Consider the following 275388-nt stretch of genomic DNA (forward strand, 5'->3'; position numbering starts at 1 on the left):
GTCCTTGGGGTCATTGCAGTCGTCTGCTTCCAACCTCTTGCCCCCTCAGTGCCTGCTGTCCAGCGAGAGCAGCTCAGGGCTCTACCTCCCCTGCCGCCCTAGACTTTGGGGAGTCTCCTTGCACCAAGCAGCTTGTGCGGTGCCGAGTCCTACTTGCACCACGTTGTCTTTACCTCTGGCATTTTTTTTATTTAAACATGGGAGGCAGAGCTTGTGGTGAGCCAAGATTGCGCCACTGCAATCCAGCCTGGGTGACAAAGTGAGACTCCATCTCAAAAAAAAAAAAAAAAACTTCACTGTATCATTGTTTAAGCCTTAACTTTTAATGATAAGAAAATAAAGCACCTTTGGTCATACCCCTGATGGTACATCTGTGTTCTTGGCCCATTTCCTCTGGTCCTGCTGGGGCCACACATGGCTCTCCTGGAAGCAGGTCGAGAGCGCCCAGTGCCATCTCCCAGCATTGTGCCCCTCTGGGTGTGTCCTCAGGGCAACTCAGAAGGATGGCTGTCTCCAGGAGCAGGCGCCTGCAGGGACACTGTTGTCTGCAGATGAGGCTGCCCCCCAGCCCTTTGTGATGGCTTCTTCCGGAGAAGTTCATCTCCCCAATCACTCTTGGGACTTTATTCCTCGTCTCTTTATCCCCATCCTCCCCTACCCTTGCCGGGGTCTCTGCAAAATGCTGCTGGTCCCTCCTGCAGAAGCCCACCCTACATTTCTCTACTGCTCCTGTTGGGGTCTCTGACCTGAGTTTCTCAAAGCCCCTCCCCCAGTTCCTGGAAATCCCCGCTGCTGTAGCAGTGACAGGCCAGGGGCTTGTGACCTGTGGTTTCACGCCGGGGGGAAGTAGCTGTGAGGGAGGAGAGAGATGTGTGTCCCTGGCCATCCCCACCCCAGAGTCCACTCCACCTTGGGGTCCTGCCCGGTGCTGGGAGACCAAGGGGAAGGAGATCTGCGCCCTTCCTAGCCCTGTCACTGGCCATCAGTCATCTGTGGAGCCCACCACAGAGTCAGGCCCTGGAGCTCCAGTTTCAGGTTCCCTCGGCAGCTGCTGGCTGGATGCCTGGCAAGGCTCTTAACCTTCTGAGGCCTGTTTCCCTGAGCAGAAAATGAGGGTCACAGTGAGAGTGAGGGGTGATGGTGCCCAGACACGGCCTGGCCCACCCTGGTGCTCAGGAAATACCACCGGTGTGTGTCTGGCACCCTACCAGGTCAAGGACACACAAAGAGTCACAGCAACCCTCAGTGGGGGAGGCAGTGAGCGGAAAAAAAAAAAATCACAGAGGCTGGGCGTGGTGGCTCACACCTGTAATCCCAGCACTTTGGGAGGCCGAGGCGGGTGGATCACGAGGTCAGAAGATCGAGACCATCCCGGCTAACACGGTGAAACCCCATCTCTACTAAAAATACAAAGAATTAGCCAGGCGTGGTGGCCGGCGCCTGTAGTCCCAGCTACTCCAGAGGCTGAGGAAGGAGAATCGCTTGAACCCGGGAGGTGGAGGTTGCAGTGAGCCGAGATCGCACCACTGCACTCCAGCCTGGGTGACAGAGTGAGATGCCATCTCAAAAAAACAAAACAAAACAAAACAAAAAAAATCACAGAGCATAAGGGGAGCATCCAAAGAGGCCTGAAGGAGGTGTCTAAGGAGGAAGAAGGAGGGGAAGGAAAGAAGGGCTTCCTGGAGGAGGTGGTGTTCTAAATACTGAGACCCATTTCTTTTTTTTTTTTTTTTTTTGAGACAGAGTCTCACTCTGTCACCCAGGCTGGAATGCAGTGAGGCTATCAGCTCACTGCAACCTCCACCTCCCGGGTTCAAGCGATTCTCCTGCCTCAGCCTCTGCAGTAGCTGGGATTACAGGTGCGTGCCACCATGCCCAGCTAATTTTTTGTATTTTTAGTAGAGACAGGGTTTCACCGTGTTAGCCAGGAGGTCTCCATCTCCTGACCTCGTGATCTACCCGCCTCGGCCTCCCAAAATGTTGGGATTACAGGCAATCGGCCAACTGAGGTGCATTTCTTAAGTAGGGAGTGAGGAAGAGATTTGGTGCAGACACAGGTGATGCAGACACGTTGGGGGGCTGGTGATGAGAAGCGGGAGGGGACCAGGGAGGGCCCCTGAGGGGCTGAAGGATTCCAGGATGGAAAGTGCCTTTTGGAAAGATCCTGTGGCTTTAAGGTGAAGACTGGGTTGATTAGGGGTAGGCGATGAGAAGACCTAGGCCAGGCAGCGGCAGAGGCAGGGGCGGGGACACAAGCTGGGGAGGCAGGATCTCGGGATCCTGAGTAATAGAGAGTGGGGAGGGTGCAGTGGCGTGACGTCAGGCTGCAGGGGGGATGGGCGTGCCTTCTGCGGGAATGGAAATAGCCCAGTGGAAGCTGGTGGTGAAGGGGTGGGGGCGAGCTCAGCTTCAGACACGCCAGCTTGAGGTGTCAGGAGCCACACTGGAGACCCGGTGTGACCTCTCACACTAGAATTTAGGCAGAAAATGAATGGGTAAGAGGCCAGTGAGCACAGCTGACCCACTCCCTGCTCCTGCAGAGGGAAGTCTCTCCATGTCCCCATGTCCTCAGTCCTGGTGTTTCAGCCACAAAGGAGTTAGGTGCACTTTGCCCACCCTACAACGTTTTGTTTGGGACGAGGTCCCACTTTGTTGCCCAGGCTGGTCTTAAACTCCTGGGATCAAGTGATCCTCCCGCCTTGGCCTCCCACAGTGCTGGGATTACAGGCGGGAGCCACCGCGCCCAGCCCACCCCTGAGCTTGGACTGTGCTGTTTCTCCATGGTGGGCTGCTCTGCGCCACCTTTCCTTGGTCTGAATTCGGCCCCAGGCACAGCCTCCCTGGCCTAGGCTTTCCTGGAGGGCTTGGAGTTACAGGGGCAGGCACTGGTGTTGCTCTCACTCAGAAGGCGGTTGGGGCTGGAATGGCGCAGGTGAGGGACAAGACGGCGTAAGATGGGGGACAAAGCCAGGGCAAGGACGGGATCAAGCAGGGGAAGGGGCAGAGCCAGGGGCAGCCCTGGGTATGCCAGGACCTGCAGCAAAATTGGGGCTACAGGGCCTTGTGACTCCAGGAAGAATGAGGGCATCTGAGGTTTAGGAAGTCCGCAGGAGAGAGGAGAGTGTGTGGAGAGGGTGGCAGGCCACGCAGCACAGAGGTCCACTTGGACAGCCTGACAGATGTCCTTCTGCTTAGAGAAATGGCGGTCACCGGTGACCTTGGCAAGGGCAAGGAGCTGGGGAGGGAAGGGCAGGTGAGGAGGTGGAGACAGAGTGAAGATTCCTCTTCTCAGAAACAAGGGCCGGGCAAGAAAGAGGGAGGAGCAGAAAGGGCCTCTGGCCATATCTGTTGCCTCCTCTCCTTTGAACCAGGACAGACTTAGGGACTTTCACAGGCTGCAAGTTCCAAGACTGGCAGGCCCAGGCTAGTCTGGGGAAGGGGCTTGAGGGAGGCTCCTGCTGGGGAAGGTGGGGCTGAGTCCAGCAGGAGGGCCAGGCCAGGGGCCATGACCCCATTGCCTACATAGAGAAGGTGATGAGCCAGCATCCAGGCTACTCAGGAAGAGCTCTAACCCAGGATGAGGCCTTAGAGCTCAAAGGACACCCAGGCCTGGTGGCAGCTGCCCAGGGCCCCTGAAAGGGGGAGTGGAGATCAGGCAGAGGGGGTGCCAGGGACTGCCACACAGGATCAGTAGGGCAGCACCAGCCCTGGCTGGGCTGCTTTCACTGCTATGGGAACCGCTCCAACTGCTCCAGAAAGACAGAAAGATGGCCCTGAAGGTACAGGCTTTGCGTGAGTGAGTGGCCACAAGGACAGGTGGGAGGACCGGGACGCCAAAACGTGCAGAGCCCGGGGGGCCTCGAGAGGTCGCAGTTCCGACAGGGCTTCCACCAGTCATGCCTACATCTTGAGGGGCAGAGACACACCCCACTAATGTTTGGGTCCCTGATGCAAAGGCAGAGACAGGTGCGGGGAGGGGGTCCTTTTTCTCCGAAGCGAGAGGTGAAGTCACCAACCGCTGGGTCAGAGGCAGTAGGTCTGGGTCTGGAGAAGACTGGGGACAGGGTGGAGGGAGGTGACCGCAGCCACAGGCTGGGACTTCACAGGTGTGGGCTGGGGGCTTTTCCGGACGCTGAGGCAGAGGAGGCCCGCGCCCCGCACATCTGCTGGGACCCTTAGCTCGCCCAGGATTGGTAGGGAGATCCTGGAAGACCAGCGCCCGGAGGAGTCAGGCCCCGCCTTGGGGGCAAGGCCGCGAAACCACGGCCTGCAGCTTCACGCCAGGGGTACAAAGAAAAGCGTCGCTGGGAACCGAACACCTGCAGACGACGCGCAGCCGCAGAGGAGGCGGGGCGCCGAGGCCCCGCCCTGTATGCTAATGAAGCACACACCACACCACCCCGCCCCGGCGCGAGACCGGTCCAACGCTGCGGGGATCCAGAGGCCGGCGGCGCCCGGAAACACCCGCGGAGGCCGAGGCGGGGCGGGGCCGGACGCCGGGGCCAGGTCGCTAGGCGGGCAGCACAGCCCGGGGGAGGTCAACGGGCCGCCCGGGCGTCCCGGGGACTCGTCTCCCCCACGGTGCGAAGTGGTACGGCCCTCAGGGGCGGGGCCCAGGTCATGTGACGCGGCCGCGGCCGCCATTTTGTTCTGCGGTGCTGGTATTTAGAGCGCAGCGGCTGACGGGCCGGATCGCCTTTGCCGCCGCCCGCTCGCCAACCTTCGCGCCCGGCCCGTCCTCGTTCCCGCCTCCGCCACCGCCTCGGCCCGCAGAGCTTGCCCCTTCCCCACCCGCAGACATGTCCGAGTCCAAGAGCGGCCCCGAGTATGCTTCGTTTTTCGCCGTCATGGGCGCCTCGGCCGCCATGGTCTTCAGCGGTGAGCGCCGCGGCGGGAGGGACTCGGGGGCGGGGGCGCGCGCGTTGCTCATGCCCGCAGCTCGCCGGGGTCCGGTGTGTGACGTCACTCTGACGTAATCCGAGCGGTCGGGGGCGCCCGGGCCTCGTGTGACAGCGGGCGGGGGTCGGCGCCCCGAGGGCTGCGGGGAGCCGCCGGGGGTCCGGGGCGCAGGGCGTGCGGACTTGGCCGGGGTGTGAGTCTCGGGGGTCCGGGCCGGCGGCCCTGCCAGCCGGGTCGTGCAGGTGCGGGGGTGGGGCGGCGGCGCCGCTGCCATCTTAGCCCCGGGAGCGGCGAGAGGGAGGCTGGGGTGGGGGCGCGAGGGGGGCGGCGCGCGGGCCGATTCTGCAGGCAGGTGACATCACACCTCGAAGGCCCCAGTGCGCGGGCGGCGGCGCGGGTCCGGCCCAGGAACGCCCCGGAGAAGGGTCTCTGGAGCTTTCCGGCCGGTGGGGAGCCCCTGTCCCCCACGGGAGGTCCACAGCCCTCGCCCTTATGGCGGCCGGCCCCGGGGGTCAGGTGGGTCTCACCCACAGGCAGGTACTTCCGGTTGGAGCTGGTTACCGTTGCCCAATACCCGTGTCGCTGTGTGGGCTGTTTCCGAAAGCTAGGCTGAGGGCTTGGTTCGGAGAGCCCGCGGAGACCCAGGGGTGGGAGTGTGTGGAAGTAGAGGGAGCGGGGAGACAGCAGCGTCGGCGCTGGCGGGGCTGTGTAGCTTGCAGAGGGTCTGTGCTCTGAGGTGGGTGAGAGGGTGGCATGGGTGTCCGAGTTTATGGGATCCAGTCGTTGTCCTCAGGACTGAGGCTTCCAGTTCTGGTCCTAATGAATGGAGGGATGAATGAATGACCTTCCTTTTCTTCCCTGAGGCTTGAAGTTGGGAGGGGCTTCCCTGGGCTTGGAGAAGGGGCCTTCTAGGGTTCTTGATGGCACCCTGCTTTTCAAATTGGGCCTTGACAGGTCCTGGGCGTCCAATTTAGTGACAATTGGTCTCCCTGGGAGAATGGCACTTGGGCTAGGGCTAGGCCCAGGAATGTGGGTCCCACGAGTTAAGTTCTGGCCCAGTCTCAGCCTCCGTGGACTGGCCTGGCCTGGTCTGGTCTGATCTCCGCCTCCGTGGTTAGGTCTGGTTTTAGCTTTGATGACCGTGCCCTGCCCCACCCTGCCTGGTGGCCTGGGGAGGCTCCTAGTGCAGGTATGTGGAGGGTTTGAACTCCAAACAGTCTCTGCTGACTGTAAACACCTGTGGGGTGGGGGCTTAGGGCTCTCTGTTCTCTTGCGGGCCTCCTTCTGCCTGGGCCTGTCTGCCATTCGTGAGTGAGCCCTACCCTTCCCGTCGTGTGTAAGTAAGGGGTCATTTGTGGTGGAAGAAGTGGTTTAGACTTCTCCTTCCCCCTAGGCACCGCCTGCTCTTTCCACTGACTGAAGGCTTCTCCCAGCGGACTGCCGAGCCCTTCCCCCCAGCCTCCTCTGTTCTTTGCCCCCAGAATGCCTCCAGAGATTCCATTTTGCCTGGCCACCTGTGGAGTCCTAGCTTGTGGCTGTCACTCATTCATCCAACCAATCTTGATTTAGTGCTTACTATGTGCCAGGTACTGGTAGGACAGCAGTGAACAAAATGGGATCCCCGCCCATGTGGAACTTAAATTCAAGCTGTTGCTGCTTGCCCTTGAAGCCCTGAGTTTGTCCACCGAGCCCTTTTTCTGCATCCAGCTCCTTTCCTCTCTCTCCATCAAGACCTACACAGGCCTTCGGACAGCCTGACCAGTAGGTGTCTGGAAATTGAGAACACGGTATGGCTGGCCTAGGCCTTTCCTGCTTATCCCTGGCTCTTACTATGGCTCTCTAGGAGCTGACCTCTGACTTCACTTGGCCAATTCAATCAACTGTTCTTTTTTTTTTTCTTTTCCCTCTTCAAGACAGAGTCTTGCTCTGTTTCCCAGGCTGGAGTGCAGTGGTGTGGTCATGGCTCACTACAGCCTCAACCTCCCAGGCTCAAGCAATCCTCCTGCCTCAGCCTCCTGAATAACTGGGACTACAGGCACAGGCCACCATGCCCAGCTAATTTTTTTTAGAGACAGGGTCTCGCCATGTAGCTCAGGCTGGTCTCAAACTCCTTGTTGCCTCAAACGATCCACCTGCTTCTGCCTCCTAAAGTGCTGGTATTATGGGTGTGAGCCACCATGACTGGCCCAACTTCTGACTTCATTTCTGCCTTCTCATCATGCTTTCCTCTAGGACCTGGCTTCACCTGCTGTGCTGACCTAAACAAGCCCCCTGCCCTCCAGTGGCCTCTGCTGTTGCCAACCTCCAGCTCCGTCCCCAGCTCCTGGCCCTTGGCCTGCCTGGCACTGACGGATTGGTCTTAAACCGAATGAGGTCCACAAGCCTCTTGCAGGCCCCTGTCCCAGCTTCCCATTTTTTCTCATGACAAATGTCCTGTTGATTCTTTCTTCATCATGTCCTCCAAGAAGTTGTCATTTGCTCCTTTTCCGTATTTCCTGTGACTTCCTCCCTGCTGGCAAGCGCCTTGTATTTTATGCTTGTGTTTCTGCAACTGCTTTCTGGCCCCCCACTCTTGCTGTGGCTGCTGAGCCTAGTGCTGCTCACAGGTCTGCCTTCTGCAGTCTGGTCAGGCTTGGCCTCCGGACTGGAGTCCAGGGTGCTCATGGTACTCCGCTCCTGGTGGCCATCCCTTTCTTCCCTGTGCTCCTCTTGGTGCCTCCTCCCCCTGCCAGCCACATGATTCTTTCTGCTGCCCTCTGTAGAAAAGGGCCTGGCTCACTTCCTGCCTCTGGTGGACAGTGGCCTCACAGGGTCCACTACTTGGGTTGCTGAGTTCCTTGTATTCAGTCTCCTGCCCACGTGTCCGTCATGCTCTGGTCTCTTGTGCATACATGATGCAGTCAGATGTGGTCCTGGGCGTGCAGTGGGAGCCCCTAAAATGCACTGTAATTGCTCTATATGCTCGCCAGGTAAAAAATGCTCTGTAACCAGGAGTTCAGGACAGGTGCTGGGACAGGCCCTGGGCCCCAGTCTGCAGGTGCACTGGGTGTTGGCGCGGCATGTCTGGGCACCTCCACGGTGGCGTGGAGGAGGCAGTGTGGCTCCCTGGCCCAGGTCCCAGCCTCCTCCCTCCCTCTAGTCACTCCCTGGATACCCAGCACCATCGTCTTGGGTGCCTCTGCAGGTGCTGTCCAGACCCCCTGTCTTATTGCCTTATTTTTCTGTGACTCCTCTCTCCTGCCAACTTGGGATACTTGTCTGTGAAGCCCTTCCCCAGCACCCTCTTCTCTGCTCTCCTGGAGCGTGTCTTTGTGCCTGGAGGTCACCGGGCCTGTGTCCTCACTCCTGCTCAGTGCTGGGGCACAGGGTAGGCAACTTTTGTGGCCCAAATATATCAATAAAATATGAAGAGGAACGGTAGGGGTAGTCGTGGTCCTTTCCATCTCTGACCTATGTAGTCTTCTGCAGGTCAGGCTGGTGTGTGTGTGTGTGTGTGTGTGTGTCAGAGATTCACTCTTGTTGTTTGTTTGAGACGGATTCTCTCTGCGTCGCCTGGGCTGGAGTGTAGTGGTGTGATCTTGACTCACTGCAACCTCCACTCCCGGGTTCAGGCGATTCTCCTGCCTCAGCCTCCCTAGTAACTGGGATGACAGGCATGCGCCACCACTCCTGGCTAATTTTTGTATTTTTAGTAGAGACGAGGTTTCACCATGTTACCCAGGCTAATCTCGAACTTCTGACCCCAGGTGATCCGCCCACCTTGGCCTCCTAAAGTGCTGGGATTACAGGCGTGAGCCACTGCGCCCGGCCAAGTCAGGCTGGTTATTGATCTGCTCCCCTAAAAGACGATGGCATGAGTGCTGTGGGCAGAGAGGGGGCAGGGAGTTGCCAGTGCAGTCCCCTCAAGCAGCTCAGTAGGCCCCTGGGGTGGCCCTGGAGGGCAGCTGGCAGAAGTCAGAAAGGCAAATGAGCCCCCGTGACACTGCTGTGTCCACAGAATTCTCCACTTCGAGAATCGGACCCAGGAGAGGGGAACTGAAAAGAAAGGCAACATTCTCTTGGGAGAGGAAGGAGGGACAGCTCTGGAGGAGACAGGCCACCCTGGAGCCCAGCCCACCAGCACTGTTGCGGTGGGAGGCTTAGGCCTTCTGGCCAGGCTCCTGTGTGCTTGGAGCCACCCTGCGTGTAGGGGAGACCCCTCTGGGAGGTCAGCTGAGGCCTCGTGGTTGGACTGGTGATGATCCCCATCTTCTTTTCTGCCCCCATCCTCTTCTTGGCTCACCCTGTCTCCTGTCTGGTTAGAGAAGATTCTCAAGTCTGTCAAGGGTTCAGGCCTGCTGTGTGGCTGAGGGTGCAGAGAGCTGCCCTTTCTGGCAGAACGTTTGGCCCTCCTGGGGGAATATTTGGGGCTGGGAGCGTTGGGGAGCTTGGCCTGGGCCACTCAGTGAGTCAAGGGAGCTCTGGCCTGGGTGACAAGAGTGGCCAGGTCAGCTGCTTCTGACCCTCTGGTCACACCCTGTAGCAGTGGCTTTGCCATCCCCAAGACCTTTGGTGGCTTTTCCAGCATGTTGTCCTGGGCAGTAGCCCCAAGGGTCAACTGACCCTGACCCCACATGGGGGCTGCTGAGGCTGCACTGAGGCTCCCTGGGGTGGCAGGTGGGTTCACTGCAGAGCCAGGAGCCCCAGATGGGCCACGCCGCCCCAAGGGCTGCTGCTGGAGGAAGAGCTGGACTCTGAGGGTGGGGGCCTCACGTAGAGGAAGGAGGAGTGGCCGTCCCGGGCTCCTTTTGCTTGCCTGTGGCTGTTCCTTCTGGGTCCTCTTGCCCTGGGCTGGGTGCCTTCTTCGGCTCTCCCTCTGCATGTGATAACTTGGGGTGGCCCTTGCAGCTGTGCCAAAGCTACACCTTGGGGTCCTAGCCTCAACTGGCCTGCATACTGCTGTGGGCTCACCCCGCCTTCCTCCCACAGCCCTGGGCGCTGCCTATGGCACAGCCAAGAGTGGTACCGGCATTGCGGCCATGTCTGTCATGCGGCCAGAGCTGATCATGAAGTCCATCATCCCAGTGGTCATGGCTGGCATCATCGCCATCTACGGCCTGGTGGTGGCAGTCCTCATCGCCAACTCCCTGAATGAGGACATCAACCTCTACAAGTGAGCACTGGGTCAGGCCCCTGCACAGGGCTGGAGGACTGCAGGGAGGGGGGCGGTTCACTTGTGGGTGGTGACCCGGACCTTTGTCTCCCTCTGTCTCCCCCTGGTTGGCAAGCTGCTAATGTCAGTCCTCTCTTCTCGCCCCCAGGAGCTTCCTCCAGCTGGGCGCCGGCCTGAGCGTGGGCCTGAGCGGCCTGGCAGCCGGCTTTGCCATCGGCATCGTGGGGGACGCTGGCGTGCGGGGCACCGCCCAGCAGCCCCGACTATTCGTGGGCATGATCCTGATTCTCATCTTCGCCGAGGTGCTCGGCCTCTACGGTCTCATCGTCGCCCTCATCCTCTCCACAAAGTAGACCCTCTCCGAGCCCACCAGCCACAGAATATTATGTAAAGACCACCCCTCCTCATTCCAGAACGAACAGCCTGACACATACGCACGGGGCCGCCGCCCCCAGTAGTTGGTCTTGTACATGCGCAGTGTCCTAGTGCCCATCGTCCGTTTCCCCGGCCTTGCCCCCGCCCGCCCCGTGCCGTGGACATCTGGGCCCACTCATCGCCCCTCCAGGCCCCCGGCGCCCCACCCCCTAGAGTGCTCTGTGTATGCGGATGATTTAGAATTGTCATTTCTCTTTACTGGATGTTTATTTATAAAGATCTGGCCTGTTCCTGCGTCTGCGGAGCGGCCCTTGTCTCCCAGCTATCTATAACCTTAGCTAGAGTGTCGCCTTGTGGGTTCCTGTTGCTGAGACTTCCTGGATGGAGCCGCCCTCACCGCCGGGCCCGTGGCCCTGCGCGGAGCTGTGTCCAATAAAGTTCTTGGATGTGACGGGCGTGTGTCTGCTCAGCTTGTTGGGGGCGGGGGCGGGCTGGCGCCGGGTGCTGCCGGTCACGTGGGCCGGTCCGATCACGTGGACGCGGCGGTCACGTGGCGCGCCGCTTCAGTCAGCTGAGGGTCACGTGGGCGCGCCCGCCGCTCTCGTCTGGGGTTCGTCACCGGGCGCGGGATTTGGCCGCCGCGGGGCTCCGGAGCCGCTCGCTCCCGACACGGCTCACGATGCGCGGCGAGCAGGGCGCGGCGGGGGCCCGGGTGCTCCAGTTCACTAACTGCCGAATCCTGCGCGGAGGGAAGCTGCTCAGGTGGGCGCGGGCTGGGGACCGGGCGGGGTGCGGGGTGCGGGGCCGGGGACCGGGCGGGGTGCGGGGCCGGGGACCGGGCGGGAGGCAGGGTGCGGGGACGGGGACCGGGCGGGGAGAAGGGTGCGGGGACGGGGACCGGGCGGGATGCAGGGTGCGGGGCCGGGGACCGGGTGGGGAGAAGGGTGCGGGGACGGGGACCGGGCGGGATGCAGGGTGCGGGGCCGAGGTCAGGCCCGCCATGCGAGCGCCCACCCGCTGCGTCCGCAGGGAGGATCTGTGGGTGCGCGGAGGCCGCATCTTGGACCCGGAGAAGCTGTTCTTTGAGGAGCGGCGCGTGGCCGACGAGCGGCGGGACTGCGGGGGCCGCATCTTGGCTCCCGGCTTCATCGACGTGCAGATCAACGGTGCGGCCCGGGGCCGGCAGGGGAACCCAGGAGAGGAGCTCTGAGCTCCATGCGACACCTCCTTTTCTGTGGCCGCAGGTGGATTTGGTGTTGACTTCTCTCAAGCTACGGAGAACGTGTGTTCGGGGGTTGCTCTGGTGGCCCGGAGGATCCTGTCGCACGGCGTCACCTCCTTCTGCCCCACCCTGGTCACTTCCCCACCGGAGGTTTATCACAAGGTGAGGTGAAGCTCCCTGGCTGAGGTGGAGGGGGCTCCAGGAGCCACCAGCGCCCTCATTTTCAAACTCACGCCCCACCCCAACACGTATTCCATGGTCCTGAGTCTGGTCTCCTTTGCTGACCCGACCTGGGCCTGGGTCCCGCCCCTGTGCTTCTTTATCAGTTGTCACTCTGCCTGGCCTCCCTAGACCCTCTGTCCTCCGCAGCTGTCTCCACACTGCTGGCTCAGCACCCTCTGAGCCATAGGCCGTCCCCACCCCCTGCACTGCACTCTGGCTGCCTCCAGGCTTCAGACACCATCCCCTTAACCTAGGTCGCAGGGGAATACGTGATTGGCACAGCGACAGTCCCTGGTCAGGCTCTTCCTCCCTAACTTGTCTGATGTGTGACTCAGTGGAATACGCCTTCTAGAAGAGACTCCCCCTGCTCCTGTACTGCTTGCCTCACGCTTCCACTTTCCTTCCTGCCCGGAAGAAATTTGGTTGTCCTTGGTCTTTTTTTATTTTAATTTTTACTTAGGTTCTACAGGGTTAATTCTTTGCTGTGTGTTACCATTCAGGCTTCTCTTGGCTGTACTTGTGCTACTGTTTTTTACTGAACTACTTGAGAATAGGTTGTATCCAACATGTCTGTTTTTTTCTGTTTAGTTTTCGTTATATTTTTTTCTTTTTGAGACGGAGTCTCGCTGTCGCCCAGGCTAGAGTGCAGTGGCGCGATCTCTGCTCACTGCAGGCTCCGCCCCCCGGGGCTCACGCCATTCTCCTGCCTCAGCCTCCCAAGTAGCTGGGACTACAGGCGCCTGCCACCTCGCCCGGCTAATTTTTTGTATTTTTAGTAGAGACGGTTTCACCGTGTTAGCCAGGATGGTCTCGATCTCCTGACCTCGTGATCCGCCTGCCTCGGCCTCCCAAAGTGCTGGGATTACAGGCGTGAGCCACCACGCCCGGCCAGTTCTTGTTATTTTTAAGAGACAGGGTTTCTCTCTGTGGCCCAGGCTGGAGTAAAGTGGTGTGGTCATAACCCATTGCAGCCTCAGCCTCCTCTGCTCAAGCGATCCTCTTGTTTCAGCCTCTTGAGTAGGTAGGACTACAGGTGTGTGCCACCATGCCCAGCCAATTTTAACATTTTTTGTAGAGAAAGAGTCTCACTGTGTTGCCCAGGCTGGTTCTGAACTCCTGGGCTCAAGAGAGCCTCTTGTCTTAGTCCCCCAGAGTAGCTGGCACTACGGGCTTGTGCCACCACACCCGACTAATTTAAAAAGTTTTTTCGGCCAGGCACGGTGGCTCACGCCTGTAATCCCTTTGGGAGGCCGAGGCAGGCGGATCACGAGGTCAGGAGATCGAGACCATCCTGGCTAACACAGTGAAACCCCGTCTCTACTAAAAATACAAAAAAATTAGCTGGGCGTGGTGGCATGCACCTGTAGTCCTAGCTACTTGGGAGGCTGAGGCAGGAGAACCGCTTGAACCCAGGAGGCAGAGGTTGCAGTGAGCTGAGAGTGCGCCACTGCACTCCAGCCTGGGCAACAGAGCGAGACTCCGTCTCAAAAAAAAAAAAAAAGTTTTTTGTAGAGACAGGGATCTCATTATGTTAACCAGGCTGGTCTCAAACTCCTAGGCTCAGGAGATCTCCTGCCTCGGCCTCCCATAGTGCTGGGATTACAGGCGAGAGCCACTGTGCCTGGCCCATTGTGCCTGTTTATTCCTTAGTACTTAACTTTTTTTTTTTTTTTGAGACATAGTCTCGCTCTGTCGGCCAGGCTGGAGTGCAGTGGTGTGATCTCGGCTCACTACAACCTCCACCTCCTGGGTTCAAGCAATTCTCCTGCCTCAGCCGCCCGAGTAGCTGGGACTACAGGCGCCCGCCACCACGCCCGGCTAATTTTTGTATTTTTAGTAGAGACGGGGTTTCACCATACTGGCCAGGCTGGTCTTGAAATCCAGACCTCACGATCTGCCCATTTCAGCCTCCCAAAGTGCTAGGATTACAGGCGTGAGCCATGGTGCCCAGCCAATACTTAACTATTTCTTAAGATAATGAATATTTTCTTATGTAGCCACAAGAGTTAGTGAGTTTAGGAAATGAACACTGTTAACAGTACTTTAATTGAGCTGCCTGTGTTCTAGTTCTGTCCAGAGCCCCCGCCGTTTTTCCCCTCCAGCACAGGATTCATTGCAGGATCACCACTTGCGTTATATGCCCAAGGGGTCCCTCTCTTGGTGTGTGGGCAGAGCCAGAGCTGGGAACAATGGGGGTGGTGTGTGGGTTCTGGTCTCAGGCTTCCTGGATTTGGCGTTGGCCTCCTGATGTCATGTATCGGCTGGAAGACTCAGGACACCCTTCTGCCTTTCTGAGCCTCTGTTTCCTCAAACCTGAAGTGAGGATGATGGCAGCATGCATGTCTTAGGAGTGTTGGGTGCTCAGCATCGTGCGTGAGATGCTGAGTGTTAACCACTCAGTATCAGCCATGGATGTCTTTTTGGAAATTCCCCACAGCCCTCCCCACACAGAGTCAAATGTCAAAAACCTGCTGCCAACTGGCACCTGGTTCTCACAGCTGCTCTCTGGGGCTCTGGGGCCTGCCAGAGCTACCTGTCCAAGATTCAGGATTCAGCATATCACCTCTGCCCCGCCCCCACCGGCAGCATTCCTTTCCTACCTGTCCAGCCTATTCTCTGTCCCCAGGCACATTCCCCACTCCTGCCCCCAAACTCTTGGCCTAGAAGGCCCTGGCCTGCTCCCCAGGCCTCCTCTGCTAAGCTTTGCCCGCCTGTCCCCACTGTGCCCCCCACTGCCCGCACATCTCTGGCCAGCACAAGCATGGGACGAAATATGGCTCTTGTTCCTTAGGAAGAGTCTCTGACAAGTAGGACTTAGTTTTCTTCCCAGCATCCACTGCAGTGCAGGTGTCTTACCCTTGGCGCACACACAGGATGAAGGCAGAGAGCCAACTATTGAGGGTGGGAATTGGGAGGCCTCCTGCCTAGATCATCTTATAAACTGGAGGCCCCTTCACTCGGGTCTCCCCTCTGCCATGCACGCCACCTCTTCCAGGGCCCATTCACCCTGGGTGGAATTGGATGGCCACTTTGCCAGAAGCCTCTTCGGTCTTTTGTTGTCCTGTTCTGGTCCATTAAGACCACCTTCTCTTTTCTGGGGGGTTTCCACCTGCCCTTTGCTACGGTACTTGGAGACAGGTCAGATCACTTTGTTCTCTGCTTTAAGTCGGTCACCTGCTGAGCCAAGGTGAGGCACCTCCAGGGGGCAGCCAGGCACCTCCAGGGGGCAGCGAGGCCCCTGCCTCTGGCCCCACACGCCCTCTACACTTTGACCTTTCCAGCTGCTTACCTGCCTGGAGTGTGCCTGGCTCCCCTCCCCTCAGTTGATCTTTTACTGTGCTCTATGTAGCGCCCTCTTGTTCCCTTCTAAAACTCCATTCTAGAAAAACTCAGCCATTGCTTTTTTGTTTTTTCCTGTTTTAATCTTTAGTGAGCCTGTGTATCCATAGGACTTGTGAGGAAGAACAGCAGCCCTTTGCCCCAGCCAGCTTCCACCCTAGGGACAATCACTTTCAACTCAGTGGACTCTTGGAATTTGCCCCCATAGCTCTAAAAACTATGCTGGCTGCTCCTCAGTCTTTCAGCTTAGGGCAGAATCCATTGCCTTCCACCAGGAGAGCTGAACATCAGTGCCCTCATGGCTCCGTGAGTCCTCTTAGCCCCTTTCTCTCCCCTCATCTTTCCCAGTAGTTCCCCATAATTGTGATGAGAATAGCCATGTAAGTCAGTCATCAGGGTGGTGTGAAGGGACGTGTGGCCCAGTGACATCTTCTCAGCTGCCATTTCTGCTTGCTTTGCCGTGAGTGTTCTTTGCTTTGTTTCTTGGCTCTAACTCAATTCCAGGCTTCCTCCTGATTGTTTCACTCCCCTCTCTGGCCATTTATTTATTTTTCGAGATGGAGTCTCTCTCTCTCACCCAGGCTGGAGTGCAATGGCGTGATCTCTGCTCACTGCAACCTCTGCCTCCTGAGTTCAAGTGATTCTCCTGCCTCAGCCTCCCGAGTAGCTGGGATTACAAGCGCCTGCCGCCGTGCCCTGCTAATTTTTGTAAGTTTTAGTAGAGATGGGGTTGCTCCATGTTGGCAAGGCTGGTCTCAAACTCCTGACCTCAGGTGATCCAACTGCCTTGGCCTTCCAAAGTGCTGGGATTACACGTGTGAGCCACTGTGCCCAGCCAAATGTTGTTTTTTTTTTTTGAGATGGAGTTTTGCTCTTGTTGCCTGGGCTGGAGTGCAATGGCACGATCTCGGCTTCCTGCAACCTCTGCCTCCTGGGTTCAAGCAATTCTCCTACCTCAGCCTCCTGGGTAGCTGGGACTACAGGCATGTGCCACTATGCCCGGCTAATTTATTTATTTTTATTTATTTATTTTTTTTGAGATGGAGTCTCGCTCTGTCGCCCAGGCTGGAGTGCAGTGGCGCGATCTTGGCTCACTGCAAGCTCCGCCTCCCAGGTTCACGCCATCCTCCTACCTCAGCCTCCCAAGTAGCTGGGACTACAGGCGCTCGCCACCACGCATGGCTATTTTGTATTTTTAGTAGAGATGCAGTTTCACCATATTAGCCAGGATGGTCTCGATCTCCTGACCTCATGATCCGCCCACCTTGGCCTCCCAAAGTGCTGGGATTACTGGCGTGAGCCACCACGCCTGGCCAATTTTTGTATTTTTAGTAGAGATGGGGTTTCTCCATGTTGGTAAGGCTGGTCTGGAACTCCTGACCTCAGGTGATCCGCTCGCCTTAGCCTCCTAAAATGCTGGGATTACAGGTGTGAGCCACTGTGCCCAGCCCAGTGTTCCTTTTTCTGCCATCCTATTCTTGTTTTAGGGACAGTAGACCTCTTGTTGGCTGGAGGGTGTCCGTGATGGCCCTTTTCCCTGTCTATCTCTCCTCGTAGTCTCTGCTTCCCTGCCTGGCCCTGTCCTCTTTTGTTCCGGCTCCCTTTCGAGGCTTGCCCAGGCTGCCTGCTGACCTTGGTGGTGTGCTTTCTTTCAGAAGAGGTGTCAGCAGGCCAGCTGGGGGCACCCAGCCTGCAGGAGGGGCTTTATGGGGGTACCCGTAGGTTGGGATCCCTGGGTCCTTTCTCTTAGGCTGGCTGGGTTCCCTGAGAAGAGTCTAGCAGTGGTCAGAGGGGCTGGGCCTGGCTGGCACCCTGCTGAGCACCTTGAGAACACACATTTCGCGAGTTCCCGCCGTGCCCACACCTACCCTGGCCAGTCTGCTCTACTTCCCCAGGGGCCCAACTGGCACACTCAGGGCAGGCACTCTTCTGTTGGTCCCCACGTCACCCCACTTCTCAAGGCACCATCCTGAGCCTGTGGGGGTCACTTCCCTCACTGTGTGCACTCCCCCAGACCTGCCCAGTGTCCTCTTGCCAAGTCCCTAAAGTCTGGCTGTCTTCCTTCCATCCTCTGCTAACCCCCCCAACCCCGCCCCCGGGTTTAGGGCTCTTAAAAGTCTTACTGTTGGCCAGGCATGGTGGCTCACGCCTGTAATCGCAGCACTTTGGGAGGCTAAGGTGGGTGTTCGGTCAGGAGTTTGAAACTGGCCTGACCAACATGGTGAAACCCCGTCTCTACTAAAAATACAAAATTAGCCGAGCATGGTTGTGCACACCTGTAATCCCAGCTACTCGGGAGGCTGAGGCAGGGGAATTGCTTGAATTCAGGAGGCAGAGGTTGCAGTGAGCCGAGACCTTGCCATTGCCCTCCAGCCTGGCCGACAAGAGTGAAATTCCATTCCGGGATGGGGAGTTCAGAGGAGGGTACAACCCAGCCACCATCCTCACCTGAAGCTCTTCTCTCTGGAAAGGCCCCCCTGGCCCATGCCTGTGTTGGAGAGAGGGAGTGTGCGCTGGACTGCCTGCCCACCTGTTAGACTCTGAGATGTGTGGTGTGAGCCCATGTCCCCGCGTTCCTTGACACTCTCGGTCTTCCTGATGGTGTCCAACTCCAGCCATGGTGTGGACCGCACAGTGCTGAGCCCTGGCCATGCCCACACTGAGCTCTGCCCCAGGGTCCCTGCTGCTCCTGGGAGCCTCCTGCCTCCCAGCCCTGCTCCCTGGGCTGCTGTGCCCAGGGCCACTCTCAGTGCCCACAAGCCTGCCCACATGGCCAGGGACCGCTGGCAGCCCACACACCTACCATTTCTTCCTGCTGCTGCCATGGGTCCTTCAGTTCTGCCAGCTCTGCTTTCCCTGACCCCTGTGAGGGGACAGGCGGCTGGGGCTGGGCTGGGTGCCGGGCTCTGAACTCTGACCCGAGATCTCTGGCCTTGGCTGGGCTGTGGCCTCTGGGAATGGGCCGTGGGGGACAGGGCTTTAACAGCTGGTTCCCCCCAGGTTGTTCCTCAGATCCCTGTGAAGAGTGGTGGTCCCCATGGGGCAGGGGTCCTCGGTGAGTGGCTGACCCCCTCCCCGCCCCCACCCTGGGAGGCTCCTGTGGGACCTGTTGACAGCCCCAACCCCTCCAGATGCCCAGCTGGTGGGGAGGGCAGGTGATAAGGGCTGGGTGGGGCAGGGACCTGCTGGAGCCACTTGCTCCCTCCTCCCAGGGCTGCACCTGGAGGGCCCCTTCATCAGCCGGGAGAAGCGGGGCGCGCACCCCGAGGCCCACCTCCGCTCCTTCGAGGCCAATGCCTTCCAGGACTTGCTGGCCACCTATGGGCCCCTGGACAATGTCCGCATCGTGACGCTGGCCCCGGAGCTGGGCCGTAGCCACGAGGTGATCCGGGAGCTGACGGCCCGTGGCATCTGCGTGTCCCTAGGTGAGGGGCTGGCTCAGGGTGGGCCTGCTTGGGGGACCTGGGCCAGGTGCAAAGTCTGAATCCAGGTCCCTCAGGGCACTCAGTGGCTGACCTGCGGGCGGCAGAGGACGCTGTGTGGAGCGGAGCCACCTTCATCACCCACCTCTTCAACGCCATGCTGCCTGTGAGTGCTGTGGGGCCCCAGGGGCGGGGCTGGGGTCCCAGCAGCCCCTGCTGTCGCTCAGCCATCCCTTCCCTCAACCCTGCGCAGTTCCACCACCGCGACCCAGGCATCGTGGGGCTCCTGACCAGTGACCGGCTGCCCGCGGGCCGCTGCATCTTCTACGGGATGATTGCAGATGGCACGCACACCAACCCCGCCGCCCTGCGGATCGCCCACCGCGCCCACCCCCAGGGTAAGCTGCGGCAGGTGGGCGGGGCAGGTAGGATGACTGGGCTGGCAGGTTCTGAGCCTCTTCTCCCCAGGGCTGGTGCTGGTCACCGATGCCATCCCTGCCTTGGGCCTGGGCAACGGCCGGCACACACTGGGACAGCAGGAAGTGGAAGTGGACGGTCTGACGGCCTACGTGGCAGGTGAGCGCCCTGACCCACTGGGTCCTAGGTCCCAGCCCGCATGCCAGGTGGCCCACGACCCCCCAGAGCCTGCCCTCTCTGCTCTCAAGGCACCAAGACGCTGAGTGGCAGCATAGCCCCAATGGACGTCTGTGTCCGGCACTTCCTGCAGGCCACAGGTCAGTGAGCAGCATGGGTGCGGGTTTAGGTGGTCTGTGACTGGTGGGTCCCCACGGGCTGGACCGGGTGCCTGGAGTGTAGCCCAAGCCCTGCCCACAGGAGCTCCTGGGCAGTGGGTACTTGGTGACTTGGGCCCAGGGTGACAGGCAGACCAGCAGGGTCCTTGTTAGCCTGCTGCAGAGTCCCTGAGACAGGGAGTGCTGGGGTGTTGGGGGGGCTGCTGGCAAAGCCATGTGGGCTTGGGGACCGTCACCCAGCTGTGTCCCCCAAGCAGGCTGCAGCGTGGAGTCGGCCCTGGAGGCTGCATCCCTGCACCCCGCCCAGTTGCTGGGGCTAGAGAAGAGTAAGGGGACCCTGGACTTTGGTGCTGACGCAGGTGAGGGCCCGTCGCAGGGTCACCGGGCAGCCTGGCCCTGCCTGTAGACTCTGTTTTTCCTGGGGCGGCCTGGACAGGGCCAGGGAGGGTGGGTCCTCCCTAGCTCCCTCCTCTCAGGTGGGCTGCCGGCTGCCAGCCTCAGTTGTAGCCCCGTGTTGCCATCAGGTCAGGCTTTCTGGTGTTGCAGACAAGGCCAGGCAAGGGGTTGCGGGGAGCATTGTCCAGCACCTCTGTCCATCTGTGATGGGTCAGGGTGTCTTGCACTAGTCGTGTCCCTGGGCCTCGGTTTCCCCACCAGCGTCGGGTTGTCGGGGAGCAGCTCTGGGGTAGGTAGGCGGCCTGACTCCTGCCCCCTACTCACTGCCCGGCTCTGTCCCAGACTTCGTGGTACTCGACGACTCCCTTCACGTCCAGGCTACCTACATCTCGGGTGAGCTGGTGTGGCAGGCGGAGGCAGCTAGGCAGTGACAAGGACCTCAGCTGAGAGGACACCCGGCCGCAGCTGGATGCCGTCAGGGCCGGGTGGTTGGGGAGCTGGTCTCCAGGGAGTGAGTCGGGAGCCCTGCTGGAATGATGCCCAGGGCCTGTGCGGCAGCCCTGGAGGCAGTGGCTGGGATAAACGTGCACCCAGCAGGACTCGCCTTGGCTCCGGGTTTTGCTTGTGCTCACATGTGGCACCATCCTTGGTTGCCCTCCTGGGGAAGGCATTCGCGGCCTGGGGTGGGATGGCTGGGCTGTAGTTCAGCCTGGGCCTTGGGCCCCAGTGGGGGACAGGGCCTGTCTGCATGAAGTGGACCCGAGACCTGCAGACCCCAGGAAAATGTCACTGTGGGAGGGAGGGCAGGCAGTCTGGCTGGTGCCATGGGGTGAAGCCACCGTGGGGTGGGGGTGAAGAGCAGGCAGGAAGGGGACCGGGCACAGGGAGTGTGGACAGTCAGGGGTTTGCTGTCTGCACCTGAGTTGGGTGTGCAGCGTGGAGCCCACAGCCTGGTTCTGGGCCAGGGCACAGTGCCAAGGGCTCCGCTCTGACCTCCAGGAGGGAGACTGAGCCCGGGACCCCTGCTCTCTGCTCCCTGGCCTGCCTAGCCCTGAGTGCCACGGATGACCAGCATTCTGTTTTCTCTTCTCAATAACCCTGTCTCCTCACCCATCCCCAGGCCTGGAGCTTGCCGGCTGTGGTGACCCTGCCTGGTGCTGGAGGGCAGTATGGGAGGCACCAATGTGCCCTGCTCACCCCATTAGTGTCATCCTGCCATCTTCTGTGTCCCCTTGGCCCTGGCACACACCCATGTGGCAAACACAGGCCATGAGGCCCCCTGAACAGCTTCGAGGCGGGCGGGCTTCTGGAGCCCTCTTGGCTCTGAGGACAGTCACAGTGGGGTCAGACATCAGGGTTTGGTGCAGCCCCACGTCAGGGGTGATTGTCTTGACTTTCTCTCCATTTGGGTTCTGGGGTGGGTGCTGTCCTGGGTACAGGAGGTACGCACCTGGCTCTGCCACTGTTCTCTTCCCTCTGCTGCAAAGCCCAGTTAAGGAAATCTCTCCAAGTCCAAAGAGATAGGATGGTCTGGGCCCCGCCTGTTGGAAGGGAACAGCCAGGGAACAACCACCTGCCTGGGCAGGGCCTCGCCTGAGGGAGGGCCTGGGGCAGGGCACAAGGGGTTGATCTCAGCCCACAAGCCCCAGGGGCAGCCCAGGAAAGCAGGCGACGGATGTGGATCCTGACCTCCCGAGAGATGTGGGGTGCAGGGATACCCACCTCTGCCCTGACAGCCGCGCACCCCTCATGAAGTGGCTGTCCAGCGCCTGCCTGTGCTGGGCTTGGGAGAGGAGCTGTCTTGCCAGGGCTCCCAGGCAGGGAGAGGCAGGTGAGGTTCTCAGCCGATGTGTTGGAGGTTGAGCATCACCTGTGCCCAGCTTGCTGGCTGTCAGTGCTTGATGTGCCCATCCTCAACTAAACCCCAGAGCTGGCATATTGGTCATCCCTCCTCAGACGGGACACCCAGTCCAGAACTGGTGAGCCCTGGGCCAGCCTTTGGGCCTGGCCTGCCCCATTGACTGACCAGCGCCCCACCTCCCTGGCTGGTGGGTCGGGGAGGGGCTGGCCGAGGTGGTTGGTCCATAGGGCTACCCCTGGGTGGTGGGAGAGGGGCCCAGGGTCAGGGTGAGAGCTGGGCCAGGGAGCTGCTGCAGGATGATTTTGAGGTGTGGGGGAAACACTCTTGGTTTGGGTTTGCTTTTTAAAAATTGTGGTAAAATACATAACAAAAGTAACTATCGTAACATGAGCAGTTCTGTGTGACACGAAGTGAATTCACTGCTTTGTGTGACCTTCGCCACCATCATTCCCCACCACTCACTCCCGCTGGGCTCCCATTCCGCTCGCCATTCCGCTCCCTCTGCAGCTATGGGTTTTACAAAGAAGGATGCAGGGCGCCCTGACTGCGGGGTGAGGTGCAGGCCTGCCCGCGGTGTGGGCATTCGCTGAAGGGGGACTCCCAGGTGTCTGAGTTACGGGTTGGGGGGTCGGGCATGTGGGGAGGGTTGGAGTTGGAGGTGCATGCTCTCAGAGCTGGTGGGGGTGGCCCGTTTCGTCCCGTGTGTGAACGGGAGATGAGACCCGGCGCCTGCGATCCCGCAGACCGCGCCCGGCCGGGAGTCACTTGTGGGCGCACGCTGCCGGGATGCTGGGCCGAGCCCGCGGTTCAAGACCCAGATCTCAGCCAGGTCCCTTTCGCCCTCCGAACCTCTGCACCTCCTGAGCTCCGAGCACATCCAGGCCAGAGACCGCGTTTGGGGCGTGGGCACGGGAGACGGTCATCAGCCAGGACCGTCTGGACCAATCCGGCCGCGCCCCGCCCAGCCTCGTAGCCCACGCGCTGAGTGCAGACTGACGCGCCACTCTAGGAGCGTTGCGGCACGCGGGGCCACGCCTACTGTGGGAGGGGCTCCTGGGGGGCGGGACTCTGTCGAGCCAATTAGGGTCGTCGCAGGGAAGGCACGCGCCGCGGCTGAGCAATAGGGGCGCGCGTCGCCCTTTCCAGTTAACCCGCGTGGCCCCGGGCACTGAGCCCAACGCTGCGCGGTCCCCGGCGGGCCCGGGAAGCTGGGGGACCAGCGCAGCCTCTCCGCGCCCCTCACACCCCTGCGCATCCCTTCTCGCCCCAACCCTTCCCACCGCGTTACCCGCACGCCTGCGGACCCCGTCTCGCGTCTCGCCCCAACCCTCGCCGCCACAACCCTCACAACCTTGCACACCCCGCTACGCTCCCCGCCGCGCCCTCACCCCTGCAGACCCCGTCTCCCCACAACGCTCCCCGCCAACGCTGCGGAGCCCTGCGTCGCCCCAGCGCTCCCTGCCAGGCCCCCCACACCCCTGTAGACCACGCCTCGCCCCAACTCTCCGAGCTGCTCCCCTTATACCCCTGCGGACCTAGTTTGTTTCGTCCCAGTCCTCCCCGTCGCGTCTCCCACATCCCTGCGGACCGCACCGCGCCTCGCCTCTCCTTTCTGTTACGTATCACGCACAGGTGGATCCCACTACGACCCAGCTTGGCTCCTGTCCCGCACCTCCGCACCTGGCCTCTCCCCGCCCTCACGGTCTTGGAAAGTGAAGCGGAGGGGTGGGCCGGACACCCTAGAAGCACTCTGGCTCGGAGCTTCCCTAGCTCGGAGTTGGTTTTGAGCCCAGGCCAGGGACCCAGGGTGGGCGCAGCAGGGGAGGTTGGCACCAGAAGCGTGGAGGAAGGGCACCTCCTCAGCCCGGCTTTTCCGCCCTTGGAGTCTGGGACAGCTCCCGAGCGTCCGGGTACTCCCTCCCAGCCTGGCCCTGTTCCTTTTATCACATTTATGTCACATACGTTTTTTCTAAATGGGTTTACACTTTTGCTATTATTTTGCAGTTCTTTTTTTTTTTTTTTTTTTTTTGAGACGGAGCCTGGCTGTGTTGCGCAGGCTGGAGTGCAGTGGGGCGATCTCTGCTCACTGCAGCTTCGGCCTCCCGGGTTCAAGCGATTCTCCGCCTCAGCCCCATTAGTAGCTGGGATTACAGGCGCACGCCGTCACACCCGACTAATTTTTTTGTATTTTTAGTAGAGACGGGGTTTCACCATGTTGGCCAGGCTGGTCTTGAATTCCTAACCTCAATTGATCCGCCCGCCTAGGCCTCTGAAAGTGCTGGGGTTACAGGCGTGAGCCACTGTGTCCAGCCTTTTTTATTTTTTTTACACGGAGTTTCATTCTGTTGCCCAGCCCGGCGCGATCCTGGCTCACTGCAACCTCAGCTTCCTGGGTTCAGGTGATTCTCCTGCCTCAGCCTCCCAAGTAGCTGGGATTACAGGCATGCACCAACACGCCCAGATAATTTTTTTTATTTTTTTTAGTAGAAACAGGGTTTCACCATGTTAGCCAGGCTGGTCTCAAACTCCTGACCTCAGGTGATGTGCGTGCCTCAGCTTCCCAAAGTGCTGGGATTACTGGTGTGAGCCACCACCCCCAGTTTTTTTGTTTGGTTTTTTTTTTTTTTTTTTTTTGAGATAGAGTCTCACTCTGTCGTCCAGGCTGGAGTGAAGTGATGCGATCTCAGCTCACTGCAACCTCACTGAACCTCCCAGGTTCAAGCGATCCTCCTGCCTCAGCCTCCAGATAACTGGCTACTGTTCCTGGCTAATTTTTTTAGTTTTTGTATAAACGAGGTTTTATCGTGTTGGCCAGGCTGGTCTGGAATTCCTGGCCTCAAGTGATCCACCCGCCTCGGCCTCCCGAAGTGCTGGGATTACAGGTGTGAGCCACTGTGCCTCATCTGCGCCCAGTTTTTGTTTGTTTTTTAGAGATTGGCTCTCACTATGTTGCCCAGGCTGATCTTGAACTCCTGGGCTCAATTTTTGTCACTGTGCCTGGCTAATTTTTGTATTTTTAGTATAAACGGGATTTCACCATGTTGGCCAGGCTGGTCTCAAACTCCTGGCCTCAAGTGATCCACCTTCCTCAGCCTCCCGAAAGGCTGGGATTACAGGCGTGAGCCACCGCGCCTGGTCTGCACCCAGTTTTTGTTAGTTTTTTACGGAGATGGGATCTCACTATGTTGCCCAGGCTGGTCTTGAACTCCTGGGCTCAAATCATCCTCCTGCTTCTGCCTCCCAAAGTGTTACGATTACAGGCTTGAACCACCATGCCTAGCCATAATTATGCAGTTGTAAGGTCAGCTGATTAATTCATCTCTCCATATAATAACATATTCACAGGTTGGGAGATTAAAATGAGAACATCTTTGGGGAGGACATTATTCTGCCTTTTAGAGTGAAAGGCCTAGGACACGAATTCCCACTGCTCAAGTTTAAAGGAAATACGATGTCCCTATCATCGGTATATGAAAGTGCCCGTTTCTCTACATTCCTACCAACATTGGATATTTTCCACTTTTGGGGCTTTTAGCAATTGTTGAGCCAGCCCATTTTACAGCAGGGATAACTGAGGTTTAAGGAGGGGAAATTACTTGCCAAAGATCTCATGCAACTTTCTGTTTCCTGACTCCCAGTCAAGTTTGATTCTCCCTTGGTATGGCTTACATGGGAGGATATTTACCTGGTGGCTTGGAAACCACTGAATGACTTTGTATCTGCCATCCATCCATGTGTCGGCAGCCCAGCAAATGTATATTGGGAGCCTCAGACATGTGACCAGGGCCTTGTGGGCCAGAGGCAGGCAGGAGACCTTTGCTTTTTTTTTTTTTTTTTTAGACAGTCTCCCTCTGTCACCCAGGCTGGAGTGCAGTGGTGCGATCTTGGCTCACTGCAACCTCTGCCTCCCGAGTTCAAGAGATTCTTCTGCCTCAGCTTCCCGAGTAGCTGGAATTACAGGTGTCCACCACCATGCCTGGCTAATTTTTGTATTTTTAGTAGAAACGGGGTTTCACCATGTTGGCCAGGCTGGTCTCCAACTCCTGACCTCAAGTGATCCACCCGCCTCACTCTCCCAAAGTGCTGGGATTACAGGTGTGAGCCACCTGGCCCGGCCAGTGCTCTTGTCTTTTGAGAGCCCCCTTTTCTCTCACCTGATCTCCCTGCCCCCCGTTTTCCCCTTTAGTCCTCTTTCCAGACGCTCCTGAGTAGCTGCAGGGTCAGTCTAGAAATGCCAACCAGGTTGGGATCCTTGCTGGGAGAGCCCTTCCTTCCCTGGCTTTGTAACTCAGGGCCTTCTGGTGTGCACACCTGCAGGGTCCAGGCTGGGCCTGCGCTTCTAGCTTCTCTCTGTCTCTCCCTGAGATTGGAATCCTGGCTCTGTCCTCAACTAGCTTGAAGGGTGCCCCCAGGAATGGCCCCTTCTGGATTTCATACCCTTGTGTAACCTTGTTTCACTTTTTAAAACATTTTATTTAAAAAGTTTTGTTTTTTTTTTTTTGTTAGAGACAGGGTCTTACTTTGTTGCCCAGGCTGCTCTCAAACACCTGGCCTCAAGCAGTGCTCCTGCCTCAGCTTCCCAAAGCACACCCGTTCACTTTCTACCAGGGTTGTTGCGTGTGACCAGCAGATGTGTTGGAAGTAATGGTGTGTCACTTCTGAGGTTAGTTCATTAAACTTACGGCGGCTTCTATCTTGTGTGTGTTCTCTTTCTCTTGGGCCACTCGCTCTGGGGAAAGCCAGCTGCTGGGGCTTGAAAACACACACGCCTGGGAAGAGGCCCCACTGGTGAGGGACTGAGGCCTCCAGCCCACAGCTGTGGGAACGTGGGAATGAACCTTTTAGGAAGTGAATCTTTCGGCCCTGCTCTAGCCTTTAGATGACTCAGTCCTGGCAGCATCTCGATGGCAACTTCACAAGAGAGCCTGAGCCAGACCACCCAGCCTGGCCTCTCCTGGATTCCAGACCCGCAGGAACCATGAGTTTCTTTGTTGTTTTACACATCAAAGTTTTGGGGCAATTTGTTACACAGCAGTAGATAACTAATACACTAGCTGTAGGGCTTTGGGCATGTTCCTTAGCCTCTGCACCCCCGTTTCCTCCCTTGTGCCATGAGCGTTGTAGAGGCGAGTGAAGAATGCGTAGACGCAGCACAGTGCCACACACATGAGGCAGTTTCCAGCCCCTCCCGGGATGGTTGTGGTCATTTTCTTGCCCCTCCCTGGATGGACTGTGACCTCACAACGTCAGGCCAAGTTATTGCATTCTTGGCCTGAGGTCATCCATTGGCCATAGACAGAGGTTCTGGGCAGGAAAGGGTGAGATAAAGAGAGGGGTCAGTCTCCTTCCTCTAGCCCGGGTCGGGAGAACCGTGCTGGGCCAGGTGAGACATCCGCTGTCTGTGCGGTGTCCTGGGATGAGCAGCTGGACATGACCCAAGGGGAGATTTGTCTGTGTCGCCAGAGGGCGAGGGGCTTCCTGGTCTAGCTTGCCCTGGGCTTGGCCAAGCATTCTGGCTGCCACTGGAGCCCCCAGGACAACTGAGAACTGTCCTTTCTTCCTTGCCCTTCAGCTGCCCCTGTCTCCCCTGTCCCCTGGTGCCTGCTCAGATGCTTTCTTCTTGTGACCCTTGGCCCTTGGCCCCTGCCCCTGAGGCTCCTCTACCCTGGGCTCCGTGTTCTAGAGTTCACCGTGTACTATTTCCTCAAGCTGTTTGTCCTTCACTGCTTCTGTTTTTTCTGTGCATTGCTCAAGAACTGCATAGGCATGTGTCAGTATAAAAAAAATAAAGTTGGCCGGGCGTGGTGACTCACGCCTGTAATCCCAGCACTTTGGGAGGCGGAGACAGACAGATCACTGGAGTTCGAGACCAGCCCTTGGCCAACATGGTGAAACCCTGTCTCTACAAAAAAATACAAACATTTGCCTGTGCGTGGTGGCACATGCCTATAGTCCCAGCTACTCGGGAGGCTGAGGCAGGAGTATCGCTTCAACCCGGGAGGCGGAGGTTGCAGTGAGCAGAGATCAAGCCACTGCACTCCAGCCTGGGCAACAGAGCAAATTCCCATCTCAAAAAACCAAAAACCCCAAACAAAAAAACACAAAAAAACCATTATCGACATTGACAACTACAAGGCGCCCGGCTAATTTTATATTTTTAGTAGAGACAGGGTTTCTCCATGTTGGCAGGCTGGCCTCGAACACCTCACCTCAAGTGATCCGCCCGCCTCGACCTCCGCCTCCCAAAGTAAGCCACCGCACCCGGCCATGAATGTGACTTTATAGCCCAGATTTCCTTCCGTGAACGCTTGTTAGTTGTGAAACTAACAAAGTTGCGCCTGTGAGTTTAGGCAGAGCCGGCTCCGGAATCCGAGTTCCGGGTTCGAGCACAGCTCCGCCGCTACCTCGGGGGTGACCTTGGCCGGAGGCCGGTCCCCTCTGAGCCTCAGTTTCCCGGTCTGGGATCCCGGAATGACAGCTCGCCCCCTGCCCCGCCCAGCCCCGCCCAGCCCCGCCCCGCAGGCCCTGGGATTGGCTCGCGCGAGGTCCCCCTCCCCAGGCGGGGCCGGGCCTCTCCCGCCCTCCAGGCCCCAACCCGGAAATGCAGCTGGGGCGGAGGCGGGGCGCACTCAGGCCGCGGCGGAGCGACGATGGGCGCGGGCCAATGGGCTCGGGCGTCGGCTGCGGCGCGACGGAAGTCCTGCCCGGCGTCGCGCGGGGGCGGGGCGGCGCCGGGGGCGGCGGGCGGCGGGGCGGGCGCAGGATGAGGGCGGCCATTGCTGGGGCTCTGCTTCGGGGAGGAGGACGCTGAGGAGGCGCCGAGCCGCGCAGCGCTGCGGGGGAGGCGCCCGCGCCGACGCGGGGCCCATGGCCAGGACCACCAGCCAGCTGGTGAGCGCGCTGCAGCGGACTGGGCGCGCCGGCTTGTTACCCTGCCGGGTCCGGCGGCCGCCCGTGTCCGGCGAGGCGGGGCGGCCCGGGGTCCCGAGGGCCGGGTGCCGCCTTACCTGCAGCCGGGCGGCCGGGCCGGGGATGGCGGGCGCCTGCCGAGGGCGCTGCTTGGCTGCGGCGGGGAGCCCGGGCCTGGGTTGCGGCGGGCGGCGGGCGCCGGCCTGGCCGGGGGCGCTGACAGACGCGCGGAGGGCGGGGGAGGCCGGGAGGTGTCACCCGGCCAGGCGGGGTGGAAGTGCCTGGAAAGTTTGTTTTCGGCTCGGCGCAGCCTGCAGCCGAGCCTCCAGGGTTACCTTTCGGTTCTGTCTGTAGAGGAACCGCCCAGGGCTTCCACCTGGAACGGGGTCCTTGGCGCCTCCGCCTGCGAGAGAAGCAGAAGGTGCAAGTTCTTGCTCAAGGCACCTGATGCTCCTGGGTCCCCGTTTCCAGATTCTTGATGACAGTGGTCGGGAAAACTCGCCTTTCACGGCCCGGCCAAGGGGCATTTGTGTGCTTTTCCTGCCCGTGGCTGTGCTCGGCGTTGTGGGAAGCCCCTGGGAGGCCGAATGTGCAGGATCACCGAGGGGAAAGTGAGCTTGACAGGTAGGAGGGATTTTAGGGGAAGGACCAAAACCACTTGTTGGGTGAAATGTTTTGCTAAAAGTGTCGCTGGTGTTTCTATATTTTCTTTCTGTCGCTAAAAGTATCCCTCGTGTTTTTATGTTTTCCATATGCTAAGTTCTACGGTCTGGGGACGATGGTTTAAGAATTTATGCGTTGTATGCGATGTGCAGTGGGTGATGGAAGAACGTCTACATAGCTTGCAAAATTTGATTTGAAAGGCAAATATTTTAAATGAAGGAAAACCCAAGAAGTTTACTTGATTCCTTATCTTCCAGGATGCGACTTTTATTTATTTATTTTGATGGAGTCTCGCTCCCGTCGCGCAGGCTGGAGTGCAGTGACGTGATCTCGACCCGGGAACCTCCACCTCCCGGGTTCAAGCGATTCTCCTGCCACAGCCTCCCGAGTAGCTGGGATTACAGGCGTGTGCCACCATGCCCGGCTAATTTTTGTATTTTTAGTAGAGAAGGTGTTTCAGCATGTTGGCCAGGCTGGTCTGGAACTCCTGACCTCAAGTGATCTGCCCGCCTCGTCCTCCCAAAGTGCTAGGATTACAGGCGTGAGCCACCACGCCCGGCAGATGTGGCTTTTTGACAGACGTTCTTGATCTTTTTTTTTGTGGGGCGGGGGGTGGGGGGTTGTGAGTCTGTTTGAGAACCTGAGGAAAGGTGTGGGCCCTCTTCTGAGAAAAAGGCAGAGTGACATTGAATTTTGTAACTACGTCAGGAGGCTCTTGAACTTTCTGCAGCTCACTCGTGGACTTTGTAGAGATGCGTGGTAATCTGAAGTGTTAAGGAAGAAAGTTGGGAAAAATGTTGGAGGGTTGAAAGGGATGCCTTTCGCTATTTCGACATGTGTGGCTGTACCCCAGAGTAGCCCGGGTAACATAAAAATATGAATTGTTTTTATTGGCCAGGCTTGGCCAGGCTCAGTGGAGGCTGGGGCCGAGAGTCATGGCGAAGTTTGTGAGGTTAATCTGCACCCAGTGACAGTCATGGCGAAGTTTGTGAGGTTAATCTGCACCCAGTGACAGTCATGGCGAAGTTTGTGAGGTTAACTCGCACCCAGTAACGCTGTTGTAATGCAAGGTGTGTATTTGGTGTCATCTACGGGAAGAAGAAAGAGCAAATTTTCTCATGGCCTTGGCAGTTCCACATGATGAACATTTAATATCTGCAGTTTTCTTCGCATAAGACGGCTTTTTTGCACAAAAACACTGGAATCCAGTGAGCAAGAAAGATAGAATACAAGATAGATTTCCACATGAGGATGTGTCACGAACGAGGCTTTTGCATCTCTGTCAGCTGGATTCCCCCATGTGTACGTATGTGAGAACATGCCGTGTTTCCTGTCCATAATGGTAGAGGCAGCCCTGATACTGGATTTTCACCTGAGGATGGATAGACCTTCAGGGTTCACGTGGGTTTGCATCTGGACTTCAGGGTGGCCCTGTAGGCCCCGTGTGAGAAGCCCCCTTCCCAGTGAACTCTCCCGTGTGTGTACGCGTGGACAGCCAACAGGGGGAGCAGTGCGAGCGTGAAGGCAGACAGTGGCCTGGCCCAGTCTGATGCTAAGTGGGCCAGAGGCAGTGAGTACCATTTCTTGATCTGACTGCTCAAGACAGGTGCTTCCCTAGGTACTTTCACACCTCATTGCGAGGTAGGTGTTGTTCCCATTTTACAGGTGCAGAAGCTGAGCTGCAGAGGCGTTAAGTACCTGCCTCATAAGTGGTAGAGACTACAGTGTCACCCTGCCCTTCAAGTTCGGAGCCCCCGAGGGAGGGTCTGCCGGGCAGCTCAGCCCAGCACTCTGTAAGGAAATCTTCAGTGCCACTGCCCAGGATGTCTTCCCGGGGATTGGGCCTGACTGTCTTGACCGTGCTGTGTTGGAGGTAGGAGGGGTGTTTTCATATGGAAGAACTGTACATATTTCTTTGGCAGATGGCTGAACTCTGTGACCCCAGGGCCTGTTTCAGCCTCCTGCTGTCAGAAAGCAGCTGTTTGGAAAGAGGCTGTGATTCGGCCTTGTTTGAGGGCCGATACTCTGAATGGGTGAGGCTTGGCATCCTTCCTTTGGAACAAAGAAACATGTAATGATTTTGCTGAAGGTAGAATTGGGGGACTAGACAGAGTGGCCTCCTGCTCTCCCTAGGGTGGGGTCTTTTGCAAAGGTGGCTGCATCCTTAGGGGAAGGTGAGGGGAGAAGCAGGGGAGCATGGAGGGAAGTGGCTTTCAATTTTCTCCCTCCTTTTGGAGAGAGAAAGCCTCTTTATGTGGCTGGTCTGGTGCATAGTGTGATGTATTCCTGTCCCCAGCGATGCCCCGACAGCCAGTCCAAGCTGAGTCTAGAGCTGGCAAGGTGAGGTCCCAGTAGTAAGAGGGAAGTGGTTTGTTCTGCTCTTCTGAGATGTGTTCTTATGAGAAGGATCCAGCAGCAGCCTGCAGAGATGTGGGGCCTGAAAAGAGGCCTTGGGCAGCTCTTCTCGACAGGTCTTGGTCCTCTAGACTGCCTTCAGCACAGTTTTGGGGAGAAACAGGGAGTGTTCCTTTTTCAATCTATGCGCTCATCCCCTGAGCCGCCTGACCCAGGGTTTAGATGCTCCAGGGCAGCTGATTGACACCGGTGGGAGATGGAGTCTGGCAAGCAGGTGATGAACTGGGAAGCGCTGCAGAAATGAGGGGGCGAGCGTGGCCAGTCCCTTCTGAGAGGATGTGTTTGGAAGAGAGTGGGCACCGGCGTGGCACTTTCCCCTTTTGAAGAGGCACCTTCTGTGGAAATGGACTTGGACAGGATGCCACGTGGTGCTGCAGTTCTGTGTGGGGCAGGTTGTGGCTGTAGAGAAGCACTGGGTGCAGAAACGGTCCCCCGAGCAGGTGCGAGGGCCAGGGTGCTGTGTGCTGCTCCACACCTGCCGTGCGATGACATGTGGCCACGGGGCTGCCCAGCACAGTTGTTTAGAAAGCAGGTTCAAAGGGCAGTGTGCTGGGAGGAAGTGCTGGTGTGGAAACTGCAAGTTTTGGACACGTATTGCTCACGTCTTTTCAGCCATGCATTCTTCTATAATAGAATTGCATTATTCACTTGCTCAGTGTGATACCATGCCCTTTAAAAAATTATTTGAATATTGAGAACAGGTTGTATGTTCCGTCTCTAGCTGTTAGATCACAGGCAGGGCACATTTTCTCAAAGAGTAACGAGGCATGGGTTGTGTGTGTTGTCTTCTCTTAGCGGGGAGAAAGGCCTGTTTGGGTTCATGATGATTGCTGGGGTCTCTTTTCTGTACCTGATGTTGGTTGCACAAAGTCCGTTTCCATTCTCTTAGTCTAGACAATTTTCCTGTTATTTAAACTTGAGTTTTTGCTCCAAGAAATTCCAGGTCATTTAGAATGTGTTAAGATTGAGTTTCTGGGCTACACATCCCTTATAAGAGCACCCGATTCTGGTTTCTGTTTGTTTATTTATTTATTTTTTCGAGACAGTCTCGTTCTGTCACGCAGGCTGGAGTACAGTGGCATGATTTTGGCTCACTACAACCTCCGCCTCGTAGGTTCAAGTGATTCTCGTGCCTCAGGCTCCCAAGTAGCTGGGATTACAGGCGCGTACCACCTACATTATTTATTTATTCAATTTATTTATTGAGATGAGGTCTCGCTGTGTTGCCCAGGCTACTCAAACTTCTGGGCTCAAGGGATCCTCCCGCCTTCGCCTCCCAAAGTGCTGGGATTACAGGCATGAGCCACCGCACCCAGCCTGGTTTCTGTTTAAGGAGTTGGATTATACAGGGGCCCACAGAATTGAGAACTGACAGTACTGTAGAGCCTGTGTATGAAGAAGATGGACAAGCCTGACATTAGCAGCTCACTGTTGAGCACACGGCTCCCTGCAGAATAAACAAGTGTGTGGTTTCCATCAGATGAAGGTGGGCATGTAGTTCCTGGACAGTCCAGTGACTTCCGTCATTCCACAGACAAGATCAGATGCCCTCTCTACCAGCCACCGTGCTGGGGACCGGCCCAATCTGTGTTTCAAATCAGCTTGTAGCACGCAGGGATTCGAAATATTTAAAGCTGAGGTTTGAAGGTACGTCTGGAGACCAAGGACGTTAGTTCTGGAGGTCCCCATCTCCTGCGTGTTTGCGGAGCTGATGACGGTGCCCCCTCCCCGTGCTTGAGAGGGCTGAGGAGAGGCTGTGCGTCTCAGCAGGATGCCAGTCAGGATTCTTCTGTCTATGGGCTTATTTTTTACAATAAATTCATCGTTAAAGTCCCATTCTTTAACCTGTTTTTTCCCTTTTGGAATGAATTCGACTGCAGTAGGAAGGGGTTGTAGCTGAAAGTGACCGCTGTGCATTGAATGCCGTCAGAAAAGGCTGATGAGATTTGCAGGAAGACTCGAAGCCTCACTGAAATGCGCCTGGTGTGCATTGACCTTTGCAGTGGAACATGTGGGAAAGGGGCCCGCGCTCACTTTTCAGTTCCGCCCCGGTGATTCCAGGAGCCCCGGGGTTGGGAGCGGGGACAGGACCTTGCTCCTGAGTCTTAGGTGTGGTGTCTCTCGCCCCTTGCTGCATTGGTGGGACCCTCGGTGCTGTGGCCTCAGTTGCAGGGCGGCCAGGGCTGCTCCGTGAAGGAGGCGCTCACTCCATGGAGCTGCAGGACGCTGCATTCTTCTCACTCTGGCCATTGCCGCTGTCCTTCCTGCTTCCCCTTTTCTGTTGAGGGAGGGCTCCAAGGACTTGCTGGCTGGTCCCCAGGTGCCAGCACTCCTGCATCTCCCCCTCCTCTCCTGGCCTGTCGCTTTGTTCCTCCTCTGTGAGGGGCCCAGGCTCGGATGCCCGGCCACGGCCTCTCTTTCCAGCCTGTGCGGCCCAGGTGGGTCCAGGATGTTCCCTGCTGCCCTGTTCTCAGCAGTTCTTGTCTTCTTCAGGCTTTTGCTCCTTTCCTCCTTGCCTGGAGAAATTTGCCTACATGGAAACCCCTGTGGCTGTACAGTCCTTTCTGACCAATCTGCTGGGTTTTCTTTTTTTTTGTTTTTTTGAGACAGACTCTTGCTCTGTCACCCAGGCTGGAGTGCAGTGGCACAATCTCAGCTCACCGCAACCCCCGTCTTTCAGGTTGGAGCAATTCTCCTATCTCAGCCTCCTGAGTAGCTGGGATTACAGGCACCTGCCACCATACCCGGCTTTTTTTTTTTTTTGTATTTTTAGTAGAGACTGGGTTTCGCCATGTTGGCCAGGCTGGTCTCAAACTCCTGACCTCAGGTGATCCGCCCACCTCGGCCCCCCAAAGTGGTGAGATTACAGGCGTGAGCCACCGTGCCCAGTCTGCTTTACTATATTGTTTAGGGAATAATGACAATAAAAAAAGTCTGTGCATGTTCAGTACAGATGCAATTTCTTGTTTTCCTAATACTTTCTATCCACTGTTGGTTGAATCCATGCATGTGGAGTCAGCTTATGGATGGGGATGGCAGACTGCACTCTGCTGACAGGTGGTTACAAAGTGTTTCTACCTGAAGAGACCTGGTTGCAAAGCAGCATACCCAGTGTAACTTTCCTCAGGCCCAGGGAAAAGCCTGGAGGGAGGTTCCGGCAGAAACATTAGCAGTGGTTTCCCGGGCCAGTGGGATGAGGACCAAGCATTGAGCTAGCAGTGGAGAAACAGTGGTGACTAAGGTAGGCCTGGCTCTGTCTCCTGGAACTTACTGGACTGAGGATGAACCTTTCTCTACTAATTTTTATTCTGAAAAATTTCAGAACTAAAGAATAGTTGAAAGCATAGTACAATGAATATCCCTAGCCTTTTCACCTGGATTCTACTAGTTGTTAACCTTTTTCCATATTTGCTTGTATACGTTACCCCCTCACCTCCCCCAGTTTTTTTTTTTTGAGATGGAGGCTCGCTCTGTCGCCCAGGCTGGAGTGCAGTGGCGGCGATCTCTGCTCACTGCAAGCTCCGCCTCCCGGGTTCACACCATTCTCCTGCCTCAGCCTCCCAAGTAGCTGGGACCACAGGCGCCTGCCACCATGCCCGGCTAATTCTTTTGTGTTTTTTGTAGAGACGGGGTTTCACCGTGTTAGCCAGGATGGAATCGATCTCCTGACCTCGTGATCCGCCCACCTCGGCCTCCCAAAGTGCTGGGATTACAGGCGTGAGCCACCGCGCCCGTCCCAAAATTTTTTTCTATTATTCTTATTATTTGAAAGTAAGTCACACACATGATAGCATTTCACCCCAGAATCCTTGTCCAAGTGCCTTCTGAGCTCAAAAGCTGTCTCCTGTACAACCTCTTCATCATCACGTCCGAGATAGCATTAACATTGCATTTTTTTTGTTTTTTTTTTTGAGATGGTATCTCATGCTGTTGCCCAGGCTGGAGTGCAGTAGTGCGATCTTGGCTTACTGCAACCTCTGCCTTCTGGGTTCAAGTGATTGTCCTGCCTCAGCCTCCCAAGTAGCTGGGACTTACAGGTGTATACCACCAGTCGTGGCTAATTTTTGCATTTTTTAGTAGATATGGAGTTTTATTGTAACATGGCATTTTCTGATGCAAAGGTGACATGCAGCCTTTCTCAGTGGTCACCTGTGCTCCTCAAAGCCCTTTCTTCTTATTTATTTTATTTTATTTTTTTTTTAGAGACAGAGTTTTGCTCTGTTGCCCAAACCAGAATGCAGTGGCATGATTATAGCTCACTGCAGCCTTGAACTCCCTTGGGCTCAAGCCATCCTCCAGCCTTAGCCTCCTGAGTAGCTGGGACTATAGGCCTGTGCCACCACACCTGGCTAATTTTTTTTTTCTTGAGACGTTGTCTGGCTCTGTTGCCCAGGCTGGAGTGCAGTAGTGTGATGTCGGCTCACTGTAACCTCTGCCTCCTGGGTTCCAGCAATTCTCCTGCTTCAGCCTCACGAGTAGCTGGGATTACAGGTGCCCGCCACCACACTCGGCTAATTTTAATATTTTCAGTAGAGACGGGGTTTTACCATCTTGGCCAGGCTGGTCGCGAACTCCTGATGTCATGATTCACCCACCTCAGCCTCCCAAAGTGCTGAGATTACAGGTGTAAGCCACCAGGCCCAGCACTGGCTAATTATAATTTTTAAAATTTTTTGTACAGATGGGATCTCGCTTTGTTGTCCAGGCTGGTCTTGGACTGGGTTAAAGTGATCCTACCACCCGCTCTTCCCAAAGTGCTGGGAATACAGGCGTGAGCTACAGCAACCTGGCCAGTCTTAAAATATGAGGCTAGTTGTCTCGTATTTTATATAAATACAGGATTCACAATCTGGATTTGTCTCATTGTTTCCTTGTTAGATTAGGTTCAGACTAAGTATTTATGGCAAGAATACTGCTTAGGAGATGATGAGCTAAAGGTAATTTTTTTTTTTTTGAGATGCAGTCTCACTCTGTCACCCAGGCTGGAGTGCAGTGGCGCGATCTCAGCTCACTGCAACCTCTGCCACCCGGGTTCAAGCGATCCTGCTGCCTCAGCCTCCTGAGTAGCTGTGATTACAAGTGCCTACCACTGCACCCGGCTAATTTTTGTATTTTTAGTAGAGACGGGGTTTCACCATCTTGGTTAGGCTGATCTTGAACTCCTGAACTCGTGATCTACCCACCTCAGCCTCCCAAAGTGCTTTGAGACAGAGTCTCGCTCTGTTGCTCAGGCTGGAGTGCAGTGGCGCGATCTCGGCTCACTGCAGTCTCCACCTCCCGGGTTCAAGCGATTCTCCTGCCTCAGCCTCGTGAGTAGCTGGGATTACAGGCTCCTGCCACCATGCTGGGCTAATTTTTGTATTTTTAGTAGAGATGGGGTTTCACCATGTTGGCCAGGCTGGTCTTGAACTCCTGACCTCAAGCCATCTGCCTTGGCCTCCCAAAGTGCTGGGATTACAGGTGTGAACCACCGTGCCCAGCCTTTCTTAGTGGCCCTTCTAACCTTTAGCTGCTTTTCCTTCCTGGCAGCGGGGCCCTGCTCTCGTGGTCTCTTTCCTGCTTGGGCAAGGTGCCAGGGGGCTTTTTCTAGGCCTTGACTTTGCTGTAGTTTCTAAGGTATCCTGTGGTGGTAAAAGGGACGTGTGCTCTGTGGGGAGGTGTAGCCACCTGTACAGCTGCAGCTACATCCCCAGGATGGTTGTGTGACTGATGGTCCTTGGGGAGCCCAGCAGTGAGGATCTGAGCAGCCCATCTGTCTTGGGGTCCCCGCTGTGCACCCAGGCCCAGGCCCAGGGCTCAGTGAGTGAGAGCTCTCCGACCTCAGGGGTGGGGACAGGGCTAATTGACCTTCAGACCCACCGTGTGCCACTGCTGGCTGGCACACAGCACTGCTTGGACCTTCCCTGTGGGAAAGGATGGGGACAGATCAGTCTTTGGAAGAATGGAGTGCTGGCTTTGCTCAGCCCTGTTCTTGGGAAGGTTTGATCTGGAGAGCCGCAGCAGCCAGACCCTGGGGAGGCAGGTTAGTGAGCAAGCTCCCAACTTACGAGCTAGGAAGCCTGACGGCTGCTCATTTCCCCCCATGTGGACATCATTGGGGGTCCTTCCTGAGGATGAGCGCTAGGTTCATCTGTGTTTCTCTCCCAATTGGGCCTGACTCTGGACGCGGGGCTGAGGGAGTACACAGCTCCTTCAGAGCACGGGTTCAGACGCTCAGATGCTCGGAGCGCTTCCGGCTGCTTTTCCATTGGTAACTCACATGTTCTTCCTGCAGGTTGGCATTTTTCTTTCATGGGTTTTTTTCACTGGTCAGACTTATAGTCTTTTGATTGTATGTACGTACCTGGTTATTATCAGATATATAGTTTAAAAATGTGCATCTAAATATAGATTTTATTGGTGAGTGCATTGCATTCTCATTCCGTAAAAAGTCTCAAGCTCAAAATGATGCTTAAAAAAAAAATCTTAGCAAGCTCTCCTGTGCAGATGCTCCTGGCGCTGAGCTTTGTGTCTGGGGCAGAAAGGGTGAGGACGGGCCCCGGTTGGTTTAGGAGAAGTGGTTATGAACAGAACGGGCCCCATGCTCCTGGCCTGAGGAAATTCTTGTGTGAAAAAGATTGCTTCTACAGCTTGAAGGGGGACGGTCCACCTGATGCTCCTGTCCCTCTCTGAGCCCCAGGGGCAGAAGGGAAACAGTCAACAGCACGGCCATTGCAGATGGTGCCCAAAGAGGGAGGGTAGTTAGTGTCTGAGCAGGAGAGGGTGGCCGGCCTTTGTGGGGCTGCTTCAGAGAGCTGGGCAGAGTCGGCCCCAACATGGACTAGCAGGGGAGGAGCTCTCCTGGCTGGGGTGGCCACTCGGGGAGGTCTGGGTTGCCTGAGCAGGGAATCGGCCTCCTGTGGAGGAGGTTCTGAGTGGGAGGCACTCTTCATGTGGGCCTGGAGGATCTCTAGGCGGCCTGCACTCGCCTGATACAGCTGGCTTCTGCTGGGAGGCTGGGTTTGCATCCAAACTCTGAGACCTTTGGACAAAACATGCCAAAGAAGTTGGTGGTAATAAGAAATTCATACTAAACTTGTTCTGTTAGGGCTTTTTTCCTTTCAAGTATATTATTTCCCTTCAGTAGCCCTACATTTTTCAAGTTAATGTTGAGCATTGAGTCAGAGTCAGGTTTTGAATGACACAGGATGTTTTCAGATCCTGTGAGTTTACCTGAAGCTCTCAAAATAGCCTCCTAACAAAATTATTGAAAACATAAACTATTTTGGAATACTTTTAGGTATGTAGAAAAATTGCAGACAACACAGAATTTCCATAATTGCCCCCAGCCAGCTTCCCCTAATGCTATCACATGACCGTGATACCTCTGTCAAAACTGAGGTGTTCACGCTGGCACCACACTACTCACCGAGCAACAGGCCCGTTTTGGATTTTATCAGTTTTCCCCCTGATGTCCTTGCTGTCCCAGGACCCCGCCCCCAGTGCCACATCGCATCACGTTGTCCTGTCTTGTTCGCCCCCTCTGGTGTAGGGTAGCTGCCGTCCTTCCTTGTTTGTCATCACCTTGGTACTTTTGAGGAGTCCTGGTCAGGTATTTTGCAGAATGTGCCTTCATTTGGATTTGTTTGATGTCTTGTGGTTGGACAGGTTGTGGGGTTAGGAAGAATCCCACAGAGACGAGGTGCCCTTAGTGTGTCATATTGGGGTACATGACATCCACATGACTCATCACTGATGACATTAAACAAAATTACTTATAAAACTTTTAAAAAATTATTATTGTTTGTTTTAGAGATGAGGTCTCGCTCTGTCATCCAGGCTGGAGTGCAGTGGTGGGATCATAGCTCACTGCAGTCTCCAACTCCTGGGCTCAAACGACCCTCCCATCTCAGCCTCCTGAGTAGCTGAGACTACAGGTACACGCTACTGTGTCTGGCAAACTTAGTTTTACTTTACTAAAAGGAAGCACGTAGACCTGCTCTGCTCTCTGCTACTTGCGGGTTTTGTGTCATAGATTGTAGGACACTCGTAGTAATTTAATTTCGGAAGGGACCTTCTTGCTCACCCAGTTGGATCCTTCCAGTTTCCAGATGAAGACACTTGGGACTTGGAGGCCTTCTGACTTTTGGGTCAGAGCTGGCATGGAGTCCAGGCACCTGCTTTCTGCAGGCATGGATGCTCCTGGGACACTGCAGGGACAGAGCTGTCCCCAGCAAGGCAGACTGACAGGGCTGGTTTCTAGTCGGGTGGGGCCGCATCCCTCCAGGGGATGTGAGGCAGATTTGAGATGAGTCTGCTCCCCCTCCGCCTGCTGCCCCTGTCTTTTTTTTTTCTTTTTCTTTTTCTTTTCTTTTTGTTTTTGAGACGGTGTCTCGCTCTGTTGCCCAGGCTGGAGTGCAGTGGCGCAATCTCAGCTCATTGCAACCTCTGCCTCCCGGGTTCAAGTGGTTCTCCTGCCTCAGCTTCCCGAGTAGCTGGGACTACAGGCATGCGCCCCCACACCCGGCTAATTTTGTATTTTTAGTAGAGACAGGGTTTCTCCATGTTGGTCAGGCTGGTCTCCAGCTCCCAACCTCAGGTGATCCACCTGCCTCAGCCTCCCAAAGTGCTGAGATTACAGGCGTGAGCCACCGCAACTGGCCTAGGAGTAACTTCTTAATGAATATTTTAATAATATAAATCTTAGTCTGAATTTCTGACTGTGTTGCCTAGATGCCATGTAGGGGAATGGGCAGGTCAGAGGGTGTGGCCTGCGGTGTGGTGAGGCACTGAGGATTAAGTGCTGCAGTTTTCCTCCGGCCCCTTCTGGTTCCCTGGTGAACACACATCAGCCTCAGATGGGCGACCCCCTACTCATGGGAGGGCTGGGAGTGTGGGCTCTGTAGTTGGATTCTGTTTCAGAATTGCATGTGACCTCACTGTGGAGTGTTTGACTGGAGAAAAGCCTGCTGTATACTCAGTGTCCCCATCTGTAGAAAGGATGCTGATGGTACCCACCCCAAGAGTTGTTTTGAGGACTAACCACGATAATACATGTAAAATGCTCAGAAGAATGTGTGGCAAACAGCAAGCACTTAATAAATTTTTTTTTTAGTAGGGAAAAATGGCATTTTATTTATTTTAAACAACAGCATTTAAAGTTATACCTATAAGGGGCACACAGAAGATATACGGAGAGTTTAAAGAATGAAAATAAACACACATGCCCGCCACCCTACTTGAAAAACAGGATTTTACCAGAAGGCTCGAGTGGCCCTCCAGATTGTGGTTTCTGGCCCCTCCCGTTCAGAGGTAACTGGCATCCTGGTTTTCATGTTGGTCAGTGGTGTTTAAAGTACACCTGTAGGAAGTTCCAAAGTGCAGGAAGTGAACAAAGCCTCCTTGCAGAGAAATCTTGTACTTTGGTGTTTTATCATATGTTTGTGTGACAAGTATACAAAGTTAATGTTGAAGATGTGGGTTAGTGAAATTGAGACCTGGCGCTTCCTGAGGCTGGCAGCCCGGTTGAGCCTGAGGACCAGACTTGAGGCAGTTGGCAGTCCCCGCTTCGTTGCCCTCTGTCTGCCCTGGGTAAGTGAGAGGCTCCTTGGGAGGCCAGTGGAGATGGCTGTGGGAGGACAGATTGAGTAGCTGTCCTTGGAGCTGCTCCTCCCTCCCTTCGTGGAGAAATAGAAACAGCTTTCCTCCGGCCCTCGCCTGTTGCCGGGGCTCCACGCTGGTGGGGGCGAGCTGCGTTTTGCTGACTTGCACTGCGGGAGAGCGTTGGTGACCACTTGCCTGCTGTGGGCCAGCTCCCCGTGGCCAAGGACCAGCGTGGGCAGAGCCTTTGGGCACGGGTTGCTGGTACGAACACACCAAGAATCCCCTGCCCTGTGAGCTGCCCGCCGGACTCCACAGAGTGCTTCACACTCCTGTCTGGTGTGGGGCCCGCAGCCCTTGCAGGTGGGCCCATGTCATTAGCCTCATTTTATAGAAGAGTCTTGATGGGTCGGAGAGCAGTGGCTTACCCACAGGTAAGCTGTAAGCCTGGAACTCGACTGGGGCTTTGGTTTTGCTAGTCCACCACAGTTGTCCTTGATGGTGGCAGCCTGAGGGGCAGGGGAAGGTGGCGGCTGTCCCTCCCGAACACCCCCTTCCTCCACCTGGTTTTCTGTGCTGGGCCTAGCTTTGTGGAGTTTTCTGGGGTGAGAGGAGGTTTTTACCAGAATGTTCGTTGCCAGTGAGCACAGCTGACCTGAGGGCAGTATCCCTTTGGAGATGAGCTGGGTGGATTGTGGCAGTCTCCCACAACTTTGGTCCGGGGGCCTGGAGAGAGCAGTTCCTGCTTGCCGCGTGTAAGAGTGTGCGGGCACTGGCTGTACCTGTCGCACTGCATTCCCAGGCTCCAGAGCACACACTGCCATTTAAAGGTAGCTTAGCTTTCTGCTCGGGATCCTTTCTCTTGCTGGCTGAAGTGTTCATCTGCGTGACAGCATCTTGACCATAGGAGGCGCCCTGATTTCCATCTTTTTTTTTTTTTTTTTTTTTTTTTGAGACGGAGTTTTGCTTTTATAACCCAGGCTGGAATGCAGTGAAGCAATCTCTGCCCACTGCAACCTCCGCCTCCCGGGTTCAAGGGATTCTCCTACCTCAGCCTCCCGAGTAGCTGGGATTATAGGTGCGTGCCACCACACCCAACTAATGTTTGTATTTTTAGTAGAGATGGGTTTTTACCTATTGGCCAGGCTGGTCTCAAACTCCTGATCTCAGATGATGCGCCTGCCTCGGCCTCCCAAAGTGCTGGGATTACAGGCATGAGCCACTGTGCCTAGCCAAGAGAGTATCTACTTTTTTTTTTTCTTTAAAAAAAGATGGGGTTCTTAAAAAGAAATGGGGTCTCACTGTGTTGCCCAGGCTAGTCTTGTACTCCTGGCCTCAGGTGATTCTCCTGCCTCAGCTTCACTGGTAGGTAGGACTATAGGCACACGCCACTACGCCTGGCTACTTTAAAAATTTTTTTTTGTAGAGATGGGATTTCACTATATTGCACAGACTGGTCTTGAACTCCTTGACTCAAGCCATCCTCCCACTTCAGCCTCCGGAAGTGCTGGGATTACAGGCATGAGCCACTGCGCCCTGCCTGGTTTCTACTTCTAAGACATGGAGACTGCTGAACTTCATACCCAGACAGGTTAAAGAAATTGAAACTCTAACTTCTTATATACATATTTTATGAAACAAAATCCTCAGAAAATGCCCAGTTTACCCATGGGCTACATTTTTACAGGTTTCAATTTGTTTAAAACTCAGGGTTTGTTTTCCTATCAGAGGTGTGGTTGGGGGCTCGGGCTAGGGCTGGCTGAAACCTGAGTGCCTACTGTGGAAAATAGCAACAGGACCAGCACCTGGTGATCCCATCTGCCTGTGGGAATAAGTAAGGGGCAGTGACTCGTCATTGAGTGGCGTGGGGGGATGTGAGAGCCCCTCTTCCAGAGACTTGGGGGATGGCACCTGGTAGCTTTAAGGACCTAACCTGTTGATGGTGCTTATTCTCCCAGCCACATTGCGTTTAGAACATTGGCCTTTCCTTGTTCTCAGTAGACCTGTGCCGTGGCACGCATTTCACATTTCTCAGCACTGATGAAGTCACAGAAGCTTGTCTCGACGGTGGAGTAGAAGGTAGAAGAGGACAGAGAGGGTCCTGTCCTGACTAGGGAGACTGATTGATTGCCAGGACTGAGAAGGGGGTGTGGAAAGACGTGGTTGGCAGGAGGCTCCTGGTGGGAAAGAAGCCGCACTGACCTGGGCAGGCCTTGGCCATGAGGAGCCTCAGGGAGCCAGTGTGTGAGGCTGCTGGCGAGGCAGGCCACAGCTCCCCACCTTCCCTTGGGTGTGGTGCGTGCACCTGTGTGTGTGTAGGAAAGTCCAGTGATCAGATCATAACCAGGTAGTGGGGGGCTTGCATGGTGACCCCACACCTGTGAGGTGGGCACTGGTGTTTTTGGTGGACTTCTCTTGTGAGGAGCTCCTTTTTTTTTTTAAGACGGAGTCTCCCTCTGTGGCCCAGGCTGGAGTGCAGTGGCGCAGTCTTGGCTCACTGCAAGCTCCACCTCCCAAGTTCATGCCATTCTTCTGCCTCAGCCTCCTGAGTAGCTGGGACTACAGGCGCCCGCCACCACATCCGGCTAATTTTTTGTATTTTTAGTAGAGACAGGGTTTCACCCTGTTAGCCAGGATGGTGTCGATCTCCTGACCTTGTGATCCACCCGCCTCAGCCTCCCAAAGTGCCGAGATTACAGGCGTGAGCCACCGCGCACAGCCAAGCTCCTTTAAAAAAAAAAGAAAAAGAGAGAGAGAGAAAGAGCCTTGCTCTGTTGCCCAGACTGGAATACAGGGTCTCGATGATAGCTCACCTCAACCTCGAACTCCCGGCCCAATTGATCCTCCCACCTCAGCTGTAAGTGGAACCACAGGTGCACACCACCATGCCTGGCTCTTTTTTTTGTTTTAATTTTTATTTCTTTTTTAAAAAGAGACAAGGTTTTGTTCTGTCACCCTTGCTGGAGTGTGGTGGTATGACCAAGGCTCACTGCAGCCTCAGCCTCCTGGGCTCAAGTAATTCTCCCACTTCAGCCTCCCTAGTAGCTGGGATTACAGGTGTGTGCCACTGCAGCCAGCAGATTTTTTTTTTTTTTTATTAGATGTGAGGTCTCGCCATGTTACTCAGGCTGGTCTCCCAACACCTGGGCTCAAGCAGTTCTCCTGCCTTGGCCTCCCAAAATGGGGGATTACAGGCATGAGCCACCACGCCTAGCCCATTTTATTAGGGAGGACAAGGATAGTAGACAGGTGCACCTAGGGTCTTATTGCTGTAAATTGTTCCAGAGATTTAAATTTCAGAAGCTATTGAGTAACCGGAAGTGTTTACTTACTACAATTTGGGGTCACCAAGTGGGTGGCAGATTGATTGGGCTGTGCAGGGGCTGAAGGACTCACCCCCAGGCCCAGAGTCGCTGGCCTCCCTGAGGCTGTGCTGCCTCCATGGGACTGAGTGCTGGGACGGGGCATTTTGGGAGCCTGGCAGGACCCTACCGTGCACGTGGGCCCTGGCAGTGCATTTCCTCCAGATCGTGGCAGGCGGTCTCGGGATGCTGTTTCTGCAGTTTAATCACCACCTAAAAATGCTACGAAATCTGCCCTTTACAACAATAGTAGTACGAATAAACATTTAGACACTTCACACTCAAAGAGGGCTTTTGCTCGGGCTTTTTATTTCACAATTGATGCTTAAAAGTGCTTTTAAAGGTAATATTGTAACTATCTTTTTTTTTTTTTTTTTTGGCTGCAGAAATAAAGTTATTTATTAAAACACACCCATGGTAGCAAGTTCTGATGGGTCTGAAGAGGAGGCAGGAGCACTGTGTTGAGCTTCTAAACACAGTGATGGGTCCCATGAGCCAGGGACCCTGACAGGTGCTTGGCTGACATGCTGTGGCCGAGGCAGGAAGGAAGTTGCAGAATTCCATGAAGGCAGAAGACTACCAGTAGACAGGTCCCATGTCGTCACACCCGTGAGAGTGGCAGTGGTCTGGTGGCCACAGAGATGTCTGACAGCGTGGGTCTGGAGCCGGTGATTGGATGGCTTTGAGAGGCTCCTTCAGGAGGTGCCTGGACCCTGATGGACAGCCCCAGGCCTCACACTTCCCCCTTGAGGTTTGCAGAGGGTGCCAGAAGTGACCCCAGAAAGGGTACTCTGAGGTGCTGGGGTCCCTACCCAGCAGCCAGGGGCTCTGTCTGGAAGTGGCCGTGTGGTGGCCGTGCTGAACAGCTGTGAGTCCAGAGCTTCCCGGGCCTCCTCTGCTCTGCCGGGAAGGTTCTGGGGCTCTCCCCACCTTCTCGAATCTTTGCTCGGATATCACCTTCCCAGCAAAGGCTGTCTGATTATTTGAATTTGCACCACCCTCATCCAAATAGTCCTGTTCTCTTTGCCTGCTTTATTTTTCTCATAGTAATCATCACCATCTGACACGCTGTGCATTTTCCTGCTCTGTGTTTTGAAGTCCGTCTGTCCTGCTGGAATGCAGGCTTCTGGAGGGCATGGTCTTGGTTTCGTTCTTTGCTGTACTTCCAGTGCCCAGGACAGTGCCCAGCATGGAGTAGCTGCTCAGCCAATGCTATGGTCTTGATGGGACTGCATTCGCCTTACATGATTGAAGCTGCTGGCGTGGAAGCTGTGCCGTGTCATGTAAAGCATGCAGTGGGAAAGCAGTGGGGTGGGGGCGTCTTTGTCTGTATTACATCATCTGTTATTGCCGTTTCAAAAATCCAGAGGCCTTTCTACAGTTCACTTGGATGTTGATTTCAAAATGACTGATGTTTCTTTCTGACTCATGGAGGCTGCTGTCTTTGGAATCTGACATTAGGGGGAAGCGAAACTTTACAATGTGTGGGGCAGCCTGGTGTGGTGGCTCAGGTCTGTAATCCAGCACTTTGGGAGGCCAAGGAGGGCGGATCACTTGAGCCCTGGAGTTTGAGACCAGCCTGGGCAACATGATAAGACCCCACCTCTACAAAAATACAAAAATTAGCTGGACACGGTGGTGCACACCTGTGGTCCCACTACTCAGGAGGCTGAGGTGGGAGGATCACTTGAGCCCAGGAGGTCGAGACTGCAGTGAGCTATGATCGTGCCACTGAACTCCAGCCTGGGAGAAAGAGTGAGACCCCGTCCCAAAACAGAAAAAAAGTGGCCAGGCATGGTGGCTCATGCCTGTAATTGCATCACGTTGGGAGGCTGAGGCAGGCAGATCAGTTGAGCTCAGGAGTTCGAAACCAGCTGGGACAACAAGCAAAACCCCATCTCTATTTTTAAAAATTTTATATATATAAAATTTTTGTATGAAAATTGTGTGGTACATGTTTAGCTGTTTTACGTTTCACTTTTCTGGACATGAGTGTGATCCTCCCTGCTCTTGCAGTGCCATCTAAGCTGTCATCACTTTCCCTGGGCAAGTGATGCATCTCCCCAACTGGTCTGTCTGAGCCCCTGGCCAGCCAAGGGGCTGCCCTTGACTCTCCCAGCACCCGCCCATCTCTGCATAGCCACCCCCACCACTTTAACTGGATGGTTCTGTATTGCAGTCAGGCTGGACATCAGCTTTCTATGGGCAGGGACCGTGTCCTCTTATTGGCTGAATAATTGGGTCCATAGTGTAGTTAAGTCATCTCCTTTAAGAGACTTTGATAAACAAAATAGTGTATATATTCTTTTTATTTATTTACTTATTATTTTTTATTTTTGAGGCAGGGTCTCCTGTCTTCCACGCTGGAGTGCAGTGACGTGATCTTGGCTTATTGCAGCCTTGACCTCCCCGGGCTTAGGTAATCCTCCTGCCTCAGCCTCCCAGTTAGCTGCGACCACAGGCACATGCCACCATGCCTGGTTAATGTTTATATTTTTAGTAGAGATGGGGTTTTGCTGTGTTTGCCCAGGCTGGTCTTGAACTCATGGGCTCAAGTGATCCACCCACTTTGGCCTCTGCGCCCGGACTATTTTTTTTTTTTTTTTTTTTTGAGACGAAATTTCACTCTTGTTGCCTAGGCTAGAGTGCAATGGCATGATCTCAGCTCACTGCAACCTCTGCCTTGCAGGTTGAAGCGATTCTCCTGCCTCAGCCTCTCAAGTATCTGGGATTACAGGCATGCACCAACAAGCCCGGCTAGTTTTTTTGTATTTTTAGTAGAGACGGGATTTCTCCATGTGGTCAGGCTGGTCTCTAACTCCTGACCTCAGGTGATCCGCCCGCCTCTGCCTCCCAAAGTGCTGGGATTACAGGCATGAGCCACTGCACCCGGCCTTTTTTTTTTTTTTTTTTTTTTTAAGACAGTTTTGCTCTGAGGCCGAGGCTGGAGTGCAGTGTGGCATGATCTTGGCTCCCTGCAATCTGCACTTCCCAGGTTCAAGCGATTCTCCTGCCTCAGCCTCTCCAGTAGCTGGGACTACAGGCATGTGCCACCACGCCTGGCTAATTTTTTTTCTGTATTTTTAGTAGAGATGGGGTTTCACCATATTGGCCAGGCTGGTCTTGAACTCCTGACCTCAGGTGGTCTGCCTGCCTCAGCCTCCCAAAGTGCTGGGATTACAGGTGTGAGCCACCACACCCACCCTCTTTTTAACTTTTGTTTTTTTTTTTTTTTGAGATAATGTCTCACTCTGTCACCGAGGCTGGGGTGCAGTGGTGCAATCTCAGTTCACTGCAACCTTGACCTCCTGGACTCAAGCAGTCTCCATACCCCAGCCTCCCAAGTAGCTGGGACTACAGGTGCACACACCACACCTGGCTAATTTTTGTAGAGACGGGTCTCACTGTGTTGCCCAGGCTGGTCTTGAACTCCTGGGCTCAAGTGATCCCCCCACCTTAGCCTCCCAAAGTGCTGGGATTATAGGTGTGATCTACTGTGCCTGGCTAGACTGAGTATGTTCTTATGGTTTTGGAGAGAGTGGTGTGCTGCAGATGTCACTCCACGTCCTGCGCTGTGTGCAACTGAGCAGGATAGAGCCTCACGTCTCCCCATAATGCCTCCAGCACTGTGGACTTGGGGTTGCCAGATAGGCTGTGAGCTGTGCAAACAACATAGATGTGCCTGCCTGGTGGGGGCGGATGCGGGGGCTGGAGAGGGTCCCGAAGTGAAGGCAGTGGGGCCCTGGGAATTCAGGTGGAGGGCTGTGGAGTCTGTGCTGGAGACGCTGCCCATCTGGTGGTTATAAACTTGTCATCTTCTCCCTGCCCCTTCAGCTTGGCCCGGTCCCCCGCATCTCCCCCATCCCTGCATCTCATGAGTACACACCCTCTGTCCTCTGACTCTGGGTGAGCCTTCTACCTCATATCCACCAAATCAAAAGCAGGCCAGGGCTCAGCTCAGGCTCCAGGTCATTGTGCACCTGCCCACTGCATGCTTATGGTTTCAGACAGGTGTGCACAGCAAAGTAAGACAAGCAAGTGTTTATGTTGATGTGTCTGGTGGCGGGTACTCCTGCGGGGAGAAACTTATTCACACTTTTGAGTCTTTTGGTCTGGGTGATGTTGCCAGTCATCTTTTAAAAATAAGATTTAGGGCTGGGTCCCGTGGCTCACGCCTATAATCCCAGCACTTTGAAAGGCTGAGGCACGTAGATCAGTTGAGGTCAGAAGCTCGAGACCAGCCTGGCCAACATGGTGAAACCCCATCTCTACTAAAAATATGAAAATTAGCCAGGCGTGGTGGTCGGTGCATGTAGTCCCGGCTACTGGGGAGGCTGAGGCAGGAGAGTCACTTGAACCCCAGGAAGCGGAGGTTGCAGTGAGCCAAGATCATGCCGCTGCACTCTAGCCTGGACAACAGAGCGAGACTCTGTCTCAAAAAAAAAAAAAAAATTTAGCATTAGGTAAATGAATGTTTACAGATAGGAAAAAACCTGGCTTAAACCTTTCTCTTGTGACAGGCTCTGGGAAGTAGATAGAACACCATGTTTTTCTAACTACTGTCTCAGTCACCGATCCCCCGTGGGGTACAGTGCTAAGAATATACCCACGGTGCGGGAGGTGGAGCTTCATGCTCTTTTACCTGCTGCTGGGGTGGGGTGCGTGGGGGTGTGGCTCCTTCTGTGCAAGATGACACTATCTCCTAGCCTGGCAGGGAACAGGCTGTAGGTCAGATGCACCCAGCCGATCTTGTTTCCAGCGCTTTCCTGGCTGGAATGGCTCTCGCTCTGCAGTGGTGTGCTGCACCGCGGAAGAAACAAGGCGTTCTTCATGGCAGTCAGACCTGGCTTGCTAGATGTGTTTTTCATCCCACTTCTGTGCTGAGAGTTTGCTTAGTTAGTAAAAAAAAAAAAAAAAAAAAACTTAAATCGGAGAAATTACTGGGTATAATCCCACAGCAAGTGAAATGTCAAAGGCTGACATTTGGAAACAGCATTGTCCAGCAGAGTTTTAGCCAAAACCTGTGTGACAGCTGAGCCCGGAGTCCAAAAGATACTACCAGAGGGAGGCAGCACTTGCTGCCGGAGTGTCCTCTGCTGTCTGCGAGGAGGATGGATCGTGGGCATCTCTCACCAGGAAGATGGGTTTCTGCCCAGATGTCGGGATTAGTGGCATCGTCCCACAGTAGGGGTCTCACCGTCTGCTGCTGAGGAAGTGGCACTGTCACCCCGTAGGGGTGTGTCTCCTGCTCCTCTCATTTTCCATGCACTGGCCAGTCTGCGGTACTTTCCTCCCCAGACGCCCTCCGTTCCCCTCGGCCCCTTAGCTCCTGTCTGTCGTGGACTCTCTGTTCCATGAGGCTCTTGGTCCCGCTCCAGTACAGTTTTCTCCATTTAAAGTCACGTCCCCTTGTGGGGAATCTCACTGCCGTTTCACACTGTGTGTATTGTGGGAATAAGGTTCTTCCTGTTGCCCAAACATAGCATGAGGATTTTAAACTACGCTTCTTCAGCCTGGGCCCTCCCCGCTCTCTCCCAGGCTCCCTGTGCCCGTGCCTGTGTTTCTGTCTTCCCCCGTCCCAGGTGAGGCTGCGGGGCCACATTGCACACGTGGCCCACTCTGTGCTGAGCGCTTGGAGGGAGGCCACTAAGACTTGGTGGGTTTCTTTCTGATGTGGGGGTAGAGTCTATGAAGACAGAGCAGGGTTTCTCAGCTGGGAGTGGTTGCCCTGTGGCCTGGGTCCCTCTATTGTGGAGACCTGTTCCTGGTAGCATGTTGAGCAGCACCCCCGCCTCTACCCAACAGGTGCCAGTAACATTTTCTCTCCTGCCTCGGTTATGACGACCAACAACAACCAAAACTTAGAGCCTGGGAGGTCGAGGCCACAGTGAGCTGTAATTGCACCACTGCAGTCAGCCTGGGCAACAGAGCGAGACTCTCAGTCATTCATTCATAAATAAATGAATAAAACTAAAAACATAAAATTTGTTCACGTATGAGATTTTACTCAGTGGCTCACTTGTCAGTTTTTAATAAAGCAATGTGTTCCCTTGAATCTCTGCTGAAATGGAAGCGTGTCATGCGTGCTGTCCCCTGGCTGGCCTCTAGCTGTGCACCCCCACAGGTGCTGCTCTGCATCTGGGCTGGAAAACCAGGTCTGGGCCGTCGCCTGCCTCTGGTGGAGACGCAGCTGGAGGCCACCTTGCCGGAGGCCAGAGTTTGCCACTGTCCTGTACTCCCCTCTTGCTGTGTCCTTGAGCTGTGCTTGGGGGCTGGGCACACAGATGAACTTACGCCCACGTTGATCTGATGCACATGGTGGTGGGACAGGTGTCGGGGGGATGGCCTGGCAGAGACAGGTGGTGCACTCCCCTCCCCGACCTGTGTGACACTGATGGCCGCTTATGGGAGCGGCCGGCTTAATTTGCAGCCACGCTGTGGTGCCTGGGACGGTGCAGTGTGAAGTGCCGGCTCCTCCTGCCTCCCTTCCCTTGTGCGGATCCCTACAGATCAGTGCAGTCCTGCTGTTCCACAGTCCGGGGCAGCCTTGGAGCCCCTGTGTTGTGTCCAGGTATGCCCATGGCTAGCCAGCCTTGCGAGGACAGCCCAGGCCCATTACGGTTCTTGCTGGCTCCGAGCCTGGTGATTATGACCTTTTTCCCACTGAGTCTTGATTCAAGAGTTTACTTTGTTCTTTGTGAGCCTGCGAGTCTAGAGGGTTCCGTGCTTCAGGGAAGCCAAAGCCTGGTGCTTGCTCCGGCTGCTCAGCCAGCCTCTCGGACACATGAGAACGTTTCTCCACCCTCAGGGCAGCAGCCCACCTTCTGCAGAGCTGGGAACCTTAGGCTTCACGTTATGTTTAGCTTGGATTTGTGTGATAGCTGGGCTCGATGGCTCAAACTTGTAATCCCAGCACACTGGGATGCTGAGACCAGAGGATTGCTTGAGCCCAGAAGTTCGAGGCTGTATTGAACTATGATCGATGGCGCCACTGCACTCCAGCCTGGGCAACAGAGCAAGACCTTGTTTCCCCGCCTCCAACAAAAAAGTTGTCATAAAAGAAAAGTCCATAATCCCCATACTTTAATGACCATGGTTTCATGTTGTGGTTTTCTTGTTAGTCTCTTCTGTAGCCATGCCTGTAACACTGTTGCAATGTTAGTATCTGTAACAGTTTTTTTTGTTTTGAGACAGAATCTTGCTCTATCACCACGGCTGGAGTCCAGTGGCGTGATCGCGGCTCACTGCAACCTCCGACTCCTGGGTTCAAGCGATTCCCCTGCCTCAACTTCCCGAGTAGCTGGGATTACAGGCATGCGCCACTACACCTGGCTAATTTTGTATTTTTTTCTTTTTTTTTTTTGAGATGAAGTCTCGCTCTTGTCCCCCAGGCTGGAGTGCAGTGGGGTGATCTCAGCTCACTGCAACCTCCGCCTCCCGGGTTCAAGTGATTCTCCTACTTTAGCCTCCTGAGTAGCTGGGATTACAGGTGTCCGCCACCATGCCCAGCTAAATTTTGTATTTTTAGTAGAGACTGGGTTTCACCATGTTAGCCAGACTGGTCTTGAACTCCTGACCCTGCCTTGGCCCCCCAAAGTGCTGGGATTACAGGCCTGAGCCACTGCGCCCGGCCTAATTTTGTATTTTTAGTAGAGAAGGGGTTTCTTCATGTTGGTCAGGCTGATCTTGAACTCCCGACCTCAGAGATCTACCCTCCTCATCCTCCCAAAGTGCTGGGATTACAGGCATGAGCCACTGCGCCTGGCCGGTTTTAGTGTTTAAAAGGATTGCAGCTTGTCTGGTGACAGTCCCTCTGTCCTGGCACAGACGCAGCAGGAGACCCTGTGTCTTCAGACATAGCATAGACTTTAGGACCCTACTCAGAGGGAGTCAAGAGCTCTCCAGGGTTCTTTGGGTGGGGAGTTGTGTCGGAAACCACCATCAGTGCGCCTGAGCTCGCCTCGCGTTGTTCTTCTGTAGTGCGGGGGGCCACAGCCACCACCGTGAGGACACGTTGGAGTCTGGGGAGGGATTGTTACGGCTGTGGGTGCACCTTGCACGTCTTGCCGACCTAGCTTTGCACGCTGATCTTCCCTCCGTGCCCGCTTACATTGTTAACTGGGTTTCTGCCCTCCCTCCTCTCCTTCGTATTTCTGTGTCTCATTGACAACTGTTCTGTAGTCGCTTTGTTGACAGTTGCCAAACTGCTTTCCAAAAACATTTCCACTGCAATCCCGGGTTTCGGTGCCAGCCGCAGTGGTGTGAGTACGCTCGCTTTGTTATAGTCTTGCCAGCACTGGGCGTCTCTGTGTATTGTAAACACATTCGATCATCACTCTTATCTCTCCATCCCCCCCACAATTAAAGATGTGCCGTGCTGTCTCTGCTCAGGTTACCTTGGCCTTGGGATGAGTTGGCTGGAGGCTCAGGCAGCGCGAGGGAGAGGAGGAGGGCGAGGTGCTGCCCAGTGGAGTAGTGGGGAGCCATGGCACGGCCAGGACTCGGGAGAGGAGGCCGGCAGCTCACAGCAGACCGTGGGGCTCAGCTGTCCTGCCGTGTGCTTGGGGTTTGTTTTTGAGTGTTGCGATGAGGTCCTTACACCTTGGTCCGTGCATTGAGAATAAGGCAGATGCCTTGAGCCTTACCTCCTTTTCCTCTTTGTCGCCTAGTATGACGCCGTGCCCATCCAGTCCAGCGTGGTGTTATGTTCCTGCCCATCCCCATCAATGGTGAGGACCCAGACTGAGTCCAGCACGCCCCCTGGCATTCCTGGTGGCAGCAGGCAGAGCCCTGCCATGGATGGCACTGCAGCCGAGCCTCGGCCTGGTGCTGGCTCCCTGCAGCATGCCCAGCCTCCGCCACAGCCTCGGAAGAAGCGGCCTGAGGACTTCAAGTTTGGGAAAATTCTTGGGGAAGGCTCTTTTTCCACGGTGAGTGTTTGCTGCTGCTTTGTGTCTAATGCACGTGATTTCCTTGGGGAGGCTCACCTTCCTCGGGGCTTGCCAGAGACTCCAAGCAAGGCTGGTGTCCTTCCGGGCAGGAGGTCTCAGGTCCCTTGAGGGGTGTCACCTGTTGTGAAGGCCACTTGAGCCTTTGGGGGCTGGGTAACCCCCAAGCAGGTCACGTGATGAGTGTGGCTAAATATGTAACCTGGTTTTGTAGATGAGAACGTTAGACACATCTCTTGATGGTCTGTGGAGGTTTTTTCTAATGTAGTTAATTGCATTTTAACCTGGCATCAGCAAGTTACATTCTGTGTCCTTGTGTCTCACTGGCAGGGCCCTGGGAACCTGTTCTTTTTCTTAGATTGAAAGTTAGTATCTCTCCAGAGCTTTCTGGGGACACTTATTGACCTTTTCTTATTTCTCTGTTTTGTTTTTTTAAATACATAAAACAGTACGCTCTGGACATTTGCTGGAGACACAGCCTTCAGATTCTTGTGTTCCGAGTTTCACAAACAGGAGTATTGTCGCAGTACTGTCACGTCACACTTGTTACCTGTCTCGGGGTGTTTTTTCCTCTGAAAGCAAAGAAATGAAGGTTCAAAGCAGCCGACATGGGACGTTTTGCTGATGTGGGACCCATGAAGCCGTGTGTGGTTGTGGATTTAGTGAAGGTTGTAACAGGTTGAGGGGAGGCCTGAGCAACTCGGGGTGCACTGTCTCCATCTGGGCCTCTATAAAGAGACAGAGTCCCGTGCCGCCACTGTGGTCGCCAAGGTGGCCGCCGTGTGTGTGCTAGGGCCATTCCAGGGAGCCCTGGGGGCACCTCACTGGAGGGGCCTCGGTGAGTTCCTGAATAATTCTTTCTTGCCTGACCTTTGTGGAGAAACCATATGTGAGGTTTATTTTCCTTTTTTCTCTTTTTTACATATATGAAATATTTCACAATGCAAAGAAAAACGTGAAATACAGCTTACCCATATTCCCAACATATTGTTTTAATTAATGTTAACTTTTGCTGCCCTTATACTTTAGATTCTTTAAATTGCAGGTTTTATGACATAAGTTTTTTATAAAAGGATTATGCGCTCATGAAAAATACCTTCAACCACGAGACTAGTCCCCAAAGTCTGGGGACTCAGATCCTTTCAGGAAGAAGAAACTCTTTGGAAAACCTTGGGCATTCTGCATGGCTGCTTACAACCACCCAGTGAAAGAAGAGGCCTCTTCTTTTCTCAGCTTTACTTGTTTTTTGAGACAGAGTCTTGCTCTGTCGCCCAGGCTTGAGTGCAGTGGCATGATCATAGCTCATTGCGGCCTCGACTTCCTGGGCTCAAGTGATCCTCTTACCTCAGCTTCCCAAGTAGCTGCAGTTACAGGAATGCACCACCGTGCCCAACCAATTTTAAAATTTTTTGTAGAGACAGGGTCTCACTTTGTTGCCCAGACTGGTCTTGAACTCCTAGGCTCAAGTGAGTGTCTCTCCTCAGCCTTGCAAAGTGTTGGGATTACAGGCGTGAGCCACTGTGCTTGGCCTCAGTTTTACTTCCTTATATTTCTCTTTTTAATTTAACTTTATTATGTATGTATTTATGCTTTTAGAAACAGGATCTTGCTCTGTCACCTAGGCTGGAGTGCAGTGGTGTGATCATAGCTCACTGCAGCCTTCACCACCTGGGCTTAAGCGATCCTCCTGCCTTAGCCTCCTGAGTAGCTAGGACCACAGGCATGTGCCACCATACATGGCCCTTACATTTATCTTGACTGAAAAAGGAAGACTCATTTGTGAAACTGCCTGTTTCCCTGGGTTCTGGAGATGGGTGGAGAGCAGGCACTGTCCCTCCAGGGGCTGTGGTCCGTGTCTTTCTGAACCTGCAGCAGGGAGGTGCCCGGGAGAGCACGGTGAGCTGGAGGCTCCTCCATGGGGCTGTTTGGAATCCACAGTACTGGGTCTCAGATTACATGTGTTACCCTCAGTTGTCTCTCAGCTTTCCTGAACTAGAGATCACATAAAAGTTGATTTCCAGGGGAGGGGGAAAGGACAGTGATAGTTAGGAGGCTGGGCAAGAGCCAGGTGCAGCACTGGAGAGCCGGGAGGCCCCCTGAGGACGGTCACAACCTCCAGGGAGGGACACGTCACGTGCCGTTCTCTGGAAGAGGATCCTTCCTTCCTGTAGGAAACCTGCTTGTGAAGTGTTGAGTTTAGACAACAGAAAGATGACATCAGTATCCCCTTAGAAAGGGTTCCACTAAATATCAGTGCTCGTTCACAATTCTTTCTTCCTTTTTTCTACTTATGAAGCTAGCACGTGCTCTTGTGGAGAAACGTGACCTCACAGAAACACATAAGCTAGAGAGGGGAGCCCTGCCCGGCCCACTTCCCCTTTCTCCCCGGCAGCTGAGAGCCATCCATGCGTGGCGTATTCCTCTGGGAAGATCTTGAGTACGTAGAGTCCCCAGAATCCAACTTCATTCTTCTTGAGCGCCGCAGGGCGTCTCACGTGGTGCTTTCCAGGATCTCTTCTGACGTGTCCCGTCAGGAGTCCTGCCCCGGATTGCGGCTCACAGCCCAGGGCCAGGTGGACCTGGCCCTGTGGCCTCCTGAAGGTCTTCCTGCCAGCCCCCAGGAATGTAACGGGACAGGTTTCCTCTGCTCCCTGCTCCTCAGGCCGTCCCCCTGTGGGTGTCTTAGGAGACACTTGTGTACCACTTGGTGGTGGTGGGGCCTCCCTGGCACAGCTGTCTCACGCGCTCTGGCTAAACTGTGGGCCCACCAGGAATTTCCAGTCTGGTGCCTCAGGGTGTGCCCCAGGCTAGTCCGAGTGGAGGGTCTCTCCCCTGTTTGGGATGCCTGCCCTGCTGGAGTGCTCTGTCTCCGAGGTGGGGTTTGAGTGCAGGGCTCAGGGGTGCTAAGGAGAGGACAGGGCAGGAGGCCTGCTGCATCCTGGGAAGCTGGCTCCCTCTTGTGGGCACACAGGGCCATGCATTGTTGGTTTAGCTCTCTGTGTCCTTTACAGCCAGGCTCTCTTCATGGTATCCGCAAGCGCCATCATACGAAATGTATGATAACAATTATTTCCAAAAATGAAAATTCAGGGCAGGCTTTGCAATGAACGTATACTAGAAGGACATATTGTTTTCGAAGAAGCCCCTGTGCCCTACCACTCCTACTGTTGGTGAAGGGCGTGGCAGTCGAAGAGGCTCATGAATTTATACTTGTGTTGCACCGTTAGGACTTATTACAGCTGATCAAGAAGCTTCTGAAAACAATGGAGAGATGGATATGTTTTCTCTTAGCTGTTAGAACACATCAACACGAGCATTGGCTTTTAGCTCTACTTGTCAGTACAAGACCCAAAATATTTCACGGTAGATTCAAGCCTTCAGTGGGGACAGGAAGCGTGCGCGTGGGGCAGAGGGACTTGTCAGACCCAGTGTCCCGGTTATTACATTGTGTTTCTTTTTCTCCTTTTCTTTCCAAACCAGGTTGTCCTGGCTCGAGAACTGGCAACCTCCAGAGAATACGCGAGTGAGTATGGGCTGCAGGGAGCTGTGCGTCTGGGAGCAGGGCCAGCGGCTCCGTGCAGGGCAGTCGGGGTGGCAGGGCCGGGGTTTCTGTGCTGATTTCAGGGTACAGGACACTGTTGGCTTTAGAGACCACCAGGCTGGTGTGTACAATGTTTGAAAGACTTTAATTTGTACCAGTTACCTTTGTGAGTCATGTCTTTAGTGTTTTTTGTTGTTTCTGATAGTAACTCACTTCTCTCTCACCTGAAGTTAAAATTCTGGAGAAGCGACATATCATAAAAGAGAACAAGGTCCCGTATGTAACCAGAGAGCGGGATGTCATGTCGCGCCTGGATCACCCCTTCTTTGTTAAGCTTTACTTCACATTTCAGGACGACGAGAAGCTGTGTATCCTTTGCGTGGTTGGTGCCGTCTGAAGCCACACCAGTCACCCCTCTCACTTGGAATCAGACCCTGTGTGTTCCCACAAGCAGCCCCCGCTCCCTGCCGAGTGGGGTCCCTCAGGCCGCTGACATTCAGGGAGGCAGCCGAGGCAGCGCCAGGGTGTGGCCGTGAGTCTGCACAGGACGTTACCTCCCGGAGAAGCCATTGATGTGGCTCCAGCACAGTCCTCTCTGCTGCGGCTTGCTTGGTCGGTGTCCCTTGCTCCCCTAGAGCGCCATCTTTTCTGTTATTAAACCTTGGCTCAGGAATCTGGGAGGCAAGGCCCGGTGGCGGTTGGGGTGGGCCCCACCTCTGCCCCATCCAGCTGACCTGTGGGCCTGCCAGTGGCTGGGCTGGCCACGCCACACCGTTGTCGCCCCCAGCAGGTGCAGTCTGCATCTGCTCTTTTCCTCCCCCGCCGCCCTCCAAGCTGGCCCAAGTGCGGTGGCGTCCCCATTCTGCCTGGGGAGGGGCCTGAGTCCTCCCCGTCTCTCCCGAGCACCCGGCTCTTCTGTGTTAGAGCTTTGTTCTGGCCTGCTCCCACTCTTAGCACCATCCTGCAGCTCCTTCGGCTGCCGGCGGAGTGTGTGTGCTCTCTTTGTTTGGAGGTGCTTGCCAAGTGCAGGTTGATGGGTGATGGGGAAGTGCTGGTATGCCGGGTGGCGTCTCTGCCGTCGAGAAGCTTGGATGTTGGTGGAGGAGCTGGACATGCACTGATGATCCGTGTGAGAGGCTTCCCGGCAGCAAGATATGCTGCCAAGAGTCTTAGGGCTGGGTAGGGGCTGGCGGCAGTGTGGGGCTCTTTAAACTCCTGGGCAGGAGTGTGTGTTGGGGGGCATGAAAGGCTGTGGTGGGCTGGGCCCCTGAGCCGTGGCATCCTGGCACTGAGTCTGGACTTCCTTCTCTTTGTGGCGGGGAATGTGGGGTTTGCTCTGGCTGCTCCTAGGCCGGGTGAGAGAATGGGCAGGAGAGCAGGGGCAGGGGCCGTGGTTGAGGTCTTATGAACAGACTGGTCGAGAGAATGGAGTCGGGCGGCTCCTGGGAGGTGGCCCTCAAGCCTAATGCACAGCGGTGTCTGCCGCTGAGCTGGGAGAGACCGGGGCGGGTGCTGGGCTGGCATTTCATGCATCCGCTGGTGCCGCCATTCAGGTCTGAGTGGGCACTTAGGTGCTGCCAGCAGAGCTCCAGGAGGAGTCAGGGCCGTGAGGACTTTCACAGCGAGCTGGCAGGCTGCCCAGAGGTCGGCTCCTCTGTGAGTGGAGCCTGGGTTCCCCCAGTGCAGGGGTGAACACGAGGAGGGGCCCACCGAGGACAGGAGATTGTGATGGGGTGTTGCTCCTGAGTTCGAATGATGGAGATCCAGAGGCCACGGGATTAAACGGTTTCTGATGGAGGGTGCTGGCTGCCCACCCAGGGGTTATGAAGCAGTCAGGTGCACACAGCCTGACCCGTGGATCTGCCCTGTGCCAAGTGTTGATGGTGGGTAGGCAGTTTCTTGGGGGGACTGTTCAAGGAAGAGTAAGAGGTGAGGAAATGGAGACGACGCAAGGTGCTTCCCTGGGATTTTGCCTAGAGAGGAGCAGGGCAGTGACTGAGCAGCTGCCAGGCACGTGGCCCGGGGCGGGCTTTGCTTTTGGTTTGTGGAAGGTTTTAGAGAATGCTGGCCTCCAGGCAGGCCTGCTGTCCTCCAGTGTCATCCCTGTTCCTGCCTCTGTCTCTCGCTGTCAGTGGCTGCTTCACGGTATGTTCTGTCTCTCACCTTCACGTGCCCCGGGGCCCTGCATGTCTCTGCCCCCGTTTGAGCCACGGGAGTCCCTCTGGGCTTCCCGCAGAGCCCTCGGAACACGGCTGCTTGTTGGTTGTGAGGCTGCGACAGAATTGCACACGCTTGACGTCTCCCATCCTCTCCTCCCAGGGGCTCAGATTCCAGAGGAGAGCGAATCTTGCTGACTGATTTCCAAATGGGATTGGCCAGAGCGGTGCAGGTAGTGGGAACTCCAGGTCTTTGTCCAGTGGTTCATGTTGCCCTTCGTCATTAAGTCAAATTCCAAAGCCCCGGGAGGTTGTGAAGGTTTACTCGCCCCTGACAGGAACGAGACCCAGGGACTTCTGCCCCACCAGGCATCCTCGGTGTGGGTTGTATTTAGAGATGGGCCTGGACAGGGGCCACTTTGGGCAGCCTTGGTTGCAAGTCCCTTCCCTTCTGGGTTTCTCCTCGTTGCCCTGAAGCTTCAGGTTCATCCTTGGTGGGAGATGATGGTACCCTGGCAAACAGAAGCCAGAACTGAGCAGGCAGGCCAGCCTGGCTCTGAGCACGAGCCCCCCTTCCTGGCCTCGAGAGCCACTGCTCAGGGCAGGCAAGGATTTGGGTCCCCGTGTCCTGGGCTGCCAGTAAGTGTGAAGTATCTGGAGGTTTCCGGTAATGGGGATGGACGTTTGCCGCTTCCAGGGGAATCTGTATCTGGGATCCATTTATTGTCGGTCTTAAGTCCTCTGGGAAAAGGAGGCTACAGATGGAGCCATCGTAGGGCAGTGGTGCCCAGAGGAGGGGGCCTCCCAGACACACTTCATGAGTGTAGAAGTTCACGAAATGGCTTTTGTCTTACAAAATGTGTCACTTGGCTGTGTGTGGTGGCTCACGCCTGTAATCCCGGCACTTTGGGAGGCCGAGGCGGGCAGATCACGAGGATAAGAGATGGAGACTATCCTGGCCAACATGGGGAAACCCCGTCTCTACTAAAAATACCAAAATTAGCTGGGCATGGTGGCACGCGCTGGTAGTCCAGCTACTTGGGAGGCTGAGGCAGGAGAATTGCTCGACTCCGGGAGGCGGAGGTTGCAGTGAGCCGAGGTAGCGCCACTGCACTCCAGCCTGGCGACTGAGCGAGACTGCATCTTAAAACAAAACAAAACAAAATGTGTCACTTTGTCCACGGAAGGAGCCTGCATGGAAGGGGCAGTGCCACGCGTGGACGCGCAGCACATAAAGCCGGGGTCTCAGGGCAGGGGCTGCCGCGCTCTCCGACCCTGCTCCGCCGGCCCCCAGGATCTTTGTGCATTGAAGCCTGCACGTGAGTTATATGCGCTTTTTGGTTGGCGTCTGTAGGCCCTGTCTCCAGCGGTCCCCGTTCACTGAGGCCGTAAACACGGCCAGGGGCCAGAGGGGCAGTCGGGGCTGAGAGGCTCTGTTCCTGTTTCCTCGAGACCGTGTGATGGTGTTCTTGATGAGAAATCCCTCATCGTGCTGGTGCCTCGTCTTGGAGTTGGGGCCTGGGATGCCCGTCAGATCCAGTGACATGACTGTCTTGGGCCACGGGTACTTTCAGTTTGCATTTAATTAAAAATTCTTATCAGACTTTTAAGGTTAGTTTTCAAAAAATGGCTTTTACAAAATAAAAAACATGAGCCAGGCGTGGTAGCGTGTACCTATATTCCCAGCCACTTGGGTGGGTTAAGGTGGGAGGATCGCTTGAGCCAGGGAGGTTGAGGCTGCAGTGAGCTATGATTGTGCCCCTGCACTCCAGTCTGGGCAACGGAGTAAACCTGCTCCAAAACAAAACAAAGGATTTTTACACTTCCTTAACTGCACAATATTCAGATTTCGGCCTTAGTTATGCCAAAAATGGAGAACTACTTAAATATATTCGCAAAATCGGTTCATTCGATGAGACCTGTACCCGATTTTACACGGCTGAGATTGTGTCTGCTTTAGAGTACTTGCACGGCAAGGGCATCATTCACAGGTAACCTCGGGGGTGGCTGGGTGGGGTTTGCAGGACGTCAGTTTAATGATCAGGGCCAGTGACCGTTTGGCTCACAGGCCACAGCCGATGCCCAGATGGCCCCCGCCCTTGAGGTCAGCCTGGTTGGAGTGCTCCCTGGATGGGTGTGACTGAGATGCCTGCCTATGCCACAGCCTGAGCGCCAAGGCGAGGCCGCACGTCCATGGAGCGCTGACGTGGAGAGGCTCTCCTGCAAATACCACATCAAATGGTCGCGCGTCTTTCTTGGCGAGCTAATGATTCTTTTCACCATCTTGACTGATGCTTTTTATCTTTTTCAGTTGTAGCTTCTGTGTGTACTTCTTTCTGGTCTCATTTTTCATGACTTTCTGATAAAGTCAGCTCAGAAGTGTGCATAGCTTTCATTTTGTGCGTTAAAAATGGTAGATTTTACTTCATTAAAAAGCTAATTAGAATGACGTGGAGATGTGAGGTGGTGAATCCCTACTGTGTACAGTCAACACTTGTTGCTTGTGAGCTTTAGGCCTGTAGCCCTGGTTGTCAGTCTGTAAGGATCATATGCATTCATTCGTTCATTTTGTTTTCAGCAAAATTTAGAGTATGTAATAATGTTGCTGTTTTAAGTATTTCTTCTCAAATGTGAAAATCTACTTTTACAGGGACCTTAAACCGGAAAACATTTTGTTAAATGAAGATATGCACATCCAGATCACAGATTTTGGAACAGCAAAAGTCTTATCCCCAGAGAGCAAACAAGGTGTGTGAGTTTTATTTCTAGCAGAGCCCGGCTCTGTGCTTCAGATGGAAAGCGACTTCTGAGGAGTGTGTTGCATTGTGTCATCTTCATCAGCGACTGAGGTGGGGATACCTTGGCTGTTCTCAAACAGATCTTGAACTTTCTCTGGGCAAGACCCTGCCACGCCAGCAGGTCTTCCTGGTGGGGGGGGGGGGGGCCCAGGCAGCGTGTGTTGGTGTAGAGCGGGAGGTCACTGGTTCATCCTCAGCGCCTGCTCTGGTTCATCCTCCCTACTCGTCTTCTGGACAGTGCAGGGGGCCACATTCGTACCCAGCCATCCGCGTGCAGGATGTGGAGCCGGTGTGGTCAGCTCCTGGCTCCTCCTGCCTGTATTGCAGGTAGTATCTGGGGGCGCACATCCCTGTACCTCAGTGCCCTCCCTCCGTTACCTGTCCGTCTGTCTCCCTGCTGGCCACGTGCATGTTTGTCATCACAAAGCCTCCGAGTCCTGTTCCCAGGGGTAGTTTCTAGCCTTGGACCATGTTGTGACAACTCCGTCGGAGACGTTGCTGAAAGTCCACTCGGGCCAGAGAAGTGGCCTAGGTTGTCTTAGCCGGCCGGGGGCGTCTCGATGCCCTTCAGGTGCTTATTGGGTAGAAATCACAAACTCTGGAGGTGTAAAGAAAGGCAGTTGAAATTCCGAAGACTGCTCCGGAGTGCTGGGTAGAGAGAAGATAAAGCCTTGGGATGAGGTTTGGGGAAGCTGAAGGCTGCTGTGTGCATTATAAGTGACCTTGAAGATGAACCTCGGGTGATTGCTGGAGTCTGTCTGGGTCAAGAGGCTGGGTCCAAGGGCCTCCAAGTGGTGCATGGGCCTCTGCCTGGGCTTGGGGTGCCCGTCAGAGAAAGGCCTCCATAGAGGGCTCTGTAGGGGTGAGAGGTGCTGGAGCCCGGTTTGGAGGGACGTGAGTGCAGGTTTGTTGGTGGAGGAAAGATTCAGACAGAAGTGACCGTGTTGTTGTAGCTGCTCTCGTGTGGAAAAGGGGAACCGTGAGCACAGAGCGGTGGTGGTTCTGGCCTCGTCTCCACGGACGGCCAGCCGGCCCCCAGTAGCTGCAGGAGAGCACAGCTGGGTGGAGAGCAGGCCCTTCAGCAAGGCAGGCCCTCCGGACTCAGCTCGGCTTTTCTGTTTCTTAGGAATTGGCCCTGTATTCTGTGTGCTGGGAGGTACCCAGCTGGTGCCTGTGGGGCCTCTCTCGGCACCTTGAGGTAGTTGCTCGTTTCCTCCACCGGGCCTTATCTTTCCCTTCCGGGCGTTTCCAGCCCTGTGTTTTCACACTCAGGGCTCTGGCTGAGATTCTGTCAATTGGTGCTTTCATCTCTGCACAGTCATGGAGGCCCTAAGATCTTGTCTTGGATCTGGGAACTTCTCTGAGAATCCTCAAACATCACCCTGGCTGTGCATGGGGGCTCACACCTGTAATCCTAGGGCTTTGGGAGGCTGAGGCAGGAGGATCGTTTGAGGCCAGGAATTTGAGACCAGCCACTGGGCAACATGGTGAGACTCCATATCTACAAAAAAGCCAAAAACCATCCTGGTGTGATGGCACACACCTGTAGTCCCAGCTACTCGAGAGGCTGAAATGGGAGATTGATGATGCAGTGAACTAGGATGATCCCACTGCACTCCAGCCTGGGTAACAGAGCGATCAACTGTTAAAAAATAGTAGTAATAAATAAAAAATAAAAGAAGCCTGTGATCCCGGCACTTTGGGAGGTCGAGGCGGGCGAATGACGAGGTCAGGAGATCGAGACCATCCTGGCTAACGTGGTGAAACCCCGTCTCTACTAAAAATATAAAAAATTAGCTGGGCGTGGTGGTGCGTGCCTGTAGTCTTAGCTACTCAGGAGGCTGAGGCAGGAGAATCGCTTGAACCCAGGAGGCAGAGGTTGCAGTGAGCCACGATCGTGCCACTGCACTCCAGCCTGGGCAACAGAGTGAGACTCCGTCTCATAAATAAATAAATAAATAACATCACCTTTTTGGGGCTAAGATTGAAACCAGCAATCAAGCCGGAGCCTCTTGTTTTCTAGGGTGGCTTAGTCCTGCTGCCGTCCGCTGCCTCTTGTAGCCCCGTTCCCCTCCCCGTCCAGTGGCATGCCGGAATGCGCACCTCCCGCCCAAAGCTGCACAAAGCCAGGGCGGTCTTCCTGGTGTTTCAGACATGCCCTGAAACCTTGATCTGTTTGACTCATTCCTGTTAAATAGTAACCGTCTTACTGACTGGTAATCCTATTTCTGTGTACACAGTGTAACCTCATCTCCCTCAGTGTTGTCTGTGACAAAGTTGAACCAAACAGGAACTTCTGTCTCGTAAGCTTTCTTAGGATCTGTCAGTGTCTTGCTGTCCTTGTGCTGACTTCCTGCCCAGAGATGAGCCCACAACATTCCGTGGGGTCAGGAGCGCTGCGGGCTGGCTCTGCCCACAGTCAGTCCCGGGAACCGCTCTCTGGGCTGTGCCCGCAGTCAGCCTCAGGAACCACCTCCCTGGGCTCTGCTCTGGGCGTTTTTCCCTTCATGTGGATTTTCTTTTTTTTTCCCCCTCCCTTATTCCAAGGCTTTATTTATTCATAATTTCAACTTTTATTTTAGATTCAGGGGATCCACGTGCAGGTTTGTTACGTGGGTAGATTTTCTTTAGAATCTGGTATTTGGCACAGGGATAGTCTTGTTGCCCTGTAGCCACTTAAAAAAATAGGCATTTAAGTGCGCTGATGAAATAGTGAAATAGCTTGGGCACAGTGGCTCACCTGTAATCCCAGCACTTGGGGAGGCGGAGGCAGGTCGATCATTTGCGCCCAGGAGTTTGAGACCAGCCTGGGGAACACGGCAAAACCTGTCTCCACGTAAGATAAAAAAACAAAAATTAGCTGGGCGTGGTAGTGCGTGCCTGTAGTCCCAGTTACTCAGGAGGCTGAGGTGGGAGGATCGCCTGAGCCTGGGAGATTGAGGCTGCAGTGAGCCGTGATCCTGCCACTGCACTCCAGCCTGGGCGACAGAGCAAGAGCCTGTCTCTGGAAAAGAAAGAAGAAATCATGAAATAAACCTTTGCTTTTTGGTAGCAGGAGGCTAAAAGTCTTTGCATCATTGTAAACCAGGGCCGGTTGCTTGTGTGTATAGATGAGTTGGTGGTTCTTTTCCCCTTCTTTGAGGAAAAGGAAAAAACTACAATTTTTGTGGAGGATTAATTTTAGTAACTTATTTTCTGTTTGAGGTAGTTCAGTATCTTGGAATTTATTCCTGCGTTGACTTCTTTTGTGCAGAGATGGCTTCCCCAAAACATCTTCAAATCTAGAATAAAAGTGTTGATGGGAGCAAGGCATAGCGAGGTTCCTTACCTGTGCAGCAGCTGTGCCACGCCCTCCTCCTAGAGGGAGGCAGGTTTTCCCATGGTTCCTGTGGGGTGGGTAGGGTGGCCCCCGTATCTGCAGGGGGAGGTGGTGGGAGGTGGAGCAGGGCAGTGGTGTGGGCTTGGGAGATTGAGGAGGACCTCCTGGCAGAGAGGACTTCTGCCTCCTCTCCTTGCACAGGAGCCTGTGGATGTATCTTGGTGAGGGCAGCTGACTCAGAGTAAGCTTCTCACCTGGGCTGTCTCTGGCCTGTGCCCTCTGTGCAAGAACCTCGGGGAGCTCGGGGTGTCCTTGGAGGTTCAGACTTGGAGTGGGGTTTGGAAACCTGTGTTCTGACCTGTGCAGGCCTTTCTGGTATGCAGCCAGGTGTGGAGGCACCACTCACCAAACAGGAAGGAGAGGAAGGCCGCAGGTGTGGGCGGGGCTGGCTGGAGAGGGTGGACGCTGTGGACTTCAGGTGTGGACGGGGCTGGCTGGAGAGGGTGGACGCCGTGGGCTTCAGTCACTACAGTGGCTCCTCTGTCCCCATCTGTGCATGGCCCTCGTCCAGACCCTCAGACCAGCTGCCATTGCGCCTCCCACTGTGCTGCGGACTCCAGACGCTCTCCTGAGGGCCACAGCTGCCTTGAGCTTGCCGCCATTCTAGCTTAGGCTGGATCACCCACCGCCGGCACAGAGAGGAGCTGCCTTCAAGATGGATTTTCCTGCATGATGGAAAGTGGAATTTGCCCAATAAGAGAGAGTCCCCATTCTCCCGTCACCAAGAGCAGCTCTTCCCATCTTCCCATGGTTTATTTTGGTCTTTTCCAGATTGGCATTCATTTAGGATTGGCTATGATGCATGGGGCTGGGGAGAATTACTGCTTATTGTAAAAAATCCACTCGGTGCTAGTGACCTGATGCCCAGCATCCTCAGTCGGTTTTCCCTGTAAAAATTCCAGTAGGTATCGCTAAAATACAAATCTTTTTAAAAGCGTAACCACAATACCATACTGTTTGATACATAAAAATGAACAGTAATTGCTTAATATCTCAAAGTGTCCAGTCAGAGTTATATTTCCAGTTGTCTCATGTACATCATAATGTTTTGTTGCTCACTTGAACAGGATTCAAATAAGTTTTGCACAATTTCATTTTTTAATTTTTTCTTTTTCTTTTGCCATTAAGTACTCTGTGTCCAAACACATGTATTTTAATCTGTAGCTTCCCCCATTTTTATGTTTTCCCTTGCAGTTTGTTGAAGAAACAGGTCATTTGCATCTGTGTGGCGTTGTGGAACATGGTCCTCTCTCCTGGCCACTACATCACATTCAGAGTTGATTCTCCCCTCCCTGTTCAGAGACTGGTGGTGGGTGTTCTTTATCCGGCATCTCTCTGTGACAGCAGCAGCATTCGTGGCCATAATTGGCGTAAATTCATTAACTCATTAGAGAGTGCAGAAAGGTCACAGCCTGATACATTCATGAGATGGAATTCATTAAAGAGAAACTTCTCCCCAGCAACTTTTGGGTTAACTCGTGGTATCATCTGTAAAGGAAAAGTAGGATAGATGCTTCTTTCCCCTTTTCATGCCATTTTTGAAAACCACAAATTGGTTCACCATTCTCTTCCAATGATGGTTAATTCATTAAAAAGTTATTACCCCTTCCTCACACCATACACAAAAGCTCACTCCAGGGCCAGGCACGGTGGCTCACACCTGTAATCGCAGCACTTTGGGAGGCTGAGGCGAGTGGATCACCTGAGGTCAGGAGTTCGAGACCAGCCTGGCCAACGTGATGAAACCCTGTCTCTACTAAAAATACAAAATTTACGGCTGGGCGCGGTGGCTCACGCCTGTAATCCCAGCACTTTGGAAGGCCGAGGCAGGCGGATCACCTGAGGTCAGGAGTTCGAGACCCACCTGACCAACCTGGTGAAACCCTGTCTCTACTGAAAATACAGGTGTGTTTTTAGCTAGGTGTGGTGGTACACGCTTGTAGTCCCAGCTACTCAGGAGGCAGGAGAATAACTTGAACCTGGGAGGTGGAGGTTGCAGTGAGCCGAGATCCACACTGTTGCACACCAGCCTGGGCAACAAGAGCAAAACGTCATCTCAAAAAAAAAAAAAAAAAAAAAGATTAGCCAGGTGACTCCTGTAATCCCAGCTACTTGGGAGGCTGAGGCAGGAGAATCGCTAGAACCTGGTAGGCGGAGGTTGCGGTGAGCCAAGATCACGACACTGTGCTGCAGCCTGGGCAACAGAGGAAAACTCCATCCTTGCGCCTCCCATCTCCCCGGCTCACCAAAAAAAAAAAAAAAAAAAGGTGACTCCAGGCTGGCATGGTGGCTCACGCCTGTAATCTCAGCACTTTGGAAAGCTGAAGTGGGCGGATCACTTGAGGTCAGGAGTTCGCGACCGGCTGCCCATCTCTAGTAAAAATACAAAAATTAGCCAGGCGTGGTGGTGTGCGCCTGTAATCCCAGCTATTTGGAGTGGGGGCTGAGGCAGGAGACTCACTTGAACCTGGGAGACGGAGATCGCACCACTGCGCTCCAGCCTGGGCGGCGGAGTGAGACTCCATCTCAAAAACAGTTCACTCCGAATGCATTAGAGGTCTGAATGTAAGGGCGAAAACTATGACACTCTTAGAAGAAATTATAGGATTAAATGTGACAATTGGGTTAGGCAATGTTTTCTTAGATACACTGCCAAAAGCATAAGCAACCAAGAAAAGGATGAGTTAGATTTATATGAAGTTTAAGTACTTTTGTGCTTCAAGTGATATCACGAAAGTGAAAAGACCCACCAAATAGGAGACACGATCTGCTAATCATCTATCTGATAAGGGACTTGTATCCAGAATGTAAGGAACTCAGAGGGAGAAAAAAAAAATAAAGCACGGAACAAAGGGTATGACTAGACATTTTTCCAAAGGAGAGATAAACAAATGGCCCATAAGCACATGCAAAGTTCTTCAACATTATTAGTCATTAGGAAAATGCAAATCAAAACCACAGGGTGATACTACCTCACACCCACTAGGATGACTGTGATGAGAAGACAGATAATAACAAATGTTAGCAAGGATGTAGGGGGACTGGAACCCACATATGCCGTGGGTGGGAATGTCAGATAGTACAGCTACTTTGGAAAACAGGCTGGCAGCTCCTCAAAAGGAAATAGAATTACCATATGACCCTGCAGTCCCACTCCTAGGTATGAACCCAAAAGAAATGAAAACACACATTCAGACAAAAACAGGTGCTAGAATGCCCACAGCATCATTCACGGTAGCCCAAAGGTGGAAACGACTCGTGTCGTCAGATGAGTGGATGAGCGAGTGGCGTGTCCACACAACGAGGGAATCTTCTCCAGCCCTAAGGAGGGATGAGGCACCCATGCACGCTGCCATGCAGATGGGCCTTGAAAACGCTGCCCTCAGTGAAAGCCTGCCGGGATCTGAGAAGGGATGGCATTGAGTCTAGAGATGAGCTTACGAGGCGTTACCATTGTTAACCCATGTTAAGTCTTCTGAGCCGTCACCGTGGGATGTCTTTCTGTTTATTTAGATCTTTCTTTCAAAAACACTTTGTAGTTTTCAGAGTATAAGCTTTATGCTGCTTTTGTTACATTTATTCTTATTTATTTTTAATGTTATTCTAAATAGAGTTATTGGCTGGGCACGGTGGCTAACACATGTAATCCCAGCACTTTGGGAGGCCAGGGTGGGTGGATCACCTGAGGTCAGGAGTTGGAGACCAGTTGAGGTGGGAGGATATCGCTTGAACCCGGGAGGCGGAAGAGGTTGCAGTAAGCTGACTTCACACCACTGCACTGCAGCCTGGGCAACAGAGCGAGACTTTGTCTTAGGGGGGAAAAAAAAAAATAGAGTTGTGAATTTTCTTCCCTTTTTTTTCTTTTTGTGTTTTTTTGTTTTTTTGTTTTGAGATGGAGTTTCGCTCTTGTTGCCCAAGCTGGAGTGCGGTGGCGCGATCTCGGCTCACCGCAACCTCCGCCTCCCAGGTTCAAGCGATTCTCCTGCTTCAGCCTCCCGAGTAGCTGGGATTACAGGCGCACACCACCACGCCCGGCTAATTTTTTGTGTTTTTAGTAGAAACGGGGTTTCACCACGTTTATGGATAACATGGTCTTGAACTCCTGATCGCAGGTGATCCGCCTGCCTGGGCCTCCCAGAGTGCTGGGATTGTGAATTTCATTTTCGGGTTGCTCCTGGAAATTGTGCGGAAATGCAGTTGGTTTTTCCTGCCCTGCACCCTGCTGAGCTCTCGTTAGTTGTAATAGCTTCTCAGTGGAGTCCGCAGGACTTTGTGCACACAGGATCCTGTCATCTGTGATTCGAACTAGTTTTATTTCTTCCCTTTCAACCTGGCTGCCTTTTGTCTTCTTCCCTAATTGTCCTGGCTGAGACCTCTAGTTCGGTGTTGGCTGGATGTGGTGAGCCGGGCGCCCTGGTCTTAGGGAGAGCGTGCGGTTTTTGGCCATCGAGCATGATGTTGGCCGTAGGCCGTGCGTGCCCTCTGTCAGACTCTGGGCCCTTCCTTCTGTGCCTCGGCTATTCCATATTTTTGTCCTGTAGAGGTGGGGAATTTCTGTTAACTGCATTTTCTGCATCTGTCGAGATGATCCTGTGTTTTCCTTAGTGCTTTATTCTAATGAGATGCAATGCATTGCTTTTTGTATTTTGAACCAACCTTGCACTGTGTCATACATCCTCTTGGTCATGGTGCCTAGTCCTTTTTAGATGTTGCTGCATTTGGTTTGCTGGTGTTTCGTCCAAAGGGTAGTCACATTTTGTGGAGCGTTTTTCTGTGCTGCTTTGTGGGTTTAGGGATGAGATGGCAGCTGGCACCCTTGGCTTTGAAGAGAGTGTGGGTGTCTCGTGAGCTCAGGATCACTTCTTCAGATCTTCCCTCCCACTGCCCCTCCAAGTATGACTGGCAGATCTGGGGACTAGGGGTGGTCCATGGAGTTTCTTTGATGAGGGTGGAGACAACAACCCGGCCGAGACCCCACTGTCTCTTTCCCCGGCGTCGGTAGTCCCGTGGCGTGCGGGGGCAGCAGCAGCCAGTGTGGGGCTCTGGGCCTGAGTTTCCAGCAGCTGGAGAGGCGTGAGCTTTGGCCAGTCTCTGAGCTCCCAGGGAGAAGTAACTAGGTGGTCTCCGAGGTTTCCTAACCCTCTGTCTGGGGCTCTCAGCTCGGATGTCACAGATAGAAGTCAGGGGATCTGTGAGGCTGGATAGGAGGAAATTACTAATTTTCACTAACCTTTCAGCAAAGCGTACCGTTTCCTTCCATTATGAACATCAGCAACAAACGTCTGTCATCAGAAGTCACAGGTGTTCCCATGTCCTGCTGCAGGGGTCCCATCACGGTAGTGACGCCATGCCAGTTGTGCCGAGCACCGCTGCCGGGTTACTGCGGCGTGACCTGCTGCTGTGTCACGCGAGTCACATATTACTACATCACAGATCCATTGCTTCAATAATTTGATAACGTGTATTGGATTATAATTGCTTTCTCCTATAGTCCTGTGTATTTTATGCATTTGGAACATCATTCCGAGGGTAGCCATCTTCACGCTGTAGCGGCACTGTTTGTCTCTAGATTAAACTAAGGACAGACGTCCTTTTCCAAGGGGGTGACTTTGCGTATGCCCAAGGCTCGGAGTCACACCTTTAGGAAGGTGTGGCAGAGGAATCGAGGGTGAGGGTGGGCAAGCCCTGAGGAAAGAAGGGAGGGTGGGAAGACCCTTAGGGAGCTAGGAGGAGCTGAGGTTGGAGAGGGCAGGGAGGGATTCCGGGAGATCCAAGCCCATAGCTCGCTCGCAGGAAGCTTAGAACAGCAGCAGCAGCAGCAGCGAGGGTCCTACCAGCACGGCGGCTCACTATGTAGCGCTCATCCGAGAGACGGGGTGGGTGTTGGCCTCACAGACTTGCTCTGTGCACACTGTGGGTGTTTGAAAACACGTACGGCTCCGTGTGCTGCCCGACAACCTCAGTCATTTAATTATGCGTTATATACATCTCTCCAGAGGAAAAATCATAGACTTTTTAATAATGGCATTTTAAAAAGTACAAGTCACAAAAGCAACGCTCGATTATAGTAAAGAACGGAGACGCTGAATATGTAGGTGGAGCAAGTGGCATCCCGTCCTGCCAGCAGACGCGGCCCTCGTCGCTGTGCCACGCCGGACGCTGAAGGACAGAGCATGGAGAGGGAGCCGCAGGGTCGGGGAGGCAAACATCTTTGTGACTTCTGATGCTCATTGGAAAATTGCCCCCAGAAGCGATGCCATTTGACAGCCCCACCCGTAGCGCTGCGTCTGTCCCCTCAGATCCCTGCCAGCGCTATGTATTTTTATTCTTTTTTCCCTTTGCCAGTGAGATAGGCTGTCGTGTTTTAATTTGCATTTCTTTGATTCTTTGCAGGGTTGAATGGCTTCGTTTGTTTTTGGCTCTTGGTTTGGTTTTCTTTGCTCTAGGCCGGCGGGGGCGGGGTGCGTGTTTGCGGATGTCCTTGGTGTTCTTGGCAGGATCATTGAGGGTCCCGGCAGGATGCAAATGCAGCCATGAAGTGTTTGTTTTTTGTTTATTATTTGAGACAGGGTCTGGCTCTATTGCCTAGGCTAGAGTACAGTGGCGCCATTGTGGCTGACTGTACCCTCAGCTTCCTGGGCTCAAGCGACCCTCCTTTCTCAGCCTCCCAAGTAGCTGAGACTAGAGGTGCACCACCGTGCCTGGCTAATTCTTGAAATTCTTTCTAGACACGGAGTCTCACTATGTTGCTCAGACTGGTCTCAAACTCCTGGCCTCGAGCAGTCCTCCTGCCTTGGCCTCCCAAAGCAGTGGGACTGCAGGGGTGAGCCACCGCACCTGGGCAGTCATGAAGTCCGCAGAAAAGTCATTCACTGAAGGGAATGAGTCCCCGCAGCAGAGGCTGTGAGGTTCTCTCAGCCTGGCCAGAGGAGGGCAGGTGGGAGGGACCACTCAGAACCAGCCCACGGGCAGGGCCGGCGTGGACGGCAGCTGCGTGGTGGCCCCGGGCCAGCTCGTGCTGTGGCGCTGCTCCGTCACAGCTCCTCTATGGAGGAAGGCCCTTGGGCTGGAGGCCTGAGTCTTGTTCCCTTTGCAGCGCCTCAGCTCCCAAGCTGTTTGTGATGGAAAGGAGGTTGTTTCTGGCCTGCAACTGTTTATTGTGTGCCTGAGCACGTCTGGATACCCCAGGTCCTGCAGTGAGCCAGCCAGCGCCGTGTCCTCATGCCCGCCGTTGAGCGGGCGCCACCGGCAGAATGTGCTGGCCATTTGTGTGCAGCTCGCTGTCCAGGCGCGTGTCGGGTGGGAGCGCCAGGGTGCAGGGCGCCGGTGTCCAGGGTTCAGGCAGGCGTCTTTGAGCCGGTGAGCCGTGAGCCAGTCCCGGTGAGCCCTGGACAAGTCTGGCTCCTGGGGGTGCATGGTCCGCCATGTGCAACACCCACCGCGCAGCCCTTGATTGTCGCAGATCGTGAGTCCGAGTGTGACCTTCTCTCTCCTCTGCAGCCAGGGCCAACTCATTCGTGGGAACAGCGCAGTACGTTTCTCCAGAGCTGCTCACGGAGAAGTCCGCCTGTAAGAGGTAACCACTTTCATCTAAGCCGTACTTCCCTTTTCCTTAACATAGAAATTAATATTTGAGAGAGTGAATTTGGTGGCCTTTAAGTAGCTAAGCATACTTGGAAATAAATTAGCATTTCGCATTTTAAAGCGTATTTTTCGTGGCGTACACACACGTGATACGTTAGTGTTGTATTCTAAGCTTCCTGGGTTTCCTGATGCTCTCTGGTTGCAGATTGAATCGTTTGGTTTTTTTTGTTTTTGTTTTTTGTTTTTTGAGACGGAGTCTCGCTCTGTCTCCAGGCTGGAGTGCAGTGGCGCGATGTCGGCTCGCTGCAACCTCCGCCTCCCGGGTTCAAGCAGTTCTCCTGCCTCAGCCTCCCGAGTAGCTGGGACTACAGGCGCACGCCACCACGTCCAGCTAATTTTTGTGTTTTTGGTAGAGATGGGGTTTCACGATGTTGGCCAGGATGGTCTCGATCTCTTGAGCTCGTGATCTGCCCGCCTCGGCCTTCCAAAGTGCTGGGGTTACAGACGTGAGCCACCATGCCCAGCCTAATCGTTTCTTTGGGAAAAACTATTGAGTGAGGAAAGCGTGGCTGCCGTGGGCACACAGCCCAGGCTTCCTTGGGTGCTGCTCCCTGTCGGGGTGGAGGGCGGGGAGCCCGGCCTTAGGGTTGCTCGGCCACACACCAGCTGCAGTGGGACAGGGTCCCGCAGAGCGCAGGGAGGCCCTGGAGGGTGCGGGTGTGGGAGGGAGGAGGCGTCCAGCAGGCATGAGGGTCTTTGAGAGACACAGCTGGGCCTTGGTGGCAGCCTCCATAGTGAAAATGAAAAAAGTGCAGATGGTACAGGGGCTGCAGGGCCGGTGCGGGTCAGGGAAGGGGAGAGCGGAGAAGCCCAGCCAGGGGACCACCGGCGGTGTGGGGGAGGTTGTCCAGGGAGCTGACGGCAAGGGTTGGTGAGAAGTCTGAGGTGCTGTCTAGGGTGGCTGGGAGGCAGGTGGCAGGCTGAGAGGCAGCATCAGAGTCTGGAGTTTCAAGTTTAGGGAGCAGTTTTGTGGAATGAGGGTGGGGCTGGGGTTCCTCCTGCCCCGGGCTAGTCAAGTGCTACTGAGGGCTGGGGTCAGCTTCGGCTGCTGGCGCTCTCGTGAGTCGACAGGACCACAGGAGTCCCACGCTGCCACTCTCCTGCTCCGCCAGGTTACAAGGGGCCACCTTCCTGGAGTGAAGTGAGGCACTCTGAGAGAATGAATGATTCTGGGGACGGCAGTTCCGGATTTCTGAGCTGGACAGCTTCAGGAAAAACTGTGGGAGGTGGGGCCATGGCACAAACGTGATGGGAGGGCGGAAAGGCTGAGCACTCACTCAGCGTCTCGGCCGTCTCCAGGCTTTTTCGGTTTTGTTCTTTTAACTTTTTTCAACCAGCAGATACTGAGTTCTCTTTTTATTATTATTCAATTATTTTTTAAATAGAGATGTGGTCTTGCTGTGTTGCCCGGTCTCGTCTTGAACTCCTAGGCTCAGGCGATCCTCCCATCTCGGCATCCCAAAGTGCTGGGATTACACGCGTTGAGACATGGCGGCCGGCCAGATACTGAGTTCTTAGCATGGCCAGACACTGCTTTAGGTCAGAGCTTCCCAACTGGAGTGATTCTGCTCCCCAGGGGACACTTGGCCCTGTCTGGACAGTTTTAGTTGTCAAAGCTGGAGCAGGGGTACGGCTGGCATCCAGCAGGGGAGGCGAAGATGAGCTGCTCAGCATCCTGCGGCGCAGAGGACAGTCCCTCCCACAGGTGGAGGGCGCGATGTACCCGGCTTTCAAAGTGCGTGTCGTCGCCACCTAAGAGCTAGTGTTTCCTTGTTTGTAGATTTTACTTTCAGGGTGGAGGGCCACTTTAGCATTGGTGCAGAAAGATCTCCCAGCTCTACAAATATACGCATAGGATCCTGCCCTCTGCGAAAAAGGAGGAATGTGTGTTCACATTTTCTCGTTTGGGCGTTTCAGGTTCTCTGGAGGGATAGGCACTGAACGGGTCATGGTAGTTGTCTATGGGGTGCGGGAACAGGATTATGAGGAAGGCGTTTCTGCATCTCTTTTTATGCTTTTGAATTTTTTAATCATGTGATATTAAACATAGTTAAGAACCTTTATTATAAAGAATTGAAAGAGGCCGGGTGTGGTGGCTCACGTCTGTAATCCCATTACTTTGGGAGGTTGAGGCTGGCAGATTGCTTGAGGCCAGGAGTTCGAGACCAGCACGGCCAACGTGGCGAGACCCTGTCTCTACTAAAAGTAACAAAAAGTAGCTGGGCCTGGTGGCGAGCGCCTGTAGGCCCAGTTACTCAGGAGGCTGAGGCGGAGGCAGAGGTTGCAGTGAGCCGAGATTGCGCCACTGCATTCTAGCCTAGGTGAGAGAGTAAGACCCTGTCTCAAAAAAAAAAGAAAAAAGAAAAGAGAAATCATTTATGAAGAGTTCTTAGAAAATAAGTCTCCAAACCCACTTATAGTCACAGATAATAATTGGGCGTACAGGTATATGTCTTTCCAGTTATTTTTTCTGTGCGTTTTATAGCTGTTTGCGTGGCTTTTATGCCATTCGAGTCACGCTGGACAAGCGCTCTTGAGCCCTGCGTGATTATATAATGGGCACTTGCCCAGGTCATTTGAATGACCTGTGGGTGTGTCTTGATCAGTGTGTGGTTTTCTGTCGCATGAACAGATTGTGGTTCATGGGCCTGTTTCTGTACTGTTGTGCGTTGAAGGGGTTTCCATTGATTCACACACTGGCGTGTGTCTGATGCGCCACCCAACCTGCATGGGCAGGAGGAGGTCTCTTTGCCTGGGGTCGGGGTGGGGGTGTCCTGTTGTCCCTCTCGTGGGCGAGACGGGGTCTGCTGGGCTGAGTGGGGGGCCGCCCTGAATTCCTCGGTGTGGATTTCAGGAAGTGGCATGACTTGGTCTAACTGAACGTTTATTTGATACACCCTTGGTACATGTGTCTTCCAGAAGTGTAATACTGGCTTCCCCTTCTATTTTTGTATCATATTAAAAATATATATAAATTCTAAAGTAAGTGTTTATGATAAAACATTGGATAATTCACAGAGGTGAAAAGCTACCCCCAGAATCCCTTTCTGCGTGAATTCCACGCTCTGGAGAGGACCCCGTGAGGGTGCCAGGCACAGCTCTGCCCCCGGCACCCCTCTTCTCTCTGCTGCTTCCACACTGAAAGGCGGAGGCTCTGCTGCCTGTTTTGTTTTGTCGCTCCCCATTTTAACTAAACACTAAAGAAAGTCCAGTGTGAATGTTGCGGTCATTCATTTCGCCTGTGCTGCACTTTCCTGCCCCTGGCGAGACCTCCGCCAGCGCTGACCGGAGGGCGCTTCCTTCAGCTCTCTGGGTTGTCTTACTGGAACAGGGTCAGCCCCGTTCTCTCCCATCCTGCCCCCTGCCTGGTCTGTAGCCACGTGGTGCCAGGAGTGAGCTCTGCTCTGCTTCAGGATGACAGGTGTGTGTGGACGTTGGTAAGCCCTGTTGGAAGACGCGAAGCTTTGGGGACAGCTGAGCGACCGCCGGTGCCTGCCGCGTGCAGACCCTCTGGGCCCAGGCCGCGGGGAGGCTTCTCCAGAGGGCGGGTTCCCCACCCTCACACGCAACTGGTCTTAAAGAATAGAAGTGCATTAGAGGTGAAACTGGGGCTGTGGAGACAGAGTGGGAAATGGACTGGGCATGTCGCTTATATTTTACACATGTCTTTGTTTCTTTTCCTCTTACCTTAAAGTTCAGACCTTTGGGCTCTTGGATGCATAATATACCAGCTTGTGGCAGGACTCCCACCATTCCGAGCTGGGTAAGGAGACGGCGTTGCCTGGGCCTTGGAGCCTGTTGGGGTGCACCCCACCGGCCGGCAGTCCCTCCCAGCAGCGAGGTGGGTGGGGGAGGGCAGCACTGGGTGCCGTGCCGAGGTGGGGGGCTCTCGGCGTGCGGGGCCGGGGTGCGTTTGCCGTGCTGCGAGGCCGGGGCGCTCATCCCTGCGTGTGGAGGCTTCTGGGACCCTGCCTGGGATGACTTTTTGTTTGTTTGTTTGTTTTTTTAATTTTTACAGAAACGAGTATCTTATATTTCAGAAGATCATTAAATTGGAATATGACTTTCCAGAAAAATTCTTCCCTAAGGCAAGAGACCTCGTGGAGAAACTTTTGGTAAATATTGTGAATTTCCTTTTGGAAAGGTGATCCGGGACACCCTGAGTCCTCTGAACCTGCTTTCTGAGTGGCTTTCCTGGAGGCTCCTGTGTTCACAAAAAATGGTGTTCTTAGGGTTAACAGTGAGTGTAGATAATTACATGTCATCTCGCCAGGCACATTGGCTCACGCCTGTAACCCCAGCACTTTGGGAGGCTGAGGCAGGCGGATCACCTGAGGTCAGGAGTTTGAGACTAGCCTGGCCCATATGGTGAAACCCCGTCTCTAGTAAAAATACAAAAATTAGCCGGGCATGGTGGCGGGCGCCTGTGATCCCAGCTACTTGGGAGGCTGAGGCAGGAGAATGGCGTGAACCCGGGAGGCGGAGGTTGCAGTGAGTCGAGATCGTACCACTGCACTCCAGCCTGGGCGACAGAGCAAGACTCCGTCTCAAAAAAAAAAAGACGAAAACAAAAACCCAAACCTTTTGAGTACTTATTTTCACTTCTCAGTATCTGCTGGAGAGTACCCTGTACTGTTCCCCGCCCCCCCGCCCCCTCCATCTACCACAGAGCAACTGGACCGGGAGGCAGGCCCTGGGATCCTGTGCTGCCTCTCAAGGCTCGGCCCCTTTCCTCGCACATGTGAAAAGGAATCTCAGTCTCAAAATACAATGAACAGCAGCAAGGATTCTTTTACAGTGTATAGTTAAAAATCCTAAAACAAGAAAAACTGAGTAATTAGCAAAGAGAGTGAATCATCACTGGGACCAGCACGCTCCTGCGGTTGTGGAGTGGGTGTTGCTGGGACCCTCGAAGGCCGCAGAGCTGTCTCCTCCAGGGACTGATCAAGCCCACACCCCAGCCCAGGGGAAAGAGGTGAGACAGGTTGGGAGAAGCCAGTGGCTGTGGAGCCTAGCGATCCTGGGGCCACCTGCAGAGGGGCAGGACTGACCCCGCTCCTAGAGTCGTGGTAAGGGGGGACGTCCAGGGCCAAAAGCACAGGAAGGTCAGGAAACAACTGTTTCTGGAATATAAACTGATACACCTTTCCCAGGCTAACCTCTCTTCTCTGTTTTACCTGGGCTGGTCTTTCAAATTTTCACGTAGCTGACTCTAAAGCTGAAATGTACAGATGTCACGAACTAGGGTCTACGGCCATCTGCGCTGTCATAACGCCAGTCGCTCCAGCACCAGTAACTTAAAATGCTGTGCAGTGTTGAGCAAATGCTAAATGGTACAGTAATTTCCGTTTTTTTTTTTTAAATTTTAGTTTCTTTTATTATTCCTGCTACAGTAATTTCCTGTCAAGAATCAGGCACTTGGAAATCGAAAGGGACTTATAATGAGATGAGATAAATTTTTTTTTTTTTTTGGGAGATGGAGTTTTGCTCTTGTCGCACAGGCTGGAGTGCCATGGTGCGATCTCGGCTCACTGCAAACTCTGCCTCCCGGGTTCAAGCGATTCTCCTCCCTCAGCCTCCCGAGTAGCTGGGATTACAGGCGCGCACCACCACGCCCCGCTGACTTTAATATTTTTACTAGATACGGGTTGTCGCCATGTTGGCCAGGATGGTCTCGAACTCCTGACCTCGGGTGATCTGCCCGCCTCAGCCTCCCAAGGTGCTGGGATGACGGGCGTGAGCCACCGTGGCCGGCCGCCAGATTTGGGTTTCTTTGGTCGGAATCACGTTTTCACCCTGGCAGTGACTTGTCTTGATTGTTACTTAAGGTTTTAGACGCCACAAAGCGGTTAGGCTGTGAGGAAATGGAAGGGTACGGACCTCTTAAAGCACACCCGTTCTTCGAGTCCGTCACGTGGGAGAACCTGCACCAGCAGACGCCTCCGAAGCTCACCGCTTACCTGCCGGCCATGTCGGAAGACGACGAGGACTGCTATGGCAATGTAAGCTGGCCGGGATGGCGGGCGAGGCGGGTGGCACTGGGTCCTCCGTGCACTGGGCTTCATGCCCGTGCGCCAGACCCACGTGTGATTTGTAGCCGAAAGGGGAGGGTGTCTGTGCCACTGCGGCAGGCCTGCTGGTGGTTGTAGTCTTTGCTGCCGCGAGGCAGTGGCGGGTGATGTGCTGGGTGGGTCGTTTTTTCCTCATTTCCGTGGCCGTGGACAGGCTAGTGAGTTTCCACCCAGAGGGTGCTGCTAGAACCGGACACCGAGCACCCCCGGCACTGGCCCCGGGGTCCTACGTACGGGGCCTCCTGCCCAGGCCTGTCGCATCTGCGCTTGGCTTGGTGCTTGTACAACTGTGCGTCCAAGATGCTCCAGAACACTGCCTGTCTTTCCACAGAAATCCCCGAGTGTTGTGTGCTTGAACTTTTGGGACGTGGCGTTGGTGGGGACGCTGGTACCGTCTGCTTCAGTGCTGAGTAGGCTCTGAGGCTGCTGGTCTCCCAACTTGACCACAGCCATGGGGTCTTCAGCACGCTTTGCTCTTTAAGCTTCTCGTAGAGAACGTGGACCATGTGCCCAAGGGACCGAGGGTGTTGTGAGAGGCAGGCATGTCGCTCACTTCAGCCTTGTTTCCTCTGAGTTCCTCTTGCCACCTCCACCGTGACGCCCTCATACTTAAGTGCTGTTATCATGAGATCCGTTTTTCTGGTTTGACTTCTGTCGCCATGGCTTATTCTAACTGGCACCGTGTACGGAGTTCCACTTTCCGTGACTGAGGAAGTCCAGATTTTATTTATTTGTTTTGAGACAGGGTCTTGGTCTGTCGCTCAGGCTGGGGTGTAGTGGCGCGATCTCGGCTCACTGCAACCTCTGCCGCTGTGGGTTCAAGCGATTCTCCTGTCTCACCCTCCCGAGTAGCGGGAACTGCAGGTGTGCGCCACCATGCCCGGCTCATTTTTGTATTTTTAGTAGAGACAGGGTTTTGCCATGTTGGCCAGGCTGGTGTGGATCTCCTGACCTCAAGTGATCAACCCGCCTCGGCCTCCCAAACTGCTGGGGTTTTAGGCATGAGTTACTGCGCCCAGCTGGGAATTCTAGATTTTATCTAAAAGTCATCCACAGCTAAATTTCTGCTAGTGTCAAAGTTTCCCAACACCCCTACCTGCTGTGTAATGCCCCTCATCCTCCCGACATCCTTTGAGCCCAAACTCTAAGGGAGCCAGGCTTGGGGAGCAGAGTCTGTGCTGCCTGATGTGGCCACCTGCCCCTTTCATGTATGCAGTGGCCTGGGAGCCCCGAGGCCCTTGCCCTCACCCTCTGTGCTACCCAGCTGCTCCTGCATGGTCTTTCATTACGGCTGGCAGGTGCCACGGGGCTGCAGTGCTCTCCCTGCTGGGCCTGCTGTTGCTGCAGACGTTTTGCTCGGGACTGGCTGGTGGCCGTTCTCCCGTGGGCTCTGTGCTCCGTTCCTCCCAGGGAGGTAGCTGGGCTCTGAAGGAGCAGCACAGGCTTCAGCTGTCTCCAGTGTCAGTGCCTGGGGAGCTTCTCTGAGTGTGGGGGTATGTGTGCTTGCACTCGCGACATACCTGTGCAGGCCCCTGTGCCTGGGCCTACTGAGAGCTGGGGCTGCTTGATACGGGGCTTCTGTTGCCGTCCGTGAAGCCGGGCTCCATGTGTTGGCAGCTGACTGTTAGATGGCCCATCCTTGGCTCTGAACAGCTGTGTGGTTTGAAAGCCTTGGAGTGGGTCCAGGCAGGGAGCTCCCAGGCCAGACCTCACACAGGGACAGTGAGTGAGTCTTGGCAAACGGTGTCAAGCATGGAAGGAGACTTCAGGGCTGTACCTCCTCCCTCCCTGCAGGGCCGCACCCCCTCCTTCATGGGGGATGGGCACTGGGCGTCCCCTTCAGCCAGGGGCGTTGGCCGTGGTACCTGCCCTTAGGTCGAGGCGGGAGGAGAGAGGGTGCTTCGTTGGCTCCTGCTCTCCTGAGGTCCTGCAAGTGCCGGGACGGTGCGACCACTGGACAGTGTTGGAGACAAGCAGGCTGGGCAGGCCTACGCCCCGTGGAGGGGTCGGCGTGGAGGGGCCGGCAGCGTCGGGCGTTTCCACCATGCCCGTCGGCGAGCATCTTGCTCCAGCCCAGCTGGGTGCGAGGCTTTAGGGCTGTGAGGCGGGGCTGTGGTGCAGCTTTAGGAGTGTGAGCACATGGGGGATGCTGTGTGTGTGGAGGGTTGTGTGGGGCTGCAGACAGGCTGAGCTCTGTGGGGCAGCAGCCAGGGCCTGCGTCTGGAGGCACGGAGGACGTGGAACGGCATGCTGCACTCTTATCCCAGCCATTGCTGATGGTGCCATTGCTGGTGGCACCTTTTCTTTCCCCTTGTCCTTGGCCTCAGCAGAGCTCAGATGTGGGGCCTGCAGCCGGGGAGGTGGCTGCCCCTGCCCAGGGACTCTCTAGCCTTGGCAGCGCCAGGAGCATGTTAGTGCACAGGCTGTGTCCGCTTGGCACGTTTATGAGTGAGTGTCTGTTGTCGACACTAGTTTGTCGTTTTCCTAGAGTAACAGGCATCGTTGTCTACAGTAAGTTCAGTTTATCTTTGCTGACATTATAAGGAATGTCTTTTAAACAATTGAATGTGTTTAGTCAAATCAAAATATTTAGCATCTACTACAGACTCAGACTCCTAAGACACCTGGGGCCCAACGAGGTCTTGCACGGAGGCCCTGCCTGCCAGCCTGTGCGATGGATCTGCCTCCAAGCCTCCTCGGGCCCCTTCTCTTCCCAGCAGGCATCGCAGCCCCCATCTCCGGGGGGCAGCACTGGCATTCATGGGGCCCACAGGGTAAGGGCCCAGGTCCCCTCTTTCTGGAGAGGAAATCTGAGGCTTTGCCCCTCTCTGGCCCTGATTCCCATGGGAAGAGGAGCCCGATCAGGCAGGATCCAGTGAGGCCTCGGTTCTGTGGCCAGGTGTCCCACGGAGGAGAATCAGGGCTGCCCACCCTGTCGCCTTGCGCCTTGCTGTGTGTGAGCTCCCAAGGCCTGACAGCGGCAGTGCCAGGAGGGGCTGGGGTTTTAGGACTGTAGAGGCGAGGCGAGTGAAGGTGCGGTTCTGACTTTTCCTTCTTGTCTGCAGTATGACAATCTCCTGAGCCAGTTTGGCTGCATGCAGGTGTCCTCGTCCTCCTCCTCACACTCCCTGTCAGCCTCGGACGCGGGCCTGCCCCAGAGGTCAGGCAGCAACATAGAGCAGTACATTCACGATCTGGACTCGAACTCCTTTGAACTGGACTTACAGTTTTCCGAAGACGAGAAGAGGTTGTTGTTGGAGAAGCAGGCTGGCGGAAACCCTTGGTAAGAACTCACGGACATAAGCAATGCTCCTTGCAGAATTGCAGCGTGAACACGTGGGGGCTTATGGTGGGTGCCTTTGCCTTGTCACTGCCTCCCACAGCAGCCTTGGACGCTTGGCCAAGGAGCACATCGTAAGTGCACAGTTGGAAACGGGTGCTTAGGAGGCAGCCGGTCCAGGGGCTGAGTGGGTTGTGACCACTGGGTGCTCCCCTCCTCTCCTGGGCAGTTGGACCTGCTGGTTGTGGCCATGGAGTCACTGTGGTGTGGACAGACACAGCCTGGACCTGGCCACTTGGGAGTTTATGAGGTTCGCTGTTGTAGCCCCTCTTTTCCACATAGCTTTCCCCACTTGTCCACTTATGTCTTCTAAGGTGAGTGCCAGGGGCAGTGTGTGATCGAGGGCGTGCGTGTTTTCAGGGCTGGGGATCTGTCCCGGGGGTGCCAGGAATCTGCCTTTCCCAATGCTTTTGCCTGCCTGAGAGTGTTTTGATGCTTCAAAAACAAACTTGTGAATTTCTGTTTTATTCCTATTGAGGCAGATGTCTCCTGTGTTCATGACCATTTGGGTTTCTTTTTTGAGATACTTTGTGTCCTTTGACTATTTTTTCTTGTATGTTTTGCATCTTTTTTTTTTGAGACAGAGTGTTGCTCTGTCATCCAGGCTGGAGTGCAGTGGCACGATCTCAGCTCACTGCAACCTCTGCCTCCTGGGTTCAAGCAATTCTCCTGCCTCAACCTCCCAAGTAGCTGGAATTACAGGCACCTGCCACCACACCTGGTTAATTTTTGTATTTTTTCATAGAGACAGGCTTTCCCTGTGTTGGCCAGGCTGGTGCATCTTTTTAACACGGATTTTTAAAAGCCATGTGTATGGAGACTATTCCTTGTTGTATGTTTTGCAAACATTCTTCAGTTTCTCTCCTGTCTTGATACTGCGTTTTTGTATGGAAGCTGCAAATTCTTACCAAGTCCATCCTGTCCCTATTTATATTTTATGTTTTCCATTTTAATCTGGTAAGAAGGGCTTCCCCCCTAATATTTTTACCTGCTTGTCCCTTTTCTGTGGGCAGAGCGGAGCCCAAGGGGGTGGGGAGAGGGCCTTGCAGGAAGGCATGCTGGAGTGGAAGCACAAGGCGAGGGGGAGTTGAGGGCCCGGCTAGGCAGGGACAGGACACATGTGACTTGAGAGACTTGTGGGGAGGAATGAGAGGAAGGAGCTGAGCTCTGGGCCGCCCCGGCAAGTGGGGAGGACCACGGCTCTGTGCGGTTCGCCACACCTGTCTCTAGAAAACCTGTGCAGAGACGCTGGCAGGCAGCAACAGTCTACAGCTAGGGGCTCTGAATCACACCTAGTGTGATTGCTAGGGATGTTAATGTGTACTGAGCAGGAGAGGAGGGCTCTTGATGGGAGCAGTCTGAGCCGTGCTGTGCTGCGCAGCTCCAAGCAGCAAGGAGGCGTGTGCCTGGCTATGCAAGGAGCTTCCCGGGCTCGTGTGTGCTGGGGTCCCCACGAAGGGCTGCTGTGGCCACTCCAAGTACTTGGCCAGGAGCGCTCTCTCTGCAGAGCCCAGCTGAGAGGTGCTGTCTGCAGGTGTGTGTGTGTTTCAGCTCCTTTGGTGACTCCCAGAAGAGGTCCCTCTGCCTGGGGCTGTTCTTAGAGGGCCTTGGGGTCCGTCTGGGTACCTTAGCCTGGTGATGGCGGCAAGTCAGGATACACATTCTCCTGCCTGCTTCCTTTGTCTTCAGGGTTCTCTTTCCCCTTCCCCCTTCCTTCAGATTTTAGATCCTTTTGGGAAGCTGACGACTCCTGAGATCTTACGGGATCTGTCTGGCTGCTGGGAGGTCCGTCCAGCACCTGCTCTTTACAGTAGTGGTTCGCATTCTCAGTGTGTGGCCACCAAATCCCCGAGGTCAGGGCAGTTTTTTTTGTAATACTAAGATGTTATTTGCCTTTTTGCTGTCATTCTCTGTGCGTGTATGGTGGAATTTTTCAGTGACCACATGCTGTAGAATGGAATCTGTGTGCTTTTGTTCTTTTCTAAGGTCATAGGTTTTTGGTATCAATATATATATATATTTTTTTTTTTAAATGAGAGAGAGTCTTGCTCTGTCTCCCAGGCTGGAGTGCAGTGGCGTGATTTCTGCTCACACAACCTCCACCTCCTGGGTTAAAGTGATTCTCCTGTCTCAGCCTCCTGAGTAGCTGGGATTACAGGCACATGCCACCACGTCCAGCTAATTTTTGTATTTTTAGTAGAGAAGGGTTTCACCATGTTGGCCAGGCTGGTTTTGAACTCCTGACCTCAAGTGATCTGCCCACCTCGGCTTCTCAAAGTGCTGGGATTTCAGGCGTGAGCCACCATGCCAGCCAATATATGCATTTTTTGAGATTAATAAATTTTCAATATTTCTACTGAGCTCTTACTATCTCTTCATTTATACCTGCTATAGCCTCTGTAATTTTATCGTCCGCTGAGTCATTATTTTGAAATCCTGAAGTTTTCCTTGTGCCTACATGAGAATACGGTAAGTAAGTTCAGGATCACACCTGTAACCCCAGCACTTTGGAGGCCAAGGTGGGTGGATCACTTGAGCCAGGAATTCGAGAGCAGCCTGGGCAACATACTGAAACCCTGTCTCTACAAAAAATACAAAAATCAACCAGGCATGGTGCTGCACACCTGTAGTCCTAGCTGCTTGGGGAGGTTGAGGTAGGAGGATTACCTGAGCCTTGGAAGTCGAAGCTGCAATGAACAGAGATCTTGCCACTGCCCCCCAGCCTGGGTGACAGAGTGAGACCCTGTCTCAAAATTGGAAAAAAAAAAAAAAAAAAAGGTAAAAGGAATTTTTTAATTTACATGGAATAGTTTACACTTAAAAGGAACATTTTAAAAATATATGTGATGAGCTCTTTAAAATCCAATGTTCTTTGTTACAGCTTTTTAGACAATAAATTAAAGAGTCACTGAAGCTCTTAGAAGCTGCATTGTAGAGGCTGGAGAGGCCACACGGTAGCTTGGTCATCCTGTGCTGCCACAGTCCACAGTGCAGTCGAAACTTGCTGGATGCAAGATACGACTGCAGGCACGAAGAGGGAGTTGACATGTCTGCTGCTGAGTTGTGCTTTTGCCTCACAGTGGATGAGTCTACAGACAGCCTGGACCTGCCGCTTGGCCTGTGTCCCCCGGCTTCTCATCACAGATGATGTTCTTTTTTTTTTTTTTGAGACGGAGTTTCCCTCTGTCGCCCAGGCTGGAGTGCAGTGGAGTGATCTCTGCTCGCTGCAACCTCCACCTCCTGGGCTCAAGCAGTTCTCTGGCCTCAGCCTCCCAAGTAGCTGGGATTACAGGTGTGTGCCACCGTGCCTGGCTCATTTTTATATTTTTAGTGAAGACAGGGTTTCACTATGACTTGAGGCCATGGCACCAAGCAGTGCCAGGGCAATAATCATCTCTTCACAGCACTCACCCACAGGAAGAGAGAAGGAAACCAGTCTCACTTCTGAGTGTTTGTTAAAAATGATGAATGTTATGAATACTTTGTGGGATGAAGTGGGAAGTATACAGAAAGGCAGTCAATTCTGCAAACACGAGTGTGCAGCCGTCTCAGGGAGACACGCTTGTGACTGTTGGCTTGCTGTCCTTGTGGAGCGTCTGGCTGACGGGCAAACTGCCGTTATGCAGACTTAGCTATTTGGCCAATATTTTTCTTGAAAATGATTGGAATGAGCTTGTTACTTTAGGGAAAACAACTGCCCATATTTATGTCAATGATAAAATTGAAACCTTCAAGTGAAAATTGGAATTTTGGAAAACTTTATTCATTACTGTGAGCTTGATACCTTCCCAATAAAAGACTTTTTTAAAGCTTTTTGTTTGTTTGTTTATATTATTTTTAAAAAAGAAAAAGACAAGGTCTCACTATATTACCCAGGCTGGTCTCGAACTACTGGGCTGAAGCATTCCTCTCGCTTTGACTTCCCAAAGTGGTGGGATTACAGGCGTGAGCTACTGCACCAGGCCAAAAGTCTTTTTTTTTTTTTTTTTTTTTTCTGTTTTTGAAACGGAGTCTCATTCTGTTGCCCAGGCTGGAGTGCAGTGGCACAATCTTGGCTCACTGCAACCTCCACCTCCCAGGTTCAAGCATTTCTCCTGCCTCAGCCTCTCGAGGAGCTGGGATTACAGGCGTGCACCACCACACCCGGCTGATTTTTGTATTTTTAGTAGAGATGGGGTTTCACCATATTGGTCAGGCTGGTCTCGAACTGCTGACCTCAAGTGATTCACCTGCCTCGGCCTCCCAAAGTGCTGGGATTAGAGGCCAAAAGTCATTTGATACATAGTGATATCCATGAATTGATCTGTTGAAACCGTAGAATGAAATTTGTCAATGTTTGGAAGCTTTACATAATTCAGCCCCAATGTATGACCTATAAAATCACACGAGGGTAGAAGAACTACTAGTGCAGGGTAGATTGATGGTTTTCGTGTCACGGTGTATGGAAATGTATTGTTATGAATGAGATTTCACAGCAACTGAGCTTTAAGCAGCCACCACTTTCTGAACTGCAGTGCAGTGTCCAAGAAGAATATCCACAAACATCTACACTTATTCTTAGCCAAAAGGCCAGGAAGTGACACCAATCTCTAAAAAGGCTGAGTATACTCCTCCCTTTTCTAGCTGTTTATCTGAGTGAGGCTGGGTGTTTGACGTGTTCTTCGCCTGAACACAGATCTCAGCAGAGTATGGGCGCGGGTGGATGTGGGGACCCAGCACTCTCCTTATCAAACAGTAGAGGCCTGCGCAGCGCACAGAGTGGCACACTCTCTTCATTCATTATTTTGTTTTGCAAAGTAGTTATTTTAAAAATAAAAGTAACGTATGTTAATAGTAATGGGTTTATTGTTTTTTAATGAATTAAATATTTGAAAGTATCTCAGTTTTAATTTCCTCTGTAGTACGTATCAGTTGATCTGAAAGCTCGTTGGGGTCTTCCACAGAGGTAAAGAGTGTGAGGGGCCATGGGACTAGAAGGTTGGAGAGGAAACCTGGGGCCCATCCACCATTGCCACTGGCTCCCTCCCATACTGGCAGTGAAGCTGAGCCTGTAGAGCCCTCCCAAGGTGTTGGAAAAGCCTCCAGTGGGGCTCTGGCTCCTTGCTGGGGCTCTCCTGGGCGTGGCAGGTGCTTTGCCAGTGGCTTTGGGCTTGGATCCTTGACAATGCTCTTTTTGGGGTCTGGGTGAGGGAGGGTGGAGGAGGTGGTGAGAACCTGCGCTTTGGCATCAGGAAAGGGGGTTTTCTGTGGTCACCCCTTGTGGATTGCCCTGCATCCTCCTCTGTGCAGAAGTGGGGAGAGGTATCGCCTGTTTTGAGGGAGCCAAGATGGCAGTATATGAGAGTGAGGCGCCTCCAGAAAGTCCCGTGTGCATGGCGAGTAGTTAGGCGTGTCTCCAGGTCTTCAGCTCTCGCCCAGCCTCCCAGGGAGGAAAGGGCTCTCAGGGCGGGGGATTTTCTGCAGGAGATAGTAAAAAATCAAAGTAGAAAATCAAGGTGATTCCAGCCTGGCCAACATGGTGAAACCCCGTCTCTACTAAAAATACCAAAAATTAGCTGGGCCTAGTGGTGGGTACCTGTAATCCCAACTACTCAGGAGGCTGAGACAGGAGAATCGCTTGAACCCAGGAGGCAGAGGTTGCAGTGGGCCAAGATTGTGCCATTGCCCTCCAGACTGGGCAACAGAGCGAGACTCCGTCTCAAAAAGAAAAAAATCAAGGTGATTGCTGGAAGTCCTGCCAGCAAGGAGCTGTTTCCTGTTGTGAGCTGGCAGGTTAATCCGCTGAACACATGCTCTGCTCTAGATGCCGCCAGTGGAGCTTTGCCCGCAGTCTCTGTCCATGCGCCCTGGGCCACCGGGGAGGGGACATTGTCCATTTCATTGTCTCTCGCAGGTGCTGCTGGTGCGGGGGTGGGTGGCGCCTGTCCGTGGGGCCCTTGCCTGCCTCCCCGAGGTGCTGGCGTGTTCTGTCGCTGAGCCACTCTGGGGCTTCAGTGTCCCTGGCATGGGTGACACTGCTGGGAGTGCCTCTGGGCTCCTTGCCTGTGGCTTTTTTTCCTCAGGATGGATTTCTGAAAGCGAGGCCACTTCTCAGCACTGTTTCCAAATCGCTTCCTCAGTGAGTCCTCCCCAGGCTGCCGAGGGTGGGAGCACCACTTCTGCACGTCCATGTCTGGGGCACGCCCAGATGGTCAGGGCGGAGCGGCCCAGCTCAGTTTCTTCATTTAGGGCCATTGAGAGTTTCTTGTGTCACTGAATTCCTCTTCTGGGAATTTTTAGTTTGTGTCATTTTGCTGAGTTTTCTATTGAGTTCCAAGCCTCTCGTGGCACTGTGAATTTGCTGTGGGGTGCAGTTGACGGCCCATGGCGGCTGTATCTGGAAGTCCTTTCCCGCCCCAGCTGTGGTCCTGGTGGTTTTTTAGGTGGAGGTGGTTTTGTCCTCTTGCCGTGGCTCCCGCAGCTCAGGGCTGGGCTGCTGTTCTCGCTCTCAGCCAGGAAGGCGGCCCCTCCCACACAGCTGCAGGGACGGGCTCGTGTTCTTCTGGTTTTTCTCTCCTTCGAGTTGATATTTTAAACCATGTGTCTCCTGACCTCTTCCAGCACCTGCTGGCGTGTGGTGAAAGCTGAGGATGGGGAGAGGCCGTGGGGCCTTCTCCGTCCTCACCTGCCTGCAAGAGCTCTGACCGGCCTGGGCTCGAAGGGACCCTGTGCCTCCCACGCTGCCTGCCCCGGTGTAATTTATGATGAATTTTCCTTTGTTACTCCTCTGCGCTGTTTCCTGGTCACAGGCCTGTCTGTCAGAGTGGCTTCCTGCCGGCTTTGTGGTCCATCCAGGCATTTCTGTGCTCTGTGCTTTCTGTGCTGTGGTGGGTCTTCCTCATCACATGTCCTTTTCAGGAACCTCCTTGATCTGTTTCTCTTTGTTTTAATCCCCACATTGTGTGTGTTTGCTGGCGAAGTCCCTGGTGCGAGAGGAGGGCTGCACTTGCCTGCATGCTACATACTCCTCTTGCTTCAAACCCACAGGATGGGGTGTGTGCGTGAGGCCAGGCCCTGGGTCCTCCCTCTTGGGGCAGGCCTGGGCGCTGATCTGCCCAGGTCTGGGTGGGTCAGATGGTGGGGCTGGGTAAGCCCTGGCGGAGGATGCTGTGCCCCCAGCTCAGCCAGTCCGGTCTTCTCACAAGCGCTGTTGGCCCTGTGTGCAGCCAGGCAGGCGTGTGGATGTGCTCAGATATTGATTTGATCATCTTATGCCTTCTTCAAATATAAAACATATTATTGGCCGGGGGTGGTGGCTCATGCCTGTAATCCCAGCACTTTGGGAGGCCTAGGTGGGTGGGTCACAAGGTCAGGAGACTGAGAGCATCCTGGCTAATATAGTGAAACCCCGTCTCTGCTAAAAATACAAAAAATTAGCTGGGCGTGGTGGTGTGCACCTGTAGTCCCAGCTACTTGGGAAGCTGAGGCACGAGAATCACTTAAACCCGGGAGGCAGAGGTTGCAGTGAGCCGAGATGGCGCCACTGCACTCCAGCCTGGGTGACAGAGCGAGACTCTGTCTCAAAAAAAAAACAAACAAAACAAACAAACAAACCACATATTATTTCTATAGTAGAACCTCAGATCAGGAATTTCAGTAAGATCAGATAGAACACAAACCAGTAACTGTTAGCTTTAACCGAATGAGGTAAACTGTAGACATTAAAATAGTATCTTGGGGCTGGGCGCAGTGTCTGATGCCTGTAATCCCAGCCCTTTGGGAGGCCGAGGCAGGCGGATCACTTGAGGTCAGGAATTCAAGATCAGCCTGGCCAACAGGGTGAAACCCCGTCTCTACTAAAAATACAAAAAAATTAGCCTGGCGGGCACAGTGGCTCACGCCTATAATCCCAGCACTTTCGGAGGCCGAGGCGGGTGGATCACGAGGTCAGGAGATCGAGACCATCCTAGCTAACACGGTGAAACCCCATCTCTACTAAAGATACAAAAATTAGCTGGGTGTGGTGGCGGGCGCCTGTAGTCCCAGCTACTCAGGAGGCTGAGGCAGAAGAATGGCGTGAACCCGGGAGGCGGAGCTTGCAGTGAGCCGAGATCGCGCCACTGCACTCCAGCCTGGGCGGCAGAGCGAGACTGTGTCTCAAAAAAAAAAAAAAATAATAAATTAGCCTGGCATGGTGGCATACATCTGTAGCTTCAGCTACTCAGGAGGCTGAGGTGGGAGAATCTCTTGAACCTAGGAGGCAGAGGGTGCAGTGAGCCGAGATCACACCACCACACTCCAGCCTGGGTGACAGAGTGAGACCCTGTCTCAATCAATCATTCAATCAATAAAATAATACCTTGGCCAGGTGTAGTGGCTCATGCCTGTAATCCCAGCACTTTGGGAGGCTGAGGCAGGAGGATCGCTTGAGCCCAGGAGTTCAAGGCCAGCCTGGGCAACATTAGAAAGACCCCTTCTCATAAAGAAAAAAAAAATCAGCCAGGCATGGTGGTGTATGCCAGTGGTCCCAGCTCTATTTGGGAGGCTGAGGTGGGAAAATGGCTTGAGCGCAGGAGATTGAGGCTACGGTGAGCTGTGGTGGCGCCGCTGCACTCCAGCCTGGGTGACAGAGCAAGACGTTGTCTCTAAAAACAAAAATCTCTTGAACTTTTAGGAATCAAAAGTGACGTGTGCTTGCTAATAATGTATATTAAATCAAAGCCTCTATGTGAATCTTGCTCTTTGAATTTCTGCCGTCTCTGAATAAAAGTGTTTTACTATGATGGAAAAACCAGAGGAGGTGTTCTTATGTCCAACTTGGGTCTGTCAGAGCTTTGTGATTAGAAACTACTCTGTGGGTCCTGAGCACTGAATCAGGGGCCCCAGCTTGTGGGGTAACTTGAGGGCGATCATCTCATCCAGTTGTTGACTCTGCGGGCAGCCACCTTTCAGGAGGCAGTTCTGTGCGTACCACAGCTTTGTTAAGGCAGCAATGACCTGTGTCACCTGCCGTTTCTACGGCACGGTCCTCCCCCACCTTTTCCCTGCTGTGTGGATGCCACTGGCACTGTTTCTGGTATCCGCAGGCTCCGTTGCAAATACGGATTAAGGCTCTCTGCATGGCAATGCTATGTGTGCTGGGTTACATGTGGCGAACGTTCTCTGCTCATCCCGAAGTGAGGCTGGCTCTGTGAGGGGCAGGCCGAGGCTGCGGGGGGAGTTCATGTGGCAGGAGGAGCCTGGAGAATTTCTGTTTGTGATTGTCATGGGAGCATCTCTTTCTTGTTTCTTTCCACAGGCACCAGTTTGTAGAAAATAATTTAATACTAAAGATGGGCCCGGTGGATAAGCGGAAGGTGAGTGGTCAGTGGTCCCGCTGCTCTGCATGCGCACCTGCACCTTCCCCGACTCCAGCTCAGGGGAGGGCAGCTTGGTGGCGTGGAATCCTTCCATCTCTTGATTTTCATCAAACATCATCTCTAGATTTCATAGCTCGGGAAGGCTTAATCCCCTTGAGAGAAGCCATGTGGAGCCACACGCGTAGGCGGTTAGGGCAGCGCAGAAGCAACCTCCCACACTCCTGGGAGCCTGGGGCTGCCCGTTTTGAGGTTTCCGTCAAGTTGAAGAGGCGACATCTGATATCTTAGCCAATGGTCTAATATTTCTTTAGAAGTGTTTCAAAACCATTTAAGGGTTGTTCTTCATTTTTTTATTTTTATTTTTTTTTTGAGACAGAGTCTTGCTCTGTCACCCAGGCTGGAGTGCAGTGGCGTGATCTCGGCTCACTGCAAGCTCCGCCTCCCGGGTTTACGCCATTCTCCTGCCTTAGCCTCCTGCGTCAGCCTCCTGAGTAGCTGGGACTACAGGCGCCCGCCACCACGCCGGGCTAATTTTTTTTTGTAATTTTAGTAGAGACGGGGTTTCACCGTGTTAGCCAGGATGGTCTTGATCTCCTGACCTCGTGATCCACCCGTCTCAGCCTCCCAAAGTGCTGGGATTACAGGCGTGAGCCACCGCGCCCGGCCGGGTTGTTCTTTATTTTATGGATTAAATGGATCCAGCACTTAGCAAGTGGTCTGTGTGGAGCCAGGCAAGTGTGTGGATGTGCTCAGATATTTATTTGGTCATCTTGTACCTTTTTCAAATATAAATCATTTTACTTCTATAGTAGAACGTCAGATCAGGAATTTCAGTATGATCAGACAGAACACAAACTAGTAACTGTTAGCTTTAACCCTTGGTTAGAAAATATTCAGCTCCAGGTGCTCACAGGGGGCCACTTCCAAGCGCAGGCTCCTGGCCTCTGTTCCTGGCCGTGTGTCCTCCGCAGGCAGTGATTTCGGTGCAGGTGGGTGGAGGCCGGCTACCGAGAGCAGGCTCCTGTCCCAGGCATAGCAGAGGGGCCAGGGGAGCCATGGGCTTGATCTGGATGGGCTGTCTGCGCCAGCTCAGCTGCAGAGGCCTGTGCTGCAGCCCCTTTGACCTTAGAAACTGGGCCTGGTGGGGCAAGAAGTACCCTGCCCCTGGGTGAGTGCACAGGTGGTGGCGGTGGCCCTGTGTCCCGAGCAGCTCCGAGGGGCCGCCCAGCCCTCTAGGCTCCAGGAGATGCCGTCAGCACTGGCCTCTGAGGCCTGATAAGCATGGCCTGTTTTTTTGTGTTTTGGCATCAGGGTTTATTTGCACGACGACGACAGCTGTTGCTCACAGAAGGACCACATTTATATTATGTGGATCCTGTCAACAAAGTCCTGAAAGGTGAAATTCCTTGGTCACAAGAACTTCGACCAGAGGCCAAGAATTTTAAAACTTTCTTTGTCCACACAGTGAGTCTGTTCCCAGGGGTTCCTGTGTGCAGGGTAATGGGAGGGCTTTGCACCATGTGGGAAGCAGCCACAGGCCTTGGCCAGAGGGAGCAGCGGGGATGGGGGCAGCTGCCTCACCCTTTCCGACATCCCAGACGCCCACACTAGTGGCTCTGTCCTGAGGGGGCAGGGGATACCCTGTGCTTGTTTTTCAGTTTGGTGGTGACTGGGAGCGGGGTGGTCATCAGCCTGTGTAGTTGCTTTCTGCTTGTGTGAAGAACCACCACACCCATGTGCTTCCAGGACTCGGAATGGCTGGTCACAGGCAGCTCACCAGGTTGGGGTGGGGGTTTTGGTGGGACTCCCTTGAGAACACTAAACGGCTTCTGTCTTTGCAGCCTAACAGGACGTATTATCTGATGGACCCCAGCGGGAACGCACACAAGTGGTGCAGGAAGATCCAGGAGGTTTGGAGGCAGCGATACCAGAGCCACCCGGACGCCGCTGTGCAGTGACGTGGCCTGCGGCCGGGCTGCCCTTCGCTGCCAGGACACCTGCCCCAGCGCGGCTTGGCCGCCATCCGGGACGCTTCCAGACCACCTGCCAGCCATCACAAGGGGAACGCAGAGGCGGAAACCTTGCAGCATTTTTATTCAAAAGAAAAGAAGAAAAAAAACACCCAACCACACAAAGAACAAAACCAGTAACAAACACAAAGGAATTCAGGGTCGCTTTGCTTGCTCTCTGTGCTCCGTGGAGGCCTCCGTGTGCCCTCGTTGCCGTGGGGACCCAGCTCCGTGCACGTCAGCCCAGTCCCGCCCAGACTAGTGGACAGACCTGGTGTCACCAGTTTCTCCTAGCATCAGTCTGAACCGTGCGCCCGCCCTGCCCCAATCGTGTGCTGGTCCTGCTGTGGCCGAGGGGACCGGGTGTGTTTGGCTCTTTATGCCACTCCCGCTGTGGTCCTGGAACTCTTCACCAGGGAGGGAGCCTCTGCAGCCCTGCAGGGGGGCCGCAGCTCTCTGTGGAGGGAGCCGCTGTGCTTCCGTCACGTGCTCCCTTTCTTGCGTCTCCCTGTGATTGGCCCTTAGGCCTGGCTGGGCCCATTGCATATCCGTGTGGTGGCTTTCTGTGGCCCCTGCTGTGTTGGCAGGCAGATTTGCGTGGTGAGGAGCGGGAGGGGTTGGAGTGGTGTGGGAGCAGGCTGCCGAGTGGAGGGTGCCATTGAGGGCTCCGGATCCCTTGTCCTACTTAGCAGTGTTGGTCTCTGGGGCTGGAAGCTGAGCGCATGCTGGGAGCGGTACTGTCAGAAGTGAGCCCAGTTAGTACCCAGCTGGCTCACTGCACAAGAGAGTCCTGCCCCAAGCCCTAGGTGGGGCCAGGAGGTGCCTTGGAGAATCCAGCCAGAGCAGAGAGGGCCTGCTGACCTCTGTGTGGACGAGAGAGGCCTGAGGGCCTCCTAAAAGGTTTAAATGTCCACGCCTCCACAGTTGCTGAAGTAGGGTCTGAGAGAACCCTGGCATTAGCAGACCCAGGGTGCTTCTGTCTCTTGCAGACCACACCAGGGAGTGCAGACACAGCCGTCACACACCCCTCTTTTGTGTTGTGGTTAAAATTTCTCAGAGCCCACTCAGAGTTTCTACATCTGTGCATCAAGAATCTCACAGCTTCTCATGCTGCCAGCTCATCTGGTCCCATAAAGAGTGGACTTTGCCAGCTGCTGTTGCACAGGAGGCGAGAACAGCACACTTCAACCCCAGCTTGCTGGTCGGCTTTCCTCTATAGAGAGCCGGTTTTGGGGCCGTTTCCCTTTGATGCTTTGGTGGCCTTGCCCTGCTCTACGGCACAGACAGGCCAGATGCGTTTGTCCTTTGCCAAGCTACTCCCCAGGCAGAGTGCTCCTGGTGGCCTGGCAGGTCTGGGCCCTTCTCTCCCTGCCCAGGTTGTCCCTGGAGGGCAGCCCTCAGTCCCGTTGGGGGAGAGGCAGACATTGCTGCCCACAGACCTGCCTCTGACTCAACTGTGTCCACCCTGGTCCCTCCCCTCAGTCACAGATGACTCAGCAGTGACCCTGTGTGCCAGGCCAGATCCAAACTGAGAGGGAAGGTGTTCTTTTTACACTGCTAATGACGAGAGTGGCTCTTTCTAGCTAGGCGAGTGCAGATGGGGCCTGGGAGGGGGCAGAGATGTTCCCCAGGCCCTGCCTGTGGTTCCTGCCTGGGCCTTGGCTGCTGCTGTGTGAGAGCTGCATGTGAGCCCGTGACCGTGAGCTGGGCCGCACCTGCCCTGGGGCCGCAGCGAGCAGGACGCTCCGGGGCCCAGCACATTGCCCTGGGCCTGTGGTCGGAGTCGGAGTCCTCTCTCCTCCTGGCTTTTGGAAAGGCTTGGCTGTGTTGGGGAGTCTCTCAGCCCTTTCAGGAATTTCTGTTCAGGCTTCCTCCTCCTCATCAGCTATTTTACCCATCTCAGAACGTCCTGTGTCTCCATGTAGGAGAGTGGCTCTCTCAGATCTCTCAGGGCATCTGGTTATAGGGAAACAAGCGGAGCAGGGACGTGGCTTTAATTGGAGCACTCGGCTGGGCTGCTTGGGGAGACTCTTCCGTGCGTTCTTCCTCTGGATAGAACCACCACCTCCTGGGCGTCACTGACAAGCTCCATCTTAACCTCCAAAGCCACAGAACTAGGGGCTCAGAGCCAGAGCTGGCAGCCACCAGCTGAAATGATGCCATTGCCTGAGCTGACAGCCAAGCCCTTCTGTGGGTCACCTTTCTCCTCACCCAGCCCCTTGCTCTTACCTTTTTAAAAGCCCGTGTGTTTTCTTTCCTTACCCTGTGCTTGCTCATGTCTACTCTGGTTTTCTCTAGCACATCCTTAGAGCCATCGCCTGGCATGCAGGCGCCTTACATTCTACATTAGAACGTGGGGTACCATGTGTGTACATAGACATGCTTACGTGGAATTACAGTTGTGGGTTTAGCCAAGATGAGGAAGATTTCACCTGCTGTTTAATAGACCTGGGGCCATGTGCCTCCTCACACATGGGCAAGGACAGGTGGAATGTCGGGACCACACTGTGTGCGGCTTCTCGGCACAAAGTGGAGGGAGGCTGTGGTCGCTGCCGGCCTAGGTGTCCCAGGTGCCCTGCCTTTCTCTGGGACACAGTTGGGGGCTGGCTTCTGAGGGATTCTTTTCTCCCCTCTTTGTGTGGCCCCAGCCAGGGCGGTGGGCAGTCCTGGTGTAGAGCACAAGCCTCTCCACCCTAAAGAAATGGCTCTGTACCACGGCTACCATGTGGCACCTTAACTTGCGGAAGGCTTGTTAACAGTTGTTTTGAGAGAGATGGCTGATCATGCCACAGCCGCTGGGGACTCCGCCTACTCCAGCCCTCTTGGGACACACTGTGGGATTTGTGGCCCTTCCCCAGAGGAATTGTGGAGACTGTCCCATGGTACAAACCCGCAGGCACCAGCACAGGGCTCTGGGTGACTCAAAACTAACATTTGTCTCTGACAAGATCAGCTGTAGGCTCACCGGCCAGAGAAGACAACTGTGAGCATTTTGCCCTATATCCTGCCCCGCCATTTGTTCACTTTTTAAACTAAATTGGGAACATCCGACACACACCGTTTGCATCATCTTCTCCCTTGATATTTTAAGCATTTTGCCATGTTATGAGTTTCTCAGAAACATGTTTTTAACAATTGTAGTGGTTAGTCATTGTCCATTTACTATAATTTATCTGACCGTTTCCCTACTGTAAAATATTTAGACGGTTTCTGATTTTTCCACTATTTAAATAATGCTGTGATGAATATCCTTAAAATCTTCTGATTTCTTACTTTTTTTCCCCTTAGATGCCTAGAAGTAGTATTTTGAGGTCAGTTTGTTCATTTTAAAGATATTTCTGTCTCTCTCTCAACCTGATGTTTAGATGCTCAGAGTTCCAGTAGCAAAACCACCTTAGTTGTGTCCTGGAAATTATGAGCAAATGAGTTTCCGATAAGCCGTGTGTTCCAAAGAATGTCTGCATAAGACCGCTCTTTATTTAAATGCTAAGAGGATGTCATTACTGCAATCCATTTGTGGCCGATTTTTTCCAAGAGCCAGTTTCCTTGTTTTGGTTGCGAGAACCTGGCTCCGCCTGCATGTCAGCTCTCTGCCATCCCTGCTGCCGTAGCTTTCAAGCGCTTGGCGATATTTTCAGAATCTTGTACTTTGTGTCCACGATGGTACTGAATTTGCATCTGCACAGTCAGCAGAGATAACAAGTGTTGAACTGACCTTGCCACATGCTTAGCGAGTGATTTGTAATTAAGTTTGTAGACTCAGAAAGTACATTAGGCCATTTGGAATCAGTAGCAGAGCAAAGCCTCTACTTGAAAAAAGCCAGGTAGCTGATTGGGTTTTATAAGAGTGCATTTGTCTCCCCCTTCCACCCCCCTTCAGGTCTTAGTGGTTCAGAAGAGCCCAGCAGCCAGGCTGGCTTTTTCATTGTAGGGCGTGGTTGTCCCGGCTGGTGTAGATTTCAGGCCGCCTCCCCCCAACTCCCTGCCCACAGTGTTGCAGATTGCCTGGCTGGCGGCAAGTCCAGACCACCCAAATTTGGTTGGATTCTTCATTTCTCCACTTCAGTTGGGGTCCATTGATTGCGCAGGGGAACGTGCGGGAGGTTTTTCTAGGCACCGCGTTCAGTGCTGCTTCACTCTACCAGAGATTATAGCCAAATTGCACGGAGTTTGGTTTCTTGCCCTCCTCTGAAGCCTGAGGCCCCCCCCGGCCTGGCTGGCTGACAGACCCGGGGTGCTCACTGCTAAGACTTCAGAGATCGCAGCTGCTGTGAGAATACGGTGAAGGTACTATGTTCTGGAAGATGTCATACACTTTTCCTCAGTTATTTTCAAACCTGACATGAACCTATGTTGACTCACTCGGTCCCTTCTTACGCAGCACACGTGGCAAGTGCCTGAATCGGGGCTGGAGGCACTTCAGAGCCTCTGAGGGGCCACCATTTCTGGCCCAAAATTGCAGGGTTATAGATGAGGCTGCCTGTGGAGAACTGGTGTGAGGAGGAAGCTGTTTCCAACAAAGAGCACTTTTATCTGTTGAGATGGCTGTGGTGAGCAACCGAACGAGCCTACGTGCGTACCTGAATTTTCCCCATAACTCATTTCTTCCATATGAAGAAACACCAAACTATGTACCGATAACTTTTTACAAAAGGCAGACCTTATTTAAGCTGTGTAACCCACATAGCCTAACCATCTGGCAGAATGACTACCAGTAGGGGTCATTGTGCTGGTAAAAGCCTCTATTATGACTGTAAGTTGGACGTTGGCAAAATTAAATTGTTACAGTATTTAGAGCTGCTGTAGCTGTTCCTTCACAACATAAAACAGAATAAATGACTAGTACATCTTTCAGGTGGGTGGCAGTCAAGAACATGGGTAATATTCTCCACCTGGTCTGTAGCTGTAACTGTGATGTACAGACAAAGCAAAAATTAAAAGAACTTATGAAAACAAATAATGCAATGATACTAGGATATACACTTTTGTATTTTTATTCTTATATAAGGTTATTTGCTGGCTATTGTTGGCCTCTAGTTCAGTCTGTGTTATTTAAATTCTAATATATGAATTATTTGGATTGAATTCATGTTCGGGGCCATGTTGTTGTATGTATTGATGTACAGCCTTGAATGTGAATAATTATTGTAAACTATATTTTACAACTTTTTTTCTGGCTTTATTATATAAATTTTCTATTGGGTCAGTGATTTAATCATATAATTTAATGAATCTGTTTATTCTTTTTTTTCCCCAAATACTTGTGCTTTAGGTGTAGTTACCAGATGATGAATTTTCCTCGTATGCTCAGTAGTCTTGTAATAAAAAGCATGTAGAGTGTAGCGGTTTGCTGGCGTGGCTCTTCCTTTGACCCCACCACAGAGTGGGGGCGCGGTTGGGGGCGGGTGTGTGCCACTGCCCGCTAGCATTGGCGCCCCAAACTCGGTTTCACTCCCTCAGGAAGTCGGACCAGCCGGCTGCTTTTCCCTGATGGAACTTCCGGCTGCCGTGTGAGGCTGTGGCCGGCGTTCTACAAGTGCGAACCTGTGGGCGGGATGGAACACAAAGAGCGCTATTAAAAGCCGGACCCTTCCGGGCTTGCTGGGATCATGGCGGGGAATCACTGCGAGCTCCTGCCGCCGGCCCGGGGCGGCCTCGGGGCGGGGCTGGGGGGCGGCCTGTGCCGCCGCTGCAGCGCCGGACTCGGCGCTCTGGCCCAGCGCCCCGGCAGCGTGTCCAAGTGGGTCCGACTCAACGTCGGCGGCACCTACTTCCTCACCACTCGGCAGACGCTGTGCCGGGACCCGAAATCCTTCCTGTACCGCTTGTGCCAGGCTGACCCCGACCCGGACTCGAACAAGGTGAGGGCCACGCAGGCCAGCCCAAAGGGCCTGGGCCGTTCCGGCCTGTGGCCGCGGCACACCGCCCTGCTCCGTGCCGAGGAGAGCTCAGCGGGAGCGGGCGACTCTCCTCGGGCTTCGAGCCCCGTGCTCCCTTGTCACCAGCTCATCCCCAGCTTGCCCGGACCTCCTACCCTGGGAGGGGAGGGCGAGGATGGTGCCCTGGTGTCCACTGCCTTTGAGGATCCTGAGTCGCTTCACCTTGGGGTGTCTCTTTACTCACCCTCTTTGCGCTTTGGTGGAGGAGGCTTCCCAGACCCCAGACTTTGCTGTGATTCTACTTTCTTTTTCTCACTAGGTTCTTTTGCCCAGGGTGTGTGAACGCCTTCTCTACTCTGTCCCAGGGTACTTGCTGGCTCTGGAAACAGAACCCTTGGCGTTGGTCTGTCCTTTCACATTCTGGACATTTGAATTAAGGCTGACGTGGGGGTTGATACGGGCGGCCCTTTTTTTCCCCGGTGACTTGCATTTAGAGAGTTGGCGCTCCATCCTTTCCATCCACAGCACGCAGCACCCACTCAGCACCTCTTAGAAGATGCGTCCGTAGTATATAGTATGATTTTTCGAAGGGGATTTTGCTCATGTTAAGGGTTGCTTTAGGGATGTCCAGGAAGGGCCAGGTAAGGAATCTTTCAATCTGCTTTCTAATTGGCTTAGTTTTCCCACTGTCTGCCCAAAAGGACAGGAATTTCCAGGTCTGCAGCTTGTCTTTCATCAGGCAAAATGCTCATGCTGTTGGGCAGATGGTAATAGAAACCTTTTATTACCTTTAACAAGAGTTGAGGAGCCGAGAAACAGTGTCTTGGGAGTTGTGCAGGATTGAAAGTCACAAAAAAGCCTGTTTGAAGAAGTTGTTACCTATATTTATAGAAGGCAGTTCACAAGCCTTATACTAACTTTGCTGGGTCTTTCAGTTGAGCTTACATGATTGCACTTGGCTTTGTGCCTTGGCAGCCAACATTTGCCATGCATGAGGCTTCCCAGAAGAGTTCGGATCCCTCTTTAAGTTTGAGAGGACTGACTGAGACCATTCTCAGCATGGCATGACCCTGATCAGGAAATGAGAACCTGGAGTTACTGCTAAGGCAGCCTTGTGGGTGGAAATGAGGGTTTGAGATGCCAACACTCTTGTGCCTCCCCACAACTTCCAACCGTTTCCATTGCTCATTTGACCAAGCCCTCTACTCAGAGGATTGACCTCCCAGGAAATGAGTCATCTCCAGGATAGAAATAGGCGTTTGTTAGCTGTGATTTTCCTTTTATAAGTGTGGGTGTATGTTTTACTGTTTGGTTTTTCTTTTTAAATAACAGGGCTTAGTGGTCACTCCCTTGCCTTTCTACTCAAGCATTCCTGTTTTGTATATGAAATTAGAGTTTAAATTGCTCTTGTCCATTGGGTTCTTCGAGGCAATGGCTGTCTATTCAGCACTGGAGCACTTGACTCGCAGTTGATGAACTTTAGCACAGTTAAGGTGGTTGATCCCTTTACTTTACTGTTCCTTAAGACTTTGTTAAAAATTATGGGCCGGGCACGGTGGCTCACGCCTGTAATCCCAACACTTTGGGAGGCCCAGGCAGGTGGATCTCGTTCGAAACCAACCGGGCCAATATGGTGATGCCCGGTCTCTACTAAAAATACAAAAAGGTCGGGCGCGGTGGCTCACGTCTGTAATCCCAGCACTTTGGGAGGCCGAGGCGGGCAGATCACGAGGTCAGTAGATCGAGACCATCCTCCATTTACTTTACTGTTCCTTAAGACTTTGTTAAAAATTATGGGCCGGGCACGGTGGCTCACGCCTGTAATCCCAACACTTTGGGAGGCCCAGGCAGGTGGATCTCGTTTGAAACCAACCGGGCCAATATGGTGATGCCCGGTCTCTACTAAAAATACAAAAAGGTCGGGCGCGGTGGCTCACGTCTGTAATCCCAGCACTTTGGGAGACCAAGGCGGGCAGATCACGAGGTCAGGAGATCGAGACCATCCTGGCTAACACGATGAAACCCTGTCTCTACTAAAAATACAAAAAATGAGCCGGGCGCGGTGGCGGGCGCCTGTAGTCCCAGCTACTAGGTAGTCTGAGGCAGGAGAATGGCGTGAGCCTGGGAGGAGGAGCTTGCAGTGAGCCGAGTTAGCGCCACTGCAGTCCGGCCTGGGTGAAAGAGCGAGACTCTGTCTCAAAAAAAAAAAAAAAAAAAAAAATTAGCCAGGCGTGGTGGCACGTGCCTGTAGTCCCAGCTACTCTGTAGGCTGAGGCAGAAGAATCGCTTGAACCCAGGAGGCGGAGTCAAGATCACGCCACTGCACTCTAGCTTGGATGACAGAGCAAGACTCTGTCTCAAAAAAAAAAAATGCTTTACTGTAGGAATCAATTCTTTGGGCGAGGGCTAATTAATCTTTCTGAATATATCTGTGTTATACTTGCTCTTTTCATCATCATCCATTTAACCAGGTTTAATTTCCAAATGGTAAAACTCAAATTCAGAACATGAAGGTAAAGTAGCAGATACAGTCTCTGCCTCATACAATAATTGGAGTACGGGCTGGGCATGGTGGCTCATGCCTGTAATCCCAGCACTTTGGGAGGCCGAGGTGGATGAATCACCTGAGGTCAGGAGTTTGAGAGCAGCCTGGCCAACATGGCAAAACCCCGTCTCTACTAAAAATACAAAAAAATTAGGTGAGCATGGTGGCGTGTGCCTGTACTCCCAGCTACTCGGGAGGCTGAGGCAGGAGAATCACTTGAACCGAGAGGCAGAGGTTACAGTGAGCTGAGGTTGCGCCACTGCACTCCAGCATGGGCGACAGAGTGAGACTCTGTCTCAAAAAAAAAAAAAAAAAAAGAAAACAGAAAACAATAATTGGAGTAAATACGGTTAGTTTTAGTGACAGATAATTTGCCAAAAGTGTAGTGCTAATTCATATTAGTCACGTTACTAGAGTGTTTTTCATCAAATGAGGAAATGTGTAAAATGCTTCGTCTTAGTTTTGTCTCCAGTGGCTCTGATGAAAGAATGTCCCAGGAGATTCCTCCTAATTAAATGCTGAGTGAGGAATCTGAGGAGGAGGGGAAGGGGTGTCAGGAGTGGGAGGCCATTAATTACACGTTGGAAGACAAACAGGATGTTGATTCACCTGTAAAGATCTCCAAGGCCTGACCTCAGAGTTGAGATTAATGAAAGAATATTCCTCGAGTTGGACTTAAGCATGGATCTGGTGGAAGAGTCCCTGCCTGGATTATTAGACTAGTGTGGAGTGAGCACCTGGGCTTGCAGTCTGGGGGTCTGGAGAGGAGTTGGGTGGGAGATTTAAGGGGGAGGAGTTCCCAAGAAACCATAGAAGCTTTGGGTGCCTGAGAGATTGGGAGAGAACCCTGCTAAAGCATCCTATCCGGTAGGGAGGGGAGCTCTTGACAGACGGGTTGTTAGTGAGGGTGGTGAAAGCCACGCACATCAAGGGGCTGGCTTGATTGCCCTCTGGCCCCACATCTAAGCTTCTGGGCTGTGACTGCCCCCAACCAAGTCCTCAGAGCCCAGCTTGGGACCCACCACCCGCCATACTCCGTGCTCCCAAGCCCTTACTCTGCTGTCCCAAGGGCCCACTGCTGCCACAAAGTTCTCTTTCTAGACAGCCGGGTGTGAATTCTCACTTCCTCCTGGGACTTCCTCCAGCAGGACTGCGGCTGTGTTGTGCATTTCAGCATCTGCTCATCTGCTGTTCTGTCATTTTTCTCTTCCATGGTGTCTTCAAGGGCAGGTGGAATACGGCTTCCCAAAGATTCGATTCATTTTGGTTAGGTCTCTTGCATTGCGTGGTCCCTGGCCCATAGGCATTGTTGAAAACAAAGTCGAGTTTGTTGTTTCCAGCTAAAGCAGTCCCTGCTTTAGTGTGGAGATACTTCAGGAGTTAAAAGGAAACAGGAAATACTACTGCTTTATGGTTGGAAACCACTCAGATGGAGGAGGATTTGGGGAGGCTTCGGTTCCTGCAGCTGAGGCGGCCTTGGAGAAAACTGCACGTGAACTTTTGCCCTTTGAACAGGGCCGTTGTCCCGGCTTGAGGGTTGCAGATGTGGTGGCATCAGATGGGTCTTTGAGGGGTGGGGCAGTCAGGGTGCCTCTAACAGTGTACTTGGTGTTGGCAATTATGAAAGGAATTGTTCAGACAGGACTCAGTGATGGGGTGTGGGTTAGAGTACCATCTTTGAAGCCGCTTGGCAAGAGAAGTGGCGATCATGTCTAGTGGAGATGGCAGATGACGTTCTGTGTAGCCAGCACTGGTGAGAGACTGTGCCCACCCCGGGCCTGCCTTGTGACTGTGGGTGATTTCCCGTCCCCTGTGAGCTATAGTTTCTTCCTCTGTAAGGTAAGGGTGACGTCCTCCCCTGAAGATGACAAATGTGGTGCCCCCGCCCCGTGCCTGGCACCACGTCAGTGCAGTCAGGAGAGGCTGTGCCTGGCGGTCTTCATGTTTGTACTTTTTTTTTTTTGTTTTGAGATGGAGTCTTGCTCTGTTGCCCAGGCTGGAGTGCAGTGGTGCAATCTCAGCTCACTGCAAGCTTTCCCTCCCAGGTTGACACCATTCTCCTGCCTCAGCCTCCTGAGTAGCTGGGACTACAGGCACCTACCAGCATGCCCGGCTAATCTTTTTGTATTTTTAGTAGAGACAGGGTTTCACCATATTAACCAGGATGGTCTCGGCCTCCCAAAGTGCTGGGATTACAGGCGTGAGCCACCGCACCCGGCTTGTACTTGGTTTTTCTTTTTAAATATTTATTTGAGACAGAGTCTCGCTCTATCCCCCAGGCTGGAGTGCAATGGGGTGATCTCGGCTCACTGCAACCCCTGCCTCCTGGGTTCAAGAGATTCTCCTGCCCCAGCCTCCCAAGTAGCTGGGATTACAGGCACGAGCCACCATGTCTGGCTGATTTTTGTATAGTCAGTAGAGAAGGGGTTTTGCCATGTTGGCCAGGCTGGTCTCGAACTCCTGACCTCAGGTCATCCGCCCTCCTTGGCCTCCCAAAGTGCTGGAATTACAGGTGTGAGTGTACTTTGCTTTTAGAAAGTGTATGCCAAGAACGCTTTTCCTCTCCCACAGCCGCACTTAATTTCTGTTAATGTCGATCTCTGGCCACACTCAGCTCTGTCAGCCTCGGGTGATGCACCAGAGGTCCCTGAAGGCAGCATGTATGGCCGGGAATGTCTCTCCCTGCCAGTCCCCCTGCTGCCACCCAGAGCTCTGGCTGACCCTAGCAGGACAGGTCCCCGCAGAGTGGGTCTCCACCTCTGGGCACTGGACCCTGCACTGTGGGGAGGGCAGGGCTTCCTGGGCAGCCCCTGAGTTTTCTTGCAAGAAACCTGAGACCCCTGCTCCTGAGAGGGCTCCAGTTCCTGCCGAGCAGAGCAGGACTCTGCAGTGACCTTGGCTTGGCAAGACCCCCCGTGGTTCACCTGAAGCATGTTTCTTCCCTGAGAAGCCGCAGGACCTCGTGTGAGGGGCCAGGTCATGAGTCCACACACATCTGCTTCTCCCTAAGCTTTGAGTCATGTGTGGGGCACGGACCTCCCAAATTCCAGTTTCTATGCTGGGTGAGGCCGAGAAGCAATGGAAGGGAGGGGTGGTGGGGAGGCAGCAGGCCTGGCGACCAGGGCGCAGGGGCCCCACCCTGCTCTCTGAATCTGGGTACCTTGGACAAGCCTCCTTGGTCTCTGGCTTCAGTTTCCCCATTAGTAAGTGGTGATATCAAAGGCCTCTTGTGGGCCAAAGATACGACACATCTGCATAAGACAGAAGAGAGTAGAGGTGAAGGTTTTGTGTGCGAAATTGAAACAGAGTCACTTGAAATGGATAATTTCAGAGTAAAAACTAAGTATTTCTAATTAGGTTGATTGCAGATGTTGGTGCACAGGAAATTCTATGCCTTCGTGTCGATTTCTGTGGGGCAATTTGACAGAGTTTATCTCCTAGATTGGCTCAGGGCACCGCACCCTCTTGATTTCGTTCCCCTCTGGTGGCACGTGTCTTCGAGCACTGGGAATGACTGAGAGCCGCAGGGCTGACCCTCTGTGCGGAGCTTCGGGAGAGGCGGGCAGCAGCAGGGTTATGTTGAGTTCAGAATCTGGTGTGAGAGCCTGGCAGTCTCCACCCTTATTCCTCACTGCCGTTTTCTTTTTTTGAGGCAGAACCTTTCTCTATTAACCAGGCTGGTGTGCAATGTACAATCTCGCCTCACTGCAACCTCCAGCTCCCGGGTTCAAGTGATTCTCCTGCCTCAGCCTCCCTAGTAGCTGGGATTACAGGCACCCTCCACCATGCCTGGCTAATTTTTGTATTTTTAGTAGAGACAGGGTTTCGCCATGTTGGTCAGGCTGGTCTTCAACTCCTGACCTTAGATAATCCACCCACCTCGGCCTCCCAAAGTGCTGAGATTACAGGCGTGACCCACCAAGCCCATCCCTTCACTGCCATTTTCAAGGCTGCTAGTTGCATTAGGGACCTGTCCCTCCAGGGCTGGGGTATCCCCACGTTGCCCCTGGTGCTTTGCTTGCTGGATGATAGCATGGGGGGTAGACAGCTGCAGCCAGAGTCTGGTGAGATGAGTAGAGTGGGCAGGCTCGTTATCAGCCTTCTCTGAGTGCTGCTCTCCTAAACAGACATCTGTCTGTGGTTGTCCTGTGGACTTGGGGAGTGGGCAGCCAGCTCTGTCTGTGAGATCTTCTTCCACCTCCTGAGACTGTGTGTGCCCTCCTCTCCAGGAGACAACCTTGACTCCTGCTCTTGGCGTGCCCAGGATCCCTCTTCTCCTCTATATTGGCGTGCCCAGGATCCCTCTTCTCCTTTATGGTTTGGAAACCACCCTGCCTGGCCTGCGGCAGGTGGCTCCGGCTGAAGACTGAGACCCCTGTAGATGGGTGGGTCAACCCAGCTTGCTGCGCCCACCCAGTGCCAGCTTGGGCCTGGCCACAAGTAGGTCAGATGCCAGTTAAGCGAGGTTTGGGGAAGATGAGGGAGATGACTTGCTAAGAAAAGTCTTAATTATGGCTTTTTTCAGATGGAGTTTTGTTCTTATTGCCGAAGCTGGAGTTCAGTGGCACAGTCTTGGCTCACCACCACCTCTGCCACCGGGGTTCAAGCGAGTCTCCTCCCTCAGCCTCCCAAGTGGCTGGGATTACAGGCACGCACCACCACACACAGCTAAGTTTTATATTTGTAGTAGAGATGGTTTCACTATGTTGGCCAGGCTGGTCTCAAACTCTTGACCTCGTGATCCGCCCACCTTGGCCTCCCAATGTGCTGGGATTACAGGCGTGAGCCACCACGCCCAGCCAACTAGTGCTATTTTACAAAAACACACACCACGGACCTTCCCGAGAATCGAGCGCAGCCTGTGCTGGTTGTGTAAGCCGTGGAATGCACGGGAAAGCCAGAAAGAAGAGCACCCCCACGCCCGGCCCGCGGCATCTCACCAGCTTCGGGGCCATCTCTCCTCACCCATCTAAGAGGTGTGACAGGGCCGAGGCATCTTTCCCTCCTTGGGCAGGTGCTGCTGATGCCCTTGTGGGCAGCACAGGGGCCTTACCTGGGTTGGCTCAGGCACTGTTCTGAACACCTGTGAGGTGACCTTGCTCCCTTTGTCTCCGTGAGCCTAGGACTATATCCTGAAATTTGTTTTTGTATTTCCCATGTTCCATATTTTTGTTTCTGCATCAGGGTGGAGGCCATTGAGCCACATCCCTGACACCAGCAGTGAGCTGCCAAGGCCCTTGCGCCTGAGCTGGTGCCATGAGTAGACCCTGCACGCACTAGGCCGATCTGGAACACGTGGCTCACCCGAGCTCAGAGCACTGAGACCCTGCATGTATATGCATGTGAGTCAGGCCTCAGCGAGACCTGAACCCTGGTGGGTTTGGGGAGTCTTGGTTTCAGACCCTAGCACTTGCTGTGGATGTGGAAATCACACACTGAAAGCCTCAAAAGAGTGCAGTGATGAGAGCAGCACCAAGCCCACTGCCAGTACACCCAGGTCTTAGCACCCAAATGGCAGGATTTGTCCATGGATGAAAATAGGGTCCTAGCGTGGCCCCGTGCTTTGTGGTGGAGACACCTTCGGCCTCCCCGTATCTCCGAGCCTGGCATTCCCGTGGCCAGCACCTGCCCGTGGCCCCACAGGAGCCACCATCTGGTGAGGGGGCTGCTCCCGCTCCGAATGGGGTGTGGGGTTGCTTCTCTCTCCAGTGCTTGGCCCTGGGCCTTGCCGTGAAGACTGCCGGTGTTTCTCAACGGAGGCCTCAGCTCCCCGCCCTCCAGGGCGCCCGCAGGCACCGGCCCCTGTGGGAGTGGCTCGCAGGTGGGAGCAGGACCCTTGCAGGCATGTGAGGGGAGACAGGAGCTGCCCCAGCAGAGCCACACCGAAGGTCTGAGTCTGTGTGGAAGACAGGCCGAGCCGGCTTCACAGTCCCCCCATCAGATGTGTAGCCGACAGGACAGAAACTGCCTCCTCCGTCTCCCCCATGGGGGCTGCCTGGGGCGCCTGAGCGCCCGTCCTGTGCTCACAGCCGGGCCACTGGGCCTCTTGTGCTTTGTGGAAGGGGCTGCAAGGTGTGATGTGTGGGGCACCCCGGGCCTCAGAGGGCATCTGCCCACATTGAAGTGACCGTGGTAGCAGCAGGGGCAGTGCCTCTCAGGCGTCCCTCCACCCAGGTGCGTGGAGACACCTTCCGAGGGGTCTGTTTTGTAAACATCTCGGCCTCCGTGAGCACTGAGCCGGGGCGAGGGCTCTGTGTGGTGAGTGATGATCTCGGGGAAAGCCCCGGATGCTGTTGACTGCAGGTCACCCAACAGCGAGGCCTCCCTTGCTGCTGGCTCCGGGCCTGTTGGGCAGCCGCCCCTGCTGAAAGGTGCTCTCTCCACCCCTGGCAGGAAGCCCCTGTCACCCTGACCCCGCATTCCTGCGTGTAGGCTGGGGAGGACCTGGGCACAAGGAGGGCAGGCCCAGGCTGGTGGCCATCAGGGGTGTCCTTCAGAGGCTGAGCCCTAGGCCCCTGCCCTGCCCGCGAGGGCATCCCAGGGAGAGGATCTAGGTGAGGTTTTCGTGTGTGTTTTCCTAGAGGTCTTGCAGTTGTGAGGACAGAGGTCCAGGGCACAGTGGCCTCACCTTGGAGTACACAGAGCCAGGCTGTCTCCATACGGAGAGACTTAAACTCACTTAGACCTGGGGTGGTGGCTGGTCAGGGTTAGGCTGTAGGCGGGAGGACGTGGCCACACCGTCAGGGGTTTCCTGAGATGCCGCAGGCTCAGGTCTGTTGGGGAGAGGCCTGGGTAACCTGGTGCCTCTGAAGCCTCCTGAGGTGGCCGGACCTTGGTGGACCTGCAGGAACCTTCGGCTTCTCACGGAGGACTCACCGTGCTCTGCTCTCTTTAGGATGAAACGGGCGCCTATTTAATCGACAGAGACCCCACCTACTTTGGGCCCGTGCTGAACTACCTGAGACATGGCAAGCTGGTGATTAACAAAGACCTCGCGGAGGAAGGTAAGCCAAGTTTTGAGGACAGGTGCCTTAGTTTTGGGGGCAAGGGCCCGACAGAGGTGCCAAGGGCCCCACTTAAGACACAGATGCCTGCAGCCTGGGGCCCCAGGGAGGAGCAGGCCCTGTACTCTGAAGCTGGGGCTGACGTTCTGGTGCTGAGGCCACGGGCAGCAGCGCAGCTGCCGGACAGGGAGGCCTGGGGACCCTGTGGGTGTGGGGGTCCTCCCTGGCTGCAGCTTCTTGGAGGGCTCCCTCTGTCCAGGCTCCGGCTGGTGACACAAGAGGTGTGAGGGGCTCCTCCCTGCTGTGACTGAGGTGGTCTGAGCGGGTGTGTGAGGCACGTGCCCGGTGATGCCCACGGTGTGCCTCAGGGCCCTGGTTCCCTGGCCTGCTTTCCCTCAAGGACAGCCCAAGGGTGGTGAGTGTCTCTGTGCCATCACCTGGGCTGTGCCTGCTGCTGCCAGCTGCCGTGTTCCATCCTGAGTGGTCGTGGTGCAGGGACGGCGCCCACACGCGTTGGGCCCAGGCTGGCCTGCCTGTGTGCTGCAGTGCTGGCTTGGCTCAGAACAGCCCGAGGCCTCGCCGTGAAGGCTGAGGGTTTCTGGGCACCTGCGTGCGGGCGTGGCCCTGCTCCCCCGGGTCCGTGTCTGTGCATCGGTCTGCACTGGGCAGCATCTGACTCCGTTTTTGTTGTGGGCCTGTGGGCCTCGGCATCTGCCTGCCTCCTCCGAGTTCACACAGGGCGTGGAGTGATGGGGGCTGTGGCCCAGCCCTGCCCCTGCTCTGAGGTTGCGAGCCATGCTGCCCACTCCTGTCTCTTTGGCAGGGAATGTCTTTCACATGTGCTGTCTCTGGTCGCTTGGGCAGCCGCTTGTGTTCTAGGCTTCGCTTTATCTCAGTCTGCCCCTAGTGGGATTGGCTCAGAAACGAGGGCTAGACACAGACCAAGGCCCTGCCCGCCCGGGTTCGCCGGTCTGCCTCTAACCCGCCCCTGACGCAGCCACTCACGCCCTCGGTGCTGGAGAAGGGGGCTGTGCGGGACCCATGCGGGGCCGGGAAGCCTGTGACTCTGAGGCCCTCGTCTCCTCGTCTCTATCCTGCGTGGCCCTGTCCCATGTAGGTGGCTGGGTGCTGTCCTGAGCTGCCATGTCCCATATGTGGGTTCCTCTGGGGTCCTGGAGGAATGAAGACCACCCATGAGGAAGCCCTGAGGCAGGACCTGTGGAATCTGCTCTTAAGTCTCTTAAGGGAGGTTTGCAGTCCCTAAATGCTGCAGGTGGCCACATCAGGCAGCACAGACTCTGCTCCCCAAGCCTGGCTCCCTTAGAGTTTGGGCTCAAAGGATGTCGGGAGGATGAGGGGCATTACACAGCAGGTAGGGGTGTTGGGAAACTTTGACACTAGCAGAAATTTAGCTGTGGATGACTTTTAGATAAAATCTAGAATTCCCAGCTGGGCGCAGTAACTCATGCCTAAAACCCCAGCAGTTTGGGAGGCCGAGGCGGGTAGATCACTTGAGGTCAGGAGATCCACACCAGCCTGGCCAACATGGCGAAACCCTGTCTCTACTAAAAATACAAAAATGAGCCGGGCATGGTGGCGCACACCTGCAGTTCCCGCTACTCGGGAGGGTGAGACAGGAGAATCGCTTGAACCCACAGCGGCAGAGGTTGCAGTGAGCCGAGATCGCGCCACTACACCCCAGCCTGAGCGACAGACCAAGACCCTGTCTCAAAACAAATAAATAAAAGCTGGACTTCCTCAGTCACGGAAAGTGGAACTCCGTACACGGTGCCAGTTAGAATAAGCCATGGCGACAGAAGTCAAACCAGAAAAACGGATCTCATGATAACAGCACTTAAGTATGAGGGCGTCACGGTGGAGGTGGCAAGAGGAACTCAGAGGAAACAAGGCTGAAGTGAGCGACATGCCTGCCTCTCACAACACCCTCGGTCCCTTGGGCACATGGTCCACGTTCTCTACGAGAAGCTTAAAGAGCAAAGCGTGCTGAAGACCCCATGGCTGTGGTCAAGTTGGGAGACCAGCAGCCTCAGAGCCTACTCAGCACTGAAGCAGACGGTACCAGCGTCCCCACCAACGCCACGTCCCAAAAGTTCAAGCACACAACACTCGGGGATTTCTGTGGAAAGACAGGCAGTGTTCTGGAGCATCTTGGACGCACAGTTGTACAAGCACCAAGCCAAGCGCAGATGCGACAGGCCTGGGCAGGAGGCCCCGTACGTAGGACCCCGGGGCCAGTGCCGGGGGTGCTCGGTGTCCGGTTCTAGCAGCACCCTCTGGGTGGAAACTCACTAGCCTGTCCACGGCCACGGAAATGAGGAAAAAACGACCCACCCAGCACATCACCCGCCACTGCCTCGCGGCAGCAAAGACTACAACCACCAGCAGGCCTGCCGCAGTGGCACAGACACCCTCCCCTTTCGGCTACAAATCACACGTGGGTCTGGCGCACGGGCATGAAGCCCAGTGCACGGAGGACCCAGTGCCACCCGCCTCGCCCGCCATCCCGGCCAGCTTACATTGCCATAGCAGTCCTCGTCGTCTTCCGACATGGCCGGCAGGTAAGCGGTGAGCTTCGGAGGCGTCTGCTGGTGCAGGTTCTCCCACGTGACGGACTCGAAGAACGGGTGTGCTTTAAGAGGTCCGTACCCTTCCATTTCCTCACAGCCTAACCGCTTTGTGGCGTCTAAAACCTTAAGTAACAATCAAGACAAGTCACTGCCAGGGTGAAAACGTGATTCCGACCAAAGAAACCCAAATCTGGCGGCCGGCCACGGTGGCTCACGCCCGTCATCCCAGCACCTTGGGAGGCTGAGGCGGGCAGATCACCCGAGGTCAGGAGTTCGAGACCATCCTGGCCAACATGGCGACAACCCGTATCTAGTAAAAATATTAAAGTCAGCTGGGCGTGGTGGTGCGCGCCTGTAATCCCAGCTACTCGGGAGGCTGAGGGAGGAGAATCGCTTGAACCCGGGAGGCAGAGTTTGCAGTGAGCCGAGATCGCACCATGGCACTCCAGCCTGTGCGACAAGAGCAAAACTCCATCTCCCAAAAAAAAAAAAAAATTTATCTCATCTCATTATAAGTCCCTTTCGATTTCCAAGTGCCTGATTCTTGACAGGAAATTACTGTAGCAGGAATAATAAAAGAAACTAAAATTTAAAAAAAAAAAACGGAAATTACTGTACCATTTAGCATTTGCTCAACACTGCACAGCATTTTAAGTTACTGGTGCTGGAGCGACTGGCGTTATGACAGCGCAGATGGCCGTAGACCCTAGTTCGTGACATCTGTACATTTCAGCTTTAGAGTCAGCTACGTGAAAATTTGAAAGACCAGCCCAGGTAAAACAGAGAAGAGAGGTTAGCCTGGGAAAGGTGTATCAGTTTATATTCCAGAAACAGTTGTTTCCTGACCTTCCTGTGCTTTTGGCCCTGGACGTCCCCCCTTACCACGACTCTAGGAGCGGGGTCAGTCCTGCCCCTCTGCAGGTGGCCCCAGGATCGCTAGGCTCCACAGCCACTGGCTTCTCCCAACCTGTCTCACCTCTTTCCCCTGGGCTGGGGTGTGGGCTTGATCAGTCCCTGGAGGAGACAGCTCTGCGGCCTTCGAGGGTCCCAGCAACACCCACTCCACAACCGCAGGAGCGTGCTGGTCCCAGTGATGATTCACTCTCTTTGCTAATTACTCAGTTTTTCTTGTTTTAGGATTTTTAACTATACACTGTAAAAGAATCCTTGCTGCTGTTCATTGTATTTTGAGACTGAGATTCCTTTTCACATGTGCGAGGAAAGGGGCCGAGCCTTGAGAGGCAGCACAGGATCCCAGGGCCTGCCTCCCGGTCCAGTTGCTCTGTGGTAGATGGAGGGGGCGGGGGGGCGGGGAACAGTACAGGGTACTCTCCAGCAGATACTGAGAAGTGAAAATAAGTACTCAAAAGGTTTGGGTTTTTGTTTTCGTCTTTTTTTTTTTGAGACGGAGTCTTGCTCTGTCGCCCAGGCTGGAGTGCAGTGGTACGATCTCGACTCACTGCAACCTCCGCCTCCCGGGTTCACGCCATTCTCCTGCCTCAGCCTCCCAAGTAGCTGGGATCACAGGCGCCCGCCACCATGCCCGGCTAATTTTTGTATTTTTACTAGAGACGGGGTTTCACCATATGGGCCAGGCTAGTCTCAAACTCCTGACCTCAGGTGATCCGCCTGCCTCAGCCTCCCAAAGTGCTGGGGTTACAGGCGTGAGCCAATGTGCCTGGCGAGATGACATGTAATTATCTACACTCACTGTTAACCCTAAGAACACCATTTTTTGTGAACACAGGAGCCTCCAGGAAAGCCACTCAGAAAGCAGGTTCAGAGGACTCAGGGTGTCCCGGATCACCTTTCCAAAAGGAAATTCACAATATTTACCAAAAGTTTCTCCACGAGGTCTCTTGCCTTAGGGAAGAATTTTTCTGGAAAGTCATATTCCAATTTAATGATCTTCTGAAATATAAGATACTCGTTTCTGTAAAAATTAAAAAAACAAACAAACAAACAAAAAGTCATCCCAGGCAGGGTCCCAGAAGCCTCCACACGCAGGGATGAGCGCCCCGGCCTCGCAGCACGGCAAACGCACCCCGGCCCCGCACGCCGAGAGCCCCCCACCTCGGCACGGCACCCAGTGCTGCCCTCCCCCACCCACCTCGCTGCTGGGAGGGACTGCCGGCCGGTGGGGTGCACCCCAACAGGCTCCAAGGCCCAGGCAACGCCGTCTCCTTACCCAGCTCGGAATGGTGGGAGTCCTGCCACAAGCTGGTATATTATGCATCCAAGAGCCCAAAGGTCTGAACTTTAAGGTAAGAGGAAAAGAAACAAAGACATGTGTAAAATATAAGCGACATGCCCAGTCCATTTCCCACTCTGTCTCCACAGCCCCAGTTTCACCTCTAATGCACTTCTATTCTTTAAGACCAGTTGCGTGTGAGGGTGGGGAACCCGCCCTCTGGAGAAGCCTCCCCGCGGCCTGGGCCCAGAGGGTCTGCACGCGGCAGGCACCGGCGGTCGCTCAGCTGTCCCCAAAGCTTCGCGTCTTCCAACAGGGCTTACCAACGTCCACACACACCTGTCATCCTGAAGCAGAGCAGAGCTCACTCCTGGCACCACGTGGCTACAGACCAGGCAGGGGGCAGGATGGGAGAGAACGGGGCTGACCCTGTTCCAGTAAGACAACCCAGAGAGCTGAAGGAAGCGCCCTCCGGTCAGCGCTGGCGGAGGTCTCGCCAGGGGCAGGAAAGTGCAGCACAGGCGAAATGAATGACCGCAACATTCACACTGGACTTTCTTTAGTGTTTAGTTAAAATGGGGAGCGACAAAACAAAACAGGCAGCAGAGCCTCCGCCTTTCAGTGTGGAAGCAGCAGAGAGAAGAGGGGTGCCGGGGGCAGAGCTGTGCCTGGCACCCTCACGGGGTCCTCTCCAGAGCGTGGAATTCACGCAGAAAGGGATTCTGGGGGTAGCTTTTCACCTCTGTGAATTATCCAATGTTTTATCATAAACACTTACTTTAGAATTTATATATATTTTTAATATGATACAAAAATAGAAGGGGAAGCCAGTATTACACTTCTGGAAGACACATGTACCAAGGGTGTATCAAATAAACGTTCAGTTAGACCAAGTCATGCCACTTCCTGAAATCCACACCGAGGAATTCAGGGCGGCCCCCCACTCAGCCCAGCAGACCCCGTCTCGCCCACGAGAGGGACAACAGGACACCCCCACCCCGACCCCAGGCAAAGAGACCTCCTCCTGCCCATGCAGGTTGGGTGGCGCATCAGACACACGCCAGTGTGTGAATCAATGGAAACCCCTTCAACGCACAACAGTACAGAAACAGGCCCATGAACCACAATCTGTTCATGCGACAGAAAACCACACACTGATCAAGACACACCCACAGGTCATTCAAATGACCTGGGCAAGTGCCCATTATATAATCACGCAGGGCTCAAGAGCGCTTGTCCAGCGTGACTCGAATGGCATAAAAGCCACGCAAACAGCTATAAAACGCACAGAAAAAATAACTGGAAAGACATATACCTGTACGCCCAATTATTATCTGTGACTATAAGTGGGTTTGGAGACTTATTTTCTAAGAACTCTTCATAAATGATTTCTCTTTTCTTTTTTCTTTTTTTTTTGAGACAGGGTCTTACTCTCTCACCTAGGCTAGAATGCAGTGGCGCAATCTCGGCTCACTGCAACCTCTGCCTCCGCCTCAGCCTCCTGAGTAACTGGGCCTACAGGCGCTCGCCACCAGGCCCAGCTACTTTTTGTTACTTTTAGTAGAGACAGGGTCTCGCCACGTTGGCCGTGCTGGTCTCGAACTCCTGGCCTCAAGCAATCTGCCAGCCTCAACCTCCCAAAGTAATGGGATTACAGACGTGAGCCACCACACCCGGCCTCTTTCAATTCTTTATAATAAAGGTTCTTAACTATGTTTAATATCACATGATTAAAAAATTCAAAAGCATAAAAAGAGATGCAGAAACGCCTTCCTCATAATCCTGTTCCCGCACCCCATAGACAACTACCATGACCCGTTCAGTGCCTATCCCTCCAGAGAACCTGAAACGCCCAAACGAGAAAATGTGAACACACATTCCTCCTTTTTCGCAGAGGGCAGGATCCTATGCGTATATTTGTAGAGCTGGGAGATCTTTCTGCACCAATGCTAAAGTGGCCCTCCACCCTGAAAGTAAAATCTACAAACAAGGAAACACTAGCTCTTAGGTGGCGACGACACGCACTTTGAAAGCCGGGTACATCGCGCCCTCCACCTGTGGGAGGGACTGTCCTCTGCGCCGCAGGATGCTGAGCAGCTCATCTTCGCCTCCCCTGCTGGATGCCAGCCGTACCCCTGCTCCAGCTTTGACAACTAAAACTGTCCAGACAGGGCCAAGTGTCCCCTGGGGAGCAGAATCACTCCAGTTGGGAAGCTCTGACCTAAAGCAGTGTCTGGCCATGCTAAGAACTCAGTATCTGGCCGGCCGCCATGTCTCAACGCGTGTAATCCCAGCACTTTGGGATGCCGAGATGGGAGGATCGCCTGAGCCTAGGAGTTCAAGACGAGACCGGGCAACACAGCAAGACCACATCTCTATTTAAAAAATAATTGAATAATAATAAAAAGAGAACTCAGTATCTGCTGGTTGAAAAAAGTTAAAAGAACAAAACCGAAAAAGCCTGGAGACGGCCGAGACGCTGAGTGAGTGCTCAGCCTTTCCGCCCTCCCATCACGTTTGTGCCATGGCCCCACCTCCCACAGTTTTTCCTGAAGCTGTCCAGCTCAGAAATCCGGAACTGCCGTCCCCAGAATCATTCATTCTCTCAGAGTGCCTCACTTCACTCCAGGAAGGTGGCCCCTTGTAACCTGGCGGAGCAGGAGAGTGGCAGCGTGGGACTCCTGTGGTCCTGTCGACTCACGAGAGCGCCAGCAGCCGAAGCTGACCCCAGCCCTCAGTAGCACTTGACTAGCCCGGGGCAGGAGGAACCCCAGCCCCACCCTCATTCCACAAAACTGCTCCCTAAACTTGAAACTCCAGACTCTGATGCTGCCTCTCAGCCTGCCACCTGCCTCCCAGCCACCCTAGACAGCACCTCAGACTTCTCACCAACCCTTGCCGTCAGCTCCCTGGACAACCTCCCCCACACCGCCGGTGGTCCCCTGGCTGGGCTTCTCCGCTCTCCCCTTCCCTGACCCGCACCGGCCCTGCAGCCCCTGTACCATCTGCACTTTTTTCATTTTCACTATGGAGGCTGCCACCAAGGCCCAGCTGTGTCTCTCAAAGACCCTCATGCCTGCTGGACGCCTCCTCCCTCCCACACCCGCACCCTCCAGGGCCTCCCTGCGCTCTGCGGGACCCTGTCCCACTGCAGCTGGTGTGTGGCCGAGCAACCCTAAGGCCGGGCTCCCCGCCCTCCACCCCGACAGGGAGCAGCACCCAAGGAAGCCTGGGCTGTGTGCCCACGGCAGCCACGCTTTCCTCACTCAATAGTTTTTCCCAAAGAAACGATTAGGCTGGGCATGGTGGCTCACGTCTGTAACCCCAGCACTTTGGAAGGCCGAGGCGGGCAGATCACGAGCTCAAGAGATCGAGACCATCCTGGCCAACATCGTGAAACCCCATCTCTACCAAAAACACAAAAATTAGCTGGACGTGGTGGCGTGCGCCTGTAGTCCCAGCTACTCGGGAGGCTGAGGCAGGAGAACTGCTTGAACCCGGGAGGCGGAGGTTGCAGCGAGCCGACATCGCGCCACTGCACTCCAGCCTGGAGACAGAGCGAGACTCCGTCTCAAAAAACAAAAAACAAAAACAAAAAAAACCAAACGATTCAATCTGCAACCAGAGAGCATCAGGAAACCCAGGAAGCTTAGAATACAACACTAACGTATCACGTGTGTGTACGCCACGAAAAATACGCTTTAAAATGCGAAATGCTAATTTATTTCCAAGTATGCTTAGCTACTTAAAGGCCACCAAATTCACTCTCTCAAATATTAATTTCTATGTTAAGGAAAAGGGAAGTACGGCTTAGATGAAAGTGGTTACCTCTTACAGGCGGACTTCTCCGTGAGCAGCTCTGGAGAAACGTACTGCGCTGTTCCCACGAATGAGTTGGCCCTGGCTGCAGAGGAGAGAGAAGGTCACACTCGGACTCACGATCTGCGACAATCAAGGGCTGCGCGGTGGGTGTTGCACATGGCGGACCATGCACCCCCAGGAGCCAGACTTGTCCAGGGCTCACCGGGACTGGCTCACGGCTCACCGGCTCAAAGACGCCTGCCTGAACCCTGGACACCGGCGCCCTGCACCCTGGCGCTCCCACCCGACACGCGCCTGGACAGCGAGCTGCACACAAATGGCCAGCACATTCTGCCGGTGGCGCCCGCTCAACGGCGGGCATGAGGACACGGCGCTGGCTGGCTCACTGCAGGACCTGGGGTATCCAGACGTGCTCAGGCACACAATAAACAGTTGCAGGCCAGAAACAACCTCCTTTCCATCACAAACAGCTTGGGAGCTGAGGCGCTGCAAAGGGAACAAGACTCAGGCCTCCAGCCCAAGGGCCTTCCTCCATAGAGGAGCTGTGACGGAGCAGCGCCACAGCACGAGCTGGCCCGGGGCCACCACGCAGCTGCCGTCCACGCCGGCCCTGCCCGTGGGCTGGTTCTGAGTGGTCCCTCCCACCTGCCCTCCTCTGGCCAGGCTGAGAGAACCTCACAGCCTCTGCTGCGGGGACTCATTCCCTTCAGTGAATGACTTTTCTGCGGACTTCATGACTGCCCAGGTGCGGTGGCTCACCCCTGCAGTCCCACTGCTTTGGGAGGCCAAGGCAGGAGGACTGCTCGAGGCCAGGAGTTTGAGACCAGTCTGAGCAACATAGTGAGACTCCGTGTCTAGAAAGAATTTCAAGAATTAGCCAGGCACGGTGGTGCACCTCTAGTCTCAGCTACTTGGGAGGCTGAGAAAGGAGGGTCGCTTGAGCCCAGGAAGCTGAGGGTACAGTCAGCCACAATGGCGCCACTGTACTCTAGCCTAGGCAATAGAGCCAGACCCTGTCTCAAATAATAAACAAAAAACAAACACTTCATGGCTGCATTTGCATCCTGCCGGGACCCTCAATGATCCTGCCAAGAACACCAAGGACATCCGCAAACACGCACCCCGCCCCCGCCGGCCTAGAGCAAAGAAAACCAAACCAAGAGCCAAAAACAAACGAAGCCATTCAACCCTGCAAAGAATCAAAGAAATGCAAATTAAAACACGACAGCCTATCTCACTGGCAAAGGGAAAAAAGAATAAAAATACATAGCGCTGGCAGGGATCTGAGGGGACAGACGCAGCGCTACGGGTGGGGCTGTCAAATGGCATCGCTTCTGGGGGCAATTTTCCAATGAGCATCAGAAGTCACAAAGATGTTTGCCTCCCCGACCCTGCGGCTCCCTCTCCATGCTCTGTCCTTCAGCGTCCGGCGTGGCACAGCGACGAGGGCCGCGTCTGCTGGCAGGACGGGATGCCACTTGCTCCACCTACATATTCAGCGTCTCCGTTCTTTACTATAATCGAGCGTTGCTTTTGTGACTTGTACTTTTTAAAATGCCATTATTAAAAAGTCTATGATTTTTCCTCTGGAGAGATGTATATAACGCATAATTAAATGACTGAGGTTGTCGGGCAGCACACGGAGCCGTACGTGTTTTCAAACACCCACAGTGTGCACAGAGCAAGTCTGTGAGGCCAACACCCACCCCGTCTCTCGGATGAGCGCTACATAGTGAGCCGCCGTGCTGGTAGGACCCTCGCTGCTGCTGCTGCTGCTGCTGCTGCTGTTCTAAGCTTCCTGCGAGCGAGCTATGGGCTTGGATCTCCCGGAATCCCTCCCTGCCCTCTCCAACCTCAGCTCCTCCTAGCTCCCTAAGGGTCTTCCCACCCTCCCTTCTTTCCTCAGGGCTTGCCCACCCTCACCCTCGATTCCTCTGCCACACCTTCCTAAAGGTGTGACTCCGAGCCTTGGGCATACGCAAAGTCACCCCCTTGGAAAAGGACGTCTGTCCTTAGTTTAATCTAGAGACAAACAGTGCCGCTACAGCGTGAAGATGGCTACCCTCGGAATGATGTTCCAAATGCATAAAATACACAGGACTATAGGAGAAAGCAATTATAATCCAATACACGTTATCAAATTATTGAAGCAATGGATCTGTGATGTAGTAATATGTGACTCGCGTGACACAGCAGCAGGTCACGCCGCAGTAACCCGGCAGCGGTGCTCGGCACAACTGGCATGGCGTCACTACCGTGATGGGACCCCTGCAGCAGGACATGGGAACACCTGTGACTTCTGATGACAGACGTTTGTTGCTGATGTTCATAATGGAAGGAAACGGTACGCTTTGCTGAAAGGTTAGTGAAAATTAGTAATTTCCTCCTATCCAGCCTCACAGATCCCCTGACTTCTATCTGTGACATCCGAGCTGAGAGCCCCAGACAGAGGGTTAGGAAACCTCGGAGACCACCTAGTTACTTCTCCCTGGGAGCTCAGAGACTGGCCAAAGCTCACGCCTCTCCAGCTGCTGGAAACTCAGGCCCAGAGCCCCACACTGGCTGCTGCTGCCCCCGCACGCCACGGGACTACCGACGCCGGGGAAAGAGACAGTGGGGTCTCGGCCGGGTTGTTGTCTCCACCCTCATCAAAGAAACTCCATGGACCACCCCTAGTCCCCAGATCTGCCAGTCATACTTGGAGGGGCAGTGGGAGGGAAGATCTGAAGAAGTGATCCTGAGCTCACGAGACACCCACACTCTCTTCAAAGCCAAGGGTGCCAGCTGCCATCTCATCCCTAAACCCACAAAGCAGCACAGAAAAACGCTCCACAAAATGTGACTACCCTTTGGACGAAACACCAGCAAACCAAATGCAGCAACATCTAAAAAGGACTAGGCACCATGACCAAGAGGATGTATGACACAGTGCAAGGTTGGTTCAAAATACAAAAAGCAATGCATTGCATCTCATTAGAATAAAGCACTAAGGAAAACACAGGATCATCTCGACAGATGCAGAAAATGCAGTTAACAGAAATTCCCCACCTCTACAGGACAAAAATATGGAATAGCCGAGGCACAGAAGGAAGGGCCCAGAGTCTGACAGAGGGCACGCACGGCCTACGGCCAACATCATGCTCGATGGCCAAAAACCGCACGCTCTCCCTAAGACCAGGGCGCCCGGCTCACCACATCCAGCCAACACCGAACTAGAGGTCTCAGCCAGGACAATTAGGGAAGAAGACAAAAGGCAGCCAGGTTGAAAGGGAAGAAATAAAACTAGTTCGAATCACAGATGACAGGATCCTGTGTGCACAAAGTCCTGCGGACTCCACTGAGAAGCTATTACAACTAACGAGAGCTCAGCAGGGTGCAGGGCAGGAAAAACCAACTGCATTTCCGCACAATTTCCAGGAGCAACCCGAAAATGAAATTCACAATCCCAGCACTCTGGGAGGCCCAGGCAGGCGGATCACCTGCGATCAGGAGTTCAAGACCATGTTATCCATAAACGTGGTGAAACCCCGTTTCTACTAAAAACACAAAAAATTAGCCGGGCGTGGTGGTGTGCGCCTGTAATCCCAGCTACTCGGGAGGCTGAAGCAGGAGAATCGCTTGAACCTGGGAGGCGGAGGTTGCGGTGAGCCGAGATCGCGCCACCGCACTCCAGCTTGGGCAACAAGAGCGAAACTCCATCTCAAAACAAAAAAACACAAAAAGAAAAAAAAGGGAAGAAAATTCACAACTCTATTTTTTTTTTTCCCCCCTAAGACAAAGTCTCGCTCTGTTGCCCAGGCTGCAGTGCAGTGGTGTGAAGTCAGCTTACTGCAACCTCTTCCGCCTCCCGGGTTCAAGCGATATCCTCCCACCTCAACTGGTCTCCAACTCCTGACCTCAGGTGATCCACCCACCCTGGCCTCCCAAAGTGCTGGGATTACATGTGTTAGCCACCGTGCCCAGCCAATAACTCTATTTAGAATAACATTAAAAATAAATAAGAATAAATGTAACAAAAGCAGCATAAAGCTTATACTCTGAAAACTACAAAGTGTTTTTGAAAGAAAGATCTAAATAAACAGAAAGACATCCCACGGTGACGGCTCAGAAGACTTAACATGGGTTAACAATGGTAACGCCTCGTAAGCTCATCTCTAGACTCAATGCCATCCCTTCTCAGATCCCGGCAGGCTTTCACTGAGGGCAGCGTTTTCAAGGCCCATCTGCATGGCAGCGTGCATGGGTGCCTCATCCCTCCTTAGGGCTGGAGAAGATTCCCTCGTTGTGTGGACACGCCACTCGCTCATCCACTCATCTGACGACACGAGTCGTTTCCACCTTTGGGCTACCGTGAATGATGCTGTGGGCATTCTAGCACCTGTTTTTGTCTGAATGTGTGTTTTCATTTCTTTTGGGTTCATACCTAGGAGTGGGACTGCAGGGTCATATGGTAATTCTATTTCCTTTTGAGGAGCTGCCAGCCTGTTTTCCAAAGTAGCTGTACTATCTGACATTCCCACCCACGGCATATGTGGGTTCCAGTCCCCCTACATCCTTGCTAACATTTGTTATTATCTGTCTTCTCATCACAGTCATCCTAGTGGGTGTGAGGTAGTATCACCCTGTGGTTTTGATTTGCATTTTCCTAATGACTAATAATGTTGAAGAACTTTGCATGTGCTTATGGGCCATTTGTTTATCTCTCCTTTGGAAAAATGTCTAGTCATACCCTTTGTTCCGTGCTTTATTTTTTTTTTCTCCCTCTGAGTTCCTTACATTCTGGATACAAGTCCCTTATCAGATAGATGATTAGCAGATCGTGTCTCCTATTTGGTGGGTCTTTTCACTTTCGTGATATCACTTGAAGCACAAAAGTACTTAAACTTCATATAAATCTAACTCATCCTTTTCTTGGTTGCTTATGCTTTTGGCAGTGTATCTAAGAAAACATTGCCTAACCCAATTGTCACATTTAATCCTATAATTTCTTCTAAGAGTGTCATAGTTTTCGCCCTTACATTCAGACCTCTAATGCATTCGGAGTGAACTGTTTTTGAGATGGAGTCTCACTCCGCCGCCCAGGCTGGAGCGCAGTGGTGCGATCTCCGTCTCCCAGGTTCAAGTGAGTCTCCTGCCTCAGCCCCCACTCCAAATAGCTGGGATTACAGGCGCACACCACCATGCCTGGCTAATTTTTGTATTTTTACTAGAGATGGGCAGCCGGTCGCGAACTCCTGACCTCAAGTGATCCGCCCACTTCAGCTTTCCAAAGTGCTGAGATTACAGGCGTGAGCCACCATGCCAGCCTGGAGTCACCTTTTTTTTTTTTTTTTTTGGTGAGGCGGGGAGATGGGAGGCACAGGGATGGAGTTTTCCTCTGTTGCCCAGGCTGCAGCACAGTGTCGTGATCTTGGCTCACCGCAACCTCCGCCTACCAGGTTCTAGCGATTCTCCTGCCTCAGCCTCCCAAGTAGCTGGGATTACAGGAGTCACCTGGCTAATCTTTTTTTTTTTTTTTTTTTTTGAGATGACGTTTTGCTCTTGTTGCCCAGGCTGGTGTGCAATAGTGTGGATCTCGGCTCACTGCAACCTCCACCTCCCAGGTTCAAGTTATTCTCCTGCCTCCTGAGTAGCTGGGACTACAAGCGTGTACCACCACACCTAGCTAAAAACACACCTGTATTTTCAGTAGAGACAGGGTTTCACCAGGTTGGTCAGGTGGGTCTCCAACTCCTGACCTCAGGTGATCCGCCTGCCTCGGCCTTCCAAAGTGCTGGGATTACAGGCGTGAGCCACCGCGCCCAGCCGTAAATTTTGTATTTTTAGTAGAGACAGGGTTTCATCACGTTGGCCAGGCTGGTCTCGAACTCCTGACCTCAGGTGATCCACTCGCCTCAGCCTCCCAAAGTGCTGCGATTACAGGTGTGAGCCACCGTGCCTGGCCCTGGAGTGAGCTTTTGTGTATGGTGTGAGGAAGGGGTAATAACTTTTTAATGAATTAACCATCATTGGAAGAGAATGGTGAACCAATTTGTGGTTTTCAAAAATGGCATGAAAAGGGGAAAGAAGCATCTATCCTACTTTTCCTTTACAGATGATACCACGAGTTAACCCAAAAGTTGCTGGGGAGAAGTTTCTCTTTAATGAATTCCATCTCATGAATGTATCAGGCTGTGACCTTTCTGCACTCTCTAATGAGTTAATGAATTTACGCCAATTATGGCCACGAATGCTGCTGCTGTCACAGAGAGATGCCGGATAAAGAACACCCACCACCAGTCTCTGAACAGGGAGGGGAGAATCAACTCTGAATGTGATGTAGTGGCCAGGAGAGAGGACCATGTTCCACAACGCCACACAGATGCAAATGACCTGTTTCTTCAACAAACTGCAAGGGAAAACATAAAAATGGGGGAAGCTACAGATTAAAATACATGTGTTTGGACACAGAGTACTTAATGGCAAAAGAAAAAGAAAAAATTAAAAAATGAAATTGTGCAAAACTTATTTGAATCCTGTTCAAGTGAGCAACAAAACATTATGATGTACATGAGACAACTGGAAATATAACTCTGACTGGACACTTTGAGATATTAAGCAATTACTGTTCATTTTTATGTATCAAACAGTATGGTATTGTGGTTACGCTTTTAAAAAGATTTGTATTTTAGCAATACCTACTGGAATTTTTACAGGGAAAACCGACTGAGGATGCTGGGCATCAGGTCACTAGCACCGAGTGGATTTTTTACAATAAGCAGTAATTCTCCCCAGCCCCATGCATCATAGCCAATCCTAAATGAATGCCAATCTGGAAAAGACCAAAATAAACCATGGGAAGATGGGAAGAGCTGCTCTTGGTGACGGGAGAATGGGGACTCCCTCTTATTGGGCAAATTCCACTTTCCATCATGCAGGAAAATCCATCTTGAAGGCAGCTCCTCTCTGTGCCGGCGGTGGGTGATCCAGCCTAAGCTAGAATGGCGGCAAGCTCAAGGCAGCTGTGGCCCTCAGGAGAGCGTCTGGAGTCCGCAGCACAGTGGGAGGCGCAATGGCAGCTGGTCTGAGGGTCTGGACGAGGGCCATGCACAGATGGGGACAGAGGAGCCACTGTAGTGACTGAAGCCCACGGCGTCCACCCTCTCCAGCCAGCCCCGTCCACACCTGAAGTCCACAGCGTCCACCCTCTCCAGCCAGCCCCGCCCACACCTGCGGCCTTCCTCTCCTTCCTGTTTGGTGAGTGGTGCCTCCACACCTGGCTGCATACCAGAAAGGCCTGCACAGGTCAGAACACAGGTTTCCAAACCCCACTCCAAGTCTGAACCTCCAAGGACACCCCGAGCTCCCCGAGGTTCTTGCACAGAGGGCACAGGCCAGAGACAGCCCAGGTGAGAAGCTTACTCTGAGTCAGCTGCCCTCACCAAGATACATCCACAGGCTCCTGTGCAAGGAGAGGAGGCAGAAGTCCTCTCTGCCAGGAGGTCCTCCTCAATCTCCCAAGCCCACACCACTGCCCTGCTCCACCTCCCACCACCTCCCCCTGCAGATACGGGGGCCACCCTACCCACCCCACAGGAACCATGGGAAAACCTGCCTCCCTCTAGGAGGAGGGCGTGGCACAGCTGCTGCACAGGTAAGGAACCTCGCTATGCCTTGCTCCCATCAACACTTTTATTCTAGATTTGAAGATGTTTTGGGGAAGCCATCTCTGCACAAAAGAAGTCAACGCAGGAATAAATTCCAAGATACTGAACTACCTCAAACAGAAAATAAGTTACTAAAATTAATCCTCCACATAAATTGTAGTTTTTTCCTTTTCCTCAAAGAAGGGGAAAAGAACCACCAACTCATCTATACACACAAGCAACCGGCCCTGGTTTACAATGATGCAAAGACTTTTAGCCTCCTGCTACCAAAAAGCAAAGGTTTATTTCATGATTTCTTCTTTCTTTTCCAGAGACAGGCTCTTGCTCTGTCGCCCAGGCTGGAGTGCAGTGGCAGGATCACGGCTCACTGCAGCCTCAATCTCCCAGGCTCAGGCGATCCTCCCACCTCAGCCTCCTGAGTAACTGGGACTACAGGCACGCACTACCACGCCCAGCTAATTTTTGTTTTTTTATCTTACGTGGAGACAGGTTTTGCCGTGTTCCCCAGGCTGGTCTCAAACTCCTGGGCGCAAATGATCGACCTGCCTCCGCCTCCCCAAGTGCTGGGATTACAGGTGAGCCACTGTGCCCAAGCTATTTCACTATTTCATCAGCGCACTTAAATGCCTATTTTTTTAAGTGGCTACAGGGCAACAAGACTATCCCTGTGCCAAATACCAGATTCTAAAGAAAATCTACCCACGTAACAAACCTGCACGTGGATCCCCTGAATCTAAAATAAAAGTTGAAATTATGAATAAATAAAGCCTTGGAATAAGGGAGGGGGAAAAAAAAAGAAAATCCACATGAAGGGAAAAACGCCCAGAGCAGAGCCCAGGGAGGTGGTTCCTGAGGCTGACTGCGGGCACAGCCCAGAGAGCGGTTCCCGGGACTGACTGTGGGCAGAGCCAGCCCGCAGCGCTCCTGACCCCACGGAATGTTGTGGGCTCATCTCTGGGCAGGAAGTCAGCACAAGGACAGCAAGACACTGACAGATCCTAAGAAAGCTTACGAGACAGAAGTTCCTGTTTGGTTCAACTTTGTCACAGACAACACTGAGGGAGATGAGGTTACACTGTGTACACAGAAATAGGATTACCAGTCAGTAAGACGGTTACTATTTAACAGGAATGAGTCAAACAGATCAAGGTTTCAGGGCATGTCTGAAACACCAGGAAGACCGCCCTGGCTTTGTGCAGCTTTGGGCGGGAGGTGCGCATTCCGGCATGCCACTGGACGGGGAGGGGAACGGGGCTACAAGAGGCAGCGGACGGCAGCAGGACTAAGCCACCCTAGAAAACAAGAGGCTCCGGCTTGATTGCTGGTTTCAATCTTAGCCCCAAAAAGGTGATGTTATTTATTTATTTATTTATGAGACGGAGTCTCACTCTGTTGCCCAGGCTGGAGTGCAGTGGCACGATCGTGGCTCACTGCAACCTCTGCCTCCTGGGTTCAAGCGATTCTCCTGCCTCAGCCTCCTGAGTAGCTAAGACTACAGGCACGCACCACCACGCCCAGCTAATTTTTTATATTTTTAGTAGAGACGGGGTTTCACCACGTTAGCCAGGATGGTCTCGATCTCCTGACCTCGTCATTCGCCCGCCTCGACCTCCCAAAGTGCCGGGATCACAGGCTTCTTTTATTTTTTATTTATTACTACTATTTTTTAACAGTTGATCGCTCTGTTACCCAGGCTGGAGTGCAGTGGGATCATCCTAGTTCACTGCATCATCAATCTCCCATTTCAGCCTCTCGAGTAGCTGGGACTACAGGTGTGTGCCATCACACCAGGATGGTTTTTGGCTTTTTTGTAGATATGGAGTCTCACCATGTTGCCCAGTGGCTGGTCTCAAATTCCTGGCCTCAAACGATCCTCCTGCCTCAGCCTCCCAAAGCCCTAGGATTACAGGTGTGAGCCCCCATGCACAGCCAGGGTGATGTTTGAGGATTCTCAGAGAAGTTCCCAGATCCAAGACAAGATCTTAGGGCCTCCATGACTGTGCAGAGATGAAAGCACCAATTGACAGAATCTCAGCCAGAGCCCTGAGTGTGAAAACACAGGGCTGGAAACGCCCGGAAGGGAAAGATAAGGCCCGGTGGAGGAAACGAGCAACTACCTCAAGGTGCCGAGAGAGGCCCCACAGGCACCAGCTGGGTACCTCCCAGCACACAGAATACAGGGCCAATTCCTAAGAAACAGAAAAGCCGAGCTGAGTCCGGAGGGCCTGCCTTGCTGAAGGGCCTGCTCTCCACCCAGCTGTGCTCTCCTGCAGCTACTGGGGGCCGGCTGGCCGTCCGTGGAGACGAGGCCAGAACCACCACCGCTCTGTGCTCACGGTTCCCCTTTTCCACACGAGAGCAGCTACAACAACACGGTCACTTCTGTCTGAATCTTTCCTCCACCAACAAACCTGCACTCACGTCCCTCCAAACCGGGCTCCAGCACCTCTCACCCCTACAGAGCCCTCTATGGAGGCCTTTCTCTGACGGGCACCCCAAGCCCAGGCAGAGGCCCATGCACCACTTGGAGGCCCTTGGACCCAGCCTCTTGACCCAGACAGACTCCAGCAATCACCCGAGGTTCATCTTCAAGGTCACTTATAATGCACACAGCAGCCTTCAGCTTCCCCAAACCTCATCCCAAGGCTTTATCTTCTCTCTACCCAGCACTCCGGAGCAGTCTTCGGAATTTCAACTGCCTTTCTTTACACCTCCAGAGTTTGTGATTTCTACCCAATAAGCACCTGAAGGGCATCGAGACGCCCCCGGCCGGCTAAGACAACCTAGGCCACTTCTCTGGCCCGAGTGGACTTTCAGCAACGTCTCCGACGGAGTTGTCACAACATGGTCCAAGGCTAGAAACTACCCCTGGGAACAGGACTCGGAGGCTTTGTGATGACAAACATGCACGTGGCCAGCAGGGAGACAGACGGACAGGTAACGGAGGGAGGGCACTGAGGTACAGGGATGTGCGCCCCCAGATACTACCTGCAATACAGGCAGGAGGAGCCAGGAGCTGACCACACCGGCTCCACATCCTGCACGCGGATGGCTGGGTACGAATGTGGCCCCCTGCACTGTCCAGAAGACGAGTAGGGAGGATGAACCAGAGCAGGCGCTGAGGATGAACCAGTGACCTCCCGCTCTACACCAACACACGCTGCCTGGGCCCCCCCCCCCCCCACCAGGAAGACCTGCTGGCGTGGCAGGGTCTTGCCCAGAGAAAGTTCAAGATCTGTTTGAGAACAGCCAAGGTATCCCCACCTCAGTCGCTGATGAAGATGACACAATGCAACACACTCCTCAGAAGTCGCTTTCCATCTGAAGCACAGAGCCGGGCTCTGCTAGAAATAAAACTCACACACCTTGTTTGCTCTCTGGGGATAAGACTTTTGCTGTTCCAAAATCTGTGATCTGGATGTGCATATCTTCATTTAACAAAATGTTTTCCGGTTTAAGGTCCCTGTAAAAGTAGATTTTCACATTTGAGAAGAAATACTTAAAACAGCAACATTATTACATACTCTAAATTTTGCTGAAAACAAAATGAACGAATGAATGCATATGATCCTTACAGACTGACAACCAGGGCTACAGGCCTAAAGCTCACAAGCAACAAGTGTTGACTGTACACAGTAGGGATTCACCACCTCACATCTCCACGTCATTCTAATTAGCTTTTTAATGAAGTAAAATCTACCATTTTTAACGCACAAAATGAAAGCTATGCACACTTCTGAGCTGACTTTATCAGAAAGTCATGAAAAATGAGACCAGAAAGAAGTACACACAGAAGCTACAACTGAAAAAGATAAAAAGCATCAGTCAAGATGGTGAAAAGAATCATTAGCTCGCCAAGAAAGACGCGCGACCATTTGATGTGGTATTTGCAGGAGAGCCTCTCCACGTCAGCGCTCCATGGACGTGCGGCCTCGCCTTGGCGCTCAGGCTGTGGCATAGGCAGGCATCTCAGTCACACCCATCCAGGGAGCACTCCAACCAGGCTGACCTCAAGGGCGGGGGCCATCTGGGCATCGGCTGTGGCCTGTGAGCCAAACGGTCACTGGCCCTGATCATTAAACTGACGTCCTGCAAACCCCACCCAGCCACCCCCGAGGTTACCTGTGAATGATGCCCTTGCCGTGCAAGTACTCTAAAGCAGACACAATCTCAGCCGTGTAAAATCGGGTACAGGTCTCATCGAATGAACCGATTTTGCGAATATATTTAAGTAGTTCTCCATTTTTGGCATAACTAAGGCCGAAATCTGAATATTGTGCAGTTAAGGAAGTGTAAAAATCCTTTGTTTTGTTTTGGAGCAGGTTTACTCCGTTGCCCAGACTGGAGTGCAGGGGCACAATCATAGCTCACTGCAGCCTCAACCTCCCTGGCTCAAGCGATCCTCCCACCTTAACCCACCCAAGTGGCTGGGAATATAGGTACACGCTACCACGCCTGGCTCATGTTTTTTATTTTGTAAAAGCCATTTTTTGAAAACTAACCTTAAAAGTCTGATAAGAATTTTTAATTAAATGCAAACTGAAAGTACCCGTGGCCCAAGACAGTCATGTCACTGGATCTGACGGGCATCCCAGGCCCCAACTCCAAGACGAGGCACCAGCACGATGAGGGATTTCTCATCAAGAACACCATCACACGGTCTCGAGGAAACAGGAACAGAGCCTCTCAGCCCCGACTGCCCCTCTGGCCCCTGGCCGTGTTTACGGCCTCAGTGAACGGGGACCGCTGGAGACAGGGCCTACAGACGCCAACCAAAAAGCGCATATAACTCACGTGCAGGCTTCAATGCACAAAGATCCTGGGGGCCGGCGGAGCAGGGTCGGAGAGCGCGGCAGCCCCTGCCCTGAGACCCCGGCTTTATGTGCTGCGCGTCCACGCGTGGCACTGCCCCTTCCATGCAGGCTCCTTCCGTGGACAAAGTGACACATTTTGTTTTGTTTTGTTTTAAGATGCAGTCTCGCTCAGTCGCCAGGCTGGAGTGCAGTGGCGCTACCTCGGCTCACTGCAACCTCCGCCTCCCGGAGTCGAGCAATTCTCCTGCCTCAGCCTCCCAAGTAGCTGGACTACCAGCGCGTGCCACCATGCCCAGCTAATTTTGGTATTTTTAGTAGAGACGGGGTTTCCCCATGTTGGCCAGGATAGTCTCCATCTCTTATCCTCGTGATCTGCCCGCCTCGGCCTCCCAAAGTGCCGGGATTACAGGCGTGAGCCACCACACACAGCCAAGTGACACATTTTGTAAGACAAAAGCCATTTCGTGAACTTCTACACTCATGAAGTGTGTCTGGGAGGCCCCCTCCTCTGGGCACCACTGCCCTACGATGGCTCCATCTGTAGCCTCCTTTTCCCAGAGGACTTAAGACCGACAATAAATGGATCCCAGATACAGATTCCCCTGGAAGCGGCAAACGTCCATCCCCATTACCGGAAACCTCCAGATACTTCACACTTACTGGCAGCCCAGGACACGGGGACCCAAATCCTTGCCTGCCCTGAGCAGTGGCTCTCGAGGCCAGGAAGGGGGGCTCGTGCTCAGAGCCAGGCTGGCCTGCCTGCTCAGTTCTGGCTTCTGTTTGCCAGGGTACCATCATCTCCCACCAAGGATGAACCTGAAGCTTCAGGGCAACGAGGAGAAACCCAGAAGGGAAGGGACTTGCAACCAAGGCTGCCCAAAGTGGCCCCTGTCCAGGCCCATCTCTAAATACAACCCACACCGAGGATGCCTGGTGGGGCAGAAGTCCCTGGGTCTCGTTCCTGTCAGGGGCGAGTAAACCTTCACAACCTCCCGGGGCTTTGGAATTTGACTTAATGACGAAGGGCAACATGAACCACTGGACAAAGACCTGGAGTTCCCACTACCTGCACCGCTCTGGCCAATCCCATTTGGAAATCAGTCAGCAAGATTCGCTCTCCTCTGGAATCTGAGCCCCTGGGAGGAGAGGATGGGAGACGTCAAGCGTGTGCAATTCTGTCGCAGCCTCACAACCAACAAGCAGCCGTGTTCCGAGGGCTCTGCGGGAAGCCCAGAGGGACTCCCGTGGCTCAAACGGGGGCAGAGACATGCAGGGCCCCGGGGCACGTGAAGGTGAGAGACAGAACATACCGTGAAGCAGCCACTGACAGCGAGAGACAGAGGCAGGAACAGGGATGACACTGGAGGACAGCAGGCCTGCCTGGAGGCCAGCATTCTCTAAAACCTTCCACAAACCAAAAGCAAAGCCCGCCCCGGGCCACGTGCCTGGCAGCTGCTCAGTCACTGCCCTGCTCCTCTCTAGGCAAAATCCCAGGGAAGCACCTTGCGTCGTCTCCATTTCCTCACCTCTTACTCTTCCTTGAACAGTCCCCCCAAGAAACTGCCTACCCACCATCAACACTTGGCACAGGGCAGATCCACGGGTCAGGCTGTGTGCACCTGACTGCTTCATAACCCCTGGGTGGGCAGCCAGCACCCTCCATCAGAAACCGTTTAATCCCGTGGCCTCTGGATCTCCATCATTCGAACTCAGGAGCAACACCCCATCACAATCTCCTGTCCTCGGTGGGCCCCTCCTCGTGTTCACCCCTGCACTGGGGGAACCCAGGCTCCACTCACAGAGGAGCCGACCTCTGGGCAGCCTGCCAGCTCGCTGTGAAAGTCCTCACGGCCCTGACTCCTCCTGGAGCTCTGCTGGCAGCACCTAAGTGCCCACTCAGACCTGAATGGCGGCACCAGCGGATGCATGAAATGCCAGCCCAGCACCCGCCCCGGTCTCTCCCAGCTCAGCGGCAGACACCGCTGTGCATTAGGCTTGAGGGCCACCTCCCAGGAGCCGCCCGACTCCATTCTCTCGACCAGTCTGTTCATAAGACCTCAACCACGGCCCCTGCCCCTGCTCTCCTGCCCATTCTCTCACCCGGCCTAGGAGCAGCCAGAGCAAACCCCACATTCCCCGCCACAAAGAGAAGGAAGTCCAGACTCAGTGCCAGGATGCCACGGCTCAGGGGCCCAGCCCACCACAGCCTTTCATGCCCCCCAACACACACTCCTGCCCAGGAGTTTAAAGAGCCCCACACTGCCGCCAGCCCCTACCCAGCCCTAAGACTCTTGGCAGCATATCTTGCTGCCGGGAAGCCTCTCACACGGATCATCAGTGCATGTCCAGCTCCTCCACCAACATCCAAGCTTCTCGACGGCAGAGACGCCACCCGGCATACCAGCACTTCCCCATCACCCATCAACCTGCACTTGGCAAGCACCTCCAAACAAAGAGAGCACACACACTCCGCCGGCAGCCGAAGGAGCTGCAGGATGGTGCTAAGAGTGGGAGCAGGCCAGAACAAAGCTCTAACACAGAAGAGCCGGGTGCTCGGGAGAGACGGGGAGGACTCAGGCCCCTCCCCAGGCAGAATGGGGACGCCACCGCACTTGGGCCAGCTTGGAGGGCGGCGGGGGAGGAAAAGAGCAGATGCAGACTGCACCTGCTGGGGGCGACAACGGTGTGGCGTGGCCAGCCCAGCCACTGGCAGGCCCACAGGTCAGCTGGATGGGGCAGAGGTGGGGCCCACCCCAACCGCCACCGGGCCTTGCCTCCCAGATTCCTGAGCCAAGGTTTAATAACAGAAAAGATGGCGCTCTAGGGGAGCAAGGGACACCGACCAAGCAAGCCGCAGCAGAGAGGACTGTGCTGGAGCCACATCAATGGCTTCTCCGGGAGGTAACGTCCTGTGCAGACTCACGGCCACACCCTGGCGCTGCCTCGGCTGCCTCCCTGAATGTCAGCGGCCTGAGGGACCCCACTCGGCAGGGAGCGGGGGCTGCTTGTGGGAACACACAGGGTCTGATTCCAAGTGAGAGGGGTGACTGGTGTGGCTTCAGACGGCACCAACCACGCAAAGGATACACAGCTTCTCGTCGTCCTGAAATGTGAAGTAAAGCTTAACAAAGAAGGGGTGATCCAGGCGCGACATGACATCCCGCTCTCTGGTTACATACGGGACCTTGTTCTCTTTTATGATATGTCGCTTCTCCAGAATTTTAACTTCAGGTGAGAGAGAAGTGAGTTACTATCAGAAACAACAAAAAACACTAAAGACATGACTCACAAAGGTAACTGGTACAAATTAAAGTCTTTCAAACATTGTACACACCAGCCTGGTGGTCTCTAAAGCCAACAGTGTCCTGTACCCTGAAATCAGCACAGAAACCCCGGCCCTGCCACCCCGACTGCCCTGCACGGAGCCGCTGGCCCTGCTCCCAGACGCACAGCTCCCTGCAGCCCATACTCACTCGCGTATTCTCTGGAGGTTGCCAGTTCTCGAGCCAGGACAACCTGGTTTGGAAAGAAAAGGAGAAAAAGAAACACACAATGTAATAACCGGGACACTGGGTCTGACAAGTCCCTCTGCCCCACGCGCACGCTTCCTGTCCCCACTGAAGGCTTGAATCTACCGTGAAATATTTTGGGTCTTGTACTGACAAGTAGAGCTAAAAGCCAATGCTCGTGTTGATGTGTTCTAACAGCTAAGAGAAAACATATCCATCTCTCCATTGTTTTCAGAAGCTTCTTGATCAGCTGTAATAAGTCCTAACGGTGCAACACAAGTATAAATTCATGAGCCTCTTCGACTGCCACGCCCTTCACCAACAGTAGGAGTGGTAGGGCACAGGGGCTTCTTCGAAAACAATATGTCCTTCTAGTATACGTTCATTGCAAAGCCTGCCCTGAATTTTCATTTTTGGAAATAATTGTTATCATACATTTCGTATGATGGCGCTTGCGGATACCATGAAGAGAGCCTGGCTGTAAAGGACACAGGGAGCTAAACCAACAATGCATGGCCCTGTGTGCCCACAAGAGGGAGCCACCTTCCCAGGATGCAGCAGGCCTCCTGCCCTGTCCTCTCCTTAGCACCCCTGAGCCCTGCACTCAAACCCCACCTCGGAGACAGAGCACTCCAGCAGGGCAGGCATCCCAAACAGGGGAGAGACCCTCCACTCGGACTAGCCTGGGGCACACCCTGAGGCACCAGACTGGAAATTCCTGGTGGGCCCACAGTTTAGCCAGAGCGCGTGAGACAGCTGTGCCAGGGAGGCCCCACCACCACCAAGTGGTACACAAGTGTCTCCTAAGACACCCACAGGGGGACGGCCTGAGGAGCAGGGAGCAGAGGAAACCTGTCCCGTTACATTCCTGGGGGCTGGCAGGAAGACCTTCAGGAGGCCACAGGGCCAGGTCCACCTGGCCCTGGGCTGTGAGCCGCAATCCGGGGCAGGACTCCTGACGGGACACGTCAGAAGAGATCCTGGAAAGCACCACGTGAGACGCCCTGCGGCGCTCAAGAAGAATGAAGTTGGATTCTGGGGACTCTACGTACTCAAGATCTTCCCAGAGGAATACGCCACGCATGGATGGCTCTCAGCTGCCGGGGAGAAAGGGGAAGTGGGCCGGGCAGGGCTCCCCTCTCTAGCTTATGTGTTTCTGTGAGGTCACGTTTCTCCACAAGAGCACGTGCTAGCTTCATAAGTAGAAAAAAGGAAGAAAGAATTGTGAACGAGCACTGATATTTAGTGGAACCCTTTCTAAGGGGATACTGATGTCATCTTTCTGTTGTCTAAACTCAACACTTCACAAGCAGGTTTCCTACAGGAAGGAAGGATCCTCTTCCAGAGAACGGCACGTGACGTGTCCCTCCCTGGAGGTTGTGACCGTCCTCAGGGGGCCTCCCGGCTCTCCAGTGCTGCACCTGGCTCTTGCCCAGCCTCCTAACTATCACTGTCCTTTCCCCCTCCCCTGGAAATCAACTTTTATGTGATCTCTAGTTCAGGAAAGCTGAGAGACAACTGAGGGTAACACATGTAATCTGAGACCCAGTACTGTGGATTCCAAACAGCCCCATGGAGGAGCCTCCAGCTCACCGTGCTCTCCCGGGCACCTCCCTGCTGCAGGTTCAGAAAGACACGGACCACAGCCCCTGGAGGGACAGTGCCTGCTCTCCACCCATCTCCAGAACCCAGGGGAAACAGGCAGTTTCACAAATGAGTCTTCCTTTTTCAGTCAAGATAAATGTAAGGGCCATGTATGGTGGCACATGCCTGTGGTCCTAGCTACTCAGGAGGCTAAGGCAGGAGGATCGCTTAAGCCCAGGTGGTGAAGGCTGCAGTGAGCTATGATCACACCACTGCACTCCAGCCTAGGTGACAGAGCAAGATCCTGTTTCTAAAAGCATAAATACATACATAATAAAGTTAAATTAAAAAGAGAAATATAAGGAAGTAAAACTGAGGCCAAGCACAGTGGCTCACGCCTGTAATCCCAACACTTTGCAAGGCTGAGGAGAGACACTCACTTGAGCCTAGGAGTTCAAGACCAGTCTGGGCAACAAAGTGAGACCCTGTCTCTACAAAAAATTTTAAAATTGGCTGGGCACGGTGGTGCATTCCTGTAACTGCAGCTACTTGGGAAGCTGAGGTAAGAGGATCACTTGAGCCCAGGAAGTCGAGGCCGCAATGAGCTATGATCATGCCACTGCACTCAAGCCTGGGCGACAGAGCAAGACTCTGTCTCAAAAAACAAGTAAAGCTGAGAAAAGAAGAGGCCTCTTCTTTCACTGGGTGGTTGTAAGCAGCCATGCAGAATGCCCAAGGTTTTCCAAAGAGTTTCTTCTTCCTGAAAGGATCTGAGTCCCCAGACTTTGGGGACTAGTCTCGTGGTTGAAGGTATTTTTCATGAGCGCATAATCCTTTTATAAAAAACTTATGTCATAAAACCTGCAATTTAAAAAATCTAAAGTATAAGGGCAGCAAAAGTTAACATTAATTAAAACAATATGTTGGGAATATGGGTAAGCTGTATTTCACGTTTTTCTTTGCATTGTGAAATATTTCATATATGTAAAAAAGAGAAAAAAGGAAAATAAACCTCACATATGGTTTCTCCACAAAGGTCAGGCAAGAAAGAATTATTCAGGAACTCACCGAGGCCCCTCCAGTGAGGTGCCCCCAGGGCTCCCTGGAATGGCCCTAGCACACACACGGCGGCCACCTTGGCGACCACAGTGGCGGCACGGGACTCTGTCTCTTTATAGAGGCCCAGATGGAGACAGTGCACCCCGAGTTGCTCAGGCCTCCCCTCAACCTGTTACAACCTTCACTAAATCCACAACCACACACGGCTTCATGGGTCCCACATCAGCAAAACGTCCCATGTCGGCTGCTTTGAACCTTCATTTCTTTGCTTTCAGAGGAAAAAACACCCCGAGACAGGTAACAAGTGTGACGTGACAGTACTGCGACAATACTCCTGTTTGTGAAACTCGGAACACAAGAATCTGGAGGCTGTGTCTCCAGCAAATGTCCAGAGCGTACTGTTTTATGTATTTAAAAAAACAAAACAGAGAAATAAGAAAAGGTCAATAAGTGTCCCCAGAAAGCTCTGGAGAGATACTAACTTTCAATCTAAGAAAAAGAACAGGTTCCCAGGGCCCTGCCAGTGAGACACAAGGACACAGAATGTAACTTGCTGATGCCAGGTTAAAATGCAATTAACTACATTAGAAAAAACCTCCACAGACCATCAAGAGATGTGTCTAACGTTCTCATCTACAAAACCAGGTTACATATTTAGCCACACTCATCACGTGACCTGCTTGGGGGGTACCCAGCCCCCAAAGGCTCAAGTGGCCTTCACAACAGGTGACACCCCTCAAGGGACCTGAGACCTCCTGCCCGGAAGGACACCAGCCTTGCTTGGAGTCTCTGGCAAGCCCCGAGGAAGGTGAGCCTCCCCAAGGAAATCACGTGCATTAGACACAAAGCAGCAGCAAACACTCACCGTGGAAAAAGAGCCTTCCCCAAGAATTTTCCCAAACTTGAAGTCCTCAGGCCGCTTCTTCCGAGGCTGCGGCGGCGGTGTGCTCCAGGGAGCCGGTGCCAGGCCGAGGCTCGGATGCGGTGCCGTCCATGGCGGGGCCCTGCCTGCTGCCACCAGGAATGCCAGGGGCTGTGCTGGACTCAGTCTGGGTCCTCACCATTGATGGGGATGGGCAGGAACATAACACCACTCTGGACTGGATGGGTACGGCACCATACTGGGGGACTGTAAAAAGTAAAGTAGAGGTTCTTCTTCAAAGACTTTCCTCCCCATTTAATTAGGAATAAATAGTAACTTCTCTGAGAAGCAAAACGTATTCAAAGACCTCTGCTAACATTCTTAAATATCTACTAGCCGTGATAATCAATGTACTTTATGTTCTCAGCTCCCACAATTTAGCCTAAATACTTGCCCTAACATGCTTATACTGGTCCAATCAAACCAGTTCGTCTTCCTTATTTGAAAGTGTTTTTACCTTTCTCAGCATTCCGTAAGTTACTTCCTCCTTCCTTTGTTTTCTTCTACCTTTGCCTCTTTTAAAAGTTCTAAGTTGCCAGCCAATCGGGAGAAATACAGAATGTGAGGTCCCATTCTAGCCAATGGAAACTGGACACAGCAGTAGGTGGACGCGTCAGGTTATAAATGACCCTGTCTCCTTTGTTCAGTGTACTCTCGTGGCAAAATTGCTGGTGAGTGTACCCTTTCTCCAGGAAATAAAAATGGCCTTACTAAATAAATTACGTTTATGTTCAAGTGCTGTTTCTTTACGGCACCAGGGAACAATTTTTTCAAACAGGACAAAGAGGAAAAGGAGGTAAGGCTCAAGGCAGCTGCCTTGTTCTCAATGCACGGACTAAGGTATAAGGACCTCATCTCAACGCTCAAAAACAAACCCCCAAGCACAGGGCAGGCCAGCTGAGCCCCACGGTCCGCTGTGAGCTGCCGGCCTCCTCTCCCGAGTCCTGGCCGTGCCGTGGCTCCCCACTACTCCACTGGGCAGCACCTCGCCCTCCTCTCCCTCGCGCTGCCTGAGGCTCCAGTCAACTCATCCCAAGGCCAAGGTAACCTGAGCAGAAACAGCACGGCACATCTTTAATTGTGGGGGGGATGGAGAGGTAAGAGTGATGATCGCATGTGTTTACAATACACAGAGACACCCAGTGTTGGCAAGACTATAATAAAGCGAGCGGACATACCACTGCGGCTGGCACCGAAACCCGGGATTGCAGTGGAAATGTTTTTGGAAAGCAGTTTGGCAACTGTCAACAAAGCGACTACAGAACAGTTGTCAATGAGACACAGAAATACGAAGGAGAGGAGGGAGGGCAGAAACCCAGTTAACAATGTAAGCGGGCACGGAGGGAAGATCAGCGTGCAAAGCTAGGTCGGCAAGACGTGCAAGGTGCACCCACAGCCGTAACAATCCCTCCCCAGACTGTAATCCCAGCACTTCGGGAGGCCGAGGCAGGCAGATCACGAGGTCAGGAGATCGAGGCCATCCTGGCTAACACGGTGAAACCCCGTCTCTACTAAAAAATACAAAAAAATTAGCCGGGCATGGTGGTGGGCGCCTGTAGTCCCGGCTACTCAGGAGGCTGAGGCAGGAGAATGGCATGAACCCGGGAGGCAGAGCTTGCAGTGAGCCGAGATCGCACCACTGCACTCCAGCCTGGGGAATAGAGTAAGACTCATCCCCCCAAAAAAAAACCCAGTATGAAAACAAGAAAGAGTTAACCAAACACACAGTAGTGATGAAATGTGGCCACGGGGCTTTCTAATAAATATCTAAAAGAGTCTGATCAATAAAATGTACACATTTTCATTTTCTAGTAGGTTTTAAATGCTCAGTAACATTTTTAGCAGATATAGTTTAATAAACCGAACATTAAGAAAACTTCAGGGTGGGGCGCAGTGGCTCACATCTGTAATCCCAGCACTTTGCGAGGCCCAGGCAGGCAGATCACCTGAGGTCAAAAGTTGGAGACCAGCCTGCCCAACATGGCAAAACCCCATCTCTACTAAAAATATAAAAAAATTAGCCGGGCGTCATGGAGGGCACCTGTAATCCCAGCTATTTGGGAGGTTCAGGCAGGAGAGTCGCTTGAACCCGGGAGGCGGACATTGCTGTAAGCCAAGATTGCGCCACTGCACTCCAGCCTGGGTGACAAGAGCAAAACTCCGTCTCAAAAAAAAAAAAACAACAAACAAACAAACAAACAACTTTAAATACTATCAAGTATTTCCAACATACAAAATCTGTCAGACACACAGTAATCACCCTTTGAATCCCTCCTAGAAGCTCAACCTAAGAGATTGACTTTTAAAGCCACATTTATAAAATATTCCACTGCAGCTTTGGGTATCACAGCAAAAGCTTACAACAGCCTACATACTCACAACAAAGAAGAGATTAAGTCAACTAGGGCACAGACACTCAATGAAATATTATACAGCCCTTAAAAATAGATATAAAGTCTATGAAAACATGGTTACAAAATTAAAGCAAGTGGTGTATCTGGGTTAAGGGGATGTTGAAATTTTCTGTACTCTTCCAGCAACTTTTCTATAAGCTTGAAATTAGATCTAATTGAAAAGTGAAATATATACAGATACTAACATTGCAACAGTGTTACAGGCATGGCTACAGAAGAGACTAACAAGAAAACCACAACATGAAACCATGGTCATTAAAGTATGGGGATTATGGATTTTTCTTTTATGACAACTTTTTTGTTGGAGGCGGGGAAACAAAGTCTTGCTCTGTTGCCCAGGCTGGAGTGCAGTGGCGCCATCGATCATAGTTCAATACAGCCTCGAACTTCTGGGCTCAAGCAATCTGGTCTCAGCTTCCCAATGTGCTGGGATTACAAGTTTGAGCCATCGAGCCCAGCTATGACACAAATCCAAGCTAAACATAACGTGAAGCCTAAGGTTCCCAGCTCTGCAGAAGGTGGGCTGCGGCCCTGAGGGTGGAGAAACGTTCTCATGTGTCCGAGAGGCTGGCTGAGCAGCCGGAGCAAGCACCAGGCTTTGGCTTCCCTGAAGCACGGAACCCTCTAGACTCGCAGGCTCACAAAGAACAAAGTAAACTCTTGAATCAAGACTCAGTGGGAAAAAGGTCATAATCACCAGGCTCGGGGCCAGCAAGAACCGTAATGGGCCTGGGATGTCCTCGCAAGGCTGGCTAGCCATGGGCATACCTGGACACAACACAGGGGCTCCAAGGCTGCCCTGGACTGTGGAACAGCAGGACTGCACTGATCTGTAGGGATCCGCACAAGGGAAGGGAGGCAGGAGGAGCCGGCACTTCACACTGCACCGTCCCAGGCACCACAGCGTGGCTGCAAATTAAGCCGGCCGCTCCCATAAGCGGCCATCAGTGTCACACAGGTCGGGGAGGGGAGGGCACCACCTGTCTCTGCCAGGCCATCCCCCCGACACCTGTCCCACCACCATGTGCATCAGATCAACGTGGGCGTAAGTTCATCTGTGTGCCCAGCCCCCAAGCACAGCTCAAGGACACAGCAAGAGGGGAGTACAGGACAGTGGCAAACTCTGGCCTCCGGCAAGGTGGCCTCCAGCTGCGTCTCCACCAGAGGCAGGCGACGGCCCAGACCTGGTTTTCCAGCCCAGATGCAGAGCAGCACCTGTGGGGGTGCACAGCTAGAGGCCAGCCAGGGGACAGCATGCATGACACGCTTCCATTTCAGCAGAGATTCAAGGGAACACATTGCTTTATTAAAAACTGACAAGTGAGCCACTGAGTAAAATCTCATACGTGAACAAATTTTATGTTTTTAGTTTTATTCATTTATTTATGAATGAATGACCGAATAAAAGTCTCGCTCTGTTGCCCAGGCTGACTGCAGTGGTGCAATCACAGCTCACTGTGGCCTCGACCTCCCAGGCTCACATGATCCTCCTATCTCAGCCTCCCAAGTAGCTGGGATTACAGGTACACACCACCATACCAAGCTACTTTTTTTTTTTTTTTTTTTTTTTTTGAGACTGAGTCTCGCTCTGTCGCCTAGGCTGGAGTGCAGAGGCACGACCTCGGTTCACTGCAAGCTCTGTCTCCTGGGTTCACGCCATTCTCCTGCCTCAGCCTCCCGAGTAGCGAGGACTACAGGCGCCCGCCACCACACCCGGCTAATTTTTTGTATTTTTAGTAGAGATGGGGTTTCATCGTGTTAGCCAGGATGGTCTCGATCTCCTGACCTTGTGATCCGCCCGCCTCGGCCTCCCAAAGTGCTGGGGTTCCCAGCTACTTTTTAAATATTTTGTAGAGATGGGGTCTCACTACATTGCGTAGGCTGATCTCAAAGTCCTAGGCTGAAGTGATCCTCCCGCCTCAGCCTCCTGAGTTGCTAAGACTACAGGTGTGAGCCACCATGCCTGGCCCATGAATGATTTTTTAAATGACAAAATGTGAGAGGCTAATTCATGGGCCTGGAAAAACATAATTGTACACCGACTTTCCTCCAGACCCAACAACAAGTCCGGCAAAGGTGCCGACACAGCTGTCACACAGAAGCTCCTGGCCAGGCGGTGGGGCAGCACTGTTTCTCCACGGTGAACAGGACCTCACCTGAGAGGCGCTGTTAAGCCACACTCAAGAACAGCTCGGTTTCCCATTAGTCAGCACAATGGCTGAGGAGGGCCACGGAGGTACCAGGAGTCCACAACCACAGAACACAAGGGAAGCTGACACCCCCATCTAATGGGCTGCTCTAGGGAAAGGGGACCTTGATATCAAGCACTCTCTGAGGGACATAAAACTGCAAAGCATGCTGCCAGGGCCATCAGGAATACTTTCCAAGAAAAGCTACCTTCAGCTCAAACCTCCCAACCATTAACTGGAGAAGAGTTTCAGCCCCTGAAGAGCTGACCCCCAAACAACAGACGACTGAGGTCAAGTCTGACGACACTCATTCAAACGTGTTCTGGAGACCTTTCTTTTTCATCGAAGCAGTCTCCGTGGTTACTAAACGGTCTCCAAGCAGATGCTCAAAGGGGAGCACTGCCCCTTGGAAGTTCGAGTTTGCTCTTGACCCAGCCCCTGGTCCAGACACTAGCCAGGCAGTATGACCTGCGGCTCCTGGGCACCATGGCGGTTGCCAGGCAGACCACGAGGCACACTGGAAGCCAACAGGCTATCACGACAAGACTCGACCTGACCACCGGACCCTGTGACACTGAGCCACCCTACCCCAGCTCAGAGGGACGTGGAGCATCATGTGGACAAGTCTCTTCGCTCCCTCAACACCGTCCACACACAGGGACCGCAAGGGCCACGCAGGCTGCCCAGGCCATCTAAGCAGGTGTGCGAGGAGACAGGAGGCGTCCTGAGGACTGAGTTTTGAAGGACACGAAGTGTGTGCTTTGCTAGTACTAGTGTTGTCGGCTATGGAGTGTCAGAGGAAGACATAAATGAATCAGAAGATCCGCTGCAGATGTGCATTTGAGCATCCCTTGTGGCACTAGAGGACTCCCAGCCCAGTCCCCAAAACACCTGGTCAGCTCACATGTGGTATCAAAGCTCCTCACCTGATGTGTCGCGTCCACAACAGTATGAGAACAGACCGCTGGCTGGGCCAGTCACAGGCACCGTCGTGTGGCTGCCTCTACGTGGGCTCCTTCTGGGAGCTGCTGGCCATGAGGCTGTGCTAACACCCGGCCCACAGTGTGGGTGCCCAGTCTTAGGAATGCAGGGCCCTGGCACACAGTCTATCCAGGTGGCTCTCACCAGGGCGACTGACCTGAGGGAGACTTAGCAATGTCTAAGTTTTGGTTGTTGTTGGTCGTCATAACCGGGGCAGGAGAGAAAGTTTACTGGCACCTGCTGAATAGAGGCGGGGGTGCTGCTCAACATGCTACCAGGAACAGGTCTCCACAATAGAGGGACCCAGGCCACAGGGCAACCACTCCCAGCTGAGAAACCCTGCTCTGTCTTCATAGACTCTACCCCCACATCAGAAAGAAACCCACCAAGTCTTAGTGGCCTCCCTCCAAGCGCTCAGCACAGAGTGGGCCACGTGTGCAATGTGGCCCCGCAGCCTCACCTGGGACGGGGGAAGACAGAAACACAGGCACGGGCACAGGGAGCCTGGGAGAGAGCGGGGAGGGCCCAGGCTGAAGAAGCGTAGTTTAAAATCCTCATGCTATGTTTGGGCAACAGGAAGAACCTTATTTCCACAATATACACAGTGTGAAACGGCAGTGAGATTCCCCACAAGGGGACGTGACTTTAAATGGAGAAAACTGTACTGGAGCGGGACCAAGAGCCTCATGGAACAGTGAGTCCACGACAGACAGGAGCTAAGGGGCCGAGGGGAACGGAGGGCGTCTGGGGAGGAAAGTAGCGCAGACTGGCCAGTGCATGGAAAATGAGAGAAGCAGGGGACACACCCCTACGGGGTGACAGTGCCACTTCCTCAGCAGCAGACGGTGAGACCCCTACTGTGGGACGATGCCACTAATCCCGACATCTGGGCAGAAACCCATCTTCCTGGTCAGAGGTGCCCGTGATCCATCCTCCTCGCAGACAGCAGAGGACACTCCGGCAGCAAGTGCCGCCTCCCTCTGGTAGTTTCTTTTGGACTCTGGGCTCAGCTGTCACAGCACAAGTTTTGGCTGAAACTGTGCTTGACAATGCTGTTTCCAAATGTCAGCCTTTGACATTTCACTTGCTGTGGGATTATACCCAATTTCTCTGATTTTTTGTTGTTGTTGTTGAGACGGAGTTTTGCTCGTCACCCAGGCTGGAGTACAGTGGCGTAATTTCGGCTCACTGCAACCTCCGCCTCCCAGGTTCAAGCGATTATCCCGCTTCAGCCTTCCAAACAGCTGGGATTACAGGCATGAACTACCACGCTTGGCTAATTTTTTGTATTTAGTAGAGAGAGGGTTTCACCATGTTGGCCAGGCTGGTCTCGAACTCCTGACCTCAGGTCATCCACCTGCTTCAGCCTCCCAAAGTGCTGGGATCACAAGTGTGAGTCACAGTACCCAGCCATTTCTCTAAGAATTTTTTTTGGTTGGGCACGGTGGCTCACACCTGTAATCCCAGTACTTTGGGAGGCTAATGCAGGCGGATCACCTGAGGTCAGGAGTTCAAGACCAGCCTGGCCAACACGGCGAAACCCCATCTCTACTAAAAATACAAAAATTAGCCAGGCATGGTGACATGTGTCTGTAATCCCAGCTACTAAGGAGGCTGAGGCAGGAGAATCTCTTGAACCAGGGAGTCGGAGGTTACAGTGAGCCAAGATATCATGCCACTGCACTCCGGCCTGGCAACACAGCAAAACTCCGTCTCAAAAAAAAAAAAAAAAAGCCTGGCAACGTCACCCAGGCCAAAAGACTCAAAGGTGTGAATAAGCTTCTCCCCGCAGGAGTACCCGCCACCTGTCACATCAACATGAACACTTGCTTGTCTTACTTTGCTGTGCACACCTGTCTGAAACCATAAGCATGCAGTGGGCAGGTGCACAATGACCTGGAGCCTGAGATGAGCCCTGGCCTGCTTTTGATTTGGTGGACATGAGGTAGAAGGCTCACCCAGAGTCAGAGGACAGAGGGTGTGTACTCATGAGATGCAGGGATGGGGGAGATGCGGGGGACCGGGCCAAGCTGAAGGGGCAGGGAGAAGATGACAAGTTTATAACCACCAGATGGGCAGCGCCTCCAGCACAGACTCCACAGCCCTCCACCTGAATTCCCAGGGCCCCACTGCCTTCACTTCGGGACCCTCTCCAGCCCCTGCATCCGCCCCCACCAGGCAGGCACATCTGTGTTGTTTGCACAGCTCACAGCCTATCTGGCAACCCCAAGTCCACAGTCCTGGAGGCACTATGGGGAGACGTGAGGCTCTATCCTGCTCAGTTGCACACAGCGCAGGACGTGGAGTGACATCTGCAGCACACCACTCTCTCCAAAGCCATAAGAACATACTCAGTCTAGCCAGGCGCAATACATCACACCTATAATTCCAGCACTTTGGGAGGCCAACGCGGGGGGATCACTTGAGCCCAGGAGTTCAAGACCATCCTGGGCAACACAGTAAGACGCATCTCTACAAAAAAAAAACCAAAAAACAAAATTTAGCCAAGCGTGGATGATGTGTGTGCCTGTAGTCCCAGCTACCTGGGAGGCTGAGGGAGGGGTACTACTTGAGTCAAGGAGGTCAAGGTTGCAGTGAGCTGAGATTGTACCACTGCACCCCAGCCTGGGCAACAGAGTGAGACACTATCCCAAAAAAAAATTTGGCTGGGCGCGGCGGCTCACGCCTGTGATCCCAGCACTTCTGGGAGGCTGAGGTGGGCGGATCACGACGTCAGGAGATCGAGACCATCCTGGCTAACACGGTGAAACCCCGTCTCTACTAAAAATACAAAAAATTAGCCGGGCGTGGTGGCAGGCGCCTGTAGTCCCAGCTACTTGGGAGGTTGATGCAGGAGAATGGCGTGAACACGGGAAGCGGAACTTGCAGTGAGCCAAGATGGCACCACTGCACTCCAGACTGGGCGACAGAGCAAGACTCTGTCTCCAAAAAAAAAATTTAAAAACAGGCTCAGCATGGTGGCTCACACCTGTAATCCCAGCACTTTGGGAGGCCAAGGTGGGTGGATCACCTTAGGTCAGGAGTTTGAAACCAGCCTGGCCAACATACTGAAACCCCGTCTCTACAAAAAAAACCCCCGTCTCTAAAAAAAACCCCGTCTCTTAAAAAAAAAAAAAATTTAGCCAGGAGTGGTGGCACATGCCTGTAGTCCCAGCTACTGGGGAGTCTGAGGCAGGAGAATCGCATGAATCTGGGAGATGGACGTTGCACTGAGCCAAGATCGTGCCCCTGCACTCCAGCCTGGGCTTCAGAGAGAAACTCTGTCTTTAAAAAAAAAAAAAAAAGCCAGGCACAGAAGCCAGGGTGAGTGGATGGGTGGATTACTTAAGCCCACGAGATCAAGACCAGGGTGGGCAACATAGCAAAACCCCGTCACTACTAAAAATACAAAATTAGTAGGGCACGATGGCATGTGCCTGTGGTCCCAGCTAATTGGGAAGCTGAGGTGGGAGCATTACCTGAGCCTGGGGAGGTTGAGGCTGCAGTGAGCCGAGATCACATCACTGCACTCCAGCCTGGGCAAAAGAGCGAGACTCAGTCTCAAAAAATAAAAAAAATTGGCTCAGCACAGTGGCTCATGCCTGTAATCCCAGCATTTTGGGAAGCCAAGGCAGGCGGATCATGAGGTCAGGAGATCAAGACCATCCTGCCTAACACAGTGAAACCCCATCTCTACCAAAAATACAAAAAATTAGCTGGGTGTGGTGGCGGGTGCCTGTAGTCCCAGCTACTTGGGAGGCTGAGGCAGGAGAATGGAGTGAACCCGGGAGGCGGAGCTTGCAGTGAGCCGAGGTCACACCACTGCACTCCAGCCTAGGTGATACAGCAAGACACTGTCTCAAAAGAAAGAAATAAGTAAAAATAAAAAAAATAATATAGATAGGGTTTTGCTATTTTGTCCCGGCTGGTTTCAAACTCCTGAGCTCAACTGATCTGCCTGCCTCAGCCTCCCAACGTGATGCAATTACAGGCATGAGCCACCATGCCTGGCCACTTTTTTCTGTTTTGAGACAGGGTCTCACTGTCTCCCAGGCTGGAGTTCAGTGCACAATCATAGCTCACTGCAGTCTCGACCTCCTAAGCTCAAGTGATCCTCCCACCTCAGCCTCCTGAGTAGTGGGACCACAGGTGTGCACCACCGTGTCCAGCTAATTTTTGTATTTTTGTAGAGGTGGGGTCTTATCATGTTGCCCAGGCTGGTCTCAAACTCCAGGGCTCAAGTGATCCGCCCTCCTTGGCCTCCCAAAGTGCTGGATTACAGACCTGAGCCACCACACCAGGCTGCCCCACACATTGTAAAGTTTCGCTTCCCCCTAATGTCAGATTCCAAAGACAGCAGCCTCCATGAGTCAGAAAGAAACATCAGTCATTTTGAAATCAACATCCAAGTGAACTGTAGAAAGGCCTCTGGATTTTTGAAACGGCAATAACAGATGACGTAATACAGACAAAGACGCCCCCACCCCACTGCTTTCCCACTGCATGCTTTACATGACACGGCACAGCTTCCACGCCAGCAGCTTCAATCATGTAAGGCGAATGCAGTCCCATCAAGACCATAGCATTGGCTGAGCAGCTACTCCATGCTGGGCACTGTCCTGGGCACTGGAAGTACAGCAAAGAACGAAACCAAGACCATGCCCTCCAGAAGCCTGCATTCCAGCAGGACAGACGGACTTCAAAACACAGAGCAGGAAAATGCACAGCGTGTCAGATGGTGATGATTACTATGAGAAAAATAAAGCAGGCAAAGAGAACAGGACTATTTGGATGAGGGTGGTGCAAATTCAAATAATCAGACAGCCTTTGCTGGGAAGGTGATATCCGAGCAAAGATTCGAGAAGGTGGGGAGAGCCCCAGAACCTTCCCGGCAGAGCAGAGGCGGCCCGGGAAGCTCTGGACTCACAGCTGTTCAGCAGGGCCACCACACGGCCACTTCCAGACAGAGCCCCTGGCTGCTGGGTAGGGACCCCAGCACCTCAGAGTACCCTTTCTGGGGTCACTTCTGGCACCCTCTGCAAACCTCAAGGGGGAAGTGTGAGGCCTGGGGCTGTCCATCAGGGTCCAGGCACCTCCTGAAGGAGCCTCTCAAAGCCATCCAATCACCAGCTCCAGACCCACGCTGTCAGACATCTCTGTGGCCACCAGACCACTGCCACTCTCACGGGTGTGACGACATGGGATCTGTCTACTGGTAGTCTTCTGCCTTCATGGAATTCTGCAACTTCCTTCCTGCCTCGGCCACAGCATGTCAGCCAAGCACCTGTCAGGGTCCCTGGCTCATGGGACCCATCACTGTGTTTAGAAGCTCAACACAGTGCTCCTGCCTCCTCTTCAGACCCATCAGAACTTGCTACCATGGGTGTGTTTTAATAAATAACTTTATTTCTGCAGCCAAAAAAAAAAAAAAAGATAGTTGCAATATTACCTTTAAAAGCACTTTTAAGCATCAATTGTGAAATAAAAAGCCCGAGCAAAAGCCCTCTTTGAGTGTGAAGTGTCTAAATGTTTATTTGTACTACTATTGTTGTAAAGGGCAGATTTTGTAGCATTTTTAGGTGGTGATTAAACTGCAGAAACAGCATCCCGAGACCGCCTGCCACGATCTGGAGGAAACGCACTGCCAGGGCCCACGTGCACGGTAGGGTCCTGCCAGGCTCCCAAAATGCCCCGTCCCAGCACTCAGTCCCATGGAGGCAGCACAGCCTCAGGGAGGCCAGCGACTCTGGGCCTGGGGGTGAGTCCTTCAGCCCCTGCACAGCCCAATCAATCTGCCACCCACTTGGTGACCCCAAATTGTAGTAAGTAAACACTTCCGGTTACTCAATAGCTTCTGAAATTTAAATCTCTGGAACAATTTACAGCAATAAGACCCTAGGTGCACCTGTCTACTATCCTTGTCCTCCCTAATAAAATGGGCTAGGCGTGGTGGCTCATGCCTGTAATCCCCCATTTTGGGAGGCCAAGGCAGGAGAACTGCTTGAGCCCAGGTGTTGGCAGACCAGCCTGAGTAACATGGCGAGACCCCACCCCTCTAATAAAAAAAATCTGCTGGCTGTGGTGGCACACACCTGTAATCCCAGCTCAAGTGGGAGAATTGAGCCCAGGAGGCTGAGGCTGCAGTGAGCCGTGGTCATACCACTGCACTCCAGCAAAGGTGACAGAACAAAACTTTGTCTCTTTTTAAAAAAGAAATTAAAATTAAAAAAAAAAAAAAAAAAAGAGCCAGTCATGGTGGTGTGCAGCTGTGGCCCCACTTACAGCTGAGATGGAAGGATCACTTGGGCCGGGAGTTAAAGGTTGTGGTGAGCTATCATCGAGACCCTGTACTCCAGTCTGGGCAACAGAGCAAGGCTCTCTCTCTCTCTTTTTTTTTTTTTTTTTTTTTAAAGGAGCTCCTCACAAGAGAAGTCCACCAAACAACCAGTGCCCACCTCACAGGTGTGGGGTCACCATGCAACCCCCCCACTCCCTGGTTATGATCTGATCACCGGATTTTCCTACACACACACAGGTGCACGCACCACACCCAAGGGAAGGTGGGGAGCTGTGGCCTGCCTCGCCAGCAGCCTCACACACTGGCTCCCTGAGGCTCCTCATGGCCAAGGCCTGCCCAGCTCAGTGCGGCTTCTTTCCCACCAGGAGCCTCCTGCCAACCATGTCTTTCCACACCCCCTTCTCAGTCCTGGCAATCAATCGATCTCCCCATTCAGGACAGGACCCCCTCTGTCCTCTTCTACCTTCTACTCCACTGTCGAGACAAGCTTCTGTGACTTCATCAGTGCTGAGAAATGTGAAAGACGTGCCAAGGCACACAGGTCTACGGAGAACAGGGAAAGGCCAATGTTCTAAATGCAATGTGGCTGGGAGAATAAGCACCATCAACAGGTTAGGTCCTTAAAGCTACCAGGTGCCATCCCCCAAGTCTCTGGAAGAAGGGCTCTCACATCCCCCCACGCCACTCAATGACGAGTCACTGCCCCCTACTTATTCCCACAGGCAGATGGGATCACCAGGTGCTGGTCCTGTTGCTATTTTCCAGAGCACGCACTCAGGTTTCAGCCAGCCCGGGCCCCCAACCACACCTCTGATAGGAAAACAAACCCTGAGTTTTAAACAAATTGAAACTTGTAAAAATGTAGCCCATGGGTAAACTGGGCATTTTCTGAGGATTCTGTCTCATAAAATATGTATATAAGAACTCAGAGTTTCAATTTCTTTAACTTGTCTGGGTATGAAGTTCAGCAGTCTCCATGTCTTAGAAGTAGAAACCAGGCAGGGCGCAGTGGCTCATGCCTGTAATCCCAGCACTTCCAGAGGCTGAAGTGGGAGGATGGCTTGAGTCCAGAAGTTCAAGACCAGTCTGTGCAATATAGTGAAACCCCATCTCTACAAAAAAAAAAATTTTTAAAGTAGCCAGCCGTAATGGAGTGTGCCTATAGTCCTAGCTACCAGTGAGGCTGAGGCAGGAGAATCACTTGAGGCCAGGAGTTCAAGACCAGCCTGTGCAATATAGTGAGAACCCCCACCCCCATCTCGTTTAAAGAAAAAAAAAAAAAAAAAAAGTAGAAACTCTCTTTGCCGGGCACAGCGGCTCATGCCTGTAATCCCAGCACTTTGGGAGGCTGAGGCGGGCAGATCACCTGAGGTGAGGAGTTCAAGACCAGCCTCGCCAACATAGTGAAACCCCATCTCTACTAAAAATACACCACATTAGCTGGGTGTAGCGGCGCCACAATCCCAGCTACTAGGGAGGCTGCGGTAGGAGAATCACTTGAACCCAAGAGGCAGAGGTTGCAGTGAGCAGAGATCACGCCACTGCACTCCAGCCTGGGAGACAGAGCAAGACTCCATCTCGGGGAAAAAAAAAAAAAAAAAAAGTAGAAACTCTCAAGGGAAAATTAATTTGAGATCTAATTACATTTTCATATCCACCAAAAACAAATCCAGGCTCAACTGAAGTATGCAGCACATTGTTCAGTCACTAACAAGTGTTTAGAAAAATGTCAACATCAAAATATCCAGCATCCCACACTCAAAACTGCTAAATGTAGCAATCATTTAATTAGCAAATAGATTAAAATGCAAATGAATCTGGTAGCAAAGGAAAACAGATGGCCTGTGGGTTTCTCCTCCCATCAAGTCTCTCATCAAGAGTCACCTCGAGTCTTCCAGAGCAGCACACAACAGCTTAACCCGCGAGACTAACTGCCAGGAAGACAAAAACTGATTTTTTAAAATGCAGAGCCACATTTTTTTTTTTTTTTTTGAGACAGATTCTCACTCTGTCCCCCAGGCTGGAGTGCAGTGGCGTGACCTCGGCTCACTGCAAGCTCTGCCTCCCGGGTTCACGCCATTATCCTGCGCCTCAGCCTCCGGAGTAGCTGGGACTACAGGCGCCCGCCGCCACGCCCGGCTAATTTTTTGTATTTTTAGTAGAGACAGGGTTTCGCTGTGTTAGCCAGGATGGTCTCGATCTCCTGACCTCATGATCAGCCCACCTCAGCCTCCCAAAGTGCTAGAATTACAGGCGTGAGCCACCACACCTGGCCAAGCAAGGATTTTATAGAAGAAATGAGCTTGGGAAGCTGGTGGCTTCTAAAGACTCAGGGTTAGTGCAACGAGAAACAGTCTTTCAGCCTCAGGGGGAGGCCGCTGTTCTCTACACATCCGATATTTGAGCAATTGCAACTAGCTTACTTAAACATGTCTTGACTCCTAAGAAGTTTCCTTTTTCCCCCTACAAACCTGCTGCAGAAGAATAAAATCCAAAATATCACCTGAGTAAATAGATCTAAAAGAATAGTCATTAGCTACTAACCTGTCTCTAAGCCTTTTGCACTTGAACTAGTCCTGGGCCTCAAATAGACATAGCTGTTGCAAGTGCAACGTCAGAACACCCGCTCTGCCACTTGCTTGCAGTCAATCCCTGGGCGCATTACCTCAGCTTTCTGTGGCTCAGATTCCTCATCTGAAAGTCAGGGAGCCAGAGGGCCGACCTCCCAGACTTGCTATGAGGATTTATTGAGTTCACCTACAAGATTCACCTGAGCAGGCCTTGAAGCCGGCTGGAAGCACTTTCACAACGAAGTAACACAGAAGACACAAAGTTTTCTCAACCAACGGTCACTGGATCATAAAATAATCCTTTCAAAGCTAAATGAAGTGTGTCCCCTTTTCCAAATGCCTTAAATATTTACTGTATTAGAAGGCCCAACTCTAACTTTGAGGACAAAACTATATAGAAAGGCTGAGCTCCCTCACACACGGGAGATAAATCAAGACAGAAATCAGGCCGGGCACAATGGCTAACACCTGTAATCCCAGCACTTTAGCAGGACAAGGTGGGAGGATCGCTTGAGGCCAGCCTGGCCAACATGGTGAAACCTCATCTCTAATAAAAATACAAAAAAATTAGCTGAGTGTGGCGGCGGCCACTTGTAATCTCAGCTACTCGGGAGGCTGAGGCAGGAGAATCGCTTGAACTCAGGCGGCGGGGGTTGCAGTGGGCAGAGATTGCGCCACTGCACTCCAGCCTGGGCAACAAAAGTGAAACTCCGTCTCAAAAAAAAAAAAGGCCGGGCGCGGTGGCTCACGCTTGAAATCCCAGCACTTTGGGAGGCTGAGGCGGGTGGATCACAAGGTCAGGAGATCGAGACCATCCTGGCTAACACGGTGAAACCCCCGTCTCTACTAAAAATACAAAAAATTAGCCGGGTGTGGTGGCGGGCGCCTGTAGTCCCAGCTACTCGGGAGGCTGAGGCAGGAGAATGGCGTGAAACTGAGAGGCGGAGCTTGCAGTGAGTCGAGATAGCACCACCGCACTCCAGCCTTGGCAACAGAGCAAGACTCCGTCCCAAAAAAAAAAAAAAAAGATGGAAATCAGGGCGCCTCCTATGGTCAAGATGCTGTCACGCAGATGAACACTTCAGCCAGCAAGAGAAAGGATCCCGAGCAGAAAGCTAAGCTACCTTTAAATGGCAGTGTGTGCTCTGGAGCCTGGGAATGCAGTGCGACAGGTACAGCCAGCGCCCACACACTCTCACACGCCGCAAGCAGGAACTGCTCTCTCCAGGCCCCCGGACCAAAGTTGTGGGAGACTGCCACAATCCACCCAGCTCATCTCCAAAGGGATACTGCCCTCAGGTCAGCTGTGCTCACTGGCAAAGAACATTCTGGTAAAAACCTCCTCTCACCCCAGAAAACTCCACAAAGCTAGGCCCAGCACAGAAAACCAGGTGGAGGAAGGGGGTGTTCGGGAGGGACAGCCGCCACCTTCCCCTGCCCCTCAGGCTGCCACCATCAAGGACAACTGTGGTGGACTAGCAAAACCAAAGCCCCAGTCAAGTTCCAGGCTTACAGCTTACCTGTGGGTAAGCCACCGTTCTCCGACCCATCAAGACTCTTCTATAAAATGAGGCTAATGACATGGGCCCACCTGCAAGGGCTGCGGGCCCCACACCAGACAGGAGTGTGAAGCACTCTGTGGAGTCCGGCGGGCAGCTCACAGGGCAGGGGATTCTTGGTGTGTTCGTACCAGCAACCCGTGCCCAAAGGCTCTGCCCACGCTGGTCCTTGGCCACGGGGAGCTGGCCCACAGCAGGCAAGTGGTCACCAACGCTCTCCCGCAGTGCAAGTCAGCAAAACGCAGCTCGCCCCCACCAGCGTGGAGCCCCGGCAACAGGCGAGGGCCGGAGGAAAGCTGTTTCTATTTCTCCACGAAGGGAGGGAGGAGCAGCTCCAAGGACAGCTACTCAATCTGTCCTCCCACAGCCATCTCCACTGGCCTCCCAAGGAGCCTCTCACTTACCCAGGGCAGACAGAGGGCAACGAGGCGGGGACTGCCAACTGCCTCAAGTCTGGTCCTCAGGCTCAACCGGGCTGCCAGCCTCAGGAAGCGCCAGGTCTCAATTTCACTAACCCACATCTTCAACATTAACTTTGTATACTTGTCACACAAACATATGATGAAACACCAAAGTACAAGATTTCTCTGCAAGGAGGCTTTGTTCACTTCCTGCACTTTGGAACTTCCTACAGGTGTACTTTAAACACCACTGACCAACATGAAAACCAGGATGCCAGTTACCTCTGAACGGGAGGGGCCAGAAACCACAATCTGGAGGGCCACTCGAGCCTTCTGGTAAAATCCTGTTTTTCAAGTAGGGTGGCGGGCATGTGTGTTTATTTTCATTCTTTAAACTCTCCATGTATCTTCTGTGTGCCCCTTATAGGTATAACTTTAATTGCTGTTGTTTAAAATAAATAAAATGCCATTTTTCTCTACTAAAAAAACACTTATTAAGTGCTTGCTGTTTGCCACACATTCTTCTGAGCATTTTACATGTATTATCGTGGTTGGTCCTCAAAACAGCTCTGGGGGTAGGTACCATCAGCATCCTTTCTACAGATGGGGACACTGAGCATACAGCAGGCTTTTGTCCAGTCAAACACTCCACAGTGAGGTCACACGCAATTCTGAAACAGAATCCAACTACAGAGCCCACACTCCCAGCCCTGCCATGAGTAGGGGGTCACCCATCTGAGGCTGATGTGTGTTTACCAGGAGGGGTCGGAGGAAAACTGCAGCACCTAATCCTCAGTGCCTCACCACACCGCAGGCCACACTCTCTGACCTGCCCATTCCCCTACATGGCATCTAGGCAACACAGTCAGAAATTCAGACTAAGATTTATATTACTAAAATATTCACTGAGAACTTACTTCTGGCTGGGTGCGGTGGCTCACGCCTGTAAGCCCAGCACTTTGGGAGGCCGAGACGGGCGGATCACGAGGTCAGGAGATCAAGACTATGCTGGCTAACACTGTGAAACCCCGTCTCTACTAAAAATACAAAAAAAATTAGCCAGGTGTGGTGGCGGGCCGCCTGTAGTCCCAGCTACTCGGGAAGCTGAGGCAGGGGAATTGCGTGAAGCCAGGAGCGGAGCTTGCAGTGAGCCAAGATCAAGCCACTGCACTCCAGCCTGGCCGACAGAGCGAGACTCCGTCTCAAAAAAAAAAAAAAAGAAGAAGAAGAAGAAGTTGTTACTCCTAGGTCGGGCGTAGTGGCTCATGCCTGTAATCTCAGCACTTTGGGAGGCTGAGGCGGGTGGATCACCTGAGGTCGGGAGTTGGAGACCAGCCTGACCAATATGGAGAAACCCTGTCTCTACTAAAAATACAAAATTAGCCAGGTGTGGTGGCACATGCCTGTAATCCCAGCTACTTGGAAGGCTGAGGCAGGAGAACCGCTTGAACCCAGGAGGCAGAGGTTGCAGTGAGCCGAGATCGTGCCACTGCACTCCAGCCTGGGCAACAGAGCGAGACTCCGTCTCATAAAAAAAAAAAAGAAAAAGAAAAAACAGAAAGAGGCAGCAGGCAGAAGGGGAGCAGACTCATCTCAAACCTGCCTCACATCCCCTGGAGGGATGCAGCCCCACCCGACTGGAAACCAGCCCTGTCAGTCTGCCTTGCTGGGGACGGCTCTGTCCCTGCAGAGTGTCCCAGGAGCATCCATGCCTGCAGAAAGCAGGTGCCCGGACTCCATGCCAGCTCTGACCCAAAAGTCAGAAGGCCTCCAGGTCCCAAGTGTCTTCATCTGGAAACTGGAAGGATCCAACTGGGTGAGCAAGAAGGTCCCTTCCGAAATTAAATTACCACGAGTGTCCTACAATCTATGACACAAAACCCGCAAGTAGCAGAGAGCAGAGCAGGCCTACGTGCTTCCTTTTAGTAAAGTAAAACTAAGTTTGCCAGACACAGTGGCGTGTACCTGTAGTCTCAGCTACTCAGGAGGCTGAGGTGGGAGGGTCGCTTGAGCCCAGGAGTTGGAGACTGCAGTGAGCTATGATCCCACCACTGCACTCCAGCCTGGATGACAGAGCGAGACCTCATCTCTAAAGCAAACAATAATAATTTTTTAAAAGTTTTATAAGTAATTTTGTTTAACGTCACCAGTGATGAGTCACGTGGATGTCATGTACCCCAATATGACACACTAAGGGCACCTCATCTCTGTGGGATTCTTCCTAACCCCACAACCTGTCCAACCACAAGACATCAAACAAATCCAAATGAAGGCACATTCTGCAAAATACCTGACCAGGACTCCTCAAAAGTACCAAGGTGATGACAAACAAGGAAGGACGGCAGCTACCCTACACCAGAGGGGGCGAACAAGACAGGACAACGTGATGCGATGTGGCACTGGGGGCGGGGTCCTGGGACAGCAAGGACATCAGGGGGAAAACTGATAAAATCCAAAACGGGCCTGTCGCTCGGTGAGTAGTGTGGTGCCAGCGTGAACACCTCAGTTTTGACAGAGGTATCACGGTCATGGGATAGCATTAGGGGAAGCTGGCTGGGGGCAATTATGGAAATTCTGTGTTGTCTGCAATTTTTCTACATACCTAAAAGTATTCCAAAATAGTTTATGTTTTCAATAATTTTGTTAGGAGGCTATTTTGAGAGCTTCAGGTAAACTCACAGGATCTGAAAACATCCTGTGTCATTCAAAACCTGACTGACTCAATGCTCAACATTAACTTGAAAAATGTAGGGCTACTGAAGGGAAATAATATACTTGAAAGGAAAAAAGCCCTAACAGAACAAGTTTAGTATGAATTTCTTATTACCACCAACTTCTTTGGCATGTTTTGTCCAAAGGTCTCAGAGTTTGGATGCAAACCCAGCCTCCCAGCAGAAGCCAGCTGTATCAGGCGAGTGCAGGCCGCCTAGAGGTCCTCCAGGCCCACATGAAGAGTGCCTCCCACTCAGAACCTCCTCCACAGGAGGCCGATTCCCTGCTCAGGCAACCCAGACCTCCCCGAGTGGCCACCCCAGCCAGGAGAGCTCCTCCCCTGCTAGTCCACGTTGGGGCCGACTCTGCCCAGCTCTCTGAAGCAGCCCCACAAAGGCCGGCCACCCTCTCCTGCTCAGACACTAACTAACTACCCTCCCTCTTTGGGCACCATCTGCAATGGCCGTGCTGTTGACTGTTTCCCTTCTGCCCCTGGGGCTCAGAGAGGGACAGGAGCATCAGGTGGACCGTCCCCCTTCAAGCTGTAGAAGCAATCTTTTTCACACAAGAATTTCCTCAGGCCAGGAGCATGGGGCCCGTTCTGTTCATAACCACTTCTCCTAAACCAACCGGGGCCCGTCCTCACCCTTTCTGCCCCAGACACAAAGCTCAGCGCCAGGAGCATCTGCACAGGAGAGCTTGCTAAGATTTTTTTTTTAAGCATCATTTTGAGCTTGAGACTTTTTACGGAATGAGAACGCAATGCATTCACCAATAAAATCTATATTTAGATGCACATTTTTAAACTATATATCTGATAATAACCAGGTACGTACATACAATCAAAAGACTATAAGTCTGACCAATGAAAAAAACCCATGAAAGAAAAATGCCAACCTGCAGGAAGAACATGTGAGTTACCAATGGAAAAGCAGCCGGAAGCGCTCCGAGCATCTGAGCGTCTGAGCCCGTGCTCTGAAGGAGCTGTGTACTCCCTCAGCCCCGCGTCCAGAGTCAGGCCCAATTGGGAGAGAAACACAGATGAACCTAGCGCTCACCCTCAGGAATGACCCCCAGTGATATCCACATGGGGGGAAATGAGCAGCCGTCAGGCTTCCTAGCTCGTAAGTTGGGAGCTTGCTCACTAACCTGCCTCCCCAGGGTCTGGCTGCTGCGGCTCTCCAGATCAAACCTTCCCAAGAACAGGGCTGAGCAAAGCCAGCACTCCATTCTTCCAAAGACTGATCTGTCCCCATCCTTTCCCACAGGGAAGGTCCAAGCAGTGCTGTGTGCCAGCCAGCATTGGCACACGGTGGGTCTGAAGGTCAATTAGCCCTGTCCCCACCGAGGTCGGAGGGCTCTCACTCACTGAGCCCTGGGCCTGGGTACACAGGCGGGAACTCCGAGACAGGTGGGCTGCTCAGATCCTCACTGCTGGGCTCCCCTAGGACCACCAGCCGCACAACCATCCTGAGGATGTAGCTGCAGCTGTACAGGTGGCTGCACCTACCCACAGAGCACCTTAGAAACTAGAGCAAAGTTAAGGCCTTGAAAAAGCCTCATGGCACCTTGCTCAAGCAGGAAACAGACCAGGAGAGCAGGGTCTCGCTGTCAGGAGGGAAAAGCAGTGTAAAGTCAGAAAGGCCACTAACGGAGACTGGGCATGGTGGTTCATGTCTCTAATCCCAGCAATTTGGGAGGCCAAGTTGGGTGGATCATGTGAGGTTAGGAGTTCAACACCAGCCTGACCAAATTAGTGAAACCCTGCCTCTACTAAAAATACAAAAATTAGGCCGAGTGCAGTGGCTCACACCTGTAATCCCAGCACTTTAGGAGGCCAAGGAGGCTGGATCACGAGGTCAGGAGTTCAAGACCAGCCTGGCCAATATGGTGGAAACCCATCTCTACTAAAAATACAAAATTAGCCAGGCATGGTGGCGCATGCCTGTCATCTCAGCTACTCAGGAGGCTGAGGCAGGAGAATGGCATGAAACTGGGAGGGAGATGTTACAGTGAGCCAAGATCGTGCCACTGCACTCCAGCCTGGGTGACAAGTTTGAAACTCTATCTCAAAAAGAAAAAAAAAAAGATTAGCTAGGTGTGGTGGCACAGGCCTGTAGTTCCAGCGACTCAGGAGGCTAAGGGTGGGGGACGGCTTGAGTCCAGGGGAGTTCAAGGCTGCAGTGAGCTATGATCACGCCACTGCATTCCAGTTTGGGCAACAGAGTAAAACTCTGTCTCTATAAAGGACTTTGAGGAGGACTGGGGACCACTGAGGAAGGCTGCATGTCACCTTTGCATTAAAAAATGCCATGTTATGATAAAACTCCATCTCTACTAAAAATACAAAAATTATCCAGGCACGGTGGTCCTGTAGTCCCAGCTACTTGGGAGGCTGAGGCAGGTAAATCACTTGAACCCAGGAGGCGGAGGTTTCAACGAGCCAAAATTGAACTACTGCACTCCAGCCTGGGCAACAGCACAAGATTCCATCTCAAAGAAAAAAAAAAAGAAAATGCAATGTTAATGCTATCTCGGATGTCATAATGATGAAGTTGTAGAGGAGACAGCTTTTGAGCTCAGAAGGCACCTGGAGAAGGATTCTGGGGTGAAAGGCTATCATGTGTGTGACTTACTTTCAAATAATAAAAATAATAGAAAAAAATTTTGGGAGGTGATGGGGTAACATATACAAGCAAATATGGAAAAAGTTAACAACTGGTAGAATCCAGATGAAAGGGCTAGGGATATTCATTGTACTATGCGTTCAGCTCTTCTTTAGTTTTGAAATTTTTCAGATAAAAATTAGTGGAGAAAGGTTCATCTTCAGTCCAGTAAGCTCCAGGAGACACAGCCAGGCCTACCTTACTCACCACTGTTTCCCCACTGCTAGCTCAATGCCTGGTCCTTATCCCACTAGCCCAGGGAACCATTGCTAATGTTTCTGCGGGAACCTCCCTCCAGGCTTTTCCCTGGGCCTGAGGAAAGTTACACTGGGCATGCTGCTCTGCAACCAGCTCTTTTCAGATAGAAACACTTTGTAACCACCTGTCAGCAGAGTACAGTCTGCCATCCCCATCCATAGGTTGACTCCACATGCATGGATTCAACCAACAGCGGATAGAAAATATTAGGAAAACAAGAAATTGCATCTGTACTGAACATGCACAGACTTTTTTTCTTGTCATTATTCCCTAAAGAATATAGTAAAGCAACTATTTACATAGTATTTACATTCTATTAGGCATTATATGTAATCTGGTGATGACAGAGTACACAGGAGGGTGTGCACAGGTTATATGCAAAAAGTGTACCACTTCAGAGCAAGAGCTTCAGTACCCTCTGACTCTGGTATCTGAGAGAGGTCCTGGGACAAATTTCCCACAGATCCTGAGGGACGACACAGACTCACCACAATGTTTCAACCTATCTCTGCCTGAGGGAAATTCAAGAGATTTACAATTCTCCCCTATTTCAAAGCTGTGACAAATATTCTAGTAGCAAAATCTTTGCATACATCTTAATTATTTTCCAATCTTAAATTCCCAGAAGCTGAACTGTTGAATCAGCCTGTGTTTGAACACACGCTGGCAACTGACCGCTGCCCCACCTCAGCAACAACAGGCGCTTACGTTCCCACCTGTACTGAGTTCCAGCTTCCGTCTACAAATGCCAGATACTGCCATTTTCACGGCAACGCACTCCAGCCTGCGCGACAGAGCAAGACTCTGTCTCAAAAAAAAAAAAAAAAAAAAAAAAAACACGCCAGCAGATTGGTCAGAAAAGACTGTACAGCCACAGGGGTTTCCATGTAGGTAAATTTCTCCAGGCAAGGAGGAAAAGCCTGAAGAAGACAAGAGCTGCTGAGAACAGGGCAGCAGGGAACATCCTGGACCCACCTGGGCCGCACAGGCTGGAAAGAGAGGCCGTGGCCGGGCATCCGAGCCTGGGCCCCTCACAGAGGAGGAACAAAGCGACAGGCCAGGAGAGGAGGGGGAGATGCAGGAGTGCTGGCACCTGGGGACCAGCCAGCAAGTCCTTGGAGCCCTCCCTCAACAGAAAAGGGGAAGCAGGAAGGACAGCGGCAATGGCCAGAGTGAGGAGAATGCAGCATCCTGCAGCTCCATGGAGTGAGCGCCTCCTTCACGGAGCAGCCCTGGCCGCCCTGCAACTGAGGCCGCAGCATCGAGGGTCCCACCAATGCAGCAAGGGGCGAGAGACACCACACCTAAGACTCAGGAGCAAGGTCCTGTCCCCGCTCCCAACCCCGGGGCTCCTGGAATCACCGGGGCGGAACTGAAAAGTGAGCGCAGGCTCCTTTCCCACATGTTCCACTGCAAAGGTCAATGCACACCAGGCGCATTTCAGTGAGGCTTCGAGTCTTCCTGCAAATCTCATCAGCCTTTTCTGACGGCATTCAATGCACAGCGGTCACTTTCAGCTACAACCCCTTCCTACTGCAGTCAAATTCATTCCAAAAGGGAAAAAACAGGTTAAAGAATGGGACTTTAACGATGAATTTATTGTAAAAAATAAGCCCGTACACAGAAGAATCCTGACTGGCATCCTGCTGAGACGCACAGCCTCTCCTCAGCCCTCTCCAGCACGGGGAGGGGGCACCGTCATCAGCTCCGCAAACACGCAGGAGATGGGGACCTCCAGAACTAACGTCCTTGGTCTCCAGACGTACCTTCAAACCTCAGCTTTAAATATTTCGAATCCCTGCGTGCTACAAGCTGATTTGAAACACAGATTGGGCCGGTCCCCAGCACGGTGGCTGGTAGAGAGGGCATCTGATCTTGTCTGTGGAATGACGGAAGTCACTGGACTGTCCAGGAACTACATGCCCACCTTCATCAGATGGAAACCACACACTTGTTTATTCTGCAGGGGGCCGTGTGCTCAACAGTGAGCTGCTAATGTCAGGCTTGTCCATCTTCTTCATACACAGGCTCTACAGTACTGTCAGTTCTCAATTCTGTGGGCCCCTGTATAATCCAACTCTTTAAACAGAAACCAGGCTGGGTGCGGTGGCTCATGCCTGTAATCCCAGCACTTTGGGAGGCGAAGGCGGGAGGATCCCTTGAGCCCAGAAGTTTGAGTAGCCTGGGCAACACAGCGAGACCTCATCTCAATAAATAAATTGAATAAATAAATAATGTAGGTGGTACGCGCCTGTAATCCCAGCTACTTGGGAGCCTGAGGCACGAGAATCACTTGAACCTACGAGGCGGAGGTTGCAGTGAGCCAAAATCATGCCACTGTACTCCAACCTGCGTGACAGAACGAGACTGTCTCGGAAAAATAAGTAAATAAACAAACAGAAACCAGAATCGGGTGCTCTTATAAGGGATGTGTAGCCCAGAAACTCAATCTTAACACATTCTAAATGACCTGGAATTTCTTGGAGCAAAAACTCAAGTTTAAATAACAGGAAAATTGTCTAGACTAAGAGAATGGAAACGGACTTTGTGCAACCAACATCAGGTAGACAAAAGAGACCCCAGCAATCATCATGAACCCAAACAGGCCTTTCTCCCTGCTAAGAGAAGACAACACACACAACCCATGCCTCATTACTCTTTGAGAAAATGTGCCCTGCCTGTGATCTAACAGCTAGAGACGGAACATACAACCTGTTCTTAATATTCAAATAATTTTTTAAAGGGCATGGTATCACACTGAGCAAGTGAATAATGCAATTCTGTTATAGAAGAATGCACGGCTGAAAAGACGTGAGCAATACGTGTCCAAAACTTGCAGTTTCCACACCAGCACTTCCTCCCAGCACACTGCCCTTTGAACCTGCTTTCTAAACAACTGTGCTGGGCAGCCCCGTGGCCACATGTCATCGCACGGCAGGTGTGGAGCAGCACACAGCACCCTGGCCCTCGCACCTGCTCGGGGGACCGTTTCTGCACCCAGTGCTTCTCTACAGCCACAACCTGCCCCACACAGAACTGCAGCACCACGTGGCATCCTGTCCAAGTCCATTTCCACAGAAGGTGCCTCTTCAAAAGGGGAAAGTGCCACGCTGGTGCCCACTCTCTTCCAAACACATCCTCTCAGAAGGGACTGGCCACGCTCGCCCTCTCATTTCTGCAGCGCTTCCCAGTTCATCACCTGCTTGCCAGACTCCATCTCCCACCGGTGTCAATCAGCTGCCCTGGAGCATCTAAACCCTGGGTCAGGTGGCTCAGGGGATGAGCGCATAGATTGAAAAAGGAACACTCCCTGTTTCTCCCCAAAACTGTGCTGAAGGCAGTCTAGAGGGCCAAGACCTGTCGAGAAGAGCTGCCCAAGGCCTCTTTTCAGGCCCCACATCTCTGCAGGCTGCTGCTGGATCCTTCTCATAAGAACACATCTCAGAAGAGCAGAACAAACCACTTCCCTCTTACTACTGGGACCTCACCTTGCCAGCTCTAGACTCAGCTTGGACTGGCTGTCGGGGCATCGCTGGGGACAGGAATACATCACACTATGCACCAGACCAGCCACATAAGGAGGCTTTCTCTCTCCAAAAGGAGGGAGAAAATCGAAAGCCACTTCCCTCCATGCTCCCCTGCTTCTCCCCTCACCTTCCCCTAAGGATGCAGCCACCTTTTCAAAAGACAGAACCACTCTAGGGAGGGCAGGAGGCCACTCTGTCTAGTCCCCCAATTCTACCTTCAGCAAAATCATTACATGTTTCTTTGTTCCAAAGGAAGGATGCCAAGCCTCACCCATTCAGAGTATCGGCCCTCAAACAAGGCCGAATCACAGCCTCTTTCCAAACAGCTGCTTTCTGACAGCAGGAGGCTGAAACAGGCCCTGGGGTCACAGAGTTCAGCCATCTGCCAAAAAAATATGTACAGTTCTTCCATATGAAGACACCCCTCCTACCTCCAGCACAGCACGGTCAAGACATTCAGGCCCAATCCCCGGGAAGACATCCTGGGCAGTGGCACTGAAGATTTCCTTACAGAGTGCTGGGCTGAGCTGCCCGGCAGACCCTCCCTCGGGGGCTCCGAACTTGAAGGGCAGGGTGACACTGGAGTCTCTACCACTTATGAGGCAGGTACTTAACGCCTCTGCAGCTCAGCTTCTGCACCTGTAAAATGGGAACAACACCTACCTCGCAATGAGGTGTGAAAGTACCTAGGGAAGCACCTGTCTTGAGCAGTCAGATCAAGAAATGGTACTCACTGCCTCTGGCCCACTTAGCATCAGACTGGGCCAGGCCACTGTCTGCCTTCACGCTCGCACTGCTCCCCCTGTTGGCTGTCCACGCGTACACACACGGGAGAGTTCACTGGGAAGGGGGCTTCTCACACGGGGCCTACAGGGCCACCCTGAAGTCCAGATGCAAACCCACGTGAACCCTGAAGGTCTATCCATCCTCAGGTGAAAATCCAGTATCAGGGCTGCCTCTACCATTATGGACAGGAAACACGGCATGTTCTCACATACGTACACATGGGGGAATCCAGCTGACAGAGATGCAAAAGCCTCGTTCGTGACACATCCTCATGTGGAAATCTATCTTGTATTCTATCTTTCTTGCTCACTGGATTCCAGTGTTTTTGTGCAAAAAAGCCGTCTTATGCGAAGAAAACTGCAGATATTAAATGTTCATCATGTGGAACTGCCAAGGCCATGAGAAAATTTGCTCTTTCTTCTTCCCGTAGATGACACCAAATACACACCTTGCATTACAACAGCGTTACTGGGTGCGAGTTAACCTCACAAACTTCGCCATGACTGTCACTGGGTGCAGATTAACCTCACAAACTTCGCCATGACTCTCAGCCCCAGCCTCCACTGAGCCTGGCCAAGCCTGGCCAATAAAAACAATTCATATTTTTATGTTACCCGGGCTACTCTGGGGTACAGCCACACATGTCGAAATAGCGAAAGGCATCCCTTTCAACCCTCCAACATTTTTCCCAACCTTCCTCCTTAACACTTTGGATTATCACGCATCTCTACAAACTCCATGAGTGAGCTGCAGAAGGTTCAAGAGCCTCCTGATGTAGTTACAAAATTCAGTGTCACTCTGCATTTTTCTCAGAAGAGAGCCCATACCTTCCCTGGTCTCTACTAAAAATACAAAAATTAGCCGCGCATGGTGGCACACGCCTGTAATCCCAGCTACTTGGGTGGCTGAGGAAGGAGAATCGCTTGAACCCGGGAGGTGGAGGTTCCCGGGTCGAGATCGCGTCACTGCACTCCAGCCTGCGCGACGGCAGCGAGACTCCATCAAAATAAATAAATAAAAGTCGCATCCTGGAAGATAAGGAATCAAGTAAACTTCTTGGGTTTTCCTTCATTTAAAATATTTGCCTTTTAAATCAAATTTTGCAAGCTATGTAGACGTTCTTCCATCACCCATTGCACATCGCATACAACGCATAAATTCTTAAACCATCGTCCCCAGACCGTAAATCTTAGCATACAGAAAACATAAAAACACGACGGATACTTTCAGCGACAGAGAGAAAATAAACACCAGCGATACATTTAGCAAAACATTTCACCCAACAAGCGGTTTGTTTTGGTCCTTCCCCTAAAATCCCTCCTACCTGTCAAGCTCACTTTCCCCTCGGTGATCCTGCACATTCGGCCTCCCAGGGGCTTCCCACAACGCTGAGCACAGCCACGGGCAGGAAAAGCACCCAAATGCCCCTTGGCCGGGCCGTGAAAGGCGAGTTTTCCCGACCACTGTCATCAAGAATCTGGAAACGGGGACCCAGGAGCACCAGGTGCTTTGAGCAAGAACTTGCACTTTCTGCTTCTCTCGCAGGCGGAGGCGCCAAGGACCCCGTTCCAGGTGGAAGCCCTGGGCGGTTCCTCTACAGACAGAACCGAAAGGTAACCCTGGAGGCTCGGCTCCAGGCTGCGCCGAGCCGAAAACAAACTTTCCAGGCACTTCTACCCCGCCGGGCCGGGTGACACCTCCCGGCCTCCCCCGCCCTCCGCGCGTCTGTCAGCGCCCCCGGCCAGGCCGGCACCAGCCGCAACCCAGGCCCGGGTTCCCCGCCGCAGCCAAGCAGCTCCCTCGGCCGGCGCCCGCCGTCCCCGCCGCCCGGCCGCAGGTAAGCCGGCACCCGGCCCTGGGGACCCTGGGCCGCCCCGCCTCGCCGGCGGGCGGCCGCCGGACCCGGCGGGGTAACAAGCTGGCGCGCCCAGTCCGCCGCCGCGCGCTCACCAGCTAGGTGGTGGCCCTGGCCGTGGGCCTCGCGTCTGCGCGGGCGCCTCCCCGGCAGCGCTGCGCGGCTCGGCGCCTCCTCAGCGTCCTCCTCCCCGAAGCTGAACTCCAGCAACGGCCGCCCTCACCCTATGCCCGCCCCGCTGCCTGCCGCCCGCCGCCCCCCCCGCCCCTCCCGCCAGGCAGGACTTCCGTCGCACCGCCGCCGCCGCCCGCGCCCATTGGCGTACCCGTCGTCCCTCCGTCGCGGTCTGAGTGGGCCCTGCGTCCGCCCCACGTGCATTTCCGGGTTGGGGCCTGGCGGGCGGGAGAGGCCCGGCCCCGCCTGGGCAGAGGGACCTCGCGCGAACCAATCCCAGGACCCCGGGGGCGGGGCTGGGCGGGGGTGGGGCGAACTGTCCTTCCCAGCTCCCAGACCGGGAAACTGAGGCTCAGAGGGGACCGGGCTCCGGCCAAGGTCACGCCCGAGGTAGTAGCGGGGCTGGGCTCGAACCCGGGGCTCGGACTCCGGAGCCGGCTCTGCGTACCTGCGGCGGCGCAACTTTGCTAGTTTCACAACTAACAAGCGTTCACGGAAGGAAATCTGGGCTGAAAGTCACGTTCATAAAGCGGAAAACAACCAATCCTACCACTGTCCATAGTACTGGACGCAGCCTCAGAACTTCTGTCCTTACCTATAAATGATTTTGTGGTGGTTTTTTTTTTCCTTTTGTAGTTGTTAATGTCGATCATGATTTTGTGTGTGTGTTGTTTTTTAGGGTTTGTTCTGTTTTTTTTGTTGTTGTTTTGAGACGAAGTCTTGCTCGGTCACCCAGGCTGGAGTGCAGTGGCTTGATCTCTAGTCACTGCAACCTCCATCTCCCGGGTTCAAGCAATTCTTTTTTTTTTTTTTTTTTTTTTTTGAGACGGTCTCGCTCTGTCTGCCTGCCTCAGCCTCCCAAACTGCTGGGATTAGAGGCGTGAGCCACTGCACCCTACTGAAATGGGTTAACTTTTTTTTTTTTTTGAGACGAAGTCTCGCTGTGTCACCCAGGCTGAAGTCAATGGCAATTTCACTGCAACCTCCGCCTCCTGGGTTCAAGCAATTCTCCTGCCTCAGCCTCCTGAGTAGCTGGGACTACAGGTGCATGCCACCACACCCAGCTAATTTTTGTATTTTTCGTAGAGATGAGGTTTCACCATATTGGCCAGACTGGTCTCGAACTCCTGACCTCATGGTCTGTCCACCACCGCCTCCCAAAGTGCTGAGATTACAGGGGTGAGCCACCACGCCCAGCCAACTTTATTTTTTTTTATACTGACACATGGCCATGCAGATCTTGAGTAATGCACAGAGAAAAGGGAAGCACGAAGGAGAAACAACTTGAGGAAATAGTACACAGTGAACTCTAGAACACAGAGCCTGGGATGGAAGAGCCTCAGGGGCAGGGGCCAAGGGTCACAAGAAGGCTGTTCTGTGGAGAAAGCAGCTGACCGGGCACCAGGGGACAGGGGAGAGAGGGACAGCTGAAGGGCACGGAAGAAAGGACAGTTCTCAGTTGTCCTGGAGGCCTCAATGGCAGCCAGAATGCTTGGCCAAGCCCAAGGGAAGCCAGACCAGGCAGCCCCTCTGCCCTCTGGAGACACAGAGAAACCTCCTCATGGGTCAGGTCCAGCTGCCCATCCTAGGACACCACACGGGGAGCAGATGTCTCACCTGGCCCAGCACGATTCTCTGGACCCAGGCTGGAGGAAGGAGACTAACCCCTGTCTTTATCTCACCCTTTCCTACCCAGAACCTCTGTCCACCACCAATGAATGACCTCAGGCCAAGAATGCAATAACTTGGCCTGACGTTGTGAAGTCACAGTCCATCCAGGGAGGGGCAAGAAGACGACCAGAACCATCTCGGGAGGGGCTGAAAAGCTGCCTCGCGTGTGTGGTCCTGTGCTGTGTCTACGTGTTCCTCACTCACCTCTACAACGCTCATGGCACAAGGGAGGAAACGGGGGTGCAGAGGCTAAGGAACGTGCCCAAAGCCCTACAGCTGGTGTATTAGTTACCTACTGCTGTGTAACAAATTGCCCCAAAATTTAGATGTGTAAAACAACAAAGACGTCTAACTCATGGTTCCTGTGGGTCTGGAATCCAGGAGAGGCTGGGCTGGGTGGTCTGGCTCAGTGAAGTTGCCATCAAGATGCCGCCAGGGCTGGCCAGGTGCAGTGATTCACACCCGTAATCCCAGCACTTTGGGAGGCCAAGGCGGGCAGATCACAAGGTCAGGATTTTGAGACCAGCCTGGCCAATATAGTGAAACCCCACCTCTACTAAAAATACAGAAAAATTATTTGGGCATGGTGGCAGGCACCTGTAATCCCAGTTACTCAGGAGACTGAGGCACAAGAATCGCTTGAACCCAGCAGGCAGAGGTTGCGGTGAGCCGAGATCGCACCATTGCACTCCAGCCTGGGCAATAAAAGCAAGACTCTGTCTCCAAAAAAAAAAAAAAAAAAAAAAAAAAAAAATGCAGTCAGGACTGAGTCATCTAAAGGCTAGAGCAGCGCCGAAGGATGCACGTAAAGGTTCATTCCCATGTTCCCACAGCTGTGGGCTGGAGGCCTCAGTCCCTCACCAGTGGGGCCTCTTCCCAGGCGTGTGTATTTTGAAGCCCCGGCAGCTGGCTTTCCCCAGAGTGAGTGGCCCAAGAGAAAGAGAACACACACAAGATAGAAGCCGCCGCGTCTTTAATGACCTAACCTCAGAAGTGACACATCATCACTTCCAACACATCTGCTAGTCACACACAACAACCCTGGTAGAAAGTGAACGGGTGTGCTTTGGGAGGCTGAGGCAGGAGCACTGCTTGAGGCCAGGTGTTTGAGAGCAGCCTGGGCAACAAAATGAGACCCTGTTTCTAACAAAAAAAAAACTTTTTAAATGTTATAAAAAGTGAAACAGGACTACACAAGGGTATGAAATCCAGAAGGGGCCATTCCTGGGGGCACCCTTCAAGCTAGTTGAGGACAGAGCCAGGATTCCAATCTCAGGGAGAGACAAAGAGACGCTAGAAGCGCAGGCCCAGCCTGGACCCTGCAGGTGTGCACACCAGAAGGCCCTGAGTTACAAAGCCAGGGAAGGAAGGGCTCTCCCAGCAAGGATCCCAACCTGGTTGGCATTTCTAGACTGACCCTGCAGCTACTCAGGAGCATCTGGAAAGAGGACTAAAGGGGAAAACGGGGGGCAGGGAGATCAGGTGAGAGAAAAGGGGGCTCTCAAAAGACAAGAGCACTGGCCAGGCCAGGTGGCTCACACCTGTAATCCCAGCACTTTGGGAGAGTGAGGCGTGTGGATCACTTGAGGTCAGGAGTTGGAGACCAGCCTGGCCAACATGGTGAAACCCCGTCTCCACTAAAAATACAAAAATTAGCCAGGCATAGTGGTGGACACCTGTAATCCCAGCTACTCGGGAAGCTGAGGCAGAAGAATCTCTTGAACTTGGGAGGCAGAGGTTGCAGTGAGCCAAGATCGCACCACTGCACTCCAGCCTGGGTGACAGAGGGAGACTGTCTTAAAAAAAAAAAAAAAAAGCAAAGGTCTCCTGCCTGCCTCTGGCCCACAAGGCCCTGGTCACATGTCTGAGGCTCCCAATATACATTTGCTGGGCTGCAGACAGAGATACATGGATGGATGGCAGATGACAAAGTCATTCAGTGGTTTCCAAGCCACCGGGTAAATATCCTCCCATATAAGCCACGCCAAGGGAGAATCAAACTTGACTGGGAGTCAGGAAACAGAAAGTTGCATGAGATCTTAGGCAAGTAATTTCCCCTCCTTAAACCTCAGTTATCCCCGCTGTAAAGTGGGCTGGCTCAACAACTGCTAAAAGTCCCAAAGGTGGAAAATATCCAATGTTGGTAGGAATGTAGAGAAAGGGGCATCTTCATATACCGATGATAGGGACATCGTATTTCCTTTAAACTTGAGCAGTGGGAATTCGTGTCCTAGGCCTTTCACTCTAAAAGGCAGAATAATGTCCTCCCCAAAGATGTTCTCATCCTAATCTCCCAACCTGTGAATATGTTATTATATGGAGAGATGAATTAATCAGCTGACCTTAAAACTGCATAATTATGGCCAGGCATGGTGGCTCACACCTGTAATCCCAGCACTTTGAGAGGCTGAGGCAGGAGGATCGCTTGAATCCAGGAGTTCAGGGCCAGCCTGGACAACATTAGCAAGACCCTGTCTCTAAAAAAGAGAAAAAAAAATTAGCCAGGCATGGTGGTATGTGCCTGTGGTGCCAGCTACTTGGGAGGCTGAGGTGCGAAAATGGCTTGGGCGCAGGTGATTGAGGCTGCAGTGAGCTGTGATGGTGCCACTGCTCTCCAGCTCCGGTGGGGGAGAGGCAGACATTGCTGCCCACAGACCTGCCTCTGACTCAACTGTGTCCACCCTCCCTGGTCCCTACCCCCAAGTCACAGATGACTCAACAGTGACCCTGTGTGCCAGGCCAGATCCAAACTGAGAGGGAAGGTGTTCTTTTTACACTGCTAATGACGAGAGTGGCTTTTTAGCTAGGCGAGTGCAGATGGGGCCTGGGAGGGGGCAGAGATGTTCCCCAGGCCCTGCCTGCGGTTCCTGCCTGGGCCTTGGCTGCTGCTGTGTGAGAGCTGCATGTGAGCCTGTGACCGTGAGCTGGGGTGAGCTGGGCCGCACCTGCCCTGGGGCCCCAGGGAACAGGATGCTCCGGGGCCCAGCACATTGCCCTGGGCCTGTGGCGGAGTCGGAGTCCTCTCTCCTCCTGGCTTTTGGAAAGGCTTGGTTGTGTTGGGGAGTCTCTCTTAGCCCTTTCAGGAATTTCTGTTCAGGCTTCCTCCTCCTCATCAGCTATTTTACCCATCTCAGAACGTCCTGTGTCTCCATGTAGGAGAGTGGCTCTCTCAGATCTCTCAGGGCATCTGGTTATAGGGAAACAAGCGGAGCAGGGATGTGGCTTTAATTGAAGCACTCGGCTGGGCTGCTTGGGGAGACTCTTCCGTGCGTTCTTCCTCTGGATAGAACCACCACCTCCTGGGCGTCACTGACAAGCTCCATCTTAACCTCCAAAGCCACAGAACTAGGGGCTCAGAGCCAGAGCTGGCAGCCACCAGCTGAAATGATGCCATTGCCTGAGCTGACAGCCAAGCCCTTCTGTGGGTCACCTTTCTCCTCACCCAGCCCCTTGCTCTTACCTTTTTAAAGGCCCGTGTGTTTTCTTTCCTTACCCTGTGCTTGCTCATGTCTACTCTGGTTTTCTCTAGCACATCCTTAGAGCCATCGCCTGGCATGCAGGCGCCTTACATTCTACATTAGAACGTGGGGTACCATGTGTGTACATAGACATGCTTACGTGGAATTACAGTTGTGGGTTTATCCAAGTTGAGGAAGATTTCACCTGCTGTTTAATAGACCTGGGGCCATGTGCCTCCTCACACATGGGCAAGGACAGGTGGAATGTCGGGACCACACTGTGTGCGGCTTCTCGGCACAAAGTGGAGGGAGGCTGTGGTCGCTGCCGGCCTAGGTGTCCCAGGTGCCCTGCCTTTCTCTGGGACACAGTTGGGGGCTGGCTTCTGAGGGATTCTTTTCTCCCCTCTTTGTGTGGCCCCAGCCAGGGCGGTGGGCAGTCCTGGTGTAGAGCACAAGCCTCTCCACCCTAAAGAAATGGCTCTGTACCACGGCTACCATGTGGCACCTTAACTTGCGGAAGGCTTGGCCAAGAGTGGTGGCTCACGCTTATAATCCCAGCACTTTGGGAGGCCGAGGCGGGCAGATCACAAGGTCAGGAGATCGAGACCATTCTGGCTAACATGGTGAAACCCCGTCTCTACTGAAAATACAAAAAATTAGCCGGGCGTGGTGGCGGGCGCCTGTAGTCCCAGCTACTCAGGAGGCTGAGGAAGGAGAATGGTGTGAATCCGGGAGGCGGAGCTTGCAGTGAGCCGAGATTGCACCACTGCACTCCAGCCTGGGCGACAGAGCGAGATTCCGTCTAAGAAAAACAACAACAACAACTTGTGGAAAGCTTGTTAACAATTGTTTTGAGAGAGATGGCTGGTCATGCCACAGCTGCTGGGGACTCCGCCTACTCCAGCCCTCTTGGGATACACTGTGGGATTTGTGGCCCTTCCCCAGAGGAATTGTGGAGACTGTCCCATGGTACAAACCCCGAGGCACCAGCACAGGGCTCTGGGTGACTCAAAACTAACATTTGTCTCTGACAAGATCAGCTGTAGGCTCACCAGCCAGAGAAGACAACTGTGAGCATTTTGCCCTATATCCTGCCCCGCCATTTGTTCACTTTTTAAACTAAATTGGGAACATCCAACACACACCATTTGCATCGTCTTCTCCCTTGATATTTTAAGCATTTTGCCATGTTATGAGTTTCTCAGAAACATGTTTTTAACGATTGTAGTGGTTAGTCATTGTCCATTTACTATAATTTATCTGACCATTTCCCTACTGTAAAATACTTAAGACAGTTTCTGATTTTTCCACTATTTAAATAATGCTGTGATGAATATCCTTAAAATCTTCTGATTTCTTACTTTTTTTCCCCTTAGATGCCTAGAAGTAGTATTTTGAGGTCAGTTTGTTCATTTTAAAGACATTTCTGTCTCTCTCTCAACCTGATGTTTAGATGCTCAGAGTTCCAGTAGCAGAACCACTTTAGTTGTGTCTTACAGATTCTGAGCAAATCAGTTTCCGATAAGCCGTGTGTTCCAAAGAATGTCTGCATAAGACCGCTCTTTATTTAAATGCTAAGAGGATGTCATTACTGCAATCCATTTGTGGCCGATTTTTTCCAAGAGCCAGTTTCCTTGTTTTGGTTGCGAGAACCTGGCTCCGCCTGCATGTCAGCTCTCTGCCATCCCTGCTGCCGTAGCTTTCAAGCGCTTGGCAATATTTTCAGAATCTTGTACTTTGTGTCCACGATGGTACTGAATTTGCATCTGCACAGTCAGCAGAGATAACAAGTGTTGAACTGACCTTGCCACATGCTTAGCGAGTGATTTGTAATTAAGTTTGTAGACTCAGAAAGTACATTAGGCCATTTGGAATCAGTAGCAGAGCAAAGCCTCTACTTGAAAAAAGCCAGGTAGCTGATTGGGTTTTATAAGAGTGCATTTGTCTCCCCCTTCCACCCCCCTTCAGGTCTTAGTGGTTCAGAAGAGCCCAGCAGCCAGGCTGGCTTTTTCATTGTAGGGCGTGGTTGTCCCGGCTGGTGTAGATTTCAGGCCGCCTCCCCACAACTCCCTGCCCACAGTGTTGCAGATTGCCTGGCTGGCGGCAAGTCCAGACCACCCAAATTTGGTTGGATTCTTCATTTCTCCACTTCAGTTGGGGTCCATTGATTGCGCAGGGGAACGTGCGAGAGGTTTTTCTAGGCACCGCGTTCAGTGCTGCTTCACTCTACCAGAGATTATAGCCAAATTGCACGGAGTTTGGTTTCTTGCCCTCCTCTGAAGCCTGAGGCCCCCCCCCGGCCTGGCTGGCTGACAGACCCGGGGTGCTCACTGCTAAGACTTCAGAGATCGCAGCTGCTGTGAGAATACGGTGAAGGTACTATGTTCTGGAAGATGTCATACACTTTTCCTCAGTTATTTTCAAACCTGATATGAACCTATGTTGACTCACTCGGTCCCTTCTTACGCAGCACACGTGGCAAGTGCCTGAATCGGGGCTGGAGGCACTTCAGAGCCTCTGAGGGGCCACCATTTCTGGCCCAAAATTGCAGGGTTATAGATGAGGCTGCCTGTGGAGAACTGGTGTGAGGAGGAAGCTGTTTCCAACAAAGAGCACTTTTATCTGTTGAGATGGCTGTGGTGAGCAACCGAACGAGCCTACGTGCGTACCTGAATTTTCCCCATAACTCATTTCTTCCATATGAAGAAACACCAAACTATGTACCGATAACTTTTTACAAAAGGCAGACCTTATTTAAGCTGTGTAACCCACATAGCCTAACCATCTGGCAGAATGACTACGAGTAGGGGTCATTGTGCTGGTAAAAGCCTCTATTATGACTGTAAGTTGGACGTTGGCAAAATTAAATTGTTACAGTATTTAGAGCTGCTGTAGCTGTTCCTTCACAACATAAAACAGAATAAATGACTAGTACATCTTTCAGGTGGGTGGCAGTCAAGAACATGGGTAATATTCTCCACCTGGTCTGTAACTGTAACTGTGATGTACAGGCAAAGCAAAAATTAAAAGAACTTATGAAAACAAACAATACAATCGTATTAGGATATACACTGTTGTGTTTTTAATCTTATAGAAGGTTGTTTGCTGGCTATTGTTGGCCTCTAGTTCAGCCTGTTATTTAAATTCTTTTTTTTTTTTTCTTGAGACGGAGTCTCACTCTGTTGCCCAGGCTGGAGTGCAGTGGCCTGATCTCGGCTAACTGCAACCTCCGCCTCCTGGGTTTAAGCAATTCTCTGCCTCAGCCTCCGAGTAGCTGGGATTACAAGCGCCCACAATCACGCCCAGCTAATTTTTTGTATTTTTAGTAGAGACGGAGATTCACCATCTTGGCCAGGCTGATGTTGAACTCCTGACCTCGTGATCCACCCACCTTGGCCTCCCAAAGTGTTGGGATTACAGGCATGAGCCACCGCGCCTGGCCTAAATTCTAATATATGAATTATTTGTATTGAATTCATGTTCGGGGCCACGTTGTTGTACGTATTGATGTACAGCCTTGAATGTGAATAATTACTATAAACTATATTTTACAACTTTTTTCTGGCTTTATTACATAAATTTTCTTTTTTTTCTTTTTGAGACACAGTGTCGCCTTGTCACCAGGCTGGAGTGTAGTGGCGAGATCTCAGCTCACTGCAACCTCTGCCGCCCGGGTTCACGCCATTCTCCTGCCGCAGCCTCCCGAGTAGTTTGGATTACAGGCACCCACCACCACGCCCGGCTAATTTTTGTATTTTCAGTGGAGACGGGGTTTTACCATGTTGGCCAGCATGGTCTCGATCTCCTGACCGCCTGATCCTCCCGCCTCGGCCTCCCAAAGTGCTGGGATTACAGGCGGGAGCCACCAGGCCCCGCCCTTATTATATAAATTTTCTATTGGGTCAATGATTTAATCATATAATTTAATGAATCTGTTTATTCTTTTTCTTCCCCCCAAATATTTGTGCTTTAGGTGTAGTTACCAGATGATGAGTTTTCCTCCTATGCTCCATAGTCTTGTAATAAAAAGCATGTACAGTGTAGACGTTTGCTGGCGTGGCTCTTCCTTTGACCGGTGCATGAACTGGAGTCAGGGTAGGGGTGAAGGCTAGGGTCGAGGTCTGGGTCAGGCGCTCGCGCACCGCTCGTGGGAGGTCGAGGCTGATGTCCGCTGCTGCCCATCAGCGTTAGTGCCCAGATAACCCTGTGTTCCATCCCCCCCGGAAGCGGGCCCAGCCTCCTGCTTTTCCGGACGGGAACTTCCGCCTGCCGCGTGACGCCGGGGCGGGCGCTCTACCAGGGCGGACCTGTGGGCGGGACAGAACTCAGAGGAGGCTATTAAAAGCCGGACGCTTCCGGTGGAACGGAGCTGTGGCGGGGCTTGCTGGGATCATGGCGGAGAATCACTGCGAGCTCCTGCCGCCGGCCCGGGGCGGCCTCGGGGCGGGGTTGGGGGGCGGCCTGTGCCGCCGCTGCAGCGCCGGACTCGGCGCTCTGGCCCAGCGCCCCGGCAGCGTGTCCAAGTGGGTCCGACTCAACGTCGGCGGCACCTACTTCCTCACCACTCGGCAGACGCTGTGCCGGGACCCGAAATCCTTCCTGTACCGCTTGTGCCAGGCCGACCCCGATCTGGACTCAGACAAGGTGAGGGCCTCGCGGGCCAGCCCGGAGGGTCCTGGCCATCCCGGCCTGCGGCTGCTGCACACGGCCTGCTTCGTGCGGAGGAGACTTCAGCGGGAGCGGGCGACTCTCCTCGGGCTTCGAGCCCCGTGCTCCCTTGTCGCCAGCTCGTCCCCAGCTTGCCCCGATCCCCTACCCTGGGAGGGGAGGGTGAGGATGGCGCCCTGGCATCCACTGCTTTTGAGGATCCTGAGTCGCTTCACCTTGGGGTGTCTCTTCTTCGCCCTCTTTGCGCTTTGGTGGAGGAGGCTTCCCAGACCCCGGACTTTGCTGTGATTCTACTTTCTTTTTCTCACTAGGTTCTTTTGCCCAGGGTGTGTGAACGCCTTCTCTACTCTGTCCCAGGGTAGTTGCTGGCTCTGGAAACAGAACCCTTGGCGTTGGTCTGTCCTTTCACATTCTGGACGTTTGAATTAAGGCTGACGTGGGGGTTGATATGGGCGGCCCTTTTTTTCCCCGGTGACTTGCATTTAGAGAGTTGGCGCTCCATCCTTTCCATCCACAGCACGCAGCACCCACTCAGCACCTCTTAGAAGATGCGTCCGTAGTATATAGTATGATTTTTCGAAGGGGATTTTGCTCATATTAAGGGTTGCTTTAGGGATGTCCAGGAAGGGCCAGGTAAGGAATCTTTCAATCTGCTTTCTAATTGGCTTAGTTTTCCCACTGTCTGCCTAAAAGGACAGGAATTTCCAGGTTAGTTTGCAGCTTGTCTTTCATCAAGCGAAATGCTCATGCTGTTGGGCAGATGGTAATAGAAACCTTTTATTACCGTTATTTATCAAGAGTTGCAGAGCCGAGGAACAGTGTCTTGGGAGTTGTGCAGGATTGAAAGTCACAAAAAAGCCTGTTTGAAGAAGTTGTTACCTATATTTATTGAAGGCAGTTCACAAGCCGTATACTAACTTTGCTGGGTCTTTCAGTTGAGCTTACATGATTGCACTTGGCTTTGTGCCTTGGCAGCCAACATTTGCCATGCATGAGGCTTCCCAGAAAGGTTCGGATCCCTCTTCAAGTTTGAGAAGCCTGACTGAGACCATTCTCAGCATGGCATGACCCTGATCAGGAAATGAGAACCTGGAGTTACTGCTAAGGCAGCCTTGTGGGCGGAAATGAGGGTTTGAGATGCCAACACTCCTGTGCCTCCCCACAACTACCAACCGTTTCCATTGCTCATTTGACCAAGCCCTCTACTCAGAGGATTGACCTCCCAGGAAATGACAGTCATCTCCAGGATAGAAATAGGCGTTTGTTAGCTGTGATTTTCCTTTTATAAGTGTGGGTGTATGTTTTACTGTTTGGTTTTTCTTTTTAAATAACAGGGCTTAGTGGTCACTCCCTTGCCTTTCTACTCAAGCATTCCTGTTTTGTATGTGAAATTAGAGTTTAAATTGCTCTTGTCCATTGGGTTCTTCGAGGCAATGGCTGTCTATTCAGCACTGGAGCACTTGATTCGCAGTTGATGAACTTTAGCACAGTTAAGGTGGTTGATCCCTTTACTTTACTGTTCCTTAAGACTTTGTTAAAAGTTATGGGCCGGGCGCGGTGGCTCACGCCTGTAATCCCAACACTTTGGGAGGCCCAGGCAGGTGGATCTCGTTCGAAACCAACCGGGCCAATATGGTGATGCCCGGTCTCTACTAAAAATACAAAAAGGTCGGGCGCGGTGGCTCACGTCTGTAATCCCAGCACTTTGGGAGGCCGAGGCGGGCAGATCACGAGGTCAGGAGATCGAGACCATCCTGGCTAACACGATGAAACCCTGTCTCTACTAAAAATACAAAAAATGAGCCGGGCGCGGTGGCGGGCGCCTGTAGTCCCAGCTACTAGGTAGTCTGAGGCAGGAGAATGGCGTGAGCCTGGGAGGAGGAGCTTGCAGTGAGCCGAGTTAGCGCCACTGCAGTCCGGCCTGGGCGAAAGAGCGAGACTCCGTCTCAAAAAAAAAAAAAATTAGCCAGGCGTGGTGGCACGTGCCTGTAGTCCCAGCTACTCTGGAGGCTGAGGCAGAAGAATCGCTTGAACCCAGGAGGTGGAGTCAAGATCAGGCCACTGCACTCTAGCTTAGATGACAGAGCAAGACTCTGTCTCAAAAAAAAAAAAATGCTTTACTGTAGGAATCAATTCTTTGGGCGAGGGCTAATTAATCTTTCTGAATATATCTGTGTTATACTTGCTCTTTTCATCATCATCCATTTAACCAGGTTTAATTTCCAAATGGTAAAACTCAAATTCAGAACATGAAGGTAAAGTAGCAGATACAGTCTCTGCCTCATACAATAATTGGAGTACGGGCTGGGCATGGTGGCTCATGCCTGTAATCCCAGCACTTTGGGAGGCCGAGGCGGATGAATCACCTGAGGTCAGGAGTTTGAGAGCAGCCTGGCCAACATGGCGAAACCCCGTCTCTACTAAAAATACAAAAAAATTAGGTGAGCATGGTGGCGTGTGCCTGTACTCCCAGCTACTCAGGAGGCTGAGGCAGGAGAATCACTTGAACCGAGAGGCAGAGGTTACAGTGAGCTGAGGTTGCGCCACTGCACTCCAGCATGGGCGACAGAGTGAGACTCTGTCTCAAAAAAAAAAAAAAGAAAAAAGAAAAGGAAACAATAATTGGAGTAAATAAGGTTAGTTTTAGTGACAGATAATTTGCCAAAAGTGTAGTGCTAATTCATATTAGTCACGTTACTAGAGTGTTTTTCAGTGTTTTTCATCAAATGAGGAAATGTGTAAAATGCTTCGTCTTAGTTTTGTCTCCAGTGGCTCTGATGAAAGAATGTCCCAGGAGATTCCTCCTAATTAAATGCTGAGTGAGGAATCTGAGGAGGAGGGGAAGGGGTGTCAGGAGTGGGAGGCCATTAATTACACGTTGGAAGACAAACAGGATGTTGATTCACCTGTAAAGATCTCCAAGGCCTGACCTCAGAGTTGAGATTAATGAAAGAATATTCCTCGAGTTGGACTTAAGCATGGATCTGGTGGAAGAGTCCCTGTCTGGATTATTAGACTAGTGTGGAGTGAGCACCTGGGCTTGCAGAGTCTGGGGGTCTGGAGAGGAGTTGGGTGGGAGATTTAAGGGGGAGGAGTTCCCAAGAAACCATAGAAGCTTTGGGTGCCTGAGAGATTGGGAGAGAACCCTGCTAAAGCATCCTATCCGGTAGGGAGGGGAGCTCTTAACAGACGGGTTGTTAGTGAGGGTGGTGAAAGCCACGCACATCAAGGGGCTGGCTTGATTGCCCTCTGGCCCCACATCTAAGCTTCTGGGCTGTGACTGCCCCCAACCAAGTCCTCAGAGCCCAGCTTGGGACCCACCACCCGCCATACTCCGTGCTCCCAAGCCCTTACTCTGCTGTCCCAAGGGCCCACTGCTGCCACAAAGTTCTCTTTCTAGACAGCCGGGTGTGAATTCTCACTTCCTCCTGGGACTTCCTCCAGCAGGACTGCGGCTGTGTTGTGCATTTCAGCATCTGCTCATCTGCTGTTCTGTCATTTTTCTCTTCCATGGTATCTTCAAGGGCAGGCCAGGTGGAATACGGCTTCCCAAAGACTCAATTCATTTTGGTTAGGTCTCTTGCATTGCATGGTCCCTGGCCCATAGGCATTGTTGAAAACAAAGTCAAGTTTGTTGTTTCCAGCTAAAGCAGTCCCTGCTTTAGTGTGGAGATACTTCAGGAGTTAAAAGGAAACAGGAAATACTACTGCTTTATGGTTGGAAACCACTCAGATGGAGGAGGTTTTGGGGAGGCTTCGGTTCCTGCAGCTGAGGCGGCCTTGGAGAAAACTGCACGTGAACTTTTGCCCTTTGAATAGGGCCGTTGTCCCGGCTTGAGGGTTGCAGATGTGGTGGCATCAGATGGGTCTTTGAGGGGTGGGGCAGTCAGGGTGCCTCTAACAGTGTACTTGGTGTTGGCAATTATGAAAGGAATTGTTCAGACAGGACTCAGTGATGGGGTGTGGGTTAGAGTACCATCTTTGAAGCCGCTTGGCAAGAGAAGTGGCGATCATGTCTAGTGGAGATGGCAGATGACGTTCTGTGTAGCCAGCACTGGAGAGAGCTGTGGCGGCCTCCATTTGAGGCCATTAGTGGGTGTCCGCGATGCTGATGGACTTTGTTTCACGCTTCAGTTGAGGATATGGCTCTGAGCATGTTCTTCGCTCTGACCACGAGTCATCTTCTATTCTGGACATCTGCGATGGTCCCCACTGTGCTGGGGGCTCCCCGCTCCTTCCCCACTGCAGCAGGTGCTAGTCCTCAGCAAACCTGTGCTCACCTCTTTATCGGGTGCCTCACTTGAAGCCCTTTAGACCTTAGGCCACGAGTCAGTGCCATAAATTCCTGAGAAAAGGACTCGCCTCTGGTGATGAAATGGAACGTTTCTGATGGGTTCAGTCCTAGCTAGGAAGAATGAAAGAAAACAGTTTTGAGCCTTTCTGAGAAGAGCTTGTTTCGGGGCACCTGACACGGTCCCGCGGTCTTCGGCATTCTCGCCTCCAGACTTCTGCGGGTGGCTGGGAGGAAATGCTGTCGCTGCAGGGCGGTTCCTCTTTCTGGCCCTGCAGATGCAGCCTTCAGTGGCTGTCGTCCAGCAGGGCAGTGACTAGTCTTGGTTTAGAGCAGGAGTCAGAAAACTGGTCCACCCGCCTGTTTTTGCAAGTAAAGTTTTACGGAAATACAGAGATGCCCATTTGCTTACGGATTGTGTGCGGCCATTTTTGCTCTGAAAGGTCATGGAGTGAGGTCTAAAGCCTCGCCAGGGCCGTGGCCGTGATGGGGGCGCATGCTGCCTGGTCTCTCCCCAGCCCTGTCGTTAACCACTGGGCATCCCAGAGACTCCTTTTCAGACACTCGTAGGTACTTTCGTTCTTTTAGCAGGCCCCCCCTCCACGCCCCAGGTCAGCAGTCCCCAGGCATGGTCTTTAAAGCCTGGGGAAGAACCTGCCTGCCTGGCGCCATGAGAGGGGTTCTTGTAGCGAAGGTGCCAGCAAGCCATCTCTCCCAGGACGTGCTTGTTCTCCCTGGGCGTCAACTCGGCAGTTCTCCCTGGACTGCAGAACATCTAGAGCATTCTGGCCTGGGGTTGGTGTGACGGAGCATCTTCCTTGGAGTCGGGGAGCCTGGGTTGGACTCTGCCCACCCCGGGCCTGCCTTGTGACTTGGGGTGATTTTGTGCCCCTGTGAGCTGTAGTTTCTTCCTCTGTAAATTCCTTACTTTACTGTGACGTCCTCCCCTGAAGATGACAAATGTGGTGCCCCCGCCCCGTGCCTGGTGCCAGGTCAGTGCAGTCAGGAGAGGCTGTGCCTGGCGGTCTTCATTTCATGTTTGTACTTGGTTTTTATTTTAAAATATATATATATTTATTTATTTATTTGAGACGGAGTCTCTCTCTGTCCCCCAGGCTGGAGTGCGATGGGGTGATCTCGGCTCACTGCAACCCCTGCCTCCTGGGTTCAAGCATTTCTCCTGCCCCAGCCTCCCAAGTAGCTGGGATTACAGGCACGAGCCACCATGTCTGGCTGATTTTTGTATAGTCAGTAGAGAAGGGGTTTTGCCATGTTGGCCAGGCTGGTCTCGAACTCCTGACCTCAGGTCATCCGCCCTCCTTGGCCTCCCAAAGTGCTGGAATTACAGGTGTGAGTGTACTTTGCTTTTAGAAAGTGTATGCCAAGAACGCTTTTCCTCTCCCACAGCCGCACTTAATTTCTGTTAATGTCGACCTCTGGCCACACTCAGCTCTGTCAGCCTCGGGTGATGCACCAGAGGTCTCTGAAGGCAGCATGTATGGCCGGGAATGTCTCTCCCTGCCAGTCCCCCTGCTGCCACCCAGAGCTCTGGCTGACCCTAGCAGGACAGGCCCCCGCAGAGTGGGTCTCCACCTCTGGGCACTGGACCCTGCACTGTGGGGAGGGCAGGGCTTCCTGGGCAGCCCCTGAGTTTTCTTGCAAGAAACCTGAGACCCTTGCTCCTGAGAGGGCTCCAGTTCCTGCCGAGCAGAGCAGGACTCTGCAGTGACCTCGGCTTGGCAAGACCCCCCGTGGTTCACCTGAAGCATGTTTCTTCCCTGAGAAGCCGCAGGACCTCGTGTGAGGGGCCAGGTCGTGAGTCCACACACGTCTGCTTCTCCCTAAGCTTTGAGTCATGTGTTGGGCACGGACCTCCCAAATTCCAGTTTCTATGCTGGGTGAGGCCGAGAAGCAATGGAAGGGAGGGGTGGTGGGGAGGCAGCAGGCCTGGCGACCAGGGCGCAGGGGCCCCACCCTGCTCTCCGAATCTGGGTACCTTGGACAAGCCTCCTTGGTCTTTGGCCTCAGTTTCCCCATTAGTAATTGGTGGCATCAAAGGCCTCTTGTGGGCCAAAGGTACAACACATCTGCATAAAACAAAACAGAAGAGAGAGTAGAGGTGAAGGTTTTGTGTGCGAAATTGAAACAGAGTCACTTGAAATGGATAATTTCAGAGTAAAAACTAAGTATTTCTAATTAGGTTGATTGCAGATGTTGGTGCACAGGAAATTCTATGCCTTCGTGTCGATTTCTGTGGGGCAATTTGACAGAGTTTATCTCCTAGATTGGCTCAGGGCACCGCACCCTCTTGATTTCGTTCCCCTCTGGTGGCACGTGTCTTCGAGCACTGGGAATGACTGAGAGCCGCAGGGCCGACCCTCTGTGCGGAGCTTCGGGAGAGGCGGGCAGCAGCAGGGTTATGTTGAGTTAAGAATCTGGTGTGAGAGCCTGGCAGTCTCCACCCTCATTCCTCACTGCCGTTTTCTTTTCTTTTCTTTTTTTTTTTTTTTTTTGAGATAGCCTCACTGTATCACCCAGGCTGGAGTGTAATGCACAATTTCGGCTCACTGCAACGGGGCTCTCAGGTTCAAGTGATTCTCCTGCCTCAGCCTCCCTAGTAGCTGGGATTACAGGTGCCCTCCACCATGCCTGGCTAATTTTTGTATTTTTAGTAGAGACAGGGTTTCGCCATGTTGGTCAGGCTGGTGTTGAACTCCTCACCTCAGGTAATCCGCCTGCCTTGGCCTCCCAAAGTGCTGGGATTACAGGTGTAAGCCACCGTGCCCAGCCCTTCACTGCCATTTTCAAGGCTGCTGGTTGCATTAGGGACATGTCCCTGAGAGGCTGGGGAACCCCCACGTTGCCCCCGGTGCTTTGCTGGGTGACAGCATGGATGGCGGAGAGCTGCAGCCGGAGTGTGGTGAGATGAGCAGAGCGGCCAGTCTTGTTACCACACTTCTCTGAGTGCTGCTCTCCTGACCAGATGTCCATCTGCAGCTGCCCTGTGGACTTGGGGAGTGGGCGAGCAGTCAGCTCTGTCTGCGGAGTCTTCCTCCGTCTCCCAGGGCTGTGTGGGCCCTGGCTTGGCGCTGCCTCCTGTGTGCTCCCGTGGCCAGGGTCACCCTCTCCTCTGTGGTTTGGAAACTATCCTGCCCGGCCTACGGCCCGTGGCTCCGGCTGAAGGCTGGGACCTCTGGAGATGGGTGGCTCAGCCCAGCCTGCTGGGCCCACTCAATGCCAGCTTGGACCCGGCCACAAGTAGGTCAGATGCCAATTCAGTGAGACGCGGGGAAGATGAGGGAAATGACTTGTCAATAAAACAGTCTTAATTACGGCTGTTTTAGAAAAAAAACCACCACGAACCTTTCTGAGAATCAAGTGCAGCCTGGGCTGGTTGTGTAAGCCGTGGAACGCACGGGAAAGCCAGGAAGAAGAGCACCCCTATGTCCGGCCCATAGCATCTCGCTGGCTTCCTGGCCGCCTCTCCTCATCCCAGTCTTAGAGGCGTAACCGGGCCGGGGCATCTTTCCTTCCTCGTGTGATGTGGGCTTGGGCAGGCACTGTTGATGGCCTTATGGGCAGCACACGGTCCCTGCCTAGGTTGGCCCAGACGCTGTTCTAAACCACCCTGAGGTGACCTTGCTGCCTTTGTCTCTGTGAGCCTCGGAGTATATCCTGAATTTTGTATGATTTTATGTTTCCCATTTTCCCATGTTCCATATTTTTTTTTGTTTCTGCATCAGGGTGGAGGCTACTGAGCCATATCCCCAACACCAGCAGTGAGCTGCCGAGGCCCTCGCGCCTGGGCTGGGCACTATCTGGGCCTGGGCTGGCGCCACGAGTAGCCCCCGCACACACTAGGCCAATCTGGAGCGCGTGGGCTCACCTGAGCTGGGAGCACCAAGACCCTGCCTACATGCGTGGAAGCGAGTCAGGCCACAGCGAGACCCGAACCCTGGTGGGATTTGGGGGTCCTGGTTTAAGACCCTGGCACTTCCTATGGATGTGGAAATCTCCCATTGAAAGCCTTCAAAGAGCGCAGTGGTGAGAGCAGCACCTCCACACGCCACTGCCTCCCCGCCCTGGCGCGGATGTCCCTGACCTTCCGCTCTGCCCAGACAGGGCCTGTTTCTCAAGGAAACCCACCAGTTAGAAGGAACCCACGGGAAGAAACGGCAGGAGAGCTGTGAGGCCAACCACAGAGGAGCCAGTTTTGGAATTTCCCACCAAGGGTTCAGCCTATTGCTCACCCTTCAGCCTCTGGTGCCCCACGGCTCAACTGTGTTCTAGGGCCACACAGGGCTCTGCAGTGTCACTCTGGGAGAGGGCTGTGGGGGCAGCTGCAGGCCTGGTGTGCCAAGTCCACGGAGCCTGGGTAGGTCCTGCATGGGCCCAGAGGTCGTGGGGCTCAGAGAATTGAACCACGTGGGAGGACTGTAGTGTGGCAGGGGCCCCATATGAAGCCCGCTGTCCTGAAGGCACCGGGGCGGGCGGGGGTGTGGAGCAGCTGGCAGGTTCCAGAACGGCAGGTTCTTGGTAGACGCAGCTGGGGTTCTCTCTGCTCCTCTGCCCTGCAGCCTTGGCTCCCAGCGAGGTTGGCAACAAGCATCTGGACTCCTGGGTCTTCCAGGGGCTGCTCCTTTCAAGTCTCTTCCTAACTGGATGCAGGTGGGGTCCCCCGCGGTGCCTCAGCCTCCCCTTCCTTTGATGGCTGGGTATTTTGCACCCAGGCTGCTGGCCCCTGAGCATAGGGATAGGCTGGAGCCACAGGCTGCAGGGAACGCGCATCAGGAAGGTTCCTGGGGCTTGCGGTTCCCACACAGGTGCGTCCGGGGGCTTCCTGGTCCCTCTGTGGGGAGCCTGAGCCCCAGGGACTGAGACGAGCTGGGTAGAGCCCAGCCACTGTGGCCAGAGCTCTCACTGCCAGCAGGGTCTCTCTTCAGGCACCCTGAAAAAGTGCCATGGCTCCAGCTGGTAAACTTGGCCTTGCAAAGCTCCATGTCCCCATGTCTGGATGTGCCCAGCCCTGCTGATACGGTATCTTTAGGGTGTCGCTTTTCTGGCCAGAAACCTCTGGCCGGCAGCACCTTTGTCCAAGTTCTTGTTCTGCGTCCAGGAAGAATGAGGTAGCAGACAAGTGGAGGGTGAGGATGACGAAGAGAAGCTTTACCAAGTGTTAGGACAGTGCAGAGGAGACTGCGGGGGCAGCTCCTCTCTGTAGGCAGGTCGGCTCATTCAATTTGCAGCTCTCAGCAGAGAGGAGGCCCCGGACTGGCTGGCTGCTCTCCACGAGCAGGTCCCCATTGACTTCCCAGCTCTCAGCAGAGAGGGTAGCTTCTCTCTGCAGCTGTTCTTCCAGTTGCCAATTGTCTCTGTCCTCTTTGTCCTCTGCCCTGCTCTGGCTGAGCCCAGGGCTCTTACGGACCCAGCGGGAAGGAAGTCCATGCTAATTGGTTCATGGGCAGGCCTGGAAAACGCACCACAAGTCCCCACTCTGGTCCCCGGGACTGGCAGCTGGGCCCCAGCCTTCATGCCCTCCGTGGCCTGAAGGTGAGGCCTTACTGGGGACCTGCCCCCTTCTGCCCAGGAATCTATCTGCCTCCTGCTGCCGTACATGGCGGCGCCTGGGCTCGGCCCCAACTTTGCTCCAAGATCGGAGCAGGCACCAACAATAGGAATAAGCCAGGCAGTGAGAGCAGGCACTTCTGAGCCTGCAAGGGCCTGGCAGAGGGGCCTTTCTGGGCCCCCAAGAGTGCAGGGATGCCTGAGGCTGTGGTTTGGGCAGCTGCAGTTGTGGGCTTGTGGGCCTGCCTGCTCCACGGAGCGGGAAGCCCGGGTCTACAGCCATAGTTTGGGTGGGGCGAACCCCAGGGCCGCAGCCCCAGGCAGCCCCATGCAGATCCTCCTCCCGAGGCCCAGGAACCTGACACCTTCAGTGGGGTGGGTGTGATGGCTGTGCTACTGGCTGGGTCCTCAAAGCTGGTGCCACTCTCACTACCCACCCCAGGCCCCCGAAGCACAGCCCCAGCTCTGCATCGGGGCCCCTCTCTACCCAACCATGCTGCTCTCCTGCCATGCTGAGGGCAGTGGGCTGTGGTGTGGGGAGTGGAGTCTCTTCGCCTCCTCCCTGTTCCCTCCCTGCAGCAGCAGGTATCATGTGATGGCAGCAGCCACACCAGTTGGCCTGCTGCTGGCATCACCGCACTGGGCCGGGTGTGGCCAGACTGAGGTCAGGGGTTCCTTCAAAGCATCAGCCACAAAAGCTGCCTCGTAAAGGGGGTGTTTAATGGAAAAGCCACCCCCGCCCAGTGGTAGGAGTGGCCAAGAGACGGCAGCGGCCTACCCCTGCCTGCCTATCTTGAGGCCCAGCCCAGTGCCAGCACGCTCAGTGCCCTGCCGGCTCCTTGGACCTGTCTGTGTTCCTCTGTCCTGCTGTGCAGTTTCTGCCGATGGCCGTCCCCACCCCGCCCTCCGTCCCTCCTGCCTTCGTCCTTCCAGTTGCGGGGCTGGGGCTGCCTCGTGTGTCTGGGGGCGCCCAGCACGCTTCCTTCTCCTCTTGCACTGGCCCAGGGCCCGAGAAGTGCATGGTGGGTTGTCCTGGCCTAGAGATCACGGCTCAGTGCCCAGGTCCTGCCACAGGTTGGGTGCCCTGGCACTCATGGCGGCCTCGAGCTACATGCTGGTCTCCCCCACCTTTTGCTCATAAAGAAACTGAGGCTTGGGGTGGCCTGGCCGTGAGCCTGCAATCTGACCACTGAGGCTAGGCCTGTAGGCCTCCATGGCTGAAAGGGGTCTCTCTGGGGTTGTCCTGGGTAGAGGTGAGCCTCTGCCCTGTCTGATCTTTCCTGACCTCCTGCCAGCGGTCTGTCGAGGTAGCAGTGAGCCATGAATAATTCCTGAGCTGAGTGGTGTGTGGATGTCACGCGGCCAGCATTCTTTCTGTATGGGGGTGGGTCAGGGAGGAACCCTGGACTTGGGTGGCAGCACTGGCCGCCTTGCCAGACTTGGTCCCCTTTGTGGGAAATGGTGTCCATTTTTTACCAGTTGTGCAGGACCGCCCAGCGTCCTCTTCCCGGGAGCTGGCCCTATGGCCCTGGCCCTTGCTTGAGAGCTGTGGAGTCTGGAGGGTTGGGGAAAGGCAGGGGCAAGCCCAGGAGGCAGGGCCAGTGGGGTGGGCAGCTCTGGCTGGAGTGTTCTGGGGGAGGGTGGGGAAGGAGGATGGGGTCAGGTCTGTGTGGAGTTGGGGTCACCCTAAGGAGGAGTAGGGGGGCCACTGAGGCTCCGGGTCCAGCGCCCCCGTGCCCGGAGCCCTAATTGATTTTATCTCGGCCACAAAACTCTGTTTAGTCCCTGTGATCTAAGAGCAGGTTGTTGCAGGTTTGCAGTGGTGGACTTTGGGAAAATCTCTTGAGACCACTAGGTCTTAGCACCCAAATGGCAGGATTTGTCCATGGATGAAAATAGGGTCCTAGCGTGGCCCCGTGCTTTGTGGTGGAGACACCTTCGGCCTCCCCGTATCTCCGAGCCTGGCATTCCCGTGGCCAGCACCTGCCCGTGGCCCCACAGGAGCCACCATCTGGTGAGGGGGCTGCTCCCGCTCCGAATGGGGTGTGGGGTTGCTTCTCTCTCCAGTGCTTGGCCCTGGGCCTTGCCGTGAAGACTGCCGGTGTTTCTCAACGGAGGCCTCAGCTCCCCGCCCTCCAGGGCGCCCGCAGGCACCGGCCCCTGTGGGAGTGGCTCGCAGGTGGGAGCAGGACCCTTGCAGGCATGTGAGGGGAGACAGGAGCTGCCCCAGCAGAGCCACACCGAAGGTCTGAGTCTGTGTGGAAGACAGGCCGAGCCGGCTTCACAGTCCCCCCATCAGATGTGTAGCCGACAGGACAGAAACTGCCTCTTCCGTCTCCCCCATGGGGGCTGCCTGGGGCGCCTGAGCGCCCGTCCTGTGCTCACAGCCGGGCCACTGGGCCTCTTGTGCTTTGTGGAAGGGGCTGCAAGGTGTGATGTGTGGGGCACCCCGGGCCTCAGAGGGCATCTGCCCACATTGAAGTGACCGTGGTAGCAGCAGGGGCAGTGCCTCTCAGGCGTCCCTCCACCCAGGTGCGTGGAGACACCTTCCGAGGGGTCTGTTTTGTAAACATCTCGGCCTCCGTGAGCACTGAGCCGGGGCGAGGGCTCTGTGTGGTGAGTGATGATCTCGGGGAAAGCCCCGGATGCTGTTGACTGCAGGTCACCCAACAGCGAGGTCTCCCTCGCTGCTGGCTCCGGGCCTGTTGGGCAGCCGCCCCTGCTGAAAGGTGCTCTCTCCACCCCTGGCAGGAAGCCCCTGTCACCCTGACCCCGCATTCCTGCGTGTAGGCTGGGGAGGACCTGGGCACAAGGAGGGCAGGCCCAGGCTGGTGGCCATCAGGGGTGTCCTTCAGAGGCTGAGCCCTAGGCCCCTGCCCTGCCCGCGAGGGCATCCCAGGGAGAGGATCTAGGTGAGGTTTTCGTGTGTGTTTTCCTAGAGGTCTTGCAGTTGTGAGGACAGAGGTCCAGGGCACAGTGGCCTCACCTTGGAGTACACAGAGCCAGGCTGTCTCCATACGGAGAGACTTAAACTCACTTAGACCTGGGGTGGTGGCTGGTCAGGGTTAGGCTGTAGGCGGGAGGACGTGGCCACACCGTCAGGGGTTTCCTGAGATGCCGCAGGCTCAGGTCTGTTGGGGAGAGGCCTGGGTAACCTGGTGCCTCTGAAGCCTCCTGAGGTGGCCGGACCTTGGTGGACCTGCAGGAACCTTCGGCTTCTCACGGAGGACTCACCGTGCTCTGCTCTCTTTAGGATGAAACGGGCGCCTATTTAATCGACAGAGACCCCACCTACTTTGGGCCCGTGCTGAACTACCTGAGACATGGCAAGCTGGTGATTAACAAAGACCTCGCGGAGGAAGGTAAGCCAAGTTTTGAGGACAGGTGCCTTAGTTTTGGGGGCAAGGGCCCGACAGAGGTGCCAAGGGCCCCACTTAAGACACAGATGCCTGCAGCCTGGGGCCCCAGGGAGGAGCAGGCCCTGTACTCTGAAGCTGGGGCTGACGTTCTGGTGCTGAGGCCACGGGCAGCAGCGCAGCTGCCGGACAGGGAGGCCTGGGGACCCTGTGGGTGTGGGGGTCCTCCCTGGCTGCAGCTTCTTGGAGGGCTCCCTCTGTCCAGGCTCCGGCTGGTGACACAAGAGGTGTGAGGGGCTCCTCCCTGCTGTGACTGAGGTGGTCTGAGCGGGTGTGTGAGGCACGTGCCCGGTGATGCCCACGGTGTGCCTCAGGGCCCTGGTTCCCTGGCCTGCTTTCCCTCAAGGACAGCCCAAGGGTGGTGAGTGTCTCTGTGCCATCACCTGGGCTGTGCCTGCTGCTGCCAGCTGCCGTGTTCCATCCTGAGTGGTCGTGGTGCAGGGACGGCGCCCACACGTGTTGGGCCCAGGCTGGCCTGCCTGTGTGCTGCAGTGCTGGCTTGGCTCAGAACAGCCCGAGGCCTCGCCGTGAAGGCTGAGGGTTTCTGGGCACCTGCGTGCGGGCGTGGCCCTGCTCCCCCGGGTCCGTGTCTGTGCATCGGTCTGCACTGGGCAGCATCTGACTCCGTTTTTGTTGTGGGCCTGTGGGCCTCGGCATCTGCCTGCCTCCTCCGAGTTCACACAGGGCGTGGAGTGATGGGGGCTGTGGCCCAGCCCTGCCCCTGCTCTGAGGTTGCGAGCCATGCTGCCCACTCCTGTCTCTTTGGCAGGGAATGTCTTTCACATGTGCTGTCTCTGGTCGCTTGGGCAGCCGCTTGTGTTCTAGGCTTCGCTTTATCTCAGTCTGCCCCTAGTGGGATTGGCTCAGAAACGAGGGCTAGACACAGACCAAGGCCCTGCCCGCCCGGGTTCGCCGGTCTGCCTCTAACCCGCCCCTGACGCAGCCACTCACGCCCTCGGTGCTGGAGAAGGGGACTGTGCGGGACCCATGCGGGGCCGGGAAGCCTGTGACTCTGAGGCCCTCGTCTCCTCGTCTCTATCCTGCGTGGCCCTGTCCCATGTAGGTGGCTGGGTGTTGTCCTGAGCTGCCATGTCGTATATGTGGGTTCCTCTGGGGTCCTGGAGGAATGAAGACCACCCATGAGGAAGCCCTGAGGCAGGACCTGTGGAATCTGCTCTTAAGTCTCTTAAGGGAGGTTTGCAGTCCCTAAATGCGGCACATTACGGATGGCAGTCTTTGGGAAGAGCTGGAAGTGACCCTCTCAGCCAGCCACAGTCTTCCCTTTGAATGGGGTCAACTGAGGTGCCAGGTGACTGAGACATACGCACAAGGCCACAGGCCTGAGCCCCACACAGCACCCCATCCAGTGGCCTGGCCATGAGCAGGTTCCCAGCAGGAAGCATCGGCCTCCAGGCTTGGAGGGAAAATGCCAGATCCGACACCCAGCATGCCACGGCCTCGGCGTAGACATGTGCTGAGCTGCATGTAACCAGCGGCTCCATACGTGGCGGGTAACTGGAGGTCACTCGAGGTTGCTTGGGGTGACCTGAGCTGGAGATGATCAGTCCACGCATCGGCCCTCTCACCACGGCCCCTCCACCCATAATCCTGGGAGCCCTGCTGGGCTGACGCGTCTGCAGGAAGCCTGTTAGGTCAGGGCCTGAGCAGCTCCCGCTGGGCCGAGCCATGGGCCCTCATTGCAGGGGCAGGGGCAAGGGTAGGGGTGGCTGTAAAGCATGGATTCTTTGGTTTAGTTTGGTCTGGTAAAGACAATTTATTTTTCCTTATTCCAGGAGTGTTGGAGGAAGCAGAATTTTACAATATCACCTCATTAATAAAACTTGTAAAGGACAAAATTAGAGAACGAGACAGCAAAACATCGCAGGTGAGACAAATGACTGAGGCTGGAAGCTTGTACGGCTGGTGTGAAGGAAGGGATCCCCTTTACTCCCCCAACCGGCTGCCTCCCAAATGAGTCCTGCGGTCTGGGGCTCTCCTACCCCGAGACCCTTGTCCTCTGTCAACGCCCCAGTGCCTGCCAGCTCCATTTACCAGGGTCTCCCCAGGGTCCCTTGAAGGATCCATTCATCCTGCCCGGCCCAGACTCTGGGAGCCCCCAAAGGATGGCTCCGAGGAAGCTGAGCATGGGAGACGTGTGTAGGGAAGGAGGGCCCCATGAGGGCCAGTCGGGGAGACCCTGAGGTGGATGGCATCTGGTAGGGAGCAGAGGGTGCCAAGGGCCTGCAGCCAGCATGGCTGGAGGGAGACAGCAGATGGGTCGTGTGGGTCTGCGCAGGCGTCAGAAGGACCTTGGTTTTATTCGGAAGAGGGGCGGATTGCCACAGACATATCCTCTCACAGCTGGCGCAGCCCTTCTGCAGCCCAGGGAGCCCAGGTTGTTGGTGGACTCTGCCCAGTACCTCCTGTGGAGGGGCCACTGCTGGGCCTTGGGCATTAGTCCTGTCCCTGAGAGCTAAGCCCGCCCCCACCCCAGCTCAGCTCCCTTGGGAAGGCACCAGGAGTGGGGCGTGTGCTGCACTGTGGCTGCGGCTGCCATCAGAAGTCTCGGTCCACTTAGAACCCTGGGCCCTGTGCAGAGGCTCCTAGCCTGGCCGCTCAGGGTCGCTGGCCACCTAGCAACTTGCCCAGTCCCCCGTCCTGCTGGAGCTCCCTTGGTGCCACTGAGGGATCTGGAGGGGCTCCTTGTCTGTGGGGCGGGAGCTGTGTCCCGCGCCCCAGGTCACCTTGTCCAGTCTGCTTTTTTCCCTGTTGTGTGATGGGGCTGTGTGGGCACTCCCTGCCTCAGTCTACCTACCCGTATGACGCAGGTGGGCGGGAAATGGTGCAGGTGGGAGAGTCTGCGGTCCAGCCTTGCTGTGGCACAGTAGCATCTCACTGTCTCGCAGGATAAAGCAACTCGGGCATGTGACCTCGAGGCCACTGTGTGCCTTTGTCACTCATGCATCCGTGGCATGAGTCACCACCTTAAGGTCAAGGACCCAGGACCTCTGAACCCCTTCTCACTGCTATGTTTCCGTCCAGCCCCGTCTGCAGCCGGAGTCGTCCGTAATGACTGTCTGGGATGTGGTGCCACCCCGCCCACTGGGGAGCAGCTCCATGCAGGCGGGCAGCCCTGGTGGCTCACCATCATTCCCAGGACCACAGCTGCCTGGAGGGGTACAGCAAGTGTGCCAGGCAGGTGGGGGATTAGGAGGTGGATGGAGTTTTGGGAAGCTGCTCAGCCTTCGGGAGGCCCAAGTCCAGGCTGCCGTGCAAGTTCAAGAGCCTTTTTCTGGTAGCTGGGAGCGAGCTTTGTCGGCCACTGGCTCTCAGGACCCTGCTTGCCAGAGCCTTTCCCGACCAATGAATTCAGGGCTGCATGGTTGCTGCGTGCGGAGCAGAAATGGACGCTCTCGTGTCGTCATGTCGAGCCACAGGTGCTCTTGGGATTTCAGGAACATGACTCATTTTATTTTGGAACTTAGAAATAGAAATATTTTTGGAGGCGAACGAGGAAGCAGAAAACAGCAGCTGTTCGGGCCGCGTGTTTTGCTTTTGTGGATGTGCTCAGGGTTGCTTTCGGCCTCGTGCCCTGCGCTGAGAACTGGAGAGTGGACCTCAGCTTCCCTGGGTTGCCTGGACTGGGGCCACAGGCAGCAGTGGGACACGGGTGGCCCGCCCTAACCTGTGCCCATTGTTCTTGCAGGTGCCTGTGAAGCATGTGTACCGTGTGCTGCAGTGCCAGGAGGAGGAGCTCACGCAAATGGTGTCCACCATGTCCGATGGCTGGAAGTTCGAGCAGGTGAGGGGCCCTGGCCAGGCTGGTGGCAGCCATGCTGCAGCTGAACTTGTACTCACAATGGCTCAGGGCTCAGTGCTCCTGGAAATGCAGACTTTGCTGCTGGCGTCTTCCTGCAGTTCTGGGGGTGCTCACGGCAGCGACCTGCGCCCTGTTTCCACTGGAGGAGCCGTGGGAGTTCGGTTGGGGTGGGCAGAGGTGTCTCAGGCTCTGCCCCGCACGTTCCCCTCCTCCCTGGCCTGCCTCTTCTTCCCAGCGCTGTACTTTCTTCGCATCACCTGGCACCTCTGTGTGAGGGAGGGGATTGGCGTCCCCAGAGCCTCCTGGCCAGCCCACTATCCAGCGCAACCCCCGTCCCCCAAAGCTCACTCCATTGGAGCATATGGAGGCCCTGACGCCCTTCCCAGGCTGCCTCCCTTTCCCGCCCATGCTGGAAGGTGCTGCCAGGCCCCCGTTGCCTTCTCTCTGGTTTTGCCAAGCTGCGGCGGGTGGGGTCTGATGAGTCTGTGCAGGGCATGCCTTCTTCAGCAGCTTCCACGGGAGCCACCTGAGTGCCACATGGGCCACTGTGCCGTGGCATTGTGGCTTGTCATCGGGGACCTCAGGACACGTGAAGCATGGCCTCTGACCGGGGGGCCCTTGCCCACGACCCTGGCTGCCACTGTTCCTGGTGTTAGGCAGACACTGAGTGTGGGGACAGTGACCTCGCCTAGCCCTCCCTGTCCTGAGAGTTTCCTCTGTCACTTGCTTCTGTCTGGGGCAGGTTCTATCCATTGCCCAGTGCCCCTGCCAGGCTGTGGGAGTGACAGGCTCAGCCAGTGTCCCTCTGAATGAAAGCTACCTTTTCCTTTGAGTCTTTCAAAATAATAGATCACATTGTAGGGTACTCGGAGCCCCCCCACCCCTTAAAATGTCACTAAAAACATTTGCGTCCCACTGTCCACCCTGGACCCCTAGGCCGGGGGCCGGGGTGACTCTGGGTCTCTGTGCTGACAGGGCTGCTGACCAGCTGCTTGGGCCCTGCCCTGCACTGGCGGCTGCCTCTTCCTCCTGCCCTGACCCCATCAGAATCATGCCAGAGCCTCCCACGGGAACAGAAATCTTTGCTGCTGGGCGAGCCCCACCTCCCAGTTGTCCCTTGGTGGGGCTGGGGCCCTGGGAAGCCGTGTCAGCAGCTCGGGGTCCTTGAACAGGGCTGTCCCCATGTGGCACCTGTGCTCTTCTGCCACCGTCTTGTGACTTCTGGCTGGGAGGGAGCAATGTCTCCTGCCCGTGGTGGGCACCTGCCTCCCAGGACAGCTTCAGGTCTTCACCCTTAGCGCTTCTGGGTAGATTCCAAACCCATTGCAAAGAACGGGTGTCCTCCCCCTTCCTTGATTATGACCTGCTTGGCACACTTCATCCCTTGGGGACCCCTTCTCCCAGTTCATGTAGGGAAACCGCTGGGCTGACCAGCTGCCCCAGCTGTGGGGTGGGACCCTGCGGGGTGCTGGGAGGTGGCCAGACCGGACCCAGGGTCCCCAGTGGTCAGCAGGGGATTGCAAGCAAGGCTTGGAAGTGGCTGGTGTGCCTGTGAGGACACAGGGGCTCCGGTGGGCACGGCCGTGAGTGCTCCCAGGGGTACCCTTAGCTGCTTGGGCGTACGCCAGCACCCCTGTGGCCGCCTCAGTGGGCTGGGTCCACTGCTGCCCACTGGGTCAGCTGCCACCTGCACAGGAACAGCAGGTAGCTGCGGGCTGCTCTCCCAGCTGTTGGTCCAACTGTGCAGGTCTTAGGGAGGCCAAAGTGTGAGCGTCGTCCAGCTGCTTTTTGGCTTGGTCATTTGCTGCTGGCATGCTTATTGTGATTTGCGTATTGCCTTTTAATTTTCCCTTTAAAAGCACAGAAGTGCCTGGTGTCCCAGGGTAGCCAGCCATGGGCCAGATGCCTGGCCAGAGAGACAGGTTGGCCCTGGACCTGCATTGGCCTGGCCTGCCTGGTGACCCGGAGGGAGGCAGGTTGGAGTGGCCTAAGGGTGTGCCCAGCAGGCCGCAGCAGACCCGCCCTGGCCGAACTCCTGGACAGCACGGCTCCTTCAGCGGCTTTCGGTCCAGTCAGCTGGTCCCAGGCTCTTCCCTCCAGGTTTTCAGAGCCGCCCTCCACTCGCCTCCCGCTGCCCCCCTCCCTCCGCCCCAGCTCAGGGACCTTTCTGTGCTCCCTCCCCCGGGGGCAGCGGCCCCTTTTGGCCCAGCTGGAAGCGCCAAGGAAAGCTCAGGGTCCTCATAGAGGACGAGCTCGCCCAGTGCCATGCCACTGCGTGGGGTGCCGCCCCGTGTGCTCGTGCAGGTGTTCCGGGGATTTGTTTTCCATCCATTTCCTCAAGCGTCGGCAGTCTTTGCTGTGGCTTTCGCGGTGGCAGGCGCGTCCTGAGCCTGGGCATGTCAGCCTGGCTGGGTCTCTCTCAGGCTTCACTGGGCTGCATCTCAGGCTATGTCTCCCTTGCAGTTGGTCAGCATCGGCTCCTCTTACAACTATGGGAACGAAGACCAAGCCGAGTTCCTCTGTGTGGTGTCCAAGGAGCTGCACAACACCCCATACGGTACGGCCAGCGAGCCCAGCGAGAAGGCCAAGGTGAGTGCTGGGATGGCCCTGGCCTGGGCCAGGCTTGGGTGGGGAAGGCTCTTGCCCTCTCAGAGCTTCCTCCTTTTCTGTCATTCTCATCAAGCCCCCGGTGTCCGCCCCTGGTGGCCTTGCTGACTTCTCGGACACACGGTCTCCCGTGGGACAGGTTCTCTCGACACAGGCTCCCAGTAAGCCCCTGCGGTCTCCCAGCCTGCACGCAGAGCTGCTCCTGGAAGGGGCCCCGGGCCTGCTGCAGGGGCCATGCTCTTAGAAATGCCACTGAGGGCTGTGTCTCAGGGGACCCAGGGTCCTCTGTTCCCAGGGCCCAGCCTCTGCTGTGTGAGTGAGGACTTGGGACACTGAGGCCTGGCTGTCACAGGGGTCTGGACCACCCCTGAGTGCAGGGACGTGGGGGTCCAGTTGTCATGGTGGGGGTCTGGGCCATCCCTGAATGCAGGGGTGGGCACCCTGGCTCAACAACTGCGCGGGCCTCATCTTTGTCGAGAGGAGGGTGTCCTGAAGGCCCTGGGATTCTCAGGCTGCACAGAGTGGGCCCTGTGTGGCATCCAGCCTGGCAGCACCGGCGCAGACTCCGCAGGGGCTCAGGCCCTTCTGTTTTCTGTGGGGCAGGCAGCTGGGGTGAAATGCAGGGACCCGTGCCTCGTTTGCTTTCAGGCTGGCCCTGTGGCCCTGCCCACAGGTGACCCATTCTCATGGCATTTCCTCTGAGCACGTTCTTAAGGTTGAGGCTCCAAGATGGACAAATGCGTCCATCCAAGCAGAATCTGACCTTGGCCTGGGCCAGCTCCACCTGGCAGGACTCCTGGACCTCAGAGCCAGGTGGTGGCTGGAGAGCCCTTGGCTGGGGTCTGCGTGGGTCTGGGAGAGCCTGGGTGGTGGGGCGGGCTCTGTGGGGAGCCAGCCTGGGGTGAAGGCTCGGGGCATTGGCAAAGGGTGTTGAGTGGGTGCCATGAGAGGCCAGAACCGGAAGGCTTTAAACTGGTGGCGTTGAACCAGGGACACCTGGGCAACCGCAGACTCTTGGCTGGGGGCCTCTGGCTGGCCACCAGCAGCCCAGGACTGTCCCCGTGAGCCTCTCCGAGTAGCCCTTTGGAGGTATGCCATTGGGAACAGAGGGCTGGGGCCACCAAGCATGTCTCTCGGAGGCCTGCGGCCCAGTCACGGCAGCCTTTCCACCTCAGGTGACTGTCCTGGCCAGAGCCTCCCTCGCTGGCCACCTGTTGTGCTCTTGCTGTGGGCAGACGCCAGTCCTGCTCCACTGCTGTTCCTCGAGGCCGGGGCAGTGTAGGCTGGGGCAGGCCCTGGTGTGGGACAGCCGGGGTGGAAGCTGGGGTTCCACCGCCAGGCTCGGAGATGTTCTTCCATTTGAGTCTCGGATCTAGGAGGCGACCCCTGGCTCCCTGAGAGCCCCAGCTCAGTCACAAGGAGGCACTTCTCTTCCTCTTGGAGCAATCGTAGGGCTCTTTTCTAAATGGTTTTATTTTTAGAAGTTTTTTATTTCTGAGCTGAGTTTTTATAACCAAGCTCCCCTGGGCTCCTATCCCTCAGGTGGCTTGGCAGCTGCAGAAAGGACACGCTCTGTACTGTGAGGAAGCTCCAGGCATGACCCCAAATCCCTTTGTGGTTGAGAATGTGGCCCTATTTCATTTTCCAAAAATACCTGCTCTGAAGTGGGGCAGCTATGGCGGCTTCTTGATGGGAGCGGTGTCAGCAGTGCCCCAGGAGGCAGAGCTCAGGCCAGGGCCTCAGGAGGCTGTGGGGGATTGCGGAGGCCAGAGCTGGAGGACCGTGATGGGGGCACCCCAGGGTGGCTGGGCTGCGCAGGGCCGCATAGGCTGTGGGCCCTCGTCCCTGGTGTCCCTGCAGCATGTGTGGCCGGGCGCTGCTGGGCAGCTGTCCCCCACTTCAGTCAGCGGCGGCGGGAGAGCCTGGGTGGTGGGGCGGGAGGGGTTGCACCTGTTGCAAGTGAAGGCGGTCCACACATGAGCACACCTGCTTCCCACGCCAGCCCCTCAAGAACTTGTTAGAAGGACTCGCAGAGCTTACCGAGAGCACTTAGACTCGGGGCCGTCGTTTATTCCCAAGGAACAGAGACAGACAGGTTCAGATCAGCAAGGGCGGGCGCCTGGGCAGAGGCCAGGGTCTCCCAGTGCCTGGGTGGCTGAGGAGGGGGTTCCTTGGTGTTGCTGGGGCTCCATTCCATAGCCACGCCCAATGAGTGGATTCACCGCCTGCCCCCGTGGCTGATCCCAGTCTTACCTCCTGTGACCCAGGGCCCCACCCTTTCTCCCGCAGCAGTGGGGCCAATGCAGTGGGGTCCACAGAGCCCAGGTGGCAGAGGCCCTCCTATCAGGCCAAGATCTGCAGGCTAGCGCCGCCTGCCAGGAGTAGGGCCGGAGGCCAGGCACCTCTGGACAGGGTTCAGCCCCTCAGCACGTGGTGGGACGGGACCAGCCCCGGATTGCGAGATGCAGCCGCCTCACACAGGGAAGTCTGCACCTCTGAGATATGGCAGAGCCCCTGAGCCTGTGTGTCCCCTCATGGCGTGGCGTCACTGAAACACCAGGCGTGGGGTTTGGGCCCGGGGCACCCGCCCACCCGCACTGTCCTGACAGCCTGTCTTCTCCCCCACTGCACGCTGTACGCCGCCAGAGTGACGACGAGGACCAGGGGCACCCAGGGAGTGGCTCAGATGAAGTGTGAATGTCATGGTGAGCTCCATGGCCTCCTTGACCCCGTGGCCCCAGCTGACCCTTGCCACAGACCCTCCCTGTGTGTCTGTCCCTGCCTGTAGTTGACGAGAGCCGTCCACACTCCACGCCGGCTGTAGATCCGCAGTAGCACTGTCTTGGGGGTGGGGCTGTTGCTGTGGGGCAGACGCCCAGGGGCAGTGTTGGGGCGTTTGTTGGGATGACTGGAGGGTGCCTGTGCCAGGCCAGGCTGTGGACATCAGTGGTCGTGAACACAAGAGCCCCTCCTGGGGGCTGGGCAGGGAGTGCCACTCCTGCTGCCAGCCCTAGTGTGTGACCTTCCTGTCTGGCTCAGGCCACAGGCTCAGGGCCAAGGGGTCAGGACCAGTGCAGCAGACAGCAGACCCCGATCTCAGCTGCCAAATCCCGCGGCATCCCTGATGCGCTCAAGCCTCCCAGGCCAGCCGTGTCCTGCAAGCCCCTCAGCCACCCAGGCCTGCCTGCCTGTGGGGGTGCCTGGCCATGGGGTACAGCCTCAGGGGCCCCCTGGTTGGTGTCTGCAGTTGGACCTTCCTGTGGAAGATGGCCTAGGGAGAGAGTGTGTCCAGAAAACATGGGTCTCACCCCAGGCTCTGTCTAGAGTAGCCAGTGCTGCCCCCGGCCTTGGGAGGGTGAAGGACAGCACTTTGGCTGCAGGTCTCCAGGGGGTCTCCTGCCCTCATCAGGAGGGAGCTTTTGGGGCTCCCAGATGCTCGGATGCCACACTGCTCCCGGCCTGTCTGCTGTGCTACTTAGTTTTACATAGGGCTGGTGGGGGCTTGGGGGCTGCACTGTCTCCCCAAGTCAACTCCAGACATCCCAGTAAACTTGGGAATCACCCTGGCCCAGGGAGGGACGTGCTGCCCCTGGCACAGTGGGATGGGCTCCTCTGAGGCACTGGAGAGTGAGTGGGAGCCTCCAGCTGGAAGTGGTCCAGGGCACTGAGCCTCGGGGGCACCTGCCTGGGAACGGCAGAGCTGTTGGGGGGTGGAGTATTGGAGTCAGGCTGAGCAGCTCAGGGGACGTGGCCTCCAGGAGCCTTCGGAACAAGCCTGGGGTGGCATACACCTCTCACCACTGCCGTCTCTCCGGTCAGTGCAGCATGGCAGTGACCTCTGGGAGGCTGTGCCCGGCGAGGGCGTGGGCGTTGCTGCCCCACCCGGTGTTTTGCAGCCCTCACGTGACGCATGGAGACAGCTGTTGTGGGCCACGCACAGTGAGGCTGGCTGGCTCCGAAGCTCCCTGCTCGGGAGCGTGGGGTGATTTCCCCTCCACCTGGTCTCTGGGGCTGCCATGGCTCGTTTTGGGAGTTCACCTCAGCAGCATTGGCCAGCGCCTGAGCCTGTCCTCCGGGGAGCCCAGGCCAACTTGGGGGTGGCCTCAGGGGGTTCCTGGACGCTGGTGAGGGAAGTGGCAAGGGTACCTTGAGGAAGAGTTTTGAGGAGGTTGGAGGGTGGGGAGGGCAGGGGGCCGAGCGGCCGTGGGCTCTGCAGGGCTGACGTGGTCCAGATGAGGAGGGGATCCCCGCAGTGTGATCTGCACTTGGGGTAGGGCCCTCTGAGGGCTGGTGGTTGTTCCATGGGGCAGTCGGGAGGGGCCGGCACGTGAGGTGGGCTGGCCAGGCTGAGGTGCAGGGCCGAGGGCTTGGGTGAGGGGCATCTCCAGGAGGATCCAGGCGTCGGGGTGGGGGTGGAGGCTGCAGCGGGCATGGAGGAACAGAAGGAGAGACTTAATTGGGGAGCGGGGACTGCTGAGGGACCCACGGGCCAAGTTGCACTTCATGTCTGAGGCCCAGGACTGAGTGGGCTGAGAAGCCCAAGAGTCAGCACCTTTGGGTGGGTCTGGGAGGGGCTGCCATGCACAGTGAGCGCTCCCTGTGTGGGGCCTGGAGATGTGCCAGCCACTCCGGTGAAGGTCCTGGGCCTGCCAGCTGAGTCCCCAAGACCCTGGCCAGTGCCGCTGGGTTCCCGGGGCTCCCCGAGCTGACCCCAGGCCTGTGGGCTCTATTCTCTGGAGCAGGCACCTGATCAGGGCCACCTCCTCAGCCCAAGTCCTCATTTTATGCATTTGGTGTTTTTCAGATTTTGCAAGAACGAGGCTCAAGGATGTGAGGGACACAGTATTGACAGCTGAAGAAATGATTTACGTTTTCCCGGGATGTAATGAACTGCCATGTCCAGGAAGCTTGGCTGTGAGAAGAAACCTGCTTTTGATCATTTTTCTAGAGATCTGGGTGTGAATCCTTTTTTGCCTCTGAGGTGGGTGGTGAGAGACGGGCCCAGCTGTCCAAGGCCAGACGTCCCCAAGTGAGGGGAGCGCGGCGGCCGGGTGGGCGCTGCCTCTTGGGGGGGCCTCGCTCTGTTTTTTCCAAGTGCCACATGGGACTGAGGCAGACACTCCCAGTCAGCCCGCTCAATCCTGAAGATAGTGTGAAGGAAGCGTTCTTGGTGCTACACACAGTCTGGAAAAGCAGCCTGGGCTTCACTGGCAGGAAGCGGCCGCAGCCGCGTCGGTGTCCAGCACGTCGTGGCCTCTGGTCCAACCGCCAGGCCCTAGTCTCGGTCAGGGAGTCTGCTCTGCCTCCCAGGCGGGATCGCTGGTTTCTCTCGACCTCGCAGAGCTCCTGACAAAGGCGGCTTCTACGTCGTCACTACTTCCTGGCGCCATTCTGAGGCCGGGCCTTCTTCTGACACAGGCTCCAACCCCACCTGACCAAGCCCAGGACAGTCAAGACTTCTCAATTTGTATTTTCCAGGCGAGAGAACTTTGTACCCCTTTTCTGTGTGGATAGACTCCCCAGTGTTTATACTCTGGAAATGCCCACAGGGCTTGCTGCGTGGAGACTGATCTGTTCCACCCATTAGCGCGAGGTAGCAGTGTCGCCTCGCCACTCCCACTGCAGGCTCACGGGGAGCTGGCATCTGTCAGTGCCTTGTCACGCCTGGCATAGAGGTTGGGCTGGAGGCCTGTCCACTGGCTTCTGGAGCTAAAGGTCTGGGTCACGGTGAAAATTGGAGATGTTTACAGAGCATCACAAATGCCTCTCTCTCGCCGCTCTCTCATTTTCTTTGTATAACTATGCAGCCTTCCCTCTCTTTTTGGGATGTTTGGGACTTCACTCGACCTGCACGGGCTCTGCCCAACATGCTGTGGGAACTGCTGGGATTCCTTTAGAAACCGCTGCCCGCATGCTTTGAAAACAGACCTTTCTCAGCTGGCTGTGGGGACCTGTCAGAGTCTGGGGACTTGGCGTGCAGGGCAGGCTCCAAGCGCTTTGCTTCCGGAACTCCGGCTTCCCAAGGGGCACTGTGCAGACTGACCACCAGCCTCCCGCCTGCAGGTCAGAGGCTCTGACACTGTCTGGTTTCCAATGCTTCTGGAGACTTCCTGCCTAGGCCTCATCCTCTTCTTTGCCAGTCACCTGATCAACCAGTTCTCCAGCATTAGGACTTACCTCCTTCTTTTTGTAAGGTCTCTTGTATGTTGTTAAATGTTTGGCTTAAACAATTTATAAAAGCCTTTCTAGAAGGCAGACTTAGCCACGGCCGACCCTGTCCTCCCCAGCAGAGCCTGGGAGGAAGGCGGCCGCTGGGGCTCCTGGGCATCCTCTCTGGGGAGCTGCTGGCCGCTTAGCGTTGTTTGATTTTTGACCTTGACATAGTAGATAGGCTTGTGGTTTTTTTAATTTAAAGATATTAAGACTTAATTCACTAAAATTTATTCTAAGGGGATATTTATACTTTTATACTTTTTTAGGTATCGTATTTTATCAGCTTACAGTTTAATGCCTAAGTTTCCCCTGGAAATAGCAAATAAAATTGTGTATTTATGAATGAGCGTGGTAGCTGTTTATGGTCTTAAGATGCAGGGGAATGCCACCGCAGGTCGCTTGGACCAAGGTGCTGCCCCTCCAAGCCGCCCAGCCCCACTGGCCACGGTGGCTCACTCAGGGCTCTGCCTCTCAGTCGATGGGCAGGGCGGAGCTGGGCCGTCCACGGGGTGCTGGCTTGGCTGGGGCCACTGGATCAGAGCTGCACAGCCCATCCCTGCACCCCACTCTGCCTGGACCCCTCACCTGCCTCCAGCAGATAGCATACCCCCATCCCGGGGGACCAGAGACCATGTACAAGGGCCTTTTTTTTTCCTTAAGAGACAGGGGTCTTGCTATGTTGCCCAGGCTGGTCTTGAACTGCTGGGCTCAAGTGATCCTCCTGCCTCAGCCTCCTGAGCAGTTGGGATTACAGGCGTGAGCCATTGCGCCCCGCTCAAGTGATGTTTTTTTGAAAGTCCTGATACCTCAAGTAAGCATCCACCTCTCTTCCCTCACTTTAGCCTGCAGCCTGGGTTGTGACAGCAGGAGCTTCCTGAGAAGGTCCTGGGGTCCTGGCACCCCCTCGCCCGCTGCTGTGACTCCCCCTGGTGGCTGCTCCACGAAGCCTTGGCTGTTGGACTCTCCGCTCCCCCCTCCGCAGGGAGATTCCCATTCACAGTGTCCCCCAGGGCCTGGCTGTCTGAGGTCACAGAGCCTCAGGCTGTAGTGGCCTTGTCCATCCTGTTTCCAGGTGTGTGGCTGGCCCAGCCTGACCCCAGGGCCCTGGTGAGGGGTGGAGTGGGTGACTGGGCTTCTGGGTACCCAGCATGAGGCCGGCACGGGGATTGGAGTAGGGGAGAGACCCAGATTCTGCTCCAAGGGGTCTTCCTGCTGCCCGACTCCCACCAGGACCCTGGCTAGGCCTCACAGCTCCTTGACCAGGTAGAGTTGTGGGCACTTGGGAGAAGCCTCAGCGTGGCAGGCGTCCCCAGCCAAAGCCCGGAACAGTTCTCCCATCCAAGCAAAAGGCTGGAAAGGAGACAGACCCTACAGTTTGGGTCCTGAAGCCGAGGATGCTCAGGGCCGCTGGGTCTGCTGGGCAGGGAGGGAGCCCTGTTCCTCCTCAGACCTTGGGCTCCAGCACAGCCCGCCCACTGTGGGGACTGGGGCCCAGCCCTGTGGCTCCAGGAAGCCAGCGTGAGGGCAGAAGAGGAGGCAGGGCTGGGGCACATGCAGGTGCCCTGCGTGGGTGCCCGTCCTCCCCAGGCTTCCTGTAGAGCCCATGACTGGAGCCCTCCAGCAGCTGGCACCACCCTCCTTGACATCCCTGCATTTATTGGTGTCCACTCAGCAGGGACTTCTAGCACCCTCCTTCCTCCTGAAGCTCGTGGCAGTGGCCGGCTGGGGCGATGAAGAGCTGACACCACAGTGCAACCACCAAGGCCCTGACATGGCATCTGTGTGAGGGACGATGACTTCCGGCACCTCTGCACTGAGCTGTGCCCCCCAAGATGGGTCACTTTGCCCTCAGACCACCTCTTCCTCCCCAGTGTTCCCAGGCCTGGGGCTGGGCACAGGGAGGCCTGGCCTGTGGCTGACCCCTCACCGCAGTTCTGGCCTGAACGGAGCCCACAGACTTCTTTCCTGGGGCTCCCGCTGTGTGTGTGTGCGTGTGTGTGTGTGTGTGTGTGTGTGTGTGTGTGTGTGTAGCTACTGGCTGTACATGGTATGGCTGTGGTGTGTGCCTATGTGCACATGGTGTGTGTGGAATGCACGTGTGTGCTGTGTTTATGTGATATGTGGCATGTGCTTGGTATGTGGTGTGCGTGTGCCTGTGTGTGGCATGTGACATGCATGTGTTGTGTGTGCCTGTGAGTGGCATGGGTGTGGTGTGTGTGTGTGTGTGCGCACATGGGCCAGCTGAGCCTGGGGATGAAGGCTGCCGCCCGCTCTGCCTACCTCCCTGTGAGCCACGGAATGTGCACGGCCTGTGCCAGGCTCTCCCTCGAGTCCCTCCTGGAGCTGGCAGGGGCCCTGCTGCCGCCCACCTGGCAGATGGCTCAGAGCCCTGCTTGGCAGCAGCGTGCAAAGTCTGAGCTGCACCCCCGCCCCAGGATGGAAAAGGGACCTGTGGCAACCTGGACTGTTCCCTTCCTAACGTCCTTCTCACAGCATGCTTCGTGGGAGCTGTTAATTGCATGGAGTAGACCTGTTTTCCCTTCTCAACCCCTAGTCTCTGTAGAGAGTGTTTTCTGCTCCTCTCCCACGGGCATCTGCCTGTTGACATCCTGGGTCTGGGTGGGGTCTCAGCACAAAGACAGCAGGGGCTGCCCTCCTGAGACCATCTAACCTGTAGCCTCCCCCCTGACCACGGGGGCCTGGGGCTCCTTGCACAGCCCAGAGCAGGGTGCAGGTTCACCCTGGGTTCTCCGGGGCTGGGAGGCCTGGCCAGTCCCTGCTCGGCTAGGACCACCCAGTCCTGCTCCCTGGGCCTGCCTCTCCCTCCGCCTGGGCTTCGTGCATCTGCTCCCCCATGGGGCTGTGCGCACAGGCCCCCCAGACCTGCCGGCCCACTCCTGGGCTGGAGGAGTGCAAGAAAGGGCCCACGGGGGCCACTGGGCAGCCGTTGGGGAGGTGGGTCGGGCCCAGCGGGGAATTCCTCTTGTTTTGCTCACCACGATGTCCCCAGGGCTGGTCCCCAGCAGCTGCTTGCTGAGTGGGTGTTGGTTTGATTCCTTGGTGAATACCCAGGGCCTGATTTCTTCCTGGTGCTGTGCAGGCCACAGTGCCTGTGTGCGTGTGCAAGGGTGCGCGTGGGTGTGATATGCATGTCCAACCTACCCCCCTTGCCGCCACGTGCTGCTCTGGACTCCTGCATGGGGGTGGAGACTGAGGGATGGGGCGAGGAAGAGGAGCCAAGGGTCAAGGGGAGACGCCGGGGCACAGGGAGACGAAAGGTGCCAGGAGCAGTGGCGCAGGAAAGCACAGGTGTGGGCACCCACCCGAGGGGACAACTGTCACCACTCCTGCTGAAGTGGTTTAGAAAAGTTGGGTGGCACCGAGACACGGGCAGCCAGAAGTGCAGGCTTGGGAGGCTGAGGTGCTCCTGCCCAGCCAGCCCCTCCATGCCCTCCTCTCGCCCCGGCACGGCTCCTGCATGGCCCTGAGGGTCTTTCCACCTGTGTCCGTCGCTGTCCCCAGTGCCCACCCTGGGGCGGCCTTTAAGGTGAGAGAACAGAGGCACAGGTGGCAGCAGGTGGCCTCCTGTGCGGGGACCATGACAGGGGTCCCATGCTCTGGTGCTGTCCTCGCCTCAGGCACCAGCTGCAGCTCTCTTCTGCTGATTCAGAGATGACCAGAGCCCTCCGCATCTCCCACTTGGGCTTCATCCCACAACTCACAGCTCCTCACCCGCTGGGGTCCCCCAAGGATCCCTACGTGGGCAGCTGGCACACAGGCTGGGTTTTTATTGGAAGAAACATAAATAAAATAACGGTATTTGAGAGGGGAGGAAGGAGCGCTATTTACAAATGAGTCTGGTGGGGCTCACAGGTGCAACAGCAGCGCTGGGAGGACCAGCAGGATGGTGTGGGCAGCCAGGCTGGGCGCAGAGCTCTGCTCTAGGGGCTCCTGGCCCCGGGGGTGTCGCTTCTGGCCGCCCGACCTCACTGGCTGGAACTGCAGTTTGGGGATGATCCGATGGATCCAGTTGTGGTGGGCGGTGACACGGATGTAGACACCTGGGCGGTTCTGGCGGGCGCAGCCCTCACCCCAGCTGATCACCCCGGCCTGCAGCCACGACTGACCCACGAGGCAAACCAGAGGGCCGCCCGAGTCACCCTGCGGGGGACGCAGAAGCACCGTCAGAGCCCACCTTGAGTTCCCAGAGACTCAGTTGCAGCCACACAGGAGGCACGTAGCTCCACACTGGATTCCTTCTCTCCATCCCAGAGCCTCTCTGCCCGGCTCCCCCTCCCCTGCCAGTCCGATTGTCTAAAGTGCCTATTCTTTAGTGTCCCCAGATCAAGTAGGGTATGTGTGTGTTGAAAATGCAGTTTCCTGTGCGCCACTCCAGACCCACTGACTCTGATCCTCCTGGGGTGGGATCCAGGAATCTGCTTTTTCTTTTTTCTTTTTTTTTTTTTGAGATGGAGTCTCGCTCTGTCGCCCAGGCTGGAGTGCACTGGTGCGATCTCGGCTCACTGCAAGCTCCGCCTCCCGGGTTCACGCCATTCTCCTGCCTCAGCCTCCCGAGTTAGCTGGGACTACAGGCGCCCGCCACCACGCCCGGCTAATTTTTTGTATTTTTAGTAGAGACGAGGTTTCACCGTGTTAGCCAGGATGGTCTCAATCTCCTGACCTTGTGATCCACCCTCGTTGGCCTCTCCAAGGGCTGGGATTACAGGCGTGAGCCACCGCACCCGGCCCTGGAATCTGCCTTTTCAAAACAAACTGCTCAGCTGGTTGAATGTACAGCCCATGGAGCGGGGCATGGTCCCACCCTGCCCAGGGCCTGGAGGTGGGGACTGAGTCCCCATGGACACCACATAGCTCCCACCTTGCAGGCGTCCTTCTTGCCCTCCTCGAAGCCGGCGCACAGCATGTCATTCTTGATGGTTTTGGGTTGGTAGCCAAACTCGATGTCTTTGCTGTAGAGCAGGTTGCACTTGGGCGTGTCGATGATGGGCACAGCGAGTTTCTGCAGGATCCACGGTTTAGGCAGGAGGTCTGGAGAGAGGCGGAACAGCCCGGGGCTCAACGGACTTCCTCATCAAGAACCCACGGCGCCGGGAACCACCCCTCCATCCTGCCTGTCGTTTCCTCATGTTTAGACCATCTCTGGCTTAGGGCACTGTGGGGCAGACATCCTCCCTCCTTCCAGGCAGCAGGCTGGGCCCTTTCTGTCCCCCTCTCCCTTCACTCCCTCTTCCTTCTGGGTCTGCTGCTGCTCCCCTCAGCCCCACCTGTGTGAACAGAGACCATGTGTATGTATTAATATAGCAACAGGAAGATTGTGGGTTCAGAGTGGTCCCCAAGCCGCCCTGGGCCTTCTTGAGGCACATCCCCCATTCTTTCCCAGCCCTGTCCCTTTACCTTCCTCACTGGGGCTGCCCCAGCCGGTGACCCGGCAGTTCATGCCCGTCTCAAAGATCACCGAGGGGTCAGGCAGGCACACGGGGAGGATGTAATTGGTGAAGGTCACTGGTGCCTCCAGCTCCACCAGGGCCACGTCCGCGCTGGAGGCCATGCCTTGGTACAGGGGGTTACTCTCCACCCGCCTCACCCGGGCATACATAGCATGTGGCCCCGGCTGCACTAGCTGCCTTGCCCCCAGCAGGACCTGGTACAGGGACGTCTCAGAGGTGCTGGCAGGAGAGACAGAAAGGCGGCGTGAGGCGGCCCCTTATGTGGGGACAGGCCCGGGAAGGGCTGGGGATCCTCTGGCCACCACCATGCCCCACACCTGTCTCTGCACACTGTCTTCGAGAACCATCTCTAGGACAGCCAGGTGCAGCGGTGACGCGTGTTGACATTGAAGCCAGACCGCCCGACTCACATTTCCACCTCCACCCCTGGCCGCTGTGTGGCCTTGGGCAAGTCACCTAACAAGTTCTCTGTGATGCAGCTTTCTCACCTGTGCTGTGGGGACAGTCACAGTGCCTACCTGAAAGGCTGGCTGGGAGAGAACCACCCTCCAGGTGCAGCAGGGCCAGCCCCACCTGCGGGCCTCTGGCAGGTGACCTGCCCTCTCTCAGCCCCAGTTTCCGATTTTTTTTTTTCCCCGAGAGACAGAGTTCTCATTCTGTCACCCAGGCTGGAGTGCAGCGGCGCATCTTTAGCTCACTGCAGCCTCCAACTCCTGGGCTCAGGCCATCTTCCCACCTCAGCTTCCTGAGTACTTGGGACCACAGGCACCACTGCACCTGGGTTTTTTTATTTTTATTTTTATTTTTAATAGAGACAGGGTCTTGCTATGTTGCCCAGGCTGGTCTTGAACTCCTGGGCTCAACTGATCTGCCCGCCTTGGCCTCCCAAAGTGCTGGGATTATGGGTGTGAGCCACCGTGCCTGGCCGTATCTGAATTTAAGATGTGGTTTTTTTTTTTTTTGTCATGATATTCTTTTAAAGATCAAGAAGAAAAAAAAAAAGAAAAAGATGTGGGTTTTAAAATAATTAGAGCTGTGGTGGTGAGGTGTGAGGTGAGGGGTTTGGGACACCTGGAAGGTGTGGGGCCAGGTGGTTCATACATGGCGGAGGGCTGGGTGGCCTGGCCTCTGCTCAGGGCTTTCTGGGGTGGCTCAGGTGGGTGAGGGGAGGAAGGGCCGTTCTGTCTGGTCCTTGGGCTTTGTGAGCAGAGTTCCTCCCGGGAAGAGTGTCCTGGAGCTGAGGTGTGTGCGGGATGGGGAAAGGCCAGGACGGGCCGGTGGGCAGAGCCTGCCGGGACCCACAGGGAGTGGGTGAGTGGGTGCAGGGGATGGAGGGGGTCGGGGGGCGGTGCGAGGCGCCTCCCGTGGGCGGGAGCAGCGGTTGCAACTGGAGGTTAGCCCTGGAGTTGGACCTAAGGTCCAACTTCCTAAGCTGGGAAGGCGGCGGGGCTGGACCCGGAGCCCCCAGGGAGGTCACCCGCAGGATTTGGCGCGGCGGACGCTGTCCACGGTGCTGAACCGGTCGCGCACGGGGCGCTGTCAGCGCTATGGGCGGGGGCAGGGGCGGGCGGACTCACTTGGGGAAGCAGTGCGCGGCCGTCAGGACCCACCCCTCCGCGATGAGGCTGCCCCCGCAGAAGTGGCTTCCGTTGCGCTGGATGCTGACTTGCCAGGGCCACTCGCCCTCCTGCGCGTCCTGCCCGCCCACCATTCGGTTCAGCATCCTGGGGCGACCACAGGCTGGGGGAGCATGGGGAGCGGGTGGGGGCGCTCACTGGGGCTGGTTCCATGGCCGAGGCCTAGCTCTCAGCCTCACACTCCAGTCCTCGGCCCTCCTGCCCCTGACCTGCCCGAAGACCTTGGGGAAGTCGGAGGCCTGGGCTTCGGGGCAGTCTGGGATACAGGCAGACCCCTCCCCAGCTGCCCCGCAAGTCTTACTCTCCTCGCCAGGAAGGGCAACCTAACAGCTGCCTCTTGGGGGCCACGGAGGCACTGAGATAACCCAGGGAAGGGTCTTGTCCCAGGGCCTGACCCAAACAGGTGCCTGGAAGGATGGAACGGGTGTCATGCCCTCTGCAAGGGAGCCACCCAGAGGGGGCCAGTCATTGTTCAGGGTGATCCTCAGACCCCGCCGCCCTCATCCTGCGCCGCGCCTCAATGCTCTGTGATGCCCGTCCTGCTCCTGTGTGGACCTTCCTCCTCGTTTCCTTTCTGGGCTCCAGTTCCACGCAGCCCCCACTTTCCCCTCCTCTGGAATTCCCCAGTGTCCTGTGCATTCCGAATTCCCTCTGGGTGTGAGTGTCCCTGGCTCAGTCCAGCCGGCTCCTGTCCCTCCCACCCCAGGGCCTTGGGTGCTTACCTGTTGCTGCCTTGGCCCCCTGAGACCCTGCAAGTGAGGAAAGGGTGATCAGCCAGGCCAGCTGCAGTCTGGCCTGCCGTCCCCAACCCTGCAGCCCCTCTCCACTGACCCTCCCCAGCTCCTGAGGACTCCAGAGGGACAGTCCACAGAGGGACAGTCCACAGAGGGACCTCACAGGAGAGCCCAAGGGCCTGCAGTTCCCCCCACCCCCAGGGCTGGCTCTGCCATATGCTTAGGCCCAGGCTCATGGGCCAGAGCTTATCTGCAAGGGTGGATGCTCCTTGCCACATGGGGAGCCGGTCAGGAGATACCAGTGAAGGGATCCCCAGGCTAGATGTCCCCTTCTCATCCTGGCAAGGGTTCTCTCCCTCCACACTCCACACCCATCCTTGTCTGGAAGTTTCTGGGGAGGGTCCAGCCTCCAGCCCTGGCACCGTAGGGTTGGCCTTTCCTCCCGGAACAGCTCAGAGCAGAAGAGGCCCGGGAGCTGTCTCTACATTTGAGCTGCCCATGTGCTCTCACAGTCTGCTCTGGAATGAGCTCCTTCCCCAAGTCTCACTTTGGTCCTGAGGCTGAGGCCCGAGCCCCACAGGCTTCTCCCTGGCCTCAGGGGAGTAGAGAAGGTACAGTGGTCTGCACTGGCCACCAGGGATCAGCCTTCTCAAGATTCCAGAGTCCCAAGAGCTGACCCCTCTCCCAGGCATGCAGCAGGCTCGGCAGGCGAGGCCCAGGACCCCCTGCTGGGCTGTGCAAGGGGGCCTTGGAGTGGATAATGTGAGGGGCCAGGAAGAGAAGTAAAATATGGGGTCGTTCGGGGGAACCAAGGATGGGAACATATTTTCTGGGGTCCATTGCCTCCCACACCCCAGGACACAAAGGGCCTCTTGCTGGGCCTTTAGCCAAACACTGGAGCCTCTACCCCAGCTTGGAGACCCCAGCCAGGACCATAGTGTACAGCCCCAGGGTAGCAAAGCCTGGAACTTCCTGGCCTTGAGAGAGTCCTCTCACCACCCCTGCACTCCGCGCGTCTGATTCTGTGGGGGCAGATTTGCCCGTAGCTGGGGAGGGGTTAGAACAGCCACCTCCCCACACCTAGGCCCTCAGCTTCCCCTTAACCCCCAGTGCCTTCCGGTGCCCGGGCCAGCTGCTATGGACCATGTCTTCACTCTGCTCGGAAAAGATAACCAGTCCCCTGGAATTGAGGGGCTGTGGGGACAGGGAGTGGCCATGGAGGGCCCAAGCACCCCCAGGGTTTTTACGGCATCCTCTTCCTTCCTGTCTGCCTCACAGCCTGGGGGGCACCCTCCCCAACACCACTGGAGGGCAGAGACACCCCTGGGGGTTGCTGGACGATAAGGCAGCAGGCGGTGAGGGGGCAGCTGTGGATGGGCAGGAGGAGGAGTTGGAGAAGGTGCAGGGCAGGCAAAGGGGTGCCCTGCAGAAGCGGGGTCGGGGCAACGGGAAATGGAGAGTCTGCCCTGGATGCTCTGCTCATTAATTTGTGCTAATTAATTGCCCTTTAAAATGCAAACACTCCCGGGAGGGTTATTCCCGGGCCCCCGCCCCCCGACCCCTTGCTCCTTCCAAGCCTGAGGCTCCTGCTTGCAGAAGGGCGCGCACTGTCAGGCCTTCTCGCCCTCTGGGAGTCTGCAGGAGCTGTGTCTCCATGCTCCCTACCTGAGCACTGCCCCCTTCAGTGATGCCTCCTCCCCATGCAGATCCTTCCTAAAGTAGCCCTGTACTTCTCATTTAGGCAGAGTCTTCTGGTCTCTGAGTGCTTGCTCCCCTCACCCCACAATCTGGATGCCCTTCCCCTGGTCTCCATAAGTCCTAGTCTTTTTTTTTTTTTTTTAAGACGGAGTCTCACTCTGTCGCCCAGCCTGGATTGCAGTGGCACGATCTCGGCTCACTGCAAGCTCCGCCTCCCGGGCTTACGCCATTCTCCTGCCTCAGCCTCCAGAGTAGCTGGGACTACAGGGGCCCGCCACCAAGCCCAGCTAATTTTTTTATATTTTTAGTAGAGAGGGGTTTCACCATGTTAGCCAGGATAGTCTCGATCTCCTGGCCCCGTGATCCACCCACCTTGGCCTCCCAAAGTGCTGGGATTACAGGCGTGAGCCACCGCTCCCAGCCAAGTCCTAGTTGTGATCTAGAGATCAAGGCCCAACTGAATGCTGCCTCCTCCAGGAAGCCTTCCTTGCTTGCTTGCATTGTCTATCTTGGAAGCCCCATACTCTCTCTTGAGCGCTCTGTCCTTCTGATGGGAGCTCTGCCTACATCACCCTGGAGCCAGAATCAAGTCTTATTTTAGCCCAGGAGCTCCGAGAAGGCAAGGGCTGCATCTGGGGGGCCTGATCTCAGGCAATGTGTGGACGGACACAAGTGTGGCTGTGGGGGCTGATTGGAAATGGGTGATGTGGACAGCTGAGCCCTTCAGGGTGGGCGCCCTGTGGGGGCTGGAAGCAACAGCTAGGGGTGCCGGGGGTGTCAGGAGCATTGTTTGGGGCCTGGGCCTGTGATTCGCTGGTAGCTGGTGGGGATGGTGAATCTTAGTGGGTACCAGCCAGAGACCAGGTGGGAGTGCCACCCTCGGGCTGGGAGTGAGGACCTGTCCAGGAGTCCAGCCTCTGGTCACAGCTGTTAGTGAATCGACTGCAAAACTCATTGCCAAAGAGTTTTGGCAATGACCTTGGTTCTTCACCCCGCTCAGGGGCAGTCACTGCCTTCCACCTCCTGTGCAGATGGCTTGCTCAGAGGGCACCATCATCCTTGTGCTGGGAGGCTGGGGGGATGGGGCAGGGGAGGCCAGGCCACTGATGGGCCACCCTGGTGCCCTCCTACCCAGGAGAACGAGGAAGCCTGGAGTCCTGGCTAAGCTGCAGCCTGGGATGACCTGACCCAGCCCTGGGAGGTGACTTGAGGACAGGGAAGTGTGGTGGCTGCCAGGCTAGCCAGGCTAGCCCAGGAATGTGAGAGGGTTTCCCTGACAGAGAGTGTCCCAGCCTGCAGGGAGGGCCCTGGCAGGTGGGGCCCCCTGGCTGGCCCCTGCTGTCCCTGACCCAGGACTGGGAGAGGGCATGGTGGCGCATCGCCAGTTCCTCTGTCAGCAGGAGACAGGGCCCTCTGCCACCTGCACCCCCTGCCCCCAGCTCTCTACTGAGCCCACAGCCAGCCTGCTGGGGCTTCTGGGCATAGGCAGCAGCCCTCGGCTTGGCCACCTTCCACCCCGAGGATGATGGTCCGGGCACTTGGAGCCTGAGTTCACACCCTGCACATAGGAGGCCCCTGTCCTCACCTAGAGAATGGGGGGAGAGGCCGAGGTGGCAGGAAGCAGGGAGCCTGGCCAGAGCTGGCACACCAGTGCCCGCGGAAAGGCATGGGAGGAGGCTCTGCCCAGTTACGCCGGTGGGGTCCTCTGGGGCCTGTGTGCACACCTCCCACACTGCCCTCCCCACTTTGGACTCTCCAGTTGGCACATCTGGAGCCTTCCCACCTGCTCAGGGGCAGGAAGGATAATGGCCTGTCCCACAGCCCCGGCCTGTCCCAGGGAGTAGGGGGTTGAGCCGGAGCCCCAGGCAGTGCAGCAGGGCCTGTTGGGGGACTGCACCACCAGAACCCTGCACCTTCGCGACTCACCAAAACACAGCAGCAGCAGGAGCGGCACCGCCGCGGGCCGCCTCATGTCCTCAGGCCTGGCTGGGGCGCAGGGCCGTGGTCGGCGGTGGCAGAAGCCTTGGAGCACGAGCGAGGTGCAGGCTCCATGAAGTGGAGTTTTATGCTGGAGATGAGCACAGGCCCGGCTATGCCGCCCAACCCGTCGGCCCGGCCCGCCCAGCTCCTCTCCTCAGGAAGGAAGCGCCCAGAGCCGACTCCTCCGTGACCTGGCCCTGAACCCCGAGACCCCAGGGCAGAGCCCTCACCCCAGCGCAGCACGGGGTGCCGTTGGCCTCGGTTCCTGGACCCTGAGCTGACCCAGACGCCCCAGCAGACCCCGAGCTGACCGCGGTGCACGCGAAGTCCGTCCAGCTTCATTCATTATTTTTTTTTAATTTTTTGAGACGGAGTCTCGCTCTGTCGCCCAGGCTGGAGCGCAGTCTCGGCTCACTGCAAGCTCCGTCTCCCAGGTTCAAGCCATTCTCGTGCCTCAGCCTCCTGAGTAGCTGGGACCACAGGTGCGTGCCATCACGCCCGGCTAATTTTTTGTATTTTTAGTAGAGACGGGGTTTAACCGTGTTGGCCAGGCTGGTCTCGATCTCCTGACCTTGTGATCCGCCCTCCTCGGCCTCCCAAAGTGCTGGGATTACAGGCGTGAGCCACCGCGCCCGGCCTCATTCAGTATTTTATTGAACGCCGATGGAACACAGTGGGGCTGGGCCGCGCTGGTGGGAAAGTCAAGGCCAGGGGTGTTTGCGGGGCCAAGGGCAGGGGAGGCGATGGGACATGGGGCGGGGTCCGGGGTTGGCCGCAGCGACCCTCCTCCCGGGACACCAGGCCCCAGAAGTTCCTCAGGCGCGCGCCAGCGCGGCCCAGGCGGCCGACCCCGGCCCCGGCTGCCATCGCTTGGGTGGGGCGGGGGCTTCCTGGCACCAGGCGGGGCGGAAGCGGCTCCGGGAAGACAGGGCCGGGGTGACCGTTTCGGTGTCCCAGCCTGGCTCTGGGCGCGGCGCCGCGGCGGAAGAGGCTCGGGGAGGAAGTTATTTGGGGCACGAAGCTGACGTCAGAGACAGAGTGGGGCCGGGCCGTGGGGTCGGGGGCGCCGGGCCTCAGTTTCCCCGCCGGCGCCGGGGGGCGGTACTCGCGGGCTGGGCGGGGCCTGGCGGCTCCGGGCGGGGCTGGGGGTGCGGCCGTTTCCGCCTCAGCCTTGTCCGCTCGCGTCATGGTGCTGCCCTCTGGTGGGCGCAGGGCGCGGCGCGGGCGTCCGGGGGTGCAGAAGGGGCGCTCCCAGCCTCCTGGTCCGGGCTCCGGCTCCCCGCACCGCCCTCCCTAGCCCCGCCCCCCCGCGCCTCTGCCTCCGCCGCCTGCTCCCACCCTTCCCTCCCCGTCTAGTCCCTGGAGTTCCCGGGTTGGGGGTGGGAGGCGGGCTGGGCAGCCCCTGGGGTTCTGGAGGGAAAGAGGGAGGGAGGGCGAGGAGTGGGAAGAGGAGACTCCAAACGTATTCATTCATGTATTTATTCATTCATTCATTCAGTCAGTCATTTCTGAGCAGATTTGAGCCCAATACTGTCCCAGGTTTGGGGAATACAGAGGTGACCCAAACAGACCTCACCTCACAGTGTGAGGGAGAGGACATCATTTAGCAGAGAAATCTCTAATTATAAACCGCGACAGGCTGGGTGCAGTGGCTTACACCGGTAATCTCAGCACTGTGGGAGGCCAAGGCAGGCAGATCACCTGAGGTCAGGAGTTCGAGACCAGGATGGCCAACACGGTGAAACCCCGTCTCTACTAAAATACAAAATTAGCCGGGCGTGGTGGCTGGCGCCTGTGATCCTAGCTACTCAGGAGGCCGAGGCAGGAGAATCAGGTGAACCCAGGAGGCGGAGATGGCAGTGACACGAGATTGCAACACTGCACTCCAGCCTGGGAGACAGTGAGACCCCATCTCAAAAAAAAAAAAAAAAAAAAAAAAAGGAGAAGAATAATTATCAACCACGGAAAGTGTTTCAAAGTGTCTGGGTGACCACATTTCTCCAGCACCCGATGGTCAGGTCACTGATGGGATCTCAGAGGCAGTCTTAGAGCCTCTCAGGTAACTATTTCCTCTTGGCATCGTTCTGTGTGTTCCTTGGTGTCTGCTCCCTAACCCTCCTTTTAAGCCCATTCCTCTAAGGGTGTCTCTGCCTTAAAATCAAGAAAGTGACAAAAGTCAAGATGCAGATCAGGGCCGGGCGCAGTGGCTTACGCCTGTAATCCCAGCACTTTGGGAGGCCGAGGCGGGTGGATCACGAGGTCAGGAGATCAAGACCGTCCTGGCTAACACAGTAAAACCCCGTCTCTACTAAAAATACAAAAAATTAGCTGGGCGCGGTGGCAGGCGCCTGTAGTCCCAGCTACTCGGGAGGCTGAGGCAGGAGAATGGCCTGAACCCAGGAGGCGGAGCTTGCGGTGAGCCAAGATCTTGCCACTGCACTCCAGCCTGGGCAACAGAGCGAGACTCTGTCTCAAAAAAAAAAAAAAAAAAAAAAAGATGCAGATCAGAAAGCGAGGACGCCAGGGAAAGTTGGGCTCCTGAAGAACAAGGCACAGCCACGCCGGCAATTAGAGGGTTGGGAACCCAAACCTCGCCTCCATGTCCCTGTGCCTGGAGCCCATAGACCCAGGGCTAAGAATGGGCCCCTTCCTCACACCACCCACCAAACAAATGAAGAGGGCATTACAATTCAGAAAGATTTTTATGTTTTTTTTTTTTTTGAGACAGAGTCTCGCTCTGTTTCCCAGGCTGGAGTGCAGTAGCACGATCTCAGCTCACTGCAACCTCTGCCTTCCAGGTTCAAGCGATTCTCCTGCCTCAGCCCCGCTAGTTGCTGGGATTACAGGCATGTGCCACCATGCCCAGCTAATTTTTGTATTTTTAATAGAGACGGAGTTTCACCATGTTGGCCAGGCTAGTCTAGAACTCCTGACCTCAGGTGATCCACCCGCCTCGGCCTCCCAAAGTGCTGGGATTACAGGTGTGAGCCACTATGCCTGGCCATGTTTTTAAAATAATCAGTCCCTCCCTTAAAAAATAGAATTGGGGCTGGGTGCCATGGCTCATGCCTGTGAGTCAGAGGTTGTAGTGAGCTGAGATCGTGCCACTGCACTTCAGCCTGGTGGCAGAGCGAGACTCTGTCTCAAAAAAAAAAAAAAAAAAATTGAATTGGACATTTATCAACTCTCTGGAAGGGGGACAGTTTTCTAAGGTTATAAGTCATGGCTGGGCATGGTGAAAGGAAGAGGGAAGGGTGCTGGTCAGTAAGAAGCACACTCTCAGTCAGGTGTGAAAGTGAAATACAGACATTTTCGGCCAGGGGTGGCTCACACCTGTAATCCCAGCACTTTGGGAGGCCGAGGCAGGCAATCACTTGAGTCCAGGAGTTCAAGACCAGCCTGGCCATTGTGGCGAAACCCCGTCTCTACTGAAAATACAAAAATTAGCCAGGCGTGGTGGTGCACACCTGTAATCCCAGCTACTGGGGAGGCTGAGGCAGGAGAATCACTTGAACCTGGGAGGCGGAGATTGCAGTGAGTTGAGATTGTATCATTGCACTCCAGCCTGGGTGACACAGCAAGACTCTTTTTTTTTCTTTGAGACAGAGTTTCACTCTATTGCCTCCCAGGCTGGAGTGCAGTGGTGTGATCTCTGCTCACTGCAACCTTCGCCTCCTGTGTTCAAGCGATTCTTCTGTCTCAGCCTTCCAAGTAGCTGGGATTACAGGCATGCACAGCCATGCCCAGGTAACTTCTTTTTCTTTTTCTTTCTTTTTTTCTTTTTTCTTTTTTGTATTTTAGTAGAGATGGGGTTTCGCCATGTTGGCCAGGCTGGTCTCAAACTCCTGACCTCGTGATCCCATCACCTCGGCCTCCCATAGTGCTGGGATTATAGGCGTGAGCCACCGTGACGGCCCTGACTCTGTCTAAAAAATAAAAAATAAAAAATAAATAAATAAATAAATAAATAAATAAATAAAACCAGATAATTTCATGCTTGAAAGTTCTCAAAACATTTGGCCAGACATGGTGGCTCACGACTGTAACTGAAACACTTTGGGAGACTGAGACAGAAGGAATCCTTGAGTTCAAGAGTTGGAGACCAGCCTGGGCAACACAGTGAGACCCCATCTCTACAAAAGAGAAAAAAATTTACTCCCTATGCATAATTCTTGGAAAACCACCAGAGGAAAGATGCTCTTCTGCTAAAGGAGTAAAGAATCAAGAAAGTACAAGGTGTGGTCTGTGAAATATAGAGGTGGAACATGGTGGAGTCCTGAAGGAAAGCTTTAGGCCGATGGTGAGGGAGATTCTGGAAGGATAACTGTGCACCAAGTCTAGAGGGCAGTCAGTGCTTATTATGACACTGTAACTCAGGAGATAGGAAAGCTGGGACTGTCGCGATTGTGCTGTCATTGCACTAGCTCTTTAACCTGACGAGATTACTGGAAGATGTGTTTCCCCTAAACAAGGTGTAAACTGAGAAGGAGGAAGACAAGAAATCCAGGATGTGGGGAATCCAAATGAGGAGAAACCCAAGAGGGATTATAAGGATGACAACTGGGGGATGTCCCAGTGATGGCAGCGGTGGCCCGTCTGGAGTGGCTGCTGTGAAGACACCAGCTGCAGTGGGGGAAGCGTGGCCGGGCCTGTGCCCTTCATGGAGCTGGAGGGGCTGGAAACAGAAGGGAGCCCTGCCCCTTCTGAGTTGGCAGGGTGGGAAGCCCTGCCTTCCCGGGCACATCGGCAGCCACCCAGCTGTAGCTGCGGACCGGGGCATCCCTGTGCTCTCAGGGGCCCAGGAAGCCCCCCGGCCCCCACAGGCTCAAAGCGCCTGCTCTTGCTGCCTAGCTTCTCCCTGTTTCCAGTTGCCTACTCCAATTTCAGAGCAAAGTTGAGGCCGAGACCAGGTGCTGTTGGAACCTGGCTGGGTGTGCCCGTGTTGGAGCAGTGCTGACGTGCCAGTCCCCTGCCACGTTGGCCACCTCCGGACTTTGGGCGCTGATGAGCATGGGAGGGAGGCTGAGGGGGTGCTGAGGGCAGTCTCGAACTCCTGACCTCAGGTGATCTGCCTGCCTCAGCCTCCTAGCCCTCTCTGTGTTCCTTTCTGTATGTTATAGGAAATAATGTATTTCCTGATCATTCGGGTTGTTGGCAGAATTCAGCTTCTTGAGTTTTAGGGCTGAGGTCCTAGCTTTCTCATTGGCTGTCAGCTGAGGGCTGTTCCCAGCTTGTATGGGCCACTGTATTCCTTGTGTGGCCCCTTCCTCCATCTGCAGAGCCAGCAGTGGTGGGCTGGATTCTCACTTTGCATCTCTGTGACTCTTCATCTATCATCAAATTTCTCCTTAATCACAGCTGGGAAAGGTTTTCTGCTAAAAGCCAACTCCTATGATTAGATTAGGCCCACTGGGATGGGCTGGGATAATTTCTCCACCTCAAGGTCATTAACTTAATCACACCTGTAAAATATCTTTTTGCCATATAAGGTCATGTACTCACTGATCTGGGGATTAGGACATAGATATCTGGTGAGGCTGTTACTCCACCTGCCACGCTGGGCTTCTTCCATGCCAACTCCAATGACAATTTTATTATGATATTATTGGAGTATTGGCATACATATTTAGAATACTCAAGATATTCTCTGTGCCAATATTCTGTCACTTCTTAGTGTATTCTTTTCTTTCTTTCTTTTTTTTTTTTTTTTTTGAGATGGAGTCTCGCTCTGTCTCCCAGGCTGGAGTGCAGTGGCACAATCTCAGCTCACTGCAACCTCTGCCTCTGGGGTTCAAGCGATTCTCCGGCCTCGGCCTCCCAAGTAGCTGGGATTACAGGCATCTGCCACCAAGCCAGACTGATTTTTTAATATTTTTAGTAGAGATGGGGTTTCTCCATGTTGGTCAGGCTGGTCTCGAACTCCCGACCTCAGGTGATCCGCCCGCCTTGGCCTCCCAAAGTGCTGGGATTACAGGCGTGAGCCACTGCTCCTGGCCTGTTTCCACCTTTTGGCTATTGTGAATAATGATGCTTGAACTTGGGTGTACAAATATCTCTTTTTTTTTTTCTTTTTTTGAGACAGAGTCTCGCTCTGTCGCCCAGGCCGGACTGCAGTGGCGCGATCTCGGCTCACTGCAAGCTCCGCCTCCCGGGTTCACGCCATTCTCCTGCCTCAGCCTCCTGAGTAGCTGGGACTACAGGCGCCCGCCACCATGCTCAGTTAATTTTTTTTTGTATTTTTTAGTAGAGATGGGGTTTCACCGTGTTAGCCAGGATGATCTTGATCTCCTGACCTCGTGATCCGCCCGCCTCAGCCTCCCAAAGTGCTGGGATTACAGGCGTGAGCCGCCGCGCCCGGCCAGGTGTACAGATATCTCTTTGAGACACTGCTTTCAGTTCTTCTGTGAATATACCCAGAAGTGGAATTGCTGGAGCAAATGGTAATTCTTCATTTAATTTTTTGAGGAATAGGCAAAATGTTTCCCAAATTTTTAAGAGAAAATTAATGACTAAATATTGAAGATAATCCAACTTTTAAAAATACCCTTAATTATTATTATTATTATTGTTTTTGGAGACACAGTCTTACTCTCTCACTCAGGCTGGAGTGCAGTGGTGTGATCTCGGCTCACTCCAGCCTCTGCCTCCCAGGGTCAAACAATTCTCCTGCCTCAGCCTCCTGAGTACCTGGGATTACAGGCGCCCACCACCACACCTGGCTAATTTTTGTATTTTTAGTAGAGACAGGGTGTCACCATATTTCCCAGGCTGGTTTCAAACTCCTGACCTCATATGATCCGCCTGCATTGGCCTCCCAAAGTGCTGAGATTACAGGCATGAGCCACCGCACCTGGCCGGCGGCACTTAGTTAATAATATTAAAGTCCATTCTGAAGAAAATGCCATTTTGATTGTTATGCAAGCAATCAAGTAAGTCTTACTGATTTCCTGCCATTGATATTATAAAGACACTTATTTAATCTAGTGTCTGAAGGAGAAAAAGGGCTCCTACAAATAAAATAAATTGGTTGGGTGTGGTGGCTCACACCTGTAATCCCAGCGCTTTGGGAAGCTGAGGTGGGAGAATCACTTGATCTCAGGAGTTTGAGACCGGCCTGGGCAACATAGCAAGACCCCATCTCTACAAATAATAAATTTTTAAAAAGTTAGCCGAGTGTGTGGCATGCACTTGTTGTCCCAGCTAGCTGCGGAGTGGGGCATCCCTGTGCAGCCTCCCAGTGTTAGGAGGCTGACGTGGAAGGATGGCTTGAGCCCACGAGTTACAAACCACCTTGAGTAATATAGGGCGACTCCATCTCTAAACAAACAAACAAACAAACCTCCTCCTAACTGAACAGACAAAACTGTCTCACCCACTCTGTGTTGCTCTACATCTGCTTCAGGATGAAATCCATATTCAAAACAAGCAGAACAAGGCTGGGCGTGATGGCTCATCCCTGTAATCCCAGCACTTTGGGAGGTCGAGGTGGGTGGATCACCTGAGGCCAGGAGTTTAAGATGAGCCTGGCCAACATGGTGAAACCCCATCTCTACCAAAAATACAAAAATCAGCCAGGCGTGGTGGCACGTGCCTGTAGTCCCAGATACTGAGACAGGAGAATTGCTTGAACCCGGGAGGCAGAGGTTGCAGTGAGCTGAGATCTTGCCATTGCAATCCAGCCTGGGTGGCAAGAGCAAAACTCTGTCTCAAAAAAAAAAAAAAAAAAGCTGGCACGGTGGCTCATCCCTGTAATCCCAGCACTTTGGGAGGCCGAGGTCAGCTGATCACCTGAGGTCAGGAGTTTGAGACCAGCCTGGCCAACATGGCAAAACCCAGTCTCTACTAAAAACACACAAAAAATTAGCTGGGCTTACTAGCAGGTGCCTGTAATCCCAGCTACTCGGGAGGCTGAGGCATGATAATTGCTTGAACCTGGGAGGCAGAGGTTGCTGTGAGCCAATATTGTGCCACTGCACTGCAGCCTGGGCAACAGGAGTGAAATTCCATCTCAACAAACAAACAAACAAAAAAACAAAAGAAGCAGAACAAATGATAACCTAAATGACAAGGGAAAATGAGTTCAGGTCGGGCGCAGTGGCTGACACCTGTAATCACAGCACTTTGGGAGGCTGAGCCGTGGGGATCACCTGAGGTCAGGAGTTTGAGACCAGCCTGGGCAACATAGTGAAACTCTGTCTCTACTAAAAATACAAAAATTAGCTGGACATGGTAGCAGGCACTTGTAATCTCAGCTACTCGGGAGGCTGAGGCGGGAGAATCACTTCAACCCAGGAGGCGGAGGTTGCAGTGAGCTGAAACTGCGCCACTGCACTCTAGCCTGGGCGACAGAGCAAGACTATGTCTCAAAAAAAAAAAAAAAAAAAAGTTCAAACATCACAGAAATATTGATAGGAAAAATTTCACCCAAGACATTCAATGAGTCAGCTGACCTCACCACATCTGTAATTGTCATATTCCCCCAAAACGTGTCAAGGGAAGTCAGGACTTCAACACCCACTTCAGGGACCATTTTTATTTTATTTTATTTTATTTTATTTATTTTTTGAGACAGGGTCTCACTCTGCTGCTCAGGCTGGAGTGTAGTGGTGTGATCTCGGCTCACTGCAGCCCCAACCTCCTCAAGCTCAGGTGATCCTCCCACCCCAGCCTCCCCCGTAGCTTGGACTACAGGCACTCACCACCATGCCCAGCTAATTTTTGTATTTTTTGTAGAGATGGGGTTTCACTATGTTTCCCAGGCTGGTCTCGACCTCCTGATCTCAAGTGATACACCCATCTCGGCCTCCCAGAATGCTGGGATTACAGGCATGAGCCACCGTGTCTGGCCAAATCTTAAAAATTTATTAAAAATAAATTTATTTTTCTTTATTTTATTTATTTATTTATATTTATTTATTTTTTGAGTGAGAGTCTCGCTCTGTCACCCAGGCTAGAGAGCAGTGGCAAGATCTCAGCTCACTGCAACCTCCGCCTCCCGGTTTCAAGTGATTCTTCTGCCTCAGCTTCCCGAGTAGCTGGGATTACAGGCGCCCACCACCACGTCCTGCTAATTTTTGCATTTTTTGTAGAGATGGGGTTTCACCATGTTGCTCAGTCTAGTCTCGAACTCCTGACCTTGTGATCCACCCCCACCCCCTCGGCCTCCCAAAGTGCTGGGATTACAAGCATGAGCCACTGCACCCGGCCTATTTTTCTTTAAGAATTTGTGCCTGACTCTGACTCAAATGAGAGAGAAAACAGTCAATTTATTGATTTTTAAAAGCCGCTTGGAAAATTAAAGCTAACCAGTCTAATCTCTGACACTTATTTCTCCATGTGAGACCCAGGCTGACTGAAAGATTGTCCTGCCTGTTTCTCACGCTGCCTGTGATGGGTCTCAGGCTGTTCTGCTCTTCCCCATTGTCTGCTGTTCTGTGTTGCCACAGAGCCTTTACTCCAGGCTGACATCCAGCTGAGCACAAGCATCAAAAAGGAGGCTAGGCCAGGCGCAGTGGCTCACACCTGTAATCCCAGCTCTTTGGGAGGCCGAGGCAGGCAGATCTCTTGAGGCCAGAAGTTCAAGACCAACCTGGCCAACACGGCAAAACCCCGTTTCTACTAAAAATATAAAATTTAGCTGGGCGTGGTGGCAGGTACCTGTAGTCCCAGCTATTCAGGAGGCCGAGGTGGGAGAATCACTTGAACCCGGGATGCAGAGGTTGCAATGAGTCAAGATCATGCCACTGCACTCTAGCCTGGGCAACAGAGCAAGACTCTATCTTAAACAAACAAACAAACAACAACAACAACATAGGCTGGGCGCGGTGGCTCACTCCTGTAATCCCAGCACTTCGGGAGGCCGAGGCGGGTGGATCACGAGGTCAGGAGATTGAGACCATCCTGGCTAACATGGTGAAACCCCATCTCTACTAAAAAATACAAAAAATTAGCCGGGCATGGTGGCGGGCGCCTGTAGTCCCAGCTACTTGGGAGGCTGAGGCAAGAGGATGGCGTGAACTCGGGAGGTGGAGCCTGCAATGAGCCAAGATCGTGCCACTGCACTCAAGCCTGGGCGACAGAGTGAGACTCTGTCTCAAAAAACAAAACAAAACAAAACAAAACTGAACATAGTATAACTTAAAGAAACAAAACAAAACAAAACACAAAACAAAAAAAACCACCAGGCGCGATGGCTCATGCCTGTAATCCCAGCATTTTGGGAGGCCGAGGCGGCTGGATCACCTGAGGTCAGGAGTTCAAGACCAGCCTGAGCAACATGGTGAAACCCTGTCTCTACTAAAAATACAAAAATTAGCCAGGCGTGGTAATGGGCACCTGGAATCCCAATTACTCAGGAGGCTGAGGCAGAAGAATTGCTTGAACACGGGAGGCAGAGGTTGCAGTGAGCCGAGATTGTGCCATTGCACTCCAGCCTGGGTGACAGAGTGAGACTCGGTCTCAAAAAAAAAAAAAAAAAAAAAAGAAGAAGAAAAAACGATGAGGGAAACTATGCAATGATTAAAAAACAACTCCCCAAGAAGACCTAAGAATCATGAGTTTGTATGCACCTAACATCATAACCTCAAAGATATAAAGAAAAAATGGGCACATTACAAATAAAAATTGACAAAGTAACCCCTATAATCATAGTGGGAGATTTAACAACTCTCTAACAATTTTTTTTTTTTTTTTTTTTTTTTTTTTTTTTTTTTTTTTTAGACAGAGTCTCGCCCTGTTGCCCAGGCTGGAGTGCAGTGGTGTGATCTCGGCTCACTGCAAGCTCCACCTCCCGGGTTCACGCCATTCTCCTGCCTCAGCCTCCTGAGTAGTTGGGACTACAGGTGCCCACCACCACGCCCGGCTAATTTTTTGTATTTTTAGTAGAGATGGGGTTTCACCATGTTAGCCAGAATGGTCTCGATCTCCTGACCTCGTGATCCACCTGCCTCGGCCTCCCAAAGTGCTGGGATTACAGGCATGAGCCACCACGCCCAGCCAACAAATTTTTAATACTTTTTTATTATTTATAAAATAATATGAGCCACTGCACCTGGCCCCAGCTTGGTTTTGATGAGAATTGGCCTGGAATATCTTTTCAGAATTCCCTTCCATGTTATGATGACTGGCCTTAAGAGAAGTTTGTGCAAGATCAGAAGGTTTAAGTGAAGCACCAGCCATGCAGCTCTGGGGTCAGCGTGGGGAGTGGGGATGAGTCCCCATCGTAGCTCACTGTGCTGCCCACTTTGGGCAGTAGCCAGGCCCTCGGCTCCCTCAGCTCCCACCACATCTCCTCCATTGGCTGCTCAGAGTCTGAGCCAGGCATGTGTGCAGAGTTGAGGTAGCAGGCAGCAGCTTATTCTGTTTGATATTGAGGCTGTAGGCAGTGAGAGACAGACGTGGCTCCATCTTGTCACACTCCCTGCTTCACACATAATTTTTTCCTATTAGCGCTCCTTGCTACAACCAGCTTCAGCCAACGTAGGTGCAGAAGTCAACTGGAGGCAGCTCCCTGGGCTTGCTCCCACAGTCACGGAAAATCCAATCCCTATACTTACTTTATTAATTTAATTTTATTTATTTTGGAGACAGGGCCTCACTCCATTATCCAGGCTGGATTTCAGTGTTGCAATCACGGCTCACTGCAGCCTCTATCTCCCAGTCTCAAGTGATCCTCCTGCCTCTGCCTCCCAAATTGCTGGGATTACAGGTGTGAGCCACTGAGCCTGGCCTAATTCTTTTTTTTTTTTTTGAAACAGAGTCTTGCTCTGTCACCCAGGCTGGAGTGCAGTGGCACAATCACTGCAACCTCTACCTCCTGGGTTCAAGCGATTCTCCTGCCTCTGTCTCCCGAGTAGCTGGGATTACAGGCATGTGCCACCACGCCAGCTAATTTCTTTATTTTTAGCAGCGACGGGGTTTCACTATGTTGGCCAGGCTGGTCTTGAACTCCTGATCTGAAGGGATCCACCCACCTCAGCCTCCCAAAGTGCCGTGATTACAGGCATGAGCCACTGTGCCTGGCTGTAATTACGTTATGTCACTCCTTGAGGGTTCTGCTTCCTCGATCACACAAGTGAATTTTACCCTAACAGATATGTACAGATATATCTGATGTTGATGTCGTTTTAAATCATTGGGTAATGAAAAGATGATTGATTCAATAAACATTGCTGAAAAAAATTAGTTAACATATTTGGAAAATAGTATATCTTTATATTGTTCATAAAAATGTTTTTAAAACCTCAAACTATAAACATATTGGGGAAAGTAGAATATGCTTGCTACCCTGGAATACAGAAACAAAATGCAAACATCATAAGGATCGAAACATAAATATATCAAAATTATAAGTTATTTAGAGGCGGTTTTTCAGGTTTGACCTACAGATTGTTAAAATAAAAATTCTTGGTAGCCAGGCTCAGTGGCATGAGCTTGTGTTCCCAGCTACTTGGGAGGCTGAGGCAAGAGGATGGCTTGAGCCCTGGAGTTCAAGGCTGTGGTGCACTATGGTCATGTCTGTGAATAACCACTGCACTTCAGCGTGGATAATATAATGATATCCTGCCTCAAAAAAAATCTCATGGATTCACTGTGAGTCAAGGCATCCAGCTATATGCTAAAGTTGAGCAAATTTTACAAAATGGTGAGAGAGAAAAGAGAGAAAAGGATAGACAGACAGACATGCTTGAATGGAGCTTTGGGGATAAAGGGCATTGTGGGCCAGATATAGAGCCACCAGCCTTCGGCCACACTGCGGAATCAGGATTCCTTCTTGGCTAGATTGCAGGGACAGGGCAGGAGACACAGCTGAAGAGCTGGGTGTCGCTGGAGACACAGAGCTCAAGCTTGGAGAACAGTAAAGAACCTCCCCTGCCAGGCGCAGTGGCTGACACCTGTAATCCTAGCACTTTGGGAGGCTGAGGAGGGCGGATCACGAGGTCAGGAGATCGAGACCATCCTGGCTAACGCAGTGAAACCCTGTCTCTACTAAAAATACAAAAAATTAGCTGGGTGTGGTAGCATGCGCCTGTAGTCCCAACTACTCAGGAGGCTGAGGCAGGAGAAGTGCTTGAACCTGGGAGGCTCAGATAGCACCACTGCACTCCAGCCTGGGCGACAGAGCGAGACCCCGTCTCAAAAATGCTCAGTCTGCAGTGAGAAACTCTAACCCTTTCCAGCTTCATCTCCCATCAGTCTCCTGTGGTTTTTCCTTTCCAGGCTTTGCCTAGGCAGTTTTCACATGCTGTCATCTCCTGTCTTCCCTTTTTTGACAGCGTCCCTTTGACTGTAAGCCCTACGAGTCCTGGGTTGGCTCACTGCTTCCTTGCCTCCTTCAGGCAGAGTGAATTGCTCTCCGGGACTTCAACCTGCCTTCTCCCCCAGTGTGTGCATCAGTCACAGTGATTGTCTATTTACTATCTCCTGCCTCAGAAGACTGAGCACCTGGAGCCATGGATCATGGCTTAGGCTCACCCCTGCAGGCCCATCTCTCTCTACACAGGCCTAACACACGGTCAGTGTGGAACAAAGTCTTGGTCTCCCTGCTGCTGGTTGTTCCTCTCCTCAACCTGTTCCACACACAGATGGCTGATTCTCATCCTAAAGCAAAGTTGATTATATCACCCCCAACTCAAAATCCTTCCCTGGCTGATTTTCGCTTTTGAAACACTTTCAATTGTTAGCATTCAGGCCTTGCACGTGGTGCACCAAGGGCTGTTAGGATAATTGGAGAGAAAAGGTTGAGGTGAGAGTCCCGGTGAGGATCAAGGTTAGGCAAACTGATAAGTAAATTGAGAGCCCAGTGAAGCACACAATTTCCTCTCTCCTGCTCTTCCTCAAACACTCATGGAGCACCATGTGTCAGTTTCTGTGCCGAGTCTTAATAAAACAGAAAATGATTATGTTCCTATGCTGACCCCAAAAACACACGGACCTTGTTCTCTCTCTCCACGTTGGCTATTGTCTGACTCCAGTGGTATGCTGCTGAATGTTTAACAACTTTCTGGGAAGAAAAAAAAAAAGCCCTGATTTCTACAGTTTACCAATTTCTATGGTATAAATATTCCCACCATAGCCGATTTCAAGTCTCCAATATGTCATTGAACATAGAGTTGGAAAGAAACGTGCAACAGCACACTGTTATATAGTATTCCCACCATACAGATAAGATGGATGTAAATCACTCCAAGAACACAGATAGTAGTAAAACAGCAAAAGAATTAACCAGTGATACATTTTGAGTGTTTTCTTCCTTCATTTGTTTATTATTTTTTGGACAGTAAGTCTTGCTCTGTCTCCCAGGCTGGAGTGCAGTGGCATGATCTCGGATCACTGCAACCTCCACCTCCAGGTTCAAGCGATTCTCCTGCCTCAGCCTCCCAAGTAGCTGGGATTACAGGCGCGCGCCAACACGCCCAGCTAATTTTTGTATTTTTAGTGGAGATGGGGTTTTGCCATGTTGGCCAGGTTGGTCTTGAACTCCTGACCTCAGGTGATCCACCCGCCTCGGCCCCCCAAAGTGCTGGGATTACAGGCGTCAGCCACCGCGCCGGCGTCTACCTTTGTTTTTAATATAATGTATTTAATTGTAGGCTTCTAAAATTTATTTTTTAACAATGACGTCAAAAAATGTATTTAACATCCAGCTTGCAAAACGTCTGAAAACTTAACCATGCGCTCATGTGCACTGTCTCCAGATGCGGTTTTTGACGGTGCCCATTTTACTTCGTCATGTTTGGGGCTTTTAGTGGTGGGGACACGCAAAGCCAAGAAGAGGAACGAGGCCAACGGCAGGAGCAAAGCCAGGCTCTAGTCCCTCACGCGGCCACCGGGGGGCAACAGACACAGGCCAATGCGCAGCTGGGGACCTGAGGCCCCAGCGCTCGGCCGCTGGGTCTCTTCTCCGCCCACAAGGAGGAGTGAGACGCTTTTCCTGATATTTTGGGCGTGGCTCGTCACAGGCGCGGTGGCAGGGGTCTGGGGCGCCGAGGGGCCGCTCCCCACCGGGACTTAGGTCCCTGGTATTGAAAACCAGCGCTGTCCAACCGCAGTACCCCAAGTGGCCCCGGACACCAAGCTAGCTCATTCTGCCGGCCGCCATAACCCCTGCCCGGCAGCCTCTGCGGCCGGAAGTTGGTTCAGCCGGTCTTCCGGGCATCCCTCGGGCAGGTAACCGCACTTCCGCTGGCTGGGTATCCGCGGCAAGATCAGATCATTAGTTGGCTGGAGTTAATTAATCACCAGACAATTAGCTTATATTTTTCCCGATCTTAAGACCAGTGGATTGGTGAGGAGGAACTAGAGACAACAGCTTCCTTCTGAGTCACCTTGAGGCAGCAGCCCCTGGGGAAATGCAGGGAAGGAGAACACCCAGGCTTCCTGGAGGGGTTGGCCCCAGGGCATGCCCTGCTTGGGCGGAAAAGCCTGGAGTTTAGATGAGGAAGCCTGGATTCTCCTCTAGACCTCCTGCCAACTCTTTGCCTGACCTTGCGCAAAACATTTAACTCTCTTCTGGGCCTTGGTTTCTTCAGCAAACACTGACGCCTGCTTCTCCGGCTCGCCCCGGCGCCCCCCCACCCACCGCTTTCTAAATGTTTATTTATTATTTTTTTTAATCATGGTTTTATTAGGTTGGTGCAAAAGTAACTGCGGTTTTTATCATTACTTTCAATGGCGTAATAGAATGGGACTCTATTTGCTGCCAAATTGGGAATTCTAAGGGTATAAATATGTATTAATAAATATTATGACCTTTAAAATTTTAAAACAAATGCAAAACCTGCAGCATATTTCGGGAATTGATTCTCTGTACATAAAAATAAGATTAGTGAACCCTTTTGGTGTCTGTTTAGCATACAATGAGTACATCCAGATAGTTAAGACCCTTGGAATCAAGATTAAGAGAACCATCAATTAAGGAGGTATGGTTGGTTAATTCTATACTTATTTTGAAAATAAGTTAGTTGGCCGGGCGCGGTGGCTCACGCCTGTCATCCCAGCACTTTGGGAGGCCAAGGTGGGTGGATCACGAGGTCGGGAGATCGAGACCATCCTGGCTAACACAGTGAAACCCCGTCTCTACTAAAAATACAAAAAATTGGCCAGGCGTGGTGGCGGGCGCCTGTAGTCCCAGCTACTCGGGAGGCTGAGGCAGGAGAATGGCGTGAACCTGGGAGGCGGAGCTTGCAGTGAGCCGAGATTGCGCCACTGCACTCCAACCTGGGCGACAGAGCGAGACACTGTCTCAGAAAAATAATAATAATAATAAGTTAGTTAATTATATACTTACTTTGGAAAACACCAACTATTCGGCACGAATAGCAAAGACACCATGACTACGTTCTACTACTGTGGGACTGTAGTAGAACACTGAAGTCTGCTTCTCCGGTACCCCCCACCCCCGCCCCACCCCCTCCCCCGCTTTTTTAATGTTTATTTATTATTGTTATTTTTTGAGAGTCTCACTCTGTCGCCCAGGCTGGAGTGCAGTGGGGCGATCTCAGCTCACTGCTTTCCCCTTTCCTGTTGGCAGACAGTGCCCACCTCTCCAGGGAAATTTACTCCAGTGCTTCATCCTACCTGATTGGACACAGCCGACCTTATTGGTCCTGGTTCCCTTGTCAAATGCTGTCTCCTGGAAATAGCATCAAAGCAAGCAGCTGATAAGACAAAACTGGATTGTTGCTTATCATGCTAAGGGGAAGCACCACCTGGAAAGAGTCATTGTAGAATGGAGGTGGGGAGGGCAAAGTTGAGATATTGAGGTTTTGGGGTTTGGTTTAAGGCAGGTCCTTTGATGTCAGAGTTAATCAGGGCTGGGTAAGGATCATGTTGTGGGTAAGGATCGTGTGATAATAGTTTAGGATTGTTGGTCACAGCAGTTTAGTATTGGTGGTCACAGTGAAGTGAGGGCTTCAAAGACTCTTGGAGCTTTCTTTGATGCTACTTGTTGAAGAGCTGTGTGGTTTTATTAATAAATGGATTTTCCTGAACTCAAGGAGTAAGGTTATTTGCAACTTTTGTCTTTCTGGGCAAGCGTTTCCCGGAATAGTAAAGTCACAATAATAGAGTCAGGTTATTTTGCTTCAGCAATTGTGAGTCGGAGTACTCTGCTATTTGTACCCAGAGGCACCCTGTTATGGTTTCCTCGTGTGTAAAATGGGGATTATACTGCAGAGAGAAGGGGAGGAGCTGGGCATGCTTTGAGAAGACCAAAGTTTCAACATGTTGTAGGCTTTTGGTATTACAGAAATGTAGGGCTTACAAAAATGTCTGAGTCCCGAAAAATTATTCTTACTCTCACATAGGAAATGGAGTTGCCAAATTGAATTGAATAGTTGTTTGTTAAGTGTCTCCTAGACATAATTATGTCCACTAGTCAAGTGCAACTCAGAGCTCATGGTTATGGGTCCATTGCATTTATTCTGCAGAAGGAGGTGCATGCTCATGTGTTTGAAGCCATGTGATGGGGGCTTCAAAGCTAAGAATGCTCCAGGCTTATCAAGGTCTTAAAATGGCCCTGTGACTGGCCTTTCTGCTTCCTTTCTACTTGAGTCCTTGGCTTTCTACTTCCTAGCCATGTGAATTGGGATCAACTCCTCCCTCTCTGAGCCAGTTTCCTCAGGTGTACAGTGGGGAAGACAATGCTTGGGGCGGAATAAGAAGGGTGAAGTGAGGTGGTGTGTTGAGTATAGTAGCAAACAGTTTTTGGAACTGAGGCGCAGATGATCCCGGGGTGGCTTCAGCCCCTGCAAACTGTGGATCTGGTACAGCGTGCCCTGAGAGAGACCATGGACTCATAGATAGCAAGTCTGTAAGGGCTCAGGGTTAATCAGGTTAGGAGAAAGCAAGAGAAATGAGGATCCCAGCCCAGGGATCCTGGGACTTGTTCATGGCAGTTTCTGCACTGACCCGCATATTTAACAACCAGCTCTTTACAGGCATGAAACAGTCAGAACAGTCTTGCTGGAGACGCTGGAGTCCCTGTGTGAAAACAGACATTCACGGCCGGGCACGGTGGCTCATGCCTGTGGTCCCAGCACTTTGGGAGGCCGAGGTGGGTGGATCACAAGGTCAGGAGATGGAGATTATCCTGGCTAACACAGTGAGACCCCGTCTCTACTAAAAATACAAAAAATTAGCCGGGCATGGTGGCAGGCGCCTTTAGCCCCAGCTGCTCGCGAGGCTGGGGCAGGAGAATGACGTGAGCCCGGGAGGTGGAGCTTGCAGTGAGCCGAGATTGTGCCACTGCACTCCAGCCTGGGTGACAGAGCGAGACTCTGTCTTAAACAAAAAAAAAAAAAGAAAGAAAACAGACATTCACTCTTTAAGTGCTAGATTTTGGGGGAAGTCTAGTGGAGGGACTGGAGCAGCTGGGCAGTAAGGGGCACCTCAGGACGTGGGGAAGTGGCTCTTTATCAACCTACAGTTGACATTCAGTTTGGCTCTTCCAGAGCTGAAAATCTGCCTTGCTTAGGGGAGCATGGGAGTACCAGGTGTGGGAGCAAGTGGAGGTTGGTAGTACAGCCCTGGGCAGGGCAGGCATGGATGGGGGCCAGATTCTGATCAGTGAAGCACCCCTGGGCACTCCCTTGAACCTGAAGCCTGAGGTCAACCAGTGGGGCCTTGGCTCCCTGGGGCTCCTGGATGTTTGAGCAACGGCCCCGTCAGAGAAACTTTCCTAAGTTTTCAGTTTCTCCCCTCTTTTGTGCTTTGGAAAATCCTTTCCCCTTCCTGTGTCTAGGTGAGGTATTTCCTGTCTTCTCTGTCCTCAAGCCACTGCTCTCCTCTTTTACAATAGACCTTGACACCCAATCATTAAAAGCCAGAAAACTAGTTCTCTTTTCCTCAAGGGCAAGAAAGACTGAGTTTCCAGGCCCTGCCAGGATATTTGCGGACATTTTTGGATCCTATTTTTCTATGGTAAAGAAAGGGAAGAAAAACAAATCACATACAAGTTTTCTCTCTTTTATTTAGTTTTTTTAGACAGGGTTTCACTCTGTGGCCCAGGCTGGAGTGCAGTGGCACGATCATAGCTCACTGCAACCTTGGACTCCTGGGCTCAAGCAATCCTTTTGCCTCAATTTCCCAAGTAGCTGGGACTACAGGTGTGCACCACCACACCAAGCTGATTTTTAAAAATTTTTATGTAGAGACAGGGTCTTGCTATGTTGTCCAGGCTGGTCTTAAACTCCTGGCCTCAAGCAATCCTTCTGCCTTGGCTTCCCAAAGTGTTGAGATTATGGGCGTGAGCTATTGTGCCTAGGCACTACATAACTTTTCAAGAGTGTAGTTTGATAAAATATATCATCAAAAACTGTAAATACATTTAAAACCTTTATCCTAGCAATTTCCCTTCTAGGAATGTAGCTTGAGGAAATAACCAGAGATTCTTTCAAAGATTGATGAACAGGGTTACTTATTGACACATTACATACAACAGAAAAAGGAATGAATGTCCAGTATCAGAGGGCATGGGATTGAGTAAATTATGATATATTATTGTCTTAGTCTGTTTTGTGTTGCTATAACAGAATACCTGAGACTGGGTAATTTATAATAAACAGAAATTCATTGGCATATGGTTCTGGAGACTGGGAAGTCCAAGACTGAGGGGCTGCATCTGATGAGGGCCTTCTTGCTGCCTCATAACACGGCAGGAGGCATCACATGGCAAGAGAGCATATACGTAAGAGAGTAAGGGGTGGAACTCATACATTTTATCAGGAACCCACCCCATGAACCAACCCACTCCCAAAATAATGGCATTAATCCATACAGGAGGGCATAGGCTTTATGACCTAATCACCTTGGAAAGGTCCCACTTCTCAACATTCTTGCTTTGGTGATTAAGTTTCCAACACATGAACTTTGGGGACACATCCAAATCGTAACAATTATACAGTGGAATATTATATAGACAATAATCACGTTATGAATGGTTTACTGATATGAGAAGATGCCATATTGAATTTTAAAAGCAGATTAAGATAATGTCATAGTATGATTCCAATAATATCCAAAAAAGAATACAGTATGTAGCTTGTTTTATTAAGTAAAAATTTGTAAATGATGTTTCACTTAATTCATCAATTGATTCAACAATATTGGGAGGCCACTACATGACAGGCACTGAAGATATAATACTAAGCTGTTAAAAGTGTAATGTTCAGCCGGGCACGGTGGCTCACGCCTGTAATCCCAGCACTTTGGGAGGCCGAGGCCAGTGGATCACCTGAGGTCAGGAGTTTGAGACCAGCCTGATCAACATGGAAAAACCCCGTTTCTACTAAAAATACAAAAATTGGCAGGGCTTGGTGGTGGGCACCTGTAATCCCAGCTACTCGGGAGGCTGAGGCAGGAGAATCGCTTGAGTCCAGGAGGCGGAGATTGCAGTGAGCTGAGAGATTGAGCCACTGCACTCCAGCCTGGGTGACAGAGCAAGACTTCATCTCAAAAAAAAAAATTTTATATTATATATATAGCAGCTTATTCAAAGCACCATACACTTACAGTCGGATAAATAATGCTGAAATGAATTCGCCAGCGGATGTGGAGCTGTCAGAACTGTCGATACCCACAGTAGCATTTCTATGCACAGGGATTATTTACATCACTATCAGTTTCCTGCCAATGAACTTCTGTCTTTACAGAGTAGCCTAAGCAAAGTGAGTACCCCTATAGGATGGGGTAATCCCTGGTGGCTCCAGCTTCCCTTTGAAAGTATATACAGTCATTTCACTTGCTCATTTCTTATCTTCCTTACTTTTCCCTGTAGGGATGAGTAAAAGAATAACAGGGAGAGTGTCACTTAAACTAAGACCTGAGGAGACCTGTCAGCTCTGAACAGGGATAGATGGAGCAGCGTGTGCCAAGGCCCCTAGGTAGAAAAGGGCTTAGGGCAAATAGAGGACCAGTGTGGCTGGACAGGAGTGAGCTGGGCGGGGTGACCATCGGCCGGCAGAGAGGTCAGCAGGGGCTGATGACGCCGAGCCCCGAGGGCGGAGGCCAGGAGTTAGAGGATCTCCTGAAAGCAGTGGGCCCCGCTAGAGAGAGTGAAACTGGGAAGTGCCATGATCTAATTTACGTTGCACTAAACAGCTCTGACTGCTGAGAGAAGAGACTTGAGGGACCCCAGGGTACCCGCCCAGCTGTTGCAGAGGAGACGGACTGGGCCCTGTGGACATGGAGGGAAGTGCCTGCGTCCACCAGCAACTTCCAGGCCTGAAACACCATGACTTGCTGATGGACGGATACAGGCGGGGAGGAAAAGGACAAACCAGGGGCGACATCCAGGCTCGCGGCTGGAGAGCCGGATGAATAGCAGAGCCATTTTCTGAGCAGGGAAGCCCGGGGGAGGGGTGGATTGGAGTGACTCTCCACATTTCCTACTTTGAGATGCCTGTTGCACGTCCAAGTCCCCAGCGCCCAGATTATGGCTTGAAGGGACAGCTGTGGGAGTGGAAGTGGGAGCTGCGTCTCCACCAGCACAGAGGGGTGAGCCCATCCCAGCTGCTGACCCACTTTCCCCATACACATGTGCCCCTCTGCCCCAGAGCTGTCTGACCTCCTGGTGGAGAAACTCCACACTCTGACTTATCATTGAAGCCACTCATTCTCAGTGATTAGTAGAGTCACTCATTTCCCTGGAAGGATGAGGGGGGATGAGGACCAGGGTTGGACTTGGCTTCACACCCTGCGGGGGTGGTCAGAGCTGGTTTCTCTGCCTCCTCTCCCAGCAGGCCTGACGTGGCTGACCAGGTCACATGGGGGACTAGGTCACAGCTAGGCAGGTGACCCTGAAGGCAGAGACCTGCAGATCCCAGCTCTGCACAGCTCACTCTGGAACTGAACTGGGGTCCCTCATCCCACAGTGCCCCCAGATGTGGCTAATCTCTGTGTGGTCAGCCACCAACTCTCCTGTGATCTGAAGACTCTCTGAAGCCAGAAGACAGCCCCACCATGACCTCTGATCACAGGACTCTGAGGTCCTGCCCCTCCTCTGTGTCACTGATGAGTCACGGACAGCGTAGGAGCTGCCCAGCCTGGCGACGGACACCCAGGGAATCAGCTGGCCCTGCTCGCCCAGTTCCTCTGTGTCACTTCTCCAGCTCGACTCTTCCCACGGGCTGCATCCCAGCTGCCCAGACCCTGTCCTGTCCTTCCCTCCCTCTCTGCTTCCAGGCAGTGAAGGAGACACAATTCTTCCAGACTGAGCTCTCATTGTTGGGGCTTTGAGATGCAAGAGTCAGTTCTGGCTGGTCCCAGGTGGAAGAGACAGAGGATGCTGGGCTGCTTGTGTCTGGCTTTGGATGTGCTGGACACATGATGGGCAATTCGAGGCCGCCCTCTGGACCTCCCTGAGGCTTCAGGAATCTACCGAGCCGTGGGAAATCCAGGCTGAGTTTCTGGTGGAAAGTGAGGAGGGGCAGAGTCTGGGGGCCAGGCCTGAGATGGACAGAGCTGAGGCCTCAAGGAGCCCATGGTGGAGGCAGAGGACTGGGACCTAGGATGGGCTGGAACCCAGTTTGACCAAAGTCCCCGAGAGGCAGGGAAGCCCCAAGTGCTGGGCAGGTTACAAAGTAAGCAGGTTCCCTGGGCAGCTCAGAAGCTTGATCAGACAGAGGGACATCCCCGTGGGAAGGTGGTGAAATGCCAGCTGGTGAGCCTGTTACCTCAGCGGGTCCTGCAACATCCCCGGGGCCAAACAGGCCAGATTCCTCAAAACCATTAGTGCCCCAGAAAACCCTGCCCACAGAGCAGCCAGCTTGCCCTTTACTCAGTCACACTTAGCCCTGGGAGGCCTCAGCCCTTCTCACAGCGGGAGGAAGGAACTGTTGGGCTGCTTTGCAATGCTCTGCTCTGCTCAGTCCAGCTTAACTGGAGCCTCACCTGAGTCACCTGAGGAGCGGATGGAGCACTGGCTCTGTCCTAGACCCCACCTGCTAAGAACAGTGTCCAGAACTCAAACACCCCAGGATCCTGCATTTGGGGACCCAGTGTAGGGCCAGTGTCACAGGGGGGTGAGGTGGGGACTGTTCTGCAATCAGAGCTTCTGATTTTTCATGAAAAAGTGAGAATCCAGGTATCTTTATTTTTTTAGTTGTAGTAAAATATACGTAAGATTGACCATTTAACCTTGCTTCAGTGCACAGTTCAGTAACGCTCAGCACATTCACACTGCCGTGCAGCCAACCCCACCATCCATCTCCAGAACTTCTGCATCCTCCCAAACTGAAGCTCTGCCCCAGAAAACACTCACTCCCCATTTCCATCCCCAGCCCCTGGCACCCACCGTTCCCCTCCCTCCCTCCGTCCCTTCCCTTCCATTTCCCCCTCCCCTCTCCTCCCCTCTCCTCCCTTCCTTTCCATTTCCCCCTCCCCTCTCCTCCCCTCCCCTTCCTTCCTTCCTTCCCCATTTCTCTCCTCAGCCCCCGACACCCACCATTCCCTTTCCTTCCTTCCTGCCTGCCTTCCTCCCTCCTTTTCTCCCTCCCTCCCACCGTTCGTCCCTCCCTTCCTTCTTTTTTTTTTTTTTTCCAAGGTCTCACTCTGTTGCCCAGGCTGCAACAGTGCAGTGGCATGATCATGGCTCACTGCAGCTTCAACCTCCTGGACTCAAGCCATCCTCCCACTTGAGCCTCCTGAGTAGCTGGGACTACAGGCATGCACCACCATGCCCAGCTAATTTTGGTATTTTTTGTAGAGACGAGGTCTCACCATGTTGCTCAGGCTGGTCTCAATCTCCTGGGCTCAAGCAATCCTCCCACCTCGGCCTCCTAAAGTGCTGGAATTACAGGCATGAGCCACTGCGCCTGGCCCATTCTATGTTCTGTCTCCATGAATTTGACTGTTCAAGGGACCTCTCTTAGGAGGATCATACAGTGTCTGTCCTTTTGTTTCCAGCGCCTATCACTGAACTCAATGTCCTCCAGGTCCATGCAGGCTGAGGCTGAGGCTGCGCGTCCTCCCACGGTGGGAATAGACTGCATCGTGTTCACCCACTCGCCTGTCCATGGACACGTGGTGGTTTCCACCTCGCCCAATGTCAGTGATGCCACGGTGAAGATCAGTGTACACGTGTGTTTGAGCAGGGATTCAAACAGATACTTATACATCCATGTTCACAGCAGCATCATTTGAAATTCAGATTTTTTTTAAAAATGCATATTTGTTCAATTTACAAAAACAAACAACATGGCAGGTGTAACAAGACCCCTGGAGGGTTGGATTCCACAGCCAGTTTACTGCTGTGGTCCCAGAACAAGCCGCTGGGCCGAGGAGGAAACAGAGGCTCTGTGAGGCCAGGAAGCTTGCCTGGATGCCAGTGGCTTCACACCCAAGTTCACAGCTTCCTGGTGGCCTCCCCTTCCACCAGCCTCCCCACCTCCTCAGCCCCGAAAGACCCAGCCCCTCCTTGCACAAAACACAGCCAGCAACCTCTGAGCTAGGGTCAGAGTTCCATAAACATTGAAACTGTGGAGGAGAGGCAGGCAGCACGTTACCATCACCCCCGGAAGGCGTCTCCACCCCACACGGCTCCCACCGCAGCCCCTCTCTGGGTGGGGTGGGGGGATTAAAGGGACACTGAAGACTTGCCTCTTTTATCTCCACTTAGACACCAGGGCATCCTAGACTCCTATCTCCCACCTTCTCCAATTTGCAACCACGGGACCCTTGGGCCTGAAACGCTCTGCCGACCTCCGCCATCACAGTGGACAGAGGCACCGCCTGGGGCAGCCAACAGTCTCAGCCTGCTGGAGAATATTTCAGGCAGGCTCTCAGTCCTGGGCGTCTTGGGCAGCTGGTCACCCCACCACCTGCCTGGCTGGCTGGCACCTGCCATCCCCCTCGCTCCATCTTCATTTCCCCCAGAGTCCCTGCTACAGTTTCTTCCTGGATGCAGCCCTCACCCACCTCCACACCTGCCTCCTGCGTCCCCTCCACACCTCTAACCCAGCTCAGATCCCAGCTTGACTCTGCTGCAAGCCGGCAGCACCTTTCCCGCCCTTGAGCGGAGTCTTCTCTATGGGGCCCAGGAGGACCTCAGTGGTCTGGTGGCCCCGGCCAGGCCAAGCACCCAGCCCCTGTGCCAGAGCCGCGTGGTCAGTTCCTACAGGGGCTCCTTTGGCCTGGGACACTGTCTTGGCCGCCCACGTCTCTGCTTTGTGGCAGTTCCAGTCCCGTCGCGTTTGCAGGTGAGTGAGGGATGTGGAACTCTTTGGCTGTCCACGCCCACGTGGTCTCCGATGGCAAATGTCACCTGCTCGTTGGTCACCTCAACAGTCTCCAGACTTTAAATCCTCCTCAGGCTCCAGATGCCAGGTTTCCCTCCAGCCTGACCTCTGCCTTGAGCTCACCTGCCCTGGGCCTCGTCTCCAGCTAAACAGATCCAGAGTCACTCCTCATCCTGCCCCCAACCCTTGCCTCAGGCAGCCACTGCCCCCACTGCACTGGCCTTCTGGCCCTTGGTCCTGTCTGCTTGGCCTCAGAGAAAGACCTAGAATCCATCCCTCTCCCCACCCCATTTTCTCTGTCCTGGGCCTGACGGGTAGCCCTGCTTCACCCCAGCCTCCTCACAGCCAGGTGTTAACATGGCTCCTCCTGGGATCCCGCTAAAATGCAGCCAGGGCTGGAGGGGCTCCGGCCCCTCAACAAAGCCCAAGGCCTTCATGCTTCACACCCTCTGCCACTCTCCCTGCGCCCTGAGACCCCCAACCTGGGCCCACACATCCCGACCTTCGCCTTTGCTGTCCTGGGGCTGGAACGGTCCCCTGAGCGCTCCACACAGCTCTCTCCCATCTCGGGTCTCTCCTCAAATGTTACCCTCATTGGGAAGAACTGCTGGGGCCACTTATTTAAGACTGCAACCCTCCATCCTTATCCACCCCAACCCCCACCCACTCCCCACGCCTCTTGCCTGCTTTGGTTTCCCGCATTGATTTCATCAACTATTAGACTAAATAATTAAAAATTTAAAAAAATGTATAGAGAAGGGATCTCACTACGTTGTCCAGGCTGGTCTTAAACTCCTGGGCTCAGATGATCCTCCTGCCTCAGCCTCCCAAAGTGTTGGGATTACAGGCACGAACTAAATGATTTTTAAAATTTTATCTTTATTGATTTGGAGGGTACTAGACCAGGCATGGTGGCTCACACCAGCACTTTGGAAGGCTGAGGCAGGTGGATCACCTGAGGTCAAGAGTTCCAGACCAGCCTGGTCAACATGGCGAAACCCCGTCTCTACTAAAAATACAAAAATTAGCCAGGCGTGATGGCGCACTACTGTAGTCTCAGCTACTTGGGAGGCGAAAGCCCAAGAATTGCTTGAGCCCAGGAGGTCGAGGTTGCAATGAACTGAGATCACGCCGCTGCACCCCAGCCTGCGTGACAGAGTGAGACTCTGTCTCAGAAAAAAAAAAAAAAAAAGGCCAGGTGCGGTGGCTCATGCCTGTAATCCCAGCACTTTGGGAGGCTGAGGTGGGAGGATCACAAGGTCAGGAGATCGAGACCATCCTGGCTAACACCGTGAAACCCCATCTCCACTAAAAATACAAAAAATAAGCCGGACCTGGTGGTGGGCGCCTGTAGTCCCAGCTACTCCGGAGGCTGAGGCAGGAGAATGGTGTGAACCTGGGAGGCGGAGCTTGCAGTGAGCCGAGATCGCGCCACTGACTGCACTCCAGCCTGGGCAACAGAGCGGGACTCCGTCTCAAAAACAAACAAACAAACAAACAAATTAGAGGGTACAAGCACATTTTTGTTACCTGGAATACTGTGTGGTGGTGAAGTCTGGGCTTTTAGTGTCTATCACCCAAATCGTGAACACTGGATCCAATAGCCAATTTCTCCTCCCTTGCCTCCTCCCTCCCACCCTCCCAGTCTCCAATGTCTGTTACTCCACTCTGTGGCCATGCGTGCACATTGCTTTGCTCCCAATTATTTTATTTTATTTTATTTTATTTTATTTATTTATTTTTTTTGAGACAGAGTCTTGCTCTGTCGCCCAGGCTGGAGTGCAGTGGCGCGATCTCAGCTCACTGCAAGCTCCACCTACCAGGTTCACGCCATTCTTTTGCCTCAGCCTCCCAAGTAGCTGGGACTACAGGTGCCCACCACCACACCTGGCTAATTTTTTGTATTTTTAGTAGAGACGGGGTTTCACCCTGTTAGCCAGGATGGTCTCTATCTCCTCCTGATCTCGTGATCCGCCCGCCTCGGCCTCCCAAAGTGCTGGGATTACAGGCGTGAGCCACTGTGTCCGGCTGCTTTGCTCCCACTTATAAATGAGAACATGCTTAAGAGGCTAAGGCAGGTAGATCACCTGAGGTCAGGAATTCGAGATGAGCCTGACCAATATGGTGAAACCCTGTCTCTACTAAAAATATAAAAAATAGCTGGGCATGGTGGTGTGCACCTGTAATTGCAGCTACTCAGGAGGCAGAGGCAGGAGAATCACTTGAACCCAGGAGGCAGAGGTTGCAGTGAGCCCAGATTGCGCCACTGCACTCCAGCCTGGGCAACAGAGCAAGACTGTCTCAAAAAAAAAAAAAAAAAAAAAAGGCCGGGCGCACTGGCTCATGCCTGTAATCCCAGCCTTTTGGGAGGCCAAGTCTGGCAGATCATGAGGTCAAGAGATTGAGACCATCCAGACAAACATGCTGAAACCCTGCCTCTACTAAAAATACAAAAATTAGCTGGGTGTGGTGGCGCGTGCCTGTAGTTCCAGCTATGTGGGAGGCTGAGGCAGAAGAATCGCTTGGGAGGCTGAGGCAGGAGAATTGCTTGAACTCAGGAGGTGGAGGTTGCAGTGAGCTGAGATTGCACCGTTGCACTCCAGCCTGGTGACACAGCGAGACTCCATCTCAATAAATAAATAAGAACATGCAATATTTGTCTTTCTGTGTTTGACTTGTTCCGCTTAAGATAATGGCCTCCAGTTCCATCCACATTGCTGCAAAAGACATGGTTTTGTGTTCTTTTTTATGGCTTCATAGTGTCCCACTCTGTATATATTCACCACATTTTCTTTATCCATCATCTGTTGACGGACACTTAGGTTGATTTCATGGCTTTGCTGTTGTGAACAGCGTTGCTGTGATGAACACATGAGTGCAGGTGTCTCTTTGATTAGTGACTTCTTTTCCTTTGGGTGGATGCCCACTTGTGAGATTGCTGGTCGAATGGTGGTTCTAGTTTTAATTCTTTGAGAAATCTCTATCCTGTTTTCCATAGAGCTAAATGATTTACTTATTGTTTACAATTCTCTCTTTCATCCGATGTCCATGGCTTTTGGTTTGCTCATTGCTGTATCTTCAGCACTTCGGACAGTGCCGGCACACAGGCGGTGCTCAGCAAATGCTTGTTGATTGAGTTAATGAGGACAAGGAGAGTGTCTTATTTTCCTTGACAACTCCAGCACGTGGTGGGTGGGCTCCATAGCCTTTGGTGGGACAATGAATGGATAGCCCTGTTCAAAGTAGCTCCCCGGACTCCTGGGCCCACATCTGAGATGCCACCATTGGCGAGTCACTTCTTTTGCCAGTGGCAGCTGCTGTTAGCATGGAAATGCCCCAATGGCCCTGTCAGTCATCACCACTCCAGTGCACATGGATCAGAGGCCCTGAGGCCAGGCTGGCAGGGAGTGGGGGTGTGGGTGGCAGGGGCACACAGCTCATCCAGTGCTTGCACAGGCAGGGATGCCAGCCAGCATGTGGGTCTAACATTGGCAGGCGCTCAATAAATATTTTGTTGAGTGAATGTTGAATCATGCCAGGGTCTCCACCCCATGGCCTTTCAGAGACTCCACCCTCTATACCCTGGGAATTGGGGAACTGCTGTCTGGGGCCCTTCCCCAGGACTTGTGCCAGGAAGTCTTCACCCAGCTCCTCAGGGCTTCCCCTGGCTCCTACCGGGCCCTTCTCCTCGGGGCCCTCTTCCTGGCCACCCTGTCTCAGGGACAGCAGCATCTTGGGCAGGGCCCATGGCTACCCTTGGGTCTCCAGGGCAGTGAGCCGGCTCTTCAGAAAGGCAGAAAAGCTGGAATGGAGAGGAAACCTGGGCGGGAGGCAGAGAGGGAGGCTGGAGTGGTCGGTCCCCAGCCACTTGCAGACTTGCTTCTTCCACACTCATTTATACATTCAACAAACACTCGCTGAGCCCCAGGGTGCAGCAGGCACTGAACATGATCCTGGGGGTCCATAGGGAGCCCCCCTGCCCACACTGTTTCCCCAGCACCCAGCTTCACAGTGGCCCTCTAGGGTCCAAGCCACCGCCTGGTCCCATGGTTCTGTGCCCACCTCCCGGACACCTCACTGTCATCCGTCACCTGCCTCCCACCCCCAGGAGGTCATGTGCTTCCTGAGGACAGGACCCACGTCTTATTCATCACATGTATCCTGGTGCCCAGCAGGGCCTGGCATATATCAGGTACTCAGTAAATGTTTGCTGGGTGAGCTGGGGAGGCTCACCTTATTCCAGAAGGCAGTGGGGTGGGGAGCAGGAGGACCCTGGACACCCTGGGTGCAGAGCTGAGCCGGGGACCGTGAGTAGGGTTGGGGGAGCCCAGCGGAAATTTCTGCTCCAGTGCTGCTGCTGCTTAGAGACACTGTCCCTCCTTGGCCACTCTGCGTGGCCTTTTCCTGCAGTTCCCCCAAACCCCCTCTGAGTCCTGGGACAGAGATTAATGCATCCTCTGGGGTTCCCAAGGGCCCTGCTTTTTGACTTGTCTCTCGGTGGAGCAGGGCATGGCCCCTCTGCCACGAGAAAGCGCCAGTTGTCCTGCTGCCACCCTAACCCTTAACAGACTGAGGAGGTGGGCAGCACAGAGTCCACCCCCGGGGCAAAACCCGTCCCGCTCAGAGCCGTGGAGTCCCTGAAGCAGCCGCGGTGGTCTGCTAAGCCCCTGAGCCATGCCACCCTGACTCTGCAGGGAGCAAGGTAGGGCTCACCCCAGGCAGGATGAGGCACCTCCTCCAGGCTCCTGAAGCCTCCATGGGGGTAGTCCCAGCAGCCACCCCCGGAGTCGGGGTACAGGTCCAGCTCCACCACTCACCCAGCAATCTCGGGCAAGTCACTTAACTGCCCTAAGCTGCCTCAGTTTCCTTATCTGCAGAGTGGGAATAATAAAGACATTTGAGGATTAGGAGGCAATGCATGGCACTCCTAAATGTTTGCTCTATTATATAAATACTATATTTATATTTGTATAAATATATTTATTACATGCATATTCACTACTATGGTTTTTTTTTTTTTTTTTTTGAAACAGAGCCTCTCTCTGTCGCCCAGGCTGGAGTGCAGTGGCGTGATCTCAGCTCACTGCAACCTCCGCCTCCCAGGTTCAAGCAATTTTCCTGCCTCGGCCTCCCAAGTAGCTGGGACTAAGGGCGGCCGCCACAATGCCTGCCTAAGTTTTTTTTGTATTTTTAGTAGAGACGGGGTTTTACTATGTTGGCTAGACTGGTCTTGAACTCCTGACCTCATGATCTGTCCATCTTGGCCTCCCAAAGTGCTGGGATTACAGGAATAAATCACCCCACCCAGACACTATTGTTGTTTTTAATTCACCCCCGGCGGTAGCAAGGGCCCTGCTGGAGGCTTGTTGATTGAATGAGTGAAGGGGCGCAGGCTCCTGACTCTTTGTAAAGGAGGAAGCCTGCCCTGCTTGGGTGGGAGTGTCCCAAGTGTGGGGCGCTGCAGGGCACTGAGTCAGGGAAGGTCTCACAGGATTCAGCCCCGGGTTGCCATTGCGGCAGCCGCTGGGTGGAAGCACCGAGAATCCACTCCCAGCCCAGGACCCGGCCCCCGAAAGCCCAGCCCAGCAGCTCTTTGAATCCTGGGAGTCCCAGCCCTTCCCGGGCCCCCCCTCTCTCAACCCCCCTGCTTGGCCGAGCCCTAGTGCCCATGGGCTCCTCCTTCCCAGGAGTTCAGGTGAGGTGAGTTGTCAGGTGTCTGAACCGCAGGGCAGAGCCCCGCCTGCAGGAACGACAGAAGGGCAGCCACCAGGAGGCCACCAAGGTCGCCACTCACCTGATTCACAGCTTTCGGGAAGTGGGTTAACGGGATTCCCGAGCGCGGGTTGCGCCAGGTCTCTGGGCTGAGTCACAGGGGCCTGGGGCCCTGCAGGTGGGAGCCGTTACTGAGCTTCGGGCACCCCCTTGATCCCTAAGGCCCTAGGACCACCCCAACACCCAGTACCCCAGACTTCAGCCTCTCCAAACCCAGGCCCTCCCCAGCCCGGAACCCCTTCCTTTCAGTGCCCTGGCACCTTTCTCTGCCCCTGGACAGTTAATGTCAGGGACCTCTGGGCCCAAGCCCCCTCCCCTGCCCTTCCAGAGGCCACATCCTGGACCCACAGCTGGAGCCTGGGGTCTCAACTAGAGCCCCCCCAGAGCCCTGTAGCAGCTGGCTTCCTCCCCGCAGCCCCGCCCCCTGCCCATGACCCACAGCCTGGATGGCTGCGGGAGCTACCTGGGGACTGGTCTGACGGCATTCCGCCTCCCAGGATAAAACCTGGGGCGACCTGCAGGGAACCTACACACCCTGACCCGCATCGCCCTTGGTCTCTCGAGCCTGCTGCCTGCTCCCCCGCCACACCAGCCATGGTGGTTTCTGGAGCCCCCCCAGCCCTGGGTGGGGGCTGTCTCGGCACCTTCACCTCCCTGCTGCTGCTGGCGTCGACAGGTATGTCCGGAGGCTGCTCCTCCCTCCTCCCTCCCACCTCCACCCTCCCTCCCTGCCTCCTTCCCTCCCTCCCTCTCTCCCTCCCCGCCTTGCCTCTCTCATCTCCTTTCCGCTTCTGCTCTCTGTTTATCTCTTGCTCCTTAACTGCTCTGTGCCTCGGTTTCTTCTACGGCTGTGAGGATTAAACAGAAAACGCAGCAAGTACGCAGCGCGCCTCGGTCTCCAGTTACCGTCGGCGTCGCCATCGCCTCCTCCCTCTCGCCTCCGTGTTCTCCCATCTCCTCGTCCTCCGCGGCTTGCCTCTGGGGAAGCACCGTTTTGTTTTGTTCCTGCGGCAGGAGGTCAGGGGAGGGCACCAGCGGCAGCAGCGTCCAGACCCGAGGGGCTCAGGTCTGTGCCTCCCTCGAGGAGTCGGTCCTGGTCCCCGGCAGGCAGGCTGGACGGGAAGCTGCGGGAGGGCAGGGTCACAGCTGTGCAGCCAGGGCCTGGCCAGGCCCCAGGAAATGCCCCGCCGGGAGGGGCCCTGGGGTTGAGAGACTTGAGAGTCTCCCTGGGCACTGGAGGGCTAGGGGTTCCTCACCACCAGGTACTCAAGGGGACCCCCTCCTCACTGGGCGCTGGGACGCCTCCTCACTGGGCGCTGGGACCCCCTCCTCACTGGGCGCTGGGACGCCTCCTCACTGGGTGCTGGGACCCCCTCCTCACTGGGCGCTGAGGGACCCCCTCCTCATTGGGCGCTGGGACCCCCTCCTCACTGGGCGCTGGAACCCCCTCCTCACTGGGCGCTGGGACCCCTCCTCACTGGGCGCTGAGGGACCCCCTCCTCACTGGGTGCTGGGACCCCTCCTCACTGGGTGCTGGGACCCCCTCCTCACTGGGCGCTGGGACGCCTCCTCACTGGGCGCTGGGACGCCTCCTCACTGGGCGCTGGGACCCCCTCCTCACTGGGCGCTGGGACCCCCTCCTCACTGGGTGCTGGGACCCCCTCCTCACTGGGTGCTGGGACCCCCTCCTCACTGGGTGCTGGGACCCCTTCCTCACTGGGCGCTGGGACCCCTCCTCACTGGGTGCTGGGACCCCTCCTCACTGGGCGCTGGGACCTCCACCTCACCGGGTACTGGGATCCCTTCTTACTGGGTGTTGGGGGCCTTCCTCACTGAGCGTTGAGGGCCCCTCACCACTGTGTCCTGGGGCCCCTCACTGGCCTAACCGTTTCCTTCTCTTGCCCTCAGCCATCCTCAATGCGGCCAGGATACCTGGTGAGTGGAGCTGGCAGCTCTGACGGGAGGGAGAAGGGAGGAGGCCCACGCGCAGGCAGTGTCTGTGTGTCCCTCCCCTGGACACAGGTCAGAAAGGGGCTGGGGTGAGAGGCGGGAAGAGCTAGAGGCGAAGGGAGGCAGGAAGGAGACACAGGCGCAAGGAGAAAGCTTGAGAGATGCCAGGGCCAGAGGAGAGAGAGAGCCCGGAAGGTGAACAGAGTGGAAAGCAGGGTAAGGAAACAGGGCGAGGGAGAGAGCAGGTGCAGCTGACAGGGAGTGAGTGGGAAGTCCAGGCCAGGTGAAGACCAGCAGAGTGAGGATCGAGGGAGGGAAGGGACGGGGAGGTGGGCGGAGCTTGGGGTATGTGTGGGGTTGGGATGCTGGTGGAGTTTAGGATGTGGGTGGAGCTTGGTGTGTGGGTGGAGCTTGGTGTGTGGGTGGAGCTTGGGGTGTGGGTGGAGCTTGGAGTGCAGGCGGAACTTGGGATGTGGGTAGAGCTTGGGGACATGAACGGAGCTTGAGCTGTGGGCAAAGCTTGGGGTGCAGGCCTAGGGATTGGGATTCCGAGGGTGGGTTGTAGGAAGTTGGAGATAACAAAACTTGACCATACCCTCCAGTTCCCCCAGCCTGTGGGAAGCCCCAGCAGCTGAACCGGGTTGTGGGCGGCGAGGACAGCGCTGACAGCGAGTGGCCCTGGATCGTGAGCATCCAGAAGAATGGGACCCACCACTGCGCAGGTTCTCTGCTCACCAGCCGCTGGGTGATCACTGCTGCCCACTGTTTCAAGGAGTATGTACAGCCGGCCTGGGGCACTTGATCTTCTAAGGCCCTGGGCTTTGTGCCCCAGGCCCTGGGCTCCCTTTACAGGCTCTGCTTCCGGGCCTCTGTTCAATCTTGGTGTCCCTCGATTCTACCTAGAAGCCTCTCCTGCCTTCAGGGGCCTTCACACCCATGCTGTTCCCCCAGGTGCCTCCTCCCAGACCAGGCCTGGCTGATCCTCCCCTTCCCTTTCCTTCTAGCAACCTGAACAAACCATCCCTGTTCTCTGTGCTGCTGGGGGCCTGGCAGCTGGGGAACCCTGGCTCTCGGTCCCAGAAGGTGGGTGTTGCCTGGGTGCAGCCCCACCCTGTGTATTCCTGGAAGGAGGGTGCCCGTGCGGACATTGCCCTGGTGCGTCTTGAGCACTCCATACAGTTCTCAGAGCGGGTCCTGCCCATCTGCCTACCTGATGCCTCTATCCACCTCCCTCCAAACACCCACTGCTGGATCTCAGGCTGGGGGAGCATCCAAGATGGAGGTGCGGCTTCTTCCTCTCCAAGGTGGTTGGGGGCAGATGGGGACAGAGGATGGCAGACACTCAGGGACACAGACACCATGAGCAACAAAGGGTGGAGGCCAGAGGCACAGCATGACAGAGGTGGAAGAAAAGATGGGCTGCAATCCAGAAGAAACCTTGGTGGGCAATTTCAGGCCATTTCTCTTTTCTTTTCTTTCTTTCTTCTTCTTCTTCTTTTTTTTTTTTTGAGACAGGATCTTACTCTGTCACCCAGGCTGGAGCGCAGTGGTGTGATCATAACTCACTGCAGCCTTTGCCTCCCAGGCGCAAGTGATCCTCCCACCTCAGCCTCCCAGGTAGCTGGAACTACAGGTGTGTGCTACCACACCTGGCTAATTTCTGTATTTTTTGTAGAGACAGGGTTTTTCCATGTTGGCCAGGCTGGTCTTGAACTCTTGGGCTCAAGCAATCCACCAGCCTCAGCCTCCCAAAGTGCCGGGATTACAGGTGTGAGCCACTGTGCCTGGCCTCATTTCTACTTCAAAAGTATCTGGCTATGTTTTGAGGCAACAGCCAGACCCGTGAAGCTATTCAATTCATCGATACCGGAATGGCTGAAAGGAGGTGTGTGTGGGACTAAGCTGAATACAGGGTGAATATAAAAAGAGGCCTGATTCCAGAGTGGGAACAGGCACCCCCTGGTGGCAGCATGCCACAATTGCGGGCAAAATTCTTAGAAGAAAATGCAGCCTCCTTAATTGTAAAATATAATTTTCAAACCACCTCTGGAGGTTTGGAAAACATCATCTCGGAACTCAAACTAGATTACATAAAGCAGGAAGCAGGGAAGCAGCAAGAGAAAGGTAGATGACAACTCGACAGGCAGATGGATGATAGAGACTGGGCCAAGGTAAAGAAACATACAGGCAGAAATGAGGATACAATGAAGACCTGCAAGAAAGAGTTTGAGAGAGAGAGATAGAAACTAAGTAAGAGAAAAGTGTAAGACAGATGAAAATTTAACCAGATTCCAGAATAATTAAGAGAAATGACACTAGCTCAGGTGTGTGGGGATCCCACTAACTGTGAGGTTGCAACCTCCCCATAATCTCTGTAGGGGCTTCTTCAAGAGCTAGAATCGCGGACTTTCAGTCCACAATCTGCAGACCACAGTCGGTAGACCAGCTCCAGGCAAGGCGTGGGGATCCCTCAGGTCCTGGTAATTTTCAACATCTAGTGGACATTTATTGAACACTTCTTCTATAGCAGTCCTGGTGCTGGATGAAGTAATGCAGTATCTGAGACAGGAAAAGCTCTAACCATCTGTGGATATCAGAAAATTTATTAAAGAGGCAGGGTCTTAGGTTTCACACTCATGTTCTAATTCAGCAGGGCCAGAGGTGGAGACCTGGAATTTCAATTTTCTGAAGGCGTCTTGGGAGAGCCTGGTAGAGCTAATCTGTTAGCCTTTGAGAACCGCTGCTGAGAGGAATGGTGTTGGGGGGGATAGTCCTTTGAGGAGGCAACGAGGAGGGGAGACCCCCAAGCCTGATTCTGTCCTCTTTCCTCCCAGTGCCCTTGCCCCACCCTCAGACCCTGCAGAAGCTGAAGGTTCCTATCATCGACTCGGAAGTCTGCAGCCGCCTGTACTGGCGGGGTGCAGAACAGGGGGCCATCACTGAGGACATGCTGTGTGCCGGCTACTTGGAGGGGGAGCGGGATGCTTGTCTGGTGAGCCCCCTCGAGCCCCCCACCCCTGGCCAGGAGGGCCTCGAGAAGGAGCCAGCCTCAGCCCTGTCCCCAGTGAGCCCCACAACCTCTCCCTGGCCTCCTCCCCAGAACTGGCTGTGCCTGACAGTCCCGGGTCCCCATAGAACCAGCCTCAGCCTGGCTCAGCCACTCACTTGTTTGTTCAGACATTAAACTGGGCATCCCAGCTGCACCACCTCGCCCTCTGCGAGCTTTCATTCCCTTCAGGGGGCTTCCCACGCCTCAGTGCCCAGAGCCAGCTCTAGCTCAGGGACTGTCTGGAAGACGGTCAGATGGTGCAGCGGCAGCACCCGGGCCTGGACGTCTTAAGGCCTGGCTGCAGTTCCTACTCTGCCGCCAGGGACTTCTTACCTGGGTGGAGCTCAGGTCCTGTCTCTTCTAGGAAGGAGAAATGGGCTCCCGGGAAGGGGCTCATCTGCCCCCTGACAGGGCACGGGCCCTGGATTCTGCCAACCCCCGTGCCAAGGGGGTTCCTAACCTCGCCTCCTCTCTGCAGGGCGACTCCGGGGGCCCCCTCATGTGCCAGGTAGACGGCGCCTGGCTGCTGGCCGGCATCATCAGCTGGGGCGAGGGCTGTGCCGAGCGCAACAGGCCCGGGGTCTACATCAGCCTCTCTGCGCACCGCTCCTGGGTGGAGAAGATTGTGCAAGGGGTGCAGCTCCGCGGGCGCGCTCAGAGGGGTGGGGCCCTCAGGGCGCGGAGCCCGGGCTCTGGGGCCGCCTCCCACTCCTAGGGCGCAGCGGGACGCGGGGCTCGGATCTGAAAGGCAGCCAGATCCAGATCTGCATCTGGATCTGGATCTGTGGCGGCCTCGGGCGGTTTCCCCAGCTGTAAATAGGCTCATCTACCTCTGGGGGCCCAGACGGCTGCTGCAGAAAGGAGACCCCTCCCCGACCCGCCGGACGGCCTCAGGCCCCGCCTCCAAGGCCTCATACCCCGCCCCCACGACTTCCGGCCCCGCCCCCGGGACCCAGCGCTTTTGTGTATATAAATGTTAATGATTTTTATAGCTATTTGTAACCCTGCCCACATATCTTATTTATTCCTCCAATTTCAATAAATTATTTATTCTCCAGTGTCTGTTTTTTCCCATGCTTGGGGACACTGGAAAGCAAGGGTCCAGAGGGGGTTAAGGTTGGGGGTTGGATGCTGGCCTGGCCAGAGACTGCGCCGTCCTGTCCACCTGGGGCTGACGCCGACCCCTGCTTCCACCTAGGGTTCAGCCTCCTGACCCCTGACCTTTGCAGCCCTGGGCCACCCTCCCTTTTATCCCTCTCTCACCAGGGCAGGGCAGCTGATGGAGAAGGTGCAGAGTCTAGAGGCCTGGGAGACCCAGCTCTGGTGCTTCAGGAAGGGGAGGAGAGGGGTTGGGACCCCCAAACTGTGCGTTGGATTCCAAAACAGGGCTGGTGAGGAGAAACCCAGCAGCACGAGCTTGAGGTGCTACCTCTCTACCCCAGGCCAAGCCCCCCCTTCTGCTCTCCCCACCACAGGCCTCAGGGGCCTCAGGATGGCAGAGCTGAGGGTGGTGGTGGAGGGAGGCGCCCAAGTGAGCCCCATCAGAGCCGCATCTCCGTGGGCTGGCTGCTGGATCCTCATCCCCAGGAGCCGATTCGTCGAGCGACTCACTGCTGAAGCTCTAAACTCCCCAGTTTGGAAGAAGCAGCGGACAGTGGCAGGGCAGGCCTCTGGCTCTGTGGGCATCAGGGGTTGAGTCACCCCACCTGTCCCCATGGGGGGTGGTAGTTTGATCCCAGGCCGAGAGGAGGGGTCTGTCTGGCTTCCTGCCTGCTTAGGGATGCAGGCTAATACTCTGTTTCCCCACAGCCACTCATCTGCAGCCGGCTCTGGCCTCCTGGACCCAGGGCCCTCATCCCAGCCTGCCTGGGTGCAGGCCTTCCCCAGCATCCCGGTAACAAGTAGGTATGTGGTTAGAGGGCTGTGCCGCTGGCTTTGGTGAGTATGTGACCCTCTTAGTAGCCGATACAGAAGAGATTCACCCAAAGCGAAGTCAAGAAAACAACCAGGTCCAATTGTGCTGAAGAAGAGACACTATGACTCTGCCATGAAATGTCTCCAACCAGAAATGATCAAGGACATGGCCAAGTTTGGAGAAGGCAATAGAGTTTTAGTTTTGTTTTTTTTTTTTGTTTTTTTTTTTTTTGGTGTCCTTTGTTGGAAGTGCAGTTCTAAAATATTTGCTCACACTGTTTTGATTGCCTTATTTATTTATTTACTTTTTTCAAGGTAGGGCTTGCTTTGTTGCCCAGGCTGGAGTGCAGTGGTGTGAACCTGGCTCACTGCAGCCTCTACCTCCCAGGCTCAAGTGATCCTCCCACCTCAGCCTCCCGAGTAGCTGGACTGCAGACGTGTGCCACCATGCCTGGCTAATTTTTAAATTTTTTATAGAGACGGGGTTTCACCATGTTGCCCAGGCTGGTCTCCAACTCCTGGCCTCAAGCAATCCACCTGCCTTGGCCTCCCAAAGTGCTAGGCTTACAGGCATGAGTCACTGGCCCAGCCTGATTACCTTTATATGATTATCAGATCGCAGTAAATGCTATGGGGTGGTTTTGTTGTTGTTGTTGTTGTTTTGACACGGAGTCTCGCTCTGTCGCCCAGGCTGGAGTGCAGTGGCGTGATCTCGGCTCACTGCAACCTCCACCTCCTGGGTTCAAGAGATTCTCCTGCCTCAGCCTCCCGAGTAGCTGGGACTACAGGTGCCCGCCACCACTCCCGGCTAATTTCTTTTTGTATTTTTAGTAGAGACGGGGTTTCACCGTGTTAGCCAGGATGGTCTCGATCTGACCTCGTGATCCACCTGCCTCGGCCTCCCAAAGTGCTGGGATTACAGGCGTGAGCCACCACGCCCAGCCTGGGGTTGTTTTTATTAAAACAACCAACCAACCAATCAGAACTGCCCTGCTGTTTGTCAGAGTGACCAGCCCAGGGAGTGCTGGGGTGACTCAGGTGTCTCAGGTAGGAGAGCCAACCGCCACGGCCCCTCCCTTTGTGACCTGGTCCCCTCTTGATATCACCCTATGCTCTGGCTCCCCTTATGTCCTCTGTGGGCTTTAGCCCCTCCTATCTCCAGCCCTCCTTTGCTGGCCTCTCTCCCTCACTCGGTTTCCCCCTCTGCCCCTGCTCCTCGACTGACCCCTTCTGTCTCTGAGTACCCCCTCCCTCATCTCTCTACCTCCCTCCCCTGCTCCTGTCCTGGAGTCTCTCCCTTCGGTGTTTCCTTCTGCCCTGTCAGCTGTGCCCCACTGCTCTGTGCCGCCAGGCCAGCCCTCTCCTGCCCCTCGTCTTCCCGTTTTTCCTCTCCTCTCCCTGCTCCTGTCCTGTTTCTCCTCCTTGTCAACTCTCGTTCTCCGACCCTCAGTTTCGTGGGTGCCTGTCCCTTTACCCCATCCCTCCACAGGCCCTGGTGCACGTGCATCTACTCCCTCTAATACGGTCCTGACAGAAGCCCCTGAAAATGTAGTGCCTAGAGGGGGGCGGAGAAACAACCCTGTAAGTCCAGGATTCACCAGGGAAGGTGGGGATTTCTCTGAGTTGGGAGGTCGCATCCAGGCAGACTTGAGCTTAAGGGAGCCTCTGTGCCTTCCCTAGTGGCTACATAGGATCCTAGGGCCCTGAGGGACGGGCTGGGGGTGGAGCAGGAAGTCAGCCCTGCCTCTGCAGGGCAACAGGACTTCCAACGATGCCCTCTCCAAACCAGGGTGGGGTTCCAGGAGGTGGGTACAGAGTCTCCCCGGCCCCTGTGGGGCTCAGGCAGCGCGTGCATCTCCCGCTTCTCGGCGACCCTTCCTTCTGGGGTCCTGCCGGCCCATAGCGTGTGCACTCTACTCAGAGTCGGGCCAGCCCACGTCCCCAAACTTTGCTGGACATGCTGAGCCTACAGCTGACAGAACAGCCCCCTTCTCCCTGGTTGGAGCCTGGCCCAGGAACAAGTCCCACATGTGAACCATGCTGGGTGGGGGGACCTCGCTACCTCCTCCCCACCAGCATCACCTGTCTCTAGGGGCTGCAGAGACCCAGGCCTGGCTGTCTCCTCAAGGGAATCCCACATGTACCAGTTGTACTGGGCCCACATGGCCAGCTACACGCCCATCCTAGACTCCTGGGCAGATGGCTCTGGCTCCTTTTTCACCTCTCCCATGGAACAGCCCTTTGCAGAGCTCTCTCTACCTCCCTAAGAGCACCGGTGGGGACCATCTGACCTCCACGACAAATGTCATTATATCAGGGACTGCCTTAGATGCAGGCTGTGAAGACTGGTTACTCCTTCCTCAAATCATGAGCCCTTGACGGGACTTTCTTCTATGCCTGGGACCTCCTAACTCTTCTCCACTTTGCATCCGAAGCAAGCATTTAAAAGCACATGCTTAAATACATGACTTCCCTCCGTGGCAGGCTCCTTTGGTTGCTAAGCCAGCCCCTATTTCAACTCTTCTCTTTGCTTCCTCCACCTGGAAGAGCTAAATGCTCATTGTCTCCTGCATGGACACGTGCCTATGGGACTAAGTGTTGGCCGATGAGATGGGTGGTTTCTTAGCAAGACTGTTTTTCCCTGATTAAAGGGACATATTCAGCTGTCGTCATCCTTTCTCTCCTTCCTCCTTCTTCTAGTCCTGAATGCACACGCAATGCCCAGACTTCAGCAGCCATTTATGATACACTAATGACAGTGAACCACGATTCAACAGCAATGGGTGTGATGGTGAGGTCAAGATGCTGTCCTAGCACTACACAGCCTGCCTCCTTCCAGGCTTCTTGTTGTTTTTTGTTTGTTTGTTTGTTTTTGAGATGGAGTTTCATTCTTGTTGCCCAGGCTGGAGTGCAATGGTGCGATCTCAGCTCACTGCAACATCCACCTCCTGGGTTCAAGTGATTCTCCTGCCTCAGCCTCCTGAGTAGCTGGGATTACAGGCACATGCCACCATGTCCGGCTAATTTTTGTATTTTTAGTAGAGACGGGGTTTCATCATATTGGTCAGGCTGGTCTTGAACTCCTGATCTCAGGTGATCCACCTGTCTTAGCCTCCCCAAGTGCTGGGATTGCAGGCGTGAACCACCATGCCGGCCTTTGTTTTGTTTTTTGAGATGGAGTTTTGCTCTTGTTGCCCAGGCTGGAGTGCAACGGCGAGATCTAGGCTCACTACAACCTCTGCCTCCTGGGTTCAAGCAATTCTCCTGCTTCAGCCTCCTGAGTAGCTGGGATTACAGGCATGTGCCACCACACCTATAAAAATTTTTTTTTTTGTATTTTTAGTAGAGATGGGGTTTCCCCATGTTGACCAGGCTGGTCTTGAACTCCTGACCTCCGGTGATCCACCCACCTCGGCCTCCCAAAGTGCTAGGAGTACAGGCGTGAGCCACTGCACCCAGTCCCAGGCTTCTTATTTGCTTTAAACCATGATTGGTTGGATTTTCTTTTACTTGCAGCTAAACGCATTCCTAACTGATACATCTACTCCAAACCTTCTATTTTATAATAGTTTTATATTTGCAGAAAAGTTTTTATTTTTTTACAGAAAACTCTTTGTTTTCATGGACACGGGATGTTAGATTTCATCAGCACAATTGAATCCCATATAAATTACCCAAATTATGAAGGCCTTGAGCTCCCAACTAGCCACAAGAATTTTGGACCCTCAAAGGGTCCCCCAGTTAGTTTCAGGTTTCCCCAGCTTTTTATTGTTGTTGTTAGAGACAGGGTCTTCCTCTGTGGCCCAGGCTGGAGTCCAGTGGTGTGATCATGGCTCACTGCAGCCTGGCAAAATAGTAGGTGTTAGTAAATGTTTCATGAGTTAATGGTAATAAGTATCATCTGTTTCATCAGTTTGGTGGACAATGTGGATATCTCTCTTTTTTTCTTTTCTTTTTTCTTTTTTTGAGGCAGAGTCTCACTCTGTTACCCAGGCTGGAGTGCAGTGGTGGCATCTCAGCTTACTGCAACCTCTGCCTCCCAGGTTCAAGTGATTCTCCTGCCTCAGCCTCCCAAGTAGTTGGGATTACAGGCACCCACCACCACACCTGGCTCATTTTTGTATTTTTAATAGAGATGGGGTTTTGCCATGTTGGCCAGGCTGGTCTCAAACTCGTGACCTCAAGTGACCTGCCCACCTTGTCCTCCCAAAGTGCTGGGATTACAGGCATGAGCCACCGTGCCCAGCCCTCTTGTTTTTCTAACTAATTACTCAAGCACCACATTATCTTATTAGCAGAGATCCTTTCTTTCTTGAGACCATCCCACTAAATCCATGGAGTATCCAAGAATTCTAGAGGTTTACATGGGTCAAAGCGTCCAGTCCTATGAGAACTGGAAAATTCTATTATTCCTTCAATTCAGTTCTGTTGCTTTGGTCAACATCAAGTGGTGGTGCTGATAGACACTGGTCTCCCTAGTCCTACAGACCCTCCCATTGTTCCATGGGGAAGCCTTTGCTCAACTGGCCCCCTACCCTGATGACTTACATATGAGATCTGAGGTCAAAGGTCTTCAAGGTCATACTCACAGGCCCAGCCATCATTTCACAGAGCACAGTGCCCGTGTGGCCAGGGCTTCTGGCCTCAGCCACAAGCTGCACATGAACAGATGCTTGGGCTGAGCCTGCGTATGTGAGCCCACAGCTTGTACCACTTGCTGCACGATAGTCAATCAGTTGAGAAACAAGGTGTTGGGGTAAAGAAGGCAAGTTTATTTCAGAAACTCAGCAAACCAAGAAGATGGTGGACTAATGTCCCAAAGAACCGCCTTAAGTTAATAGAATTTCAGGCTCCTTTTATGTTAGGGGAAGGAGGAGGGTTGAAATAAGAGGTGACCCACAATCACAGACATCTGGGCAGCAGTAGGAGGTGGGCATTGTGAAACTTCTTTGTCCTTGGTCAGGTCACAAGGCTCCTATAAATCTTTAGCATAACATTGTTCCTTGTGTGTACACACTCCTTATTTCCTTAGGGATAAGTTTGGAGAAGGGATTATCATGCTTGCTTTAAACTATAAACCAAATTCCTCCCATAGTTAGTTCAGCCTACACACAGAGATAAGCAAAAGCAGTTAACCTAAAAAGATATCACCTGGTGGGAGGGTGGTTAGGCGTGTGAACCCAAAAGTATCTGAGACAGATTTCAATCAATTTAGAAAGTTTATTGTGCCATGGTTAAGGGTTTACCTGTGACACAGCCTCGGGAGGTCCTGACAACATGTACTCAAGGTGGTTGGGGTACAGCCTGCTTTTATACATTTTAGGGAGACATAATGCATCTCATAATACCTGAGCCCTTGAAGGGACTTTCTTCTATGCCCGGGACCTCCTAACTCTTGAGACATGTAAGATTGACACTGGCTCAATCTGGAAGGGTAGGACAACTGGAAGGTGGGGTCTTCCATGTCATAGGTAGATTTAAACATTTTCTGATTGGCAATTGGTTGAAAGAGTTATTATGAATAGAAAGAAATGTCTGGGGCTGGGCATGGTGGCTCACGCCTGTAATCCCAGCACTTGGGGGGGCCAAGGCAGGTGGATCACCTGAGGTCAGGAGTTCAAGACCAGCCTGGGCAACATGGTGAAACCCCCATCTCTACTAAAAATACAAAAGTTAGCTGGGCATGGTGGCAGGTGCCTGTGGTCCCAGCTACTCGGGAGGCTGAGGCAGGAGAATTGCTTGAACCCGGGAGGTGGAGGTTGCAGTGAGCCGAGGGTGTGCCACTGTACTCCAGCCTGGGTGACAGAGTGAAACTCCATCTCAAAAAACAAAACAAAGCAAACAAACAAACAAAACAAACAAAAGAAAACAAAATGAAAAAGGAATTTCTGGATTATGATAAGGGGTGTGGAGACCAAGGTTTTATCATGCAGATGAAGCCTCCAGGTAGCAGGTTTCAGAGAGAATAGACTGTAAATGTTTCTTATCAGACTTAAGGTTTGTATTGATGTTAATGCTAGTCCACTTTTATGAATTCCAAAAGGAAGGAGGGTATAATGAGGCGTGTCCAGCCCCTCTTCCCATCACGGCCTGAGCTAGTTTTTCAGGTTAACTTTGGAATGCCCTTGGCCCAAAGCAGGGGTCCATTCAGATGGTTGGAGGGCCTTAGTATTTTATTTTTGATTTACAGGAGCAAAATGGAGCTGGGCACACTAAGCCTCCCTTTCACACCACTCAAGGAAGAATTGTCTTTGCAGTCCTTGGGGTTACTTTTTGCTAATGGGTGCCGTTGGGACTATTCCAGTTAATAAGAGAAATTCTAATAATATCAAACCTCACTAAACTCTGCTTTTGTGACTGGTTTCCTAACTCTAGCTTATTCAGCTACTTAATGCTTTATTTACTATTCGTTTTACTCCCATTTCTTGTTTTTCTCCTGTTGGTGGATTTTGCATTCCATCCTTTCAGCTGCTTTACATTTCCCACATACGAATTACATCTTTCAAATTCCTGTTCCGCAATGATATGGGCTATAGGAAGTGCTGCAGAGATGTATCTGTGTTGGTATTGTTTGTCGCCTAACTTGTGTATCATGACATGTAGCCAAGAGACACTTGGTTTAATCTGCATACCAGGAAGTTGTGGCTGTTTCACTGAGGACCGCATACAGGCTTAATGACAGTTCCTTTTAGACCTGCTCGTTGCCCTATGCAAACTTACTCATGCCATCTCTTAGATTTGCATATCAAGGGGTCTTGAGAAGGTCATTTCAGGCTTAACCTGTCCACCAACAAAATATTCCATCACATCTCCCCACAACAATGGTGCTCACTAGCCTAATGTTAGCAGAAGTAAAAGGGACTGCTCAAGAAATTCCAATTAATAAACACCCCTGTCCAGGGACACACATCTCTGCTTGTAAATCTAGAGGAAGCTGGCATTATCATAAAGCTGACCTTACTTACCTCCCTTCCAGTACAAAATGAACACCTGCCAGTTTCAGGTGCATTAATTTATATTTCACCATAACTGGGCGACACAGAGACTGGCTATTTTCACTCTGGATTTTTGAGACCAATTAAATATTTTTTTTTTCTGTATATATCTCTAAAAGATAGGGGCATGAAAAAGACCTACAATATCATTATCAAGCTAAACAAAAGTAACAACAATTCATTAACAACATCAAATATAATTAATGTTCATATTTCCTATTCCCAGCTCATTTTATGTTTTCCAGTGTGTGCGTTTGAATCAGAATATAAATTGTTAAAGGATGATGTGCTAAAAAGATAAAATCATGACTCATACAAATATAAAGTTAACACATGTCAATTTTTTACTTTTAGAGAGACAGGGTCTGCTATATATACCAGGGTGGTTTTGAACTCCTGGCCTCAAGCTATCATCCCACCTTCTCAGCCTCCCAAAGTTCTGGGATTACAGACAAAAGCCACTGCACCCAGCCTGTGTTTTTATTTAACTCAATTAATGACAGAATCAGTGAGATGTTACAACTGGTTCAAAGGAAAATTCAGAGTAGAAACGTATTTAACACATCAGCAATGTGGAATTTAACTTGCTTAAATAGATGTACAAGAACAATCTGCATTCCTATCAGTTATCTACAACTTACAGAGTCTTAAAATAGCTCAAAGGGAGGGAGCCCCATAGAATCAGAAAACCTGGAAGAGTATGAGAGACAACCCCATTGAATTTACTTATTGTGGGTCCACTTTAAAGTCTTTCACAATTTTCCCTTACAAAATAAACTTTATTCATTGCAGTTGATTGCTATACGTCTTAAGTTTCTTTTATTCTAGAGATGCCCCCTCCATCTCTTTTTTTTTCTTTGTCACTGTCCAATAACTGATCATTTGTCCTTGAATCTCACCATCCGGATTTGCTTGTTGTGCCCCCATGCTGTCTCTAACATATTCCTCTGTTTCTGTGTTTCCTTCTGGATTCCCAGTCCAGATTTGTGGACTCTTCAGGCTCTCCCTGTTCTGGGCTCTGTTCCTATGTCCCACACCCCAGATCTGCAGTCTTGGGCAAATTCAGGCACTCCTTGCCTCACCTGGGCGGCTGACTGCAGCAGACTGCGTCTCTGTTCCCCTCCCAAGTCTGTGGATCCCAGGCTCTACTGTGTTAAAGTCAGAGGGCTGACACTCCGGCCTTGGTGGTTGTGAGGAAGCTACTAGTCCACCCCTCATACCATGGGACCACTACCAGCGAGGATGTTGCCCTGATGCAGCTGGACTCCCCCTTGCAGGCCTCTGATTTTTCCAGAAAACTGTGTCAGGGGGTACACACTAGTTGACTGTCTCCTAGTGATGGAAGCAGCTGTTGAGGATTATTCCCTAGACCAATTAGTCCATTAGATTGCAACATGGTGATATTCCTGTTCCATTTATTAGCAGAAATTCCTCCATAAAGAGAAACCTTTCATCATCTATTTATTTTTGTTGCCTTTCATTCTATTTTTAAAAATGTTTATGTTTTTTGCATCTAATTATCCTCAAAATAATGAACTATTTCCTTAGCATACTCCAAAAATGATAAAGGTCTTTTTTGTAATATTATGAACTCATGGATTTCTTTCTCTCTTTCTTTCTTTTTTTTGAGATGGAGTCTCATTCTGTCACCCAGGCTGGAGTGTAGTGACGCGATCTCGGCTCACTGCAGCCTCTGCCTCTGGGTTAACGTGATTCTCCTGCCTCAGCCTCCTGAGTAGCTGGGATCACAGGTGCCACCACCACGCCCAGCTAATTTTTGTATTTTTAGTATAGACGGGGTGTCGCCATGTTGGCCAGGCTGGTCTCGAACTCCTGACCTCAGGTGATCCGTCCGCATAGGCCTCTCACAGTGCTGGGATCACAGGCGTGAGCCACCGCACCCGGCCTTATTTCATGTATTTAAATCACTCCAAGTTATTGCCCATAGTGATGCTCCAAGTGTCCCATCGTCAGTGGGAACGTCTTTTGGTTGGCTCCTGAGAGGGACCACTCATTTTCCAGACCCTCTAGGACCTGAGGCCAGGCTGAGACGATGCTCACAGGACTCGCATACTGACTGGAACCGCGCCCGATCGCACAGGAAGTCCGCCGGAAACCCTCTTGGAGCCCACCGGAAGTTTAGCGAACCACCCTCAACTTCCGGAAGAGCGCAGGAAGTTTGCCAGAAAACCGCCGGAAACGGACAGAAAGGAGTCCCTGCGACCGCGTAGCCTCCTGCAGCGCCCCCTGTTGGCAGAGTCGTAGTGAGGCCGAGATGAGGTCCGCGACGTGGCTGCGTGAGCATCGCGGCTGCCTGTGGATGGGTGGGCGTGGGGCTGAGAGGAGACGACAGTGGGGAGCTTCCTCAGCGATCCTGGGCTTCTCGGGTCAGGCCGACTTCAGTCCGGGCTGGAGGCCATGCACAACACCAAGCGTATGGCGGGGTCCTCAGCTGCCTCGGGACTGGCTCCGCCTCTGCTCCTGGTCCTGGGATGGGGGCCAAAGGTTTTGGGCAGTGGCAGCAGCAGGAGGAAGTAGCACCCGGAAAACCTGTCTCCTGAGTCGACCCTTCCTGTCTGGGGGGCTGAACCCTGGCTGTCTTTGTTCCCATAGCAACGAATAGGGCTCCCCTAGGTTCCAGCCCCTTAGATACGGTGTGCCCCAGGAGGGCTCTGAAGGAGCTACAGGTCCTTGTGGTGCGAAGGGAGGCGGGAGGTGGGCTGGGGCAGCCTGGCTGGCCTGTGTGGAGACATCACACTTCCTGGTTGAGGACAGGGTGAAGAGGGTTGGTCCCCACCTCTGCCTTGAGCAGAGCTTCCAGTGGGTGAAGCAGTGGGGGTCTCCTGCCTGCGGGAAGGATGGGTGGGGCTTCCACATCGCAGCCCAGTAGGGTGGACTGACCGGTCTTCTGACCTCTGGCTCCTTGGAGGGGCTTGAGGTGGGCCCTGGCATCCCCAGCCTCCTCTAAACCACCTCCCTGGAACATGCGGGACGGGAGCCCAAGCGGCATCTGAGGAGGGCGGGTTTTGCCAGGCACAGAGGGCTCCAGCGTGATTGCCACTGTTTAATGACCTGCCACCCCCGCCCCCGCAACCTCTGGTGCCGTCCAAGGACTCTGACCCCAGTGCAGTGTCTGTAGGGAAGAGGAGCCATGGGGCTTCGGGCAGGCCCCATCCTGCTTCTGCTGCTGTGGCTGCTGCCAGGTGAGGGATGCGCCTCTGTCTTCTCCTCCCTCCCACCCCCTGCCAGCCTGTGTGCTCCCCTTTGCTGTCTTGCTTTCCAGGGGCCCATGGGGATGTGCTGCCTTCAGGTACCGTGGACATCTCATCCCTGCACTCAACCAGCCCCTACTCCTGGCCAGGGAGGACTGGCCCCAGGGGACATGCAGAGGCCCTTGGCCCTGGGAGCCTCATCCCTGGACATCAAGGGCAGAGGGATGTCAGGAGGTGTTAGGGTAAAGAGTGAGACCGGGAGGGAGGGGCTTTCTGAGAGGGAAGAAAGCTGAGGTCTGCCACCCGCCCATCCCTCTGCAGAATGCGGCCACTCCAAGGAGGCTGGGAGGATTGTGGGAGGCCAAGACACCCAGGAAGGACGCTGGCCGTGGCAGGTTGGCCTGTGGTTGACCTCAGTGGGGCACGTATGTGGGGGCTCCCTCATCCACCCACGCTGGGTGCTCACGGCCGCCCACTGCTTCCTGAGGTGAGTGGCGCTGGGTGGGGGTGTTCCTCACCCCTCCCCTCGGCGGCTGCCTGCAGTGGGCCGTGTTTCCGTTCCGCTCCCAGGTCTAAGGATCCCAGGCTCTACCATGTTAAAGTCGGAGGGCTGACACCCTCCCTTTCAGAGCCCCACTCGGCCTTGGTGGCTGTGAGGAGGCTCCTGGTCCACTCCTCATACCATGGGACCACCACCAGCGGGGACATTGCCCTGATGGAGCTGGACTCCCCCTTGCAGGCCTCCCAGTTCAGCCCCATCTGCCTCCCAGGACCTCAGACCCCCCTCGCCATTGGGACCGTGTGCTGGGTAACGGGCTGGGGGTCCACCCAGGAGAGAGGTAAGAGGAATATGCACTCACCAGCCCCTACTCCTAGTCAGGGAGGACCAGCCCAGGGACCACGCGGAGCCAGCCTGAGTGGTCTCCACAGACCTTGGTCCACGTGTTTATCTTCTTTCCCCTCCCACCCCACCCTGAAGCTGGGAACACTTGGGGCCAGGACCCATGCTGTCCAGACTGTGGGACTCCCCTTGGCCAAGGTGACCACCATATTGAATTTTGGGGATCTTGAGCCAGTGTCCAGGATTGTGCCCATGTTGGGATGAATAAGCCAAGGCTAAGAGGTCATGAGATTAGCCAGGGTCATGGGACAGGATCTGGGCTTGAGCCCTGCTCCCTGACCCCACTGCCTCCTGGTTTGGGAGTTGAGAAGAGCAGGGTGGGTAGGCAGAGAAGAGGTAGGAGGTGCAGGCTGCTACCATCACAGGTGAGAGGGAGGAGGCTCACCAGATGGGGACGAGGCTTGAGGTGGGCTCAGGCTGGCCCCCCCATCACATCCAGCCCTGGCGAGTGTCCTTCAGGAGGTGGCTGTGCCCCTCCTGGACTCGAACATGTGTGAGCTGATGTACCACCTAGGAGAGCCCAGCCTGGCTGGCCAGCGCCTCATCCAGGACGACATGCTCTGTGCTGGCTCTGTCCAGGGCAAGAAAGACTCCTGCCAGGTGACTGCAGCTCCTGGTCACCCCGTCCAGTTGTGTGGGCTCTTTAGGCTCACCCTGTCCTGGACTCTCTCCCCATGTCCCACACCTCAGGGTCTCCAGAGGGACCAGAGTCCTTGCCTAGCTCCTTGGCCTCAGCAGCAGATTCTCGAAGGCACTTGGGGCCCAGGTATCTCCCTCAATGGACACCTCATGGGGTCCTCCCTCTCTCTCCCCCAGGGTGACTCCGGGGGGCCGCTGGTCTGCCCCATCAATGATACGTGGATCCAGGCCGGCATTGTGAGCTGGGGATTCGGCTGTGCCCGGCCTTTCCGGCCTGGTGTCTACACCCAGGTGCTGAGCTACACAGACTGGATTCAGAGAACCCTGGCTGAATCTCACTCAGGCATGTCTGGGGACCGCCCAGGTGCCCCCGGGTCCCACTCAGGCACCTCCAGATCCCACCTAGTGCTGCCGCTTGAGCTGTTGACCGTATGCTTGCTTGGGTCCCTGTGAACCACGAGCCATGGAGTCTGGGATCCCCCTTCTGGTAGGATTGATGGAATGTAATAATAAAAACTGTAAGTTTTTTTAACGTGTATTTTATGTCTGCTTTTCTAGTAATTTGTTTTTATTGTTCTTTACAAAAACATCTGGCTGTGTTAGGTTGGGAGAGCATGGTGCCTGCCCCGGGCAGTGTCTGCGGGACATCTTCATCGTTAGGGTCACGGTGTCCAGACTTGCTCAGGACAGTCTTGGACGATGTCTATCCTGTGTAGTTAGATAGGATCCCCGTCCCTCTCAAAAGTGTCCCAAAAGTGGGAGGAAGAGTTATATAGTCACCGTGACTCAGCCAGTGCAAGAGCTGGAGCTCCTTGAAGCCCACAGATTTTCAGTCTCAGGCATCCTTGTGTGGTTGCCATGGCCACCAGGTGTCCAATAATAGGCCTTGTTCTCCCAGCTCCGGCCCACGGAGTGTCCATACCCTTCCCCACCACCCTGCCCGCTGCTGACTGCAGCCAGTGGGGGCCCTGGGGGCTGTCCCAGGCATGAGCAGGGCCCTGGGGGCTGTCCCAGGCATGAGCAGGGTCCTTGGGCGCTGTCCCAGGCATGAGCAGGGCCCTGGGGGCTGTCCCAGGCATGAGCAGGGTCCTTGGGCGCTGTCCCAGGCATGAGCAGGGCCCTGGGGGCTGTCCCAGGCATGAGCAGGGCCCTGGGGGCTGTCCCAGGCATGAGCAGGGTCCTTGGGGGCTGTCCCAGGCATGAGCAGGGTCCTTGGGCGCTGTCCCAGGCATGAACAGGGACTTTGAGGCCATCGCCAGTGTGGTGGGCAGCGCCCTCTGCCTGTGTCTTAGAAGCATGGCCAGAGCAGTGCCTGGCAGTGCCAGCTCCACACTTGCAGGGAGGGATCCATTTGGAAGTTCGCATCTGGTGTCAGTTTCCCTGTGAGACAAGGTGGTTGGGCTTTCACTCCAGTTTGGCGCCAGGTCTGGGGGAAGGACCGTCTGCTTGGGTGGGGCACAGTCAGGCCAGCCTTTGTCCCGGTGCCACTAGCCTGCCCTGGAGGTGGCTGTCGGGAGCACCCCATGGAGGAGAGGGGCTTTGAGGTCGCAGGTGAGTGGGCAGTGGAGCCGTCACCCCGACACCTCAGCCCTCCCAGGGGGCACCCTCAGCTGGGTGGCCTCTTAGAAAATTTAGGTTGTTTTGCTGCCCTAGAAGACTGGATGCTCTAGAATCATCTCTCATTTTGCTGTGGGCCCGCCTTCATAGGGTCCTGTTCTCCCGCGACCGCCTCGCCTTCTTCCAACCCCTCTGCCTTCATCCCAGGATGGACGGTGTCCTGGAGGGACTCATTGGATCCGCCAGGAGCTCAGCGTCCTGGGTGGAGATTTCTGGCCTCTCAGCTTCCCTGTTTTGTCTCACAACTTTCTCTAGCTAATCACTTTCATGCATCAGTTTGCTAATGGATTCTCTGGCTCTTCACTCATAAATAACTCCTTCCAGAAATCTAGTGAGGAGGCAAAGTGAAGGATTAAAACAAAATCCTCACTTCTGGATTTCTGCTTTAATGTTAGAGTTGGCAGAGTCCTCCCTCACACAGGCCTGAAGCACCAAGGATGTCTCAGAAGCACTCAGCCTTCCTCCTTACGTATCAGCCCCTTCAGTTTCTCTCTCCTTTTTTCTTTTGTGACAGGGTCTTGCTCTGTTGCCCAGGCTGGAGTGCAGTGGCTCAATCTCAGCTCATTGCAGCCTCGACCTCCTGGGCTTAAGCGACCCTCCCACCTCAGCCTACCTGGGAGTACACGTGCACACCAGCACGCTCGGCTAATTTTTGTATTTTTAGTAGAGACAGGGTTTCACCATGTTGTCCAGGCTGGTCTTGAACTCCTGACCTCAAGTGATCCGCCTGCCCCAGCCTCCCAAAGTGCTGGGATGATAGGCGTGAGCCACCGTGCCCAGCGACCCCCCAGTCTCTTCCCCAGATGACCTTGATGAGGGCTGCTGTGCCATCAGCCCTGTGCCAGGACCCACTCCCATCCAGGAGGCCCCTGTCCAGTCTGTGTGCCTGTGTGTGGATGTGTCTGTGTGTGGGTGTGTATTTATGTGTGTTTGTGTGTATTTGCCTGTGTGGATAGGTGTGGGTGTGTTTTTATGTGCGTGTGTGTGTATGTATGTGTGTGTGTATTTGTGTATGTGCGTCTCCGTGTATGTGTCTCTGTGGGGTAGGTGTGTGTATGTGTGTGTGTGTGGGTGTGAGTGTGTGTGTCTGTGTGGGTATTTGTCTGTGTATGGGTGTGTATTTGCATATACGTATGTGTGTATGTGTGTGTTTCTGTGGTGGGTGTTTGTGAGTGTGTCTCTGTGGGTGGGTGTGTATTTGTGTGTGTGTCTCTGTGTGGGTATTTGTGTGTGGGGTGGGTGTGTATTTGCGTGTATGTGAATGGGTGTGTATTTGTGTGTGTGTGTCTGGGTGGGCGTGTATTTGTGTGTGTATGTATGGGTGAGTATGTGTGTGTGTGCGTGTCTCTGGGCGGGTGTGTATTTGTTGGAGGGGGTGGGTGTGTACTTGCGTGTATGTGAATGGGTATTTGTGTGTGAGTGTGTCTCTGTGTGGATGGGTGTGTATATGAGTGTGTATGTGTCAGTGGGTGTGTATTTGTGTCTCTGTGTGAGTGGGTATTTGTGTGTGTGTGTGGGTATTTGTGTGTGCTTGTCTGTGTGTATGTGTGTATGGGTATGTATTTGTGTGTGTCCCTGGGCGGGTGTGTATTTGTGTGCGTGTGTGTCTGCGTGTGTATTTTGTGTGTTTGCTTGAATGGGTGTGTGTGTGGGGTCCTCAGAACCCCCCACATTTCCTGGCAGTGGACAGCACAGACGCTCCTCGACCCCCCCGGGCAGGGGAAGCCTGCTGAGCCTCTTTTCTCTCCAAGGCATCCGACTTCTGCCAACGGTGAGTTCGAAGGAAGGGGCCTCAGCCAAACAGCAAAAACCACAGAAGGATTTTCCGTGTCTGACCTGGACTGTGGTGTACACACAGCCCTCTTTGTCGTCTCTTTCTCTGGCCCCTCCCACAGGTGCTGTTTGTAGAGGACTTAGGAGACTGGTGCTTCTGCTTGTGAAGCCCCTCCTGCCTGGGGCTTGTTGGAAGGACACAGAGGGTTCTCCTGGTGCCTAGGCCGGGGGCCGGGGGGTGGGTGCGGGTCCAAGGGGGCGGCAGGGGCAGACGTGAGTCCAGGTGGCATTCAAGGTGCTCCACTTCCTCCAGCAGCTCCTCTTAGGTCCCAGCTGCCTGGCCCACTCTGACTGCACGGCAGCCAGCACCAAGTGTCTCTCAGTGGGACCCCCAGCTTGCTACTTGGCCTGTCTGTGGGCCCAGTGGCCTGCAGGAGGCCTTGGGACTAGTGACACTGTTTAGAGACAGGTCGGGGTGGGAGCTGCACAGTTCAGTGTCATGTCGGAGGAAACAATTCAAACGCCCCTGCAAGACTGAGCCGGTCCAGGGATGAGGAAGTGGCCACAATGGACGCAGGTGTTCCAGAAGACTGACAGGCTGACTTCTGTCCAAAGGCCAGAGCCGCCCGGGATTGGGGAATGTTCGGCCAGGGATGAGAAGCAGGAGTAGAGGCAGGGACCCAGCGTAGGACGTTCAGTTCCTTCCTCACCCTGGAGCCCAGGGTGCAGGTCTGGCACGCGCCTTGTCTCTGAACTTGTAGTGAGTCGATGAAAAGGAATTCTCAGGATTACAGCAGGCTCTGCCAGCAGCACTGTGTGCATGTGGACCTCAGAGTTCCAGGACAAGAAAATCACATGTTGTGGCGCCTGAAGTATTTGGGCACTTGGGACGCAGGGACTCTCAGGAAAGAACTTCCCCCCACAATGGTGGGACTGGGCCAACACCTGAGCAGGAAGTGGCAGGAGGACTGTGGGATTGGGGTTTGAATTCCATGACTCACTCGCTCAGCCTGGGCTTCCTTGTCTGTAAAAATATGAGATTAACACCCACCCGAAGGGTGTTTGTGATGATTAAATGAGACAGTCCTTGTGTAAGCACTCACCATTGCACCTGGTCCAAAATTGGATCGTGATGAATGCTAGTGTCTTTTCTTTCCTTTCCTTTCCTTTTTTTTTCTTTTCCTTTCTTTCTTTTTCTTTTTTCTTTTTCTGAGAAAAAGTTTCACTCCTGTTTCTTAGGCTGGAGTGCAATGGCACGACCTCAGCTCACTGCAGTCTCTACCTCCTGGGCTCAAGTGATTCTCCTGTTTTAATCTCCCAAGTAGCTGGGACTACAGGCCCACGCCACCGCGCCTGGTTATGTGTTTTTGTAGATTGTAGAGGCAGGGTCTCGCTGTGTTGCTTTGGCTGGTCTTGAACTCCTGGGCTCAAGTGATCATCCTTCTCGACCTCCCAAAGTGCTGGGATTACAGGTGTAAGCCACTGTGCCTGGTCCCGCTAGTGTGTTTTCTGTCCATCTATCCCCTCACCCACCCACCCACTTATCCATCCATCCACTCACCCATTTGTCCATCCATCCACCCACCCACCCATCTACTGACTCATAAATTCATCCATCCATCCATTCATCTACCCACTCACCCACCCACCTAACCACCTACTCATCCACCCACCCATCCATCCATCCATCCACCTATCCATCCATTATTCCACCCACTCACCCACCCATCTAACCATCTACCGACCTATCCATCCATTTACTGACTCACCCATCCATTCATCCATCCACCCATCCATCCACCCACCCATCAACCCATCCATCCATCCATCCATTCATCCACTCATCCATCCATCCATCCATCCATCCATCCATCCATCCATCCATCCATCCATCCCCTCATCCCAGAAAAAAAAAGATCCAAATCACAGAAGACTTACTAGCACTCCAGTAATACTGGCACACATACTCAAAACACTTCAGCAGAAACTGGTTTCCACAAGCAGCGCTTGGGACCCAGTTCTTTTCTTTTCTTTTCTTTCCTTTTCTTTTCTTTTCTTTCTTTCTTTCTTTTTTTGAGACAGAGTCTTACTCTGTCACCCAGGCTGGAGTGCAGTAGTGCAATCTCGGCTCACTGCAACCTCCACCTCTCGGGTTCAAGTGATTCTGCTGCCTCAGCCTCCTGAGTAGCTGGGATTACGGGCGCACACCATCATGCCCAGCTAATTTTTGTATTTTTAGTGGAGACAGGGTTTCACCATGTTGGTCAGGCTGGTCTCCAACTCCTGACCTCAGGTGATCTGCTCACCTTGGCCTCCCAAACTCTTGGGATTACAGGTGTGAGCCACCTGCACCTGGCCAGGACTCAGTTTCTTTCATCACAAAATTTCTCATTCCTATGTAAACCTCATTGCATTCTACCCATCTCCCAGCCCTCTCGATCCTCAGCTTCAAACACAGTCCTCTGGAAGCACTGAGGTCTAGTTTGTTTTGTCTCTTTTTGTGCCTTTCAAGTTGCTCTGCACTTTTCTTTTTGGACTCCTTGGCTTGTCTTCAGAGAGACTCTTTCTTCCTTAAGGCAAACTTCAATGGCTGAATGTCCCATTTATCAGTCTGTAGCCCTTTTGTATCTCTAAAATTCATTTTAAAATACTGGGAATAGATATGTTAAAACATCAGCAGAGTGTATCTCTGGGTAGTGGGAATTCTTTTTTTTTTTTTTTTTTTTTTTTTGAGATGCCTCAGCCTCCCAAGTATCTGGGATTACAGGCACACAGCATCATGCCCAGCTAATTTTTGTATTTTTGTAGAGATGGGGTTTCGCCATGTTGTCCAGGCTGATCTTGAACTCCTGACCTCAGGTGATCTGCTTGCCTTGGCCTCCCAAAGTGATGGGATTACAGGCGTGAGCCACTGCGCCCGGCTGGGAATTCTTTTTAATTTAGCTGTCTTTCCTAAAATTTCTGCAGTATACATGCAGTACTTTTGTAATTGGAAGCATAATGCTTAAAATGACATTTCTGTTAAAAAAAAAATTAGCCAGGCATGGTGGCATGCACTGGTAGGCCTAGCTGCTTGGGAGGCTGAAGATAGCCTGATTTGAGGAGTTCGAGACCAGCCTGGGCAACACAGTGAGATCCACATAAAATTTTAAAACATTAGCCGGGCATGGTGGTGCTTGCCTGTGGTCCCAGCTACCCGGGAGCTGAGGGGGGCGGGGGCAGGGGCTGCAGTGAGCTATGATTTCACCACTGTCCCCCAGCCTGGGAGACAGAGCAAGACCCTGTCTCAAAAATGAAAGAGAGAGAGAGAGAGAGAAAGAGGAAGGAAGGAAGGATAGAAAGAGAGAGAGAAAGAAAGAAAGAAAGAAAGAAAAAAAAGAAAAGAAAAGAAAAGAAAGAAGAAGGAAAAAGGAAGGAAGGGAAGGAAGAAAAGAAAGAAAAAACATCATAGCATCCCCTCCCCGGCTGGATAACCCTAGAGAGGTTGGAGACCAGGATCAGAGAGGGAAGCAGCTCAGATAAAATAACCCGTGCCGCAGAGGATGTCAGGTGTAGACCCCCAGCTCAAAGGTTTGGAGGTTTGGGGAGCTGGAACTGCTCCGCACCCCCACCAGATGCACAGGGTGTGTGAGGCAGAGCAGCAGGCTCTCAGGAGGGGGAGGGCAGGCTGGAGCAAGCTGCCCACGCTCCTCACAGCCACAGTGTTCCTTCCAGGCCCACGCTGCCCTGGGCTCTGTATCCGCCAGCTTGCCAGGCCTCATGCCCTAGGCCAAGGCTCTCGACCTTGACCTACTGAAGTTTGGAGCCAGATAATTCTTTCTTAGAGAGGAGGGTGGGGGGCTGTCCTGTGCCTCGCAGGACATGTGGCAGCATCCCTGGTGTCCGGCCACCAGAGGCCAGGAACACTTCCCCCACCCCCATGTCACAACGAAAACTGTTTCCAGACAGGGCCCAAAGCTCCCCCGTGTGGCCTGCAGTGCCCAGGGGAAGTCCCCAGCCCCCGGGCCCTGCCGACAACTCAGCCCTGGCTTATGGCAAAGTGGGCCTGCGTGTGGAAGATGAGGGGCCCAGACAGCCCTCCTGCAGGCTCCCTCCCCTGCTCCCCTTTCTCTCAACACAGACCTGCTCCTCCAGAGATGCAGGGCCCTCCTACATTGGGGCAAAGAGCAGGGGAGAGTCAGGGGACCTGCGTCCTCGTGGGGATCACGGCCTCATGAAGGGGTGAGTGTGACTTGGGATTCCTGAGCTTGTTCCTCGCCATTTCTCCACAGAGGATTTCAAACCATGGGAGTCCCTGGAGCCACCCCATCCTCCCCTCCACGCCTTTACCTGACACTCCCCCCAACTCAGTTCCCCTGGCCTGACCTGGACACCCCCACATGGGGCCTGAAGTGGCACAGGCTTGGGTAGAGGGGGTGGAAGTCCTTATCGAGGCTGGAGAAAATGTGTGTGAGGTTCAGAGAGAAACCTCTGGAGGAAGGCTCCTCTCTGGGTTCGTCCTGGTTTCCTTGGGTACCCTCAGTAGCGAGTGACAGAAACCCTCTCACATGAGCAGGTGCTGAGAAGACCTGCCCTGCCTTCCCCTGACTGGAAGGATGCAATCTGTCTCCCCCACTGGTCCTCTGCTCTTTCCAAGAAGGGCCAGGCTTTTCCAGCAGGCCCAATCCTGACTTCCCCCACTAGTTTCTGCCTCTTGGGACCTATCCTTCTCTCAAAGTGCCCAAAGTATCTTGAGTTAGGGTCACCAAATTTAGTAAATAAAAACATAGCAAGCCTGGGCAACATAGCAAGACCTTGTTTCTGCAAACAACAACAACAACAACAAAACCCAGGCATGGTGGCATGTGTTTGTGGTCCCAGCTACTCAGGAGGCTGAGGTGGGAGGATCACCTGAGCCCAGAAGGTCAAGGTTGGTGATCGCACCATTGCATTCCAGCTTGGGAGAAAAAAAATAAATAAATAAATAAAAGAAAAAAGAAACACAAGTGAAAGAAACTTACCAAAACAAATTTTAAAAGAATTAAATAGAACCTTGAGAAGTAAAAAGTAACTAATGGAGCTATTGGGCTGGTCAGAGGGGAGGTCCCCAGTTGGCCCCAGGGACTTCTCATTCCTCTTGCAGGAAGGAAAGGGGTTTCTCCTGCAAAGCAGCTGCAGATACGTGTATCAAAATGTTTTCTTTTCTTTTTTTTTTTTTTTTTTTTTTTGAGATGGAGTCTCACTCTGTCGCCCAGGCTGGAGTGCAGTGGTGCAATCTCGGCTCACTGCAACGTCCTCTGCCCTGGTTCAAGCGATTCTTCTGCCTCAACCTCCCAAGTAGCTGGGACTATAGGCACACACCACCACGTCCCACCATGTCCGGCTAATTTTTGTATTTTTAGTAGAGACGGGGTTTCACCATGTTGGCCAGGATGGTCTGGAACTCCTGACCTCATGATCTACCCGCCTCGGCCTCCCAAAGTACTGGGATTACAGGCGTGAGCCACCGTGCCTGGCCCAAAATGTTTTCTTAAATGTGTTCTGTGCCTGGGCTTTGATTATCAACACGTTGAATGGCAAGTCTGATCACCATAATTTTGAAGTGGTGACGGCTGTAAGTTTCAAGGTGTCTGTGACAACAGTATTTGATGTGGTCATTTCATGGGTGTTGCATGTGAGGTCACATTCATACCCGAAGGAAACATCAAATTTTCAGTCAAGGGCAATTAAAAAAAAAAGAGGTAATTTTCCCCCCATCCCAGTTCATGGATTCTCTGAATTTTGATTTCTGATTTTTGTCCACAGACCCCAGGTTAAGAAATGGCTCTCAACCAGCATTCGAAATTAAATAAAAATAAAAGTAGAGGAGAGAAAAAACGTCAGCGTTTATTTCATGCAGGAAGATGAAGCTGGGTTGTGAAATCTTTGCCTAGGTCGGGTGTTCAGGGGCCAGACTTTGCAGCTTGGTCACCTCAAGGTGAACCTCCAACTCTGCCTCTAACTGCTGTGTAGGACAAGTCACTTTGCTCTCAGTTCCTCTGTTTCCTCATTTTGCAAACGAGGATAATTGAAGTCCTGTCCTTCAATTGTTGTGGGTGGGGACTTTGGGTGGAGCCCCTGAAATAGGACCTGGCCCTTCCCCTGATCACTGACTGTTTGGCTGTTGCATTAGATGATCACTGGGTGTTTGGCTGTTGCATTAGATGATCACTGGGTATTTGGCTGTTGTATTAGATGATCACTGGGTGTTTGGCTGTTGCATTAGATGATCACGGGGTGTTTGGCTGTTGCATCAGATGATCACGGGGTGTTTGGCTGTTGCATCAGATGATCACTGGGTGTTTGGCTGTTGCATCAGATGATCACTGGGTGTTTGGCTGTTGCATCAGATGATCACTGGGTGTTTGGCTGTTGCGTTAGATGATCACTTGTCTGTTTGGCTGTTGCATTAGATGATCGCTGGGTGTTTGGCTGTTGCATTACATGTGTTGCTTCCTGTGTCTCGAGTAGGATCAATTTCTCTCTGTGGATCATGGTCCCAAAGAGCTGAAAACCCTGTCCCTGGAGGCCCCTGGAGCTCTGATCTTAGCAAGTGCCCATGTGGGTTTGGAGGCTTGGGAAGGGGACATGAAGAATGGGCCAGGTCCAGGGCTTGTACTGATTTCCTGTTGCTACTGTGACAAATTACCCCAGCCATCTGCATCTCCTGCCTTTGCTCATGTTGAGCCCTCAACCTATAATGCCCTCCGCCCCTTGTCTCCACTTGGCCAATTGTCCTTCATCCTTTAAGACTTAGCTCAGACATTGCCTCCTGTAGGAAGACTTCCCTGAAGCACATCCCCCTCACCTCACCTCTGGGCAGGTGCTTACACGCAATGACCTGCATGTGCCCGCATCCATGCAGATGGCAAAGTGAACTGCCACTATCTGCCTCTGCACCAGCCCCCACCACAGTGTATACGCACTCAGCTGAAACCTGGCCTCTTTATACCCCCAGTGCCAGGGGAGCCTGGTGAGGACAAGGTCTTGGCAAATGTTTGCTGAGTGAATGGATGAGTGAGTGGCTTCCCTGAGGCCCCTTGAGCACTCAGAGAATCCCGGGACTGAGTGGCCAGCAGAGGCCCGCTGGATGGGCCTGGGGTGAGGGACAGTGGGGAGTGGTGGCCTTGAAGCCTGACTCCTCAAAGATTGTGGGACTGGCACAGAGATCCACAGCACCCCTGAGGGGGTGGTGCTGCTCTCTTTCTGTCCTCGGCAGAGTCACCTTTGCCCTACCCCTCATCTCAATTCACTGGGCTCCAGCACTGTGGCCTTTGTCTCCAAGGAGCAGGGAAGGCTTTGGTTGTACCCCAGATCCAAGGACCAATCCTGGATGCACTGATTCTGCAGAAGCTTTATTTATTGGTGGATTCAGATTCAGCGTCCCGACTCAGTTACTCCAGTACTATCAGCCACCACCACCCAGATGGCCTCAGCTCAGATGGCCCCGTACCCCACCCTAGCGACCCGCAGGTGACTTTGATGGGTGTGTGAGAGTAACTGGTGGCTCAGTGGTCGGCTCCTCTAGTGGATAATTCCATTCAAAGCCAATACTCTTGATGCCAAGGAGTCCATGCTGGCCATAGATGCCCACCAGCACCTGCCCCTCTTGGCTGGGGTAGGCAGAGAAGATCTGGCCATCAAGCTTCCCAAAATAGAAATAGCGGTCCTTGCTGGTGTACACGACCATACCCCGGAGGAAAGCTTGGAAGGCGACAAAGACTTTTGTGATGTATTCGCCTGGCTGCAGGGTGACTTCCTGGGTATTCCCACCTAAGGCGCCCAGTTTCACATCCCAGGAGTCTCCAAGTTTCACCTGGACACTGGGAGAGAGGCAAAGCTTTGGACGCCCAGATCTGGGATGGCCCAGCACATCCCGAGTCCTCAGAGCCCCCATCGTCCTTCCCGGGATGCAGAGAGTCCAGCGCCATCAGACTTTGGGTCCCTGACACAGACTCACTGGTCACCAATCCTGGTTCTACCACTTTTGGGCCCTCTGATCTTGAACTCGTTACCCAGCCTCTCCGGACTCAGTTTCCCCATCTGCAAAATGGGTGTGACTTTTGGGAGGAGTCACTGAGATCCTGGCGAGGAGAGCTCCATGCAGTGCCAGGTCCCTGTGACCCAGAAGGCACCAGCTGCCGTCACTGTGGCCCACATATGAGCTGCCTCTGGCCGAGCCTGGACCTCCCGAGCCCTAGTCACTCCGAGCAGAGCAGCTCACAGGCTGAGGGGCAGGTGACTTCCCACACTCGCCAGCGCTTCCCCGACGGGGCTCATCTTCATCCCTCCCTCACCCTGGTGCTCTCCCAGGACGCACCCCTCTGGCTCGCCCCGCCCACACTCTGTCTCCTCTGCTGTTGGGCTTCTCTCCTCTCTCCCAAGACCCCAGAACTTCTAAGTGCAGGGCAAAAATCCATCCCAGACCTCCAGCAGAGACACCTCGATATTAAGGAAATGGCCCTGGATTTCTGCCTCTAACACTTCTGCTGACTCATATTCAGTCAGTGGTCCACTCTGACCCTTACCTCCTGTCTTCTCTGACAGTAATCGGACAGACTTTCCCCTGACTTTCCTATCAGGCATGGGGACAGAGAGGCCATTTTTGGTTGAGTTGAGCTTGGGTTGAAGGGAGAAGGTAGGGAGGACGGTCTGACCGTCTCTGCTCAAGCCAGGAAGCATCGGCGGGAGCCAGGAAGCATCGGTGGTAGCCAGGCATGTGTGGGAAAAGTGGCTACAGGTACCTACCCCCTGCCCCGAGTTCCTGAAACTGTGGGATGGGAGGGGACATGGCGTTGGGCCCAAGACCATGGCCCTACTCACCTTTTCACCAGAAGAAGACCCACAGACACCCGCAGCCCTGTGATTTCGTGGTCATAGTCTTCAGTAGTGGTGAAATACTTGCCTCCTCCAGGGCCATACATCTCTGCAGAAAAGAGAGAACCAAAGGGAAGAAAATCCCCACGCGGTGATATGGGGGTGACCTCTGCCAGAACAGGGGACCCCGCCCCTCCAGGCAGACAGGATGGTTCTGTGACCAGAGTTAGTCTGGGACAAGGGCCGAGTGAGTCCCTGGCTCTCCTGGAGGGAGGCAGGGGAGGTTGAGGGCAGACTCCACTGACTTACTCCCTGCCCAGGTGGGGCCCCCCAGGAGGGCAAGCGTGAGCAGCAGCAGCATGGCCTCTGGCCGGCGCATCCCAGGACTCTGCAGGAAGAAGAGAGGCCTCCTGACTCCAAAGCAAGGGCCAGTGTGACCTTGCCAGGCCCCACCCATGGAGCCAGTCACCTTACCTGGCCTGTGACTGGGCGTCTGGTCGTGCCGGGCACCCTCCACATCGCCTT

The 275388-nt window shown here is 53.9% G+C and overlaps 11 protein-coding genes and 2 long non-coding RNA genes across 37 annotated transcripts in view; 8 read left to right on the forward strand and 5 right to left on the reverse strand.

The window, feature by feature from the left end:
• The first annotated feature begins 4490 nt into the window (after window positions 1-4490).
• On the forward strand, window positions 4491-10877 carry ATP6V0C (ATPase H+ transporting V0 subunit c). Its single transcript, XM_054454850.2, has 3 exons — window positions 4491-4878; window positions 9868-10051; window positions 10200-10877. Exons 1-3 carry the CDS (start codon window positions 4800-4802, stop codon window positions 10402-10404), a joined length of 468 nt encoding a protein of 155 aa, XP_054310825.1. The 5' UTR covers window positions 4491-4799; the 3' UTR covers window positions 10405-10877.
• Window positions 10878-10958: 81 nt separating this feature from the next.
• Window positions 10959-22025, forward strand: AMDHD2 (amidohydrolase domain containing 2). 5 transcript variants are annotated; one of them, XM_054454846.2, is made up of 11 exons: window positions 10959-11188; window positions 11456-11592; window positions 11671-11810; window positions 18210-18264; window positions 18422-18634; window positions 18709-18797; window positions 18885-19029; window positions 19100-19207; window positions 19297-19365; window positions 19641-19742; window positions 20122-22025. In XM_054454846.2, the coding sequence occupies exons 1-11, from the start codon at window positions 11106-11108 to the stop codon at window positions 20208-20210; spliced, it is 1230 nt and encodes a 409-aa protein (XP_054310821.1). In that variant the 5' UTR covers window positions 10959-11105; the 3' UTR covers window positions 20211-22025. The 5 variants fall into 5 exon arrangements, with proteins under 5 accessions (XP_054310821.1, XP_054310822.1, XP_063510992.1 ...); XM_054454847.2 differs by lacking the exon at window positions 19297-19365 and having other exon boundaries at window positions 10976-11188; XM_063654922.1 differs by lacking the exon at window positions 18210-18264 and having other exon boundaries at window positions 10998-11188; window positions 18514-18634.
• CEMP1 (cementum protein 1) lies at window positions 20973-21690 on the reverse strand. Its single transcript, XM_054454849.2, is given in 2 exon segments — window positions 20973-21204; window positions 21206-21690. Coding segments are annotated over 2 exon segments (717 nt in total).
• A 6356-nt stretch (window positions 22026-28381) lies between the features above and the next one.
• On the forward strand, window positions 28382-99134 carry PDPK1 (3-phosphoinositide dependent protein kinase 1). 3 transcript variants are annotated; one of them, XM_054454852.2, is made up of 14 exons: window positions 28382-28531; window positions 53238-53498; window positions 56997-57039; window positions 57288-57425; window positions 61060-61204; window positions 61864-61961; window positions 72891-72966; window positions 76729-76797; window positions 77053-77149; window positions 78863-79036; window positions 82171-82388; window positions 91723-91780; window positions 93095-93247; window positions 93625-99134. In XM_054454852.2, the coding sequence occupies exons 1-14, from the start codon at window positions 28508-28510 to the stop codon at window positions 93739-93741; spliced, it is 1671 nt and encodes a 556-aa protein (XP_054310827.1). In that variant the 5' UTR covers window positions 28382-28507; the 3' UTR covers window positions 93742-99134. The 3 variants fall into 3 exon arrangements, with proteins under 3 accessions (XP_054310827.1, XP_054310831.1, XP_054310829.1); XM_054454854.2 differs by lacking the exon at window positions 28382-28531 and adding an exon at window positions 29155-29173; XM_054454856.2 differs by lacking the exons at window positions 57288-57425; window positions 61060-61204; window positions 61864-61961 and having other exon boundaries at window positions 28397-28531.
• LOC134738576 (uncharacterized) lies at window positions 57184-72897 on the reverse strand. Its single transcript, XR_010124386.1, has 2 exons — window positions 65340-72897; window positions 57184-64837 (listed from the first exon to the last, which is right to left on the reverse strand). It is a non-coding gene; the product is annotated as an uncharacterized LOC134738576 (long non-coding RNA).
• Window positions 99135-99256: 122 nt separating the features above from the next.
• Window positions 99257-138077, forward strand: LOC129015999 (BTB/POZ domain-containing protein KCTD5-like). Of its 8 annotated transcripts, XM_063654927.1 has the most exons (5): window positions 99257-99653; window positions 106742-106864; window positions 109112-109220; window positions 125957-126042; window positions 136411-138077. In XM_063654927.1, the coding sequence occupies exons 1-5, from the start codon at window positions 99402-99404 to the stop codon at window positions 136489-136491; spliced, it is 651 nt and encodes a 216-aa protein (XP_063510997.1). In that variant the 5' UTR covers window positions 99257-99401; the 3' UTR covers window positions 136492-138077. The 8 variants fall into 8 exon arrangements, with proteins under 8 accessions (XP_063510997.1, XP_063510995.1, XP_063511000.1 ...); XM_063654925.1 differs by lacking the exon at window positions 125957-126042; XM_063654930.1 differs by lacking the exon at window positions 106742-106864.
• On the reverse strand, window positions 111355-165409 carry LOC129015998 (putative 3-phosphoinositide-dependent protein kinase 2). Its single transcript, XM_054454857.2, is given in 11 exon segments — window positions 111355-111931; window positions 113645-113741; window positions 113997-114065; window positions 117828-117903; window positions 128833-128930; window positions 129590-129734; window positions 133369-133506; window positions 133755-133797; window positions 137299-137377; window positions 137379-137562; window positions 165041-165409. Coding segments are annotated over 11 exon segments (1287 nt in total). The 5' UTR covers window positions 165078-165409; the 3' UTR covers window positions 111355-111610.
• Window positions 165410-175211: 9802 nt separating this feature from the next.
• On the forward strand, window positions 175212-201797 carry LOC129016000 (BTB/POZ domain-containing protein KCTD5). Its single transcript, XM_054454865.2, has 6 exons — window positions 175212-175518; window positions 188652-188760; window positions 190608-190699; window positions 192521-192616; window positions 195098-195223; window positions 200046-201797. The coding sequence occupies exons 1-6, from the start codon at window positions 175267-175269 to the stop codon at window positions 200073-200075; spliced, it is 705 nt and encodes a 234-aa protein (XP_054310840.2). The 5' UTR covers window positions 175212-175266; the 3' UTR covers window positions 200076-201797.
• Window positions 201798-205227: 3430 nt separating this feature from the next.
• On the reverse strand, window positions 205228-213937 carry PRSS27 (serine protease 27). Its single transcript, XM_054454866.2, has 6 exons — window positions 212918-213937; window positions 209282-209308; window positions 208500-208662; window positions 206870-207141; window positions 206334-206503; window positions 205228-205615 (listed from the first exon to the last, which is right to left on the reverse strand). Exons 1-6 carry the CDS (start codon window positions 212961-212963, stop codon window positions 205322-205324), a joined length of 972 nt encoding a protein of 323 aa, XP_054310841.1. The 5' UTR covers window positions 212964-213937; the 3' UTR covers window positions 205228-205321.
• Window positions 213938-228145: 14208 nt separating this feature from the next.
• LOC134738547 (uncharacterized) lies at window positions 228146-230039 on the forward strand. Its single transcript, XR_010124316.1, has 3 exons — window positions 228146-228257; window positions 228823-228891; window positions 229503-230039. It is a non-coding gene; the product is annotated as an uncharacterized LOC134738547 (long non-coding RNA).
• Window positions 230040-244306: 14267 nt separating this feature from the next.
• Window positions 244307-250029, forward strand: PRSS22 (serine protease 22). 4 transcript variants are annotated; one of them, XM_054454958.2, is made up of 7 exons: window positions 244307-244654; window positions 244844-245044; window positions 245887-245913; window positions 246531-246702; window positions 246933-247210; window positions 248763-248920; window positions 249456-250029. In XM_054454958.2, the coding sequence occupies exons 1-7, from the start codon at window positions 244573-244575 to the stop codon at window positions 249690-249692; spliced, it is 1155 nt and encodes a 384-aa protein (XP_054310933.2). In that variant the 5' UTR covers window positions 244307-244572; the 3' UTR covers window positions 249693-250029. The 4 variants fall into 4 exon arrangements, with proteins under 4 accessions (XP_054310933.2, XP_054310936.2, XP_054310934.2 ...); XM_054454959.2 differs by lacking the exon at window positions 249456-250029 and adding an exon at window positions 247444-247545 and having other exon boundaries at window positions 244503-244654; window positions 248763-248831; XM_054454961.2 differs by lacking the exon at window positions 244844-245044 and having other exon boundaries at window positions 244314-244654.
• An 8185-nt stretch (window positions 250030-258214) lies between these two features.
• LOC129015875 (serine protease 30-like) lies at window positions 258215-263180 on the forward strand. Of its 9 annotated transcripts, none has more exons than XM_054454561.2 (7): window positions 258215-260183; window positions 260920-261089; window positions 261170-261196; window positions 261420-261585; window positions 261669-261937; window positions 262439-262599; window positions 262816-263180. In XM_054454561.2, exons 2-7 carry the CDS (start codon window positions 261038-261040, stop codon window positions 263089-263091), a joined length of 951 nt encoding a protein of 316 aa, XP_054310536.1. In that variant the 5' UTR covers window positions 258215-260183; window positions 260920-261037; the 3' UTR covers window positions 263092-263180. The 9 variants fall into 9 exon arrangements, with proteins under 9 accessions (XP_054310536.1, XP_054310533.1, XP_054310531.1 ...); XM_054454558.2 differs by having other exon boundaries at window positions 260926-261089; XM_054454556.2 differs by having other exon boundaries at window positions 258215-260582; window positions 260926-261089; window positions 262816-263177.
• Window positions 263181-273304: 10124 nt separating this feature from the next.
• ZG16B (zymogen granule protein 16B) overlaps window positions 273305-275388 on the reverse strand; it is a 2114-nt gene continuing 30 nt past the window's right edge. The window contains exons 1-4 of the mRNA XM_054454244.1: window positions 275338-275388; window positions 275173-275251; window positions 274870-274972; window positions 273305-273869 (exon numbers count right to left, since the gene is read on the reverse strand). The exon at window positions 275338-275388 is cut by the window's right edge and continues 30 nt beyond it. Coding sequence (XP_054310219.1) covers window positions 273506-273869; window positions 274870-274972; window positions 275173-275251; window positions 275338-275388 — 597 coding nt within the window. The 3' untranslated portion in view covers window positions 273305-273505. The remainder of the gene's footprint in view (window positions 273870-274869; window positions 274973-275172; window positions 275252-275337) is intronic.

This window comes from Pongo pygmaeus, chromosome 18 (assembly GCF_028885625.2).
Source record: "Pongo pygmaeus isolate AG05252 chromosome 18, NHGRI_mPonPyg2-v2.0_pri, whole genome shotgun sequence".
NCBI lineage: Eukaryota > Metazoa > Chordata > Mammalia > Primates > Hominidae > Pongo > Pongo pygmaeus.

Excerpts from the sequence above, each read along its gene's own strand:
- ATP6V0C (XM_054454850.2), top strand. The coding sequence starts at position 4,800 with ATGTCCGAGTCCAAGAGCGGCCCCGAGTATGCTTCGTTTTTCGCCGTC. Across the intron at positions 4,879-9,867 it reads GGCCGCCATGGTCTTCAGCG|CCCTGGGCGCTGCCTATGGC; the intron begins GTGAGCGCCGCG and ends TTCCTCCCACAG. Across the intron at positions 10,052-10,199 it reads GAGGACATCAACCTCTACAA|GAGCTTCCTCCAGCTGGGCG; the intron begins GTGAGCACTGGG and ends TCTCGCCCCCAG.
- AMDHD2 (XM_054454846.2), top strand. The coding sequence starts at position 11,106 with ATGCGCGGCGAGCAGGGCGCGGCGGGGGCCCGGGTGCTCCAGTTCACT. Across the intron at positions 11,189-11,455 it reads CGCGGAGGGAAGCTGCTCAG|GGAGGATCTGTGGGTGCGCG; the intron begins GTGGGCGCGGGC and ends CTGCGTCCGCAG. Across the intron at positions 19,743-20,121 it reads GGACTTTGGTGCTGACGCAG|ACTTCGTGGTACTCGACGAC; the intron begins GTGAGGGCCCGT and ends GCTCTGTCCCAG.
- PDPK1 (XM_054454852.2), top strand. The coding sequence starts at position 28,508 with ATGGCCAGGACCACCAGCCAGCTG. Across the intron at positions 53,499-56,996 it reads GGGAAGGCTCTTTTTCCACG|GTTGTCCTGGCTCGAGAACT; the intron begins GTGAGTGTTTGC and ends TTTCCAAACCAG. Across the intron at positions 57,426-61,059 it reads TCAGGACGACGAGAAGCTGT|ATTTCGGCCTTAGTTATGCC; the intron begins GTATCCTTTGCG and ends CACAATATTCAG.
- LOC129015999 (XM_063654925.1), top strand. The coding sequence starts at position 99,402 with ATGGCGGGGAATCACTGCGAGCTCCTGCCGCCGGCCCGGGGCGGCCTC. Across the intron at positions 106,865-109,111 it reads CCAAGTGGCTGGGATTACAG|GATGAAACGGGCGCCTATTT; the intron begins GCACGCACCACC and ends TGCTCTCTTTAG. Across the intron at positions 109,221-136,410 it reads CAAAGACCTCGCGGAGGAAG|GTCAGGCAAGAAAGAATTAT; the intron begins GTAAGCCAAGTT and ends TTCTCCACAAAG.
- LOC129016000 (XM_054454865.2), top strand. The coding sequence starts at position 175,267 with ATGGCGGAGAATCACTGCGAGCTCCTGCCGCCGGCCCGGGGCGGCCTC. Across the intron at positions 175,519-188,651 it reads CCGATCTGGACTCAGACAAG|GATGAAACGGGCGCCTATTT; the intron begins GTGAGGGCCTCG and ends TGCTCTCTTTAG. Across the intron at positions 192,617-195,097 it reads ATGGCTGGAAGTTCGAGCAG|TTGGTCAGCATCGGCTCCTC; the intron begins GTGAGGGGCCCT and ends TCTCCCTTGCAG.
- PRSS27 (XM_054454866.2), bottom strand. The coding sequence starts at position 212,963 with ATGAGGCGGCCCGCGGCGGTGCCGCTCCTGCTGCTGCTGTGTTTTG. Across the intron at positions 207,142-208,499 it reads GCCGCGCACTGCTTCCCCAA|CACCTCTGAGACGTCCCTGT; the intron begins GTGAGTCCGCCC and ends CTCTCCTGCCAG. Across the intron at positions 206,504-206,869 it reads GGGCAGCCCCAGTGAGGAAG|ACCTCCTGCCTAAACCGTGG; the intron begins GTAAAGGGACAG and ends GCCTCTCTCCAG.
- PRSS22 (XM_054454958.2), top strand. The coding sequence starts at position 244,573 with ATGGTGGTTTCTGGAGCCCCCCCAGCCCTGGGTGGGGGCTGTCTCGGC. Across the intron at positions 244,655-244,843 it reads GCTGCTGCTGGCGTCGACAG|AAAACGCAGCAAGTACGCAG; the intron begins GTATGTCCGGAG and ends AGGATTAAACAG. Across the intron at positions 248,921-249,455 it reads GGGAGCGGGATGCTTGTCTG|GGCGACTCCGGGGGCCCCCT; the intron begins GTGAGCCCCCTC and ends TCCTCTCTGCAG.
- LOC129015875 (XM_054454561.2), top strand. The coding sequence starts at position 261,038 with ATGGGGCTTCGGGCAGGCCCCATCCTGCTTCTGCTGCTGTGGCTGCTG. Across the intron at positions 261,586-261,668 it reads GCCGCCCACTGCTTCCTGAG|GTCTAAGGATCCCAGGCTCT; the intron begins GTGAGTGGCGCT and ends TTCCGCTCCCAG. Across the intron at positions 262,600-262,815 it reads GCAAGAAAGACTCCTGCCAG|GGTGACTCCGGGGGGCCGCT; the intron begins GTGACTGCAGCT and ends TCTCTCCCCCAG.